At 42.6% G+C, this 263,300-nt stretch overlaps 1 protein-coding gene and 1 non-coding gene across 2 annotated transcripts; one reads left to right on the plus strand and one right to left on the minus strand.

Moving 5' to 3' along the window:
• Nucleotides 1-13,045: 13,045 nt before the first annotated feature.
• Nucleotides 13,046-200,657, minus strand: LOC126101595 (aquaporin AQPAn.G-like). Its single transcript, XM_049912273.1, has 7 exons — nucleotides 200,455-200,657; nucleotides 180,652-180,886; nucleotides 58,724-58,941; nucleotides 35,369-35,512; nucleotides 32,054-32,260; nucleotides 22,379-22,459; nucleotides 13,046-15,496 (listed from the first exon to the last, which is right to left on the minus strand). The coding sequence occupies exons 2-7, from the start codon at nucleotides 180,659-180,661 to the stop codon at nucleotides 15,326-15,328; spliced, it is 831 nt and encodes a 276-aa protein (XP_049768230.1). The 5' UTR covers nucleotides 180,662-180,886; nucleotides 200,455-200,657; the 3' UTR covers nucleotides 13,046-15,325.
• On the plus strand, nucleotides 16,138-16,211 carry Trnat-ugu (transfer RNA threonine (anticodon UGU)). The gene has a single exon. It is a non-coding gene; the product is annotated as a tRNA-Thr (tRNA).
• Nucleotides 200,658-263,300: the final 62,643 nt, after the last annotated feature.

Genomic DNA, 263,300 nt, shown 5'->3' on the forward strand with positions numbered 1-263,300 from the left:
AGCTATTAAGAAATTCCTCCAAGTTACAGTTAAACATGCATATCCTACCTTCATTAGTCTCATTAGCTTCACTTGTATCACTCCTTTCATTACTTTCATATTCCGTTATTTTCCTGTTGCTTTATACAAAGAGCATGAATAGCGGATTCAGGTTACTGTTACCCGTTCTGCCAACGCTAGCTGCTTCATAGACAGGATTTACTTTCCCGTAGTCTGGGATTCTAGTTCAATTCTTACTATAAACCCCACCTTTTGTCTGTTTCGAAAATCTTCATCGGCAAGTCCCCGAGAAAGCAATCTATACAAAGATGCTTTTTCTCTGTTAATCTGCCGCAGTATGGCGCCACCTCCCAGTTCGTTTCCTGTTATTATTATTATTCCTGAATACGCCAATTCTAGTTACTTTCAAGTTCCTTCGGTTTTCCACATTAAACTTTGGGACACAAAGTTCTTATTTGCTTGCTTCTCCTCTTTCAATGACTTTTCAGCTCTTTCCAAGTAATTAATAAACTTGTTAATGTCACCCGTAGGAACGCCAATTCATGCAACCCATGATAATTTCTTCAGGTTATAACTTTTTCGTCAAAAACGACAAACCCCTTTACACCTTCCTTTCTTGTATTTAACTCTTCACCCGCCCAGAAACTGTTCTGCAACTTCATTTGTTCCTGCTTAGCCCATTATTCTTTGAAAAACGGTTCCTTAAATTTGTCAGACGTATCACATTGTTCATTTGCGGTGACAGTCACATCCTAGATTCGCCCAAGGAATTTGGACATAAAAAAGCCGATCTTTTGTCTATCAGTCCACCAAGCAGGCAAAAAAATTGTTAGAATCATTGCAAAAATCTGTTTATGTTAAAAAATATATCGGGTCAATCACTTGTTTATAGTGTAAGACACTATCAACGAAGACGCACGGGCGGTTCACGACGATAGAGCCATGTGGTTAGATGTTGAACACCGTAGGCGACACCATTTTAGAGTTTTTTATATTTTGGCAAGTATGTGGAGATGCACCTTGGAAGACATGGCTGCAACAAGGGAAGTAGCCACGATGTTTTAATTTTATTACCAATATTATTGTGCCTGATGCATGTTTCATTTTCGCGAGTTTTAACAGGTTCTTTTACATTTTATTATTCTGATGATGGAAGCTTGACTTCCGAAACGCGTCAATCTTAGTGTTTTACATTATAAACAAGTGGTTGAGCCAATATATTTTTTAACATTGACATTTACAACCACGACCTCTCATCCAGTATGGATAAAATCAAAAATTCTGTTTGATTCACATTTTTTAACGGATCAAAACACAGAAATTGTCTATTTGTAACATTAGCCACATCAAAAGATTCCGTCACCAAATTACAACCTCCACTGTTAGTGCCACTCGTAATTTTATGCTCTACTTTTGACAATTTATTTTCATGCTAATGCCGTTTAGTTAGTACTCTCTGAACTCGATCTGTAGTAGATTCTACCACTTCCACACGATCAGACACAGCCTTCACAGACCTCGAGCATTTTTCACTTTCTGCAGTAATTTTACTGCCTAAAGCTGTGTGGTTATTTTCGAAACAAATTTGACACCAGTAATTTTTGCTCGATTTTATGTACATTCTTCTTAACTTGATCTACCCTTTGTTTCCTTCCAATAGCTACATTTTTAATAATCTATGTTAATTGACTTTTAACATTTGAGGATTTCGTACAATCTTTCTCAACTTGAGAAACTCGTTCTTTAGCCTTAGTACCAAACAAATACAAATCTTTTTCTCACATTTCCTTCAACTCGGCAGCCTGGTTTTTGAATTTTACATTAATTTCACATAACAACTTTTTAAGTTCACCAGGCGAACCATTAATGCTACTAGACTGTTGCTCGATTTCCCGATCACGTTTATCAGTCTGCTGTTCTATATCTTTATTTATATCTTGTTTTATTTAAGAAAAGTTTTTGTTCATATCATACATTAATGCTGCAAACATTTCTTGCAAGGTTCCTGGTTCATTTCTCCCCAGTACAACTCCCTGTTCTATTTGCTTTACAGGCAACATACCCAGTTAAGCATCTGTTCCAACTGTTTCTTGCTCATTTACATGAAACTGATTAACATTAAATAAATAATAACTAAAATCACTCAATCGATTATTGTCGCGATTTAAGATATCTCCAGTAGTTGGATTTGCCGAACTATTTTGTTTCACTTTAACCCCCACAGTTGTGGGAACATCATCAACTGAAATATCATTACTTACTAAATCAGCTGCTTGTCGTTGTTCAGGAGTTTTTTTCCCTTTATTGTTATTTTGCCACCTTACACAAAGGTAGGCCGGCAGCAGCAATACTACGCCGCTCTTCAGCCACAGATAATACATTTATTTCAAGTGGAGACATCGAAAAACGAAACAACACGGTGGATAGACAACAGTAGACACACAAATTTAAAAATACAGGAAGTCGTTCACAAGTGCAGCGTCTAAAGAAAAACGTTCAGCACTTGGGCACTAAAAGAGACGACAGAAACGCCACACGTGAACGAAAGAGCACAAATGACGAAACACTGAATCACTAACATGATGGCACACACAAAAACACTGGCGACCATCTGCAGTGCGCGAATATTCACTTTACGTGTACGAGTCCGGGTCCTGCCAAAAGGGGTAAAAGTGAGGGAGGAGGGAGAAGGGAGGGAGTCCATGCCAATGGCAGAGGAGATGGAGGAAATAAGGTAGGGGGGTAGGGGAAGCACAGGGGAGGAGGGGAGGAAGGGAGAAGGGAGAGAAGGGAGAGAGGGTGCCCTAAGGAAAAAACACAGGGTGTGGAAGGGGAGGATCAAAGTTGGTAGGAGGGGTAGATGGAGGGGATGAGGGCATCATCAGGGAGGGAGAGTTAGTGGAAGCCACCTTGGGCGAGGGTATGGAGAGTGGAGAGATAGAGAGCAGGCGGGACGTGGGAATACAGGCGTGGCAGCGGACGGGGGTGGGAAAGGATGGGAGAGACAAGCGGGTGAGGGGGATCAAGTTTACAGGAGGTGTAGAGGACGCGTATCCGTTCGAGGAAAAGGAGGAGGTGTGGGAACGGAATGAGGTCATACAGGATCCACGTGGGGGAGGGTAGAGGGATGCAATAGGTGAGGCGGAGGGCATGGCGTTCTAGGATTTGAAGGGATTTGTAAAAGGTTGGAGGGGTGGAGATCCACGCAGAGTGTGCGTAGCAGAGGATAGGGCGGATAAGGGATTTATGGGTGTGGAGGATAGTGGAGGGGTCCAGACCCCTTGTGCGGGCAGAAAGGAACTTGAGGAGATGGAGGCGGGAGCGTGCCTTGCCTTGGATTGGCCGGGAATGGGTGGTCCAGGAGTGGCGACGATCAAGAGTGACGCCAAGGTAGTTGAGGGTGGGCGTGTGGGTGATAGGACAGCCATAAATGGTGATATAGAAGTCGAGGAGACGAAAGGACGGGGTGGTTTTGCCTACAGTGATGATATTAAAAAAGGTAGGAAGATTTTTCTGTTTAGAAAAAGTGACAAAAAGCAGATTTCAGAGTACCTGTTGGCTCAACACAAAAGTTTTGTCTCAAGTACAGATAGTGTTGAGGATCAGTGGACAAAGTTCGAAACCGTTGTACATTAAGCGTTAGATGAGTATGTGCCAAGCAAGATCGTAAGAGATGGAAAAGAGCCACCGTGGTACAACAACCGAGTTAGAAAACTGCTGCGGAAGCAAAGGGAACTTCACAGCAAACATAAACATAGCCAAAGTCTTGCAGACAAACAAAAATTACGCGAAGCGAAATGTAGTGTGAGGAGGGCTATGCGAGAGGCGTTCAATGAGTTCGAAAGTAAAGTTCTATGTACTGACTTGGCAGAAAATCCCAAGAAATTTTGGTCTTATGTCAAAGCGGTAGGTGGATCAAAACAAAATGTCCAGACGCTCTGTGACCAAAATGGTACTGAAACAGAGGATGACAGACTAAAGGCCGAAATACTAAATGTCTCCTTCTCTAGATTGTCGCACAGATGACAAAATGGTAGATATCGAAATAGACGACAGAGGGATAGAGAAACAATTAAAATCGCTCAAAAGAGGAAAGGCCTCTGGACCTGATGGGATACCAGTTCAATTTTACACAGAGTACGCGAAGGAACTTGCCCCCCTTCTTGCAGCGGTGTACCGTAGGTCTCTAGAAGAGCGTAGCGTTCCAAAGGATTGGAAAAGGGCACAGGTCATCCCCGTTTTCAAGAAGGGACGTCGAACAGATGTGCAGAACTATAGACCTATATCTCTAACGTCGATCAGTTGTAGAATTTTGGAACACGTATTGTGTTCGAGTATAATGACTTTTCTGGAGACTAGAAATCTACTCTGTAGGAATCAGCATGGGTTTCGAAAAAGACGGTCATGCGAAACCCAGCTCGCGCTATTCGTCCACGTTACTCAGAGGGCCATATAGACACGGGTTCACAGGTAGATGCCGTGTTTCTTGACTTCCGCAAGGCGTTCGATACAGTTCCCCACAGTCGCTTAATGAACAAAGTAAGAGCATATGGACTATCAGACCAATTGTGTGATTGGATTGAGGAGTTCCTAGATAACAGGACGCAGCATGTTATTCTCAATGGAGAGAAGTCTTCCGAAGTAAGAGTGATTTCCGGTGTGCCGCAGGGGAGTGTCATAGGACCGTTGCTATTCACAATATACATAAATGACCTGGTGGATGACATCGGAAGTTCAATGAGGCTTTTTGCAGATGATGCTGTGGTATATCGAGAGGTTGTAACAATGGAAAATTGTACTGAAATGCAGGAGGATCTGCAGCGAATTGACGCATGGTGCAGGGAATGGCAATTGAATCTCAATGTAGACAAGTGTAATGTGCTGCGAATACACAGAAAGGTAGATCCTTTATCATTTAGCTACAAAATAGCAGGTCAGCAACTGGAAGCAGTTAATACCATAAATTATCTGGGAGTACGCATTAGGAGTGATTTAAAATGGAATGATCATATAATGTTGATCGTCGGTAAAGCAGATGCCAGGCTGAGATTCATTGGAAGAATCCTAAGGAAATGCAATCCGAAAACAAAGGAAGTAGGTTACAGTACGCTTGTTCGCCCACTGCTTGAATACTGCTCAGCAGTGTGGGATCCGTACCAGATAGGGTTGATACAAGACATAGAGAAGATCCAACGGAGAGCAGCGCGCTTCGTTACAGGATCATTTAGTAATCGCGAAAGCGTTACGGAGATGATAGATAAACTCCAGTGGAAGACTCTGCAGGAGAGACGCTCAGTAGCTCGGTACGGGCTTTTGTCAAAGTTTCGAGAACATACCTTCACCGAAGAGTCAAGCAGTATATTGCTCCCTCCTACGTATATCTCGCGAAGAGACCATGAGGATAAAATCAGAGAGATTAGAGCCCACACAGAGGCATACCGACAATCCTTCTTTCCACGAACAATACGAGACTGGAATAGAAGGGAGAACCAATAGAGGTACTGAAGGTACCCTCCGCCACACACCGTCAGGTGGCTTGCGGAGTATGGATGTAGATGTAGATGTAGATGCTTGTTCAGGAATGCTCACTTGACTGATACTTTAAACTGAGCCTTATCCCCTTCTTTCACATTTATGGAACTGTCACTCTCTTTCATCCTTGCAAGTCTCTTAATACAACCACGCAATGAATAAAATACACCCAACTTATCTCTAGTTGTCTGCTATGGTCGCGGCGTGTGGTCTCCGCCTTCAGCTATATCAGTTTCAGGGCCCTCATTCGCGGCGTGTTCTCAGTTATCAGCTGTTGCGCCGCTGCTAACTGCGTCTGTCGCTGTCTAGTACAGTTCTACGCTGCGCCTTTCGTGGTCTTGGTGACTTTTGCCATCCGTTTCGCGTCATAAAGTGCCAGTCCTCCTGGCATCGAGCTTCCTTTTCTCATTCACGTGTACTGTCCCATTCTACCGCAGCTCGTGGTCGTGCGGTAGCGTTCTCGCTTCCCACGCCCGGGTTCCCGGGTTCGATTCCCGGCGGGGTCAGGGATTTTCTCTGCCTCGTGATGACTGGGTGTTGTGTGATGTCCTTTGGTTAGTTAGGTTTAAGTAGTTCTAAGTTCTAGGGGACTGATGACCATAGATGTTAAGTCCCATAGTGCTCAGAGCCATTTGTCCCATTCTACAGTTCGCTCACTGGGCTACACTGTCCACTTTCTGAAGTGTAACCGACTGCGGTTTAGACCTACTACAGGTTTTAATGCCCGGCCGATGTACCACTGGCGATGGCGCGATTTCTTATGATTCGTGCCACGGAAAAAATTCTGTTCTCCTTTCGGTGATTTGTTCTGGAGTCATGTCCACATGCCTTTTCTATTAAGAACGAATAATGTTCCTCTGCTGGTAAAGCTGTAGTAGAACCAGTAGCGTTACAGGAGTCCAATGGTTTCAAAAAATGTTTTTCAGAATCACATTAGCTGAGTGATTAATTTAAAGATAGTTTTCTAGTGAAAAATTCAATATATTGTCACCTGTTGGATACAGAAAATCGTAATAATGGCAATAAGTACAGTTTTAATTCCAAATTATACTATTTTAACTACCTGATAATTTCAAAGTCCGTAAGATGCTTGCAGCTAGCTACTGGATCGGAGCGCATCTGCCATGCGAGACATGAGCCATGTATGAAACTGTCTGCTTGCTGCCGTCTTGTACGTACGTAGACACGATGCAAGCTCCAACACTCAGACCTGCCGTGGTCAGCAGAGGATTTGAAGAAACTGGTTGCTGTACATTGTCTTGAAATAAAATAAAAGCATCACAACAAAAGATGGAGTTCTGGTATTGTTTGTTTTCTCCTTTAATTGTCATGTTTGCTCATTTTATTGTGCATTAATTTATTCATATTTTAAGATTTTATTGTGCATGAAATTATTATAGTATTACAAGAGCGTAAATAGATTTTGGAGGCGGGAGTGCAGAGAGCGTCTCGGACAAACTGAAGTATCCTGCTGAAAAAATCTCTTAGAAACGAACGAACTATAGAATGTGCTGTCATCGCATACCCCTTCCTCTGTCCACAAATTACTAGGTTTTATAACTGAGTACCATCCACATGACCAGTGTAGGTGATACTTTGCCATTTGGGCTACTAATGATGGAATTGTAAGCAATTTTTAAACTAAAAAATCGTAGCTGTTTGGTCTGTTCTTTTTTTTTAACACGATTCTTTTATTTTTTGCACTGATTTTAGTTTAATGTTGTTTGTAATGATGTCTATCGCCCCGCTATCTTGAAAAATACTGACATATTGCAACCACAAAGTTCTACCAGTCTCAAAATAACAATTCCAGTGCTAAGATTAAACTGCTGTATATAGTTAATTAGACTGCGAAAGTAGTTAATACATATATTTAACTTACCGTAACCATAGTGGATGAATTTAAATAGTTTTCATCTCCTTTCTTATTACAAACTTATCCATAATTAGAAGCTATCTCAACAGCACACGGCACAAAAGCAATAAACGGCAGCACTTACACTAAATTCAACTGCAACTGAAATAATTAACAAAACAACACAGCTCAAGTAAGACCAACAATGTACAGTAGTTTTCTTGGCTAAACTAGAAATTGGCGATAGCCAATAGTGTTACCGATGTGTCCATAGAATCTATCGGCGTTATTGTTGACTATTGACACTGCATATTCATTTTTCGTTGTATGATTGAAAATCAAAATCTCTTTCAGTTTTAGTGCCTGATTTCATTTAGGAGATACGGGGGGTGAGGGAGGGTTCCGGACCCTGCGTACCCCACTTTTGCTATGTCCTTGCGTCTATGCACGTTTTTGAGAATCTGACCTCTAGCTGTTACTTATGCGCTACGTGGCGCTGAATGGCATAACGTAATTGTGACCTACATAACTACATTTGTGAACTATGAAACATACGCCTGATATAAAAAATGCTATGATTATTTATATAAAAGTCAAAACTCAACAGTCATAATGTATACAGCAGAGTTCTTTCTGTACTTGTTTTTATAAATTTCATGTAGGAATCAGAAACGTCACACAGACTGGTCGAGCCGAACATCACCTTCACTTTGAGACCAACATGGACCAAAACCAAGTATTTTTCTTTAGGAATAAGAGGTTTTGAAAGATAAAGCAATTTGAAAATCGATAACTTCCAACTCCATTTCAGCATTGTGTTAGTGAAAATCAAAATGCTTCGTTACACAAGTAAAGAATTATTGAGCATCAGTCTCTATAAAAAGCGATCTGACAGGCTGTGCAAGAGTTGAAATGTTTTTCAAATCTTGAAAGCAAACCGATAGCGTTTTGGAAGTATCAGTGCAGTGAAAAGCGGAGACGGCTTATATATTTAAGTCGCTAGAACCTCTTCAAGTCAGTCGTAATCACAAAGTTGACGTAATCGCATTAATGTAAATGGTTTCAAACTGGCTTGCACTATTCTTTCTAGAGCGTGTCTCACTACTCGTAGCCGCATTTCTGTCAAGTGCATTATTATCAGAGGACGTAGTCATATAGCATAAATATTTATGGAGTGAGCGTTCGGATGCGCAGAACGAGAAATCAGTCGGCAACATCTCCTGCTGCTCAAGTCACGTGGTATTGGGACGGCGCATGTTAGTCCGTATAGCGCTTAGCGTATTTTGAATGTTATTACTTCGCTAGAACAGATGGATCACCTACAGAAGTATCCTGAAACTTTGCATATGCCGTCTATAGACATCTTAGCAATTTTATACCTGGAACTGAAATAGTTTTAAAGCCGTGAAGAGCAAGAGTGTTGTGCATAGCTCAGTTCCACTTTACTTACGTTTTTTCTGTTTTGGGAAAGAAGTGACAGCCAGTAATATCTTTCTTGGTTTTCTATTGCACTTATTCATATTGTCGAATCTTTGTTCCATTTAATTACGTTACAATCACACGGTATTTGGTGCCGATGCATCACAGAAAGGTGAAAAAAACGCATTTGTAGCATTGAAACTGCTACAATGAATAAGCAATTTACACCATCTGCTTGTCCATTATCTTCAATTATATAATGTAGGAAACTGTCGCATGCAGAAGTACTTAGATACACGCATGGGTTTGAGGATCTGAGTAAATTGGAGGAAATTACACTGTCTTATATAAATTTTAACTGCAGATCAACATAGCACGAATACGTAAACACTGACTGGCAGCTTAAACACACTTGCAAATTTATCTAGCATTTCTCTCGTAAACACATAGACAAAAAAATCGCAGAAAATTGTTCTACAATACAAGACATTAGAACACTGTCTCGATATTTTTAAACATATAAAGCGCCTCACATCAATATGATATTCACTATTAGAGATTTGTTGTATGTACCTATGAAAAGTAACTGGTCCGCCTATCACGTACTTCTCTTTACATCCGTAGAAACAACAGTACTGCACCATGGCTGTTATTACTACTAAAACGTGTGAAAACGAATGTAAAAACAGGTAAATACGAGTAATATTAAAGTTTCGCTGTTACCACAAATTTCAGACAAACAGCGACGTTCCAATACCATGTGACTAGGCCAGTTTGATGTTGAGAACATGCACAGTATGCTATGCTCACTCCATAGATATTTATACTCTGTGGACATAGCAGTAAACGTCTGCGACGTGCGTAGTCGGCCAGGCATAGCTGTCTGTAACCAGAGAGTACGGTTAAAATCGAAGCGACATGGACGGTCACTGGGACAAGTTCTGCCAACTTTTGAAACTCACTGTCGGTTATCACCAGGAATTGGGTCTGTCAGCTACACTCATTGCTCTACAGAAGTGTCTACTCTGGTATAATTACACCTTCGAGTGCTGACGGTGTGAAAGCTTTATCAGTCGTATGACGACGTGAGGTGCTGATTGAAACATCTAATCCACACTGATGACACATCAAACTCATTACTACTGTGTGAATGCGATTTTTTCCCCGGAAACTCTACTCGGTTACTCTTTGCTGAGATATCGGAATTTCTCTGCTGTAATACACAAATCACGAAAAGACACCAATAATACTGACAGTAATAATTTACTTATGTGAACCACTTCTATGCTGCATGGACTACAGCGATCTGATTTAAGATCTATTGAACTATCGTGGGTGAATCATAGCTATTGACACAAAAAATAGCAGCATTCTCTAAAATTATGCATACGATTTCATTTAATTGTGTGTGGAGTGCGTGTGCACAGCAAGTATATGCAGCTGTTGACGCACGTTTGTTCAAGTGAAAGCATCTCTTACTCATTACTTGTTTCAAAAGATGAATTTATGTTGTTAGATCCGGTGTCATTGAAAATACAACATTTTAATTCTTTGTAATTGTTCAATAGTATTTCGTCTTATGCCATAGGCCACTATTTCTCAGTGGTTTTTTATAAGTTGTGGAAGGGTATATATCCAGTGGCACCTCATGCAACAAAATGTTACGTGTGCTACTTGTGGCGGCCTATTCCGTTTGACTTACAAGGGTGGTATTCATAACTAAATTGAATATGTTAATTTTATTTATGTAAATAGAGCTGTTCAAATATATTTAATTTTATAATCAACGGTTTAACATTGTGAACAACAAAATAAAATGAAAGAAGTTAGTAACAGCAGGAATCAAATTCAGGTCCACGTGTTGCCAGATTTTGCGTTAAATAACTCGCCCACGGTGGATTACGACTACACCTTAAAACTCACTTCAACGCTATCCAGAAAGCTTTAGTAAGCATTTTACTTTCCACTACAACCCCCTCATATGAAACAATTTAAGAACTTGAAAGGAGCATCGACTTGCTTCAGCTCACATAGTTTTATTTTGTCTACAGATTCTGTCAGTGAAATCAATGGCATTCTGCAAATCAACAAGCATCTTTGGAATTTAGTAACCTATGTCATACGACTGACTTCAGATTACCTATTTGTTCAGAACATGACCTGCCTCTCCTAAAACCACCTTGATGTTCACCTAAATTACTCTCCCGTGTCGTTTCTACTCCAATTAATATAGTCTTAGGAAATATATGCAACTCGTCGCAAAGAAATTCCTCTGTATTTGTTAACATTTTGTTTATTGCCTTTCTTATTTAGTGGTTCTATCAAGATCACCTTCTACTCTCTTTGGAGTTTTTCTGTTTTCCAGCTTTTCTCAAAGAGTGATTTTAGCTCTTTTTTTATTTTTGGTATTGAGCATTTCAAAAGCTTTGCTGTAACAGAGTCTTCGCCACTAGCTCTACAAAGCTTTAATAATTTATTCAATTTCTTTGGTAACTGGGGTAAATCTTCTAGATTTGCGTGAGTGTTCGAATAGTCAAGTTTATAGATTGGCTCTGGAGAATTCAAAATACTTTGCAAGTATTTCTAAAGTTTCAGTATTAAGTAAGTCAAATCGGCGAGCCATGTACCATATCCCTTTGTTGTTAGATTTAAATCTGGAGCAGATCTACCTAACTCTTTACACTCACTTGCTCCTGCGAAGATCTACCGGAAAAGGGCCTGTTTAGAAGATCATCCACAGAAAACACTTTCATACTAACTTTCCTTGTAGTCTCACTCGCTTTTTACCTTCATCTAGCCTATAGCCTTTTGACTTACAAGGTTAGCAATAGTAACTAACCTGATTATGACTGAACTGTTTCAGTACATTTTAGCTTTATAACGAATAGTGTAGCATGACGAGGAATAAAATAAAATGAAAAAAAAAAGTTAGTAACAGTGGGAACCAAACCTGGGTCCACAAATTGCCACCCTGCAAGTTGAGTCGGTCAAGGCGCAATTACGACAACGGCTCCTCAAAAATGCCTCATGCTCTGTGCTTGTACATTAAGCTACATGAAAATTCAAGAAAACTACTGACCTGGTGCTGTGAGCAATATAGCAGTTGTAGTGCCGGAAGGCACGACGTCACATCAGAGCATGCGCAGTTGAAAACAGACAGCTGTGTCCATTGTCTGAGCTGATCGAAACACGGCTGCGCATCATTTCAGCAATCGACATTGGTTTCTAGTTATCATGGAGAGAGCGCTACAAGACATATTTGCACCAATTTTATTTGCACACATTTGAAGAGAAATGTCGCGTTATTTTAGTGCAATTTCCAACTCTGGTTCGAAGAGAAATGCTGTAATTTTAGTGTGATATTTACAGTAAGTTGTACCACATTAGCACATGATAACCTGCCACCACTGTATATATATATATATATATATATATATATATATATATATATGTGTGTGTGTGTTTGTGTTTGTGTGTATGTGTGTATGTGTGTATTTTATCATTTTGAAGTTTGTGTACCTCTCATAGACAGCCAGTTAACTTTGATGCACTTACTCCGATTGCCATCATCTGAATTATAGGCCAGTTCTGAGATGGGATAAATGTAACATCATATTGCTGTACTGCAGAGCTTAATGATACATGCAGAAGCAGCGATAGTGACTGATCAAAGGCCAAATACATTTGGTAGTTCGCTTTTAAATTGCAGGTAGACCTATAGAAAGACAGACACAAACCTTTACAATCTTCAATGATGAGCGGAATTTGTTTATAGAGGCCGACAAGACATTTCATATGCTTACGCTGCTTTTCCAACTAAATTGACATTAACTTTACAGTACATTAAAATTTCTTTCATTACTGTTTCGATAGTATATGTGGCGTATTGTAGAATATGATAATGCATTAGTTAAGTGTAAAAAAATATGTATATCATACTTCGGTTTTATTAAATTCAACACATAATGAAAAAAATCGATACGATTTCACTATTATTTTATACTCCATAAAAGTGATGTAACAGAGAAAATCTTGTTGTACCTCTGAATTAAGAATCCCAGAATTAGTATAATTCACCCACTTTGAAACCAGATGACGGAAAAAGTTCGAGTTTTTTGACCAGTGTTATGAGTATACAGTGTAGAAACAAAACAAGGATCTTCCTGAAAAAGTAGAGGGCGACGAGAAGTCGATGGTTGCTAACAGAAGGATTACAGTAAGAAACACGAGACAACATAATTTGATAACAAACAACATATTTAATCCTTATACTTCAAAAGACACATATAAAATTTATTTTAGAGCTATTCATGAGCTTTAACACAGACAACGATGATTACATGGCAGATTTAATGTCACTACAAATATTGACACATAGACGCTAATTTTTAGCACATAACAACTGGCACAGAAGATGAATATGAAAAAACTATATAACGATATAATGTTTGCACACAATAAAAGTTGCTTAAAAAGTAGTACTCACGCATTCATCACCAAAAACTTAATTTGTACCGTCTTACCAACCTCTTTCTTCAGTACATAAAAAAAATTATCATACTTCATGAAAATGGCTGCAAATAGTGTTTTATTTGTGCAAATTAAAGAAACATGGCAGCAATCAGTCTTCTTATTGAATGATACGGTCATCTGAAGAACTATGATTATTAATGCTTGCCATTAGATTATCCTGGAATATGATGATTTCGAACTCTTTTTTTTGTGTGTGTGCCACTCGGTTAAATACGTGCGAATTCAATACCAAATGTGATATTATCTAAGACTTTAATTTTTTGGAAATATTTTGACTTTATCCTTCATTAGTCTTTTGCATCCAGTACATTCCCATCATATGTAGGATGATCAGGCGATTGACTTCACATTACTTGCAGTAGGTCAGTCCGTAACATTGCATGGTGTATTAGCTGGCCGTATATGTCTATCTATTTTGAGGGTTATTCGTTGTATATTTTTACATACACTGTAACTTCATTCACAAAGAAGATACTAACCATATATATAGAACTGTGGAAGAAGTCATCTGCCCTTCACCACTCGTGTTGAAGACAAATGTTCAGAAAAACTGAAATCGACACAAAAAATACATCTTGTACTCTGTTACAATACGATACCAATTTCTGATGGTCCTTCTTAATGGTGTGAACTGTTAATAAAAAACTAATTCTACAGTAATATAACGGATGACTTGCTGTCCTGAGGAAGAGTAATGTGCTTCAGTTATGTGATAGCTGCAGTATAAATGAGGCTGTTTGTGATTACTAGTCATGTACAAGTTCCCTTCTTGGAAAATCATCATGACCCAATCAGTAGACTGTGTCTACAGCGGGGAAGATCACGCAGTTTATCAAGGTATAGTTTTAGAACAGACATGTTGCTATCCGACGCTCAAGCAAGCATTAAAAGTTAGTTTCTCCACAAGAGCATTAGCTCCGAAGCTCCAGAGCTGGAGAATGTATCTGTGCTATTGATTGCTTGGTCACAGCAGAGTGAGATAAAATTCAACCAATATATCTTTTATAAGATAATATAGCGGACGACTCCTGTGTGAAAGGAAAAGTGAACACTAATTACATATGAAGACATGACACTTTCTAGTGATTCCAGAATAACACTGCCACTGAATGAATTAAAGGAGATAATCACATGTGATGTATTTCACCTTTCGTATAGCCAGTGTCTCATGCAATCGAAGAATATTCAGTTAGAGTTGGTAACGATCTGCAGCACCACCACACTTTTTGCCTTCTGCATAATTATTATCGTCTGCAATTCCGAAGAGTTACTACTTGATGTTCGAAAGTTTAGCGTTTCCAAATAGTTATGTTTTCTAGTTCTACCGAGAGTTTTATGTTGCAAGTTTCCGGAACAATGGGTTTCAGAAGAGAATCGCCATTATTAGACTTAAGAGTGCTCTCTTCGGGCCGTAACTTTAAGCAAGGCATTTTGGGTTCGATACTAGTCCCTGGAATTTTTTTGGAGTGGCAACGTTTGTTGACTGAGTTTGAAGTTACATTCCGAATCAAAAAATTGCAACTCAACAATTTTGAACAAAGCAGTGCTCTTGATAAAAATTTGTCGATATAGAATGCTACTTTCTTGTGATCTGGCAAACGAATATTTTCAGGTGATGAATGTGTGGCTAAAATTCCTTGTCGATCAGAACTGAGTCGTTTCAGCAGAAATGACTCTACTATGCATAAAGCACAGTGACTGGGTGTGAGAACAAAACCTGTCCAAAAGGAAAATCAGTGTCTTCAAGGCGTCAGCCGAACTGATGACGTTGTAAACTACCGTCATCGCCTGTAAGTGACTAACCGATCAACAGTAGCAGAGATATGCCGACAGAACACTTTTCTTTTACCAAATGGAGCAGCGGAGGATAACGATGATGAAGCTGTGGCATGGAAGAGCAGGAGGCGACGGCACGCTGGGGTCTGGAGCAGACGGGCTCCCCTGTCATGGACTGTACAGTGTAGCAGCCTCTACTCGGCGGCTGTTCTAGTTGAGTGGGATGGACTCTGCCTTCTCGGTGCCTGCACCGCCTGCAGCGCCGTCCTCGACGCTGCGGCGGTTGCGGGAAGCTGTGGGCGCGGCGGGCTTCGCGTCAAAGAGCGTCAGATAGAGCAGCGAGGCGACTGCAGATCCCAGCAGCGGGCCCACCCAGTACACCTGGAAGCACAGCACAGTCAGTATCTAGTAGCAAGGGTAGCGCCCTGGCTGTAAAAAAAGTCCGGAGCCACACTGTCAGCACATGCGAGACGACACAAGCAGTATACGTAAGCCATTTCCTACCAGCCACAAATCCAAAGGGGTTGAAAAGGAGGTTGGGAGGGCATTACGGGAGGTCATGAACTAAAAGAGCACATTCCCAGACTGATCATTCCTGCTATCAACAACATACCTGATACATATATGAAGACAGCAACTGTTCTCGAAAGAACAGATTACTATTGTTGACCGTGCATCTTTTCCCTGGAATAAATGATGACTAGCTGAAACCCTCAGCTGCCGACAGGTGTTGTTGATATACCTCGATGTGGACAGTTGAAAATATGTGCCCCGACCGGGACTCGAACCACGGATCTCCTGCTTATGTGGCAGACGCCGTATCCATATGAGCCACCGAGGACACAGATGAATAGCGCGACTGCAGGGACTTATCCCTTGAACGCTTCCCGTGAGACACTCATTCCCAACTGTCCACAATTCTACATATGTAATGTACCTTATAACATTTGCCCATTCACTCATTACTCGCGCACGGGAAGCGTGAAAGCGATAAGTCCCTGCAGTCGTGCTATTCATCTGTGTCCTCGGTGGCTCAGATGGATAGAGCGTCTGCCATGTAAGCAGTAGATCCCGGGTTCGAGTCCCGGTCGGGGCACACATTTTCAGCTGTCCACATCGAGGTACATCAACAACACCTGTCGGCAGCTAAGGGTTTCAGTTACTCATCATTTATTCCAGGGAAAAGCTGCACGGTCAACAACAGTAATCTGTTCTTTTGAGAACAGTTGCTGTCTATAGTTAAAGGCTACCTAGCCATTGACCTTCATCTGTGCGAATGCGCACAGGTTGCCCAAACTCTTACGGGAATCGCCAAAGCGTGCGCGAGTAATGAGTGAATGGGAAAATGTCTATAAGGTACATTACATACATAGAACTGTGGACAGTTGGGAATGTGAGTCTCACGGGAAGCGTGCAAGGGATAAGTCCCTGCAGTCGCGCTATTCATCTGTGTGCTCGGTGGCTCAGATGGATAGAGCGTCTGCCATGTAAGCAGGAGATCCCGGCACATTTTCAGCTGACCACATCGAGGTATATCAACAACACCTTTCGGCAACTGAGGGTTTCAGTTAGTCATCATTTATACCTGATACAGTTCGTAAAATAGCAGGTCTGGTTGACCCAAGAAACCACAGTAAATTGAGTGAGGGAAAACAGAAAGAAAACACCCCTCACGTAAAAAAAAGGGAAAAAGTACTGGCTTCGTGAATGCTCACATACACAGCCGTAATCTTTAGTCGTAGTGCTGATTGAAATACTAATACTAGTGTGCGCACGCTTTGTAAGGCACCATTTTTTCGCGTACATACTTCCACGTGAATTTCATTTACAAGCAGCGTGTTTTTTGTGCCTCATGAAATGAAAATTATTTCTTGAAGCACACAAACGGAATATAATTTAAGCAAAATATTTTAAATTATTTAAAGAAAAATTCGGAGTAGGTATTAAAATCCATGGAGAAGAAATAAAAACTTTGAGGTTCGCCCATGACATTGTAATTCTGTCAGAGACAGCAAAGGACTTGGAAGAGCAGTTGAACGGAATGGATAGTGTCTTGAAGGGAGGATATAAGATGAACATCAAGAAAAGCAAAACGAGGATAATGGAATGTAGCCGAATTAAGTCGGGTGATGCTGAGGGTATTATATTAGGAAATGAGACACTTAAAGTAGTAAAGGAGTTTTGATATTTGGGCAGCAAAATAACTGATGATGGTCGAAGTAGAGAGTATATAAAATGTAGACTGGCAATGGCAAGGAAAGCATTTCTGAAGAAGAGAAATTTGTTAACATAAAGTATAGATTTAAATGTCAGGAAGTCGTTTCTGAAAGTATTTGTATGGAAGTGAAAATTGGACGACAAATAGTTTGGACAAGAAGAGAATAGAAGCTTTCGAAATGTGGTGCTACAGAAGAATGCTGAAGATTAGATGGGCAGATCACGTAACTAATGAGGAAGTATTGAATAGGATCTGGGAGAAGAGAAGTTTGTGGCACAACTTGACTAGAAGAAGGGATCGGTTGGTAGGACATGTTCTGAGGCATCAGGGGATCACCAATTTAGTATTGGAGGGCAGCTTGAGGCTAAAAATCGTAGAGGGAGACCAAGACATGAATACACTACGCAGATTCAGAAGGATGTAGGTTGCAGTAGGTACTGGGAGATGAAGAAGCTTGCACAGGATAGAGTAGCATGGAGAACTGCATCAAACCAGTCTCAGGACTGAAGACCACAACATCAACAACAACATTTTAAATTATATGGGTAAAGACGAAGTAGTAGTTAAAATGGGTTTTACATCGCTTCTCTTGCTGCAAATGATGAAGAGAGTGAGAGAAACGGTCTGTGAGAAAGTATTACCATTTGTTGTGTGATTAACGACGACTCGATAAAGGGAACTTGAACTGTTGACGAGAGTGACATCTGTGAGCGAGTGAGGTAACGTAAATAGTCCCAGAGAGATTTTTTAACGAGCAGCATAGATATAATTATTAAAAGGATAATTATACTTTGATATTGCAATGTATTACTTACGAACGTACTTGCTACTTTGATGAAAAAGGAAATGTGCTCTCTCCTTCAGAAATAATAATGAAAACTCATGTGTGAGATTATGGACATGGAAAAGAGTTCTGTTGTGAGATTTTAAGGGGGAAAGTGATTTGAGTGCTAAAAAATTTTCGAGAGAATTTGAATAACAAATGTATGCCATTTAACTGAAACGTTATAAAACAATGCAACTAGAATTTTCTTTCCTTTCAGTAATCAGATTGCAGGCTGTTTCTGTTTTGTAAATTTGTTGCCTGCATACGTAAGCTATTGTGAATCAGACCCTTTTGTACACGCGTGGGACCAATTGCATCTTTATTTTCAGAAAGAAGCGCAGCACGACAGATATTCACCGAGTAGATAAATTGAAAAGCCATTACAAAAGACTAATTCACATTGTTGCATCTGACATGATATTTTTCCGGTGTGATTACAACACCGAGAAAGCTTGCTAGCTGGAAGATTTCGATGAGACGTGACCGCTTACTCTTTCGTGTATATGTCGCAGCTCGTGGAAAGTGGAACAATATATTTTCAAAGAATTGGGATATGTATCCTTGTCTGCTACCTATGGATTGCAGCATATCACACTACAAAACCGTCACTGAATTTCTGAAAACTAATTATCGTCTACACAGTGGAATCCTGATCTTAACTTTCTCTCATATTATGATACTACAACATACATTCGTTATTTAGTTTGGATACGATGTTTGGTTCCTGGCGAGCAAATTTAAATAAACAGTACTTAAAATACTTCGTTTCGCCTCAAGGTCGAAGTCCACGCACGTGGTCATTTTGTGCACTACAAACCTCGATTTTATATCATGTAATTTATGTCGGTATCAAAGTAAGCGTTTGATACTGTTATGATTATTAAGTTAACTGCGTGACATGTTCTTGTCAAATTTTCGGGAGAATGCATTTCAAATGCCACATTTTTCTGAACCGCAAATGCTTAGTTTTTGACTTCAACCTACTGTGTGCCATAGGAAACAACTGGTTCACTGGCTAGTCTTTCCTTCTCCTCCCAGAATCTCTTCAAGCTTTCACCAAGATTCTTCGTTTTCTCTGTCCAGGTGATCGTGGTCCTTGTACTTTGCTTCTCCTGGAACTCCCTTAATTTTTCAGCCTTAATTCTAGATACCTCTACATCTCAACTTCCTCCATGTCCTTTCTTATTCCTACAATGCATTTTGTGTTCGCCGCTAGTTTGGCGGCGTAACGAATCGTTGTGTGTTCGTTCGGAATAGGTGCCTATAAAACTTCAGCCTTCTATTGCGTGTAGTGTCTGGGATGCTCTGTAGCTGTTTATGCATGTCTTCATTTTTGTCCTTTTTTTCCATATACATCTTTTTATTCAATCCGAGGATCTTTCTTAAATTTTTTCTCACTTACCTCCGGTTCTTTATCACTCAGTCTGAACAATGAAGTGCTTCTAGCTTAACAATTCGTTGTAGCGACTACTATTTACCTTGTAAGAGATCGTTCTTTTGTTATATCTATTCTGTACTAACCTATCCTTCTCACTCGTTCTTTATTTGCTTCTTTAAGGAGCCAATTCGGTTGGATCCATTAACCAAGACACTTGATTTTATCTGTTCTATTGGTTTCTGCAAACCTCTTCTTCATGCATCGTAAATGTATTACATTTTTTTTTTGTCGCCTCATATAGTTTTTCGAACATCATCAGAGCTTCATCTTTGTCGTTGGATAATAATCGCAGATCATCAGCATACGCTAGGGGCTCCACCTTGCAACCCTGACCTAAGACGATTCTTTCTATTATTTCTTCTGGCAATGCTTCTGTCCATGTCCTCGTTATTTTCTCCATGACGATTTTAAAGAAAGTGGATGTCTCTGCCTGTCTCCAGTTTTAATCTGAACGGTCTCTGATATTTCCCTATTAAATTTTTCTTTGTAGTTGCTTCCTATTACTCTTACATTGTTATTGGTATATTAAAATAAATTAAAAATACTTTGTTACTATAACTAAAATCGTAGACATATGTGGCACGTTGAAATTGCTCATGACCAAAAGTGACATTTGTGGGAGGGAGGAAGACAGCAGCAAAATATGATCTCCCTAGACCCCAACTCTGGATCAGCGCCTGTTGACTGCGCAAAAGTCTGAAGACATCCTCACTGCAATCATTGTGAAAAGGTGGTTGCGAATTCATCGTCAAAGAGCATGACTTTCTCTCTTACGTGACGACTGTCTTCCCTCGGGTATGGTGAGATCTTTCAGAGAAGTAACGTCCGCCATCTCACCGTTCGAGGTATGGAGGTGTGGATATGTCTCAAGATTGAACAAAAAATAGTATAAAAATTTAAAATTACATTCCTGGATCCCTATATCACAGCTCTCTACCGGTCACCAGACGTTTTCCCATTTGAGAACATTTGGAACATTATGTGCAAGACCTTTCAACCAGCTTCGGTTTTTGACGATCTAACATACCAGTTGGACAGAATTCAGCACGATACCCCTCTGGAGTACACCTAACAACTCCATCATCAATGCCAAACCGAATAACCGAATTCCAACGCGTTACTGACATGCTCAATTTGTGAAGCCCTTTCTCTAGAATAAATCAAGCAATTTTTCTGAATTTGTAATCATTTGTTTACCTGTATATGTACATCATATTTTCCTATCTCCGTCTTATTCGGATAACTCATTTGTGGTGCGGTTATTTTTTTTTATCTTAGTGTGTAGATTGGTAGCTCTCGTATCATATATTGGTAGCGTATCTTCAGAGGTAGGAAGGTTTTAAAATGACACAATGTAAGAAGGCAGCCAAGACTGGCTAGATTAAAAATGATCTATGATGATCTGTGACTGAGGATGTCCTTTTTCTCTGTTCCAATCTAGGGTTTTGGGAAGTTTCCCTTGGTTGCAGGGCAAAATCAGGTTCTGCAAGTCTCAACTATTCCCATTTGATTTGGCCTCCTCTCCACCTCTCTCGCCGCCTACTGGGATATTGGCTGAAAAGAACAGCATCCCATAACTCCGCCGAAACTTGCCTGTGGAGAGGAGTATGGATACATTATTTAAGAGACATACAGATCTCAGCCACAACTGGGCATTTAATTAAATTCGGTGGGGACAAGTGGAAATTTGTGCCACACTGAAACTAGAACCCAGATTTCTCGCTTCATGCGAGCTGTCGCGTTAACCACGTTAGGTATCCTGATACACTTCTCTTGCAGCCCAACTTCTTAACTTGTTGCGCACTACACATTTAGTAGCCACAGTCCACTAACCTCATTGTTTGCAGTTTTACTAGATACCTACAAGATTTCGGACATACTATGCATCAGCACTTAAGTTATCACTATCGTCAAGGCGCATATACAGGATGTTCGTTTCTACTGAGACAACGACGCATTGTAAGAAAAAAATATTCTAGGTGAAAAATTGTTATTAGTAAAGAGGACATCTGTCTGTGCTACAAGTGGCCAACTCCTTACCACTCCTCCTCGTACGGTTTACTCAAAGCCTATTTTGCCATTCGTGGTAGATGAGGCAGTAACCAACAAATATGAAGTGTGCCTGCTTTTGCAGTTAAGGAATCATGCATTTGATTCTACATTTCATTTACGATGTAAATGTAAATCACTGTTTTCTAACGGTTGGTGTTTATGTTCAAACGTCACTTGAGTTTTGGAAATTTGATTGCACAGTACGACACGGCCACCCGTTTCTACGTCTGGTTAGAAACTACGCTCAGTGTGCTCCAGGAACAACGACGTGACTGTAGCAGTTTTCTGTCCCCATTGGGATGCTTGATATCGGAGGGCCCCCTTGCCTCATACCACTGGGGTGCTTGATTTTGGTGAGTATTCATGGCAGGTGCACCTGTCGCTATCTCTTCATGGACATTTTGCCTTACTATAATGGTTGTGGTTTGTATTCTGCCGGTAGTCGCGCAGCGACCAGCGTAAGACTGACAGTGAATACACACAGCGAAATCAGTGACGCTGGTGGCGGGGCTCGAGGTATGATGTCTGTTCTGTCGGACATGTCTCACAACTACGAAAACAACAGAAATCAGTCCCGCCAAGATTTGGGAAACAGTAAACTCTTACTTGAAAAGGCTACAGTCATGTGCAAAACGTAAGAATAAGAAAATATTCATCTTTAAAAATCCACTCACACAAAATACTCATTTACAGGTTCAAGAATGATGTCATAGGAGAATGATGACTTACCCAATGTTGCGTCCATTCCCCTCTCCATATGGCTGGTCCTAGTGTTCTAGCTGGGTTCATACTGGCACCTGTGTACGGACCCTGCAACAATAGAAAAATGAACGATAGATAAAGCGATATATTCTTGCTAATATTATGTCAACATCTATTCCTTGTATACTTATATGGATGTCCGAAAGAGCAGACACCATTGATAACCTGCAGCCGTCTAGAACGAAACTAGAATTATATTAATACCTTCAGCTGCTGACGGGCGTTGATGTATATCAACGGGGACAGGTGAAAATGTGTGCACCGACTGGGACTCGAACCCGGGATCTCCTGCATAAATGGCAGACGCTCTATCCATCTGAGCCACCGAGGGCACAAAGGACAGTGAGACTGCATGGACTTGAGCCACCGAGGGCACAAAGGACAGTGAGACTGCATGGACTATCTCGCGCACGCCTCCAGCGAGTCTCACATTCTCACCTTTTATGTCCACACACTACATTCGTAGTGTCCCAACCCAACATACTCATTACTTGTGGAAGACATTCTTACCAAGTCCCGTAATAGTTCTTCTTCTGTGCGGATGCACACATATTCCCCGAACTCCGATTTCAGTCAGATTACATCATGGTCGGGCAGAGATTACGAAATCAGATACTGGATTGTAAAGCGTACTCAGCAGGAGATATAAACTCGGATCATAACTTAGTAATGACAAAAGCTGTCTGAAGTTTCAGAGAGTAATCAGGAAGAATCGGTGAGCAAAGAAGTGGGCTACGGAAGAAGAAATACTTCAGCTGATCGCCGGAAGATGGAAGTGTAAAAATATTCAGGGAAATTCAAGAATACAGAAATATGTGATTTTGGAATGGAATAAATAGGATGTGCAGGGACGCTAAGACTAAAGGAATGCATGAGAAATGTGAAATAATCGAAAAAGAAATAATTGTTGGAAGGACTGATTCAGCATACAGAAAAGTCAAAACAGTTTAGGGCGAAGTTAAAAGCATTAACATTGCGATGGAAATGCCATTGGTAACTGTGGAGCAGAGAGTGGATAGGTGATAAGAGTAAACGGCGTGTGTGAGGGGAAGGCCTTGTATAATGACGTGATAGAAGAAGCAGCGGTCTACAGGGAAGAACTAGAAATCCAGTATTAGAGTTAGAAATAAAAAGATGAAATAACACAGAAGCGGCAGATAATATTCCATCAGAATTTCTAAAATCATTGGAGGAAATGACAACAAAACGATTGTTCACGTTGGTGTGTTGGATTTTATGAGACTGGCGATATACCATCTAACATTCGGAAAAACATCATCCACAAAATTCCGAAGATAGCAAGAGTCGACAAGTGTGAGAATTATTGCACCATTAGCTTAACAGGTAAGGCATTAAAGTTACTGGTAAGAATAATATACAGAAGAAGGGAAAAAATAATTGAGGTTCTGTTAGACGACGATCAGTCTGTCTGTAGGAAGAGGCACCAGAGAGGCAGTTGAGAATGGAAGTAAGACTGAAGAAATATTGAGGCACGTTCACAGGGTGTGTTGACCTGGAAAAAGCTTTCGACAATACAGGGTTATTCTAAATGACGGACCCATTTTCAAAAATTCGTTTGTATTCAAGTACAAATCGAAAATGAACAAGCTTTATACCAATGAAAAGAGGAAGTTTCAAAGTTTTTTTTTCATAATGTTTGAAGGAAGCTCTTTACGTCCCGCCCCTCCCAACCAATCTGAAAGATCTGCGGAACCGGGTCATCGTGCCGTGCATTCAGTAACAGCGGATAGGCTTCGTGGGACGAGTTTGGCTACTGCGTCGATGTTTGCCGTGCAGCCAGCGGTGGCCACATTGAACATTTATCACATTTCTAATTATTAAATAATTATTAAAACTAACAAATTACAAATTATTACAAATTACTAAATTCATATAAAACATTATGAAAAAACTTTGATACTTCCTCTTTTCATCGGTATAAACCTTGTTTATTTTGGATTTTTATTTGAAAAAAATACGAAGTTTTGAAAATGGGTCCATCATATAGAATAACCCTCTATTAAATGGTGAAAGATGTAGAAATTCTGAGAAAAATAGGGTCAGCTATAGGGAAAGGCGGGTAATATACAATACTCGTACGTACAAGAACCAAGGGGGAACAATGAGAGTGGAAGACTATGAACGAAGACGTCTGATTACAAAGGTTGTAATACAAGTATGTAGTCTCTCGTTTCCACTGTTCAATCTTTATATAGAAGAAGCAATTAAAGAAGTAAAAGAAGGTTCTAGAGTGAAATTAAAATTGAAGATGAAAGGAAATTAATGATTCACTGATGACATTGCTATCCTCAGTGAAACCGAGGAAGAATTACAGGATCTTTTTAATGGAATGAACAGTCTACTGAGTACAGAATATGAACTGAAAGTAAATAGAAGAAAGTAATGAGAAGTAGCAGTAATGAGAATTCCGAGGAGATTAATATCAGAATTGGTGCTCAAGAAGGATATCAATTTAAGGAATTATGCTACCTAGGCAGCAAAATAACCCATGATGGACGGACCAAGGAGGACATAAAAATCGGACTAGCACTGGTATAAAGGACATTAATGGTGAACAGAGGTCTACTTGTATCAGACATAGTCCATCATTTGAGAAAGAAATTCCTGAGAATGTACGTTTGAAGCACAGTATTGTAGTGAGGCATGGATTGTGAGTAAATCGCCGGCTGCAGTGGTCGAGCTGTTTTAGGCGCTTCAGTCCGGAACCGCGCTGCTACGGTCGCAGATTCGAATCCTGCCTCGGGCATGGATGTGTGTGATGTCCTTAGGTTAGTTAGGTTTAAGTAGTTCTAAGTTCTAGGGGACTGATGACCTCAGAAGTTAACCCCCATAGTGCTTAGAGCCAATTGAATAATTTTTTTGTGAGTAAATCGGAGTAGAAGAGAATCGAAACGTTTGAGAGTTGGTGCTAGAGACGAATAGTGAAAATTAGGTGGACTGATAAAGTAAGGAAAGAGGAGGATCTATGCAGAATCAGCGAGGAAAGGAATATATGGAAAACACTGAAAAGAAGGAGGGACAGATGACACGGCATCTGTTAAGATATCATGATGCTACAGGATGCAGTAGGGGGTAAAATTGTAGAGGAAGACAGAGACTGGGATACAACCAGCAAATAATTGAAGACGTACCCTCCAGTACCACACTGGGCATTCTTCAACGTCTCTAAATGTGTGCTATCAACAGAGTTCTCCTTCTACTCAAGTTGTGCCACAAAGAACTGTTCTCTCCGACACGTTTCAGTAGCTCCTCATCGGTAATCCTATTTACTGACCTAATCATCAGCATTCTTCTGTAACATCTCAGCTGGTTACATCTCTCAAAAGCGTAAAACGTGTCTCAAAATTAGGGTGCCTCTTATCTTATGCAGTAAATATCAAGCTACTATGGTTATCTGTTTCTATAAAGATGCGCACAAGGTATTGTGATTACGACGAGCTGGGAAGAGAGAATACACGAGAAGCAGTAGAGATAGCTTTTGAGTAGGTACTGCCTCCGACAAACAAGAAACCGAACAGACAATGGTCCACTGCAAGCAAACACACTGGAATCAGAAAAAAAAAACTGAGAACTCTTATTGTGGGAGACAGATAGTCATGGAATCGTTGTTCTTAGGACGTAGGAATGTGAAAAAACATTTAACACTCGCTAAGGAAATGTGAGCTTTCTCTAAATAGAGACACGCTGCTTTGAGAGGGCAGATGCGTCTGATCTTGTAATTCAGTTCCTCGGTTGTCTAACAGAAATAACGATACGTAAACATTAAGATTTAGAGCGGATGCGAGCTAAGTTGCCTAAGCCTGTAATCTTATTAGTCAGAGAGACGTGTCAGATTTGCGAGTAGGTATAACAGGAAAGGGACTTGTATACAGATCAGATGTCAAGTAGAGTTCTGATAGCACCTATTGTTACATTAGGTACAGCGCGGCGGATACGTCTCTGATTTACAATAGGTACGTCAGGAAAGGGACTTGTATACAGATCAGATGTCAAGTAGAGTTCTGATAGCATCTATTGTTACATTAGGTATCGCGCGGTGGAAAAATGGTTGGAGCCTTTCTGTTCACGGCTGAGATCTTTGACAGCTACTGCTTGGTACAGCCGAGTGTTTAGTTTGTACACATGAGGATTTACAAAAGTGAAATACACTGATTAAAAGACCATATTAAACACACCACCTCTGGAAAAGGTACAATACCGCGGAACATAAAACAAAGTACACAGTAGTCTTTCCGGTGTCCAGCCTATTTGATGAACACGTTTTGAGCAGAATATTTTAATAACTGACATAGTCGGCTGCGTCAGAGGATTCGACCGATTCTTGAAGGCTTGAGCGTTGTCTCAACTCCTCTCGGGGACTGTGAGACGAACTCTGGAATAAATAGCTGCGTGACAATAAAAGTACCTCACAGTCATTTATAGTCATATCGTCATAAATGTGGCATTGTCTACTCGTCTGGACAACGGCAGAAATATTATACTGGGTCAGCCACGCCGAGGGAACCTCCTAAACTAAACAACTCGTTATCGGTATGCGAGAATAATAGTGTGCGATAGGATACGTTTGGTGTGAACAGTAAACTGCTCAATGACTTTCCTAGCTTTGGCGTCAACGTCAGACTGTACGGTACTCTGGTGCAGGCTTCAGATAAATTGGTCACATTTTGGGTAAAAAAGGAATCTGATGAGCAGCACACATAACTAATCTTCTTGGAAGCGTGGATGACAATACAGAGCCTAGTGCAGTTGGAGTGTATTGCAGTGTAGATCGGACGGACACAAAGGTGTGTCTCACTACAGCACACTGTGACTCAAAGATGAAGATCCAACTGTAAAGACATAGTCGTCGACGAGGCGTTCTACACTAATTTTCCATTTTTTGTTACAAAAAAAAATACATACCTCCCCTGGCTATATTCAGTTCAAGAGAAAAGCATACCTTTTTACATCCGATTGCGAAAAGTGGTCAATTATCTCTTCACGGATAATTTTGATTCAGAATAATTAAAGATGCAGCTCAAATAGGAGTTCCACCAAATCTGAAAAAACGGGACTTAAAAATTGTACTTTGTTGCTGATATGCATGTATGCCATATAGTAAAATTTCATTAGTACTTTCTGCTACTATTAATTATTAATTTTACTTTAATTATTAATTTTAATTATTAATTGTTTAATAAATAAAGGAATAACTTCTATTTATAAGCAGTGTTTCAATAGGAAAGTTATGTAGCTACGTAAAGAGGTTGTACAAATTAAGATCAAACAGAGTGCTCAGTTTGAAAGAGGAAAAGATAACTGATGCAGTGAACAAAAGAAGACTACAGTCTTATGGACACACATACCGAATGGACACTAACAGACTAAGCAAGCAAACCTTCGCCGAAATTGACAAAGATATGAAAAACACAGGAGTTAGAATGGTAGATAATAGAATACTTTTCAGAGAAACGACACAAAAGGCAGGATTTCAGGAAAGAAGTCCGCAGATGGAAGAAAATGGACACGGGATGAAAAGGAACGACACTATAGAAAGATGAAGGAAGCTTGGGAGCAACGAAAATTAAATCAAAGAAGCAATATCAAGGTCACTTTGCGTACCCTCCAAAAGGGATAATCGAATAAATAAATAAAGAGGTTATGCTATAAACGGTTCTGAAGGGAAAGTGTCAGTAACATATGGCTCCTATTCTCAGCAGCTCTTAAGATAATACTATTTGAAACTGTTTAGCAGGAAAGGCCGTACTTTCACTTTTCATGGGCTTAATTTGTGTGATGTTATCTTATGGGGTTTCACAGGGATTAATTCTGTATGACTGCTATCATCCGGCGTGCGTTCGTAATTCAGTTGCAATTGGAAAAGAAAGAAATGCTGATTTTCGTTCCTACAGACATCATATTCGTCATACTCTGATGGAAATGGAAGTGACTGCGTATGAAGAAATAGTTCGATAGTTAACAAACACTGTGGCGATGCCCACTACTCAATGGATGTTAAATTACTTTCATCCTATTCGGAACTGATATCCGTCAGTTTGAAGATGGAGCGAAATCTGGGGAATAAAAATTGTTGAGGAAGATCAAAACTTCACAACACGTTGCAGGTTACGATAGCTATCCAGAGGTGAAGCGGCTTGTACAACATACAGTGGATAGGCAAAATAATGCGAACAGTGTAAGTAACGGGATGGTTGTGTTTGGCGCTCAACAGCGCAGGTAAGGCACGTGTCGCTCTGAACTGTGCGTGTTCAATACGGACTAGGCATCAGTGCAGGTTGTTTACGAGTAGTGCACACTTCGTATTTTCATTCAGAGGCCGAGGTCAACGTGCAATGAAAGACCTAAGAGTTCCAAAGACGGCAGTTTGTGGGGGGCTAATTAGCTGGAGCATCAGTAACAAATACAGCCAACTTATTGAATGTTTCAACAGTCATGACAGCCTACACAAAACATGGAAAGACATCATCTTATAAACATAATGGTGGGCGCAAATCAAAACTAAATGACAGAGATCGTCGTTTGCTAACACAAATTGTGTCAAAACAACACAAAGCTACGGCGGCTAAAGTGATTGCAAAGCTCATTTGCCATCGCCTAGACCTCATATCTACCGACACTGCCCGCCGAGGGCTCCATAAAGCGAATACTCATGGACGAGCTGCTATACCGATACCATTACTGACGACAACCAACGCAAAGAAGCGTAATATATGGTGTCAGGAGAATAAATTCCGGGCGGCTGATCATTGGAAACACGTCATATGGTCAGGTGAGTCAACATTTCATAATTTCGAACACCGGGCCATGTTTACGTCTGAAGAATGCAAAAATAAGTCTACAAGCCTGTTTGCTTGATTCGAACAGTTAAGCATGGAGGTGGAAGTGTGGTGGAATGGGCAGATATATCATGGTATTCTGCTGGTCCCATCGTTACTCTCAAAGACCGTGTTACAGCTTACGATTATATGAACATTTTAGGTGATCAGGTGTACCCCATGATTCAGATGTTTCCCAAGAATGATGCCATATTTCAGGACGATAATGCACCCATTCACACAGCAAGGACAATACAGTCGTGGTATGAGGAGCCCTGGCCAGCACAGTCCCCGGACTTGAACATTATGGAACCCTTGTGGGCGGTATTGGAGCTCAGACTCCGGAGCAGATATCCGTCTCCCTCGTCACGGCAGGAGTTAGAAGACGTTCTTATCGAAGAGTGGCATAACATTCCACTGGAGACTATACAATCATTACATGCCAGTATTCCAAAAATAGCCGGAGCTATATTACGGGAAAATGGGGGTCGAGCCCTTTATTAATAAACCATTCCCAAGTAAAATGAGTACTATGGGACTTAACATCTATGGTCATCAGTCCATTCCCAAGTAAGTACACGTGTTTTCATATTATTTTGCCTATCCCCTGTAGACTATCGTGAGGAACTGCATCAGACAAGCCTTTCGACTGAAGATCAAAACAGGAAACACAAGACTGAGCTTTACCTTAAAAGAAAAGAACTTATTTATCATATAAGGCGAAGAATAAACATTTGTCATGGTTACAGTAAACAACTTCAAAAAATCAGATAAAGTAGTAAAGGACAGTCATTTAAAACATAAACAAAAATACTGACTCGATATTAATTCCATACAAACACTCAAACCATAATTACAGGCAAAAATGCGCTGCACAACACAATTAAAGGATCATTTTTTCGAAGTCTCGTAATTATTTCCCATTGTGACGTCTATGTCTCTAAATTTGGCTCAAAGGTGTCTACGACCTTCCTCTATAAAGAGGCAAAAGCGTGGCGCCCTGCGACCTCACCCTTGTGTTCGGCGAAGCTTCAAACTTTGTACCAATGTAACTGAAAAGTCGTTGTCATCATCTGATTAAAAAGTATTATTATATTTCCTGTGTGTTTAACACAAAGCGAATTAGTCTGTAGAGCGACTATTACAGCATATTTGGAAAAAAAAGTTTCAGAAGGGAGTGAGGTTGCCAACTTGAGGAAATGAATCTTGGTTCGTCTTTGTAACTCAGTAAAGTAAATGGCCAAATGTGACGGGAAGGATTGTCCCGTTTTATGCTGTGCCTTGTGTGATGCCCGGAAGTTGCGGCTAGATGCGATCTGTTACAGGCAGCTGTGTAGTGTAGTGAACATGGTAGCACGAGTTCACAGGCTCTGAAAGTGGAATGATAAACAGTGCAAGGCAGGGGCTATCATAGAAAACCGTAGATTACGTAAGAATTTTACTTTCATTGCACAGGATGGACTTATATATAAGAAAGAAGATTATGATAATACTGACATGAGAATAGCCAGTGAGCAAGTCGGTAGTAATGCCGACCGGTGTGGCCGAACGGTTCTAGGCGCTTCAGTCTGGAACCGTGTGACAGCTACGGTCGCAGGTTCGAATCCTGCCTCGGGCATGGATGTTAGTTAGATTTAAGTAGTTCTAAGTTCTAGGGGACTGATGACCTCAGATGTTAAGTCCCTTAGTGCTCAGAGCCATTTGAACCATTCGGTAGTAATGTGAAGGAAAATAAAACATGTGTCAACAAAATCATGGAATGAAGAGCTCTGGTCTAGATTGCCTTCCAAGATAAGAAGGATCTTCAGCTCAACAAGCACATCAGCTTCTGCACTAAGAAAAGATTTATAAGGACCTTTGTATGGAGCGTCTTGACGTATAGTCGTGAAACGTTGACGTTCGCAAAGCAGGAGAAAGCTCTCTTTCAATTTGCGGAAATGTGGTTTTTGAGGAGAATAACAAGAACTATCTAGACCAACAAAAACAAGGATGAGATGGTTGTAGAAGAAATAGAAGAGAATAAAAGACTACTAAAAGTTATAGGCCATCGCAAAGAAGCAGTAAATTAGACATGATATCCTTTAACAAAACAATTTCGAAGGCGAGATCGTAAGGAAGAAAACGAGGGGATGAGGTAATCTCGTTTAAAAAAAAATGGTTAGTCAGACGGGATGTTCTTCACACACAGAGGACTGCTGAAGACAGGAATCTACGGCAGCAGAGAGAAGGCTTAGCTTTTCGAAAGAACAAGAAAGGAATATTACTAAAATCTGATATATTAGTTATAATTGCACGTAATATATAGCTTTTACTATTGCTCTTGGGCTTCCTGAATTCTACATTGACATTAAATATGTTTTTATTTTCATTAAACAAGTACCACTAGTGAAAGGATATTATCTTCCGCGCCGGCCGAAGTGGTCGTGCGGTTCTAGGCGCTGCAGTCTGGAACCGCGAGACCGCTACGGTCGCAGGTTCGAATTCTGCCTCGGGCATGGATGTGTGTGATGTCCTTAGGTTAGTTAGGTTTAACTAGTTCTACGTTCTAGGGGACTAATGACCTGAGAAGTTGAGTCCCATAGTACTCAGAGCCATTTATTATCTTCCGCCACACTATTCGATACTTCCGACACCTATATCCTGACGCTTCTTTATAACAGTATGAAATTTACCAGTACTTCCTGTCAATACTGATACTGTAGGTATGGAAACAGAAGTATTCGTACTCGCAGAAGCATCCGATGCCGAGCTGTCAAATTCGTTAGGCAAAGTGGACAGTAAGCCCCACGGGAGTAGTTTTACTTACCGCTACCATGGAGACGGCGGCGACGAGGAAGCCGAACTTAAGGGGCGTGGAGTCGGTGTTGCGGACGTTGCGCGCGTCCCAGACGCCGTGGCACAGCAAGATGAGTACGGCCGTCATGCCGGCCTCCACCAGCACAGACTGCAGCGCCGACAGCGACTTCGCCGGCACCGTCGTGCACTCACACACCGCCGAGGATGGCGTCACCGACTGCCGAAACGTAGCTCTTTAGGCACCGGGCAACGAAGGTACGTGCGATTAGTTGTACAAAAAGAAAGAGAAAAGACTGGCCAAGTGCGAGTAGTACTCGCGCACTGATGATTCCGTACAAACTTAGTTGCGTATATACGCAGTCCATCTACCCTGGGAACCGAGAATCTCAACGATTTTTGCCTGTTGTCGATATCGACGCAGGCAGCCTATTGGTCTCCGGGTGTCCTAATCCGTATCTGAATGTATATAGTAGCTTCTCAGAGTAGCCCGGACGTACAAAAAGAGTTTATGTATCTACAGAGACAAGATTTAATTGAACATATTTTATTCACTTACTAAAACATGACTACTATTAACATTTTATATTTACACTACTGGCCCTTCAAATTGCTACACCAAGAAGAAATGTAGATGATAAACGTGTATTCATTGGGCAAATATATTATACTAGAACTGACTGGTGATTACATTTTCACGCAATTTGGGTGCAGAGATCCTGAGAAATCAGTACCCAGAACAACCACCTCTGGCCCTAATAACGCATGGGCATTGCGTCAAACAGAGCTTGGATGGAGTGTACAGGTACAGCTGCCCGTGCAGCTTCAACACGATAACACAGTTCATCAAGACGTTGTGACGAGCCAGAGGCTCGGTCACCATTGAACAGACGTTTCCAGTTGGTGAGAGATCTGGAGAATGTGCTGGCCAGGGTAGAAGTCGAACATTTTCTGTATCCACGTCATCTTCGTGGTGTAGCAGTTTTAATGGCCAGTAGTGTACACGCCGTAACGTTCGTCTATTACGCTTTTCACGGATGACGAATGCAAGGTATGTTCGAACGCCAAATAGATTTTTTTGTGTCTTATAATTAAAATTAACCAAGTTTCAGATTTTTTACTTTACTTGCTCCTTGCCGTATTTTATGATTCTAGGTCAAAGGGAAGTACCCTATAGGTTTTGATGAGTAAGTTTGCCGGTATCAGAATATGACACATAAATAACCGTATCTTTTGACTGCATTCACTTAGGAGCTTGAAATTTTTATACTACCAAGAAACCATAGACCCTAATGTGTCACATAAATTTGAATTTAATATGTCTATCGGTGCCTGAGAAAACAGTTGGACAGAGAGACGGGCTACAAAGCGATCCTGTTAGGATTCCGTCTTTACAGACTGAGTCACGGAACTCTAAAAAAGAAAAAAGTTGCTCGTACGAATGAACGGTATGATAAAACACAGTGACGCAAAGAGAAAGTATTACACCAAAAGTACGATATTCACCAAACTTTGTGGAGATGTTAGTCGCAAAATGGGTGAGGAACGATTAAAATTATATAACATTCGGAACGGATGTCCGGCAAGAACATCAATCAGTATATGGTGTAATCCCCAGACACATGAATAAAGTTTCGTAATCGTTGTGTAATGCAAACAAAGAACCTTTGAATGTCATCTTGAGAAATTTATTGCCTCAGCGGAAATACATACTATGTCAGCTCTCAATACTGGCTGGATGCTGTTATGAAGAAATACGCCTTCCCGTGACGTCCCAGATGTGATCTACGGGTTACAAGTCAGAGGACAGGGAACGCCAATCAAGGGTCCGGACATTTTTCAAGCCGTGGTGTGAACTGGAATGTGGAGTCTTGTGTTGTTCACCGGAGTATCTCAGTGACGAGTTTAGCATTTTTGCCGCGTATTGGTGAGAATTCATTCTCCCCTCAACAACCACCAAATGAATCCTCCAATATACAAAGGAATCACAACTGTGCAACAGTATCCTATTTGAGAAATTGTTCTGGCTACGGTCATTTTAAACCAAAGAGATATGCCACATTCTCTGAGATTCGTCTAATTTTGGCTCTGAACTCTTGCTGTTAGGTGACAAGAAGCAAGTTAACCGTCTCACAAGGAGACGGCACGACCGTGGGGTCGGGGATTTATCCGAAACTTTGTGTGGTGAAAGACGACCCTTAACACATCACGTGGTTAAAATATTAGGACGCACTACCCGGAAAATCCCGGGAAAACTCGATCCAAAGTTTCTTAGGTGCCGTACGAGTATAAAATGTTAGTCCATTTCGAGTCGCGGTTTGGCCTACATGGTTAGCGCTCGGACCCTTACGCAAGAGGCCTCGGGTTCGATTCCTCCTGCCCCACTTTTTTTTTCTTCTGTTGCTTGCAAAATTGCAGCGCATTGTTACAGGAGAATCGTGAAATTAATTCCCGGGAAGATTGTATAAAAATTAATTCTATAATTCACCATCAATTATCGTCACCAATATTCCGAGACATGATTCAATATTTCTGGTTTGCCTCAAAATTATCAGAAACTCAAAACATTTTCGTAAATGTTAATGGGGCATGTTTTTGTACATATTTATTGTAAACGCCCTGTGATTGTAACAAATCCGTTTTTATATGTTGCGCAAGATGTCGCAAAAATTATTGCTTTGTTTGTTTTTACGATAATTATCACTGCGGTTTTTGTTTATAATTATTGTATGTATGTGCCAGAGGAGGAATCGAACCCGAGACCTCTGGCGTAATATTTCGAGCCCTAAACATGTAGGACAGACGGCAGCTCGGCAGTTCACTAACATTTTATACTCATATGGCACCTAAGAAACTTTGGATCGATTTTTCCCGGGATTTTCCGAGTAGTGCGTCCTAATACTTTAACCACGTGAGGTGTTAGAGGTCCTCTTTCACCACACAAAATTTCGGACAAATCCCCGACCCCACGGTCGTGCCACCTCCTTGTCAGAGAAATCAGTTTCGTTGACTTGCAAAACAACTTCCACATCTCTTCGAAGAGTTTCGCTTAGGAAAAAGATTCTATACGTCCATTCTGCGTGGTGGAGCTTCCACAAATTTTATATGTCAGGCAAGTCTCAGTTTCTCCAGAAAACTGATCGATCAGGGTCTCCACATGTTACGATAGTTGAAAAGATTTGCTCTAGATGAATACTTTATGCATAAAACTGAGAACCCTATGCGAGTCACGAGACTGGTTTCCAGGTGATAGGTGCCCGCCTGCAGATTGCATACTAACTCTGTACTTATAAAGGATGATGACAGAGTGGAGGGGGATACCACGTACCAGTAGCAGGCCGAAGCCGAGGATGGCGCCGATGTTCTGCGCCACGAAGTAGAGGAATGCCGCCGCCACGTTGAGGTCACCACGCAGCACGGCGCACAGCGTCACCGACGGGTTGATGTGCGCCACCGATATGTGCCCGATGATCTGCAAACGAGAAAGAGCACGACGGTTGTGTACACGAATGCAGAAGCAGCAGCAGATATTGCAGAATCGGCAGTGGTCATATTTCCCTCCCTTCTCTCTCTATCTGTCTCTCTTACGCATCTACGTATCAGATCCTCTCTCTCTCTCTCTCTTTCTCTCTCTCACTCACTCTCTTTCCCCCTACCCTCACACAAATACACATTTATACTGTAATGGAACCCTTGTAATTCTCCAATCTATTAATACTTACGCGAATTATCTCCAGAATGGATCCTCCACTCTGCAGTAGACTGCGCGCTGATTTGAAATTTCCGATTAGAACTATGTACTACACCGAGAATAGAACACGGGAACTTTTACTTTCTCAGGCAAATGCACCCTTCGCAGTTATGAATTATTGTTTAGGACTGAACAGCACATCCGTCGCTGTATACTCAAACTGCCACTCCAACATCACCACCAACACTTCACCCAAGGGAGAACAGATAAACTTATGAGACAGAGAACAAAAGTAGTCAGACTAAGAGCACAGTATGGAAGACATCTACTAAAAAACAGACGGATGTGGCACAGCTCCTGAACACTGTCCTCTAAATAATGATGAACCCAATGAAATTGTAATGAAATAATCAGTAATGTGTCACCCCAACTGTACCTCCTATAACACTACTAACAAACTTTATTGTATTGTAGCCTATTAAGTATAAAAAGGTACGTACAGAAAATTCTTACTATAAAAACGATACAAAATTACTGAAATGTAGTTTGATACACTATGTGATCAAAAGTGTCCAGACACCTGGCTGAAAATGACTTACAAGTTCGTGGAGCCCTCTATCGGTAATACTGGAATTCAATATTGTGTTGACCCACCCAAACCCTTGATGACAGCTTCCATTCTCGCAGGCATACGTTCAGTCAGGTGCTGGAAGGTTTCTTGGGGAATAACAGCCATTCCTTACGAAGTGTTCCACTGAGGTGAGGTATCGATGTCGGTCGGTGAGGCCTGGCACGAAGCCGGAGTTCCATAACATCCCATAGGATTTCGGTGAGGACTCTGTGCAGGCCAGTCCATTACAGGGATCTTACTACCGTGTAACCACTCCGCTACAGGCCGTGCATTATGAACAGGCGCTCGATCGTGTTGAAAGATGCAATAGCCATCCCCGAATTACTCTTCAACAGTGGGAAGCAAGAAGGTGCTTAAAACATCAGTGTAGGCCTGGTCTGTGATAGTGCCATGCAAATCAACAAGGGATGCAAGCCCCCTCTATGATAAACACGATAACACCACTGCCTCCGAATAGTACTGTTGGCGCTACACACGCTGGCAAATGACGTTCACCGGGCATTCGCCATACCCACACCCTGCCATTGGATCGCCATATTGGCCGGCCGGGGCGGCCGACCGCTTCCAGGTGCTACAGTCTTCCAGGTGCTTCCGCGCGACCGCTACGGTCGCAGGTTCGAATCCTGCCTCGGGCATGGATGTGTGTGATGTCATTAGGTTAGTTATGTTTAAGTAGTTCTAAGTTCTAGGGGACTGATGACCTCAGAAGTTAAGTCCCACAGTGCTCAAAGCCATTTGAACCATTTTGATCGCCATATTGTGTACCGTGATTCGTCACTCCACTCAACGTTTTTCCACTCTTCAATCGTCCAATGATTAGTCTCCTTACACCAAGCAAGGCGTCGTTTGGCATTTACAGGCGAGATGTGTGGCTTATGAACAGCCGCTCGACTATGAAATCCAAGTTTTCTCACCTGCCGCCTAACTGTCATAGTACTTGCAGTGGGTCCTGATGCAGTTTGGAATTCCTTTGTGATGGTCTGGTTAGATGTCTGATTATTACACATTACCACCCTCTTCAACTGTCGGCGGTTTCTGTTAGTCAACAGACGAGGTCCACCTGTACGCTTTTGTGCTGTACGTTTCTACTTCACTATGTCATCAGAAACAGTGGACCTAGGGGTGATTAGGAGTATGGAAATCTCGCCTACAGACTTATGACACAAGTGACATCGAATCACCTGGCCACGTTCCGTCCGCCGCTCGTGGTCTCGCGGTAGCGCTCTCGCTTCCCGAGCACGGGGTCCCGGGTTCGATTCCCGGCGGGGTCAGGGATTTTCACCTGCCTCGAGATGACTGGGTGTTTGTGTTGTCCTCATCATTTCATCATCATCCAGGAAAGTGGCGAAGTTGGACTGAGCAAAGATTGGGTAATTGTACGGGCGCTGATAACCGCGCAGTTGAGCGCCCCACAAACCAAACATCATCATCATCACCTGGCCACGTTCGAAGTCCGTGAGTTCCACAGAGCTCTCTCACGGTGTCTAATGACTACTGAGGTCGCTGATATGGAGTACCTGGCAATAGGTGGCAGCACAATGCACCTAATATGATAAACGTATGTTTTTGGGGGTGTCCGGATACTTTTGGTCACATAGTGTATAAATGATCAGTTGGTAAAAACAAGAGAAACTAAAGGATAAGAAAAAATAAAAATGATATAAAGTTGTCCCTCACGAAAAAATACAGCAGAGGAAATAGACATGAGAATAACGAAAAAAGGTTATCCATGACAATTTACAGATGTTCTGTTGTACCTCCATTACGCTAGATTTAAATGTTGAATTAACACAGCCAATATTGAAAAACAAAGGGGTCACATTGTAGTTTATCACTAAATATACCAAAATTTCTTATTAATAACGAAGTATTAGAACAAGATTTGTTGAGGAGTCTAGTGCGAGTCGTTTATAAAATATCGTATTTTGAAAAGCTCTCACACCGACTCTTGTACAATACTTGTTGTATCATACACTAAAGATCAATACAAGTGCGTACTCTAGTCATGTAGATTTTGGTCAATAAAAAGATAATTGACCATCACAAGTTGTGTTCGAATGACCACTGACAGCGGCAATCACCTAGTATGGAACGACTACTGTACACGTGCTAGCATTTCAGTGCGTATGTCCGACATGGCTGCAGTAATAGATAGTTGTACATCATTTGGCGTTGTTAGTATGTCCTTGTGGACAGGGTCTTCCAGCTTTCCGCATAGAAAAAATTCTACAGGCGTCAAATCCAGGCCGGCCAAGATACAGATCCCTTGCGTCCAATTCAACGATTTGGAAGCAATTCGTGAAGAAATGCTGTAGTAATTAGTGCACTGTGCACTATAGCTGGACAGCCATCATGTTGGTACTACAGATTTCTCCTAGCCTGCAGAAGAACGTCTTCTAGTATCCGTGGAAGATGATCCGTTAGGAGGTTAAGATACTTGTGCGCGTTCATTGTTCCGGTTTTGAAAAACGGGCCTATGAGCCGATGGTTCACTAACCTACACCGCACGTTTACACGCCATGGACGCTGACGTTCCACCTGACGAAGCCAACTGGGGCTGTCAATAGACGAACAGTGGTAATTGCTAAATGTAGCTTCATCACTAAATATATGATACGTCTGGAGTATCCTGTCTCAATACACAAGTACAGAAGCTGACATGATTCTCATAATCGTTTCCACGCTGCTGTTGATGGCGAGAGATGTGGTAGGGATGGAACCTATGTCGATGGAGAATGCCTAGGACACTAGCTTGACTCATGTCACTTCCTCGTGAGATTTCGTGGGAGCTAACGTGTGGATTAACATGAATTTCGTCGGCTCTTGTTTCCTTCCGTTACATTGTTTTAGTGTTACACTATCACTTTCACGTAACTGGCTGAAGAGGCTGATAAATAATTGCTGAGATGGTTGACGTCTGTTGCGATATTTTGCCGCATACACCGTACAAGAACGAACTGCGTTCTTTCTACACTTTCCATACACCATGAGCAAGTCAGCTTTTTCTGCAATGGTAAATCCCGTCGTACGCTCAAGACCTACTGCTTGAGCTGCCACCCGTTAACTGACTAGCAAGCCGCAGTGCACTCAAGGAACACACAAGTGCGCTTTAATCGAACATAACAACATCACACCTAGCAACTACGCAGGTTGAATGGCACAACCAAGTGACGGTATGTGAACTTGTCAAAATACGAGCTCGGAAACGACTCGCACTAAAATCTTGCAATAAATACCACTGACATTCTAATTTACCCTACGTTTAGATTATTAATGTTATTAGGCATTGTTTGAGTGGTGTCACCGCCAGACACCACACTTGCTAGGTGGTAGCCTTTAAATCGGCCGCGGTCCGTTAGTATACGTCGGACCCGCGTGTCGCCACTATCAGTGATTGCAGACCGAGCGCCGCTACACGGCAGGTCTAGTCTAGAGAGGCTTCCTAGTACTCGTCCCAGTTGTACAGCCGACTTTGCTAGCGATGGTTCACTGTCTACATACGCTCTCATTTGCAGAGACGACAGTTTAGCATAGCCTTCAGCTACGTCATTTGCTACGACCTAGCAAGGCGCCATATTCAATTACTATATGTCTTCTGAACAGATAATATTGTGAATCATGTACCGTCAAGAGCGACGTTCATCATTAATGGATTAAAGTTAAGTATCAAACTAGCTATGTTCGCTTTCTGAATTCTAATTCCTTGTCATGTTCCAGACCTCACGTCAGTATAGTCCTACCCTCCTCACGCCAGCCTGCGTGAGCTAAAACGCGTGCATTTCGGCCTCCATTCGTAACACTGGTTGGCTCTTCTGCCAACACAACAGTTTACCTTTAAAAAAAGAGTATGCTTGTACAAAAAATACACTTCTTAGTATCATTATAATCTCTTTATCGGATAACAGTGCGGGACCCTACCAATTTATTATGTGGAAACTGCACATAAGTATTACTTTCCATTTCTGTAATATTTGTAGTTGTAGATGATTCACCCAGAGGGTACCGTGAGTGTGACCTATGGGTCGTCAGGCGCATTTTCTCTGGTGTTTCGGCAGATATTTGCAATTTCTTTTTTTCAACGTGTAGCTGGAGTCAACCCAAAGAAATCCTGCTAATAATTCGACACCTAGCATCGACGGAAAGCGCCGATTTGTTCATCATTACAAGCTACATGATTTTTAAAGTGGAATTTTACGTCCCCATTCGAGAGAATGGTCCCAGATTTAGTGCGTTATTCGTTTCATCGATATTTATTAACAGGAACAGTTAAGGAGAAGACATAATCAGTACACCAGCAGCGACTCATCAGCGCTTCTGCAAGGCGGTAGCAGTTATTGCGAGTCATGGCAGTCCTGTCGCTACTTGAGTTCTGATTATTCTTCGTGTTTTACTGTCCCTGTTAATACCTGTCGGTAAAAGGAATATCACACTAGAGTAATCAGGGAAAGCTCTGTCGAACGGGCACGTAAAATTCCACTTTAAATATCACTTCTTTTGTAACGGGAAACAAACCGACGCTTTCCGCTGACGCTGGGCGTCGTATGAAAAACATGGTGAACAGGATTTCTCTCAGCTGACTCCAGCTACACGTTGCAAAAAAGTAATTGCAATTATCTGCCGAAACATCAACGGAAATGCACCTGACAACTCTTAGTGCAGATACCATATACGAGTATGCAGGGTGTCCCAAAAAAACACTAACGAACTTCGGGACGCGTTGCTTAGAGCACAACAGGAAAAAATGTCTGGTCAACAAGGACAGCAAAGCCGATACCTTAAAAGATATAAGCACCTGCTCATCTTCGATACTACAAAACACATCTCTTCTACCGTAACCTCTTTGCTTTTCATATATTAGAAGGATGTAGTATGGACCAAACCAAGAAAAAATGTCTAGCAAACATAGGGGCTAAAATGCATACCTTGAGAGATAGGAGCACTTTTTAAGTATAAGAGACACTTTCACTCTAGTGAAGATGAAAAAGTGCTAATAGCTCTTAAAGCTCGCATTTTAGACCCCGTGTTTACTAGGCATTTTTCCTCTTATTTTGGTCAACGCTTGCTTCTCCCAAAACATGGAAACCAAAGACCTTGCTGTAGAGATGTCTTTCATAGTATCGAAAATGAACAAGGGCTCATACTTCTTAAGGTATGCATTTTAGAGTCTATGTTTACTGCACATTTTTTACTTATATCGGTATATTGAACCTGTCTCTAAGGTTTGTCGGCGTTCCTTGGGCCACCCTGTATATATTATTAATGTTTCTTCCCGTAATACATCTTTACTTCCGTTTGTTTTAACCACCTCTGAAGTGAAGTTGTCATAGTTCCTACACATGTACCATCTCTGACTCACACTCTCTCACTCTTCCGCCTTCATCTTTGTCTGATCCCATTGTCAGTGCAGGTGGGTCCCTTTCACCAGGGGGGCTTCCTTTTTAACCTTTCCCAACCTTTCTCCATCTCTAGGAAGGAACATTTAGTTCCGAACCCTTGGTAGTGTCTATCGACTGTACAACACATTTAGATATTGGCCAGAAATTCTGTCTCAAATATATAGCGTCATTGATAAGTACCTCTGGGATTATAGGACTGCGTAAAAACTGCAAGACATGCAGAAAAATGACAATGTCAGTGGGTAGAACACCTCTAGATTCGTATTATCAGTCATGTCATAGCCGCACTAGGGGCAGTCGTGTCGCAAAATGTGGACAAATGATTCACTTCGTATTGTGCCATCGAATTAGCTCGCGCCTGCAGATAGGCAACCCAATGAGCAGAGTTCCAAAACTGGGATGCAGTCGTGCTTTCTCCAGCAGTTCATATCAGCCCCTTAAATAATTGGGGAAAGGAGGCCTAAAGTTTCACGTGGAATCCATACCACGTGTCATTGCTGGCAGCTTTCCACGTCGTTGAGAGATATTGGAAAGAGTAAAGACAAATAACAATTTCTCTGGTCCAACCGGTCGACCCGGCGACATTTCGGTCTTTAGATCAGCGATTTATTATTAGACCACTAGGTCCGAGTATCGAATTCAATGAATCACACAGACGTTTTGAGGTTTTCCGCGCCACATTCGGTGTCCGTCCTGAAGACATGCAAGTTATTTTATTTTATTTTTATTTATTTGTTGCTTATTTATTATGACAAAATTAGGATCTGATGGTCCTCTGGAACATCTGAGCAGGAACAACACTTACCAAAGATATTATATAAACATGCACAGGAATAGTAATAATAATGTGAGTTAAGAAGTTGAAGAGATACTCCCACCACTGATATGAGGCTATTTTCTGTACGTGTTGCAGTTTTCAGGCAGCTGTCTTCTGAAACCCAGTAGATATTTACGAATATCCCCTATACATACTATATCAGTTTTGGTTGGAGGTCAGGCGATGCAAACAGTATAAATCCTCTTCTGTGCTCGTCTCTGTACCGGCTAAGATAAAGACAAGCCAGGCTAAAGACTCGCTCTTGTCTGCAAGACAACTACAGCATGTGATGATGTTCGCAGTGCGCCACTTGCCTTCGAGGTAATGCAATAGTCGATGCTACACAGCTGTCGAACATTCTCCATTGGTTTGGGCACCAACTTCCAACACTTAATATACACTCCTGGAAATGGAAAAAAGAACACATTGACACCGGTGTGTCAGACCCACCATACTTGCTCCGGACACTGCGAGAGGGCTGTACAAGCAATGATCACATGCACGGCACAGCGGACACACCAGGAACCGCGGTGTTGGCCGTCGAATGGCGCTAGCTGCGCAGCATTTGCGCACCGCCGCCGTCAGTGTCAGCCAGTTTGCCGTGGCATACGGAGCTCCATCGCAGTCTTTAACACTGGTAGCATGCCGCGACAGCGTGGATGTGAACCGTATGTGCAGTTGACGGACTTTGAGCGAGGGCGTATAGTGGGCATGCGGGAGGCCGGGTGGACGTACCGCCGAATTGCTCAACACGTGGGGCGTGAGGTCTCCACAGTACATCGATGTTGTCGCCAGTGGTCGGCGGAAGGTGCACGTGCCCGTCGACCTGGGACCGGACCGCAGCGACGCACGGATGCACGCCAAGACCGTAGGATCCTACGCAGTGCCGTAGGGGACCGCACCGCCACTTCCCAGCAAATTAGGGACACTGTTGCTCCTGGGGTATCGGCGAGGACCATTCACAACCGTCTCCATGAAGCTGGGCTACGGTCCCGCACACCGTTAGGCCGTCTTCCGCTCACGCCCCAACATCGTGCAGCCCGCCTCCAGTGGTGTCGCGACAGGCGTGAATGGAGGGACGAATGGAGACGTGTCGTCTTCAGCGATGAGACTCGCTTCTGCTTTGGTGCCAATGATGGTCGTATGCGTGTTTGCCGCCGTGCAGGTGAGCGCCACAATCAGGACTGCATACGACCGAGGCACACAGGGCCAACACCCGGCATCATGGTGTGGGGAGCGATCTCCTACACTGGCCGTACACCACTGGTGATCGTCGAGGGGACACTGAATAGTGCACGGTACATCCAAACCGTCATCGAACCCATCGTTCTACCATTCCTAGACCGGCAAGGGAACTTGCTGTTCCAACAGGACAATGCACGTCCGCATGTATCCCGTGCCACCCAACGTGCTCTAGAAGGTGTAAGTCAACTACCCTGGCCAGCAAGATCTCCGGATCTGTCCCCCATTGAGCATGTTTGGGACTGGATGAAGCGTCGTCTCACGCGGTCTGCACGTCCAGCACGAACGCTGGTCCAACTGAGGCGCCAGGTGGAAATGGCATGGCAAGCCGTTCCACAGGACTACATCCAGCATCTCTACGATCGTCTCCATGGGAGAATAGCAGCCTGCATTGCTGCGAAAGGTGGATATACACTGTAGTAGTGCCGACATTGTGCATGCTCTGTTGCCTGTGTCTATGTGCCTGTGGTTCTGTCAGTGTGATCATGTGATGTATCTGACCCCAGGAATGTGTCAATAAAGTTTCCCCTTCCTGGGACAATGAATTCACGGTGTTCTTATTTCAATTTCCAGGAGTGTATTTTCTGTCCTTCCGTTTAATAATATCTTGAACAACAGAGCGAACTTCATGAAAGTAGTGTGTCATGTTTTCCTCCCTTCAGCTGGAGTAGAAATTTATCAATGTCGCCATTGGTCCTTAACAGTAGATCGGCATCGCTCGCTACGGACTAATGCGTCCCATACACTCTAAATCGGACTGAAGTCTTGGAAGAAAGCTGGCCGCCCCAGAAGCATACTCGTCCAACAGGCGTGTGCTTAAAGTGCAAAATATATCATCATCATTTTCGTCTTCGTATACTGGTATCTGACTGACGCATATGCTTATAAAACTCACCATATGAATTTCTCCAAATTAATTGTAACAGATTTCATTTTTAAACATAATGTTGTACTAAAATCAGTCAAGCATCTAATCTGCCGTAAAACTTATTTGCGCTAATGACAGTTGATCTACATATATTTATATGTTATTTGATGATATTATGTCTTCAGATCGGACTATGGACGTGCTGAATGAAGATAAGCATTGTATGAATGTGTAGATACCGGCAGAAATGATTTTGCAAGGTAGAGCATATTTGGAAACTTACAACTGAATCACTGACAATGTTTAATCGGCGTACATAGTACCGCATGCATATGCTTCATCAGGAATTCGTAATCGATTGTACGGTGTAAGGTATCGACATTATCTTTTTTGAAACTCAGAAGTATATTGTAAAGGAATGTAACTATACGAGACTAACATCTTATTCCTATCAATCTGGTAGTAACGTGGTTGTTAATCAACTTATTTTTAAGGCGTTCTGCTTTTGAACCCATGTCCCACTCTTCTCCTAATTTAGAAGTTTCCATTTCTACATGCGTACTACATGCTCTGGAATTATTTACAACACCTCACACCTCTCCCTTTCTCTCTCTCTCTCTCTCTCTCTCTCTCTCTCTCTCCCTCCACCCCTCTCTCCTTCATGTCCCCTCATCCATACCCATACCGTCTCCTGATTCTAGCACATGATACGTTGGCAGATGTCTCACTAATTTGTTCAAGGCGAACATTTTCCGGAGTTTGTACTTCAACCTCGCGTAAGAATAAAGCCCACAATAGCGCAGCTGTTTAGCTGAAAAAGCTTTATACGCCTGTGCGTTAATGTTCCTGAAGTCTCTCTTGCTTCAGTTGTCTTACATAATTCTTACGGTATGTGAAAAATTAAGTACCCTTGCTTCCTTTATAGCAGAATATTTTATTTCTGCTACTGCATTCCCCACTTTTGGTGATGAGCAAGTCTTCGATCTTTCTCATTCCCCTGAAGATCTTCATAACTGCCTCACTAGAATTATGGCTAAATAAATCGTCCGTACCCTCTTTACTTCTAGATCTTCATTCGTTATCGTTTTAGATCAAAGAACTGCCATCTGTTTGCGTTTTGCCTTTGTTCTCGTTATGAAATTTTTCTTGCAATTGTTTTTATATGGAAATTAAACAACAGTAATCATGTTCTACAATCAAGCACTCCATTTTTCTTAACTGGTACTCGACTTTCCTAAGTTTTCGCACATTAACTGATTCCACTTATTTCTTGTGTTCTTCAGTGAGCTTCTGTGCACAGGTCATCTTGTATGGGCACATATGGAGGCCACTTTTAAGAATGCCTTTGAACGGAGCGTCTGGATATTCACAGTTTCACTGCTGCCTTTCTACACGATTTCCCGGGACTTCTATGTACAGCAACTCGTGCCGTTTCAATATTCTCCGGCGAACAAACAGACTTAGGCCGAGGTCGCTTCGCTTCCAATACTATTCCTTCCTGTACAAATTTATCGTTCATCCTGTTGATGGTCTTCTTGCAAGGGACACATCGTGTGTTAAACTGTTGTCGAAAACGCCTCTGAGTCACAAAATGGTTCAAATGGCTCTGAGCACTATGGAACTAAACTTCTAAGGTCATTAGTCCCCTAGAACTTAGAACTACTTAAACCTAACTAACCTAAGGACATCACACACATCCATGCCCGAGGCAGGATTCGAGCGGTCGCGCGGTTCCAGACTGTAGCGCCTAGAACCGCTCGGCCACCAAGTCCGGCCCTCTGAGTCACAACAAGGCTTTTCGTTTCATGAAAAAGTAACACAATTGCCGATCGTTGCTGTGTCGTCAGTCTTCCATTGTTAGCCATTGCTGCTTACTAGTCTCCTAGCGGCAGTATCGTGAATTACACGTCATTTCGTAACTCATTTGTTTTTCCAAGCTCTGCTGGTACTGCTGTAGAGATCCCAACGGGATATCTAATGTGCATCGTAAATTGTGAAATAAACAATTGGTAACACATTTCGCGCGCCACCCTGCATTTACCTACAGCGGCTGCTTGCGTCACAATACACACATTGATGGCGTCATTTTGGCCTTCTCCTGTATGAAGTAGCTCAAATAGGAGGCAATGAAAATAATGTCACTTTACGTGTTTAGGAAAACTAGAATATATCCCTGTAATAGAGAACAGACTGTCTCTAGAGTTAATTCTGCACTGACTCAGCTTTCCGGGTGTCTCAGAGAAACTAATAGCAAACGGCGTCTCATCCAGGAAACTCGCGGACCTAGCACGTTGGACCCTTGCGACATGAGGCTCAGACGGTGCACCGCAACTACACGTGCCTTCTATTCTGATTGGCCCTAATGACCAGACGCAAAGCGTGGCGACCGTGCAAACCAGTTGCACGACGCCGAGTCGGCACAGATGGGAATAACAAGGTTCTTCCGGCCGCTACTCCAGAACTCGCAAACAACACGACGTCTAGCTTCTGTGTTCAGCTGCTGACCCAGTCGAAACAAGCTCTCGAAATGAACTAGAGAATGATACAAATAACCAGCTCTACGTTTTGAGACATACAGTGCGAAATGAAGGTGAGCTTGATCCGTACCGAATTTGTGCGCCTGATTAATAACTGTTTGCCTGATGCACCGACCAGCCTTATCCTAAAGATTCTACAGAATTTCATCTATCCTTTGAATGTGTATATCGAATAACTATTGTGCCCCACTACTTACACAAATCGGACACCGCCGGCCCCTGTGGCCGAGCGGTTCTAGGCCCTTCAGCCCGGAACCCGCTGCTGCTACGGTTGCAGGTTCGTGCCCTTCTTCGGCCATGGATGTGTGTGCTGTCCTTAGGTAGGTTTAAGCAGTTCTAAGTCTGGGGGACTGATGGCCTCAGATGTTAAGTCCCATAGTACTTAGAGCCATTTCAACCATTTGAACAAATCGGACAGTGCTGCGCCCTGCGAACATGAGGATTTCTATGTCCTCTGAGAAAGCTGCTTGTGACCGATTCTCATTTCTAGTTTCAGAAACCCGCACATAAAAACATCCTTCCTATTAGATATGGTCCTTTCTTTCATATCATTTCCAAAAATCGGTGCTCTATATTCCACTCTAAATCTACCCCATTATCACCGACACCCAACGAACCTTTCCACTCACCCACAAATTCAGTACCAAGTTCCTGATACCTAATATTACTATACTTAACATGTAGCAACACACCCACCCATTTACATTTACCAGCAGCGCACAGCCATCTCGTTGTGAACATCAGTGCTTTCATCAGCACAGTTTTTTCACATTTTAATTTCTCATTTCAACCCCTTTTAATATATTAAGTATTTCCCTAAATTTTAATCGTTAAGAGAGCCCCTTTTGTTGTTCCTATGATGGGGGAATTAGAAAAGTGTTCAAAGGAATTTGTCTCTCGATCTTCATAAATTCCATGCTTCCCGACAAAAGAGTACTTGTCACTGTAATTTGTCATGAACAGGAATTTCAGCACGTCAAGTGACCCAGCCGTTTCTGAATAGATTATTCCCTTTCTTCATTACCGTACCTGTGCAGGACACTTCCCACCCAGACGTTACTTATGTCTTCATGACGAAGCAGCCAAATACCACAAATCCGTTTCTTTCTGACAGAAGGCAATCATCATACTCTGTGCAAAACAAGATAAACTGACTGTGAAAGAGAAGAAGAGCTGAAGAGGTTGGAAACAGTGGAAACAGGAAGAAAGGTAACATGGGAGACAGAAAAGGTGGGCCGAAGGAAAGGGAGGAGAAACAAATTTGTTGGGGTTTTCGTATCCAGACATTTCGGTCAGAACACAATTTCAGTAGTCCGCGAATCATGGAGGATGTCAGCTACAAACTTGTAGGAGGAACAAACCGGCAATTGGCTGCAACTAATATACGGTTTTCAGCACATCAGATGCATTATGAGATTAAATCCACACCGCTATCACTGATATGTATCATTCAGTGAGAGGTGAAGTTCTTCATTATGGAGACAGCTATATGAAAGGAATACGTTGCACTCTTGTATGTGATTCCTCTGATAAATCTTTACCTGCGAGGCCAAGCAGCCATGTTTTCTGCGACTCGAGGGGAAAGTGGCATGTGCATTATATCAATTACAAATTAATGTTGGATTTAGAGGTACTTATTCCACAGGACCGCTATATCTGTGGTAATGCTACGCCAATGTTGTCAATACGAGAGATATCACCGGCTGACGAGAGTTTTGTCGGTCATTTGTTTTGACGTGGCATAGTAACTGATTGATTTACTACGTTCATATATATACAGCTGCATGAGTTGGCTTCAAATCATAAATGCAGTAACGTTATCCAGTGTGGTAGTAAGGTACACAGCAAGCTATACCAAGCTGAAGAAGACAGAGAAACTTGTTATGACCTTCCCGAAGAAGAAAAATGGTTACAGGGCGTCACGGAAGTCATGTGTAGAAATCTAAAGACATAATCTGGTTGTGCTGCATGATTCATTACACCAAGCCTAAACCATCGATTACTATGAAATTAAGTTCAGTTAGATGGGTCATCGGCAGCTAACATACTGACGCTAGCTACGTCTTTGCTGTTAATTCTAACAGTGTTATCAATATTTGGAAATAGAGCTGCCTCACGATATCAATGTTAATGAATATCAGCGCTTTCACCACTCAGCATTGAAACTCACTTATAACATACAAGATGCCACGCTTATAGTCGTCCATAAATTGTGCTTAGTAATATCTTGAAAAAGAACTTTTTGAGAATGTGCGTCTGGAGCACAACATTGTATGGTAATGAATGATGGATAGTGGGAAAACAGGAACATAAGAGAATCGGAGAGTTAGAGATGTGGTACTACAGAAGAATGTTGATAATTCCAGAATGAAATTTTCACTCTGCAGCGGAGTGTGCGCTGATATGAAACTTCCTGGCAGATTAAAACTGTGAGCGGGACCGAGACTCGAACTCGGGACCTTTGCCTTTCGCGGGCAAGTGCTCTAATATCTGAACTACCCAAGCACGACTCACGACCCGTCCTCACAGCTTTACTTCTGCCAGTATCTCGTCTCTTACCTTCCGAACTTTTCAGAAGCTCTCCTGCGAACCTTGCAGAACTAGCACTCCTGAAAGAAAGGATATTGCGGAGACATGGCTTAGCCACAGTCTGGGGGATGTTCCCAGAATGAAATTTTCACTCTGCAGTGGAGTGCTAGTTCTGCAAGGTTCGCAGGAGAGCTTCTGTAAAGTTTGGAAGGTAGGAGACGAGGTACTGGCAGAAGTAAGGCTATGAGGACGGGTCGTGAGTCGTGCTTGGGTACCTCAGCTGGTAGAGCACTTGCCCGCGAAAGGCAAAGGTCCCGAGTTCGTGTCTCGGTCCGGCACACAGTTTTAATCTGCCAGGAAGTTTCGTGTTGATAATTAGTTGGCCTGATAAGACAAGGAATGAGGAGGTTCACCGTAGAATCAGTGAATAAAGGAACATATCGAAAATACTGACAAGAAGAAGGACATATATGTTAAGACATCAGGTAATAACGTCCTTGATTCTAGTGGCAAGTGTTGAAGGTAAGAACTGCAGAGTAAAACAGAGACTGCAGTACATCCAGCAAATAATTCAGGACATAGAGTGCAAGTGCTGTTCCGAGATGAAGAGGCTGCCGCAGGGGAGGAATTCGTGGCGGAACGCGTCAAACCCGTCAGAAGACTGATGATTCAAAAAAAAGTGTCTTATGGTTAAAAGTTATTATTTGATCCACGACAGTTTGAGAATATGGTGTTTTCGTAAATAGAAAGTAACGCGCCGCACTTTCTGAATAAATGATTCCTTTCACCGTACCAGTTTCAGGTTGTCCAACAGCAGCGAGGATTGCTCGAACAAATTTCACATTTTTGTGCCACAGTATAAAGAATATTCATGATTTTGTGGTATACATCAGCTGTTAGGTTAGTGTGAGGGCGAGGGAGTGGTGAAAGAGTTGGAAACAGGAAGAGAGACTACTCTGGAGACAGACAAAGGTGAGCGGAAGAAATGGGAGGAAAAATAAATTTTTGAGGGTTTTTATATCCGGCCATTTGGATCGGAACACAATTTCAATAGTCCGAGAATCATGGAGTATGTCAGCTATAACACTGTACAAGAAAGCATCCCGGAATTTCCTATGACTGATATACGGATTACAGCACATCAGCTGCATTATGAGATTAAATCCATCCCTTTATCACTGGCAAGTATCATTCACTGAGAGATCAAATTCTTAATTATGAAGACACCGATATGAAAGGAATACGTTGCCTCTTGTATCTGACTCCTCTGATAAACCGTTACCAGCATCTGCGATGCCAACCAGCCACGTGTTATGCGATTGGAGGGGGAAGTGTTACATGTTACATTTCGTCCGCTATTAACTAATGTATTATACTTCGTGTGTAGTTAAACAACACTAACATATTATTTTCATATATTTTACCTGTTGTATATTTTTATATACTTCACTTCTTCTGTATAACTTCGTACACAACACTAAGGAGAGGTTGGCTACAGAGAAGTGCATTTTTTTTTCCTTTATTGATTTTCAATTCCCCCCAAAGGGGGCGGGCTGGCAGCACCTTAGTATGCTGCTCTACAGCCCACAGACTTTTATTTTAAAACCGGAAGAAGAAAAGAAACAAGAAAAACAGGTGATAAAACGGTGACGTAAAGTGTAAAATGGCGGAAAAATGCGGAAAGGGGTTGGCAATGTTAATAAAAGAAACAGGAATCAGACAAGTAACATAGTACACACACAATTAAAAAAACACGGCGACAGTCTGGTTTCTGTTCGCGAGAGATAACAAGCACACCCAGCGACAGTATGATGGCCGTTCGCAACACTTCCCAAAAAACACAGCACGATACACTCACTGTAAAACACCCACTGTAAAACACTGCACGAAAATGGCGGCACAAAGATGACACTCCCGAGCCAAAGGCAGAGGGGGTGGACGTCGACGCCAGAGGGAATGAGACGAGGCAGAGGAGGGCAATGCAAAAGGACTCGGGGGAGAGAAGGGGTCAGAGAGAGGGGAGGTGGGGAAAAAAGAGGATGGAAGGGGGGGGGGGGAGAGGGAGCCCAGGAAAAGGACAGAGGAAAGGAGGAGGAGTGAGGATCAGAGTTGATAGGAGGGATAAATGGAGGGAGAGAGGGCATTATCCGGGAGGGGGAGTTGATGGAAGCCACCTTGGGAAAGGAGATGAAGGGTGTAGAGATGGAGGGTAGGGGGGACACAACAGTGAAGACGTGGCAGGGGGGCGGGGATGGAAGAGGAGAGGAGCAACCAGGGGGTTGAGTAGTGCATCAACTGCCGCCCTATAAATTATTAGCAAACAACTAACACAGTATAGAGAAGATTTTCTTGACTTGTATTTTTGCAAACAAATGAAGGATCGATGCAAATGATGCAGCATGAAACAGACTCCAGCTATCACAATGTCCTCACGGTAAAGTCTCTCTGTACTAAAGCACGAACGATGAAGACAGAGCAAGCGACCAGCTGCGTAGCATCACGTTGCCAAGAGACTCAGAAGGCGAATGTACAGCGTCGCTGCCGCTGGCCGTCCTATATTGCTGCGGCAGAGGGCGTTAGTAGTACAGAGCTACCAGATGTGTGGCCCAGCTGGGGCGCACCATTGGGTCCGCTTGATCCCACACGAACGCTATAGGCGTCAGACGGAAACTTGCAATTCTGTTGCGACACCCAAGGGGTGGTATCGATACGTGATATGATATTACTTACACCATCTGTATCTGGACACACCAAAAACACACGTTTTTCATATTAGGTGCATTGTGCTGCAACCTACTGACAGGTACTCTATATCAGCGACCTCAGTAGTCATTAGACATCGTCAGAGAGCAGAATGGGGCGCTCCGCGGAACTCACGATCTTCGAACGTGGTCAGGTGATTGAGGGTCACTTGTGTCATACGTCTGTACGCGAGATTTCTACACTCCTAAGCATCCCTAGGTCCACTGTTTCCGATGTGATAGTGAAGTGTGAAGGGACACCCACAGCACAAAAGCCTACTGTTTACTGACACAGATCACCGACTGTTGAAGAGGGTCTTAATACGTATCAGGAAGACACCTATCCAGACCGTCACATAGGAATTCCAAACTGCATCAGGAACCACTGCAAGCACTATGACAGTTAGGCGGGAGGTGAGAAAACCTTCATTTCATGGTCGAGCGGCTGTTCATAAGCCACACATCACGCCTGTAAATGCCAAATGACGCCTCGCTTGGTGTAAGGAAACTAAACATTGGACGATTGAAGAGTGGAAAAACGTTGTGTGGAATCACGGTACACAATATGGCAATCAAAATGGTTCAAATGGCTCTGAGCACTGTGGGACTTAACTTCTGAGGTCATCAGTCCCCTAGAACTTAGAACTACTTAAACCTAACTAACCTAAGGACATCACACACATCCATGCCCGAGGCAGGATTCGAACCTGCGACAGTAGCGGTCGCGCGGTTCCAGACTATAGCACCTGGAAGCGCTCGGCCACCCCGGCCGGCCAATATGGCGATCCAATGGCAGGGTGTGGGTATGGCGAATGCCCGGTGAACGTCATTTGCCAGCGCGTGTAGCGCCAACAGTACTATTCGGAGGCAGTGGTGTTATCGTGTTTATCATAGAGGGGGCTTGCATCCCTTGTTGATTTGCGTTGCACTATCACAGACCAGGCCTACACTGATGTTTTAAGCACCTTCTTGCTTCCCACCGTTGAAGAGCAACTTGGGGATGGCGATTGCATCCTTCAACAAGATCGAGCATCTGTTCATAATGCACGGCCTGTGGCGGAGTAGTTACACAACAATAACTTCCCTGTAATGGACTGGCCTGCACAGAGTCCTGACCGAAAACCTATAGAACACCTTTGGGATGTTTTGGATCTGCGACTACGTGCTAGGCCTCACCGACCGACATCGATACCTCTCCTCAGTGCTGCAATCCGTGGAGAATGGGCTGCCATTCCCCAAGAAACCTTCCAGCACATGAACGTATGCCTGAGAGAATGGAAGCTGTCATGAAGGCTAAGAATGGGCCAACACCATGTTGAATTCCAGCATTGCCGATGGAGGGCGCCACGGACTTGTAAGTCATTTTCTGCCTGGTGTCCGGATACTTTTGATAACATAGTGTACTTGAAGAACGGTTTAGTGTGCTGGCGTACGCCTTCGCCAGCACACCGGTAGCCACTAGGAAACATTGTATAGCAGGCGCTGAACTAGGCGCGCCCATGACAAGAAAAGACCAAGATACGCTCCCAGGCTACTCGCCAATAACTCCCCCTGGGCAGCGTGCTTTTAGGCCGCCGCTGCCTATCGATCTATTTCAATGTTTCAACCTCAGTACCTCAGTACGGCGCATCGAGACTTAGTTCGCATTGCACCTCAATATGTTGCACTGTGCTCTTGTGTTCCGTAGTCATAGCACTCGCCTCGCACCTTAGCTGTGAGCGAACTTCAGTCGTTTTATATAGTTGTGATATGCGTCCGCAGCTCGTGGTCGTGCGGTAGCGTTCTCGCTTCCCGCGCCCGGGTTCCCGGGTTCGATTCCCGGCGGGCTCAGGGATTTTCTCTGCCTCGTGATGACTGGATGTTGTGTGATGTCCTTAGGTTAGTTAGGTTTAAGTAGTTCTCAGTTCTAGGAGACTGATGACCATAGATGTTAAGTCCCATAGTGCTCAGAGCCATTTGAACCGTATTTGTGATATGCACAAGGAAAAGATTCAAGAATTAGTACATGTTATTTGATTACTGTAAACCAACAAGCTTCATACTGGAGTTAAGTTCTCAATTGATTCCTGTAATAAAGTGTATTTCAACCATGTCTGCATTTTCTGTTGTAGTGAGAGGAAACCGGCCACCCACCTATCGTACCACCCTCTCCTAATCCAGCCTGGAACTACAAAACATTACAAGGGCGCACAGCCACAACATTTTATTTATATTTACAAAACAAAGGTCTGCTTGATTAATACATGACATTCTGAACGATGAGGTAGACTAAAGATTAGATGGCGGACACATGTGTTCATGTGTTATCTTTAAGGCTTTCTCGTGGTTATGGATTGATAGAGTTCAAATGGTTCAAATGGCTCTAAGCACTATGGGACTTAACATGGGAGGTCATCAGTACCCTAGACTTAGAACTACTTAAACCTAACTAACCTAAGGACATCACACACATCCATTCCCGAGGCAGGATTCGAACCTGTGATCGTAGCGGTCGCGCGGTTCCAGACTGAAGGGCCTAGAACCGCTCGGCCACTCCGGCCGACGATAATTAATGAGTGAGAATGAATGAGTGTGCGCGAGTGTGAGTATGAGTGTGTGTGTGTGTGTGTGTGTGTGTGTGTGTGTGCGTGTGTGTGTGTGTTTTGTAAGTAGGCAGTTTAGGTTTTTATATTGGTAACGCCACGTAGCGCTCTGTATGAAAATCACTGGCTGTGCTGTGTGCAGTCTGTGGCTGGTTTGCATTGTTGTCTGCCATTGTAGTGTTGGGCAGTTGCCTGTTAACAGCGCGTAGTGTTGCGCAGTTGGAGGTGAGCCGCCAGCAGTGGTGGATGTGGGGAGAGAAATGGCGGAGTTTTGAGAGCGGATGATCTGGACGTGTGTCCATCAGAGACAGTAAATTTGTAAGACTGGATGTCATGAAATGGTATATATATATATATATATATATATATATATATATATATATATATAATGACTTTTGAACACTATTAAGGTAAATACATTGTTTGTTCTCTATCAAAATCTTTCATTTGCTAACTATGAGTATCAGTAGTTAGTGCCTTCAGTAGTTTGAATCTTTTATTTAGCTGGCAGTAATGGCGCTCGCTGTATTGCAGTAGTTCGAGTAACGAAGATTTTTGTGAGGTAAGTGATTTGTGAAAGGTATAGGTTAATGTTAGTCAGGGCCATTCTTTTGTAGGGGTTATTGAAAGTCAGATTGCGTTGCGCTAAAAATATTGTGTGTCCGTTTAGTGTTGATCAGAATAGGTAAAGAGCGAAATGTCTGAGTACAGTCAGTTTTGCTCTGCTATTTGAAAATCATATAACGTAAGGGGTTTACCAGCACAATAACTCATAAATTTTTCTAAGGGGACGTTTCAGTGTGTGTGTGTGTGAGAGAGAGAGAGAGACCGTGTGTGCATTGTCTTTGAGTATGTGCCGTATTATGGTTCTTGGTTGGCGTAGTCCCATCTGGCGATGGCTTGTATTTCGTTGCACAGTGCTGTCTCATTGCATTTGTGCCTTGAAAATGACGGAGTGCTCACCCCTCGACATATCAGTGGTTGTCGAAGACGATACCTGGCTATAATAGAGTAAGTGATTTGAAAATGCAGACATTCCGCATAATGTTAAAGTTGTCGTAAACCATGAAATCACGAATATTCTGCCATGCTACAATGAAAAAATTAAGAAATGTCTATATGAAACCCCTGTGACGGTACGTCACATAAATAGTGACATTTGTAGCGGTTGTAAATCGTAGTTTACGTATTTTATGAATATAATTAGTGTAAAAGATATAGTTAATGTTCTTGAAACAACTGATATGCAGCGATAGCATCTTTATTTAATGTCTATGATAACAAAAAAAGAATCGAAAGAGGCGATTGTACGGCCGAGGAGGAAGGACGTATTTTGTGGTTCACACACTTTTGTTTCGCTATACGAAAGGCAGCCATTGAGCGGCTACACATATTTTATGTAAGTTATTCGTATTTATTGCTAAAATAAACTTGCTATTATTATTACAAAATGAATTTCTTTGTAATAATTGTCACCTAAAATGCTCGCAGTGGCTAATTATTTTTAATAAGCATTTTTTCAGTAATTTGCGCTACGAGAAGCTCATCTTCCGATGCAGCGTCTGGTCGGCCATTACGCGCCTAAGTATTAATTTATTTTTCAGTGTTAATAGTAACTGTAAATGCGAGAGGTTTCGTTATAAGAACCTTTTTAAATTGCAACAGATAATTAATTTACGTTAAAGTTCATGTTTTTAAACTATACAGATTCCATGAGTTCAGTAAGTTTTATCTTGTACGCTGCACGGCAACGATCAAAATTCTCTCAAGCCTTGCTTTGCAATCAATAAATAGAAATTAACAATATTACATTCAATTCAGTTAACGGCAACTATATTTCAGTCATCACGGTCAAAATCTCAAGTTGGTACATGAATAACTGATGCCCTTCAAGAACCCGTTTCATACACTCCTGGAAATTGAAATAAGAACACCGTGAATTCATTGTCCCAGGAAGGGGAAACTTTATTGACACATTCCTGGGGTCAGATACATCACATGATCACACTGACAGAACCACAGGCACATAGACACAGGCAACAGAGCATGCACAATGTCGGCACTAGTACAGTGTATATCCACCTTTCGCAGCAATGCAGGCTGCTATTCTCCCATGGAGACGATCGTAGAGATGCTGGATGTAGTCCTGTGGAACGGCTTGCCATGCCATTTCCACCTGGCGCCTCAGTTTGACCAGCGTTCGTGCTGGACGTGCAGACCGCGTGAGACGACGCTTCATCCAGTCTCAAACATGCTCAATGGGGGACAGATCCGGAGATCTTGCTGGCCAGGGTAGTTGACTTACACCTTCTAGAGCACGTTGGGTGGCACGGGATACATGCGGACGTGCATTGTCCTGTTGGAACAGCAAGTTCCCTTGCCGGTCTAGGAATGGTAGAACGATGGGTTCGATGACGGTTTGGATGTACCGTGCACTATTCAGTGTCCCCTCGACGATCACCAGTGGTGTACGGCCAGTGTAGGAGATCGCTCCCCACACCATGATGCCGGGTGTTGGCCCTGTGTGCCTCGGTCGTATGCAGTCCTGATTGTGGCGCTCACCTGCACGGCGCCAAACACGCATACAACCATCATTGGCACCAAGGCAGAAGCGACTCTCATCGCTGAAGACAACACGTCTCCATTCGTCCCTCCATTCACGCCTGTCGCGACACCACTGGAGGCGGGCTGCACGATGTTGGGGCGTGAGCGGAAGACGGCCTAACGGTGTGCGGGACCGTAGCCCAGCTTCATGGAGACGGTTGCGAATGGTCCTCGCCGATACCCCAGGAGCAACAGTGTCCCTAATTTGCTGGGAAGTGGCGGTGCGGTCCCCTACGGCACTGCGTAGGATCCTACGGTCTTGGCGTGCATCCGTGCGTCGCTGCGGTCCGGTCCCAGGTCGACGGGCACGTGCACCTTCCGCCGACCACTGGCGACAACATCGATGTACTGTGGAGACCTCACGCCCCACGTGTTGAGCAATTAGGCCGTACGTCCACCCGGCCTCCCGCATGCCCACTATACGCCCTCGCTCAAAGTCCGTCAATTGCACATACGGTTCACGTCCACGCTGTCGCGGCATGCTACCAGTGTTAAAGACTGCGATGGAGCTCCGTATGCCACGGCAAACTGGCTGACACTGACGGCGGCGGTGCACAAATGCTGCGCAGCTAGCGCCATTCGACGGCCAACACCGCGGTTCCTGGTGTGTCCGCTGTGCCGTGCGTGTGCCATTGCTTGTACAGCCCTCTCGCAGTGTCCGGAGCAAGTATGGTGGGTCTGACACACCGGTGTCAATGTGTTTTTTTTTCCATTTGCAGGAGTGTATTTACTTATGCACGTAAATAAAAGTGATAAGAAAAGACAATATCCCTGAGACAAAGACTCATGCTCAAAAATTAAAAATAAAAAATATATTATATATATATATATATATATATATATATATATATATATATATATATATAAATTTTTTGTATGTGACGTAACGAATGACAACGACGTCACACCCCCTTGCTGCTGCCTACCGATAGGCCTAGACCAGAAATTAGCTGCGATGAAATGGATAAGTCACTGAAAATGTAAGGCAAGTCGCAGGTTTCCTTTTCCCGGCCAGTGACGCTGTGACTTTGCGGTGGCGACTGACCTGTATGATGGAGGCGACGGTCATGCCGAAGGCGATGGAGATCTGCAGCGGGCTGGAGGGCGCGTCGGAGACTCCGGTGACGGTGCCCATGCAGCCCATGAAGAGCAGGAGCGCGGTGCCCAGCAGCTCGGCGCAGAACACCACCAGCATGCGGCGCGGCGATAGCTTGCCGAACAGCGAGCCCGTGTCGGGGTCCCGCCCGAACGCCGCCCTCATCGCTGCGGAAAGAGACGGACACCGTCAGGTCGGCTGGCGAGACCGGCTAAGGGGACCATTAAAATAACTGTGCGGCTGACGTCTCAGTGAGTCGAATGGTAGAGGGGTTGGGTTGGGTTGTTTGGGGAAGGAGACCAGACAGCGAAGTCATCGGTCTCATCGGATTAGGGAAGGATGGGGAGGGAAGTCGGCCGTGCCCTTTCAGAGGAACCATCCCGGCATTTGCCTGAAGTGATTTAGGGAAATCACGGAAAACCTAAATCAGGATGGCCGGACGGGGGATTGAACCGTCGTCCTCCCGAATGCGAGTCCAGTGTCTAACCACTGCGCCACATCGCTCGGTGTGAATGGCAGAGGCCGGTAGGGATGGGAAAAACTGCCCAGTTACAAACCGATGCAGGTATTTTAGTTCCGAATGACTGACATTTTTCGGCATTTGTTTGTTCTCGGTTATAAGAGCTGTTTTTTTTATTTACACTTGTCACCGAGAACAAAAGAGAAATGTAATATACCCAAAGCAACATTATTAATTTTTTTTTGTTTTCAAATGAACCTTTTATAATGAAATCAGTAATTTCTATTCGTAAAATCTGAATTGATTCCAAATACCATGTTATCATATAAAATAGGAAAACGATCCGTCCTGTTTTACTAACAAAGCTGTCAGAACAGAGCAACAACCATGCGGCATAATATTGGGTACAGCGTTGCTGAGACAATAATGACCTCGTTTCCGTGTGTCGTGACGTAAGATATGCGTGTACGCTGTCGTGGCCAAGCATCCGTTGTATTGTAGAGCGACACCCAACCTAATCTGAAAACATTTCTACGAACTGACGTAGCAATGAAGTACAATGCTTCATTTGCTTTAAAAGATTAAAAATTTGTCTGCCATTTCAACGAAATAATAAGAGAGAAAGTAAATTATGGTAACAGTGATAAATTAAAAACTTAACAACAGTTCATTCATAGTATACAATAAAAATAGAAAGTAGCTGATCTACTGGCTATGTCTGCATAATATGCCTTCATCTACTTCTTGCCCTTGCAATCCGATAAATTAACAAGAAAAACACAGTTCTCCAAGACCCTTCAGCACTGATTATTCGAAAGGTCCAAATACTTCTATGGTTCCCGATGATTTTTGAGCATGTAAGTGTATTGTCATATCGCTGGTTTAGTTGTGGAGTATCTTTGCGGGCAGCCGCGTCTAGAGAGTCGAGCGCGGGACGCGGACCTGTTATGTTGTGTAGTGTGTAGCTCTGCATGTGAGAGACATTGTTAGCATGGAAGTTGAAGTGTTGCTACAAGTGTTATTACAGTATAGTGATAAAATAAGTAAATGATTCAGAGGAAAATGCGTCATGAGGTAATTTAAAAATGAGCAGTGCTGCTGAAACGTATATGTGTATCCTCTCGTTGCGTGTCATACCGTACTGTATCAATCATCCGCGCCGTGTTCGGTCTCCCAGAATGATCTAATGTAAATCAGTAATACTATTTTTTACAAAAGAGAGTATTTTAGTGCCAGTGTCTTGTAGCGAGCGTGAGAACGTGCGTTCGATCATCGCGTTCCGCATCATCAACAATCAGCCGCGCCGCGACGGTTACGCGCACGCTCGTACAACTGAAGAACTGTGAACTGTAAATTTAACCTTGTGAACAGTGATAAAATTTATTACTAGTGTCAAGGAGGACTGGTACCAAATTTCTGTGTATGCGTGACGAGCGTAAGAACTTTCGTGCGACCATTCGGCTTCCGCATCATCAACAATCATCCGCGCCGTGTTCGGTGCGCGTACGGTCGTCCAAGTGGACAGATAATCGTCAAGGCTGTCAGTTGGCATAAACATTTACGACTTGTAGTGTAAACAGTGCAACCTGTGGTTTCCATATCGTCTCAGAATATAGATGTTCATACCAGACGTACAACAGTGTTGTGATTAACGTTGACTGGCTCCCCTTCTTCGCTTGCATATTTCGATAAATAATTTCAGGCAAACCAGCAGCAGTGTGGAGCAGAACAGTACGACCGCCGCGGGATCACCAGGTACGTGGTGTGGGCACGGCGCACGGTCAAGAAAAGCAGAAACGACAACCAGTTAAATGTACCCCATCCATTTTGTACGCTCGGGCGTGTTACAAGCAGAGTTTAAAAAATTAGAATCAGTAGAATATCGTTTTTTTTTAATATACGACCACTTAACAGTTTCGAGAAAAGCAACGAACAGTGGACAGGATAAATTTCCTTTTACTTGTCCATTTAACTTAGTATTCTGAGTCTATGTATCTTGGAACTGAGAGAGTCAACATTTTTCAAACTTTGTTCGATTTCAACGTATATTACAGGAAATGATAGGAATAAAAGACCGAATATAGATTATTTCAGAAAACGGTTTATTTTGGGCAGTGTTAACAGTCAGGTTAAACTGACGTAGAAAGAGAACCGACATAACAAAAAACCGGTTGTTTTAGCGATAACTGTCATCCCTAATGGCTTGACGTCAGCCAGTTGCAACTTTTTTTGAACTCCACGTTCTCGCTATGTTGTCTATTCTGTACACACTAGCGGAATCCTTCCAAGCGGAATAGCCTATAAGAGTGCGAGGGGGCCAGGTGAGGTGCGTCGCAAGGAGTACTTTTTCTTGTGCGCGCATGTTGTGCGCCAGATGGAATCTCTGCTCTACGCCATAGGCATCTTTCAGTCACAAAATTATTTCAGTCGAAGCGTATATACTGACTGAGAGAAGACGCGAAGCATCCAAAAGTGTTAGGGGAAAAGAGATGAAACTTACGGGTTGAGGGGGTATGTGATTTTATTACGTTCATAACAAAATCGACTCAAATTTACAAAGGTTTTGACAACATGCGCCCACTTGTCAGTACGACGTTGCACCGCCTCTGGCCTGGATGTATGCACTGATTCGGTAGGGAAGGGTGTCGTAAGACGTTATATCCTCGTCTGCGGCAAGATGGCCCACAGCTGTTGTAATTCATCCTTCGTAACTTCTATGCTGCATGGAGCTGACCTCCGTGTTGATAGCACACACGTTCTATCAGGAACAATTGTGAGAATAGTTCTGTCTACAGGAGTACTTTAAGGTCACTCAGACAGATCTTGGAGACACGTGTCGTGTGCGGAAGAGTATTGTCATCTTGAAAAATGCACTACGATACTGTTGCATGAAAGGTAGCGTGTGAAGTTGAATGCCTCTGTGACATCAGTATTCTGTCGATCAGTACCAGGCGTGTCCTGAAGTCATACACGATGGCTCCTCGCACCACCACGGCAGGAGTGACACAGCTCTGCCTCTCCAAACCGTTGGAAGAATGGGACATCAGCAGTCCATGCACCACTCAAAATTCGTTCAAATGGCTCTGAGCACATTGGGACTTAACATCTGTGGTCATCAGTCCCCTAGAACTTAGAACTACTTAAACCTAACTAACCTAAGGACATCACACACATCCATGCCCGAGGCAGGATTCGAACCTGCGACCGTAGCAGTCGCGCGGTTCCGGATTGAGCGCCTAGAACCGCGAGACCACCGCGGCCGGCTAAAATTCGTCTGGTTTTTGTTGTGGTCTTGACAGCTGCCTAAGCATGCGGTGGTAACTCCATACTTCGACAGCTGCTAATTTAAGATCAATGCTGCGGGATGGCACAAAATGTTGAAGGAATTCGTTATATCTACCATACTTGTGCTTTGTGGTAGGGCGACACTGTCTTCTGGTGGACAGATATGGCAGACCAGAAACCGTCGCAACGAGTATCCCCGTCCAGAAGTTCCAATGTTCTTCAACATCGGATCACTGTCAAATTCGAGTGCCGAACAAACCTGGATACTGCAGAACAGAGCCAGCCGCACAAGTGAAAATCCACCAGGAGCCCCCTTTCAAACTCTTTCAGGGGCTGATAACGCTGACTCACACAATTACGCGGCTTCTCCGTGCCCTGATACCTTTCAGTCCCCTTTTATACCCAGTTGGACCGGTAACGGCACTAAACACAAACAATACTAACGCCCTCTGGTGGTTCTTCTTCCTGTCACTGTATCGCTGAGAACTGCAGCTGTAATCATTTACATGCCCATCGACGGTGTGTACGTGTACGAAGTTACACTGACATTCGAACATGCCTTCCGGTGTGGCCTAGCGGCTCTAGGCGCTTCAGTCTGGAACCGCACGACTGCTACTGTCTCAGGTTCGAATCCTGACTCGGACATGGATGTGTGTGATGTCCTTAGGTTAGTTCTAAGTTCTAGGGGACTGATGACCTCAGATGTTAAGTCCCATAGTGCTCGGAGCCATTTGACCAATTTTTGACATTCGAGCATGTCTTGTGGATGCTTCACGTAAACAGCGCTACTGCATGCCGAAAGCAGTCAGCGTGAGCACGGCTGTGCTGTCTCTTTGGAGTACGGATTATTCTTCGTGTTTTTCTGTCCCTGTTAATACATATCCATAAAACGAATGTTACGCTAAACTAACTTTGGAACGCTGGGCACATAAAACTCTGCCAAAAATGATTTTGTTTGTAACGGGAAATAAACATACACTTTCCGCTGAGAGTGAACCTCGCGTGAAAGATCTGGAGAGCAGTGCTTTTTTGGAATGATTCCAACAACACGTTTCGAAAAAGAACTTCCAAAAATCTGCCGAAACACCAGACAGAATGTGCCTGACGTGCCTGACGACCCGGTATTTATGCAGGGGTCGTCAGGCCTTTTTGTCTAGAGTTTCGGCACGTGTTTGGAATTAAGTTTTTACAGTGTATAGCTAGAGTCAAGCCAAACAAATAATGGTCATCACATCTTTCGTATGACGTCCAGTTCCGACGAAAAGCGTCGGATTGTTTCCCTTTAGAAGCAAAACGATTTTTAAAACGGAATTTACGTGCCTGTTCGATAGAACAGTCCCGGATTAGTCTAGTCCGATATTAGTTTTATCGCCACGTATTAACAGAGACAGTGAAAAGGAAGAATAACCAAGACTCCAACTGCGACAACACCGTCCTGACCCGCGGTGACTGTTACCGCCATGCAACGGCCCTGCTTAGTCACTGCTGCTGTACTGGTTATTCTTTGTGTTTTACCGTCCGTGTTAAAACATGCCGATAAAATCAATAGCGGACTAGACTAATCTTGGCCCACACAATCGAAATGGGCACGTAAAATTCCGCTTTAAAATTATTTTTTTCGAAACGGGAAACAAACCGACGATTTCCGTCAGCACTGGGCGTCGTATAAACTGGAGGGGCAGTATTTGATTCGTCGGATTCCAGCTACAGATTGCAAAAACGAAATTGCAGTTATCTACCTAAACACCAGAGAAAACGCGGCTGACGAATCTTAGGACAGGCACTCTCTTATAAGGCGCGATCAAAATATTTCCGTGCCAGCCGGTGTGGCCGTGCGGTTCTAAGCGCGTCAGTTTGGAACTGCGTGACCGCTACGGTCGCAGGTTCGAATCCTGCATCGGGCATGGATGTGTGTGATGTCCTTAGGTTAGTTAGGTTTAAGTCGTTCAAAGTTCTAGAGGACTGATGACCTCAGTAGTTAAGTCCAATAGTGCACAGAGCCATTTGAGCCAAAATATTTCCGTTTAAGGGCGTCGCTGCATCATATATGCAACGTGGTGCGACGTCGGGCAAGTATATAAGCATTGACATGGAGGCAAGGAATTAGTGTGGCATTCTTGTCTCTACGGCGGGCGTGATGAAAATGCGGAAACGTGAACTATGGTGACATTATTACCAATGTACTGTTATTCCTTTTTTGGCTGCTGCAGGGCAAACAGCGGTAGACAACCATCGGAGAATGAAGGATGTGTATGGAGCAGCGTGTCTGTCCAAAACCACCACCGTGGAGGTGTGCTTGAGAAGGGCTGCTGCTGCTTCATGATAACGCGCGTCCCCATGTCGCAAATGTTGTAACACAGAAGTTACGGGAACTCTAATGGGAGAGACTAGAGCACCCGCCCTAGTGTCCTGATCGCTCCCCATGCGAATGTCAGTCCTTCGGTCTCTTAAAAAAGACGTTGAAGGCTCGACGATTTCTACCGTGCGAGGATGTGCAGCAGGCACTTACGGACTTCTTCACCCAGCAGTACAGGGCGCTTCTTCGGCCTGGTTGACATAGCGATTCCGGAAAGTACGATCTGTGCACGGGAACTTTTTAATTGCCCTTTATATATCTCTGTGTGTGTTTAATGTTTGTCCTGTTGCCACGTTGCACGTCATGTCGTTTATCGTCAATACGATCAATGGAACAAGTAACTGACTGATGTGTAAGCGTAGGTGCGTGGGAAAAGTTCATGCCTAGTGAAGTGTTTGTGTTATTGATGATGAGGTAAGCAAGATTATGCACTGTGATGGTGGCACATACACTGCTCCTTTGAATACGTATCGACAGGCACCATACCTCATCTTAGTCAATTCCAAGGTCGTTCTCTGTCTCTCGTAACACAGTCGTCGACAGAACGGTGGACGCTAACCTTCCCACCTATATAGTAATCTACTTTCGAGCAGCATCAAAGGGAAGCCGAGCTAACATCATCCTCTTGTGAACGGATCATCAACAGTGTCACATGCCTTCCCTCAGTGAGTGCAAGGCATGAAATTTCACCCAGGACTTCGGCTTGAAATCTGCTAATCAGAAGCTGTACCTGAGCATTTCTAAACACACTGACGGGACAAACAGATTTTCGTCACGAGCATTCGAAGCGGCTGTCCACGAGTTGTACTGTGTTAGCAGCGTGCGCTTCGGAGGAGGTTTTACGGATGTTTCAATTTTCCCCTTGAATCATATATTTTTTAACAAAGGCGAGGAAACATGTACCATATGACTTACGTCTGAATATTGAAGAAAAACGAACAAATGTCTATAACACTTAGAAAGCTTTCGACAGTGTTGATAGGAATATACTATTTGAATTGTCAAGGTAGCAGCGACATGAGCACAGGGAAAAGAAGGTTATATACATTTTTTACAAAATCCTGATTGCAGATATAAGAGTCGAGGGTCGTGAAACGAAAGCAGTAGTTGAAAAGGGAGTGAGACAGGGTTGTAGTGCATCCCACATGTTATTCAATCTTAATAATGAGCAAGTTATGAAGTAAACTAAGGAGAAATTTTGAAAGGATATTAAAATTGTAAGAGACATAATTGAAACTTTGAAGTTTGTCGATGACACTGTAATGCTATAAAAGACAATAAAGGGCCTCGAAGACCACTTGAACCAGTAATCAATTTCTTGAAGACATATTATGAGATGAATAGCAGGAAAAGTAAAACAAAGAAAATGAAATGTTGTAGTATGATATTATACCATTCTGAAGGAACTGGATTACGAAATGAGATGCTAAAAGCAGGTCAATTTTCTATTTGTGCAAAATATTTACAAATGATTTCCATAATATAGAATGTATGAAATGAAGACTGACAACAGTAAAAAAAGCATTTTTGTAATAGAGAAATATATTAACATGAAATTCAAATTTAGATATGAAATTTTTAGTATGATGTGCAGCCATGTGCACAAATGAAACGTGGATTATAAGCAGTTTATTCAAGAAGATAATAGAAGGTTTTGAAGTGTGATACTACAGAAGAATGCTGAATATTGGATGGGCAGATTGCTTAGCTAGTGAGAAGATACTGAAGAGAAATTGGGAAAAATTAATGATACAGCTTGACTAAAATAAGGGATCAGTTGACAAGACACATCTTGAGACATCAAGGAATCGTAAAACAGGTAATGGGGGGATTTTTAGGGTATAAATATTGAAGAGGGACGCTAATGATGATGATGTGTGGTTCGTGGGCGCTGAACTACGCGGTCATCAGCGCCCGTACAAAGTCCCAATTTTTTGCACAGTCGAATTTTTAACTCAATCCAATCTAGCAACTGTCACGAATGATGATGATGGTGAAATGATGAGGAAAACACAAACACCCAGTCTCCGGGTGGAGAAAAGCCCCGACCCGGACGGGAATCGAACCCGGGACCCCGTGCTCCAGAGGCAGCAACACTAGCCACTATACCCCGAGCTGCGGACGAGATTCAGATATCTGAGTAAAAAGATAAAGATCAGGTGCACAGATACTGCAGTCCAAGATGACTACGCAAATTGTAAGGTAATCAATGCGAGAAGACACAACACGATTAAAAACATTAGCTGCCAGTGGGCATTATTTCATATCAACGGGGCAAGTTAAAAATTTGCGCCAGACCAAGATGCGATCAGGGATGGCTTACGTACTAGCGACGGTGACAGCCAGTGATTCCTTCAGTGCAGATGCACACCAAACTCGAACTCATACGGGATTCGACGCAATGCGTTCCTTCACAAGTTCCTCTCATGTCGCCACACCACCACACAGAGTTATACATTACATATTAATTAACAAAGGGTTTGACGATGACGTAATTCACACACAACCAAAGTACAATTCTACTCTTACACATCATGCAATCTACAACGTACACATATAGGAACCAAAGTTCACTACGGGCGGTAGCATGCCTCACCTCAGAGAAACCAAGAAGGAAGAAGGGAGACAGTTCTGGGAAGAGACGGTGCCAATCTACCGTACATGTTCGCTATCTACTTGACCTACCGTCGTCCTCACCTTCTTCCAGGGTAAGAGTGGTGTGGCGACATTTGGGGCCGAAAACGCCTGCCTGGAAGGTGCCGTATCTACTCAGCCGCGTCGGCAGCAGTGCTGAGGTTGCTGCACAGGGAAGAGTCCCAGTCACCGAGGGCGAACAGCTGCTGCTCCAGCCAACCACACCAAATACACTCACAAGGGAACCTCCCCATCGCACCCCGCTCAGATTTAGTTATAAGTTGGCACAGTGGATAGGCCTTGAAAAACTGAACACAAATCAATCGAGAAAACAGGAAGAAATTGTGTTGAACTATGAAAAAATAAGCAAAATATACAAACTGAGTAGTCCCTGCGGAAGATAAGCAACATCAAAGAGTATGCGAGGTTAGGCGTGCCGTTGTCCCGTGATTAGCGTGAGCAACTGCGGAACGAGAGGTCCTTGGTTCAAATCTTCCCTCGAGTGAAAAGTTTAATTTTTTTATTTTCAGACAATTATTATCTGTCGGTCACTTTTTTGGGAGTGATTATCACATTCACAAGAGAACCTAAATCGAGCAAGGTAGAAGAATCTTTTTACCCATTCGCGAAGTGTACAAGTTAGGTGGGTCGACAACATATTCCTGTCATGTGACGCACACGCCGTCACCAGTGTCGTATAGAATATATCAGACGTGTTTTCCTGTGGAGGAATCGATTGACCTATGACCTTGCGATCAAATGTTTTCGGTTCCCATTGGAGAGGCACGTCCTTTCGTCTACTAATCGCACGGTTTTGCGATGCGGTCGCAAAACACAGACACTAAACTTATTACAGTGAACAGAGACGTCAATGAACGAACGGACAGATCATAACTTTGAGAAAATAAAAAAAAATGAAACTTTTCACTCGAGGGAATACTTGAACCAAGGACCTCTCGTTCCGCAGCTGCTCACGCTAACCACGGAACCACGGCGCCCGTGAGGTCATACTATTCTTGATGTTGCCTATCTTACGCATGGACTACTCACTTTGTATATTTTGCTTATTTTTTTCATAGTTCCACACAACTTCTTCCTGTTTTCCCGATTAATCTGTGTACAGTTTTTCAAGGCCTATCCACTGTGCCAACTTATAACTAAATCTGAGGGGGTGCGATGGGGAGGTTCCCTTGTCAGAAGACAGTACATGCAGGAGCAAACACCAAAGGAAAGCGCGTCACGGTCGCCGATAACAACCAAGAATCTTAACATCTCAATTTCAATCATGATACTGAACAAAACGAATCAGAAAATAATCGCTGTTATCTGTGAAGAAAGACTGCTCAAGAGTTTCGCAATTGGCGCTTAATTGCAAGATCCCAGAAGCGGACGACTCGAGGAGTCTCCACATATCTGTACCGTGTACGAAGGGGGCGTGCCCGAATAGTTGTGGCCCAACAGTTGTGGCCCAATTGAATTGATCCACGCATCTCTTAGGGCTCGCACTGTGTGATAATGAAAAGACAAAAAGGCAGAAATTGTTGCTTACCTAGGCCACGTGTATTGCCTACGAGGCTGCGAGAGAATCTACCCCCAGGCAGTAGCACGCATGGACAAGGAACTCCTGTCAGGTGACTCTAAAGTTGATCCCAAAGAGGAAGATGATTGATAAATTTGATTGGTCTCAGACAAAGCCCTGGAACAGCTGGGTAGTAAGCCAGAATCACTTATTAATCTGTATTAATAAATGACTGAATGGAGTACAGTGAACAGTCCCAGTAGCAGATTGTATGTCTAACCGCTTCCAGGAGCAAGAAAAATTTTATTTTCAGTGTTTCATTCAGCTACTGACCGAATTTAATATTTTAAATTACTATTACAATCCACTCATTAGGGGGTATATTCTTATGTTGAAGGTTTAACGTAGTAAGACAAGTGTTACAGTTAAAAACTATGTATAAAAACACACATCACGTAGGAATTACCGGAATGGGATGGAAATCGGTACATATTAGGCACAAATACAGACAAACAAATTGCTCAACAGGGCCCCGCCTGAAGCGGCACTCATAACTGAAGACAATTACACTCAACTCAATCGGATTCCAGGCCGAAGACGTGTCTGGAGATGACACGAGCTGCGGTGTGGCACCAAATCTATCGTCGCCCGCCATACGGCCCGATAACCAGGAACCATGGTCTGTGGTGCCATTTTATTTCACAAGCAGAAACCCTCTGGTTGTCATCCGTGACGTTCTTACAGAAGCGCTACGTTAACTATGTTCTACGTCCCGTTTTGTTGCCTTTCATCCCAAACCATCCTTGGCTTACATTTCAGCAAGATAATGCCCGCCCGCAAACGGCGAGAGTTTCTACTGCTTGTCTTCGTGCATACCAAACCCTACTTTGGCCAGCAATGTCGCCGAATCTCGCCCCAACTGAGAACTTTTGGAGCATTATAGGCAGAGCTCTGCAACCAGTTGGGGATTTTGACGATCTAAAGCGCCAGTTGGACACAATTTGGCACGATATGCCTCAGGAGAACACCCAAAAACTCTGTCAATCAATACGAAGCCGAATATCTACTTTTATAAGGGCCAGAGGTGGACCAACGCGTAATTGACGGGCCCAGTTTCTGAAGCTCTTTCTCTTGAATCAATCTTCGGATTTTGAGTAATTGTACATGTACACGTGCATCACACCAACCGATTTCCGTCACCCGGGGATAAATCGTTCATGGTGCGTGTTTCTTTTTTCTTCTTTTTTTTCCCTTGCTCACTCACGCGCACGTTGATGACGCTTATGGATTATTAGAGTCAGTATGCAGAAACATACCACTAAATATATTCGAAAAATTATATCATACTGCGACGCAAAGTTCAGGATATATGACTCATGAACAATTCCGTGCATTAAAAACTTGCGCAACGTGGAACGACATCGAATTTCTAACACATTAACCCATTTGTAAAGCAATGAGACGTTTGAAGCTGTTTCAGACATGAGAGTTCGATTCTATAAAGACTCGTAGATGGTGTTTTACTGGTTAAGTACAATGTAGTCGTACTTTCCCAACGACCAGGGCACTTAACATTGCTATTAGTCGTGTCTTTTTTTAATTTTTAATGAACATGAAGTTCTGAAAGACTGAACAGCCCACTGACGAAAATATCTTCTATTTGTTGGTAGTTCATCAGTTCGTCAGGTATCATTGTATCTACCTCATGTTTGATACACCGGCTTGTAAACCAACCCAGAAAAACCACCTTGTTTAAGTTTCGTAGCCACTGAAACAGATTACTTTTAGCCACTGATCAGTAGTAAAAACCATTACCAGTATCCGCAAGCACACAGTACAGCATAAATATCCTTACTATAAATGTAAACTTAGGCTTCGACTCGGACAGACATAGCCACTGCCGAATTCAGATTATGAGAGGCTATCGTACTAGCTAACGTCAAATTCCATTCAAGGCATGAGCCTCTGATTCTGCTGTCCCTCAGCTGCTACTACCGCTTCCTTATTGGCTACACGCTAGCCGGCAACGTGTGTGATTACGACGGGATAAAATTAACCTGAATTCGTCTTGTCGGCACACGACGATCTTTTTTGTTTCGAACAGCAGTCGACGTACACGAAGTGACGTTGCTTAAGTGAGGAAAAAATTGTATGAAACGACAGCTGTGATTTACGAAGCAACGACCGTCTGAAACACATGACCCTCTTCGCAGATGCAAGCATCACCTGCAGCGAAGACTTAGGTCGTAATTCACTGATGTACAGATAAAGCACCGCAGGTCGTATATTATTTTCTTTATTAGTAGTCTGGCTTTTCAGACGGGTAGTTCTTAAAATATTAACTACCTTGATGGAAACATGTTAAAAGATCAAAGCTCTGTTCAGCACTATCTTTAAGACGAAGTTGTGGGAGTAGGTTCGACCTTGTATTGGTTTATCTGTACATTACTTACATTTTCCTCTCTTCGTTCACGATAATTTCGAAACTGTGGAATAAACTGAACAGGTAGGTTCCGTTCTTAAACAGCACCAGACGGTGTCCTGTATGTCACAATACCACACACTGGCAAAAAATCGTTCGTGTCCGGTATATTACTATGTATGGGAATAGGTCGAAGGAAGATGAAAATACAAACAGTGGCATCTATTCATGGATGATGTGTGCTTGTAGGAGACAAACAAAAAGTTATGACGACAGTTGAAAATATTTACACAGAACGTGAATGTAAGAGTCTAAGAGCCCAACAGTTTCCAGAGAAGTTACTTAAGCAGAGGCAGCTGTCCTGTTAAATATACACTATGTGATCAAAAGTATCCGGACACCTACCCGAAAATTTACAAGTTCGTGGCACCCTCCACCGGTAATACTGGAATTCAATATGGTTTTGGCCCACCCTTAGCTTGATCACAGCTTCCACTCTCGTAGGTATACGTTCAAACAGGTGCTGGAAGGTTTCTTGGGGAATAGCAGCCCTTTCTTCACGGAGTGTTGCACTGAGGAGAGGTATTGATGTCGGTCTGTGAGGCCTAGCACGTAGTCAGCGTTCCAAAACATCCCAAAGGTGTTCTGTAGGATTTTGGTCAGGACTCTGTGCAGCCTCCTTTCACCAAGCGAGGAATCGTTTGGCATTCATCGGCGTGATGTGTGGTTTACGAGCAGCCGCTCATCCATGAAATCAAAGTTTTCTCACCTCCCGACTAACTGTCGTAGTACTTGCAGTGGGCCCTGATGAAGTTTGTAATTCCTGTGTAGTGGTCTGGATAGATGTCTGCCTATTATACATTACGAACATCTTCAACTGTTGGCGGTCTCTGTCAATCAACAGTCGATGTGAGCCTGTGCGCTTTTGCGCTGTACGTGTCCCTTCACGTTTCCATTTAACTATCACATCGGAAACAGTGGACCTAGGGATGCTTAGGAGTGTAGAAATCTCGCGTTCAGACATATGACACAAGTGACTTTCAATCACCTGACCACGTTCGAAGTCCGTGAGTTCCGCGGAGCGCTCCATTCTGCTCTCTGACGATGTCTAATAACTCCGCTGATGCGGAGTATCTGGCAGTACGTGGCAGTACAATGCACCTAATATGAAAAACGTATGTTTTTGGGGGTGTCCGAATACTTTTGATCACACAGTGTATTATTCTGAAGTAAACATGTTGGGACGTGCTACGCCTGATGGCGCTCTTGCGTCTCAGAGATTAATAGAGGCACCACTGATTTCTAAACGTACCATGCTTTCAAATTCAAATTATAAGAAATCCCTTCAGAAACCTTCGTCGGAGATTTTGGCGAGACCTCCGTCGAAACTCAGGCAGAAAGATAAGTGACGAACAACCTGTCGATAGGTGCTTGGGTTCAATTTCAACCGTCATGTAAAATCGAGAACACGATGATCGCAAAAAAGAAAGTTCAATCAACCTTAAAGCTTTGCAAACAACGGTATCATTTGTACATTGAGCTATAAGACGATTTTATGTAGTGTGACATAATATTGCACTCTAAAAACAATTTAATAAAATGGTTCAAATGGCTCTGAGCACTATGAGACTTAACTTCTGAGGTCATCAGTCCCCTAGAACTTAGAACTACGTAAACCTAACTAACCTAAGGACATCACACACATCCATGCTCTAGGTCCTGATGGATAACGAGAAAATGGCATTAACTATGTGATGGCGCTGTGTCTACTGTGAAATTCTGTGAGAATGATTCGATGGTTTAAGGATGTTTTCCCTGTTTTGGGATATAACGACGCATGTTGGTTTGTATCAAAATGAACGGAGATGTTGTGGCAACGGTTTTTGACATCTGACCATTTCTGTACGAGATTGACGAAATCCTGTCCACAAATCAAGAACTAACGCACCGTGATTCTAAGAAAATAGGTAGATCTGCTGAACTGTCCTACTATCAGCGTTAATCAAAGCTCATTAATAGAATATCGGTTAAAGGCCAGGTCTGGTTTGGAAAGAAAGACGATAACAACAGCGAGGATGTCTCAGAAAGCATAAAAACTAACACCCGTTGAGAGTACTGTGTTAATCCTCGAACATCGAATCCGGTCCTATGTGTTTTAGTTACATGCCTGGTATCTTCAGAACGTCAACCTACGTAACACATTGTATAACACGAATAAGGCTCAAATGGCTCTGAGCACTATGCGACTTAACTTCTGAAGTCATCAGTCCCCAAGACTTAGAACTAATTAAACCTAACTAACCTAAGGACATCACACACATCCATGCCCGAGGCAGGATTCGAACCTGCGACCGTAGCGGTCGCTCGGTTCCACACTGCAGCGCCTAAAACCGCACGGCCACTCTGGCCGGCTCACGAATAAGGATCAGCAAGAAATCATTTGAGAAAGCGACAGAATTTTGGGAAAGTGATTGCATCTAGTAAGAGGACAGCAATAGTGTCGTTTTCTGACATGTTGTTGAGTACGGTTCATGTGTCTGGAAGGAGGAAGTCGCAAGAGTCTAGCTATGTACTTCTAAGACTGAAAAGGAGCCTTTTGGATCATATGAATCCTCGGGAATTATAAATGAATCTTATTGTAGGTACGTGTGTGCCCTTAAGTTGATCTCGTTCTGTTTCAAAACAGCTTACCGATGAGTGACGCTTATGTGTGTCACGTTACCTGACACTTATCTGTTTTTGTTCTTTTCCGTTCTGTGCTTTTCCCAGGACACAGACGTGAGATGGAGACTGTTTGTGCCGAGTGTCACCTATGTGTACCACCAGAGTCTCCGATAAGTAGACGTTGTCGTGATAGGTATTGTTTTGTCCACTTCAAGCCAAATCGACATTGAGATCGCGAAATTAACCAGTTCGCCTAATAGGAGCAAGGAAATTAAGGTGCCAAAGCATTTTTAAGGAACCGTCCTAGCACTGGCGGAAACCGGTTTAGCTAATCATGGACAACCTATCGCACATATGCTGGTACAGAAAAAAAAACAGTGTTCTGCATCGATGTCGACGTGTTAATGGTACACTGGTTCTTATAATTGCTCTAGTCCAAGATGTTAATTCAGCAAGCGTGTTATCATTGGTTATTTGACGACTGGACGACTCGAGGGACAGTAAACAAATTTATTCACCGACGTTAACCTAAGATTTACTCGTTCAATATCAGACAGAATGATATGAAAGCTGACATCGGCCAGGCGACGGACGGACGGACATTTGTGAACACAAGCAGCGCAGGTCCGTTTACTGATGGCATTACGCCAGCTGTAAGAGTATCAGGACTCTTCGGGGAGGGGGGGGGGGGGGGGGCATTATCAACCACCGGCCTCGATAGTCGTTCCTTGGATTGCTTCTTGAAATGATTTCTCGTGGTCTTCAGTCATCTGGAAACCGTCTCGGATAGCCATATCGTGATGTTCATAAACAATTACAGAATATCACTTAGCGTAAACGCCGGCCGTTGTGACCGACCGGTTCTAGGCGCTTCAGTCTGGGACCGCGCGACCCCTCGGTTGCAGGTTCGAATCCTGCCTCGGGCATGGATGTGTGTGATGTCCTTAGGTTAGTTAGGTTTAAGTAGTTCTAAGTTCTAGGGGACTGATGACCCCTGATGTTAAGTCCCATAGTGCTCAGAGCCATTTTTGAACTTAAGCGTAAACAATCACTGCAAAACCTCGTGCCGATCGATTTGCTCTGGTATGGAGGGACATATTTAATATAGAAATATGACATTTAACGGTAAATCTTCGGTACGATACAAAAGTCTCTGCGGCGAATTGAGATATTGTTCGACTCTGCGAGGTGACTGACGAAGAATATGGCTGGAGAGGAAACCTACGACCAACCAGTACAGGGAGCAGCATATAATTTACCGCAGACTGCGTGAAGAAAGCATTAACGTAAATGTTTAAAGCAGACCGACAGATATCTAAAAAATTCCGTCCGGACAGAATTTGGAGCTCGTCTCCGGACATGTGCATCTCGTCCATATTCATTCTGAAAACAAGGGAAATTGATGGGTCGCTTGAACAGTATAGGTATTCTCTCTCTGTGCAACCCCTTAAGGGGACGGGATGATTCAAGGAGCTCCATACTGTATTCTCGTTCGGAGAAGATTCCAAATACAAGTAGAACATTTGCACAAACAAGTATTGCTTTGCGCACTTTTATTTTTTTTTGAGAAAAATGTCGGGGAGACGAACAGGGGAAGGAAACGCATTGAATGAAACGTTATGATATGTTCGTGGTTTTGGGTGTTACTTCACATTCATTTATACAACAATGCATGTGGCATTCCAGAGAACAGTAATCAGTGACCGACGAGTAGAAGCTATAAATTAATTCTGGAAGAAACCTAAGGAGCGAGATTTTTTTCGGAGGACTATGTTGCAACGAGCTTTTTAAAACAGAAAAGTATCAACATGTTGTAAAAATATACTGCTACCCTTTCTGAAAACCCCATAAAATGTAAATAGCCCTCCGATAGAGCAGTTGAGCTGAAAACTTGAGATCAAGTATGTATTGCTGTGAGATAAGTGAGTAAAACCATCTACAATCCTTACTTAGGTAGCTCGATACACTGAGTCACTGCGGCCATCACATAAATATTGTAGCCACTTTGCAGGTCGATTTCTGAATAAATTACAGCTCTTGCCGTAGATAAATGTTTTGTGTTAGTACTGAAGGTAGACTGTTATGTGAGAGACAGTTACCAACAAAATTAAGGGGAGCTCAAGGATATTATATGGTAAATAATCCAGTATCTTAATCGTCCCCCTTTCTTATTTCTTTCTTCGAGAGAGGGGATCAGAGGATATAAAAGTGCTTTGAGTGCGAAAAAAAGTTCGGGATAATATTGAACTGAGTTTCTATTGGCGAATCTAATTACTTCCGGCACTATATGTGAGATATATCATCACACTGGAGTGCATACAGAATAAGTGATAACATAGTTGACAAACTTTGATTCCAAATGGAACCGTTATTATATTGAGCGATAGAAATACAGTAGTCTGTCGCAATCCCATTAGTTTTTTATTATTCTTGAATCTTCAGATTTCAGCTATAAATATCCATCTTCTGTGCATCTGAGTGAGCTATAATTCAACAGAATCCCGGCAGATTACATCGCCATATGACTTGACTGGAGTACAGGCAGTTTCCTTCTACCTGTACACCAGTAAAGTCATATGGCGATACATGCTGCAGGGAGTCTGTTGGATTACATCTCACTCAAATGCACTGAAGATGGCTATTTGTGGCTGAAATCTTCATAGGCATGAGTAATAAAAAACCAATGGGACTGCGAATAATTGCTGTTTTTTTTTCATTACATCTGTTTTGATTCCATATGACCCACCTAACACCGCCTCAGAAACATGTTACCTCGTTAAATGAATAATGGTTTTGATCAGCTACCCTGTGACACACAATATCTGATAGCAAAGCCAACTTAAGAGAACAAACAGCTAATTTAAATTTTTTTATAACTCCTCTCATTCCACAGACAAATATTTATGTGGATATTTATCTCGTAAAATGACAACCTTTTTATCGCTGTTACTAAAGTTAGCTATGTTCCGCTACCGTATACATGCAGAACTATACAGGCATCATGTAGACATACAACAAAATTAGCTCTGTTAAATGTGCTATAAACCAAGTTGTTGTACATCATTACATTATCTCGTATAAAATATGTATAGGACTCGTAAATATACACTGAGGTGACAAAATACCTGATAGGTAGTAAGTAACTCCGACTCAAGAAAAGAAGCTGATGATTTCAATTTTTGATAACTCCTTTTACTTTATTGACGAACTTAAATGTGGATATTTATCTCGTAAAATTGTAGCCTTCTTATCGTTGCAACTAAAATTAGGCGCGTTTCAGTGCCGTATACTCGCAAAACTATACAGGCAGCTGGCAACACACACATCAAAATTAATTACGTTAAGCATGCTATGAGTTAATAACAATTTGTCCATTTTATTTGGACTGTTGAGCTTCGTGGCCGTGGATAATGATATTTCACTATAAAAATACAGCAACCAGCCACTTTTTAATGCGTTTTATTTATGCCAATATGCATTTCGGGTTTGCACCCATCTTCAGCTGGCAAATTACATGTATCTTCAGCGGTACAATCTCGACAGCAGTTTGGATGCTGCAGCTGGCCTGCTATGAGTTGTTCTACGTAATTACATTCTTTCACGTAAATTATGTATAGGACACATAAGTTTACACAGTGGTGACAAAATCGTGGGACAAAGATATGCACATATACAGATGAAGGTAGTATCGAGCACACAAGGTATAAAGGGGCATTGGATTGGCATGGCTGTCACTTGTGTTCAGGTGCTTCATGTGCAAAGGTTTCCGATATGCCTATGGCTGCACGACTGGAATCAACAGACTTTGACCGCGGAGTGATAGTTAGCTCTAGACGCATGGGACATTCCATTTCGAAAATCGTTAGGGAATACAATATTCCGATATTCACGGTGTCAAGAGTGTGCCGAGAATACCAAATGACAGGCGTTGTTTCTCACCACGGGGAACACACTGGCCTACGGCCTTCACTTAACGATCGAAAGCAGCGGCGTTTGCGTAGAGTTGTCAGTGCTAACAGACAAGAAACACGGCATGAAGTATCTGCAGGAATCAGTTGGGAACGTATGACGAACGTAATAGTTAGGACAGCGTGGCGAAATTTGACGTTAATGGGCTATAGGATCAGACGACCGACTCGACTGCCTTTGCTGACAGCGCGAGATTGCTGGAGCGCATCTCCTGGGCTCGTGATGAAATCGATGGGACAGAAGACAACTGGCAAACCGTTGTCTGGTCAGAAGAGGTCACATTTCAGTTGGTAAGAGCTGATGGCAGTGTTCGAGTGTTGCGTAGACCCCATGAAACCATAGACCCAAGTTGTTAACAAGGCACTGTTCAATCTGGTGGCGGCTCCATAATGGTGTAACCTGTGTTTACAGGGACTGGACTGAGTCCTCTGGTCAAACTGAACCGATCATTGACTGGAAATGGTTACGTCCGGCTACTTGCAGCCATTCATGGACATCAAGTTCCCAAACAACGATGAAATTTTTATGGATGACAATGCGCAATTGTTCGCGATTGGTTTGAAGAACATTCTGGACAGCTCGAGTGAATGACTTGGGCACCCAGCTCGTCCGGCATGAATCCCATCGAACATTTATGGGACAAAATTGAGAGGTCAGTTCGTGCACAAAATCATGCACCGGCAACACTTTCGCAATTATGGACGGCTGCATAGCTCATTATTTCTGCAGGGAACTTCCGGCGCGTCGAGTTGCTGTACTACGATGGGCAAAAGGAGTACCTGCGGCTTTTGTTCCCTCATTGTATGTCTAAACTAGTACGAACCGGACATTTGTCTGTGCACCAATTTCTCATATCACTGTAAAGACACATCTAGCTGTACCGTGACCGTTTATGTGGGACCACAGAGCAAACTGATTCTATCTACTGTACGTATGTTGGTTCCCTCTTTTGTGTCCCCTGATATCAGTCCGGATAGCGAGCAACAATAGGCGGCAGCAAACAGGGCCGAGGGTTGCCAGCAGACAGACGGCATAGTCTTCCGGTCGTGTTGGCTCTGGCAGGCTGTTACCAGTACACGACGGAACAAGGCCACCTTTGAAGGCCTAAGCGTAATGTGACGGTAGTCTCCGCTTTTGTACCTCTCTCGCCCAACTTTAACGCGATAACGTTTCTAAATGAGAAACAATGAAAGGTAAAAATGTTATCTTCTAACCCTCTGGCTCATGTTGGCTGGTTTCGATTATATGAAATCTTACTTATACGGATAAAATACACCTCGGGTAAAGTGGAAATCAGGCGGTAGTAAAAAAATGAAGGTCGAGTATCGTGTAAGTGTCACGCCCTTACAGGACGTCCCATTTATCTTGATCATCCCAAATAACGATTTGTTCAAAAGCCATATAAAAAATGTGTCAAGGAAATGTTGTTTACCCATCAGTGATACATTAGCCAGTTCCTTGTAACTTCGTTACAAAGATACGAACGTCAGCACCTTATATTTTTTATTCGTTAACGTACTTCCTTTCCTCGAGATCTGTTGAAAAACGTATCACAACGAATCATTTACGCAGACATGACGTTATTAAAAATTTAACGCAAGACTGACTTTGACTCTCATGGAGTGTCACGCACTGCAGGTACCTGGGCTAAAGTACACTACTGGCCATTAAAATTGCTACACAACGAAGATGACGTGCTACAGACGCGAAATTTAACCGACAAGAAGAAGATGCTGTGATATGCAAATGATTAGCTTTTCAGAGCATTCACACAAGGTTGGCGCCGGTGGCGACACCTACAACGCGCTGACATGAGGAAAGTTTCCAACCGATTTCTCATACACAAACAGCAGTTGACCGGCGTTGCCTGGTGAAACGTTGTTGTGATGCCTCGTGTAAGGAGGAGAAATGCGTACCATCACGTTTCTGACTTTCATAAAGGTCGGATTGTAGCCTATCGCGACTGCGGTTTATCGTATCGCGACATTGCTGCTCTCGTTGGTCGAGATCCAATGACTGCTGGCAGAATATGGAATCGGTGAGTTCAGGAGGGTAATACAGAACACCGTGCTGGATCCCAACGACCCCGTATCACTAGCAGTCGAGATGACAGGCATCTTATCCGCATGGGTGTAACGGATCGTGCAGCCACGTCTCGATCCCTGAGTCAACAGATGGGGACGTTTGCAAGACAACAACCATCTGCACAAACAGTTCGACGACGTTTGCAGCAGCATGGACTAACAGCTCGGAGACCATGGCTGCGGTTACCCTTGACGCTGCATCACAGACAGGAGCGCCTGCGATGGTGTACTCAACGACGATCCTGGGTGCACAAATGGCAAAACGTAATATTTTCGGATGAATCCAGGTTCTGTTTACAGCATCATGATGGTCGCATCCTTGTTTGGCGACATAGCGGTGAACGCACATTGGAAGGGTGTATTTGTCATCGCCATACTGGCGTATCACCCGGCGTGATGGTATGGGGTGCCACTGATTACACGTCTCGGTCACCTCATGTTCGCATTGACGGCACTTTGAACAGTGGACGTTACATTTCAGATTTCTTACGACCCTGGCTCTACCCTTCATTCGATCCCTGCGAAACACTACATTTCAGCAGGATAATGCACGACCGCATGTTGCAGGTCCTGTACGGGCCTTTCTGGATATAGAAAATGTTCGACTGCTGCCCTGGCTAGCACATTCTCCAGATCTCTCACCAACTGAAAACGTCTGGTCAATGGTGGGCGAGCAACTGGCTCGACACAATGCGCCAGTCACTACTCTTGATGAACTGTGGTATCGTGTTGAAGCTGCATGGGCAGCTGTACCTGTACACGTCATCCAAGCTCTGTTTGATTCAGTGCCCAGGCGTATCAAGGCCGTTATTACGGCCAGAGGTGGTTGTTATGGGTACTGATTTCTCAGGATCTATGCACCCAAATTGCGTGAAAATGTACTCACATGTCAGTCCTACTATAATATATTTGTCCAATGAATACCCGTTTATCATCTGCATTTCTTCTTGGTGTAGCAATTTTAATGGCCAGTAGTGTAACTCATCTACTTGCTGGAGTTGACAGTGTGCCAAGGGTGGCAAGATTTCGTATTTGGTAACAGGCATGGCACCGCTGTGCTTCATTGGGTCGCTTGACTGAGATGATGTATGCTTCCTACGCCTTAAACGGGGAGATCTGACGGCTCTGCGAATAGAAAGGGGGCTCAGTTGTGAAAGGACTGCACGAGACGTCGCCAGGAGCAGTGGACGCGGCCCTCTGTCCTATTGGGCGAAATATACACTGATGTGACGTAAGTCATGGCATACCTTCTAACATCGTGTCGGACCTTTTTTGCCCGGCATAGTGCAGCAGCTCGTGGCGTGGACTCAACGAGTCCTTGGAAATCTCCTGCTGAAATATTGAGCCGTCCTACCTCTATAGCCGTCCATAACTGCGAAAGAGTTGCCAGTGCAGGATTTTGTGCACGAACTGACCTCTCGTTTATGTCCCATAAGTGTTCAGTGGGTCTCATTTCGGACGACTTCGTACGTAAAATCATTTGCTCGAACTGGCCAGAATATTATTCCAACCAATGGCGAACAGCTGTGACCCTGTGACATGACGCATTGTCATCCATGAAAATTGCTTCGTTGTTTGGGAATATGAAGTCCGTGAATGGCTGCGAATGGTCTCGGAGAGGTTCAGTTGGACCAGAGAATCCAGTCAGTTGCATGTAAAAGCAGCCCACTCCATTATGGAGCTACCACCAGCTTGAACAGTGCCGACAACTTGGGTCCCATGGGTTCGCGGGACCTGCGCCACACTCGAACCCAACAATCAGCTCTTACCAACTGAAATGGGGACTGATCTGACCAGACTACGGTTTCCAGTCGTTTAGGGTCCAACAGATATGATCATGAGACCAGGAGAGGCACTGCAGGCCATGTTGTGCTGTTGGGAAAGGTACTCGCGTAGGCCGTCTACTGCCATAGCTGCTTAACGCCAAAATTTCGCCGCACTGTGCTAATGAATGCTTTCGTCGTACATTCATTTATACGGTTATTTCACGCAGTGTTACTTGTCTGTTAACACTGACAACTTTACGCAAATACCGCTGTTCACGGTCGTTAAGTGACAGCCGTCGGCCACTGCGTTGTCTGTGATGAGAGGTAATGCCTGAAATTTGATATTTTTGACACGCTCTTGACACTGTGGATCTCGGAATATTGAAATCCCTAACGATTTCCGAAATGGAAATTCTGTTAATTTCCGTCGTGCGACCACAATCACTTCAGAAACCTTTTCATATGAATCACTGAGTACAAACGACAGCTCCGCCAATACACTGACCTTTCATACTTTGTGTCCGCGATTCTATCGCTATCAGTGTATGTGCATATCGCTATCCCATGATTTTTGTCACCTTAATCTACACATGTCGATTTGGAACGTACGGTCCGCTGCTGTTGTGCGCGCAGAGTTGGCTGTGAGCTCTGACCTTTGGAGACCCGGAAGTGCCTGTGCCTAGAAATGGATTCTCTATCAGCTGCTGTAAGTTGGTATTTTGCTATTTCAGTCCGTCCTTAGCTCCAGTGACTGAACGGATTTCTTTACTAACTCGTTGTGGGATGTAGTGTCCACTAATAAACAGGTTACATGCCGTAGTGAATGAATATTACGTTGCATGTGAATAGTGCAACCTTCAGAATAGGTTGTTGTAATTAATTGACGGTCTTTAAGGAAAGCGTTCCCAGAGGCCAGTGCTTTATTTTATGTTTATGTGGCCTGTCTCTAACACTGAGCTGTTTCAGGAAAGCCCTTGCGTGATAGCTAATTTTGATGTAAATTATGTGCGCACATGTTAATTGACTGTTTAGATAAGAATAGTGATATAAACGCGCTTTATGCAATCAGGTGGTTGTGTCGTAACAGCCAGATTGAAAGCAACATTGTCCAGTATCCAAAGCTGGAATTTCCCAAGGGAAGCTTGTTACTGTGCGTTTTTTTAAATTGTGAAATTCTACATAGTTTTGTTTTACTGTCATTAAGCTGTATTTTTTAAAAATTCTCTGGAAATTATGGTGTTTACACGGTTGGTAAATTCTTAAGACGTGGAGTAATTCTGCTTGTTTCTTCATTGTTGTTCTGCCCATTAATCTTGTCTCTCTTTGGCTGAGCACTAGGAAACGATCTAAATGATTTTGATATGTAAGTATTTATAAATAGTGATTTAATATACGTACAAATTTGTTATTGGTATACAACACAATCAACCGATTCTGTCATTTCGTCCTGCTACTTAGTACCGACATACCAGTAAACAAATTGAAATACAAGGGAAATGCACGTCGGTATTCAGTCCAGCGTCTTCAGTTGTAGGTTTGTGTGGCACCACGTACGCCAACGAAGAGAAGCAGAAAATCATCCAGATCAGCAGAAGGACACTTTGACAAGTATTATTTACTTGCTGCATATAAAGTAACAGTACGAATCTTCACAGACAAAAAAATATTTTGATTGAAGTTATTAAAGTCGATTACTTTTTCTTGTATAGAACTGTTCAAAAAAGTTAAAAAATAGCAGAATAACCTGAATGTTTCATTTTTTACTCAAAACATTCAGAATTTGTGACTGTATTCACCGCTGCTTTCAAGAAATGGTGCGATCGTAGAAGGTGATGCTGCGAAACAGTGATTTGAACCGTTAATTTTACTGAGTAATTGTACTCCTTCACGGAGAAAGGAGGTCTCAGAAATCCGATATGTGTCGATTTTACGATGTTCTTTCTAACGTTAGTTTCCAGAAGTCCTTTTCAAACACTACTGTATAAAATCGCTTTTTTCGGCAAACTTCAGACCCGTATTTCAAAAGCAATGCAGGCAAATATGATAAAATTTGTAGGTGTTATGTAAAAGCTACTAAACAACAATTTCACAACAGGTGTCCTCTTAAACGAAATACGTGAAGGTATCAAACTACTCAAACTTACGAGAAACGTTGTCGTGACGATATTTTTGACGACTATGTGTGACGTCCGGAAAAAATTAGCAAAGCTAAAGATACAAACCTTACAGAATATGCAGGATGCAAGGTTTTCAACTATCTTACCGAATTTTATAGCTTTGTCATAAATATTTGCTGAAACAGAGCACTTCAAGCATGGTCAAAAGTTTTGCCACTTTTCAGTTAAGAGACTACTTACAAAGCAAGAATGAGAAATCTGAGCTAGAGATCTGTATAGTTTCCTTTGATCGTTTAGAAAACCTGCTCATAAAATCTGAGATGGTCAAACGGGGATTCTTAGACCACTTGACATTGGATCATACCCAAGTTTACAGATTCTTGGTCGTTTCCTCTCAATCGTAATTTGCATTATGCTTCGTTAATGTGCGGACGTTGTCCCTATAACCAAATACACATACTAGGACTGCAATGACATTAGTGCCGCTTAATAATAATAATAATAATAATAATAATAGCAATAATAACTGTATAGCAATTCACAACATGTCGTTAAACGTCTCAGATATTGAACAGATCCGAAAGGTTATGGTACATCGCCTCCGCTATTATATCTGGTTTCACAATTTAACATTTATCATTTTGCGGTACCTTGAAGATTACACATCAAATTTCATTTTCATCCACCATTTCTGGCTACCTGTTCATAAATTTTCTTCAATATTTTTTCTTCTGTTAGAGGACTGAATTCGTTGAATCCATGTGGTCGGCGGTCTCCCTCTTTTCTTTCTTCTTGGTGGCTCCCATTCCGTAATTCTGTCTCCTTTGGCTTTCTTTTTGAATGTCCATACTATGACAGTTGTTTTTCTTTCATAAAATCTGCAGTTGAATTTGTAACGTCCGTTTTCTTTCTGATGACTTCATTTCTGATTCTTTCTCGCCTAGATATCCCTGTGGACCGCCTCCAAAAATCCATCTCCGTTGCCATCAATCTTTTTACTATTTGTGAGTTAGATGTCCATACTTCTGATCCATGTGTCATAATGTTTCTGATAATTGTGTTGAAGATTTTTCTTTTCGTTTCCTTTCTAATCTGTTGGTCACATAAAACACCATTTACTGTTCCAATATTAAACCTCCCAGCTTTAATTCTTGAATTAATTTCCCTGTATTGTTTTCCATCTTGTGTAACATTGACTCCTAGATATTTGTACTATTCGTTGTGTTTAATAGTTTCCATCTCCTCTCCCAGTGTCAAATCTTGAGTTGTATCTCCTATTACCATATCATTTTTTTTATTATTGTTGATCTGGAGTCTTCATTCTTTATACTCCGCTTTGAGTTTATCAAAAACGCCTCGAGAAAATGTGTGTGAATTCCTAAAGGACCAAACTGATGGGGTCATCGGTCCCTAGACTTACACACTACTTAAACTAACTTAATCTAAGAACAACACACACTCCCATGCCCGATGGAGGACTCGAACCTCCGGCGAAGGGGCCGCGCAATCAGTGACATGGTGCCTCAAACCGCGCGGCTACTCTGCGCCGCGAAAAACCTTGAGGTATACACTTAAGTTAAATTATGAGATAGCATTTTCAGGCGCAAAAAAAATCTGCTTCACCATCCATTTCGGGCTTTTCTCTAATCTAGGTCATTGTGAGTCAAGGCCTGTTGGATTCTGTTGGCCTCTTCTCGCCAGTCTGCAGCGGCAACCGCAGATAACCCGAACCGCCCTACTAACAATTTATCGCTAGTCCTTCATTTGTTTGGTTGTCTCATCCCTTTTCCTATGCCAACTCGGGCCGTCCTTCTCAGCCACCATTCAAAGGATGTTACTGCGGTTCAGTATGAAGAGTGAAATTTTATTGTGATGAGGTAACAAGTTTGCGCAATGATTTAGTCACTGGGCTGATCAACAGTAACCTGACACACAATTTTTTTTAGCGCAACGGAATCTGACTTTCAATAATCCCTACAAAAGAATGGCCCTGACTAAAAATAACCTGTACCTTTCGTGAATCATTTACCTCACAAAAATCTTCGTTACTCAAACTACTGAAACACAGCGTGCGCCAATACTGCGAGCTAAATAAAAGATTCTAACTACTGAAGGCACTAACTACTGATAGGAATAGTTAGCAAATGAAATATTTTGATGGAGAACAAACAATGTATTTAGCTTAATAGTGTTCAAAAGTCATTATATATATATATATATATATATATATATATATATATATACATATATATATATATATATATATATATATATATCAGTTCATGACATACTGTCTTACAAATTTCCTTTTTCTGGCGGACACACGTCCATACCGCCCGCTCTCAAAATTCCGCCATCTCTCTCCCCACTGCTGGCGGCTCACCTCCTACTGCACAACGCTACGCGCTGTTCACATCCAACTGCCCAACACTACAATAGCAAATTTCCAACAATGCAAACTAGCCACAGACTGCACACGGCGCAGTCAGTGATTTTCATACAGAGCGCTACGCGGCGTTACCAACATAAAAACCTAAACAGCCTACTTACACGTTGTCTCCCAGTAATCCTGCAGCCGTCTTTCTCGTTGTCAGAGGCATTCACCCACGTTTAAAAAGAGCTGCCATTCATTACAGCTGGTGGAAATTTTGTCCGAGTCTTCCTGCAGTTCCCGACGACCGTCCATCGACGATAGTTTCCCGTAGGCACATCACCGTCAGCGAAAAAGCTTATGCTGCTACTGATCCTGTCTGATAAATCCATTTGTGTAGAGTGCTCCTTTAGGAGTGCCATTACGCTCCCTTGGGACACACACGACGTTACTTTAGTTTCTGTGGAACATTTGCAGTTCAGTACAGCGTACTGATTTGTATTAATCAAATATTCTTCGCCCCAAGCACATATTTATGAATGTAATCATTTTGCTCTTAATTTAGTTCATAATTGCCGAGGTGGGAGTGTCGAACGCTTTGTGAAAATCTCGTAAGATGGAATATATAATTTCACTTTCGTTTTTATTTCCGAGATGTCGTGTATGAACAAATTAAGCTGTATTAGATCTGTGTGCTTCACCGGGACACGAACCTGGGATATTTGTATTTCGCAATGAAATGTTCTACCGACAGAATTATGCAAGCATGCATAGCGCCCTTAGTTCCACCGATATGTTCTCTCCTATCTTCCAAACTTCTGAGTTCTCTCGCGTATCTTGCGGGACAAGCACTCCCGTAAGAAAGGATATTGCTTGTAACGAGACCACGTGGACATCGGGTTATTTATTTATTTATTTATTTTACATTTACGGTAGGTGAAGCTCAGAACTCAAATGTCATCGCTCAAAGCATTCGATAAAATTTTCAAAAATTCTCGAGAAAATCGGCTTTGATGTTTTCCGAGCGTCTTTAATACCCTAAAGCAAATTCCATTTTTCAACAAACCATGTAGATATGTGGCAGAATGTTCGCATACCATGTGGGCGCCCTAGGTTCGCCTCCAGGCCAACACAAATTTTCAAATAAAGGTGCATTTTCTACGAGTATTTCTGTGAAGCGCAAAATACAAAACGTAGAAAAGTAATTAATTTGTAATGTTTTAGTGTAAATAATCTTTATTAACAACCTTTATAAATGGCCGGTAATTAAGAATTTAGATCTGCAATGAATACCAGATGTTTTGTGTGATATGTAATTCGAAACAAGAAGACGTGCAATATCCATGAGAATGACAATTACATATGTGTTACTTAGCACATATTTGATGAATTTTATTTTTAAGTGACGTAGGTATTCAAACTAAACAGGAAAATAATGACAAAGATAGTGACCGTATCGAGACTCGATCCAGCGATTACTTGTCCAGAGCGCTGACGATTTCATCCATATTTCTATATTTTAGTCTTCTCGGAAATGTTCGTAGAGTATGTGTCTTTTTTTAGAAATTTGCATAACCCGGGAATCTAACCGAGGCAGTCCTCATACTAAATGACTCTTCTACCACAGCACACAGTCCATCGAAATTCGCCCTTGCTTTAGAGAATTAAAGTAGATCGGAAAACTACAGACTCGATTTTTGAGAGTTACATCGAACTACTGAGACTGCTTGATATTCGAGTTTTAAACTTCAAGTACCGTGTTGTTGTGGTCTTCAGTACAGAGACTGGTTTGTTGCAGCTCTCCATGCTACTCTACCCTGTGCAAGCTTCTTCATCTCCCAGTACTTACTGCAACGTATATCCTTCCGAATCTGCTTAGCGTATCATCTCTTGGTCCCCCTCTACGATTTTTACCCTCCACGCTGCCCTCCAATGCTAAATTTGTGATCCCTTGATGCCTCAGAACATGCCCTACCAACCGGTCCCTTCTTCTTCTCAAGTTGTGCCACAAACTCCTCTTCTCCCCAATTCTATTCAATACCTCCTCATTAGTTATGTGATGTACCCATCTAGTCTTTAGCATTCTTCTGTAGCACCACATTTCGAAAGCTTGTATTCTCTTCTTGTCCTAACTATTTATCTTCCATGTTTCACTTCCATACATGGCTACACTCCATACAAATACTTTCAGAAACGACTTCCTGACACTTAAATCTATACTCGATGTTAAAAAATTCCTCTTCTTCAGAAACGCTTTTCTTGCGATTGCCAGTCTACATTTTATATCCTCTCTACTTCGACCATCATCAGTCATTTTGCCCCCAAATAGCAAAACTCCTTTACTACTTTAAGTGTCTTATTTCCTAATCTAATTCACTCAATATCACCCAACTTAATTCGACTACGTTCCATGATCCTTGTTTTGCTTTTGTTGATGTTAATCTTATATCCTCCTTTCAAGACACTGTCCATTCCGTTCGACTGCTCTTCCAAGTCCTTTGCTGTCTCTGACAGAATTACAATGTCATCGGCGAACCTCAAAGTTTTTATTTCTTCTCCGTGGATTTTAATACCTACTCCGAATTTTTCTTTTGTTTCCTTTACTGCTTGCTCAATATACAGATTGAATAATATCGGGGAGAGGCTACAACCTTGTCTCACTCCCTTCCCAACCACTGCTTCCCTTTCATATCCCTCGACTCTTCGTAAACATAAGAAATTACAAATTTTGAGTTCCGTTTGGTCTCCTTGTTAGCCACAGTTTAGGGGATTGTTTCCACAATGAATTCTCGTAGTCTTACTTCTGCAGAAGTAAGGCTGTGAGGAGGGAGTCCGAGTGGTGCTTGGATATCTCATTTGGTGGGGACATGATATCTCAGCGTATTCCCTTAAAATACTTAAGTTGAATAAAGTGTTGGTCGATGAAATTTGAGAGATGTCTTAGATATTGGTAGATGCAAATTAAGCAGGTAAAAGGAAAGAAAGGGAAACAAGTCGGTAGAGTACTTGCCCGTGAAATTTGTTAACATCGAGTATAGATTTATGTGTCAGGAATCGTTTCTGAAAGTATTTGTATGGAGTGTAGCCATGTATGGAAGTGAAACGTGGCCGATAAATAGTTTAGACAAGAAGAGTAAAGAAGCTTTCGAAATGTGAACGTTAGATGGGTAATCACATAACTAATGAGGGGGTACTGAATAGAATTGGGGAGAAGAGAAATATGTGGAACTACTTGACTAGAAGAAGGGGGCGGTTGGTAGGACATTTTCTGAGGCATCAAGGGATTACCAACTTAGTATTGTAGGGCAGCGCGGAGGGTAAAAATCTTAGAGGGAGATCAAGAGATGAATACACTAAACAGATTCAGGTGGATGTAGGTTGCAGTAGGTACTGGGAGATGAAGAAGCTTGCACACGATAGAATAGCATGGAGAGCTGCATCAAACCAGTCTCTGGACTGAAGACCACAACAACAACAATCTGCCAGTAAGTTTCCAATGAGCGCAAACTCCACTGCAGAGAGAAAATTAATACTGAAAGCAAATTATGTTTTCCGTGAATATTATTTTGTTTTTAATCCAATCTGACTTTTTGAGGGAAGCTTGTATTCCAGGAGTGCCACAATGTTTAAGTTTTTTAAACGCAACAGACTCACGTCACAGACATCGGTGTGTAATGCTGTGCTTCAGATGTAAACAGGAGAGAGCTACGCTCTTTTCTAGGCACGCCGGACTGTTCGCTGCGGAAGCGATTCTCGATAAATACGAGACTGGAAAGATTTGTGAGCGGTACAGACTACCGTCACAGATACACGAAACCTGTTCCTGCATAATAGTTTGTGTCTTCATTTAGTATACATGCCTCTGATGGCACGCTGTACTGTAACTGCTGGTTCATCACTGGCACGAGATATTTTCCTGTGTTTACTCCGTGGCTAATGTGGCGTAACAGCGAGGCCATCAGCAACGGCTCATTTGCGTTCACGTCTGGCGACGAGCGGACAAGGACCAGCTATGAGTGACAGAAGGTGAACCGGCGTTCCTTTGGAATATACCTCATCTTATAGGGTGGCCGGCCTATGTCAACGTGGAGTGTCGGAAATGATATGAAATTCTGAAGATATTTTAGTACCTTCATTGGAACTACAATAAAATGCGTATTTTGTTACCAAGCGTGTTCATTTAACTGAAATGAAACATGGTAAGCTGTCTGTAATGAGAAATATTTACAAACTGGATTTATTTCTAGATCGAAAAAGTGTTTGCCGAAAAGTATGTTAATTTTACTTACAGTATTTAAAGCATAATCTCGTACTGCTTTGCAGAATCAGCACTTCCAAAAGAAGAGGCGTTTTCTGATGTGAGCGAAAAGCAGAAGTATAATCATCCTTTGCAACGAAATGTTTTTCGATCTACAAAGAAAGCCAGTTTGTAAATGTCTCTGACTATAGACCACTGATCTGTTTTATTTCAATAAAACGAAACACGTTTGGTCACAAACACGGATTTTGTTGTAGTTGTGAAAACGGAATTAAAATATCTTCTATAACTATAAATCAACTGCGACAGTATGGCCACAGAAATGAAAAGATGTTAAATTTGTTGCGTTTTAGAGAACGTAGTATTGCAGTGTAGTATTTTATTGCCGTGACTAGGTCATAACTTCAGTCGTGGTCGGCGTTTGACTCTTTGGTATAACAGAGGAAGAAAGCTGAAGTTTTTGATATCAGTTGCTTCCCTCCCGACGGAAACGATAAGGTAATTGTCGACAACTTGAGACGCCGCAAGTGCCCAGAGCTTTTATTATCCGAAGACAAGACGTGACTGGATCTACGACCTTAGAAAACGCTCCTGGAGTTCATATTTTAATTAAATTTATAAGAGTAACTGAACATATAAAAATATGTGTGACGTACTTTGCAAAAAGTTCAATTCTGTCCGCCAAGGTCATTGTTGCGTTGAACATTATTTCAGATCAGTGTAGCACTAGAACTCATCCTACACAAATCGACGCCGTTTCATGAAAACGTGCTTTGAATTAAACATCATTCCCAAAATGCTATAAATACGGGTAGTATCTTCCATTCGTACATACAGTCGATCTGTTTTCTGTGCAGATCGACGCTGATGCGTCAAACTTTCTGTTGTCACCAAAAAAATGACATTCCCGCAAAAGCAAACTTAAAAAAATTGAACAGTTAAAAGAAGTACAAATGTACTCCGTAGGAGATAGGTAGTGTTCTGTATGATTCCCGTTTAATCCAAATACACCAAAAAACAACTGAATTATGAATGCTGCACGACAGACTAAGTGCAAGCGAGAATGTCGTAACTCACCTTCCCCAATCGATGCCCTCAACTCACTGGGGTTGATCGGATGTCATTCCACGGCGTGCACCTCTTCCCCGACAGCGCTGTGTATGCGATCAATAGGATTGAAGCCGAGCTGGCAGGTAACAAAAATACCATGAGATCCGCGGAGCGATTTTCAAATTCTTCTTAAGCAAATCAAAGTTAATGTGGTGGAGCATTATTTTGCCATAGATACTGGAGGCCAGAGACATGCAATTCCACCTGACCGGTAAGTAGGTGATTGCATAATTATAAGATGATGATAGGGATATCTTCCACTGTTGATTTGTACTTTTGCTATACGAGTCTCGTTTAAACCAGATAGGCTCACAAACAACTGAATTACGAATGCTCACGATACACCAAATGCAAGCGGAAATCGCAGTGATACACCTTTCCCCAACCGATACAAGCAACTTTCTAAGGTTGGTCGGATGTTACTCCAGGGCGCGCACGTCTTTCTCAATGGCACATAATATGCGATCAATACCATTGAAGTCATGTGGCCTGGGGGGGTCAGCCGGCCGGAGTGTCCGAGCGGTTCTAGGCGCTACAGTCTGGAACCTCACGATCGCTTCAGTCCGGAACCGCGCTGCTGCTACGGTCGCAGGTTAGAATCCTGCCTCGCTCGTGGATGTGTGTGATGTCCTTAGGTTAGTTAGGTTTCAGTAGTTCTAAGTCTAGGGTACTGATGACCTCCCATTTTAAGTCCCATAGTGCTTAGAGCCATTTGAACCATTTGAACTCTATTAATCCATAACCACGAGAAAGCCTTAAAGATCACGTTTCTTGAGAGACACTTATTCCAAAACCTACATCGTTTGGCATTGCAGGATATGCCTAAAGCGATTTTTATTTCCAGGGAAAACTTGAAGCAAATCTGTCATTCTGAAATTTGAATAACTGTTGATAGGCTTCATTACCATAGTGGAAGAAAGATTAGGATTGAATTTTCAGTCGACGATGTGGTCATTAAAGATGGAGTGCATGCTTGGATAGGAGACAGATGAGGCACAGTACCGAGAGTACGTATTTCGAAGGAAACACCTTAATTAGGTTCAAAAGGTTAAGGAAATCCATGGAATACCTACAGCCCATGGGCTAGACTTGATTTTTATCACTACTCCATTCAAAAATGCGACCAGCATTTTACCCAATGGTTTTGTAATATTAGTACAGCGTTATTATGCTACATTGGAGAGATATCTTCGACGATGTATTCAGCTGTTCCGATTTTAAGAAACAAGGCCATAAAGAAACAGTACGCACTTGTAAAGGTTTCCAGTTCACCAAACGTTTATTGTCGCAACAGTACGTTTGGAGTATATGAAATTATTTCACTTACAAATCAGTAGCACAAACGGTTCTGAAATACCAGCTATCGACCCATGCTGGAACATCCATATTATGCGTGGTGTAGCCTCCATGGGCGGCAATGCAGGCGCTGACTCTGACATCCAATCTATCGTCAGATGGGGGATAGTGTCTTGGGATACGCAATTCCACGCCTGCTCTACCTTTTCACGTTAAGACGTGTTCGTTGAATCGCACGAGTCGCTTACCGCCCCATCATACCCTACATGCGCTCGGTTGGAGACAAGTCTGGAGCTATATATTTGAAGATGGTATCTGTTCTTTCGGACATTCTAACGAGCTGCATGGTCAGCGATGGTATCTGTAATTACATTGTATCTGTAATATCATTGTAATTTCATTCTAACGAGCTGCATGGCCACCGATGGTATCTGTTCTTTAGTACATGTCCGAAAGAACAAATACCATCGTTTATCATGCAGCTCGTTAGAATGAAATTACAATGAAACGAATACCTTTAGCTGCATACAGGCGTTGATATAAGTCTACGGCGACAGTTGGAAATGTGTGCCCCCGACCGGGACTCGAACCCGGGATCTCCTGCTTACAGGGCAGACGCTCTATCCATCTTTTTTTTTTTTTTTTTTGTTCGTTTCGTTTGGTCTGGGTGGACGTCACGTGACATTCGTTCAAGTTGATCGTTGATTGCTTTACTCAGTTTTTTTTTATGACAGAGGACAATCGGTCCCCTAACCGAACACGCTAAGCTATCGTGTCGGCATCCATCTGAGCCACCGAGGACATAGAGGATAGTGCGACTACAGGGACTTATGTCTGACACGCCCCCCGTGAGACCCACATTCGCAACTTATTGTCCCGCACTATATTCATAGTGACCCTGCCCATTATACCCATTACTCGCGGCTTTACTGCCGACTCCCGTAAGAGTTCCGGCACTGTTTGTGCATCTGCACAGAAGAAGATGGTCAAATGGCCGGTGAGCCGCTGATCCTTCAGGCAGTGAGCATTCCCTATTAAAGGGTAGAGACAAATGGCTCTCTGGTAGCTACACCACTGCACCATCTGTTGGTAGACAATACTAAAATTATTATCAGTAGACCTACCATCCCCAGGTGACATTTGCAGTCACTGGATGAGAATCAACGTCTTTCCAGGTGCTTTATTTTGTTCCGGCAGTGTAGAATCTTCATTTATAAAGTCCATGCGTTACAACGAAATCGTCCGAATTTGAAAAAAATGTCAGGTAATAAATTCTCTTCCAAGCAGTTTCCACCCATCGTAAAAGTTCTTCATTAGTCAGTTCGAAATGGTCAGTATAATTTATTTATTGAAACACTTGTACAGTAGGTCACTTTGATATAACATTCTTCACTTATTCAGTGGTAAAGCATTCTTGTCAGAAGGGCAAGTCAGGAAGAGCAGATGTTGCTAGAAATTCTGAACACTTATAAATGACTGACGTAAATCTAATAATGTTCTGTGTTATATAAGAGTACTAAAAACAAACTAAGAAAAATCATGAGATAAACTCTGTAGGAAGCTAAATTTTCTGCTGCTGTAAGATGTTCTAATAGCATAAAAATAAGGCAGCTATTTATGAACTGACGTAACGTTTCTCTTTCATCAACGGCGACGCAAACTGTTATCAATGCAGAAAAGAACAGAAACGTAAAAAACAGATAAGAGTGTTTTTCTGTTTTGATTGTGTTCCGCATTATTTGAGCTTAAACATGACGAATGTGTTATGTGAATGGCACATTCGTTTCACAAAGTACCTTAGTCTCTTCTTATCTCTCCAGTTTTCCCAGCATTATTATTATTATTATTATTTTAGAAACTGTCTCCAACGAGAGCTAATACAGAACTATTTTCAGATGGCTTCGCGTGAGCTGCGGTAGATACGGATCAACGAATTAACTGATGGCCAAGTTTTAAGTCATGATGTAGTTGCACTGACCACTTGTTTTGGTATGTTAAAGTTACCAGATTCGAGAGAAGATGTATTCAGGTAGAAGTGTAATGAGAGACAAAATTGTCCGGTACTTACTACAACAGGCTGTCAGATGAAAACGGGATAGGTGGAAAAAATAAGTAAACTGTTCGTAACTGTTACAACACTTGTCCCATTGTGAGACACGACGGTCAAGGCCTTCATGGATAAAATGTTTACGGTTATCTACGGAATCATGATAGGTCTCAGGGCCTCTCCTCTTCGCCCGAAGCAAATCGACGGCTACGAATGTCTTTCTCTGAGGCTTCACAAGCATGGAAATCATTTGGAGAGGCGGGGGATGCACGGAGGATGTGTAATGGCTTTCCAGGGAAACTTCTAGACCATAATAGAAACAGCAGCAACCCCAGATCCGGAAAAGTCTTTGGTTGTAAGCATCCGCTGTTCATTGTCATCCTGAAACATAGTGCCACGAACGACGCACAGCGGTCTGTGGACGCTTTGCAAAAATTTGATGCATGCCGTCACCTTCAAACGCTCATGAACGTTGACGGGCGGCATCATTCTACTGCAGGATAATGCCGGCCCCCATTTTTCCGAGATCGTTTTGATAACGCTGTATAAGTTCCGCTGGAAAGCCCATACACACTCGATACAATCCCGATCCTTCCCCATGCGAGTTCCATATTTTCAGATCCCTGAAGAAAGACAGCCGTGGCCGATGATTGTCTTCGGGGGAAGAACTCCGAGCCTGGATGAAATCATCATTCCGTAGGGAACCGCAAACGTTTTTCCATAATGTCACTGACTGCCTTATCTCACAGTGGCATGAATGTAATAACAGTTATGGCGACTGCTTTTGAAACAATAGCATAAACAGTCGGTTCCCTTTTAATACTTTAACGGGGTTTCTGCATTTGTTCTGTGTTGGCACCAGTAGGACGTTACTGTCATTACATTTAACGACAGCTACTATGCGTAGGACAATAGTACGATTTCCTGCTTTCGTATCAAACTTAGCCTTCATTCGGGCTACATTGAATTAACTGCAATGAAGAGCATCACTGAAATATAAAGATAAAAATTCGTACAGAAATACTTAACTTGCAGTCTACTGAGCACTTCTTGACAAAATTTGAGCCAGACCTATATTCGAACCTAGAGCTCCTCCTTGCTGAAGCAGCTGCCTCAACCATTTATATCACCGAACTACGCCTCCAGAGCAAACTCGAAGTTTCAACGTCACTGATGTGACCCTCCCGTTACTTCGACACGCTATAGATTTGAGTCACCTCCCCACGAAGTGATAGGAAATGCGGGAGGGGGGGAGGGGGGAGAGAGATTTTGCTGAGGGGCCGAACAATGACAACGGCCCAGGGCTTTACCAGTCATGAAAATATTGGAAACAATAAAATTATACAAATTTCTTGCCATATTAAAAATGTGCGCCGGAGCTGAGCTCCAGCCTGGCACCTTTACCTTTAGCTGACGAGTGGTCCAGCGATTGCGCTATCCAAGCTTGACTCACGACCTATCCTCGCACCTTTAGTTCCGCTACTACATCTCTATCTGTTCAGGAGCGTTGGTCCCGCACAAGGTACGCAGGAGAGCTTTCGCGAAGTCAGATTTAACCTGCAGTCACGTTTCATATCAGCGCACACTCCGCTGTAACGTGAAAATTCATTGTGGAGTAAAATTATAGTGAGGACGAAAGCCAGAAACCAGTTAAAAAGTTTGCATTTACACAACGCATTTTATTGTTCATAAAAATCTGCAACTACGAGGGGTGGTCACATGATTTTAAAAGCCCTCTCGAAAAAATGTCACTGTTCAATTTTTTTGTTTCTTTTCAGGTGCACGTCTGCAGCTCTACTCAGTGGAATCACCTCGCTATGGCGTCGTGGGGTCCAAACAAAATGGTGCAGCCTGTTCATTAAGTGCAGTATCCTGCGGTAATTCGTTTCCTGCATTTGAAGAGGACGAACACTGAAACATTCCATACTGAGTTGGTGGAAGTGTACAGCCAAAAATGCACCACATACGATACACCGTTTAGGTTGCACAGAGATATACATTGCGATCAGACAATTCAGAATGAAGAAGTAAGAAGTGGCAGACTATTTCTCAGTGAAGAACCGTGAATCGCAAGAGAAGGGGAGACCTGCGTTTCACAATATACAAGAAAATGAAAAAACTGCAGATCAGCTATGGGCCAGTTTTGAACGGCTTACACGACATTTTGAAGACAACAAAGATGGAAGGAGTTACCAGAATGTCGAAGAGTTCATTTTTGAGGCTGAACGTTCCCTTGACTGCTATTGTGAATATTTCAACAACCAAGTTCTCCAGCAAATCAGCCAGGTTGAGAAATATGTCCCACATACAAGACGTCCCAGGTGGAAAGGTCATATTCAGAAGTATGTTTGGAACGATCATTCGAGGTAAAAAATTTTTGTAAACATGGGCTCTAAAATCCATATCTTAACAGCTACGAACACTTCATCTTCGATACTGCCAAACAAATCTCTTCTACTGCAGGCGCTTGCCTTTCCAGGTGGTAGTATGGACCAAAATAAGTACTGGCAAACCCTTCTAGTCTACTGGACAAGTGCTGGTAGGTCTTATAGTACACATTTTAGATTCCATGATAACCAGATAGTTTTTTCTTGTTTTGGCCCATATTATCTCCGCCAAAAAATTGAAAGCAAAGAGGGAGCAGTAGAAAAGATTTGTTTCATAGTACAGTATGGAAGATGGGAACAGCCTTATAGCTTTTAAGATATGCATTTTAGAGCCCATGTTTACTAGACTTTTTTGCTTCGTTCCTGATTATTGACCACATACGGATTTCCTTGAGGTTGTGGCTGGCAGGTCATAAATGTAAAAGTTTCACCACTGCTGAAAGCACATTAACTGCCGATATGGAAATCCTGGACACATATTTCAGGAAACGGCGCCTCCGCCTAAACCCTCAGAAAACTTACTTCAGCATTCCACCTACGGAACAGGCACTCTGACTATAAACCAGAAGTTAAACTCCGAGGGCAAACCTTGAAGTACTGCAGCACACCGAAGTACCTCGGAATAACACTCGATAGGCCCCTAACTTTCCGACAACATCTCTCGAACGTGGCCGCAAAAGTGAAGACCCGTAATAATATCATTTAGAAGCGTGCTGGTACCTCCTGGGGTTGCAACGCTCAAACCCTAAGATAAACTGCTTTGGCACTATCATATTCTACAGCTGAATACTGTTGTCCAACTTGGATGGACAGTGCTCACTGCAGCAAGATAGATGTGCAACTCAACCAGACAATGCGACTTATCACAAGCTGCATACGTAGTACTCAAAGTGCATGGCTACCAGCTTTAAGTAACATCCAACCTTCAGCTCTACGAAGATCAGATGCTCCCCTGAAGGTCTGGAGAAACATTCGGAAGAACTCCCAGCTACCCGTACACAACGATATATTACTAGAAGAACATTGGCGTCTGAAGTAAAAAAAAAAAAAAAAAAAAAAAAAACCTTGGCGAACTGCACAACATCTTGAAGCCTCCGAATTAAACATCAACGAAGTATGGAAAAGTCAGTGGGAGAAATCTGGTTGAAAAGCCTTCCATGCGAGTTCCAGGTTTCACACTCCCCAGACGCAGTGGAGAACCATCAACCGCATGCGAACAGGGCAAGTGAACTGTGGACATCTAAAGCACAAATGGGACTGCTCAGCAAGCAGTAAATCACATTGTCGGTGAATGCCCGAAACGAGCCTTCGGGGGATCAATAAATGACATCCACCATGCATCACCTGAAGGGCTCAACTGCATCAACAGATTGGACATAGAAATCTAATAACTTGTGTAATGTGTACATAATTTAGCTTAATACTTTGGACATTTGTTTTGTACCTGTATTTTGCTTGTCATTTCTTACACTGTATACTCTTAAAATTATGTATCTGATCCAAGCTCTGTATCATAATACGATAAATAAATAAATAAATAAATTGACCACATTTCCTGGGACACTCTGAATATACCGTTGTGCAAAACTTAAGGACGAAAGTACCTCCTGCATGATGTCTCACTGCCAGGCAACATAGCTCGATAAAACTAGTGTACTACAGAAGACAGCTGAAAAAGATACGCAATGAGACGACAAAAATGACTCTTTTATTCAAAGACAATAATTACACAGAAGTCACCGCGATTCATGATGGCCCCCTGGACATTACAAGCGGCGGGACATGGGTCTTAATAGAGAGTGTGATTATCACGGTCGGCATGCTCAGCAACGTGCTGGCGACGCTGGCCACGCGGTTGGTAAGTAAGTCTTGTGGCAGGCATCCCATTCCATTCGAGATGAAAACTAAAACTTTATGACTACTCCTCGATTTTCCTTTATCTGTCGCCAGCGTAAAAGCTTATCAATTCCTAGAATGATTGTATTCAGCCGGCCGTGGTGGCCGAGCGGTTAAAGGCGCTACAGTCTGGAACCGCGCGGCCGCTACGGTCGCAGGTTCGAATCCTGCCTCGGGCATGGATGTGTGTGATGTCCTTAGGTTAGTTAGGTTTAAGTAGTTATAAGTTCTAGGGGACTGATGACCTTAGAAGTTAAGTCCCATAGTGCTCAGAGCCATTTGAACCATTTGATTGTATTCTGTGTAAACAGCAGCTCGACGATATTAGCAACTCAAGACAAAAGCACAAAATTCTATCAAAGCACGAAAAATAATGAGAGAGGAAAAACAATAACACAAATGCTTCACTTTGGACTGCTTGGAGACTAAATGTAAGCACACGTAACGGAGAAGATTTGAAATACGGCCAAACGTTTAAAACAGCATGGACGTCACCGACGGCATACGACATGGACAGCGAATGAAACGCCACGACTCAGAAGCAGCTTAGTATGAAATGATTTGTACAGAATCGTTTTAGCGCACACGTTTCTAATGACAAGAACATACGGCGGTAGTTGGCGGTCGTACATCGATTTATCCACCACAGTAGAGGATCGGCTTACGTTGTTAGCGGCAACAGCTGCACATGCCGAACAGACACGCGATGCGTGTAATCCGTACCAACTGCGAACAGGCGTGCAAATATACCGACAGGCGGTTTATCTCCTGTCGCAATAGAAGAGGACTGTTGCACGCGATACGTAGCCGTTAAAACGGTTGTAGCTTGTACACGCGTAGGGTTTGTAAAGCAGCAGGTACCGTTCGAAGAAAGGACTTAAAAACATTCAGTCTCACAATTACTTCGTTCTTTTTTCACTTTATCCTTCTAATTACTATTTTGCAGTTTATCATTAAACATTTGCTGCTTTCTTGCCGTCAGATAGTCTAATATCACTTCACTCTGTCTCATTTTTCACTCATCCTGCGGCTTCCGACGTGTTATTTTACTATTCGTAAGATGCAACTCTGTTACACACTGTCGTTCTGAATACATTTATTTCTACTGCTGATCTTCCTTCTCTTTCTACGTTGTGTCTTTCTAAATGTTTTTTAATTTATCGGATATAGATTCCAGTTAGATTACTTTCATTCATCATAATAGATGTTTTTGGAAATCCTGCAACTGTTTCATTCAATATACAAATAAAGACATACAGCGCCAGTTATGTGTTTTTTTATACTTAGCAGAACGCTTTTCGAGAATTTATTTACATTGCCAACTGCAAGTATTTACATGAATGTATATATCTGAGGGGTTACTCATAAAGTTATTTTACCAATACTGACTATCAATGGCTTTTAAATTATCGGTTATGCATTATATTATTTATGTTGCTAAAGTTGAATAGAGCCTCTGAAGAAAATAATGAACATACATATGGCATTTCCTATTTTTGTTACCTACAGGAGAAACGTATGAAAAATTAACAAATTCACTATATGGTCTGTCACTGTGAATTTTTCCCCCTTGCTTTGTGTGCTGTGCAAAAATTTCCATCACAAAAAGGTACAAAATTTCCATCACAAAAATCAAGGGGAAAACATTCTCAATGACAAACTACATCGTGAATCAGTTAATTTTTTCGTGTGTTTTTCCTCTATGTAACAACTATCGTAAATGCAATAAATTTATTCAGAAACTATCAAATTTTGAAACAAAATACAATATAAAGCATGATTGATAATTTAAAAGCCACTAATAGTCAGTATAGGTAAAAAAATGAAATGTTGTGTGGCTAGGGCCTCCCGTCGGGTAGACGGGTCGCCTCGTGCAAGTCACTTTTAGTTGACGCCACTTCGACGATTTGGTGTTGATGAAGATCATATGATGATGAAGATAACACCCAATCAGCGAGCAAAGAAAACCTCCGACCCAGCTGGGAATGGAACACAGGCCCTCACGGCATTCTGACGCGTTAACCCCTCAGGTATGTAGGTGAAGAGGTAAAATAAATTAATAAGTAGCATCTTGCTACTTAATATCCAAACTCGTAGTGAAACCATACTGCTATAATCACTTTGTAATATACAGGGGGGTCTGATAGTGACCGAGCCAAATATCTCACGAAATAAGCATCAAACGAAAAAACTACAAAGAACGAAACTCGTCTAGCTTGAAGGGGGAAACCAGATGGCGCAATGGTTGGTTCACTAGATGGCGTTGCCATAGGTCAAACGGATATTAACTGCGTTTTTTTAAATATGAACCCCCATTTTTATTACATATTTGTGTAGTACGTAAAGAAATATGAACTGTTGGACCACTTTTTTCGCTTTGTGATAGATGGCGCTGTAATAGTCAGAGACGTATAAGTACGTGGTATCACGCAACATTCCGCCAGTGCGGACGGTATTTGCTTCGTGATACATTACCCGTGTTAAAATGGACCAATTGCGGAAAAGGTCGATGTCGTGTTGATGTATGGCTATTGTGATCAAAATGCCCAACGGGCGAGTGCTATGTATACTGCTCGGTATCCTGGACGACATCATCCAAGTGTCCGGACCGTTCGCCGGATAGTTACGTTATTTAAGGAAACAGGAAGTGTTCAGCCACATGTGAAACGTCAACCACGACTTGCAACAAATGATGATGCCCAAGTACGTGTTGTAGCTGCTGTCGCGGCTAACCCGCACATCAATAGCAGACAAATTGCGCGAGAATCGGGAATCTCAAAAACATCGGTGTTGAGAGTGTTATATCAACATCGATTGCACCCGCACCATATTTCTATGCACCATGAATTGCATGGTGACGACTTTGAACGTCGTGTACAGTTCTGCCACTGGGCACAAGAGAAATTGCGGGACGATGAGAGATTTTTTGCACGCATTCTATTTAGCGACGAAGCGTCATTCACCAACAGCGGTAACGTAAACCGGTATAATATGGACTATTTGGCAACGGAAAATCAACGATGGCTGCGCCAAGTGGAACATCAGTGGCCTTGGCGGGTTAATGTATGGTGCGGCATTATGGGAGGAAGGATAATTGGCCCCCATTTTATCGATGGCAATCTAAATGGTGCAATGTATGCTGATTTCCTACGTAATGTTCTACCGATGTTGCTACAAGATGTTTCACAGCATGACAGAATGGCGACGTACTTCCAACATGATCAGTGTCCGGCACATAGCTCGCGTGCGGTTGAAGCGGTATTGAATAGCATATTTCATGACAGGTGGATTGTTCGTCGAAGCACTATGGCCCGCACGTTCACTGGATCTGACGTCCCCGGATTTCTTTCTGTGGGGAAAGTTGAAGGATTGTTGCTATCGTGATCTACCTACACAACATGCGTCAGCGCATTGTCAATGCATGTGGGAACATACTTGCCGTTACATGTTTTGAATACGGAAGCACAACTGGCCTTTGACGACTGCCGTCGTCCGCTGTTGCTATCATTCTATGGAGGAAGACTGGTACACATCTTCTTTAGCACAGGAATTCAAATTTCACGCCCTCCTCCTTCCTATTACAATTCCTGAGGTGTTTCATTATCTCCATGGCCTCTCTGTACAGCCTTTCGTGGTATCCGTTTGTGGCTGCCAGTTCTTGAGTCCTATCAAAAGGAATGTGGTGGTCTACCGGCTGTAAAGCACGTTCCGCAACAGCTAATCTGTCAATCGCCCCTCTTCTGCAATTGCCCTTGTGCTCTTCGTGTCGTTCTTTGACAGTTCTTTTTGTAGTACCTACAACTACACGGAATCCTAAAAGTTCCAGTTTTTTCCAGTGGTTGGCGAACGCCCTCGGCCGATTTCAGACGATCTTGTATCCTCCGTGTGGGTATGTAAATTACCGCGATGTTCCGCTATCTAAAGATTTTTCCTATGCGTTTAGTCCCGTCTTTAATGGATGGAAAGAAAACTTTCGATTTCACCTGCGCTTGAGAGTCACTACGATTTCTACGCGGTGGCCTTAACGATCTTTTCACCTCAGCGAACGAGTAACGCAACAACTGAATTGGATTTTTCCTCCCGTGTTGCAGAGACGACCACATTCATGTTAATAGGACTCAAGTACTGGCAGCCACAAGCGGATACCACGAATAGCTATACAGAGAGGCAATTGAGGTAGTGAAACACCCCAAGAATTTTAATAGGAAGGAGGAGGGCGTGACATTGAATTAATTTGGATTCTGGTGCCGAAGAAGATGTGCATCAGTCTTCCACCATAGGACGATAGCAACAGAAGACGACAGCAGTCGACAAAGGCTAGTTGTGCTCGCGTATTCAAAACGTATGACGTCACGCCACTTCGCGGATGCTCGTGGAAACGGAATTTTGCTGTAGGCAATAGCGAACCAGGGTGAAATTCGGACATTAAACAAAGCTACGATCCCCTTTGAACCTCCGCAGATGGGGACGAAACGTCAGGTTTTAAAGAGAAATCCGTTCGACCACGGCGTAATAGCCCGAAATATTTTATTAACTGTGACAATTCGAGCCGTGGAAGTTTACATTTTACATACCCTCAGACTTCAAGCAGAATATGATAAGTCAAATTCCAAAGCAAGCAGGTGTTGATAGCTGTGAAAATCTCGAACTATCAGTTTAATAAGTCACCGTTGTAAATTACTAAAGCGAATCCTTTACAGATGAATAGAAAAACTGGTAGAAGCTGACGTCGGGGAAGAACAGTATGGATTCCGGAAAAATGTAGGAACACGCGAGGCAATAGTGACCCTACGACCTCTCATAGAAGGTGAGCTAAGGAAAGGGAAACCTACGGTTTTAGCATTTGTACACCTAGAGAATGTTGACTGCAATACTCTTTTTCAGATTTCAAAAATGGCAGAAGTAAAATACAGAGAGCGAAAGGCTATTCATAATTTTTACAGAAAATAGATGGCAGTTATAGGAGTCGAGGGACATGAAACAGAAACAGTGGTTGAGAAGGGAGTGAGACAGGGTTGTAGCCTGCAACCGACGTTATTCAGTGTGTATGCCGACAATCAATAAAGGAAACAAAAGAAAAACTTGCAGAAGGCATTAAAGTCCAAGGAGAAGAAACAAAAACTTTGAGGTTTGCCGATGTTATTCTGGCAGACACAGCAAAGGACTTGGAAGAGCAGCTCAACGAAATGGACAGTGTCTTGAAATAGGGATATAAGATGAACGTCAACAAAAACAAAACGAGGATAAAGAAATGTAGTCGAATAAAATCACGTAATCCTGAGGGAATTAGATTAGGAGAGGAGTTTTGCTATTTGGGAAAGAAAATAACTTATAATGGTCGAAGTACGGAGGATATAAAATGAAGACTGGCAATGGCAAGGAAAGCCTTTCTGAAGGAGAGAAATTTGTTAACATCGAGTATAGTTTAGAAGACGAATTTGTGGTAAAACGTGAATAGAAGGGGTCGGCTGGTAGAATACTAACTTGCGGGAATTGTGTATCGGAGGGGGGGGGGGTGTAAAATCTAGAGGGAGATCAAGAGATGAATGCAGTATGCAGATTCAGAAGGATGTAGGTTGCAGTGGTTACTCGGAGATGAAGAGGCTAACACAGGATAGAGTAGCATGGAGAGCTGCATGAAACCAGTGTTTGGACAGAACACCATAACATCAACATGTACGATCAAAACTTCCCATGAAATTCCTCTAGTAATTTGATGGCCTGACACTCACACGTCCGGACTTCAGAAACTATGTTACACATATAGTCCGATGTTAAGAGGAACGCGCAAGAGTGTTCATGTTCCTGCTTTCCTACAGACACAGTTCTACTACAACACGAATAATATGTGCATTACAGTGCGGGACTGAAATGACGCAGCAATTGGGAACGTATTCAAAAGTTGAATGATATGGAAAAATGTAATTCTTGGTGGAAAAATGTTCAAATTTCTGACAGATTCATCGTGAAATTCTGGCAGTATATGGACAAATAGCAATGTCGTTTCCAAACATAGTAAAACGATGCCAACACATTTATCCAAGGCCACACAGATGTGGGCGATCCCGATGGGGAAGTCCGGATCTTGTACCATGCGATTTCCAGATTGTCAGCAAGCTGAAAGAACATCAAGAAGGGGGGGGGGGGGGAGAGATTTTCCAGCGATAAGGACATCCACACAGCGGGCTTCGAATTGCTCCGAAACTGAGGAGCGGATTTCTATTCTTGAAATTGAACGACTGGTAGTTCGGAATGTTTTTTACAGAGACTTGGTGGTAATTTTGAAAAATAGCGTCATATATCTGTCTCACTTTGAAATGCAGTGCAGCATTCAGGTTAGTTGGCGTGCCATTAAGCTATGTAATTTACTTTTGGAAGTCTCATCACAGAATCAAAGACTACCGTTTGATTTCAGAATGCACCTTCTTTCTTCAGCCAAGGTGAATGTGGCTGGGTGCTGAACAGATTAAAAGCTGAGAATTATAAGGTAAGTGTCACTGTTCGGTAGGACCTCAGAGATCACAAACCGTTTGCTATGACATTTCAGTAATAAGCTCTGCCTGATCTTGAGAATTTCGATGAACTTACCAATACTTTTTTAATTTTCCACTGTGCCACAGATTAAACTTTCGGGATAAACTCCACGCATTTTTAAAAACAATTCGTATCAGATCCCCTTTTTTTCCTTCAAGAGCTGGTTTCATTTATCCTGCTGGAAGTTTAAAACCTCACGCAAACTAGAAAAGATGTGCTTGTCTGACGAATGGCGTTCATGTAACTGAAAATACGTATTTTGAAACACCAGGCGGTAGGACTACCCACGTAGTTTGTAAAATACGAGTATTGATAATCCAGTACAGCAGCAGCCATAGTTTTTTATGGTTTCGTATCTCAGTCGGTAAGAATGGAACCCTTACGAGATCACTTCGTTGTCCGTTCGTCTGTCGGTCTGTCAGTCCCATTGTTAAGACTCCCTTCAAGTTGAAATTTATGTCACATACTAAGATCTTCGATCCCTTGGCGGTGTAAAAAATTTAAGTTTCTATGTCAATGTATTAAAAATTACGGTCATTTTTTTGATACTCGCAAACTCACTCACCAAAATTTATAGGACACTTACCGTTGACTTAGAATCATAAAATTTGACAGGAAGCAAGGTTTTACAGTACAATTCAGCAAAAATCCGAAAATTGTTAATTTGTGACTACATCACATAAAAATATTCTTTTGCGATTACAAACTTACATTGCAGTGTAATCTGTCAAAAATCTCATTAACTACTGTAGGGATTTTCATCTTGCTTTCAGTAATAAAGAGAGTGACTCACAAGGATGCTTTGTGTGTATAATTTACAAATACTTCGTGCTAATTGGGTGAGCTACGATGAAGTGTAGTCCCTTGTTGTCGTGAAATCGATGCATTTGCTGTCTAGAGATGACAGGCGTAAAACCGCCTGACTTCCGCGTCACACCGGCTCATTCTGCAGTCCCTGACAGTCTATGCTTACGGTACGTACAGCATCTGTAACGTTTTAAAGTAAAGTAACACTCGTAAGTGATGCACGATTGCACTTTCATTGTTTGGGATGAGGTTTCAGTGTCCCATACAATATCCATTGAAGTGTTCCACGGAATAATTCGACATTCGCGTAACATCAGTAGCCCTATGGCCTGCTGTACCGTTTTCTTCTCAGGAGACTTCCGTCAAATCGTATCGATAATCGCAAAAGGGACGAGAGCAAACGAAGCCAAACCATCTGCAAGTGCCAGCTAACAAGGCATGTTAATACAACTCCAAAATTAATAAAGTAAGTGATAAATTACAATATCGAATGCCATGTTGCATGCTACAGTTCGGAGTTCTGTAGCGGCAAACGGCTGCAAATATGTAGACATAAAGAATAAAAGTTTAGAATGTTAATAACGTTTGTTTTATTTAAAAAGCTGTAAGAGTTTTTACATAAAAAATTCCGAGGCATTACTTTTCGACATTCCCTCGTATTTAAAATTTGTGAAAATCAACTATCTCTCTCTATTATAGATTATGTTTCTGCATTATAAATTTTTAAAACTGAGGTGGAGAGACTGGAGTTGATAAAGACTATCTAGCGCAATCTTTTTATCAACCATAAGTATCGATACCTCAAGGTACCTATATTTTCCATTTATAATTTTCTTACGATACTACTAATGAGTAAAGTATAGTTAGTCTCGTTCGATATCGTGTCCCTATCTACAATCTGAGTCCTACAGGGTGAACCAAAATTCATGCAGTTGGACGTCACAGCTCGATTCCTTGTATACTAACGGTACACAATTTCGTCCCGTGCATATTTTCGGTAGAAAAACAACAGCAAAGACTGGCATTATGACAACACTTCAATCACATATCCGACAAGTGCTTTCATTCACATAATGTGCAACAGTTCTGTTCAGTTAGTGTAGTGAGTGGAGTTTCGCGTTAGATTCCAGGTGTGGAAGTAATTTCTTTTCTTTGCTAATTCTTGGCTGTCCAGTAAGGCTGTAGGATCTACTGTTCTTCAACGACACATATTTTACCATAGTTGGAGAGGAATTCCACCCTATAGTAGGCACGTTTGTAGTTTTAATTCCACCCAGACACGTTTCATTGCATTTTGTGCTATATTTAGTGGGTTTCCATGTTTATTTTCCTTCTGTAAAATTGTTGTTACATGTTATCATCTAAAAAAGCTTTTGGTACAAAGTATTTACATTTGTAAAATGCGAAATTAGTGTCAAATATTTTATATTGTTTTGCGTACAATACAGAGATGAGACACGTATCACCGAGCTGAGTCATTTTATGTTGTTTTTCTTTACGATATGTCTAAAGGTACTAGTTTTGTCGTACATTTGGAAATAAAGTGGACATACGTCACATGAAGCTATTGGATGTTGATGCTAGTAGCCTTAAGTCTGCTATGCAATTTACAACTTGTCGTTCACAAACGGCAAAACTTTATTTTTATGTTAATTAAGCATTTCGACCGAGAAGCACTATATATCGTGTTATTTGCCGTGTTACATACAGTTTTTGAAGTTGTGGGATTTTACTTTGTTTATATCGAGGTAACACGCTTATTTCTTTCGCTTTTGTCTTTACGCACGCGATCTGTATACATGGGTCAAACACTCAGAAATTTTAGAAGCAGATATATAGAACATCTCAGAGCATTGAAAAGCAATAGCTCATATTCAACATTTGCAAAGCACCTAACAGCATATAATCATCATTCAATTAGCATAGAAATCAACTTAAAAATCCTTAAAACTGATAACAGCGTATATCAAAATTAACAATAGATGAGCACTATCACATCCAAAAGTCAGCAGCCCAAGGAAGGAAAGTACTAAACGAATTCACATCACCGTGCAATATATCTCCCTTTTGCCACAAAACAAGAACTATATAAATAACAGCCACCCAAAAGCTGCGTATGAAGACCGTTTAAAATTGAATTCCCTTCTCACCATTCTTCACATTATTCACTCTACATCCCTATCGACAAGTTCCTCTCTCTGTCTCCCTCTCTCTCTCCTCTCTTTATGCACCACAAACGTCAACAACATTTCACAATCGCGTACCACGTCCCAAACAAACATGCCACGAAGCAAATGAGCACTACACTACATAGCCACAACAACATGAAATGGCGGCGAAAACCTCTGTGCTTGGTGAACAAATTTCACAAAATGTGTACGTAGTAACAAAAGTGAAAGAAATGAGCCTGTTACCTCGACACAAACATAGTAAAAACACAACTTCAAAAACTGTAACATGCTAACCAATATTATCTATAGTAATTCTCTGTCGAAAATACTTCATAAACAGAAAAATAATAAAATAAAGTTCTGCTCTTTACGAATTACAAGCTGTAAATTGCGTAGTATGTCTAAGGCTACTGGCATAAACATCCAGTGGCTTCATGTGAGGTGTGTAAACAAATGTATACATCCACTTTATTTCCAAATGTACTACAAAGCTAGAACCTTTAGACATATCGTAAAGAAAAACAACATAAAATGACTCAACTCAGTGATACGTGTCTCAACTCTGTACTGCATGCAAAACAATGTAAAATATTTTGCAATAATTTCACATTTTACAAATGTAAAAAATTTGTACCAAAAGTTTCTTTAGAGGTTAACATGTAACAATAATTTTGCAGAAGGAAAATAAAGAAATAAACCCACTGAAGATGGCACAAAAAGTGTTGAAAGCGAAACTACAGAGGTTCTTGCATAAGGCGGAATTTCTCTCCAATTTTCTTAGCAAACACGGAAATAAGAAGAACTGACACATTCACAAGATGACTTATAACAATTTTTAACGTTAAAAAGAAATACTGCTCAGACATGTCAGAATTATTCCTGAAGAGCAATAATCGGTCAAAAATAAATTCCCTGTCATTCGAGAGAAAAAGTACTGCCTGAAACGTATGAAACCGGAGATGTTAACATGCATACCGCATCAAGTAAGAACGCTAAATTGTAATATTTAAAATACTCTACTAGTGACAGTGTACCTTTCATTGTGCTGTCATTTCTGTGTTAGTAGACGCTAACTGCACGTGTTTTGTACAACAGTTTCTGTAATTGCTGTATAAGAAATAAGAAGGTAAATACCAACGCACAGTAAAAGTAGAAAATAAAAAATAATTACATCTAGACTCAAAATCTAACTCTCCCACGCAAAACTCTGCCCGCTATACTGACTGTGCAGCACTTCTACACAGTATCGGATGGAGCTAGGTGCTTACAGCGTTGCGCAATTACCTTTTTGTGAAGTCCCTTATCTGCCGAAAATATGCATGTAAAGAAAACATATTAAAGAAATTTTTGTACTGTTTGTATGCGTACATATCAAGACCTGCCCCAGCGGTTCTAGTGTTTTTCATTGGTTGGTTGGTTGATTGCTTGATTTTGGGGAGAGGACCGAACAGCGAGGTCGTCGATCCCATCGGTTTAGGGAAGGATGGGGAAGGAAGTCGGCCGCGCCCTTTCAAAGGAACCATCCCGACATTTGCCAGAAGCGATTTTGGGGAAGTCACAGAAAACCTAAATCAGGATGGGCGGACGAGAGTTTGAACCGTCGTCCTCTCGAATGCGAATCCACTGTGCTGCGCCACGTCGCTCGGTCTCTGGTGTTTTTAACACTGACTAACGTGTCCAGCCATTATGAAATCTTGAACTTGATTCAATTTAATTTCGGCGCTATTGATACACAGAGATACAGATGCGACAGCTTACGTTGTTAACGGACCGTGAGACTAGTCGTTTAACTGCCAAGGACGCTAGGTCTGACAGAGACATTGTAAGCGTAGCGCGACCGTCGTGGGAAGACACTGACATTCAGATGCAAACTCTTTGAATACTGATAAGCTGAAGAGGATACGCGTCAGTCACCGAACAGTGCAAGTTCCCTGAGAAGTTTCTCCACAGAGCGACTACTTCGAAGTGGAAATGTTTCTTCGTCTGTATCTGTGCTCTGCGAACCGCCGGTGATTGCCCGGTTCCTGCATCACGTCTATCTGACATCGTTCGTCGTGGCGTGAAAACCACGTAGCAGCAGTTCTTTCCTAAGGTTCTTAATAGAAAAAGTGTGTATTAATGAGGAGATACTCTGCAGAATCTGCGAGGAAAGGAATATATGGAAAACACTGACAAGAAATTGGACAGGGTGGTAGGATATCTTGTTAAGACATCACCATATGATACTGGAGGGAGCTGTAACGGATAAAACTGTAGAGGAAGACAGTGATTACTCGTAGAATGCATCCAACAATTAACTGAGGACGTGGGTTGCAAGTGCTACTCTGAGATGAAGAGGTTCACACAGATGAATTCGTGGCGGACCGCATCAAACCATCAAACCGATCAAAAGATTGATGACCGATGACCAAAAAAAAAAACCTAATGATGAAAGCAGATGCCTTCAAAGAGAGCCGAGATGTATCACCGAGGCACTTGCGCTCAGGAAGTGATATAACGTTGCTCTCACATTCATCTTCGGGTGCGCTGTTTTCTGTTGTAGACTGTACGTAATAAATTTAGCCCATTAAGGTTCCTATTTTTTTTAATGCAGGATAAGCATGTCTGTATATAACACAATTTTTACTCTTGCAATAAAATCGAAACAAACTTATGTGTGGTGATACACTACCAGCCGAAGCAACACTTGAGTTTTTGCATAGTCATGGCCTGTGATACAGGTATAGCCCGTCACAGTGCACTTAATGTCTGTCACAAAACTATATAAACTTAATACATTGAAACCCATCAAGGTTGTGGAGATAGGTTTTGCAGGGTACTGTGATGACGCTTAACTCCGAGGAAGATGGTTCGAAAGCTAGAGAGGAATGAAATTTTCAGAACAGTTTTCCCCAGTGAAAGGGAGCAGATAAGGTGACGTAAAGTTCCTAATCACCAAATTAGTGAATTAAGTCCCAGAACTCTTCAAAGCGTAGTGTGTGGTGAGCGAATGTGATGGTGCTGACAAAATTTAATATAGCAGTCCATCAAGGCAGCATTTTAGCACGAGTATTGCTCCAGATATACATCAGTGACTTTCCCGATAATGTTAGACATAGGGAGAAAACTCCTTTTGCTATTGACAACAACGTTATAATAACAAACAAAACACCAGAACTTCTAGTAGAGAAAGTAAATGAAAATCCTAAAGGATGTTTACCAGTGGTCATCACGCAATAAACTTACACTGAAAATAAAGAAAACAGCATGAATTTATTCTCAAAGGTTGAAGATAATTCTGTAAAATTAAACGTGTGTGTTTTAGGAATTACTATTAACTGTCGTCTGAAACGGAATTAACCCATAAATACAGTAACAAAAGTAGTGTGCAGCGCGTGGACTAGTGATTGCCGGCACTGTAGCTAGGCGTTTTCGGTTACAGGCTGTATGCCCTTTGTAATAAAAAGCTGAGTGAAGTATTCAATGACGGACGGTGTCATGTGACTTTCTTCCACGCCAAATACCGAACACAATGATGTTCAAAATGAAGAAAAGAAATCGGTTAGTGTCGTTGTCTTTAGACTGTGGGGACCTGGGTTCGATCCCACGTGCGGTCGGAGATTTTCTTCGCTCGGGAATGGGTGTTTTGTTGTCCTCGTTATTTCATCTAATCTTTATCGATGCGCAAATCGCCATGTAGTATCAAATAGAAAGAGTTGCACCATTAATCCATATGGGTCTCTGCCAAAAATGTCATACAATCAATTCATTTCACTAGCATAGGTTATGAGAATGTTGTGTTCTAAAAGACATGTCATCAGTGTGTATGAGACAATGTTTAACAGTTTTATAATATTCCTACGTGTACTCATCTGTAGCTAAAGAATCATGTTTTGGGGTGCCATGGACAAAATATGGACACAGCCTTCAAATTACAGGAAAGGGCTACTACAGTAAAAACGAAAAACAGCAACCGAGTTTCTGTAAAGATAAGTTTAAACAGCTGGGATTCTAATTGTATTAATGGCAAAAACTACCAGTTTACTTTGCACGTCAAGAAGAACATCAGTAATTATCTCACAAACTTCGCCATTCATGAACATGGACCACGTGGCAGAATTAACTTACATTCACCAAGAGTAAATAAAGAAAAGACAAAACAGCATTTTCTACAGGGGAATAAAACTGTACAGTATGTTGCCCACTAGGATTAAAGAAACAGCCAACATTAAACACTTAAAAAAGTCAGTTGAAGTGCGCCTCTTAAATAACTCTTAGCACAAAGTCGAGGAATACTTGTAACACGGAACAGGGAATGGTGGAAAAATTAACATTATTTATTGATATAGAACTATCATTCCACTGTAAACTGTCATACTTTAATGAATCTTACTGTAAAATCGTATGTTCAGCATCTGTGAAGGATTATTCTGGCCTCTTTCCATTTTATTGAGCTCAACATATCATTCATTGTGGTGAGGTACTGACTCACCGGTAATTTCCATGGATGATTGCCTATCGATGTGGTGGGGTCCAAACGACACATATCGAACCTGCGATCGTAAATCGATCATGCGACTCTGGTGGCGGGCGTTATGAGTATGTTTATGGTGGTCACTACAGCAACGACAAAAGAAGAGCGTTACAAAATACTTGTAATTGCAAAGGAGACGACTTACCTTACTCGTCGTCGGTGTTGGAATCATGTGAAACTCCATTACGGTGGTCTGGATGGATAATTTGGAAGAGTCGAACCATGTATTCTTCCTCGTACTCGTTCGTTTTCCGCACTGTCCACAATGAAATTGTAAACGTATTTCATCATTGAAACGGTTCTTACGAAGTTTTACACACTTCGCACCGCCACAGTCTACACAGTCCCTTCTTTCCTCGTCCAGAAGTACTCCATATTTGCCACAAAAAGTCGATCAATTTTCTACGCAGGATGAACATGGAATTAGATTTTTCCATGTGAGACAATCCGCCGAAGAAACGTCAAGAGCACTAGACATCCCACTCATCAACCACATAAATCGTCTGGGATTCTGTAGAAATTCACAAATAATTGGCGGAGGTATGTAATTTAGAGCAACTAAGGAACAACGGGAAACGGATAAAAATGACAATCACAAATAACTGATCACAACGCCCGCCACCAGAGTCGCATGATCGATTAACGATCGCACGTTCGATATGTTTCGTTTGGAGCCAGCGAATTCGATATGCAGTTATTCTTGGAAATTACCGCTTCTCATGTATATAAATCATTATAAATTAACACATATACATGTTGGTATCTGTTCCCGAGAAAACCAGTTATACCGAAATATTCTAGAATGGGGATGGAATATGGGAGAATGATTGTGGCGGATTAGTAGGAAAAAATATTTTGAAATTGGTGTGGCGTACCTGCAGTCTTGTGCATCATCGCTCAATCCTTACCTCGATAGCACATTAGATCTTATTCCATGTTTACCAGCTTTCACAGACTGCTTTACCGAGATGATATTTTTTCTCGTCTCATGATGTTGCAAAGATTACTATAACCTTTTTTTGTTTGGTTGTTATGGCTTCTAACATACATATTTAATAGCCGTCACAAATTAAAAGTATTTATTGTAAACTTATACATCAACACATATTGTTTTTCACAGTTTACAATAATATTTGCATATAATAAATCGGAAGAAACATATAACATCTCTGTATAAACTAGGAGACGTTATATGTTGGTAATATCTCTGGTGTAGTTTGTAAGCAGTTAATTTGTTAAGCTCAAGTGAAGTGCTCCCGAGGAAAGTACAGAACGAATAGCAGAACGCTGCTGCAGCAAAATTCGAGAATATTGTTCCGTTGTTTGCAGTTCTTTTTCATAGCAGGCCTAATAGCCGACATAAAAAAGTTCACAGTCGCTCTGATAGAATCGTAATAGGTTGCTAAAACCAGTACAAAAATGAAACAGAAATGCTTGGGGAACTTAAATGGGAATCTTTGGAAGAAACTTGGAACATCGTAATTCGAAGCTGACTGTGGACCACAATGCTGCCACGAACATATATTTTATGTAGGGACCATGAGAGAAATATAACAGAAGCTAAGCAGCCTAAGGAGGCATTTAGACAGTCCTTTTTCTCCCGCTCAATTCGCGAATGCTATAGGAAAGAAATTCGATAATACTGATATGTATCCTTCGCTAGGCACTGTACAGCGGCTTACGTAGTATTTGTGTAGAAGTATGTCACATCAGTTCTAAAATATTTCTTCTTGTTAATACACCAAAATTGGACTGCAATTAAACTGATGCACTTAGAACATTCCACTCATTTCGACATCGTCGGTTTTCCAAGCGCAATGCAAGTGTGCTACAGTCCGGAACTCTTGTTTGGTGACGAAGAAACGCTTTGCAACTGCGCAGTAAATAAAATCCGTAATATCTAACGGTGTGTTACGTTGTGCTTTCATTCATATATTAGAAATACAGAGACCACGTCCTAACCAGAGAGAGAACAATTCAATATCCTTTCCGGAGAAGGGTTCAGAATTCATGGATTAAATTTAGCAGTTTTTAACGCAAACAGGACAGCCAACTGTGAATCAAAAAAATAAAATAAAATTAATTTTATTTTATTAGATACGCCTTTCAGGCATTACTTGATTATCTCTTCTGACACGGTAAATTACTAGGTTATGGAAACAACTGATCTTATTGTGCATCCAATTATATATTAATCTAACTCTTTAGAGTTAATTTTCCTATTCCAATGAAGGCAGGTTCCAACACGTTAATATGCGTTGATTGCAAAATTGAGAAACTGGTAAAAGCCGACCTTGGGGAAAGTCAATATGTGTTCCGGAGAAATGAAGGCAGTCGTGGGATCATAGTGATTCTACGACTCGTCTTAGGCAGAAGAAAGGCAAACCTACGGTTATGGCATTTGTAAATCCAGGGCAAGTTTTTGACAGCGTTGATTGCAATACACTCTTTTCAACGCTCAAGTTACCAGCAATACTAGCTGTACACAGACCAGACTGCATCTGTAGGAATTGTAGGGCATGGAAAGGAAGCAATAGTTGAGCAGGGAGTGAGATGGGGTTGTAGCTTCTGCCCAGTGTTATTGAATTTGTACATTCAGCAGACTGTAAAGGAAATTATGAAGCATTTTGGAAAGGGAATTAAAATTCATGCAGCAGAAATAAAAACTTTGCAGTTGGGCGGTAACATTGTAGTTCTGTCAGAAGGGATTTGGAAGATCATTTGAACCGAACGGATAGTGTCTTGAAAAGAGATTATAAGATGAATGTCAACAAAACTGAAAGGAGACTAGTGGGATACAGTATTAAATATGGCGATGTTGTCAGAATTAGATTGGCAAATGAGACACTAAAAGTACTAGATGAGTTTTGTTATTTGGACAGCAAAATAACCAATGATGGACGAAGTACAGAGGATAAAAAATTCAAGCAGACAGTTGGAAAAGAAGAGTTTCTGCAAAAGAGAAATTTGTGACCATCTAACATAAAATTTAATGTTAGGAAGTATTTTCTGGAGGTATTTGTCTGTACTGTCTTGTACGTAAGTTCAACGTGGACGATTAGCCACTCAGACAAGAAGAGAAATGAAGCTTTTGAAATGTGGTGTTGCAGAAGAATGTCGTAAATTAGATGCGTAGATCGAATAACTAAAGAGGAGGTAATGAGTCGAACTGAGGAAAAATTAAGTTGACGACACAACGTGAAGAAGATATCTGTTGATAGGAAACATCCTGACGCTCCAAGGGATTGTCAGTTCGCTCGTGGAGAGAAGTGTGCGGGGTAAAAACCGTAAAGGAAAACCAAGCCTTGAATAGAGTAATCAGGTGCGAATGGATATAGCTTGCAGTAGTTGCACAGATATGTAGAAGCTTACACAAAAAAGACTAGCGTAAAGAGTTGCATCAGACCAGTTTCGGATTGAAGAGCACGACGACAACATTCTGTAAGACCAGATAATCTTGGTTAGCGTTACATGAGCAGTTAACCATTATTTATAGTTACCGCCATGAATACAATCATGTTCCAACAGCTCCTAGTGTGTTGTATGGTATTCTACGGCTTGCTCTAAATTTCTAAGAATTCTACCCATAGAGAAGTCTGGCTGTCTCCTATAGCGCTATGTCAGTTTATGTAACAGCCCCCTGGCTCTGTCGTTCCCCAAGGCCAGGACGCTCGCTCTATTTAGACACAGGAAGAGTAAGGAGGCGCGGACGACTTGCGCCTACTCCTGGCCTTGAATACGCGAGCCACGCTTGCTTTCAGTGCGTTCGTGCGTATTTCCACGCGTGTCGCCTCCTTAACATATTGCGACAGACGTGCGTGACCGCCTGCGAGTGACGTCGTAAGCATTGTCTTGACTGAGAGAGACTCTCCCTCTGATCAATTTTGTTTCAGTACAACGGGCAACTTGGGGGGAAAAACAAAGAAGGCCAAACGCAAGTGCAAGAAACATCACTGGGAAGAAACAGTATGAATCAAATATGTAATTTATGCCACGTCGTTATTGTTGTTTTTGTTGTTGTTGCCGTCTTCCGTTCGTGACGTGTATGACGTAGCTTTGCACGCTAGTATATCCTGTGCAAGCGTCTTCGTCTCTAAATAATACTGTAACCACGTCGATTTGAACTTGCTTACCGTTTTCACCCTTCGATCTCTCTCTAGAATATTTAACCGGCACACTTCCTCCATTTCCAAATTGATTATTCCTTGATGCTGCAGAAAAATTAATCTTCCCCAATTCGATTCAGTGCCTCCTCATCAATTACTCGGTCTACATAACTATTCTTCACTTTTTCTGTATCACGGCATTCCAAAAATTTCTATTCTCTTCTATCGTCGACGTTTCACTTCCCTACAAGGCTACACTCTAGACAAACACTCTAAGAAAAAACTTCATAACACTCCTTTTTTCAGAAATGCTATTCGTGCTATAACCAGTTTGCATTTTATATCCATCGACAGTTAACAGCAAAACTCATCCACTACTTTTAGTGTCTGATTTCCTAACCCAATTGCTCTAGAATCATTGAATTTAATACGATTACATTCTATACCCTTGCTTCACTATTGTTGGTGTTCATCTTATAACCTCTTTCCAGGACACTATGCATTCCGTTCAGTGGCTCTCCCAAGTCCTTTGCCGTCCTTGACAAAATTACAATGTCATCGGCCAACTTCGAAGTTTTTATTTCTACTCCCTGAGCTTTAATTCCATCTCCCGATTTCTCCTTGGTATTCTTAAGAGCTTGTTCGATGTACAGACCCAATGCACTGGGGATACGCTGCAATCCTATCTCATTTTCTTCCCAACTACTCCTTCCATTTCGTGTCTTTCGAGTCTTAGAACTGCAGCCTAGATTATGAACAAGATATGAATTACATTTCGCTACACGTACTTTTATGCCTGCTATCTTCATAATTTCAAAGAGTGTTTTCCAGTCAATACTGTCAAAGGCATTCTCTATGCATGTTAGCTCTGCGAACTCTATAACCGTAGGTTTATATTTTTCGGGTTATCTTTTAAGAGTAATCGTAGGATCTGTATTGCATCGCAAGGGTCTACGTTTCTCCGGAAACAAAACTGGTCTTCTCCAACGTCGACTTCTACCAAGTTTTGCATTCTTCTGTAAATAATTCGTGTCTATATCTTGCAAGCATGAGTTATTAAACTGACATTTCTAGAATACTCACACTTGTCAGCGCCTGCCCTCTTTGAAACTGGAATTAATGCACTCCACTTGAAGTCTGAGAGTATTTCGCTTGCCTCTTGCCGGCCGCGGTGGCAGAGCGGTTCTAGGCGCTTCAGTCCGGAACAGCGCGACTGCTACGGTCGCAGGTTCGAATCCTGCCTTGGGCCTGTATGTGTGTGAAGTCCTTAGGTTAGTTGGGTTTAAGTAGTTCTAAGTTCTAGGGGACTGATGACCTCAGATGTTAAGTCCCATAGTGCTCAGAGCCATTTGAACCATTTGAACCTGCCTCTTATCTTGTACACCAGTTGGAATAGTTCTGCATGGTTAGCTGTCCCAAGAATCTCAATAGTTCTGATGCAATTTTATCTACTTTACGGCCCTTTTTCCGACTTAAGTCTGTCTTAGTTCTATCAAAGCTTCCTCGCGATAACATCAAACCCATCTTCGCCTACTTCCTCTTCCAGTTCCATAATATTACATCCAAATTCATTTCCTTTGTAATTTATATAATATATAACGTAAATTCTATAGAAATATTACATTGCGAGGGATAGAGATCAATTTTTAAGTATAATGTAGAAAAATATAAAGGGAAGTTATTAATATTCATATTAATACTCATTTGTTGATAGGCACATCTCCGCAATCCTGGCACGCATTTAAATCTGCGCACCACAAGCAATGAAGATCATATCTCCCTCCCTTGAAAATTATTTGGTTCAAATGGTTCAAATGGCTCTGAGCACTATGGGACTTAACATCTGTGGTCATCAGTCCCCTAGAACTTAGAACTACTTAAACCTAACTAACCTAAGGGCATCACACACATCCATGCCCGAGGCAGGATTCGAACCTGCGACCGTAGCAGTCGCGCGATTCCGGACTGAGCGCCTAGAACCGCGAGACCTCCGCGGCCGGCGAAAATTATTTGTTTCCAAGACGATCTGTGATAAAAAGGGTCAATCCTGATAGACACAATCACCACTGTTCAATGATCTGCAAGTGCATGAGCAAGTAGTGCAAACTTTTCTTTACGCCATTATCAACCTATACCATACATCGCACGAAAGTTTCTGAGGAATATACAACATAATTCACCTGCCTGAGGGCGTGGAGCTCCTTCCTGCAGCCAGGAATTTCGTTCAGCAAGACTAGGAAGACTGCCTCCAATTCCCGTATCTTTCTGGAAATGAAAATGGACTGGATTTCTCTAACCATGAATGGAAAGAGGAGAAAGTGTATAACGCCCGAAGAGAGCTATAACGCCACCTAGGGGAAAAAAATAAAACGGAAAATGGAAAAACGGTTTATCTATTCCTGAGCTGCTAACTGGAATAGTCGTTTACCAACACTTCCTATTTTTGTTTTGCATGTTTAAAGGGTTCTACTCGTAGTGCATTTATAAATTAATTCTGAATCAAACTGAGAAAAATCTAAATTAACGGCCTCTTCTGAAGGGCGAGCTGACACCGTAGCAATACGTAGTCGATGCAGGGTCAGTGTGTTGGGCAACAAGCTCCGCCAGCACTGCGGTTCATAAATATCGCCGTAAGAGGGAGGGTGCCGTGACCTCGGCTACGCAGATAAAGCCGTCTGACCTCGGCGAACCCGATAGCCCGTTCGCCGAAACCGTCGCCTCTGACAGGCGTCCGACTATACTCATTTTCCAAAGAAATTCCGAGCAGAAGAGCAGAAAGCGAACAAACAACTTAGAGTCATTGAACCATTTTTTGAACAAAAATATGTAAACAGGAGGCATGTTTTGTTGCAAATAGGTAGTCATTTTACTCTGGGTGCCATGTCTTATTGAGTGACTGGGCACGTAGGATCGAAATGGGGGGCTCGATACACGTGGTGTGCTGAAGGTCTGGATCTACACTCCCCCGATAAATACCGAAATAGGAAAGCTTACTTATATTTAATGTGTTGGTATTACTTTGACTCCACGTTTTATGATCTACACCATTTGGTTGTAGTAGCACGTTAGGAAGTAAGAGATGGGTTAAAGAGCAATATTTGCACTAACTCCAATAAATTAAAAAAGAAGAAACTCTAAGAAATTCAACTCACATGTGGGTATTCGTTGGATTCTACACTTTATAATCTACAATTTGTGAACACCATTTGACTCTAGTAGCGTATTAGAAAGATGGATTGAAGTACAAGAATTGCACTAAGTCCAATAAATTCAGAACCGGGGAAACTCTACGAAATTCAACCCGCGTATAGATATTCATTTGACTTTACGCTTTATAATCTACCATTTGAGAAATGCCTTTTAGTAGCAGAAACTATGTTTCAAGCATGTAGGGAAGTTAACGGCCAGCAGCTGCCCTGCCAGACACAAAGACGCACACTTCAAGATGTTCGAAACTTACAGCCCACAAAAAACACGTGGAATATCAAGAAAATGAAATCCTGTTGTTAGCTAAGATGTTGAAGGTACTTCGAATAAGAGGAGAATCACATATGCAATAGTTTTACTATCGGGACAAAGGGTACCATTACAAGTCGACACAAATATGTGAAATTGAGCGATAAGGTGCAAATGAAAATGATCATCAAACATATAACTGCCGCAATTGGAATAAATGAAATTAAACGCTATGTAAAGTTAACGAAGTAACACAATGAATCGCCAATACAAGCGTCCACTATTTACTGGGCCCAACAGGAAAGTGTCGGAACCGTTTTCACTTAACAATCTGTCTGTAAAATATAATTTGCACGTATGAACCCCTGTGGAGATGATTTATGACTGAAAACCATGAGTCGTGACGAAACCACAATGGTAATGTTAATGTTCCGGGTTCTGACTCTGCACGAGGGAATGGGTTCCGACCGACCGTCGGGTCATCTTCTGCCAATAGCTTCGTGGGATGCGGTATGAAGCGGCATGTGGTCAGTACACCACACTCCCGGTCGTTTTCTGACCTTAATCCTCTACTACTCGATCGAGTAGCTTCTCAGTTTAGTACTCCCCTTTCCAGCCATCTTACGAATGAAAAATCCCTGGCAGTAACGGCAACTGGACCCAGGTCCTCCACATGACCATAAGCCGCGCTGACCGCTCAGCTGTGGAGGAGGACTGCGACAAAATCATTTGTAAATTAAAATCCCGCCGAAGGGTTTTGGCGGAAATATCCTAGGGATAGCAATCAAACTGTGAGCTAGGCCGTCATCCAAATGACAGAAACATCAAAAGGAGAAGAAGGAGGAGGACGAGAAGAGGTAGAAGTTGGTTACAGGAGGTTTAAAGTCTTTTCTTGTATATGAGTCAAGACTATGTAGTGGAACCTGCAGAAATGATTGGAATTTAGCCAAGGACAGTGACACACCAAATGATGTTCTGTCGCAACACGCTGCCAGCGCTTGGTTCAAATGGCTCTGAGCACTATGGGACCTAACATCTGAGATTATCAGTCCAATAGAACTTAGAGCTACTTATATGTAACTAACCTAAGGACATCACACACATCCGTTCCTGAGGCATGGACCTGCTACCGTAGCAGCAGCGTGGTTCCGGAATGAAGCGCATACAACCTCTCGGCCACAGCGGGCGGCCATATTTTTATCCCATATTTTGCAGTGACTAGGAAGACAGCCTCCCAAGCCCGATGAATGCCACTGAAACTCTCGACTGATCTCTGGTCATCTGAATAATAGTAGATTACGGACTGAATGTTACTGGATATCTGCATATTTTCATATGTTAGTGATCTGAGTGTTCTCTGTTTTCTTGTTATGCGGTTCCCGTTACCTAAATCCCGAATGTACTAGGTTATGCGTCCCCATCTGCTTTGTCGATTTACTTCGCCCAAATGCTCATTAAGGGACCGTTTATAGAAAACTTGATCACAGAATGTATAAAACTGTTAATCAACATACCTTTCAACCTTTTTCATGTAAGCTGGTAATGATATGTAGAAGTGCTTCTGAATATTAGAATGTTAATAAATTTAATTTGTGATCATGGAAAGTAACTCTGTTCATAACATACCCGTGTTTAATTGACTTACTTCCTACTTCACCTCCTACAAGGTCCGTTCAATAAGTAATGCAACACATTTTTTTCTAAACGTATGTTATTCCCTACTCTTTTGGCTACAAAACCCTATATTTTTCGACATTATCTCTTCTCTCCATTCAATGCGACGGCCTTACGCTACCTCATTAAAAGGGCCTGTATGCCCACATGGAACCACTCTCCTGCTCAACTTCGGAGCCAGCTTCTTACTGCATGAATAATCTCCTAATCATCCACATACTGTTTCCTGCGTACTGCACTCTGCATTTGGCCAAACACATGAAAGTCGGAAGATGCGAGATCCAGGCTGTAGAGAGGATGAGGAAGGAGAGTCCATTGAAGGTTTGCGAGATCCTCTCCGGTAAGCAGACTTGTGTGAGGCGCTGATTGTTGTTTGATTGTGCGAGTTGTTTGATTGTGATCTGTCGATCACTTTCAATGAGAGTGTCCGCACGTTCCAACACACCAGCAGTCACAGCTGTGTGCGGGCCAGCTGACACGAGGAAGATCTAACATAATGAGATTTTCACTCTGCAGCGGAGTGTGCTCTGATATGAAACTTTCTGGCAGATTAAAACTGAGTGCCGGACCGAGACTCGAACTCGGGACCTTTGCCTTTCACGGGCAAGTTCTCTACCATCTGAGCTACCCAAGCACGACTTACGCCCCGTTCTCACAGCTTTACTTCTGCCAGTACCTCGTCTCCCACCTTCCAAACTTTACAGGTTTAATCTACCAGGAAGTTTCATATCAGCGCACACTACGCTGTAGAGTGAAAATCTCATTCTGGGAACATTCCCTAGGCTGTGGCTAAGCCATGTCTCCGCAATATCCTTTCTTTCAGGAGTGCTGCAAGGTTCGCAGGAGAACTTCTGTAAAGTTTGGAAGGTAGGCGACGAGGTACTGGCAGAAGTAAAGCTGTGAGGACGGGACGTGAGTCGTGCTTGGGTAGCTCAGATGGTGAGGCACTTGCCCGCGAAAGGCAAAGGTCCCGAATTCGAGTCTCGGTCCGTCACACAGTTTTAATCTGCCAGGAAGTTTCAAGATCTAACATGTTTGCGCTACTTTGTCACGTCCAGTGCCCTTTTGTTCACTGCCAAGTCTCCGTAGACATTCTGCGTGTTCCTATGAATATCTGCAATACTCTGGTTTTCTGCCAAAAGAAATTTAATGATAGCTCTCTGCATGGAACGCATCTACATTAAAGATGCCATTTTTGAGTCTACGTATGGCGCCGACACCTATCGGAACTTCATGAAACTATAGGGACTGAAGCAAGAATATTCTGCAATGTCCCACAACTAATTCCGCGTCTTTTTCAACCGAAATTGGTGGAGAAAAAATGTTTTGCATTACTTATTGGACGCCCCTCGTGTCATGTCTTAAGGTATTAATAGGTATTACAACTTATTGACATCCTGAAACTGATGAAGAGCTAATGATTAAAAGGGATTTGAATATTTGAGAGTCACACGTCGCTCTCAGCATCACCTTCCTCCCCCCTCCGCATGGCTGTCAGAGAATAAGTCAGTCCCATCTTAGTTATCCGTAACGCTTAATAATAACAGTATTACCAAAGGTACTATACCTGTAATATAAAATGAACCTAACTAAATTTGATGGGTAGGTAGTACCTTACTTTGAATGTGACTTGGACGAGTACAAATGCAGTCACAGAAGTCTCAAGAGTTCTGAACATAGACCCAGAAATGTTATTAGAGTTACTTTATGTTGATTCTCCTCTGGAAAGCGACATTGCAGTGATTCTGCGTGACATGCATTCGACGAGTCCTTGGTAAGTTTCTGCAGGTATGTGACACCAGATGTCCAGGCGCAGGTCGCGGAGTTTCCTAAAAATACTGGCCGCTGGTTTGTAGACACGGAACTGGCGCCCGACAGCATCCGAGATATTTTCCATCGGTTTCAGATCAGAACTTGGTGGCCAAGTTATCACAATAAGTTCACTATAATCCTCATCAAATTATTGTAGTAAGATTCTTGCACTGTGGCAGGCACACCTCTACTGCTTGAAGATGCCATAGCTTCGGGGCAGAAGTCAAGAGTGAGCGACGCATGGGCTTCGTAATAATATTCACGTCATCAGTAGCCGTTATTACGCCTTCGATTACTACCAAAGCTATGACGAAATCCCAGATGAACGTCTTGCGTCGCCTAATATGAGGGTTATGCGGATAGTAAGGAATTACCTGAAGCGAAATGGAAACCACAGTGCGAAATTGTCTGATTTGCAACAGCTAGCTACACCTTCCAGCTACTTCTCCACATAGTCGCTGCTCCAACTTATGTGGCGTTACAAAAGTCTAATCAGGAAACATCGCGTTTCTTTACCGCTTGAGCAACGCCAGGTAAGAAATGTTAATACATATATCTACTTATTTGTAGTATGTTAAGTGGAGACTTGTTATTGAAAAAGATTTTGTTTCTTTTCTTTCATGTCGAGCGTGGCAGGAAGATGATCCAGTGGGGACTCCAGACGCGGCGGACGACGAGAGCTAACCACTATTGCATCGTAGTCGACGGCCGGCGGCTGGAAGAACCGTTGAAACATCATGCTGACTATTATTAAAATATGTTTTATGTTTTTTTATATAATGGAAAGGAGTTCAATGTTGAAGGTGGAATGATAAAGTTTGTAATTGGATGTCAATTGGATATCACCTGTTAAATAAACTTCGAGTTGGAAGTTAAAACTGTCAGTTGACTCTGTTGTTACGACATACATCGTAAATATTACTTATGTGTGAAATTTGTAAATTATATTAAAATTCAGACTTCTTGAAGAGATTCTGGCAGAATTTTATCAGGAGTGTGGACGATCTTCAATAATTAACTAGTTCAAAGTTTTATTAATGAGAAGTCGACACGTATTGACATTTTGAAAATAATCGATACTTTGAAGTGTATTAAAATTCTGTTTTAAAACTTTATCGGCGACTGTGGTCAAGAAGATCGGTTTTAAAGTGGAATATTTCGTTAAATGAGAACAAGACTGATTCTTTAGTGACATTAACTAATTATTTAGGGAAAAATTAGGAGAATTTCAATTTATTCTGGCAAAGATATCAAGGAGTGTCAGACCGCACAACGAACATATAGAAACTCTGTGACTTTGTGGAACTGTCAAAAAATTTTTTACGATAAAACTTTTCTACAGCAGGGACTGGTGAATTTTGCTGCGCCTCATCCTTATCTTCTAGGTTGAATCTGCTACAGCTTAATGTTTTTCTTTATGGATTTTTCAAGTAACTGGAAAAAGAACTTATAATTTCATCTGCGGCGGACCGTCGATATTGGGTACCACGGTTAGGCTGTCGTGAAGCCTGTTGGTTTGCAGATTACCTTTCTTTCCCCTGCTGCAGACATCGTTCCTGAGTTGCTGCGACAGGATCGGCGGTTCAGCGCACTTAGACATCTGTCGCAGCGTTCTGCCAGCTTTTCAATACCTTTGTCATAGAAGACAGCCCCCTGTGCTTTCCGACAATTGTATAAACTGAGCTGTAGCTCGATGTCTGTGCCAAAATGATGTCTTCGTAGCCAGCAGTTCATTTGAGTTTAGATGAAAAGCAGAGCGAACCAAATCCGTGTTGCATGGTGAATGATTCCCATCAAAACCGCTGGAGGAGCATCCACATTGCCCTGCAGTGTGCCGCCAAGAACTGTTATGAAAAAGGAAATGCACATTATATGGGGCTGCGTGAAATCGGTGAAGTCTTTCAGCAGGCAGCCATACTTGGCGGGAAACACTATTATCTTGGCATCCTTCGTGGACTTCACAAAGGCATCTCCATCGACAGACAGACTCTTGTTAGGATCCTGAAGAACAGAGGACTTGATGGAACTACACAAGCACTCATAAAAGAAATTCTGACAGACACAAAAGCAAGGGTGAGAGTCAGAGGAGCACTGTCAGAAGAATTTGAGATCAAGACTGGTGTTAAACAGGGAGATGGATTGTCACCATTGTTGTTCAATATAGCTCTGGACGAAGTGATCAGGCAGTGGAGAGCAATAAACGAGGAAATTGGAATACCAAAGACCCCATGTGGGGGATAAAAATGACAACAGGGCTCAAGTGGACTGCCTAGCCTTTGCAGATGACATAGAAATAGTAAGTGAGACAGGATCGCTTATAACAAGACAAAGACATTAAATACACTGCAGACTGGGAAACACCGGAAGGCACTGTGCAAATGGTGGACAAATTTAAATACCAGGGAGAATTTATAACAGGAAGGAACAGGAGCAAGGAGTGAATAACAGAGAGGATAAAGAAGATGTGGTCAGCCTTCTGAATGACGAGAGAAATATACAATAAGAAGAACATATCCACAGAGGCAAATATAAGCCACTGCAAGGCAACGGTGAGGAATGCAGCATTATATGCTGCTGAGACAATGACACTAGGAAGAAATGGGGCAGAACAACTAGAGAAAGAAGAGAGAAAAATACTGAGAAAAATACTAGGTTCCAAAAGACGTGGAGAGAGGTGGATGCGAAGACCTAGGGAAGAATTGTACCGGAACATTAGAACAATATCTGGGAAAATCGGACCAAAAAGGGCAAGGTTTGCTGGACATGTAGTTAGGATGAGTATGGACAGAATGACGAAGAGAGTGTGGGAAACAACAGGGAGGACAAGGGGAAAGACAGGAACCAAGTGGGTTGTTGAACATCGGAAGGACTAGTTGGAATTGGGGATCAAGGTGGAAGGAAAGGAAAATGGGAGGAACAAATATACACCTACAAATACGCCGGAGATCAGTGACAGAGAAGAATAGAGGAAAAGATTAGAGAGTCACCAGTGGAGCCGACAGGAGAAACGGAAACGGAAGATCTTGGAAGAAGAGCGGGAGAGAAGAAGAGAAAGAATGAAGAGGTTCTGGGAGAAGAAGAGGAAAATGCAGTCCACGAAGGAGCTACCCGTGGTCCTACAGAGGCCGTAACGCAAGAAGAAGAAGTAGGCATCTTTTACGCGCTTGACTTGCGCTCAGATCTGAGAGGAGCGACGTGATGCTACCGTGGCCATACTGGAGACACTGCCCAACTCGTCTGTTCAAAGCGTCATCGGTTTTTCACTGTGGTTCCCATATTCCGACAAATCGTTCTTTACTTTCCGAATAGCTCTCGTGCTACCTTAACCGACCTGGATCTGAGGCTCATCACACGTTCCGAGCAGCTGTTCACTTGGATGACCGCGGATCGGGACACGACGATGCACAAGGTGTAACAAGAAATGTTATTCACCCGACCGAGCGACAGTTTTCCATTGATCCACAGTCCAGTCTCTATGATCTACAGTCGAAATTGACGATACCGTTGGGTTAACATGGGAACACAAATCGGTCTCCTCTTACGGTGTCTGGTGTTCTATAATGCGCGCTGAAAGGTGTGCTCTGAAACACGTGGGCCTGCACCATTGTTATATCCTGTCGTCAAGTCTGCTACAGATTCCGGCCTATCCTACTTTACAAAGTGGGCAAGCCTCCGATGTTTGTGATGATGTGTGGGCGTCCAACTCCTTGTTGTCTGATCTTGGTTTCATGTCCATCAACTAATTTTCACGACCATTGCACGCGAACAATCGACTAGCTTTGCCGTTTCCGAGATGCTAGTTCACAGGCGGCGGGGCTTCGCCAAAGTCACTTATGTCAGTCGATATTCCCGGTTGCAGCCTGTATCATCACTTCAATAATGCCCCCGTTCGTCCCTACGACGCTTATACACTGTCCTTACGCCTTCGCGGAACCGCAGATCCACCAGTCTCTTGGTGGGCAGCGGTCATACTGTTTCGGATCATCAGAACAGTTTGCGCTTTGCTAGTGACTTGGGTTTTTCATTTCTTTTGTAATTATTCCAAGTGAAAAGTAGGATGGTTTGCTCCAATAAACAATAGCCATCACCGTCCCATCTCTCGTCGCATTATTACTGTTTTGAACATCTATACATATTATAAATTAAAGTTGTCCGCGATCTGCTGCCTATATGCGGAGGATAACCTCAAGAACTACTGTAGGGGTTTGGGTACTGATTCTCGAGAAAGGTTAGTATAAGCAATTTAGTACTGCCGGACGAGTGGTCTGACCATGAATTATTACTACCACCCGTGCGATGCCGAGACGGGTTGCCAGTTATTATTATAAATATCAGTATAGTTCATGATCATTTACTTAATGTCATGACATGCTGCAAAATCTTGTGACTAAAACAGGTCTGCTTTCCACAGATGCTTATTTCGCTCATATGTGGCTACTACGCTGACACCATATTTAGCGAATGACTTACAGATTCACGACGCCACATTTGAATGGAAATGTCCCAACGAAGAAAATATATTTGAATATATTCGTGATAAAACTGTTTATAGAGCTTTCAAATTGTTCCCCGTGGATAATAAGGTTAAAACAGATAGTGGAATTAAAAATCGTATCTACGGAATGTACCGTCATAACGATTTTGCATAACGTCATGTGTGGAGATGAACACTTCCAGTACCAATGTGAAATCTAAGTTAAGAAAAAGCAATAATGTCAGGTAGTTGATTCTGTAACGTGCGCTGTCACATTCACTTACTTTTAAGTTTTTATGTTAGTGCCTTATGTCTAGTTAGAGAAGGAAACATAGAGTGTGGTGCACTGTAAGTTGTTGCCGGCCGGGGTGGCCGAGTGGTTCTAGGCGCTACAGTCGGGAACGCGCAATCGCTACGGTCGCAGGTTCGAATCCTGCCTCGGATATGGATGTGTGTGATGTCCTTAGGTTGGTTAGGTTTAAGTAGTTCTAAGTTCTAGGGGACTGATGACCTCAGAAGTTAAGTCCCATAGTGCTCAGAACCATTTGAACCATTTTGTAAGTTGTTGAAGGAGGTCGCAGTACTGTGAGAGCAAGGCCGTAGCAGATTTATATCAGTATTTTGACATCCAAGGACTCCTGGGCACTAGAATAATTCTGCATGTTAATTGTTCAAGGACCACTGAGTTTGGATCGTGTAAATTACCGTGAGTCGACTATTGTAAATAAATTTTGTAAAAGACGTTACAAATACTTATTTATTTATTTATTTTTATTTTATTTATTTATTGATTTGTTTAACCTGGCAAGATTAGGGCCATCAGACCCTCTGTTACATCTAACCAGGCATTCTACTTATTTTACATTCATATGTTTTCGTAGGCATGTTAAACTGCATCTAGTACAAAAAGTGAAATAAACAATTACAAAGGCACACTTAGAAAAAATACATACATATAGAGTTTATATTCGTAGATGATAAGTACTGTTATAATTAGACATTATGAAAGAGACAGATTGTAGATAGGAGTGCTAGCAGCAGGGAGTATGGGGGAGACTGATGGTGAAGGGAGGAGAAGAATAGAGACATGGTGAAACATAGTTAAGGAAATATAAAGGACAAGAAGATTGCGTGACTAACAGAGATAGATGAAGAGGAAGAAGAGAAAGGAGCAAGATAGGAGACACTAGCTTTGCTATCTGACAGAGGAGAGGATTGGCCTTGGACATTAACTTTGTGGAAAACGTTATGAGGATGATAGTAGGAAATGCTTCAGCTTCTTCTTAAAAGCAGCAGGTGACTGAATTTTACGCAAAAATAATAATTCGTATCTGTATCTGCTTGCCTTTATTGCCTGTTATTGAAATAGGTCGTAATCAAAACTGCACTTTCTGAAGTGTTCGGGAAGTCGCCGGTAATGGAACGTGTCACTATTTTAGAACTATGTTGAAACTATTGGTGTTAAGAGCTGGCCTCCATAATCCGTTACAGCACATGTCATCTGCATTTTGTTTCGTTTATAGCTCATAAAATTTATGTCCTGCGTTGCGCCACGACCATATCCATCAGCAACTTCAGCTGTTGTGTAAGCTTGTTGTACACGTAGTACGGTGACGCCAATGCTAAACGCATAACTGCGACTAAAATATCGCCGACTCACGGCTGGAATCAGGTAACTCATTCAAGTACGCTGTCTGAGCAAAAGTATCCGGACAACGGTGTGTATTGCGGAATTGATCACCAGGTGTCACTAAAGGCGGACCAGCTAGTATAAAAGGAGGCGGGGAGCATCGCGTTGTCATTCAACGTTGGTGGGAGAGTCCTCCGCATGCTGCCTAGGCTAGCCATCTTGTATGTAGTAGCTCTCTTCAACGCCATCTTTGAGAAAATGCGGTTTCCTGAAGCTTGGAAGAAGTCTGTAGTTCTAGCAGTCCCGAAGCCGGGCAAAAACAGGACCTTACTGACGAATTATCACCCGATCAGCCTCCTCCCGACGTCGAGCAAAGTGTCTGAGAGAATTCTACTCTCCAGATTCGGCCGGCTGCTTCACCAGCACATCATTCCATGGGAGCAGTTCGGATTTCGTCAGCATCACTCTACTACTCAGCAGTTACTCCGCGTCGTCGAGGAAACAACTCTGGCCTTCAACAACCGGGAGTTTTGCGGCCTTGTCCTGCTTGATGTGTCAAAGGCTTTTGACACCGTATGGCACCAAGGCCTTCTCTACAAGCTGTTCCACCTTGGCATCCCATCGTGCTTCGTACGCCCCCTTGCCAGCTACCTCGAGGGGCGTACTTTTGTCGTCCGGGTTGGTATTACAACTTCTTCTGTTCGCCAAGTCCTTGCTGGAGTACCACAATGGAGTGTTCTTGACCTGATCCTGTACAACGTCTACACCTCTGACCTGCCAGTTTCCCCGAGAGTCGGTCGCGCAATCTACGCAGATGACACGGCGCTCTTCTCGCGACATCGGAACATTGATGCCGTTCTCCGACGTTTACAAACCGCACTGCAAGACCTCGAGCGTTGGGCTGCCGACTGAAGGATCGGCTTCAACGCCACCAAGACGCAGGGGATGGTACTTACCCGTCGTCGCCCACCTGATGCGCAACCACTGGTTCTTTGTAACCAGCCCATCACCTGGACAACTACTGCTACCTACCTTGGAGTCCTCCTCGATCGCCAGCTAATCTGGAAGGCTCACATCAACGCTGTCCGCCAGAAGACGTCTCAGAGGGCCGGGGCATTATACCCCATGCTCAACGCAACCTCCTCGCTCCCAGTCGACAATGGTGTGCGCCTATATCGCACCTGCATCCGTCGAGTCATGGACTACGCGTGTGAAGTCCAACGCTGCTCTCTCGCACATACAGAAGCTCCAACGACTACAAAACAAGATTTTGCGACGCGTCTACCATGTACTAAACGACTTTCCTCAGCGTCTCCTTCACGAAGCTGCAGAAGAACCCCTAGTAAAGGAGCGATTTCAAGAAGCGGCGCGCCGGTTTTACAACACCACCCGCACTTCCGACAACCCACTCGTCCAGCAGCTAGGACGACCAAATGACAATCAAGACCACTATAGACGGCCCGTTGCCCTGATAGACAGATAGACAGGTCAACATAGAAGCTTCACCACCACCTACTGCTCTCCGAGACTAACACCATCAAACAAGATGTCCACCACCACCTACAATCCATAGCAGTGGTAGGAAATGCCCTTCTGGGTAAACGCTACGTTCCAGATAGACTTGGGCTACTCAATGAACACCCAGTCCAGAAGATATGAGGCCGCGCGCGTTGTCAGTAGAGAAGCAGCAACAGCACAATAAGGCGGTCAGACGAGCTCAATGGCTTCGATCGTGAACTAGTCATCGTATGTCACGTGAGTGACAGAGCCATGGATACATTTCAACCATTTTAAAGCTGCCCAAGTCGACTGATGGTGACGTGATCGTGAAGTGGAAATGCGAAGGGACATAGACATTTAAATCAAGACCAGACAGACATCGTGTGCTGACGAACAGCGAGCGTAGAGCATTGCGGAAGATGACTGTAAAAAATCTCATTAAATCAGAGATATAGTCACTCATGAGTTCCAAAGCGCTACCAACGGTCCAACCATCATAATGACAGTGCGTAGAGAGTTAAAAACAGTGGTGTACTATGGTCTAGCAGCTCCTCATGAGCCACAAATTTTGTGGTCAACGCTAAGCGACACTTGAGATTTTATAAAGAGTGACGTCACTGGGCATATAGTAACTGGAAACGAGTGATTGGGAGTGACGAATCACGTCCCACCCTGGGGCGTTCTGATGAAAGGGTTTCGTTGTGACGAATGCTTGCAGTCGTTACTTGCCGTCATGTGTGATGCCCAACAGTCAAGTACCTTGAAGGTGTCGTTGCGGTATGGGGGAGGCCTTTCCTGGTTAGGCATTAGTCCCTTATCGAGCCTAAGATAACGCTTAATGCGGAAGGATACAACAACATTTTACACCACTGTGAAGAGCTTACAGTAGAGGAACATTTCGGAGACGATGACTGATTCTGTCAGCATGTCAGTGCATCCTATCATGAAGCATCAGTGACACAACACTTTGTCAACAATAGCAATCCTGAAATGGACTGACTTGTCCCGTGTTCCGACCTAAACCCAACGGAATACCTTTGGGATGAGTTACAATGTCGATTTCGTTACAATATGACTATCTTTTCTGTTTTCGGCTCTTCAGGAAGAATGACCTTCCACTTCTACGCAGACTTTCATACACCTAATTGAAAGTGACCCCAGCATAATTCATAGCGTCATAAAATTGAAGGATGGATGCGCCCCTTGTTAATGGCTACTAGTATGTGTCCGGAAATTTTTGATCGGACACTGTACCTGGGTCTAACAGTTTGTGGAGGTATGGAATAGAATAATCGCACGGGATTAGGTACAGCAGGTAGACTCTAAGGATATAGCACAGATCCATTCGTATTGCAACCTTCTTAGAAAGTCTGCAGCACACACGGAGGCGTTTAAGGGGGAACCACAAAGAGTCGGTCGAAAACACTCGATTTATTTTCTTTTAATATATAATTCGAATGTATACACATTGAAGTATTATTCTCCAAAATACACACATCAAAAAAAGTTTTGCAACACCCCAGTTCCCAGAACTCTTGAAGGTAGACGTTGACTGTGGATATTGTATCACAGACACAGTCCCTTTGACTGTCCAGAGATGTCACCAAACCCGCCCAAAGATGTAAACAAACATGCATCAGCAGCGCCTGTTAGACGAAGGGGGCTCGACAGCCGATCAGTTCGTCATTCCACCAGGAAGGAGGTACACGGGTCGTATTGTCTGAAGTTCAACCATGCCTAGACGGTCAATACCGCAGTTGGATCGCGTCCGCGTTGTTACTTTCTGCCAGGAAGGGCTCTCAACAAGCGAAGTGTCCAGGCGTCTCGGAGTGAACCAAAGCGATGTTGTTCGGAAATGGAGGAGACACAGAGAACAGGAACTGTCGATGACGTGCCTCACTCGGGCCGCCCAATAGCTACTACTGCAGTGGATGACCGCTACCTACGGATTATGGCTCGGAGGAACGCTGACAGCAACGCCACCGTGTTGAATAATGCTTTTCGTGCTGAATAATGTTTTTCGTGCAGCCACAGAACGTCGTGTTACGACTCAAACCATGCGCAATAGGCTGCATGATGCGCAACACAACTCCCGTCTTTGCAACCGCGACACCATGCAGCGCGGTACAGATGGGCTCAATAACATACCGAATGGACCGCTCAGGATTGGCCTCACGTTCTCTTCACCTATGAGTGTAGCATATGCCTTCAACCAGACAATCGTCGGAGACGTGTTTGGAGGCAACCTGGTCAGGCTGAACGCCTTAGACACTGTCCAGTGAGTGCAGCAAGGTGGAGGTTGCGTGCTGTTTTGGGTGGCATTATGTGGGGCCGACGTACGCCACTGGTGGTCAGGGAAGGCGCCGTAACGGCTGTACGATACGCGAATGCCATCTCCGACCGATAGTGCAACCATATCGGCAGCATATTGCCGAGGCATTCGACTCCATGGACAACAATTCGCGCTCCATCGTGCACATGTTGTGCAGGATAACGACAGCATGTTCTCCAGACATGAACGGTATGGAACATGGCTGGAATAGATTGAAAATGGCTGTTTATGGACGACGTGACGCAACAACCGCTCTGAGGCATCTACGCCGAATCGCCGTTGAGGAGTAGGACAATCTGGACCAACAGTGCCTTGATGAAATTGTGGATAGTATGGCAGAACAAATACAGGCATGCATCAATGCAAGAGCACGTGCTACTGGGTATTAGAGGTACCAGTGTGTGCAGAATTCTGGACCATCACCTCTGAAGGTCTCGCTGTATAGTGGTACAACTGCAATGTGTGGTTTTTATGAGCAATAAGAAGGGCGGAAGTGATGTTAATCTCTGTTCCAATTTTCTGTACAGGTTCCGAAACTTTCGGAACCGAGATGATACAAAACTTATTTTGATGTGTGTATTATGCGCCAACAAAAAGTAAAGATTCTGTCAGCGTTTGAAGACAAGCGTGTATGGCTCGCCTCGGTGTCAGAGAACCGGTTCTGCTCTCACCCTCCCTATTAATACCGATTTCAGTAAACATGATTTGCTGGATCGTTGTTTGGGCGCTTTTACTCAAAATGTGAACGAAAGTTTCAATAGCCTCATTTGGAGGTAAGCTACAGAAATAACATTCAGCCGAAGCGAAATTGTGTACATTGTTTCAAATTTGGCCGTATATCTATTCAGTGTAGATCATACTGTATTAATGCATTTGGCAAATGCCCTTCACATTAAAATCGGTGATATAAATGTCGTGTGGCTAGAGCCTCCCGTCGGGTAGACCGTTCGCCGAGTGCAAGTCTTTCGACCTGACGCCACTTCGGCGACTTTCGTGTCGATGGGGATGAAATGACGATGATAAGGACAACACAGCACCCAGTCCCCGAGCGGAGAAAATCTCCGACCGAGCCGGGAATCGAACCCGGGCCCTTACGATTGACAGTTTGTCGCGCTGACCACTCAGCTACCGGGGACGCACATCGTTGATGAAATGCGCCGATTCTGTGAAAATAGAGGCGCAAGCGTCGATGCGCACAGGGACGAAAAGCGCTCAGAGGACGAAAATGAAGGCTTAATAGGTCAAAGTAGCAGAAAGTCGCCACCCACTAGTCGGGGCGCTAGCTATTTTCCACCAGCCGTCGAAGTTTCAAGCGTTGTCCCTTTCTGATATGATAAATACTTCTCAAACTTTAAACGCGTTTTTAGCAAAACCATGTTTTCCGGCATGATTTTCGTCGTCCACGCTATAATCTTCATCCGATTTTAATATTTTTTGTCTCCCTTGAAGAAAAATGAATTCTCTTCAGTTCCCCGAGGCCGATTTTTCTGTGTTGATATTTAGTATTTTTTTCGGCCAAAAAGGAGGGATCCAGAAATCGCTTTTTTTCAAATATCTATAATTTCGTCATTTTATTCTTTTTTTGTAAATCTCTACGGCGAACTAAAATTACATCTGTAAGGATCAGGGTGATATGGTAATTTCATGTTTCAGCGAAAAACGTCGATCTACTTCCTTTTAGAGCGATCAATATTTTTGTCCGTCACCGTGTCGGTCCTCCTTAAGGAGTCATTCTTCCCACGCATTGTTGACGTACGAAACGCAAAGAAATCCTAGTACGTGGTACGGTAGGAAGTATTAATTTCGTAAATAATCTCAGGCGAGTACCAGCGAGATTCCTGCAACAAAGTTACAGACCACGTGTTTCTCCCATTACTGAAATAGTTAAAACTCAACACCAACATTTACCCAGACGAAATTATTACTTGATTCTACATGCTCCCCTTTTACCACAAGTAACCGTCAACTGTTTGTGATTTGCACACGTCACAGCCAACTGCAAAAAGAACGATAGTACTGATCCACAAAACTACCACACATATTCTTGGTATTTTGATCATGTCGTAAGTTCAAATACGCTGACAATCCAGAAATTTACTTTACATTTGACCATAAAAGGAAAAAAAGTGATGGAATAGATATAAGAGTAGGAACCACTGGGTTACATCTAAAGACATTTACTACTGAAACTGAGACATCGTACTTTGTATTCATGTGTTGTAGACTATCTTTTCCTGTGATGCAACCGCAGTGGACAACTACGCCTAGTCTATCGTCTTTGTAAATCCAGAATATCTTCAGATGTAAGAACATAAGTAAATTGCAGGAGAGTAAAACCGTAGGATTGCACCTCAAACACTTCCAATCCTAACTTGTGTAGAAACTGTGTTGTTTGCTGAGCTGGTTGTGGGTGAGCATTGTCGTGCTCTGTACAAAATTTGCACGGGTAGATGAGCACGCCCTTGCGTTTCACAGTAGCTACATCTACATCTACATCTACATGCATACTCTGCAAATCACATTTAAGTGCCTGGCAGAGGGTTCACCGAACCACTTTCACAATTCTCTACTGTTCCAATCTCGTATAGCGAGCGGAAAGAATGAACACCTATATCTTTTCGTACGAGCTCTGATTTCCCTTATTTTATCGCGATGATCGTCCCTCCCTATGTACGTCGGTGTCAACAATATATTTTCGCGATAATACGAAACATGCTGCCCTTCTTTGAACTTTTTCGATGTACTCCGTCAGTCCTGTCTGGTAAGGACCTCACACCGCGCAGCAGTATTCTAGAAGAGGACGGACAAGCGTAGTGTAGGCGGTCTCCTTAGTAGGTCTGTTACATTTTCTAAGTGTCCTGCCAATAAAACGCAGTCTTTAGTTAGCCTTCCCCACAACATTTTCTATGTGTTTCTTCCAATTTAAGTTGTTCTTAATTGCAATACCTAGGTAATTAGTTTAATTTACGGCTTTTAGATTAGACTGATTTATCGTGTAACCGAAGTTTAACGAGTTCCTTTTAACACTCATTTGGATGACCTCACAGTTTCGTTATTTAGGGTCAACTGCCACTTTTCGCACCATTCAGATATCTTTTCTAAATCGTTTCGCCGGCCGGGTTGGCCAAGCGGTTCTAGGCGCTACAGTCTTGAACCGCGCGACCACTACGGTCGCAGGTTCGAATACTGCCTCGGGCATGGCTGTGTGTGATGTCCTTAGGCTAGTTAGGTTTAAATAGTTGTAAGTTCTAGGGGACTGATGACCTCAGAAGTTAATTCCCATAGTGCTCAGAGCCATTTTTTTAATCGTTTCCCAGTTTCTTCTGATCTTCTGATGACTTTATTAGTCGATAAACGACAGCGTCATCTGCAAACAACCTAAGACTGCTGCTCAGATTGTCTCCCAAATGGTTTATATAGATAAGGAACGACTACCTTGGGGAATGCCAGAAATCACTTCTGTTTTATTCAATGACTTTTCATCAATTACTACGAACTGTGACCTCTCTGACAGGAAATCGCAAATCCAGTCACATAACAGACAATATTCAATAAGCACGCAATTTCACTACGAGCCGCTTGTGTGGTACAGTGTCAAAAGCCTTCTGGAAATCCAAAAATACGGAATCGATCTGAAGTCCATTGCCAATAGCACTCAACTCTTCATATGAATAAAGAGCTAGTTGCGTTTCACAGGAACGATGTTTTATAAACCCACGTTAACTGTGTGTCAGCGATCATCGCTACCATACGCAACGACAGCACTATCTTCCGCGTTCCGTCGACTCAGTTTATATAGCCTCCATTACTAGTGCTGGCATCTACCGTCTGTGAGCAGTTATTGCAGGCTGACGTCGAACGTAGGCGGTGGTCACATTAATGTGACTGAAGCTTGTATTTGAAGCGTCTTATGTGTTCAACATGTTATCAGATAGAAATTAATTCCTCAAATTTCTCACCGAAAGTAACTGTGATAGGTACCAAAAGTTCCCACTAAATGTCCTTAAAGCGCCAATATCAAGCACCGATCGACTATTAAAGTTTGCTGCATATAGGTGGAGTATTAAGTGAAGTAAGATGGAGGTTAGGGCGCCGTTGATGACGAGATGGAAAACGGATAGATGAGAGTTGGGGAAGGGTTTGGGTTTGGGGGATGCCTAAAGAACGTTACCTGCCACCATCCGTAGTGCCAGCAGTAAAGTACGGAGGAGATGACGTTATTATATGAGAGTGTTTTTGGTGTTTATGTTTTGGATCCCTTTTTTTGCTTAGAAGACGCGAAATGCACAGGGTAATGAGCACATTTTATAGCACTGTGTTCTGTGTTCAATAGAGGAACAGTTCCGAGCAGATGACTGTGTCTGCATGACAATGTATCCTATCAAAAAGAAACACCTGTGAGGTATTTGTTTGCAGACAACATTATTCCTTAAATGGATTGGCCTGCCCAGGCTCCCAAACAAATGTAAAACATTCATAATAAGTTAGAAAGTAGACTTCGCTCCAGTCCCTAGAGTCCACTACCTTCTACGGCTTCGCCTCTTCAGGAAGAATGACCTGCCACCGCTCCACACACACTCAGACCCCTCACTGAAAGAGCCCCAGCAGAGGTCAAGGCGGCGTAGAGCGAAGGCTGGGCAAGTGTCCGGATACTTTTCATCAGAGTATGTGTACTACGATGTTACATCCAATACATTCCATTCGTGTTAGAGGCTAAATACTGGTCTCTAACTAAAGAGCAATAATGATCGTTAGTTCATGTATGTTGCCTTTCAAATCAGCAAGGGTGGACATCCAATACTAAGTGAGACACAGACGTAATCTTATTCGTCACAACTCTTTAATACACTCCTGGAAATGGAAAAAAGAACACATTGACACCGGTGTGTCAGACCCACCATACTTGCTCCGGACACTGCGAGAGGGCTGTACAAGCAATGATCACACGCACGGCACAGCGGACACACCAGGAACCGCGGTGTTGGCCGTCGAAAGGCGCTAGCTGCGCAGCATTTGTGCACCGCCGCCGTCAGTGTCAGCCAGTTTGCCGTGGCATACGGAGCTCCATCGCAGTCTTTAACACTGGTAGCATGCCGCGACAGCGTGGACGTGAACCGTATGTGCAGTTGACGGACTTCGAGCGAGGGCGTATAGTGGGCATGCGGGAGGCCGGGTGGACGTACCGCCGAATTGCTCAACACGTGGGGCGTGAGGTCTCCACAGTACATCCCTGTTGTCGCCAGTGGTCGGCGGAAGGTGCACGTGCCCGTCGACCTGGGACCGGACCGCAGCGACGCACGGATGCACGCCAGGACCGTAGGATCCTACGCAGTGCCGTAGGGGACCGCACCGCCACTTCCCAGCAAATTAGGGACACTGTTGCTCCTGGGGTATCGGCGAGGACCATTCGCAACCGTCTCCATGAAGCTGGGCTACGGTCCCGCACACCGTTAGGCCGTCTTCCGCTCACGCCCCAACATCGTGCAGCCCGCCTCCAGTGGTGTCCTGACAGGCGTGAATGGAGGGACGAATGGAGACGTGTCGTCTTCAGCGATGAGAGTCGCTTCTGCCTTGGTGCCAATGATGGTCGTATGCGTGTTTGGCGCCGTGCAGGTGAGCGCCACAATCAGGACTGCATACGACCGAGGCACACAGGGCCAACACCCGGCATCATGGTGTGGGGAGCGATCTCCTACACTGGCCGTACACCACTGGTGATCGTCGAGGGGACACTGAATAGTGCACGGTACATCCAAACCGTCATCGAACCCATCGTTCTACCATTCCTAGACCGGCAAGGGAACTTGCTGTTCCAACAGGACAATGCACGTCCGCATGTATCCCGTGCCACCCAACGTGCTCTAGAAGGTGTAAGTCAACTACCCTGGCGACCTTGATCTCCGGATCTGTCCCCCATTGAGCATGTTTGGGACTGGATGAAGCGTCGTCTCACGCGGTCTGCACGTCCAGCACGAACGCTGGTCCAACTGAGGCGCCAGGTGGAAATGGCATGGCAAGCCGTTCCACAGGACTACATCCAGCATCTCTACGATCGTCTCCATGGGAGAATAGCAGCCTGCATTGCTGCGAAAGGTGGATGTACACTGTACTAGTGCCGACATTGTGCATGCTCTGTTGCCTGTGTCTAAGTGCCTGTGGTTCTGTCAGTGTGATCATGTGATGTATCTGACCCCAGGAATGTGTCAATAAAGTTTCCCCTTCCTGGGACAATGAATTCACGGTGTTCTTATTTCAATTTCCAGGAGTGTAGATTAGTTACACAAGGTTGGTCGGACTGTGGAATACCCAAGGGAACCATCCTGACATTCGCCTGATGTTAATTATGAACAAGGAAAGAGCCTCTGAATACGAGTGCAGTGTGCATCTACATCTACACTCATGTTCATAAATTAAGGATAATGGTGATACATGGAGAAACAAAGCTCTGGTGGGCGGTTCATCTCTGGGTATGACCATGCAGTGCATGCATTTGACCTGTTGTCGTCGCACGTTGGCGCTGGCAGCAGTCCACGTACGCAGACGTGTGTTGGTGCATGTCAGACTACAGTGCAGCGAGTAAATGTGCAGACGTTTTTAGACGTGCTAATGGTGACTGTGTGTTGAAAATGGCTCAAAGAACGAATATTGTTGACGTTATGAGGGGCAGAATACTAGGGCGACTGGAGGCTGCCGGACGCTTCAATCCGAAACCGCACTGCTGCCACAGTCGCAGGTTCGGATCCTGCCTCGAGCATGGATGTATGTGATGTCCTTAGGTTAGTTAGGTTTAAGTGGTTATAAGTCTAGACTGATGACCTCAGATGTTTAGTCCCATAGTGCTTAGAGCCATTTGAACCATTTGACAGGAGGCTGATACACAGTCTACAGATGACTGAACTGACATGGTTTATTCGCCTGGAGACCTGCAAGGTGCATGCCACTGACCCCTGGTCACGGGAGAGCCCGTAAAGCCTGGTGTCAAGAGCACAGTACATGGTCATTGGAACAGTGGTCCCAGGTATAGTCTGAACAGTGATTCTCGAAGGGTTTTCATCTAGCGTGAACCAGGAATCAGATACCAACCTCTTAATGTCCTTGAAAGGGACCTGTATGGGGGTAGTGGTTTAATGGTGTGGGGTGGGACTATGAACGGTGCACGTACACCCCTGCATGTCTTTGACAGTAGGAAGTGTAACAGGGCAGATGTATCGAGGCGTCATTTTGCACCAGTATGTCCGCCTTTTCGGGGGTGCAGGGGGTCCCACCTTCCTCCTGATGGATGATAACGCACGGCCCCACCGAGCTGCCATAGTGGAGGAGTACATTGAAACAGAAGATATCAGGCGAATGGAGTGGTCTGCCTGTTCCCAAGACCTAAACCTCATAGAGCACGTCTGGGATGCTCATTTATGAGCATGAGTGTGCATCAAACTCCACAAGTCACCTATTGGTGTATGGCGGAGGGTACTTCTGGTACCACTAATTGATCCCCCTATCCTGCTCCGTTCGCGAATGACGCGTGGCAAGAATTATTGTCGATAAGCGTCTGTTTTGGCTCTAATTTCTCGAATTTTCTCTTCATGGTCATTGCGAAAGGTGTATGTGGGAGTAAGAAATATGTTGTCCGACTCTTCCTAGAAAATGTTGTCTCGAAATTTCAATAATAAACGTCTTCGTGACGCAGGACATCTTTCTTGTCTTTCACTGAAATTTGTTGAGCATTGCCGTAACGCTCACACGCTTACTATCCACCGCTCTTCGTTGGATCTTCTCTGTCTCTTCTATTAGTCCCTCCTGGTAAGGATACCATACTGATGAATACTGAAGAATAGATCGAATGAGCGCCTTATAAACCATTTCCTTCCCAGATGAGTTACATTTCCTTAAGATTCCTCCTATTAATCTCGGTTTGGCAGCTGCTTTTCTTAATGTTTGTTTTATATGGTCGTTCCACTTAAGAACGCTGTGGATATTATTTCTAGATATTTTGCAGCGGATACTGTATTCAGCAGTTTCTCATCAGTAGTAGTATAGTACTGGCTTTCTTTTCCTAAGTATGCGCAATATGTTACATTTACTTACGTTCAGGATCAACTGGCAGACACTGCATTATTTATCAATCTTCTGCAGGTCATTCTTCAAATCGATACTGTCTTCTGACGTTGCTATTTTATTATAGACAATGGTATCAACCGCGAACAGTCTTACAGAGCATCCGACGCTTTCTACTAGATCATTTATATACATTGTAGACAATACCAGTCCTGAAACTTCCTGGCAGACAATACCAGTCCTGTCACACTTCATTGGGATACTCCAGAAATTACCTTTACAGCTGTCGATTTTGTTCCGTTAAGACCAACGTGCTGAGTTCTACTGCAACAAAGTCTTGAATCCAGTCGAGAATCTGGTCCGATAGTCGATAAGTTCATTTTTTTTCACTAAACGGCAGCACGGGAAGCCGTCAAGGAACACATCATCAATCTGATCTCCTTTGCCTACAGCGCTATGGACCTCAGGAGCAAAAGTGCGAGCTGAGTTTATTAAGGCCTCTGTTTGCAAAATCCAAGTTGATTTTTAGAAAGGATATTTTCTTTCTTAAAGAACATCATAATTCTTACGCTTTAAACATGTTCCATAATTCTACAGCAGATTGACGTCAACGGTATAGGTCTATAATTGTATGCATCTATTTTGAAAATAGGAATAACCTTAGTTTTTTTTTTCCAGTCGCAGGATGCCGTTCGTTGCTCCATCGATCTACGATAAACTGCAGGCGAGCAGGTTCTTCCGCATAATCTTTGTTGAATATTACAGGTATCTCATCTGGTCCTGATACCTTTCTACTACTCAGCATTTGTAGTTGCTTTCCTATTGCACAATCGGTTGCCTCGTTGTCATTTCGAAATTCGTACGACGATTTAAAGGATGAATTGTGTTACTATCTTCCGCTGTTAAACGATTTCGGAAGATTGAATTCAGTATTTCGACCGTCTCATAAATCTTCCGGTTAGGTGCTGGTATTGTCTTTTAGTGAATAATAGATCGTTTCGAACAACTTACTAATTTTACATAAGATGCTTTTTACTCATCTTCGTTGATCCATTATGGACTGTGGAACAACGGCTGGCATGTATTTCCTGATGCAATAATTTACCAACAGCGGTATGTATTGTAGAAATTTATTTTATGAACTTCTCATATACTACCAGTTTCGGCGTTACATTGATGCCATCTTCAGGCCCCACAAGTCATAGTCGTAAAATAGCTATCCACGGAAGGAGCCATATAACTGGATCCGTGAATTAAATCGTTATGCAACAGATCTTGGTGACCAGGCGACACAGACTCGTGTTGGGCCTGAAGATGGCGTCAAAGTAAGCCGAATTTGTACAATACATACGGTTGTTGGTAAATTATGGTATCAAGAAAAGTTTTTTACTCAGATCGGTTGACGAAATTTTACTTTCAAAGTCATTGAACGCTTCTTTAATTGATCAACTTCATTTTCGCTTCTTTCAGCTTCTGTTTGTCAGCTAGGTGATGAAGCTCTCTTTGTTCACGAAGCAGTTTTCTAACACGGCTGTTAAAAACCAGTGGGTCTTTCTCATCCCTTAACCTCCAGCTCGTAACGTACTTGTCTAAGGCAAATTAAACGATAATTTTGATTTTTTCCCATTTTTGCGCCATATCTTTGCCCTCATCACTGAATACTTGATACTGACTACCCAGAAACTTTGTATCTTGTCACTTTTGCTAAGCAAACATATCTTCCACGTTTCCTAATGTTTCTTGTAAAACCCGTAGTCAAAGTTGTTATGACAGCTACGTAAGTCGAGAGACACCCCAAAGGTGGAACTTGGGCATGTACATGTCAGAGTAACGTCACGGGGAAGTATTATAGTAGTGAACCCGACAAAATTGTTCATTTGCGCCTCAGATGTGAATGACCTCCCTTCCCATCTGAAGCAGGAAGCTGAACTGTTTGCTGATGATACAAGCATCATTATTAATCCGGTAAAAGAAACTCCAGTTGAAAATGATACAAATAAGGTGTTTGTAAAAGTCATTAATTGGTTTTCTGCAAATGGGCTTGCTCTAAACGTTGAAAAAACACAGTACATCCAATTTTCTGCTGCAAAAAGTACAGTTCCTCAAATATATATAACACATCAACAGAAGTCAGTAGACAAAGTAGAGCATACTAAGTTTTTGGGTGTACACATAGATGACAATCTTAACTGGAAAATTCATATTTCTTCTAACTAGGTTCAGCAACTTTTGCAATCAGAATAGTTGCCAATTTTGAGGATACAGAAGCTAACATACTTTGCAGACAAAGTACCAGATGAAATAAAATGTCTGACAGACAGCAGTAATAGCTTCAAAGATAAATCGAAATCATATCTCCTTGACAACACCTTCTACACCTCATGGCTCAAATGGCTCTGAGCATTATGGGACTTGACTTCTGAGGTCATCAGTCCCCTAGAACTTAGAACTACTTAAACCTAATTAACCTAAGGACATCACATACATCCATGCCCGTGGCAGGATTCGAACCTGCGACCGTAGCGGTCGCGCGGTACCAGACTGTAGCGCCTAGAACTGCTCGGCCACCCCGGCCGGCTCTACACCATAGATGAATTCTTGAATAGGAATAAATAAATCTATAAATATAGTATATGCAGATTGTACCATTTAAGGGAATGGAGTAAATAATAGAAATATTAATCTATATTTTAAAAAATCTTGTTTCATATGTGTATTTCTTGTGCACTTGACACGTTCCACATCATAACGGCTACCGTACCGTGCGATTGATCTATGGAACACGCAACCAACTAAGTAACTAACTAACCGCGCCGGTGGCGCCCCCGGCGTCCGGCCAACCAGCGTGGCCACGCCAGGCCAGACTCACTCTACAAGCACACGTGTCGTTGTCCGGTCGTTGTCCGCCCCGGGTAAACAGTGTTCAGCTGTCCCGCTGAGCAACGACCCGGCTCCTATCACGAGCAAACACTAGAGCGGCCAGATAGCAGCCCATAGCCCGGCCACACCTCTAATTACCCTCTTTGTCTCCTGATCATTACAAATCGTGTGATCTACGGCGTTTTCGATCAAATGGTCTGTAACGGAAATTTTTCCCCAAAGGATAAAGCCCATTTTTGAGTATTCTGGAGTGGGTCCTAAAACATAACAAGTCTATAAATGTTTCTGCAATTCGGCGACTAACTACGCTGTTCAATGCTTATTTACCAAAGAGTTTCCTCATTTAGTCACACAGTGCTGACTGGACCCCTACCCAGAATTTCTAACAAAAACATGGAAGCTGGAATGGGTGAAATGGGGGGGGGGGGGTGAAGTTGATGTTGAGGAATCGAACGCAGAACCTCATTGTCAGTAGCTAGCATCAATAATCAGCAGAGCAGAGTCGTATATCGAAACTATTTTCAGGTGATCAGTATAAAATTATTCTGAAACATGTAAATGTGAAGCATTGGCTGTCTAGTACTTGCAGGCGTTATTAGAACAAGTTACATAAATAATTAGGATATTGTTCAAATGTGAAGGACGCATGCAAACAGAATTAACAGGGAATACTGAACACAAAAACAAGGACAGATTTATGGAATTCTGCAGGGTTTTGTGGTCGTTGTCACTGAATCTGACAGTTGACTGAACAACCGTGGACACCACAAGATTCTGGAGAAGATCCCAGCATAGGGGTCGAAACGTCGGTCGTGTGGGAAAAAATATGGCACGTCCTAGCAACCCAGAAGAATTTACTTTCAAGGGCAGATCTGTTTCACTTGCCAGAGAGAACAACGGAGAAAACCTGAAATGCCAGACAGTTAATGGCAGACAGCACCAATCCCGCGGAAACATGCAAAGCTTCAAGACGTAAGGAATGCAAGGAAATACTACAGCCCTCCACGCGTAAATAGGACTAGCTGTAGCGACCTGTGGAAGTGGAAGGATCCCCAGTGTGTGGTATCCTTTCTGTACAATTCACAGTAGTTTGCAGAGAATAGATGTAGAAGTAACTATTGAGGGTGTAAAGGGTATAAGCACAGATATTTTTACATGTGGTACCTTAATGTGTATACACACACAAAAATCAGTGTGTTGGTCGTTTTTACTCTACGACCAACAGCCTTCCCATAAACGCGACACAAACTTCACGACCTGAAGTTTTCTGCATGGCCGTAACTGCACCAGTAAGCTTTCACATAAACATCTGAACTGTTGTAAAGGGGAAAAGAAGCATTAATTGCTTGCTCTTGCTATATGTACTTGGAGGTGCTACCCAACCTAAAATCATACTATCCCCAATAGCTGTAATTATTAGTCTACAAACGAAGTAAAGGAGGAGGAGGAGATTAGTGTTCAACGGACCGTCGACAACGTGATCATTAGAGACGGAGCACAAGCTCGGATTAGGGAAGGATGGGGAAGGAAAACGGCCGTGAACTTTCAAAGGAGCCATCCCAGCATTTGCCTGAAGCGATTTAGGGAAATCACGGAAAACCTAAATCACGATGGCCGGAGACGGGTTTGAACCGCCGTCCTCCCGAATGCGCATCCAGTGTACTAACCACTGCGCCACCTCGCTCGGTAAATGAAGTAAGTACTGAAGTGATGTTGTTCAGTACATTGTCCTCAGTCACCAATAAAAATGTATGCACTTTTACCCATTACATCCTCTGTAAACAAGACTATCTCACGGTAGTTATAAGAAGATCGACACATGTCTAACATTGACATATCGAAACACTGGCTATGCGATAAAACAGGTTGATTCTTAATGCTTGGAAAAACCATTCAATGTTAGTTGTTCCCAGTGCTTTTTTTCTAAAAAAAAGTTTGACATGGGATATAATGGGATATAATGCAGCGAAAATTAGTTGTAACTGAAGTATAGGATACCACCCGTCTCCTTTTAGCCATGACGTCATCAACATGTCGAACTACAAAAAAAAATTGGTATCGGACTCTTCAGTTGACTTTACTACAGCTCAAATGAAGCAGGCGATATCGAGAAACACACAAACATACAATATTTTGTAGTATCGAACACTTCAGTTTACACCAACTCAAATGAAGCATGCGATTTGAGCGTACACATATCCGTTTAGCACTACCATCGCCCACTATTAGCGGGTGAGGGCACTACATGCTTGGCGAACTGGCTTCCAGCGATTAAGTTGTCGAGAACGGTTGCCGCAGCTTCGAAATGATATCGATTTTCCCACCCAAAACTGCACTGATATCGTTCATATTGCAATTACCAGCACGAAAAAATGAAATAAAAAATTTGCGTCCGTGAATAAACGCACCCAGCGTTCCCCCAGAAAAACAGCACTGGTTGTTCCATTCATTAAAGCACTAGATACTCGTTCCGTCTACACAGGGGGAGGACTAAGTATCTACTGCAGTGCAACTTGTGTGGCGTAATAGATAATACGGGATGAAACTACATTCTCCTTACAGACTCTGAGGGCAGATTCCTTACAGGAAAACAGGAAAAAAAATTTCTGGTGAACATAGGCTCCAAAATGTATACCTTAAAAGCTATGGGCATTAGTTCATCTTCAGTACTGTGAAACACTACTGCAAGTCTAGGAAAAGAATGTAGTTATGCTTGTACACACATGCCTTCCTCGCGAATCAGTCTACTAGTGAAGGCCGCATCAAAATCTCTAGCAGTTCTTGAGATTATCATTCACAGAGGCTACTGACGGATAAAGGTGGCGGGAGACTTTAATCTAACTGTATGTGTCCTAGCACAAATCTTTCAATTTGATACCTCGTCGGCGACTTGCGCATTTGTTAACTACCCTGATTATTCAACCGGGGGAAGAACCTAAATAGTTTCACGCAGTAAACGTGGCCCCCCACATGTTGGCGTGGTTGTACTCCATACTGTCTATATCTGTCCCCATGCGATTTCCGTGTTTTTGGAGCTCTGTAGAAAGACGTTGGTGGCCATCGATTTGCTTCAGACGAAGAGGTGCGCACCTGGGTACAATTATGGTTTCGTAGACAATTCTAAACATTTTTCCATGATGGAACTGGCCGTCTTGTCTCTCAAGGGGATAAATGTATTGACAGTTATGGTGATTATTTTTTAAATAATAAACAATTTACTTACTTTTTTCCATCTGCCTCTTTTTCACTTGACTGCCCCTTATATTTACGTGCACGCTTCGGAAGGCAGTTTATCCTAGGTATAGAAATAGGATAATAGGAAACTAGCGTCTAAGCTACACGTGTTGACAATCTTGTATCAGGAGAACTGGTGTTTTGTACAAACCTAACATTTACATAATTTTCGTTTCGTTCGTTAACAGAGCGCGGTTTATCTTGATTTACTTTGTCCACGTTAGCTAGATGTTACCGAGTGTGTCTGTATCACAGTTTCTGCTATTCCTTTTGTAAGTGACTCAAATCACATACTTCCGCGAAGTAAATACCATTTTTACGAAACTCCAAATAAATTTTATCGTGGCTGATAAAGATAACGTGTAGCTCGCAATAATCCATATTTTGTAAGCTCAGTGTTGGGAAAAGAAGTTTTCAATTACGGTTATGAGTTTCGAGTTAAAAAAAACTGTGGTGCACTATCGTGTTTGAATATATCGGGTAGTAGAGTTTTCGAATTTGTGACAAAGCTAACAGATGAAACAGCTTCAGTTCTTAAGTATTTCTAACAACTTTTCCATTCGAGGGCCAAGTATTTTGTATTGTTCCTCTGCTTTATTCCACATCACACACACACAACAAATCACAAACATCTTATAGTATGTGTAAAACACAGCCGATGGGCTAATAACATTAAGTAGATTGTTAGTCTATGTTTCGAGGAGTATTTTAACACTGTTCGTAGGAGCAAATCTCATTACTACTGTATGCTGCAGAACAGGGACAATAGTTTTATGTCGAAAATGACGCTGGAAGCTTGAGCGGCAAGTGACACGTCTAGAAAAAGACTGCCTTGAAAGACTTCATGGACGTCTTCAATTATGTCAGTTGATTGTTCTAAACTCCAAATGTGGCAGCTGCGCCTATTTTCGCATCCATCGATGTGAAAATTTACGTCACCTAAAAAAATCACACACATTTTGACCGTCTCGTCATCTGTTTGAATTTCACACGCACCTAAAAATTATGTCCTTCGCATAGCATGCCAGGTGTCAGATTTCTTTGATCTTCGAAGTCCCAGGCGGCACATAGGCTCAAAATGCTCTTCATTGGTACGTGGTTCTCTGTTCGATTTATTTTCTTGTAATTTACAAAGGAAGTCGAGACGGAACGAAATTTAATTCGACGAGGTTTGGGAAGGATATTAACCGTTTGCTTCTCGAAACTACCACATAACCATTCGCATGGATCGAATTAGGGGCACCGTGTAAAATGTAAAACATTACGGTCACACTATGGGATCAAAATTCCTCCTCCAAATTAAATGTCGAATATCATACTCTCTGTATCACCTCGCTAGGTAACACTTAACGAACTTATACTTTCTTCCGTAAAGGATTATGAACTTATTCCTGCAAAAGTTTGCGATGATTTCCTCTACCCGACAACCTGTTGAATTATTCGACGGGTAACTTGTGGTACCAAAAATTAGTATCGCTGTTCTTCGATGATACAAAAACATACTTGCTTTTGCTGCAACAAACGTTAGCAATCATTTGGGAACGCCTCTATTAGCATACTGGGTGGAAGTGTAATGTTTCCGTTCCGCCTGGCCATACCAGGCTGTTATCTTGTGTAGTTACCGGGGCAGCACTTCAGCGGATAATTTTATCTGAGCAGTTTTTTTACAGCCTCCATATGCCAAAGCGAGACTAGCGACAAGCACATAGCGCCGCGGCATCTGCGGAGGGCATTAAAATTTACTAGCTGCAATCTTTCAGCCAAGACAGACGAGTGCGGACATTTCCGAAGACTCTACCAACACGTATTAACTAATTCTAGTCGACGATCTGAGATTAATGAATAGTGGGGATCAAGGTTGTTTGGAAGAGTTAACCTTCATCTGTTTCATTTATTTATCATGTTTTGTAGGAGCATAGGAGCTAAAGCTATCTGATCATGGAACGAGTAGTTTACAGAATGATGACTCTAAAATTTATAAACAAAATAAATAAAGAATTAATAAAATACGAAGGGAGTTATGAGAGAGTATACTAACATATAACACATTACAGAGAAAATTTCTCAACCACTGCTCAAAAATTACTCTGAACACTATGAGACTTAACATCTGAGGTCATCAGTCCCCTACAACTCAAAACTACTTAAACCTAACTAACCTAAGGACATCACACACATCCAAGCCCGCGGCAGGATTCGAACCTGCGACCGAAGCGGACGCGCGGTTCCAGAGTGAAGCGCCTAGAACCGCTCGGTCATAGAGGCCGGCACTCAACCACTGCGAAGAACTGCAGTACAGAATAGGATTGTGCCACATGGAAACCTTTCAACATATATTTGAATACTTAGGATTCGTCATTCAATTTTTAATTCTGCTGGATGTATACTGAAAATGAAATCTGATGAATAATACTATCCATCACGTACAATGATGAAGGAGATGTTACGCAAGTGCAGTTCGTTTGTAGGTCTAATGTTCACTGAATGAATGTTGCAGTTTCTTCTAGATGAGTTAGTATCGTCAACAACAAATTCGTTGATGGAATACATATGCACAGGAATGGCAGAGCTAGAACGCAGAGACTCCTGAACAACGATCTATATCAAGTTCACCACGGATCTGCCTCACCGCCCTTTTCTAGCTTAAAATTATGCATGGTAAGTGTGCATAGTCGTACTAAAATATGATACCACTGGAGGGTGAAAGTAAGCAAAACAAACAAACTTTCGCCAGAGAGAGGGAAAGTAGAAGTTATTCCTGTAGTGAAGAAAACAGTATTTTGTCTCTGCACAAGACCTTCCACGTGATACTTCGCAAAAAGCTTTTCAGTTACTCCCAGTCATAATACGCCAAAGTGGTGTTCGCAACATAAATAAAACGAAAAATAATTGCTCTATAGGAAAATAGTAGGGAGGTAGAACATGGGCAACATGAAATTCTCGGTTTTCCAGTCGGGACAGCTCGTGGTAAATGCGCGACTTTTCATTTAACGTCACTGGTATCAGCTTGTCGCAAACAGACAACCCAAACGATTTGGTGACACTTACAGGGACCTCGGTTCGCCGAGGAAGGCGGTAGCATAACAGGTAGAATTCGCCGCAAACAGAAAACGATCAAATTTTATTGTCTGAAACATTAGCAAGGAATTTGAGTAAACAAGTCATATGCAAAGCCAGATTTTTTGTTTGCTTTACTCTGTACAGAAGCATAAGTTGTAATCTTTCCCATATTGATAAATCAAGCATAAATAGCTCTCAGATAAAATTTTTGGAAGACAGAATGAAAAGTGAGAAAATTAGAAATCAGTGACATGTATACTTAATTACATTAGCTTCAAATGCACTGATTTTAATGGTGCCATCATGTTCTTATATCTACTGAGAATAGGAGAACATATATGAGAGTTTCGTAGTTGACTTGAATGAAGGACTTAAGAAGGCAATAGTGATCGCGATAAATTGAATGCTTCAATGAATCGCATTTCAGAAGTATCCGGAAATCGATTAAGCAGTTAGATGAAATAATAAAGTGACAAATGTGCTAGTGATTCTAATACCTATACTATCACGCCACCACGCTCAAACATTTTCCATGTGTATTCTCAGGCAGCCGTGTATCGAAGTTCCCAATTTTCTGCTTCCATCTAATTCTGAGAAGTGCAAAAACAGAATATAAACTTCTGCATACATAGTCTCTGCTGTTCTATCTGCAGCTGTTTTCACTTTTTCACAGTAATTTTCATCACGAGGAGATAGAAGATACTCGTTTGCTGTGCAATTCCGAAGTATACAAACTAGCAACAGACGCTATGGCACTTAGATTTGCAGAGGATTAACGCTTTTAAAATGTACCAAATGCGTCAACTGTTGATTTCTCTCTGAAAGGGAAGGCGACTAATGAAACTTTCTAGAACTATGCAATGTTTTGGTTTGTGTTACAAAATTATCGACAGGTTAGCGCTTTTATTCGTACCGGAAATGATAATTTACGTCGTATATTTCTGATTTTGGGCGGACTTCTTCGATCTGCTCTCAACATTGACTCAGTTCACGTTAAACCTAAAGATAGCCCTTAAAAGTAGTTCTTGCAATATGCCAAGCACATTTTTGAGAATCCAAATCCAAGGAAATTACCTCCGAACTTCTGCGTGCGGTGTAGTGAAGTCTTCATCGTTAATACGGTCACGCCCTTTTTTTTACCCGTTACGCCAGCCCGGTCAGCATTGGCCGACGTCGCCGGCTGAGATGAACCATTCTGCAGAGCCTTTCCTTGGTCCGCGTAAAACAGCCTGTGGGGGAGGTCGCAGTCCATCGACACTTTTACGCCGAGCTCCATGATGAAGGGCGCGCGTCTTCCCGGCGACTGGCCCTGTCATACGAGTCGTCGCTTTTGCTGAGTTCTGAGAAAGTGCTGGACACTCGATTACGACACGGGAATACTCGCACTTTGCCTCCGCATCGCCACGACTGTAAACAATATTTTCACAACCGGGCCGGTGAAAGTGGAGCGAGACTGCCAGTTACAATACCAGTGCGATCCACCTGTCTGGCTGCGCTATCCAGTTTATGCCCAACCTATCCCTTACGGCAACCGTGCATTCTGCAAGTAAGGTCTGACACCATATACTTCCGCATTAGGCTAACAAATCCAATGGTTCGTTGTTAGATTTAAAGTTAGCTTTGGGGGTTTCTCAGGCACATAACTTGCGCGGCGCTACCTAAATTTCCGAGATTGTCCCCGTAAAAATCAGAAAACTTACATCTTAATTTCAACAGTCACCCTCAAATTAGCTCGATGAGATATACCTATGATTCATCGCCTGTTATGTCCCTGGAGAGTAAATCTGGATCATCTCGATCTTTTATCTTTCCAGTTCAGTGAAAACATTAAGTCGATGGCCTACTAGTCAGTCAGCGTTCAAAAGACGAGGAACGAACATCGCTTCAAAATTTATCTCGTGTCCAATTCATTTATTGGAATGCGTTAAAAAGTCCCTTACGAACTTCCAACGACTTCTCAAACGTCATGGATTGTCCGCCTTCAGTCCTTGTCGATCACTTTCCGTATTTTTGCGATCATTTCAGGAGCTGTGCATGATGACGGCCGGCCCCCGTATTTGTCATCTTCCATGGACTCCCAGCCATATCTAAATCCCTTAAACCAGTCAAATGTTATTGCTTATCTCAAAGGGAAATGAGACACTTAAAGTAGTAAAGGAGTTTTGCTATTTGGGGAGCAAAATAACTGATGATGGTCGAAGTAGAGAGGATATAAAATGTAGACTGGCAATGGCAAGGAAAGCGTTTCTGAAGAAGAGAAATTTGTTAACATCGAGTATAGATTTAAGTGTCAGGAAGTCATTTCTGAAAGTATTTGTATGGAGAGTAGCCATGTATGGAAGTGAAACATGGACGGTAAATAGTTTGGACAAGAAGAGAATAGAAGCTTTCGAAATGTGGTGCTACAGAAGAATGCTGAAGATTAGATGGGTAGATCACATAACTAATGAGGAAGTATCGAATAGGATTGGGGAGAAGAGAAGTTTGTGGCGCAACTTGACCAGAAGAAGGGATCGGTTGGTAGGACATGTTCTGAGGCATCAAGGGATCACCAATTTAGTATTGGAGGGCAGCGTGGAGGGTAAAAATCGTAGGGGGAGACCAAGAGATGAATACACTAAGCAGATTCAGAAAGATGTAGGTTGCAGTAGGTACTGGGAGATGAAGAAGCTTGCACAGGATAGAGTAGCATGGAGAGTTGCATCAAACCAGTCCCAGGACTGAAGACCACAACAACAACAACAACAAATCTCAAAGCTTACCCACCAAACGCTTCCCTTAGCAGGGGATGAGTTTCAGCTGCAGTTTTGGAGAGCTAAAAACGTAATGCAGATCCTTTATTCCTACAGGTCAGGCGTTTCGAAATAGGCAGACACAGTACAACACGATGTAAGGAAATCAGTAACAACGTTGGTATTGATGCGCTCACAATGACGCCTCTTTTGCAGACTGTCAGTTAAAAGACATAATAAGCGGCCCCTAGCGACGTAAATTTATACTGCTGACTGTTCGGCAATTAAAATTCATGGAAATTTTGGTAGCGTCTCGTAACTCTCTACGAATGTGTAACATCACGTTTAATTGCAGCCTCACGCCTCCCGATTGGTCAGAGACAGAAGAGAACGTGCTACCTCCAATAGCGCTGATGGAGAGAGTTGACGCTGTAGTTAACACATAGCACTCACATGTAAAGGGAGCGCAGCTCAAACCCCCGTCGGTTGTCCAGATTCAGGTTTTGTATGTTCCCAGAAATCGATCACGAGAAAAATCTGGATGGTTCCCTTGAGTGGTCCATGGTCTACTTCCTTCGCATCTTTGATCAATCCGATCTTCTGCTGCATCCTGAATGACCTCGTTGTTGACTAGAAGCTAAGTCGTAATTTCTCTTGCTTGCAATAATGCCACAAGTCTAAGTCTTAAAACACTGCAGTGTTCAAATCAACCTTTTGGCTTATTTTCAGGACTTGTAATACTGTCGCACCAATTTCGGTTTCCCGCGAATTTTATAAATCGCTTAAGGATGGTAGGCAATCACTTCTAGACATGCGCGAGAATGTTGTAATAAATACAAATTCTAGACCCCCAGATTTCACCCCCTCTCCCTCATTCCTCGTGGACGCCTATGTTGGTCCGAATCTATTCGTAACAGCTGTCGAAACAGTGTGCCCCCAGCCTCGTCACCTGCTTGCCATCTCTGCAACAGTGAATGGCCAATTTTCTCCATTAAGGCGTAACTGTGTTCCACGTCGCGTGTCGTACCGTTGAATCGGTCATTTCTGCTTTTATGGCAATGGTAGTGATGTACTCTGTTGTCTTCCTTTGGGACGCCGTTGGGTTCCATGGCAGGAATATAGCTTGAAAAATACACACATTGGTGAAAGTTTAATACAATTGTATACCTAAATCGGTACAGTGACCCCACAGGGTGTCCTGATATAAATTCAGATAACAGCCTGAAGTACGTACTGGTGCTGCCACTAACAACAAGTCCTACTTGAACTTTAATCACTGTCTGATAACAGGAGAGGCCTGAGTATGTTACACTTGTACTCGCAACTCTAAAACTAAGCTGACTTCAGACGTAGACCGAATACTAAGAACTCTGGAGAATCGAAAACTGTAGCCAGAAAGCTGTAACCAGACCGCTGGAAACCAAACACTCGAGACTGGAACTTTCTTGAGGCGGCCACTTGTCGGCTTGATGTGTGGCGCTGGCGGCTCTGATGCAAGAGGGCGTGTCCATCAGGCAACCGGCGGTTGGATGATGTGGTCGCGGGTTCCTGCCTCTCGTGGTAACCGGCATGATTTCTGTTGCCGACTTTGTACAGCGGAATGATGCCCCTGCGTAGTATCGATTGTTGATGATACCACGTACAACCCAAGTCTAACGCTGCCTTAAGCCTCGATAACGATGTTAATTAACTTAAACATGAAACATAGAGAATATGTTTTGACCTCGAATGAGGTTAATCAAGTCAGTCCGGCTGGACATCTTTGGTTGGTGCATGAGTTCGTAGCGTTTTCCCATAAGTTTAATAAACACAAGAGAGACATGTAATAGAGACTTTAGTCATTAATAATATATTCAAAATGGTTCAAATGGCTCTGAGCACTATGGGACTCAACATATGAGGTCATCAGTCTCCTGGAAGTTAGAACTACTTAAACCTAACTAACCTAAGGACATAGCACACATCCATGCCCAAGGCAGGATTCGAACCTGCGACCGTAGATGTCGCGCGGTTCCAGACTGAAGCGCCTAGAACCGCTAGGCCACACTGGCCGGCCAATAATATATTCTCTTTCACTATTTACAATAGTCTACCAACACTGAAGCAATTTTTCTATTCCGTGACTGTAGAAATCAAACGATTTTGAGGCGAAGAACACGTCGGGCCATGTTCGGACTGCATTTTCATCCAGAATGGCAGTTTCTTGAAGGCTGTTCGATAGAGAGCGGCAAAAGTGAAAATCTGAGGGCGCCAGATCAGGTGAATGAGGTAGATGGGGAATGACTTCCAAATCCAGCTCACGTGTAGTGTTCTTTGTCAGTCTAGCAGAACGCGGGCAGGCATTATCGTGGGGTACGCTCACCTCACTCAGTCTTCGTCATCCTTGGTCTTGGATTGCGTCTGCAAGACGTGTCAGTTGTTGAGAATAAACGTCAGGAGTGATGATTACGCCACACGCACAACATTGTTTTTGGTGGGTGCGCTCACCTCTTTATAAGGGGAGCTGATGCTTTTTTTTTTTTTTTTTTTTTTTTTTTTTTTTTTTTTGACTCAACCATTGCTTTCCTTGTGTTAGCGTAAGCACACCATTTCTCGTTGCCAGTAACAATACAGGATGGGAATGGTCGGTGCTGTTTACGAACCAGTTGATGACGAGTAAGCTGCCATATGGCCACATGCTGATTTTTGCGCCTTTGGTTTAGAGCATGTGGTGCCGGTGCGCCCGATGTTTGAGACTTCCCGATTCCATGCCAATGTCACACGATAGTAGAAGGATCACAGTTCAACTCATTTGCCAATTCTCCAGTACCCTAACGTGGATCATTGTGGATTAATGTCTTTAAACGATCTTCATCACACCCCGAAGGTCTTCCTGAATGTGAGAAGTCAGTAACGTCAAAACTATTCTCTTTAAAAGTTTAGGGACGATGATACAGCCTGTTTGTACAACGTGCGCCTCGTAAGAGCGTAAATCCTGGCTAAGTTCTTGTTGCTGCTGTTAGCTTCGGAATTTTTCTCATTCATGTTGCTTTCTGCACATACGCGCATCATAGCATAATAATTACTATTGGTATAGTTCATGTTACACCTGCATTCAGTAGATGGCTGATCTCATGTCGGCATCCGTAGCGCAGCGGTTGCGTTACTGCCTACCCCACAAGGGGGCCCGGGTTCGATTCCCGCCAGGGGACTGGGTGTTGTGTGTCCTTCATCACCATTGACACGAAAGTCGCCGAAGTGGCATCAACTAAAAAGACTTGCAGTACGGCGGCAGAACCCCGAAGGGGATATCCCGGCCAATAAATGCCATACAATCATTTCATTTCTTTTCAAGGTGGTTGTTACAACTGAAACTGGTTAGTCACCTGATCTTCTTTATTATGCGCAATAATATTCTGCCGGCCGGGATGGCCGAGCGTTTCTAGGCGCTACAGTCTGGAGCCGCGCGACCGCTGCGGTCGCAGTTTCGAATCCTGTCTCGGGCAGGGATGTGTGTGATGTCCTTAGGTTAGTTAGGTTTAAGTAGTTCTAAGTTCTAGGGGACTGATGACCTCAGCAGTTAAGTCCCATAGTGCTCAGAGCCATTTGAACCATTTCTAATAATATTCAACGCATTAAAAGATTTTTTTAAAAATAAATTACATAAGGACTGCTTTCTCAATTCCTGGTAATGCCAGGCATTAACAATAATACCGTTAGTCATCTTCAGAACTATGCGGCTGTGTTTCATGTAAAATGTGTTCCTACTTATGAGACATGTTATTCCTGATAGTTTGCTGCTCATGGCATGAAAGACCCTGTAGCGACACCGACAGGTCTTTTGTACGGAGACGTCGCCTGCTTAAAACTCGCGGCTGAGCTTCGTGGCGCGCTTTGACGGCCGCCGTCAGCAGCGACTTATGTAACCGCTAAACAGCCTGCCACGAGCATTCAGTCCCTTCGGTTTCCTGCGTTAATGAGCCCTCCTCACGTGGCGCAGTTGCTCCTCCCTGTGCTGGACGCCTGTGTCTGCACATATGGATAAGTAACATGTGAGTGAACGCGTTCTATATTCGCACTCACATGCAAATGTTTTCATGTGAATGACGCGTATGAAGCACAGAAACCCCAAGGAAAATTTACAACTTATATGCATAATACCAGAAAATAATTATTTAGAGAAACAATAAGTGGCACTGTTAACCCAAGATTACTAAACCCTTGTAAAATTTACCATTGTAGTTGCTGCCAATTGACGGTTCCTACCAGTCTGGTATCGTCAGTATTGGATTTAAAACACGACGTTTTGTACTTATTTTGTATGTGACACACCATTGCACACATAATTGTAATTAATTAGTGAATAAACTCGAAATTATGACTTCCTGTGAATAAGATATGGAATTGTAAAATTTACGATGATTTAATGACAACGTAACATTTTCCCCTCTTTAGTGTTCTAGGGTTGATAAACCTTCAGTATCGTAAGTTTTGATTAAAATATTCAAATTAATGTTCAGAACTTAAGTAACAATGCAAACGGATGTAAATACTAAGATCTCTTATTACGACGTTGCAATATCACTTGTTGTGTTACAATAGACATTAGAGCTTAATTTCCGCTTTAGCAGCTGAATATTTACTTTTATACAGTCTGTATCGCTTAACTCTTTCATCTGAAATTCATTCTCGGGCGTTAAACATGTTACAGATGTGTTTTCACTTGGGTGCTTAGTCAAAAGTGGCTCGTGAAACAGCCTGTTCGTAATCTTATTAACTACTGAAGTAATGGAATCAGTATCTCTGTCAGAATTATTCTTGTTGTCAGATCGGTAATGGTTACAAATAATGGCAGTATCACTAACAATTAAAAATTATTATAGTTTTAAAAAAGTGTAAAATGTTTTTTGTTTTTGTCTCGTCTATACAACCATTCATTGTGAATCAGAAATGTCAGATTGTTTACAATCTACCTCACCTATAGATTTGTAGACTTACCTGTCCTGTGTGTCTAGATAAAGACACGGGCAACTCAGAACTTGTTGTTTACATATTTCTGTGGACATATTTGTTAGAACAACCATCAAACAGATTTACTCACACTTGTATTTACTGTGCTGGAACTGAAAAGCAACACAGATACTTTTACTTTTACTTTATCTCATTGGTTAATAAGGGTATGAAAACACATTTCAGATATCACTTCTTTTCATTAGCGCCTTGTGATGGCTTATGTGGCTGTAAAATAGATTAATGGTATATTTCAGCTGTCAGAAGATATTTCAAGTGACAGAGTCAGTTGGAACTCTCTTTGAACACTTGTGTTATTATGCAGTAACAAAATAAGCACAGGTTACGGAATTGTATGTGGTAGTTTATTTCTACTATTACTATTATAAGTAAATCCACGTGTTATCTACTTAAAATGTTTTAATGTACACTGAAGAGCAATAGAAATTGGTACACTTGCCTAATATCGTGTAGGGCCCCCGCGAGCAAGCTGAAGTGCCGCAACACGACGTTTCTGAAGAAGTGCTGCATGGGAATCACGTCATGAATCCTGCTGGGCTGCCCATGAAACCGTAAGAGTACGAAGAGGTGGAGATCTCTTCTGAACAGCACGTTGGATGATACCAAGATATATTCAATAATGCTCGTGTCTGGGAAGTCTGTTGGCCAGCGGAAGTATTTAAACACAGAAGAGTGTTCCTGCAACCACTCTGTAGCAATTCTGGACGTGGACGTGTGGTGTGCCGCATTGTCCTGTTGGAATTGCCCAGGTCCGCCAGAATGCGCGATGGATATGACTGGATGCAGATGATCAGACAGGATGCTTACATAGTGTCGCCTTTTCAAAGTCGTATCTAGACGTATCGGGGATCCCATCTCACTCCAACTGCACACGCCCCACACCATAACAGAGCCTTCACCAGCTTGAACAGTCACGTGCTGACATGCAGCGACCATGGATTCATGAGGTTTTCTCCATACCCAACTCGTCAATCCGCTCAATAGAATTTGAAACGAGACTCGTCCGACCAGCAACATGTTCCACTCATCAACAGACCATCACTCATCAACGGTGTTGACGCGCGCCGGCGAGGCGTAAAGTTTTGTGTCGTGCAGTCATCAAGGATACATGGTTGGGCCTCCGTTTCCGAAAATCCATGTCGATGATATTTCGTTGAATGGTTCGCACGCTGACAGTTGCTGATGGCCCAGCATTGAAATCTACAGCAATTTGTGAAAGGGTTCACTTGTGTCATATTGAACAATTCTCTTCAGACACCGTTGGTCCCGTTCTTGCAGGATCTTTTTCCGGCCACAGCGATATCGGAGAATTGATGTTTTAAAGGATTCCTGACATTCACGGTACACTCATGAAATGGTCGCACGGGAAAATCCCCAATTAATGGCTACCTTGGAGATGATGTGTCCCATCGCTCGTGCGCCGACTTTAACTAACATAATTTTTTATAACCTGCCATTGTAGTAGCAGTAATCGATCTAACAACTGCGCCAGACACTTGTTGTCTTACATGGGCGTTGGCGACCGCAGCGCCGTATTCCGCCTGTTTACATATCTCTGTATTTCAATACGCATGCCTAGGCCAGTTTTTTTTGGCGCTTCAGTGTATAAGTGTATATAAGTGTATGTGATATAAAAGTTGTTATTTTGTATCTTAAAAGTACAAACATTTCCTGTGAATCAGAAATGTACGGGTACAATATCTGACGGTATGTGGAATTTCTCTCTAACTGCTTTCTGTTTAGATTAAGGCCCTGACCACTCATTACTTGCAATTTTGACCTTGTTGTATGCATCTATGCTAGAACAATTTCGAAACTCGGAAACCTCATCTTTCGGAATATATCTTGTTCTTTTGCGAATACGTTTAGTCCAGTTAATCTCCATAATTTATCCCTACACTACCTTTAACGTCAAATAAATCCATACAATGATACAATGTTTGTACACTTCGTGCAACAGAAAATGGCTATCGTTGTGTCTTCTATTATTTTACACCACGCGCGGTGTACGTTTCAAAGCCGCAATATCATAGTGGATTAAAAATCCTATTTTGATGTGTATCCATCTGTTGGATATTGGCGAGCGCATGAGTCATCAGAGTTCAGCATGAATTAGGCACCATGCTGTCCTTTCTATGGTTTACATACCGCAACAATGCCTACTAAAGGCCCTTATTCCTGTAGGCCTTTATTTTTGTTTCATCTGTGACCAGCTTCGCATGAGGTAGCCCAGATAACACATTTTTTTCTTGCGCTTATTATGAGTGCGAATTTCCCATTTTCTGGTTTTCATTTGATTGCCGAAATACTTCGTTTGTTATTGGCTTTGTACATATAATTTTGAATACTCAACGGTAAATCTATATTTAAAATAACGCAGATTTTTTCTGATTTGAAGCTTTCGACATGCATCGTTACATATCAAGCGGAAGTGCTGAATATCCACAGCATTACATGAATCAGATTCTGAGATCTAATTTGAAGTTTGCATAAGATCCTTCAAAGCATTACGAGCAAATTTTTCTCGGCATTTTTATGTCCATACCTATTGTTCAGAGTTCAAAGATCAATGACCAGATTACTTAAACTTCAGTAGCAGCTCTAATTATCAATTACCAAGAGATGAGGTGACGGTCATACGAATTCTAGTTCTAGATTTGTTTTTAAAGATTTAGTTTCATTACTGATGATATTTGTCTATTAACCTACAATATTCAGTGGTTTATGGGAGCATATTATGTCGTACTAAATGTTCTTGCTTTCCCGACGAAGACAATGCTGGATATTGCCGAAAGGTCGGATCATCCTAGAGATAAATGTGACAAGTGCAGTCAGACCTTTTAATGTAAACATATTCGTAGCGAAAGGCTTCGTAGCTAGACCTACTATATTGCTCGCCAGAATTATCATGTAAACACTATAACAGGTATAAGTTATTGATACTCTATGGACTTGCGACTGAGCTTTTGTGCCTGTCGCTGCTTAATGGAAGATTTTCTCTGAATTTGTGCTGAATAGCTGAAGTGATGGAGTACAGCATTGTTGAAGGTCTCCACTGATTCTGACTTTGTTGATAGTCCTTAATGCGTCCTTAATGCACACGTATCTCCGACACATTGTTCCAGGATGGAGTCTCAATATGGCTTAGTGATTAATATTCACGCTAGTTTGAGTAACTAGATTGTGTTGCGCCCTATGAAAGGCTTTCTCCTAAGTGATCACAAAATATGTGTTTCGTGACTAACCCCCCACCCCCCTACCCACCTAAATTAAATAATTGGTCAGTTCTAAGTTTTATTTATCACGCAGATTTTTGTAAACTACTGTTGGAAATATCTTAGAGACATAAACCAATACTGATAAAAGCCTGTGCGTAAGATAAAGATCTGTCTCATAAGCCTTGTTAAACAATTTTTGTTGGATGGTAATGCTTTTTGGTTGCACCGTTTAAACAATTTTGCAGTGATTTCGTCAGGTCCTCTTGTAATATATTAATGGGAAGAGTATTAAGCAAGCATTCCAAAGTGGTCGGGCAGGCGGCAGTAATCGAGCGGTTCTAGGCGCTTCAGTACGGAACCGCGCGACTGCTACGGTCGCAGGTTCGAATTCTGCCTCGGGCGTGGATGTGTGTGATGTCCTTAGGTTAGTTAGGTTTAAGTAGCTCTACGTCTAGGGGACTGATGACCTCAGCTGTTAAGTCCCATAGTGCTCAGAGCCATTTGAACCAAAGTGGTCGCAATTTTTTTTGTTTTTGTTTAGAGGGATAAAGGCCACATCAGTGTCACACTCCTCTTGACTGGATATTTTATCATACGACTTAAGCTTACGACTCGGTGCTAGCAAGTGAGCTCTGCGTCTTTCTACGCAAGCTTGCGAGGCTCGTACAGGAATGGAGGGAGAAAGCAGGGCTGTTTACGGATCGCTCCTACACTTGTGGAGAACCAGGCGAAAGCAACACATTTTACGAACACAGAACATACTCATACCGAAAGCTTAGCTTCAAAAGGTAGTTGCCTCTCGCCTTCTAGACAATGGTAACGGGACTTGCGTGCACTTCACGTTCTCTAGTCTGCTTAAAATTGCTTTATTTACTCTTCGAGACCTACCACGCAATCTCTACAACGAAATATTATCCGGCAGAGCTATACTCATTCTTACATTCCACTGAATCCTTTATATACACCTACTTAGCACTGTTCCTATTACGACACATTCTGCGTAAGCAAAGTCCGTGAAAGGTACGGAGTGAGCGAATGAGGTGAAACTGCCATCTGACTTTAGTGTATGTAGGTCAGGGACTCCGAGAAATGGGTGATCAAAAAGTCAGTATAAATTTGAAAACTGAATAAATCACGGAATAATAGAGAGGTAAAAATTGACACATATGCTTGGAATGACATGCGGTTTTATAGAGCAAAAAAAAAAAAAAAAAAAAAAAAAAGTTCACAAAATGTCCGACAGATGGCGCTGGACAGCAAAACGTCAGTGACTGCACATGACAATCTCCAATGACGATTGGTTGAGTAACGTGTTGTGGACCGACGAAGCTCATTTCACGCTCCGAAGGTCTGTCAACACCCACAACTGCAGAATTTGGGATACCGAAAATCCCAGAACTATCGTGGAAACTCCATTGCACGACGAGAAAGTCGCGGTGTGGGTTGGATTTACCACATCTACCGTTATCGGGCCTTTTTTCTTTGAGGAAATGCGTGATTCTGGTTTTGTAACTGCTACTGTGATGGGTGAGAGGTACGCCGATATGTTACAGAACCGCATCATCTCCAGCCTGGCTCATAAATACCTGCTGGAACGTCCGAAGTTTATGCAGGATGACGCTCCACCCATATTGCTAGACGCGTGAAAGATGTCTTGCGCGCGTCGTTTGGTGATGATCGTGTGCTCAGCCACCACTTTCATCATGCTTGGCCTCCCAGGTCCCTAGACTTCAGTCCGTGCGATTATTAGCTTTGGGGTTACTTGAAGTAGCAAGTGTATCGTGATCGACCGACATCTCTAGGGATGCTGATAGACAACATCCGACGCCAATGCCTCACCATAACTGCGGACATGCTTTACAGTGCTGTTCACAACATTATTCCTCAACTACAGCCATTGTTGAGGAATGATAGTGGACATATTGACAATTTCCTGCAAAGAACATCATCTTTGCTTTGTCTTACTTTCTTATGCTAATTATTGCTATTCTGGTCAGATGAAGCCCCATCTGTCGGACATTTTTTGAACTTTTGTATGTTTTTGGTTCTAATAAAACCCCATGTCATTCCAAGCATGTATGTTAGTTTGTATCTCTCTATCTACATTATTCCGTGATTTATTCAGTTTTCAAATTTATACTGACTTTTTGATCACCCGGTACTATTCGTTTCTATAATGTAGGGCATCGCTTTTGGCAGAACTGAAGCTGTGGAGGAGAGTAGTGACTCATATCTGTACAGCTCAGCTGGTAAGAGCACTACACTCTACAAGCGTCTGATTTCAAGCCTCGGTAGCATACTTAGTTTTATCATACAATTGAATTTATCGAGATTACTAGTACTTTACACGTTTCCAGTGCCTATGGCGCATGGCCGTAACAAAACAACCCGTAAGAGCTACACTCCTGGAAATTGAAATAAGAACACCGTGAATTCATTGTCCCAGGAAGGGGAAACTTTATTGACACATTCCTGGGGTCACATACATCACATGATCACACTGACAGAACCACAGGCACATAGACACAGGCAACAGAGCATGCACAATGTCGGCACTACTACAGTGTATATCCACCTTTCGCAGCAATGCAGGCTGCTATTCTCCCATGGAGACGATCGTAGAGATGCTGGATGTAGTCCTGTGGAACGGCTTGCCATGCCATTTCCACCTGGCGCCTCAGTTGGACCAGCGTTCGTGCTGGACGTGCAGACCGCGTGAGACGACGCTTCATCCAGTCCCAAACATGCTCAATGGGGGACAGATCCGGAGATCTTGCTGGCCAGGGTAGTTGACTTACACCTTCTAGAGCACGTTGGGTGGCACGGAATACATGCGGACGTGCATTGTCCTGTTGGAACAGCAAGTTCCCTTGCCGGTCTAGGAATGGTAGAACGATGGGTTCGATGACGGTTTGGATGTACCGTGCACTATTCAGTGTCCCCTCGACGATCACCAGTGGTGTACGGCCAGTGTAGGAGATCGCTCCCCACACCATGATGCCGGGTGTTGGCCCTGTGTGCCTCGGTCGTATGCAGTCCTGATTGTGGCGCTCACCTGCACGGCGCCAAACACGCATACGACCATCATTGGCACCAAGGCAGAAGCGACTCTCATCGCTGAAGACGACATGTCTCCATTCGTCCCTCCATTCACGCCTGTCGCGACACCACTGGAGGCGGGCTGCACGATGTTGGGGCGTGAGCGGTAAACGGCCTAACGGTTGCGAATGGTCCTCGCCGATACCCCAGGAGCGACAGTGTCCCTAATTTGCTGGGAAGTGGCGGTGCGGTCCCCTACGGCACTGCGTAGGATCCTACGGTCTTGGCGTGCATCCGTGCGTCGCTGCGGTCCGGTCCCAGGTCGACGGGCACGTGCACCTTCCGCCGACCACTGGCGACAACATCGATGTACTGTGGAGACCTCACGCCCCACGTGTTGAGCAATTCGGCGGTACGTCCACCCGGCCTCCCGCATGCCCACTATACGCCCTCGCTCAAAGTCCGTCAACTGCACATACGGTTCACGTCCACGCTGTCGCGGCATGCTACCAGTGTTAAAGACTGCGATGGAGCTCCGTATGCCACGGCAAACTGGCTGACACTAACGGCGGCGGTGCACAAATGCTGCGCAGCTAGCGTCATTCGACGGCCAACACCGCGGTTCCTGGTGTGTCCGCTGTGCCGTGCGTGTGATCATTGCTTGTACAGCCCTCTCGCAGTGTCCGGAGCAAGTATGGTGGGTCTGACACACCGGTGTCAATGTGTTCTTTTTTCCATTTCCAGGAGTGTATTTTCTTCATGTGAAAGGCCAAACGATGGACTGAATAGATAAGTCAAAATGGTTCAAATGGCTCTGAGCACTATGGGACTTAACCTCTGTGGTCATCAGTCCCCTAGAACTTAGAACTACTTAAACCTAACTAACCTAAGGGCATCACACACATCCATGCCCGAGGCAGGATTCGAACCTGCGACCGTAGCGGTCGCGCGGTTCCAGACTGTAGCGCCTACAACCGCTCGGCCACTCTGGCCGGCATAGATAAATTTAGCTACGATTAACAATGGCGACTCTCATATACAGGATGATTCCGTGATGATGTTACAGACTATCAGGGGTGACGGAGAAGAGTTTCGTATTGTATTGCATTGAACTGGGGATCTAGAATCGACGGAGAGGCTTTGTCCCCGCCGTAGCCCTCAGTGGTTCTCAACTCCACAACAGCCTACAGCAGTCCACTCACCCCACCGCCGTCCCACACCGAACCCAGGGTTACTGTGCGGTTCGGCCCCCAGTGGACCCGCCTCCCCCCCTCCCCTCCCCTCCCCTCCCCTCCCCTCCCCTCCCCTCCCCAAGGAAACGTCTCACACCAGACGAGTGTAGCCTCAAATGTTTGTGTGTTAATTATGGTGTACGCGTACGTGGAGACTGTTTGCGCAGCAATCACCGACATAGTGTAACTGAGTCAGAATAAGAGGAACCAGCCGCATTCGCCGACGCAGATGGAAAATCGCCTTAAAAACCATCCACAGGTTGGCCAGTTCACCGGACCGCGACACGGATTCGTGCCGGGGGGCGGCACGCCTTCCCGCCCGGAAAGCAGTGCGTTACACCGCACGGCTAACCGGGCGGGTCACGGAGAAGGATAACTGTACCAATTTGAGGTAAGGAAGCCAGGTTCGAAAACGACCGAATCGAAAATTATAAGCGAGATTCTTCTAAATCTTTGACAGTGAAATACATGTTATGGTACTACTGTTGCTAAGCCTGTAGGGTAGAAAACTTTCAGAGGTGGTAGTTTCGTGCTCCGGCAGCTACAGCAGGGTATGCTGCTTATGCAGTATAAAACGAATTCTATATGTCAGTATAGTTATAATGGTATATCTTTGCATTCTCCGACACATTTACATACATTGACACATGTAAACAATAAATAAGTACTCGTACGCATAATATAAAGGTAACACAAAATCGTTTTCTTTACTTTTTTTCTGGATACTTTGCGATCGCGCAATCCATAGAAAACTCCGCTCGGCTTATGATTTGTATCTTGAAGAATAAAAATTTCATTAGAAACAGTTTACTGAAACTGCAGTCTTTCTACTTTTCCATAATTTTTAGAGGTCTATTTAAGTTATTTTCAAGCATTTTAAGACCCTAAAAAGTCACTGCAGTACCACTTTCGATCTGTTTGTATGGACGCGGTGAGCTCATTATACAGAGACAGTGCAACATAAAGTTTCATTGATGAAAAAATGCCGACTAAAAGCGTACTTTTATGACCTCAGAATCATTGGCGTTACCCTAAAACCCTTGCCATGTGTTCACTGCATCCGTTAAAACAACACTTATGCCTCAGATCGCATATTACGTGCGTATTTTACTTGCATAAGTTCGGTAATTTTAAACCTCTGGAGCTTGGTAACGGATAACACATCAAGAAAGGTTTCATGTTTCCCTGAGGACATCATCTTAAGAACATATGGTAAAAATTACAACTATTTATTATTAACAGCAATTCTAGAAGTGACCATCCCCACAATTGTTACTTGTGATACCCAAAAATAGTGTTTTTCAGGGTGTATATTGATAACGGAAACAGATGGGAAAATGATGTTTCTAGACGAATATGTAAATTATGTAAAATTAATATTTGAGCCATGTGGTATGGGTAGTTACTTAGATAATTGCGGCCCACCGTGAAAAAGGCTAAAATGTGGTTTTTACGGTTTTCTCCAATACGTACGGCAACTTGCAACCTTTGTATCTCGGTAACTGATAACGATATAGAAAAAGAATCTTCGAAGTTCCCGGAGAATATCACCTTAAAAACAGTTGTTAAAAACTTCGGCGATCTGCCATGAATAGAAATTATAGAAGTGGCCACTATCACGACTGGCACTTTTCGTACCCAAGAATCATGGTTTCTATGAGTTTTCTCGGGAACTTCTCATGAACAAGTGCTGCTTATATAAGCTGTCTAATGTCCATCTTAGACCGCACCTAATGCAAAACAAAAGAACCAACCAATTTGGTCAATTTGCCTGAGCTGAAGGATATGTGTAATGTTTAAATTTTGACCCTATCTTGCAGGATAGCTACAATATGCCCATTCTTCCGACAGATATAGAAATGGTCGCTAGGCCAAAGGCTACCCGAAACACTTGACCCCTTCTCTGTGTGATCAGTAGAATCCAATGTACAGCCCACTGAAAAGTCACTTTTTCACTCGCGGTTTTCTGGAACATATCGGGGCTGGGCGCTATCATACTACTAATAATGTTTCTACGATCCTCACAAGATGTAGCCTTCCTACTTGTAACTAAAAACAGTTGATTTGAATGGGATTACAATTTAGAAAGGATATTACGTTTAGGCTTAACAGAGTTAATATGAAATTGACGAAGTTTAGCGGGAAGGAGAATAACGATTCGCTATGTACCAATATTGGGGAACAGTCAGCAGAAGAGGCGAAACGATTTTCCTGTCAAGAGAAAGATATCACAGGACTGGAACGAGCTGTAGAGGTGAGGCATACTATGCATTGACAAATAATAAAATATATAAAACTCATTATCGAAGATATATCCAATATGATTAATAAATCACCGCTTCAATAATGTCGTTCCGGATAGACCATTTTGATTGTCAATACTAGAATGCACATATACGTCGAAATGTAGCCCAAGTAGTTGCATTTATATCAGTTTGAGATACATAAAGCTTTAATAATACTCTTTGGTAATCTTGAAGTAATAAACGTATCGTGTACAGTAGAATTCCAGTTCAATTTACTGATGTGCTTGTGCATGAAAGAGAAAATTGACGACAGTTAAAACTGATGACGGCTGTTCGTGATAAGCAACGTAACATAATTCTTACAATTACATAAATTTACTATGCAGAAGTTTTATCATGCGTTACTTGAAGCTGTACCAGCATATAAGTTCGCAGATGCAGTATGAGGAAATTAGTAGCTGCTCGCTTCTGATCGTTAGCCTTATCTCCGTAATCACTGCGCAAAAAATGTGGCGCAAACAAGCTCTCATACGCGCAGGAAACGTAAAGGAAATCCATATTTGACAATAGCGGAGTCAAGATGAGATATTTAAGCTCAGATGAAGACAATGTTGTTATTCACTTCCAATCCTCTTCAGTTAGGAAATTCTTAGAATGGAAGAAGAGAAATGTTATAAAATATCATTAATAATAACATCTCTATCAGGAAAGAAAATACAGGAGTAAAATGATTGGCCATTGTATATCGTAAAATGAAAACCTGCCAGGTAACTGTATATTGTAAATGAAAAGACAAACCATCTTTAGGAAGAAAAAGACATTAAAAATCTGTTTAGAAGTAGCAGATGGTCAAAGACTCACCCAGAAACTTAGCAACAATTACTCTAAGAGTAAAAGTTCAAAAGTTCAGTTATCTATGAGAAGCAATTCAAGTAAATGACTTAGAAATCAGGAAGATTGCCTTTGAAATATATGACTTTATTTAAAAATATATGTAAGCAGTATTGCACCGTGATTGAATTAATAACTATATATTGTAGAAGGTGTGAAAGGTGTTAGTGCATATTTATCGTCAGGAGTTAGATGAATTTGGGAAATCGGATGGCAACAAGTAAGGAACTGCGATTCGTAGAAAATAATACTGTCAAATTTCGGGAGCCAAACAAGGGAAGCAGACGTCATTAGAGACTGAGAACAAGCGGACATATAGGGCCTCCCAGTAACATGGCATAAGGCAGTCGCGTTGAACGGAAGTTATGCTGAAAAAAGAATGTGGTGATTTGAACCCATAATAAAACCAACCTGCGTTAAAAAAAAAAGGTATTGCATTATTTACCGTGTATTCATGTTATGTTTCATGTGTCCACTAATCTGTGCAATGTTGTTGTTGGTATTTTCAATCTCTTGCCCACTATTAAAAGTTTATACGCTGGTTTTAGTGGGTAAATCATTTTGCTTCATGTCTTGCCAAAATTGTTATTGTGATCGCTAGTTTCCTTTTGAAATTTGATGATTAACTTCATTAATATATTCACGTGACGTGCGGTAACCATAATTTCAGGTTTAATTGGATGACCTCTTGTGAGTTTCATTTATTAAGATGTTATCCACTGCACGAGATTGTTTCTCTGAATGTGAATGACCTTATGAGGAGCTTCCCTTCCCAGGAGGTCACCGAGGAACGGATCCGTAACATCTTAGATGTATGACAATTGCTCATCTGACACCTCACGGAAGGGAAAGGTACGGGTAGGTAGTTCTGACATTGTGCCTGATAACTGAAGTAAAACTTAAGAAAAATTAAAACATGTTCATAGGATTTGCCGGCCGAGAAAACGCCTTCGACATTGTGCAATGGTGCAAGACGTTCGAAATTCCGAGAAGAATAGGAGCAAACTATTTTAAAATGCTGGTTGTACGGGGTGGTCCATTGATATTGACCGGGCCAAATATCTCACGAAATAAGCATCAAACGAAAAAACTACAAAGAACGAAACTCGTCTAGCTTGAAGGGGGAAACCAGATGACGCTATGGTTGGCCCGCTAGATGGCGCTGCCATAGGTAAAACAGATATCAACTGCGTTTTTTAAATAGGAACCCCCATTTTTATTACATATTCGTGTAGTACGTAAAGAAATACGAATGATTTAGTAGGAGCACTTTCTTCGCTTTGTGATAGATGGCGCTGTAATAGTCACAAACGTGTAAGTACGTGGTATCACGTAACATTCCGCCAGTCCGGACGGTATTTGCTTCGTGATACATTACCCGTGTTAAAATGGACCTTTTACCAACTGCGGAACAGGTCGATATCATGTTAATGTATGGCTATTGTGATCAAAATGCCCAACGGGCGTGTGCTATGTATGCTGCTCGGTATCCTGGACGACATCATCCAAGGGTCCGAACCGTTCGCCGGATAGTTACGTTATTTAAGGAAACAGGAAGTGTTCAGCCACATGTGAAACGTCAACCACGACTTGCAACAAAGATGATGCCCAAGTAGGTATTTTAGCTGCTGTCGCGGATAATCCGCACATCAGTAGCAGATAAATTGCGCGAGAATCGGGAATCTCAAAAACGTCGGTGTTGAGAATGCTACATCAACATCGATTGCACCTGTACAATATTTCTATGCACCAGGAATTGCAATGGCGACGACTTTGAACTTCGTGTACAGTTCTGCCACTGGGCACAAGAGAAATTACCGTTTGGTTATTGTCTTGTCGAAGACTAAATAAAGAAAATAAATTTCACTTGTTCCCATTGAAGCGTAACATCTTTTGTTTCCGGTGTGACTCTTGATCTAGGTTCCTTTGAACTGTTATTCTATTTTTTTATGCACGTTTCTGCGGAAGTTACATGGAATCCTTTGATCCCCATGTTTCACAGGCTTCAGTTGGTTAGTTACGTGTTCCATGGACCACTTTGCTCGATAGATCGTAATAATGCGGAACGAGTCGTTTTACATTCACATCGCAAATTAATTTGTACATGTGGTTTCATTATGAACACTTCTAAGGGTGGTTTTTTTTTTCAGCTGCGTTGTTGGTCTCATTTTTTAGGATGTTTCGACCGGCCCACCTAGTCATCTTCTTCGGGCGCTGCAGGTTGTGTTATTATTGATTTTTCATATCTTACGGATGAGATGACCGGTGAGATATAAATAAGTTGATTGCCGGATCACAAGACATCGGTAAACTTAATAAACCGGGACGGAGATAATTATTTTCTTTATTTATTTAACCCGATCTGACTAAGGCCATCAGGCCCTGTCTTACATCGAATCAGGCAAGTCTTGGGATCCGATTCTCGATTTACTGACAACTCTTCGGCCGTCTCATCCGCCAGAGCAGGAAAATGCTCAGACAGCAATCGTTTCACGGAATATGAGCGCGGGGCTTGAAAAACATATGTGTTTCAGAGGGCGTACCGGGCAATGGAAGTCGAACTCAGCTACAAGCATAGGCGTGATAGCAACGCTTCACAGGGTCGTTGGATTCCAAGTAGCGAGTTCCAATTATACCACATCTCGCGTCACCTCAAGAAGACGACTGGGCCCGTCGCATAGAAATATGGAATCAACAACTCGGCTGAATGTAATGTATGGTAACAGTTGGAGACAGGTCATTAACTGCGAGTGGTGTAAAGATCCTACCTGAGATCAGATAAGTTGTATATTTATGTTCTGTTAGATTGCCAGAGGAAATATGCTCCTACTGGAGCACAAAAAAGGCCAATATGATCATTTTCTAAAGACTGACTGAAAAGTAGTTACCAGTTGCCTCACTCTACCTTACTCAGGAACTTCAAAAATTTTCGCAGAAATTTTGGCATTCGAGTCCTTTTTAACATGCAGCTCACGTCTCACCTCCACAAGCTCCCCTATTGTAACTCTCTCACAGCAACTAGCGCATCGCTATAAGTCACTCACGCCCACTTGGTCATTCTCACTCAGTCTTAGAGCCCAACTAATTATCATTATCTCCTTGCGCCTTCTGCCACTGTCCCCTGTCCCACAGCCACAGTCTCCTTCTTTCAGTCCTACTAATACTGTCTCCTCTCCCTGTCACTGTCTCCCTCTTCCTCTTACTGCTACTACCTCATTCATCCATTCCCACTGCTGCTGTCACTTTTCATTGTCGCTTCCTCTCTCTTCCTTGTTATCATTGTCTCACTGTCGCTCAGCAACTTGCACTTTCTCCTTTATTTCTCGCCCACTGGTATCGTCCCCTTCAATCCTTTGCTAACACTGTTCTGCCTCTGTCAACTATATTCCACTGTCACTGTCAGAAATTTTGGCATTCGAGTCCTTTTTAACATGCAGCTCACGTCTCACCTCCACAAGCTCCCCTATTGTAACTCTCTCACAGCAACTAGCGCATCGCTATAAGTCACTCACGCCCACTTGGTCATTCTCACTCAGTCTTAGAGCCCAACTAATTATCATTATCTCCTTGCGCCTTCTGCCACTGTCCCCTGTCCCACAGCCACAGTCTCCTTCTTTCAGTCCTACTAATACTGTCTCCTCTCCCTGTCACTGTCTCCCTCTTCCTCTTACTGCTACTACCTCATTCATCCATTCCCACTGCTGCTGTCACTTTTCATTGTCGCTTCCTCTCTCTTCCTTGTTATCATTGTCTCACTGTCGCTCAGCAACTTGCACTTTCTCCTTTATTTCTCGCCCACTGGTATCGTCCCCTTCAATCCTTTGCTAACACTGTTCTGCCTCTGTCAACTATATTCCACTGTCACTGTATCCCCCTCTTTTTCTCATACTTTCCTTATCTCCTTCGCTCTTTAAAACCATCTTCCAGTATTTATTACTTTTCCTATCTTTCCAACTGCCACTGTCTCCTTTTGTCTTAGCATAAAATAGCGCGAATATTTACGACAGCCAAAATTTTTGGGAAAGGAGGAAGGTAGAATGACGCAGTTACTACCCCACGTTTCAGTCACAGTGTTTTAAACATGAGAATAGCCGCCTCTTTGTTTTCCGTTGGTTACCAACCTTTAACCCCTACAGCAAGGCATATCACCCAGAAAAGAAATTTATGGGTAATTCAAATTTTGATAGTTTACTTATGCGAAACTGAAATGACGCAAAACAAATTTTACACCTAAAACCGTATATTATGTGCACAAAAAGTTTCTATGCCCTTCACTATTACAACATGGGGCCCCTAGAACGATTCTGATGAGAACGGAGATAGTTGACAGCATGTTTCTCCGCGCTATGTCACTTACAGAAGGATCGTCTTACCATAACTATCTAACAGTCAGTTTTAAAATATTATACACTTCCTGCAGCTTAGGGAACTGGAACAAGTCAGTTGGTTCTTCATGCTTCATATGTGGTCTATGATATGTCTTAAGGGGCATTTGGTGGCACCATTTAGTTCATGGGCGGTTCCTGATATTTAACGTGTATGAGTAGGACAACTTTGAACTTGTTTATCTCGAAAACGGATGAATACATCAAGATATTATTCAAGGTAGTTCGAGATTGGGATCTTAGGAAAACATCGTAAAAAGGACTGCAGTTTGCCATGAACAGTCGTCTGGGAATCATACGGCTTGGTCTTGATACCCAAATACCAAGTTCTTAGGGTGTTTCTCGATAACGGATAAAGATTTTAGAGAAATGGGAAGATGGCACTTCTAGAAAAATGCTTGAAGAAAATACAATTAAAATATGAGCAATTTTCTGCTTTTAATTATTTAGATATCCGCTGCTGACGACGAAAGAAATGGTGAAAAGTGCTCTTTTCGCGTTTTGAAACGTCCCCTTCGAAAAATTTATGAATTACTGTGCTGATAAACCTCTTACATTGATTTTCAAACAGCTGAGCAGAACTGAACGTAGTCAGACATTTCGCTCTTTACCTATTCTGATCAACACTAAACTGACACGCAATATTTTTAGCACAACGCAGTCTGACTTTCAAAAATCCCTACAAAAGAATGGCCCTGACTAACAATAACCTATACCTTTCATGAATCACTTAGCTCACAAAAATCTTCATTACTCGAACTACTGCAATACAGCGGCTCACCTCCTACTGCACAACGCTACGCGCTGTTCACATCCAACTGCCCAACACTACAATAGCAAATATTCCAACAATTCAAACCAGCCACAGACTGCACACAGCGCACTCAGTGATTTTCATACAGAGCGCTACGTGGCGTTATCAACATAAAAACCTAAACAGGCTACTTACACAACAACCTATCTTTTCACCATGAATCTAATCGTAGATAAAACTCTTAAGCGTGACCACAAGCTAATCCTAACTAGTCGTACGTCCTAGGGCATACAGATTAACGTTGGTGCATGAATACCTACAATTAGCACCCAGAGTGCTGAGGAAGGCTTTCTTTCTTCCCACGTCTTTTGTAATGTGGCGTCGCGCGGTCTGCCGTGCGTTCATGGTCGCAATGCGCTTGCTCCTAACGAGCGCAGCAAGAGAGTTAATTTATCGCTACGCAAACGACAGCATACGCGACCTAACATGTTCCAAAACGCCATGTATATCAACGAGATTTTTCCGGGGCTGATACCTTGGGTTCTAGTGGTGACAGAAACCTGCGTTGAAGTGTTTTGGGTAGCCCTTGGGCTACGGACTGGTTGTATTCGCAACAGAAGGTTCGTCTTACTATAGCTATCCAACAATAGAGGGTCAATTTTTTTAATATTACACACTTCCTGTAGCTTAGGCAACTGGAACAAGTCAATTGGTTCTTTTTGCATTAGGTGTGGTCTATGATACGTCTTAAGGGGCATATGGAGGCACCATTTAGTTCATGGGCAGTTCCTGATAAAACTGTAAGTAGCCTGTCTAGGTTTTTATGTTGGTAACGTCACCTAGCGCTCTGTATGAAAATCACTGGCTGTGCTGTGTGCTGTGGCGCGGATTCATCTGGACATGTGTCCATCAGAGACAGTAAATTTGTAAGACTGGATGTCATGAACTGATATATATATATATATATGTATATTATGACTTTTGAACACTATTAAGGTAAATACATTGTTTGTTCTCTATCAAAATCTTTCATTTGTTAACTATGCCTATCAGTAGTTAGTGCCTTCAGTAGTTAGAATCTTTTATTTAGCTGGCAGTATTGGCGCACGCTGTATTTCAGTAGTTTGAGTAACGAAGATTTTTGTGAGGTAAATGATTCATGAAAGATGTAGGTTATTGTTAGTCAGAGCCATTCTTTTGTACGGATTATTGAAAGTCAGATTGCGTTGCGCTAAAAATATTGTGTGTCAGTTTAGTGATGATCAGAATAAGTAAAGAGAGAAATGTCTGAGTACGTTCAGTTTTGCTCAGTTGTTTGAAAATCAGATGACGTAGAAGTTTTCCAGTACAGTAAAATTTAAATTTTCCAAATGGGACGTTTCAGTTGTAAAAATGTTTCCCTCTGGTGTAGCTCTAGAAGCGGCAATATTATTATTAAGCCAAGAGTGTTAACAAACTATAAATAAAAGGCTAAAAAAACTGGATAAGTGCGGATAGGACTCGCGCACCGAGAGTTCCGTACAAATTTGATTACGCGTATAGATAGTTCATCCATCCCGGGAACTGAGAATTTTGAAGAATGGGACATAACTGACACAGCCGGGTAACAAACGACGAAACATTTTTTTTTCTTGTGATATAATTACAAATTTACAATTTTCTGAGTTTTCCTTCACTTCTACAGTAAAACCTTTCTGCTTACCAAATTTGAAGATTATAGATTAACGGGAATCATCCTATAGGTTCTGATGAGTGTCAAAATGTGTGACATAAATGGCCGTACCTTTTGATTTCATTGATTCAAAAGCTTAAGCCTTTTACAGGTTGAATGGGCGTTAGACCTTAGTACGTGACACAAATTTGAACTTGATACACCAAAGGGAGCCGGCCGTTGTGGCCGAGCGGTTCTAGGCGCTTCAGTCTGGAACCGCGCGACCGCCGTAGTGCTCAGAGCCATCTGAACCACCAAAGGGTTCCTGAGGAAAACGGTTGGACACACAGATAGACAACAAAATAATCCTACAAGGGTTCTGTTTTTATCAACTGAGACACGGAACCCTAAAAAGCGACAGAATTTGTCTAAGAGTAATAGATGTATCTATCTACACACTGACCTCTGCAGGAATCAATCCGGCACGTGGTGGAGGGCCACGTATCGAACTAGAATCATCACATTCCGCTGTTCATGCTACATTCGCTCACGGTGCGTCGAAGAACATACCTCCAGCTGAAAGATCGACCCTGTAATAAAAGTACTGAGATGACCAGTCCGCGCACGGACTAAGTCTCGAAAGCCGCCTCCAAAAATAAAATTAAAAAAAAAATTGGAGAGCTCCACGCTTACACACAGGAAACGCACTTGCGAGTTTCCCTCTGCTAGGAGGAAAACGTGTGACGTTTTCGAGTATCACCTTCGCCCACGACCAGCCTTCTACACACAGGAACTCTCTACAGATAGGATCCCGCGTCCCCGAGATCCGAAGAACTCCCGAAACTGTTTAGACGTTGAGACCTTTCAACGAATCATGGCTGATATAGCACAATGACTTACTTTTGACTTCGGCATTCGTATTTATACCCACCAGGATCTGGCCGGCCGAAGTGGCCGTGCGGTTAAAGGCGCTGCAGTCTGGAACCGCCAGACCGCTACGGTCGCAGGTTCGAATCCTGCCTCGGGCATGGATGTTTGTGATGTCCTTAGATTAGTTAGGTTTAACTAGTTCTAAGTTCTAGGGGACTAATGACCTCAGCAGTTGAGTCCCATAGTGCTCAGAGCCATTTGAACCATTTGAACCCACCAGGATAACCGTGCGGTGAATCAACTACGAGGGCCGATGTGCGGCGTGTCAGCCTGCCTAGGTATGGTTTTTAGATCGACTGGGTGAGTACCGGACTGGTATCCACGCCTTGCCCTATTTATATGATTCGCAAACATTTCGAAAAAGTTCTCACACTTTCCATGGTTTCCATGGGACAACACTAGACGCACACAGGTGTACAGAAATTCCGTTCCGTTGACGGTATTCGGGGGGGGGGGGGGGGGCTCTCTCTCTCTACTACCACTGAGATCCAGATTAACATGTCGATCCCGCGAGAAGAAGACACGTATCGCTCGTATTAACTATCCCCCTTCTCCTGTTAAAGTGGACATCTGGAGCCAGTTAATTCCAAATTTATTGAAATTTGAAATTTGTGGTAAGGTCTTACAGTACCAAACTGCTATGGTCATAGATCCCTAAGACTACAAATTACTTAATCTAACTTACGCTAGGACAACACACATACCCATGCCCGAGGGAAGTCTCGACGAACCTCCGACGTGGGGAGTCGCACGACCGTGACAAGGTGCTCTCCACCGTGTGGCTACCCCACGCGGCCCAAATTTATGTTATGGCGAGAAAACAATGTCACAGGAAAGCAGATGACCCGTTAGCAAGCGAGAGACCCGGACAACAACATACAACATGCATCGTGAATCGTCCCGTCCGCTTCACCTGTTTAAGGGAAGGCGAGCAGTGACATTAATACGGGTAGTTGCGTCCGTCTGTACGGAAGATTTAAATTCAGTTCTTCAGACGTGCAAGTTTGTTTCCAAACCGAGATGACAGCTGTTTTACTTGGAAATAAGACTGGGTGCACTACGCGTTTCGGACCTGTGTTCTTGGATTCGGCAACACATAACGAAAATGCGGGCAGGGCAAACTGTAGTTACCGAGATTTCCCGCAGTGACTCACAGTAGCTATACTTTCACCCGCACAACAGAAGCAACGGTCCGCTTGTGTGGGCGCTACTCCCAAGAATGAACTGGCCATCGCCTACCGATGTTGCGGCCCGTACTCCTGGGGTTTTTCCGAGGCCAGCAAAACAGTCGACAGTTAATATAGCGTTAAACACCGTTTGTAGTACGGAATGAAGATTAGGTGACTAGAAAAAAAGTCATAAAAGTGCAATCGTAAAACCGAAAACAAATCATCTAACAGCGTAAAACACAATTCCACGAAGTCAGTAGTAAAGATAGCCTGCTGCAACGGTTACAAATATTATCTGTTTATTTATTTAAGGGAAGGTACAGTATATTTTTATGTGAGCTTGTAATGTATATGTATCGCAGACCGAAACGCAGATTACTCGTAAACGAAATGATTGTACACTAAGATAAATGTAAATGACAGAAACTCTCACACTTTCCTGTAAATGGTGTAAATTATCTGCTCATTTCCCAAAGAAATTCAACAACAAAACACTTTTTTCAGAAATTATTTATTAAATCTCCGTAGCATTTGTGTGTACCTGTGAATTACCTCTGCAGTATATGAACAGTGTGCATCTAACAATAATCTCAGGTCAAATAAGACAGACGAAATATCGTTCATCAAAATCAGATACGATACACCTACTTATCGTGTGACAAAGCACCATCCACGCCGTCTCAGTACTAAATAAAAGTCCTTGATCACAATACCCCGGCACTGAAGATGTCATTCGCTCATCAAACAATGTTTTATTTTTTCCTCAGTTGAAAACAGTCTGACGCTGCGAGATTTAAATTCACTTGACTAAAATATTGTTTCTGGAAATAATTACGTTTATTGCAGTTCCACTTGAACACAATATTAAGTTTCTACATTAATACAACATTTACTACTCTAAGAAATATTCCTAAATTAATTATTACGTCATTAAAATCATATATTCAGCATTGCCATCAAGAATAATAGTTAGTCACAAATCCAGAGATCAGAAAAACAGATCAGAGGAGTTAAAAATGTTTATTGATTATTAAAGTAATTAATCTGAGCAGCAAACATATTTTTTAAAAATTGTAATTTTAAGCAATGATCAATAGAAAGTTAAGAAAAACTACCAAGTAACATTAATTTGTTTGTACGGATGCTGAATTAAATCTCTCACGGCGATGGATGTGAAGGGAAATACTAACTGTTCTGTCATGTAATACAAAAATTATGTGCCGAGTGAAAATCTATCCAGAAGTAACACATACCAGAGTAACTAAAAAGTATAGATTTTGTAGAAGAACAGCATTCAGTTAATTATGATAAATATATGATCATCAACTGCATGTACGATTTTTTCATTCAGTGTCAAGAAATATTACATTTCAGAAATAAATTAATTTTGTTTTTACTGTCAGAGAGCGATGAGAATACAGTAAATTAAACTATCTACATAGGTCTAACGTCTTATACAAGCTGTTTTCCACTTAAGTAACTAAAATAGGTTTGATCCCATGAAGCTAAATTTTCGTGACATCCAAGAGAGCGGATGTCCACGTACATTGTTACATGATAGGGAGCCTTTTGTACGCAGACACATGTTGATTTATCGGTCACAAGTGCCCCCTTAAAGATATAAATAAAACTGTTAATAATAAGTTTTCCAAACACGCGTGAATTGCGAGGTTTCCATTAAAATGTCGTAAGGCTAATTTAAACTGTTAATAGACTTTACACGGAGCCGCAAGCGCTCGCTTACCTAGAGGCATGGTGGTGTGGTGGTGTCAGCGACTAGGATGTCCTCCAGCGGTCGGTCGTTATCGCCGCGATGTCTGGAATCTGCAGGTGGAAAGCCGAAATCTAGCGAATCCGTAGCTATCGCCGGAATTAACAGGCCACTAAATCACAGACTGATAGGATCCGAATATCGACGTGGAGCGGTATCTAATCACGATGTGAGCTCCGTGTAGCAGGGGTCCATATTCCTCTGTTCCCTGCACAGAACAAACACTGATATAAGCTGGCGCACGTCACTCGTGTATATGTATGTTGAAGATTACGCCACCAGGCTACCAGCAGACGCTCCGTTTCAGATTACGTGCTATCGTGGCTTAAATTTGCAGCCGCGCTACGTAAACATGTGAGAGATAAAACGGTCAAGGCGCTAAGATCATTCCTATCAAGCTGGAAGTGGATCGAAAGGCTGCTTTGCTCGCCAATTTGGAGCAGTTCATTCGCTGGTGTGCGGTAGAACAAGGCATGATTTGAGAAAAATGCAAAGTACTTTCTCACCTTTTGGAACAGCAATCAAAGCTTTGTCAGGTACTTCTGGTGTGGTAGTACTGGAAAAATGTGATCTGAAATTGAAACGTGGCCGTCTCTACTAGTGTCTTGAAAGTGGACGTGTTCTCGGCTGTATTTCTATTCAGCATTTGTATATAAACTCGACGTCCATGCCACTACTGACAAGAAATATTAAATATGTTGTGTGCAGAAGGCATGATCAATATAAACCAGTGGCGACGTTCTGATGACTGCAAGGAATTGGGTGAGAGAGAGCTCCTACGCATATTTACTACGACAAAGAAGGGTATTGCAAACAGACTTTTGTAAAATATTATCTTAAAACATTTACAGAATGATATGGCTACGTGTCTAGAGAATACAAAATCAGAATGATGCATCAGTGAGCGGCATGTATGGAGGAGGGAGGGGGGGGGGAGGGGGTGTCTAAATCCCACAATTTGATTTGCTTTGAGAATTATACAGATGTCGAACCTCATCTGTGAGCAAATAATAATTTCTTTCACCCCTTTCTTCACGGATCTGAGTGATAGCTATACAACCTGTATCCCTTTTTGGCTGTCGCTACAACGTTATGAACATGTTCAGTGAACTTCGGTATGACATGAGAAAATGTTGGGCTGATATTCGGAAGGCGATGGCAGTCCTAATTTAGGGCTTCTACGGTGATGCAAGAATTTCAGGTACAACTGACAATCAGGATTTCACACGAGTGACAATTTATCACCGACGTCATTTAAAATATGGGAGGGAATCTAGAAAAGTAATGCCACCGAATTTTTTATGTGAAAACTCTCGACGCCTTTTTAAAATACAAACGTTGTTCAAAATGTTCAAATCTGTGTGAAATCTTATGGGACTTAACTGCTAACGTCATCAGTCCCTAAGCGTACACACTACTTAACCTAAATTATCCTAAGGACAAACACACACACCCATGCCCGAGGGAGGACTCGAACCTCCGCCGGGACCAGCCGCACAGTCCTTTGACTGCAGCGCCTGAGACCGCTCGGCTAATCCCGCGCGGCAAACGCTGTTAACATTCTGTATGTTTATTCTTCACTCCTGTATATTTGCAGCCCTTTGCCTCTTGAGGGCTCTGAATTGTAGCGTGTAATATAACTACATCGGTGGGTGAGGAACATAGAGCTGTAATCTAGTTTAGGACTCAAAGATTTCGTATGTACGTGACAATGGCAATGCCACACCACACACGAGCGTTACGATATCTTCAGCAAGACGACGCCTTGGGTTCACTGTCACCGACCATCCTTCGTACAGTCCGGACTTTGTTCTTTTCGAGCTCCATCTGTTCCCAAAACTTAAAGAACGTGTTAGAGTACTTCACTTTGATAGTGATGAAACGGTGCACGGAAAGGTGAGGTTTGGGATCCCTCGAAAAAGTCAGACATTCAGCAGTGATTGTATCAACTAACTGGTCACTCGTTGTCAGAAATGTGTCCGTTGACAGGAACACTATGTTGAGCAAAATATTTGTAGACATGAAGAATAAAGATTTCAAATGGCAATAAAATATGTTTTATTTAAAAAGCTTTACGAGTTTTCACATAAAAATTTCGGAGGCATTACTTTTGAGCACGCACTCGACATCTTAAGAAAATGTAAACATGAAATACATCCTAAGTTACAGATATCACAGTATGGGATCGTACGATAAGTTTACTTTGTTTCACGATGAAAAGAACTTAATACGTGCCACACAGGATTTGTACCTGCTGGCCAAAGAATACAATATGGTAATCTCAATAAAAATGCATTTCTATGACGTCCATGTTGATTGGCGATAAACCCTTACCTTCCTTTCTTTTTTCACAATCGAGACGTGAGATGTAATATAAGGGCTACTCCCTTCGTTTATAACATACACAGAGTGAATATGAAACAGGCTGTTCAGGAACATTTTCCGAGTGTTTTGATCAAGGGACCCATGATCTCCAGTGACTATTATGCAATATTTCGTTTGATTTTTAACCCTGCTTATCTTTGTGTTTGTATTACCTTAAAAATGTACAGCATGACACAAAAAGTGAAACACCGAGGACAGAAGGAGGAAATGAAATTTAACTTCACGAGGCATGACGAAATATGATGTTATTTCCGCGTGTAGTCAAATTTGCAAATAACTTGCCAGTATCAGCACATTTATCAGTATGGCTTTGCATTCCTCTGACCTCGATCCACGCATTGATTCAGTTGGGTGCCAGAAAGCCGTCCTATCCTCTCCTGGGGCAAACTGGCCCACAGCTGTCGTAATTGGGCCTTTATGTCCCACATATTGGCGCTGGAACGATGTTGGCTTCCTACCTGATCTCAAAGACCTTCAATCGGAGACAGATATGGGGATCTTGTTGGTGATAACTTGAAGATAAATTTAATCAGACAAAAACTTCTGGTGTTAAGAATGACGTGTCTGAACATGATGCACAACTAGTTGGAGTATATGACATAGCTCCATACAGTAATGCAAAACAGTTCTCCATAATGCGTTCAATTAACAATTGCAAATTTTAGGGAAAGCTTGCAACAGTTAAACTGGGATGAAGTGTACAGGGAACCTGATGCTAATTTAAAACTTAACCTACTTCGTGATACCTTTGTAAACATAACTGTAAGAAAGCATCTAAAAAGCCATGGCTTATTATAGGAATAAAAATTTCTTGTAAATCTGTCTTACAGCTAGAAGGAGGGATGATCGAGTAACAGTGAAACATTATAAAAAATACTGCGCTGTATGAAGAAACTTTATTAAAAACTCCAGAAGTATATATAGTACATATGAGATTAGCACCTCTGACAATAAAATTAAAACAATTTGGAATATTGTTAAAAGGGAAACAGGGCAACCGAGAGAACAGGAAGACTGTATTTCTATCAAACGCAATGAAAAGCTTTTTAACAAGAAGTAAGATATAGAAATCATTTTTAATAACCATTTTTAAGTGTTGCAGAGAAAATAGGATCCAGTTATTCATTAGAAAATGCAAGTAATACCTATTCAATCCCCCCCATGAACCATGGACCTTGCCGTTGGTGGGGAGGCTTGCGTGCCTCAGCGATACAGATGGCCGTACCGTAGGTGCAACCACAACGGAGGGGTATCTGTTGAGAGGCCAGACAAACATGTGGTTCCTGAAGAGGGGCAGCAGCCTTTTCAGTAGTTGCAGGGGCAACAGTCTGGATGATTGACTGATCTGGCCTTGTAACATTCACCAAAACGGCCTTGCTGTGCTGGTACTGCGAACGGCTGAAAGCAAGGGGAAACTACAGCCGTAATTTTTCCCGAGGACATGCAGCTCTACTGTATGATTAAATGATGATGGCGTCCTCTTGGGTAAAATATTCCGGGGGTAAAATAGTCCCCCATTCGGATCTCCGAGCGGGGACTACTCAAGAGGACGTCGTTATCAGGAGAAAGAAAACTGGCGTTCTACGGATCGGAGCGTGGAATGTCAGATCACTTAATCGGGCAGGTAGGTTAGAAAATTTAAAAAGGGAGATGGATAGGTTAAAGTTAGATATAGTGGGAATTAGTGAAGTTCGGTGGCAGGAGGAACAAGACTTTTGGTCAGGTGATTACAGGGTTATAAATACAAAATCAAATAGGAGTAATGCAGGAGTAGGTTTAATAATGAATAAAAAAATAGGAGTGCGGGTTAGCTACTACAAACAGCATAGTGAACGCATTATTGTGGCCAAGATAGACACAAAGCCCATGCCTACTACAGTAGTACAAGTTTATATGCCAACTAGCTCTGCAGATGATGAAGAAATAGATGAAATGTATGACGAGATAAAAGAAATTATTCAGGTAGTGAAGGGAGACGAAAATTTAATAGTGATGGGTGACTGGAATTCGTCAGTAGGAAAAGGGAGAGAAGGAAACATAGTAGGTGAATATGGATTGGGGGGAAGGAATGAAAGAGGAAGCCGCCTTGTAGAATTTTGCAACAGAGCATAACTTAATCATAGCTAACACTTGGTTCAAGAATCATGAAAGGAGGTTGTATACATGGAAGAAGCCTGGAGATACTGACAGGTTTCAGATAGATTATATAATGGTAAGACAGCGATTTAGGAACCAGGTTTTAAATTGTAAGACATTTCCTGGGGCAGATGTAGATTCTGACCACAATCTATTGGTTATGAACTGCAGATTGAAACTGAAGAAACTGCAAAAAGGTGGGAATTTAAGGAGATGGGACCTGGATAAACTGAAAGAACCAGAGGTTGTAGAGAGTTTCAGGTAGAGCATTAGGGAACAATTGACAGGAATGGGGGAAAGAAATACAGTAGAAGAAGAATGGGTAGCTCTGAGGGATGAAGTGGTGAAGGCAGCAGACGATCAAGTAGGTAAAAAGACGCGGGCTAATAGAAATCCTTGGGTAACAGAAGAAATATTGAATTTAATTGATGAAAGGAGAAAATATGAAAATGCAGTAAATGAAGCAGGCAAAAAGGAATACAAACGTCTCAAAAATGAAATCGACAGGAAGTGCAAAATGGCTAAGCAGGTATGGCTAGAGGACAAATGTAAGGATGTAGAGGTTTGTCTCACTAGGGGTAAGATAGATACTGCCTACAGGAAAATTAAAGAGACCTTTGGAGAGGAGAGAACCACTTGTATGAATATCAAGAGCTCAGATGGCAACCCAGTTCTAAGCAAAGAAGGGAAAGCAGAAAGGTGGAAGGAGTATATAAAGGGTTTATACAAGGGCGATGTACTTGAGGACAATATTATGGAAATGGAAGAGGATGTAGATGAAGATGAAATGGGAGATAAGATACTGCGTGAAGAGTTTGACAGAGCACTGAAAGACCTGAGTCAAAACAAGGCCCCGGGAGTAGACAACATTCCATTAGAACTACTGATGGCCTCAGGAGAGCCAGTCAAGACAAAACTCTACCATCTGGTGAGCACGATGTATCAGACAGGCGAAATACCCTCAGACTTCAAGAAGAATATAATAATTCCAATCCCAAAGAAAGCAGGTGTTGACAGATGTGAAAGTTACCGAACTATCAGTTTAATAAGTCACAGCTACAAAATACTGACGCGAATTCTTTACAGACGAATGGAAAAACTGGTAGAAGCCGACCTCGGGGAAGATCAGTTTGGATTCCGTAGAAATGTTGGAACACGTGAGGCAATACTGACCTTACGACTTATCTTGGAAGAAAGATTAAGAAAAGGCAAACGTACGTTTCTAGCATTTGTAGACTTAGAGAAAGCTTTTGACAATGTTGACTGGAATACTCTCTTTCAAATTCTGAAGGTGGCAGGGGTAAAATACAGGGAGCGAAAGGCTATTTACAATTTGTACAGAAACCAGATGGCAGTTATAAGAGTCGAGGGGCATGAAAGGGAAGCAGTGGTTGGGAAAGGAGTGAGACAGGGTTGTAGCCTCTCCCCGATGTTATTCAATCTGTATATTGAGCAAGCAGTAAAGGAAACAAAAGAAAAATTCGGAGTAGGTATTAAAATTCATGGAGGAGAAGTAAAAACTTTGAGGTTCGCCGATGACATTGTAATTCTGTCAGAGACAGCAAAGGACTTGGAAGAGCAGTTGAACGGAATGGACAGTGTCTTGAAAGGAGGATATAAGATGAACATCAACAAAAGCAAAACGAGGATAATGGAATGTAGTCAAATTAAGTCGGGTGATGCTGAGGGAATTAGATTAGGAAATGAGACACTTAAAGTAGTAAAGGAGTTTTGCTATTTAGGGAGTAAAATAACCGATGATGGTCGAAGTAGAGAGGATATAAAATGTAGACTGGCAATGGCAAGGAAAGCGTTTCTCAAGAAGAGAAATTTGTTAACATCGAATATAGATTTAGGTGTCAGGAAGTCGTTTCTGAAAGTATTTGTATGGAGTGTAGCCATGTATGGAAGTGAGACATGGACGATAACTAGTTTGGACAAGAAGAGAATAGAAGCTTTCGAAATGTGGTGCTACAGAAGAATGATGAAGATAAGGTGGGTAGATCACGTAACTAATGAGGAGGTATTGAATAGGATTGGGGAGAAGAGAAGTTTGTGGCACAACTTGACTAGAAGAAGGGATCGGTTGGTAGGACATGTTCTGAGGCATCGAGGGATCACAAATTTAGCATTGGAGGGCAGCGTGGAGGGTAAAAATCGTAGAGGGAGACCAAGAGATCAATACACTAAGCAGATTCAGAAGGATGTAGGTTGCAGTAGGTACTGGGAGATGAAGAAGCTTGCACAGGATAGAGTAGCATGGAGAGCTGCATCAAACCAGTCTCAGGACTGAAGACCACAACAACAACAACACCTATTCAATTTGATAAAATTGAAATTCAACTCACCTCTCCTACTGAAAGTAGGAAAATAATAAATGCACTCAAAAGTAAAAGCTCACATCGAATTGATGGCATTTTCAGCAGATTACTAAAAACTTGTTGCCAACAGATAAATAGGGTTCTCAGCCACAGTAGTAGATCACTGAAACAGGGCATTTTTCCATACAGACTGAAATATACTAATGTTAAACTAGTGAATAAAAAAGGGGATAGGTCTGATGCTAACAACTACCGCCCAATCTCACTTCTGATAACTTTATTCAAAATTCTTGAAAAAGTAGTATATTCAAGAGTAACATTACATATTTGTAAAAATGAAGTACTAACAAAATGTCACCTTTCAGAAATTTATTTAAGGAACTCGGGATATTCACAGAACATACGCAACATATATATTTACTTATGAAATTTGTTATTAATAACCCAACCCAATCCAAAAATAAAAACGAAATGCATAGCTACAACACTAGAACGAAGGATGACCTTCAGTATTCATGGTTAAATCTGACTTTGCCACAGAAAGTGGTGAATTATGCTGACACAAATACACTCCTGGAAATTGAAATAAGAACACCGTGAATTCATTGTCCCAGTAAGGGGAAACTTTAATGACACATTCCTGGGGTCAGATACATCACATGATCACACTGACAGAACCACAGGCACATAGACACAGGCAACAGAGCATGCACAATGTCGGCACTAGTACAGTGTATATCCACCTTTCGCAGCAATGCAGGCTGCTATTCTCCCATGGAGACGATCGTAGAGATGCTGGATGTAGTCCTGTGGAACGGCTTGCCATGCCATTTCCACCTGGCGCCTCAGTTGGACCAGCGTTCGTGCTGGACGTGCAGACCGCGTGAGACGACGCTTCATCCAGTCCCAAACATGCTCAATGGGGGACAGATCCGGAGATCTTGCTGGCCAGGGTAGTTGACTTACACCTTCTAGAGCACGTTGGGTGGCACGGGATACATGCGGACGTGCATTGTCCTGTTGGAACAGCAAGTTCCCTTGCCGGTCTAGGAATGGTGGAACGATGGGTTCGATGACGGTTTGGGTGTACCGTGCACTATTCAGTGTCCTCTCGACGATCACCAGTGGTGTACGGCCAGTGTAGGAGATCGCTCCCCACACCATGATGCCGGGTGTTGGCCCTGTGTGCCTCGGTCGTATGCAGTCCTGATTGTGGCGCTCACCTGCACGGCGCAAAACACGCAAACGACCATCATTGGCACCAAGGCAGAAGCGACTCTCATCGCTGAAGACGACACGTCTCCATTCGTCCCTCCATTCACGCCTGTCGCGACACCACTGGAGGCGGGCTGCACGATGTTGGGGCGTGAGCGGAAGACGGCCTAACGGTGTGCGGGACCGTAGCCCAGCTTCATGGAGACGGTTGCGAATGGTCCTCACCGATACCCCAGGAGCAACAGTGTCCCTAATTTGCTGGGAAGTGGCGGTGCGGTCCCCTACGGCACTGCGTAGGATCCTACGGTCTTGGCGTGCATCCGTGCGTCGCTGCGGTCCGGTCCTAGGTCGACGGGCACGTGCACTTTCCGCCGACCACTGGCGACAACATCGATGTACTGTGGAGACCTCACGCCCCACGTGTTGAGCAATTCGGCGGTACGTCCACCCGGCCTCCCGCATGCCCACTATACGCCCTCGCTCAAAGTCCGTCAACTGCACATACGGTTCACGTCCACGCTGTCGCGGCATGCTACCAGTGTTAAAGACTGCAATGGAGCTCCGTATGCCACGGCAAACTGGCTGACACTGACGGCGGCGGTGCACAAATGCTGCGCAGCTAGCGCCATTCGACGGCCAACACCGCGGTTCCTGGTGTGTCCGCTGTGCCGTGCGTGTGATCATTGCTTGTACAGCCCTCTCGCAGTGTCCGTAGCAAGTATGGTGGGTCTGACACACCGGTGTCAATGTGTTCTGTTTTCCATTTCCAGGAGTGTATCTTTGGTCATTTGCCAAATGGCGTTAAAAGCCTGACATATCACCAACCAACACTTAAAAATAAATTCAAAGAATTTCTGAATGACAACTCCTTCTACTCAATAGATGAGTTTTTAGATATGAAATAGTAACTGTAAAAAAAGACAAAGAAAAAAATTATATTTTTTAAAGAAAACGTTTGTTAAACTGACACGTTCCACAACATTATGAAATGTCGTACTCATGATCTATGGAACAAGTATTATGTAACCTAATACCGGGAGTACCTCAACATTACGCAGACGGTTCGTAGAGAAATGTGCCATGTGTGGACTAGCATTGTCCTGTTGAAAAATGGAACAACAATACTGTCCATTAAGAGGTAACAGATGAGGACGCAGGATGTCTGTGATGTACCGTTGAGCTGTCACAGTTCCCTCAATCAGCCTGAAATCCTACTAAACAGCTCCCTGTACTTTGGCGCCAGTAGTAACACTGCCGTGTCTCAGCAAAACAGTGGAAGAATAGGACCTCTCCCGAGGTTGCCGCAACACCCCCTGGCGACGGTCATCCATTGATGCGCAGAAACGTGATGAGTTCCTGAAGAAAAGTCGATGCCATTCATCAGCAGTCTACGCTCCGCCGTCGTGGCACCAATAACACCACAAAATGGGAGGGTAATTTGCTAGGCTGATAGCTGCTACTCTCTGGCCAATGGTGCGGGGCAACATAGAATGTTGCAGGGAGTCTTTTGTTTGTACCTGAATAGCAGGCGCAGATGTGAATAGGTCACAGTGTGCCATGCAGTGGTCAGAGGCGGTCGACTGGAACTTTGATGAGCATGTTTGCCCTCACGTTTCCGTACAGTCCAACATCTGGTGGCTGTCAGATCTGAATGCCCCAACGATCTGGACATTGCACGATTGGGCCACCCAGCTGAATGGAGACTCACAATGAGGTCCTGTTCAATCTCTGTTAGGTGTTGATAACGCCGTCTCATACGAGTACGCGGCATCTCAGAGTCCTTCACAGTGATCACCCGACATCTGACGTTGCTAGCGTCCCTTACATATCCTACCAGACCTAGTAATAACACTAAACATGAGCAACAATAATCCACTCTGATGGCTGTTCTATCTGTCACAGAAAATTGCAACTCTAAACATTTACATACCCATCGATGGTGTTCATGTGTTCGAAGCTACATTGACATCCGACCATCTCTTCTGGTAAATTAACTTGTTTCCTCAGGCAATATATCTTCATAACGGTGCAAGTGTTTATAGCGTGCTCTGCGTGTCTCTTTTGACACATGGTAGTGCCCACTTTACTCACCGTCCTCAAGCTTGCATTTAGTGCTGCTTAGTTCTGTCTAGGGTTTGTTTTTCCCGTAGCTTCATTTAACAGCAGTATACAGCATCTTGGATAGGTTTAATGATGAAGAGTTGACCAATATGTACACTGTGTGATCAAAATTATCCGGACACCTAGCGGAAAATGACTTACAAGTTCGTGGCGCCCTCCACCGATAATGCTGGAATTCAATATGGTGTTGGCCCACCCTTAGCCTTGATGAAAGCTTCCACTCTAGCAGGCATTTGTTCAACCAGGTGCTGGAAGGTTTCTTCGGGGATGGCAGCCAATTCTTCACGGAGAGCTGCACTGAGGAGAAGTATCGATGTCGGTCGGTGAGGCCTGGCACGAAGAGAGGGTTCCAAAACATCCCAAAGGTGTTATATAGGATTCAGGTCAGGACTCTCTGAAGGCAAGTCCATTACAGGGTTCATATTGTCGTGGAACCACTCCGCCACAGGCCGTGCATTATGAACAGGTGCTCGATCGTGTTGAAAGAGGCAATCGCCATCCCCGAAATGCTCTTCAACAGTGGGAAGCAAGAAGGTGCTTAAAACATTAGTGTAGGCTGGGCTGTGATATTACCACGCAAAACAGCAAGTGGTGCAAGCTCCCTCCATGAAAAACACGACCACAATGTAACACTGCCGCCTCCGAATTTTACTGTTGGCACTACAGACACTGACCGGGAATTGGCCGTACCCACACCCTGCAGTCGGGTGGCCACATTGTGTACCGTGATTCGTCACTGCACACAACGATTTCCCACAGTTCAATCGTCCAATGTTTACGCTCCTTACACCGAGCGATGCGTCGTTTGGCATTTATCAGCGTGATGTGTGCCGTATGAGCAGCAATTCGACCAAGAAATCCAAGTTTTCTCACCTCCCGCCTAACTGCCATAGTACTTGTAGTGGATCCTGATGCAGTTTGCAATTCCTGCGCGATGGTCTGGATAGACGTCTGCCTATTACACCTTACGACACTCTTCAACTGTCTGCAGTCTCTGTTAGTCAACAGACGAGGTCGGCCTGTACGCTTTTGTGCTGTGCACGTCCCTTTCCGTTTCCATTTACTATCGCATCGGAAATAGTGGACCTAGAGATGTTTAGGAGTGTGGAAATATCACGTACAGACGTATGTCACAAGTGACACCCAATCACCTTGCCATGTTCGAAGTCCGTGAGTTGGGCGGAGCGCTCCGTTCTACTCTCTCACGACGTTAAATGACTACTGATGTCGCTGATACGAGGTACCTGGCAGTAGGTGGCACCACAATGTACCTAATATGAAAAGCTTGTGTTTCTGGAATTATCTGGATACTTTTGATCACATAGTGTACCTCGTGATGTGAATGCAATAGCCGAGCGGCACAACGGTACTATGCTGAGCTGTTTTCACAGTGACAGAAACCTCACGACGGTACTTTTGCGTGTGTTGTTGGCACGTACGAGAAACCGAACACTTCCGCGTTAGAATCATTGCATTTTTCAGGCTTCATCTCTGTTGTGGAGACAATTTTACATAAACAAATGTAATTACGTTATTACTCTGTAGCGAACCACTGGAGATCACGGATCTCTTAAACCGAAATACTCTCAAAATATCGATGAAAATTTTGTCGCTGAAGCTCGATTTACCTCGTTGATGATTCAGATGAACGATAGTTCTCGATAAGAAAGTGAAGCAGCTACTGGGTGATAAGTTTCTTAATGTACAGTAGGCGAATGGAGTAATAATAAAAGCAAACTGAACGGGCAGTGACAACATCTGTGATATATCAGGAGTATATAATCGTAATTATCAGACATCATGCATTAACATCACTAGAATCTTTAGTAATTCAAACTCTGCCCTTAACCTTATGCGCCCAGACAGAACCGAGAAACTAGTGAATCAACGGTAGAGCACTTTCCCGCGAAAATTAAGGATCACAGTAGTGACAGGCGGTCTGACGCACAGTTTTATTCTACCAGGAAGTTTCAAACCAGCCTACACTCCGCTGCATAGTGAAAATTAATTCCTGTGGATTGATAGCTTCCTACTATATTAGTCCATTTATCTGGATATGCATCTAAGGCATATTTGGTTATTGATCAGTCAACAACTTACTGAGGAGAGCTTTTATAGCGATCGAACAGCTAGCAGGAGAAAAGGTTTTCTTCATTCACAGTCCACTACCCGTATTTTCTTTCCGAACAGTTAGGTAATAAATAAGAGGGTCCTTCCTTTGTTAAGGTCTGACCGGTCGCTAAATAGAAACCAGGGTCGAAATCTGATGAAGCTTTTCACGGATGTGTTGTGCAGTGAATCTGTATGCCCGTGAATCACGTCACGTCGCTCCGTTCACTTCTGAGCGCACAGTGAGCAGATAAAGACGTCTAGATAAACAGCGTCTCACGCCAAGTATGAGTGCGTGAGAGAGTTGTCGCCTGACTTCATGCTGCCCGCATAACGTAGCTGTCACGCTTTTCTTTCTTCATCACAATTCTCGGTTGCACACTGCGGAGGCAATGAACACGCTCTTGCAGCGTTTCCGATGCGAAGAGTTTGACTACCCACCATACACTCCGTACTTGGCTCCTCCTGATTCTCAGGTCTGCTCACATGAACTGCTCGCTATGAAGGCAACATTTTGGCGCATATAACATGCTGCAGACGAGTGTAGAGAATTGGCGGAAATAACTGGCGGCTGCTTTCTATGACGAGTGTACTCGGAAGCTGGCACAAAGCTACGACAGATGTCTAAATCGGAGCGGCGGCTATGTAGAGAAGCAGATGGAAGGTATAGCTATCTGTTGCAAATAAAGTATTTTTGATTTTCACTGCGCTTTCCATTTCGCTATCGATCGGACCTTAATAAAAGAACAGCTCTCGTACTTGTCTCTTATACGTAACTGATTCAGTAGAATGCAGCGCCGTGAAATGCGATATGTCTTATATTTCCCATTCCTTCAACAACCATAAATTAAATGGCTCACCTGTGGGTACCACTGAATTCAGAAGCCACACATTAGCTAAAGTTACCCTCTTAACTGACGCTGGCACTATGGGACTTAACATCTGAGGTCATCAGTCCCCTAGACAGAACTACTTAAACCTAACTAAGGACATCACACACATGTATGCCCGAGGCCGGATTCGAACCTGCGACCGTAGCAACAGCGCGGTTCCGGACTGAAGCGCCTAGAACCGCTCGGCCACCACGGCCGGCACCTGCGAGTTGGCGTCTCGTAAGAGTTAAGTTTCTTTAGCGGCAGTTACTGAACCATTAGGCATACGACTTAGCTCAGGAGTAGTCAGTAGCAGCATTCCTATCTCGAATTCAGTAGGTCCTAGTACGTTTAAGTAAAAGAAAGGAAGATAAAGGTTTAATATTCAGTCGATGACAAGGTCATTAGAGACCTAGCACAAGCGTGAATTGTAGAAAGAATGTGAAGTAAGTCAGCCTTGTTCTTTTCACCTTAAGGTATACGAGACCAGCTATGGAAAACTTAAATCTAGATACCCGGGCGGAGACTTGAACCTGCGTCCTTCTAAAGGCGAGTCTAGTGACTTACCGCTGCGCCATTCTGCTCGGTTGCGTGTGAGTAGCAAATTTGATTCAGCAGAAAAATCTTACCTCAGTGAAAGACTAGTTTTCAAAAGACGTGCATTATATCCAAATAGGAGCATCGCCATAAAAAGCAAGAGTCTTAGCTGAAACTTCAACAGTACATCTCATAATTTCGCTTGAAGCATCTCTTTACTTTCGGGGTGGCACGTAAGGCAAGGTCCATTCACTCCAGAATGCAAAGTAAACACCATGCTGTATTGAAATCCGAGAACCAATGCACGCGCTCAGTTATTGGGGCACCTGCTGTTGCTATTCAAAATATGACGCTAGTTGAGATTCAGATCACACACAAATTACAGCTAACTTGCAAGTCAGATTTACTTACAGAAAAATAGTCCGAAGAGCAACAGTGATCGAACCTTTAAATTAGTGGTATGGAGGCAAACAAATCGCGCTACCATTGAGTATTCACGATAAAATTATCGTCGTTTCTCACGCGTCCCCTTCGGCCGCACAATGAAGGTCCCCGAAATCAGTCTGACAAAGGTCGAGCTGAAAATGTATGCAAACTCTGTTTCACATGCTGTCTAATGGCGTGGAAACTGTCGCTTTTTAATGGGACACGAGAAATTCTTTCACTAATACATGCGAATTTTTTCTCCTTGCTTAGAAGTTTTTTTTAAAAAAAGTCCGGGGGGCAGAACATCAATATCTCGGAGAGAAATGAAACGCGTGAAAGTGAATAATTCATTTCAGCTTTATTGTACACGATTAACTATTACTCTTAAGACACTGTTTATCACTGCACCTGCTCTCTTACGTTTAAGTTTCTGTTTCTTGATGACAGTGAACATTGAGGGTCTCAGGAACGCCGTTCGCAGGCTAACGTCGCACAGCGAAACGCGTACCCCTTTGTCGGTATTACTTGTTGCCGCCCCTTACACATTACACATAAATAAGCTGTCGTTTTTCTTGGAAAAAATCCCTTAAAATGAACAAATTCGTGTGTTATATTTGCATATTTCTGATATTCGCCATGTGGGTAACTATTTGTAAGTCTTACTGTTATGTAAGCAGAAATAAGTTAACTGAGGACGCCACAGTATTAACGAATGTTATTAAATTTTTAGTGTTCGACGTTTAAGACAATCAGATAGGCAAGAGACATGTACTAACAATGAAGATGAATGATTATTATTTGTTTTTGTTCTGTTATGATTTTAAGTTTTATTATTTAATTCTCTTAATGGAATCATTTGACCCCTGCCAGCAAGAAATTAACATTAATTTGTTTCTGAAACCAGAAATACGTCGACTTGCTCTGTCATTCATGGGAGCTATTTGGTGAACTGAACATTACAAGATGTATTATTGCAGTGTGTAAGTAATATATGTTATATACTGTCTTTTAAGAGTCACAAAAGTCTAAATAAGATTTTAATTAGAGTCGCAAAATACGGTGTACAGATTATAATACCTGCATAACTACGACTGCGAAAGAAATGTCTAAAATCAAATAAGACAATATGTGTATAGTAGCACACTCTGCAAATGGTAGCAGAAAATTAAAACAGGAATAAAAAAGTCGAAATTATAGTAACTTATTCACCTTAGTAAAGGTGCTGAACTCGTGAATGATACCCTACAAAATATTTACTTGTAAGCGGGAGCCAAAGATAATTTCTTTCACAAACGAGTCGATATGACTGAAGAAATCGACCGTTCTCCAAAGGAGCACTTCCTACAAGTTGTGAATAAAAAATACATCGGACAACTCCGAAGTACACACTAAAGGCACGCCGCTGGGTGTCAACGGAACTGATGTGCATATTTGCAGGTTGCACATGTCACGGTTTAGGTCTTAAATATGCCTGTCACAGCACGCTAGCGAGTCATTTCGTATATCAGTATGTATAACAAGGTGAATAGAAATGAATAAGGTATTTATAATCAACTGAATTTTTTGGACCCTGACAATATCTCAATATTTGTTATTAAGATAAGCATACTGAACTTGTTCTGAAGACGATAAAACTTATCAAATTAACAGAGGTGGGAATAATCGAGATAAAAAGTGAAATGCCCTTATCTATGGAAGAAGTTGAAAATCATGGTCCCGAAGGGAAAAATGATTTCTTTTTAAGAACGTTAAAAGAGGAACGGGTAAAGTAAGAAGAAAACTATTCGTGTTACCTGTTATTTCGTATTACGTTGTTGCAATGGTGTGGATTTAAGCACGACCTGCTGATTTCTAGAAGTTCGAATCGCTTAGTACGAAAGAAATAGAAAAAAATAATCCAATTGTATTCTAAGATGGACCCAAAATGCTGTTAGGGTGTCGTGTGATGCAATACAACACTCTTACTTGGACAATCGAAGTTAACTGTGGACAAAATAATTCTTTAAACTGACCCAGTAACCCGCAGATGGGCTTCAAAACTGCAGGTTAAAATTTTTACACGTGAAATGAAACAAATATACAATGATTTACTTGTACTTCCTATACAGGGAACATAGAAATGTTTCTCCTAGTAAAAATAGAAACTGAGAGCTAGTATTTGCAGGTACTGAATTCAAAATTGAGAAACACAGCGTGTGGCATATAGGCATTACTGATTCACCGTGAGCGAAGGTATATATCCCGCAACCAATAACAATGTTAGTAGATTATTAATTTTTTTAACGAACACGTAATAGTTTAAAACTGTGAAGTAACCACAAGTAGCTTATGATTTCCTTTGTTAGCAGTGTCTCTCATCAGACGCGATCATCTTCAGAAATTTAGTAGTCTCAGATGTGAGATGTGTCTGGTTGTGCACAGCACCAACGTCGGACCAAAGACACTTTTATGTCTGATGTTGGCACTGCACACAGCCACATACATGAAACGTGTGGTCGTTGGCTACTAAATTTCTGAAAACGATCACGTCTGATGAGCAAAACCGATAATGAGTTTATATGCGACTCGTGGCAGCTCCAGAGTTTTATTTCTTACGGACGCTGTTCCCCTGCAGGTGTTGCCTGCTGTCGCTTAACATAATGGTTTCGTGAAGCAAAACGAAGACAGTGAAAGATACATACTTTGTAAATAAAACTCCGTCACCTGTCTGTGTTCCGGTTGTTCAGGTTTTTATTTCAAAGTGAAAACTCTATCACCATTATTTCCGAAATTCTCTCGAGGTTGTCTATCAGGATCTGTCGAGGCAGACGTACCTGCATACTGCGAAAACGTGATCCACTGATGGTCAGTAGTGAGCGACTCTTGGAAATCTTAATTATGGAGTTCTTCTCTGGAATACGTATCGGAAATAAAACCTTGAAACATGAAATACAGACAATCCACTGACTTTTAGTCACAAAAATACTTATATTAATTTCATGGTAGTTACATATTTCCGGCTACATTGTATGATTATTTGCAATGGGTATGGAGCCACTCGTCCTCATGCATGGAGGAATAATAAAGTTTGAAATGATATTTAAGTTACAAAAACTGAAAGTAACTAGGTCATCACGCTTTCTCGATGAGGCGTTGTCCTCTTAGAAGATCGGGTTTTCTGCCGCTAATCCGTGACGCACTTGCAAGATATTTCGATCGTGTAAATCTCAGTCTTCGTCAAGTGCTCCCTGCTACAGCCTCAGTGAGCACCAGATGAAGACTGCGGCAGAAAATCTGATGTTTTCTGATGATTATTGGGATAATAGTTTAGTTAACCGAAGTTTAGTAACATAAATAGTTCCTGTATCTAAGTGTTTTGCATTCCTTCACGTCTGAAAAACAGCACCAGCGATTCGGAACGTTTCGTAAATAAATAGATGTTAAAAAATTGAGAATTTCTTAACGTTGTGACTGGATGCAGTATGCACATGTAATATTCACAAGCTTTTGACGTGCATAAAAGTTATTTGGTAAAACAGATTCGCTGTGCTGAAATTCTAGCCAGTTTTGTCACACTTACCACCGGTGGATCCGGTTTTCGCAGTGCGCAGGTGCGTCTGCTTCGACAGTTCGTGATCTAGAACCTCGAGAGAATTTAGGAAACAATGGTGACGGGGCCTTAACTCTGAAACAAAAACCTGAACAACCGGAATACACACAGTGGTGACAGTTCGTGATCTAGAACCTCGAGAGAATTTAATAAATAATGGTGACGGAGCTCTAACTCTGAAACAAAAACCTGAACAATCGTAATACAGACAGTGGTGACAGTTCGTGATCTAGAACCTCGAGAGAATTTAGGAAATAATGGTGACGGAACTTTAACTCTGAAACAAAAACCTGAACAACCGGAATACAGACAGTGGTGACAGTTCGTGATCTAGAACCTCGAGAGAATTTAATAAATAATGGTGACGGAGCTTTAACTCTGAAACAAAAACCTGAACAATCGTAATACAGACAGTGGTGACAGTTCGTGATCTAGAACCTCGAGAGAATTTAGGAAATAATGGTGACGGAGCTTTAACTCTGAAACAAAAACCTGAACAACCGGAATACAGACAGTGGTGACAGTTCGTGATCTAGAACCTCGAGAGAATTTAATAAATAATGGTGACGGAGCTTTAACTCTGAAACAAAAACCTGAACAACCGGAATACAGACAGTGGTGACAGTTCGTGATCTAGAACCTCGAGAGAAATTAGGAAATAATGGTGACGGAGCTTTAACTCTGAAACAAAAACCTGAACAATCGTAATACAGACAGTGGTGACAGTTCGTGATCTAGAACCTCGAGAGAATTTAGGAAATAATGGTGACGGAGCTTTAACTCTGAAACAAAAACCTGAACAACCGTAATACAGACAGTGGTGACAGTTCGTGATCTAGAACCTCGAGAGAATTTAATAAATAATGGTGACTGAGCTTTAACTCTGAAACAAAAACCTGAACAATCGTAATACAGACAGTGGTGACAGTTCGTGATCTAGAACCTCGAGAGAATTTAGGAAATAATGGTGACGGAGCTTTAACTCTGAAACAAAAACCTGAACAACCGGAATACAGACAGTGGTGACAGTTCGTGATCTAGAACCTCGAGAGAATTTAATAAATAATGGTGACGGAGCTTTAACTCTGAAACAAAAACCTGAACAATCGTAATACAGACAGTGGTCTGACTTTTATTTAGGAAGTATATATCTTTCACTGTCTTCTCATGTTTCCGTTACAATAACTGATAGTAACTAGATCATCACGCTTTCACGGGAAGGTGTTGCCCTCTTGGAAAATCGGGTTTTCTGCCGGTAATCCGCGACGCAGTTGCAAGATACTTCGATCGCGTGAATCTCAGTCTTCATCAAGTGCTCCCTGCTACAGACACAGTGACCAACAGATGAAGGTTGCGAGCTATGTGATCAAAACATCGTGCAAGTACGACGCGGATTGCCCGCAGAAAATCCGATTTTTTCAGATGATTATTGGGACAACAGTTTAGCTTCAGTTTAGTTAACGGAAGTTCAGTAACGCAAATAGTTCCCAGATCTAAATGTTTTGCATTTCTTCATGTCTGAAAAATAGCACCGGCGATTCGGAACGCTTCCTAAATAAATAGATGTTAAAAATTGAGAATCCCTTAACGTTGTGACTGGATGCATTATTCACATGTAATATTCACAAGCTTTCGACGTGCGTAAAAACAGATTCGCTGTGCTAAAAGTCTAGCCCGTTTTGTCACATTTACCACTGGTGGATCAGGTTTTCGAAGTGTGCAGGTGCGTCTGCTTCGACAGATCGTGATCTAGAACCTCGAGAAAATTTCGGAAATAGTGGTGATGGGGCCTTAACTCTGAAACAAAAACCTGAACAACCGGAATACAGACAGTGGTCTGACTTTTATTTAGAAAGTATATATCTTTCACTGTCTTCGTACACATCATGAAATTATTATGTTAAGCGACAGCAGGGGGAACAGCGTCCGTAGGAAATGAAACTGTGTGACAGTTTAAAACAAAACGAAAATGAACATTCCTATGTTTGGAATAAAAGTTGCGCTTCAACAAGCGAGCTGTTACACTTGGCGACACTTTTCAACCTGTTACAAATAAGAGACCTACCTATTAATCAAGTGGCGGTATTTCAGATGGAGCTGTGATCACAAAGTACGGACTAGTTAGGAGAGAGACAGAGAGAGGAAGGAGCTGTTGTGTGTGGCTGCAGCTGCCTCTGAAACGAGAGCGGCAGAAGACGCGCCGGCCGCGGAGCTAGTGCGCGTGCGCGCCGCGGGTCGTGCTGCTGGCGGGAAGGTGTCTGCGCTACTGCCGCGCCGCGCCGCGCCACACCAGCAGGTGGGCTGCCCCGCCGGCCGTGTACGCAGGCCTGGCTGGTGACGACACACGGTACACGTTGCACGCGACCGACAGATGGCACCAAGCCAGCCTGCTCCCTCATCTATGTGCGCAGGCCGAGATAAGACATCGGTGGTGCTCACCCATTCACAGCCCAATGCACCTGAACAAGGTCAGGTACCAGTCACAACCCTCAACAACGGTCAACACCTACCTTTGGAGTGAAAAAAATTAACGCTCCGATATTTATAATAGTGTAGGAGTCGATTAAGAGGGGGTTTGTTGCAGGATTCTCGAACATACTCTCAGTTCAAACATAATGAATTTCCTTGAGACAGAGAAGTTGCTGTCCATGCATCAGCACGGCATTAAATAGAATCGCTCCAGCGAAACGCAACTCGTACTTTTTTCATATGATATCTTGCGAACCATGGATAAAGGGTATCAGACGGATGCCATATTCCTTGACTTCCGCTGGCCCAAGTGGCCGTGCGGTTCTAGGCGCTGCAGTCTGGAACCGCGAGACCGCTACGGTCGCAGGTTCGAATCCTGCCTCGGGCATCGATGTGTGTGATGTCCTTAGGTTAGTTAGGTTTAAGTAGTTCTAAGTTCTAGGGGACTTATGACGTCAGAAGTTGAGTCCCATAGTGCTCAGAGCGATTTGAACCATTTGAACCTTGACTTCCGGAAAGCGTTTGACTCGGTGCCCCACTGCAGACTCCTAACTAAGGTACGAGCATATGGGATTGGTTCCCAAATATGTGAGTGGCTCGAAGACTTCTTAAGTAATAGAACCCAGTACGTTGTCCTCGATGGTGAGTGTTCATAGGAGGTGAGGGTATCATCTGGAGTGCCCCAGGGAAGTATGGTAGGTTCGCTGTTGTTTTCTATCTACATAAATGATCTTTTGGATAGGATGGAGAGCAATGTGCGGCTGTTTGCTGATGATGCTGTGGTGTACGGGAAGGTGTCGTCGTTGAGTAACTGTAAGAGGATACAAGATGACTTGGACTGGATTTGTGATTGGTGTAAACACTGGCAGCTACCTCTAAATATAAATAAATGTAAATTAATGCAGATGAATAGGAAAAAGAATCCCGTAATGTTTGAATCGTCCATTAGATTGCGACGCGTACACTGCGCCGACGCGGACTCTTCGAGTATTTGCTGCACTAAATAATTACAAAAATCGTTGTTATTAAGCTATTTTTAATCGTGTATAGGTGTTATAAATATAGTATAAGTGTTGTTAAATTAGTGGAAGTGATAGTGAAGTATAAAATAAGATTAAACGGGGTAAGAAGCGTATTTTTCTTCTAGTGCCTGTAGCACGAATCCTAGGCCTAATTTCACGCTCGCAAATTATAAGTAAGCAGTGATTTAAACTTCTAGGTAAACGTTTCCAGTTGGTATAAATATAATATAAGTGTTGTTACATTAGTGGAAGTGTTAGTGAAGTATAAAATAAGATTAAACGGGGTAAGAAGCGTATACTTCTTCTCGCGCCTGTAGCACGAATCCTAGGCCTAATTTCACGCACGCGCATCGTAAGTAAACAGTGACTTATATGTAATCACCAGTTTTTTTTAATTCAGTACTCTTCCAATTTATTTATATTTTTACCATGAGTGAGAAGTGTGTGACATGCCGTAGGATCGTTAGTTCCGGGGTGTGGTGTGATGGGTGCTGTAGTTTCTTTCACTGGGACGAATGTTGTGGCGTGGGAAATGTGGACATAAATGATGCTCACCAGTGGTATTGTAGAATCTGCAATAGAGTCACGTCGATTAAATATTTCGGCATAACATTGCAGAGCAAGCATTTAATGGCAGTTCTGGGGAAGGCGGATAGGCGTCTTCGGTTCATTGGTAGAATTTTGGGAAGATGTGGTTCATCTGTAAAGGGGACCGCCTATAAAACACTAATACGACCTATTCTTGAATACTGCTGGAGCGTTTGGGATCCCTATCAGTTCGGATTGAGGGAGGACATAGAAGCAATTCATAGGCGGGCTGCTACATTTGTTACTGGTAGGTTTGATCATCACGCGAGTATTACGGAAATGCTTCAGGAACTCGGGTGGAAGTCTCTGGAGGAAAGGAGGCGTTCTTTTCGTGAATCGCTACCGAGGAAATTTAGAGAATCAGCATTTGAGGCTGACTGCAGTACAATTTTACTGCCGCCTACTTATATTTCGCGGAAATACCACAAAGATAAGATAAGAGAGATTAGGGCTCGTACAGCGGCATGTAGGCAGTCATTTTTCCCTCGTTCTGTTTGGGAGCGGAACAGGGAGAGAAGATGCTAGTTGTGGTACGAGGTACCCTCCGCCACGCATGGTATGGTGGATTGCGGAGTATGTATGTATATGTAGATGTAGATATAGGGAGTGGGGATAGATCAGAGGAAGGGGAGACTTCGAGGAATAAGGCGTGTATTTACTCTGCTTAACTAGTGAAGGTAGGGACACGGAGCATGGCTGGTGTGGTCAGGAACTAGTGGAGACTATGGCCTGAGGCATTAAGGAATCTACGTCTACATTGACACTCCTAAAGCTACCGTACATTGCGAGACGCAGTGTACCCTGTACCACTGCTGGTCAATTCCATCGCAAATGGAGCGAGGGAAAAACCACTGTCCATATGTCTCCGCATGATTCCTAATTTCTCTGATCTTTCTGGTCCTTAGACGAAATACATGTAGGTGGCAGTAGAATTGTTCTGCAGTCAGCTCTAAATGCCGTTTCTCTAAATTCTCTCAACAATGTTTCTTGGAAGGAACGTCTCCTTCCCTCCGAGCCTTCCCATTTGAATTCAAGAAGGGTCCCTGTACTACATGCGCGTTGTTAGAACCAACCGGTAACAAATCTAGCAGCCTGCATTTGAATTGATTCGATGTCTTCCTTCAGTCCGACTACAGTCCGAGTGGGTCGAGCTAGTGTCCTGTATGCAGTCTTCTTCACATATGAACAACACTTTCCTAAAATTCTCAAAATAAACTGAAGACTATCATACGCCTCCCCTACTGCACGACTGGCCATTAAAATTGCTACACCAAGAAGAAATGCAGATGATAAACGGGTATTCATTGGACAAATACTATAACTGACATGTGATTACATTTTCACGCAATTTGGATGCATAGATCCTGAGAAGTCAGTACCCAGAACAACCACCTCTGGCCGTAATAACGACCTTGATACGCCTGGGCATTGAGTAAAACAGAGCTTGGATGGCGTGTACAGGTACAGTTGCCCATGCAACTTCAACACGATACTACCGTTTATCAAGAGTAGTGACTGACGTACTGTGATGAACCACTTGCTCGGCCACCATTGACCAGACGTTTTCAGTTGGTGATAGATCTGGAGAATGTGCTGGCCAGGGCAGCACTCGAACATTATCTGTATCCAGAAAGGCCCGTACAGGACCTGTAACATGCATTCGTGCATTATCCTGCTGAAATGTAGGGTTTCGCAGGGATCGAATGAAGGGTAGAACCACGGGTCGTAACACATCTGAAATGTAACGTCCACTGTTCAATGTGCCGTCAATGCGAACAAGAGGTGTGTAACCAATGGCACCCATACCATCACGCCGGTTGATACGCCAGTATGGCGATGACGAATACATGCTTCCAATGTGCGTTCACTGCGATGTCGCCAAACACGGATGCTACCATCATGATGCTGTAAACAGAACCTGGATTCATCCGAAAAAATGACGTTTTGCCATTCGTGCACCCAGGTTCGTCGTTGAGTACACCATCGCAGGCGCTCCTGTCTGTGATGCATCGTCAAGTGTAACCGCAGCCATGGTCTCCTAGCTGACAGTCCATGCTGCTGCAAACGTCGTCGACCTGTTCGTGCGGATGGTTGTTGTCTTGCAAACGTCCCCATCTGTTGACTCAGGGATCGAGACGTGGCTGCACGATCCGGTACAGCCATGCGGAAAAGATGCCTGTCATCTCGAGTGCTAGTGATACGAGGCCGTTGGGATCCAGCACGGCGTTCCGTTACCCTCCAGAACCCACCGATTCCATATTCTGCTAACAGTCATTGGATTTCGACCAACGCGAGCAGTAATTTCGCTATACGATAAACCGCAATCGCGATAGGCTACAATCCAACCTTTATCAAAGTCGGAAACGTGATGGTACGCATTTCTCCTCCTTACACGAGGCATCACAGCAACGTTTCACCAGGCAACGCCGGTCAACTGCTGTTTGTGTATGAGAAATCGGTTGGAAACTTCCCTCATGTCAGCACGTTGTAGGTGTCGCCACCGGCGCCAACCTTGTGTGAATGCTCTGAAAGGCTAATCATTTGCATATCACAGCATCTTCTTCCTGTCGGTTAAATTTCACGTCTGTAGCACGTCAACTTCGTGGTGTAGCAATTTTAATGTCCAGTAGTGTAGAGCCTCACGTTCTCGTCCCATTTCAAATCGCTTTGCGACGTTACACCTAGATGTTTAACCAATGTGACTTTGGCAAGCAGCTAGCGTTTGTCTGCATTTAAAGCTAGCTGCGATGCATTACACAAAGTTCTGTCTAGGACACTCCTACAGTCACTCAACGACGGTACCTTTCCGTACACCAAAGCATCATCACCAAAAAGCTGCAGATTACTGCTCACCCTATCGGCCAGAGAAAAAATTTGCCCCATCTGACTCTTGTGTTGCACTCTTGACGATATCCTTGTTTCTGATGAACACTCTTCGTCGAGAGCAACAAACAGGGTTATGCTACTTAGAAAGTCTTCGAACGACTCGCATATCTGAGAAACCATTCTGTATGCTCATACCTCCATTACAAGTCCCCAGCGGGCCACCGTGTGAAACGCTTTTCAGAAATCTAGGAATATGAAAGGTGCCTGTTGGCTTTCATTCATGGTTCGCAGAATATCACGTGAGAAAATGGCAAGCTGAACGATAATTTCAGAACCGTCTTGATTAGTAGACAGCAGTTTTTCCGTCTCAAGAATTTTATTATATTCGAAATGAGAATTTCTTCAGGATGGATACGTTGCAAAGACATCTTCCATCTATGTAATTCAGAGAATATGGTGTTGCGTATAAGGCTCCAGAGGGCACAACGTAAGAAGCACCCAGTAAAATCGGGCAGGTTGTGTTCAGCAGCGTGTTCCGCCCCTGGGAGGCCAACCTACTCTTGGCTACAGCTGCGTGGTGGCTATTCACTTGGGTCAACAGCTGGTCGGTGGTCATGTCTTAGCAAAATGGTGTGCACAAAATACAGCCGGGCTGGCGTGTGGTGTGGCTGCTCTAACAGGTGGCTCTGACTCTCATAGTTGGGATAGGCCTATGACAGGACCGGAGGAGTATCTGCAGGGACCGAGCGGGGTGGCGCAGTGGTTAGACACTGGACTCGCATTCGGGAGGACGACGGTTCAATCCCGCGTCCGGCCATCCTGATTTAGGTTTTCCGTGATTTCCCTAAATCACTCCAGGCAAATGCCGGGATGGTTCCTCTGAAAGGGCACGGCCGACTTCCTTCCCAATCCTTCCCTAATCCGATGAGACCGATGACCACGCTGTCTGGTCTCCTACCCCAAACCAACCAACCAACCAACCACCCCGACTTATCTGCAGGGTGTGTTGTAAGTAGGCTGTTTAGGTTTTTATGTTGATAACGTCACGTAACACTCTGTATGAAAATCACTGCCTGTGCTGTGTGCAGTCTGTGGCTGGTTGGCATTGTTAGAATATTCGCTATTGTGGGTGTTGGGCAGTTGGACGTGAACAGCGCGTAGCGTTGCGCAGTTGGAGGTGTGCCGCCAGCAGTGGTGAACGTGGGAAGAGAGATGGCAGAGTTTTGAGAGCGGACGATCTGGACGCGTGTCCGTCAGAAAAACGAAATTTGTAATACTGTATATCATGAACTATATATATATGATGACTTTTGACTATTATTAAGGTAAATACATTGTTTGTTCTCTAGCAAAATCTTTCATTTGCTAACTATGCCTATCAGTAGTTAGTGCCTTCAGTAGTTATAATCTTTTATTTACCTGGCAGTATTGGCGCTCGCTGTATTGCAGTAGTTCGAGTAACGAAGATTTTTGTGAAGTAAGTGATTCATGAAAGGTATAGGTTATTGTTAGTCAGGGCCATTCTTTTGTAGAGATTATTGAAAGTCAGATTGCGCTAAGAACATTGTGTGTCAGTTTAGTGTTGATCAGAATAAGTAAAGTGAGAAATGTCTGAGTACGTTCAGTTCTGCTCAGCTTTTTGAAAATCAAATAACGTAAGAGGTTTATGAGCACAGTAATTCGTTAATTTTTCTAAGGGGATGTTACAGTGTATATGGAACAGGTTTTCCATACGCGTGTGAACCATGCAGAAAAGGATTATGACATCCCCCTCGAATCGTCACAACCCCTTATCCCAGTCGAGCTATAGTCTGACACAATGTATCATTACAATTTAAATAACGCAATTCATATACGATGGCATTTACATACAGATCTAGTTTAAGGATGGGACAGGTAGTCGGTCTTGTCCTTATAGTATCCTGCAAGTGCCTGAAGTGATTAAAGTAAACGTAAATCAGTATGGCTGGATGAAAACTGGAACCTCTAATCTCTCCAATACAAGACCAGTCTGTTTAAAACAGTGCTGCCTCATTCGGTTTACCTCTAGGGTGCAACTCTGTTTCATAAAGATGTTATTTAATAACGTAAAATATTAGTGTTTCCCTTTTCATTACTGCACACACTGTACACACATTGTTTCATAACGCTGCACTACGCACATTATCAGCTGATGTCAGGACCACAGCGGCGATGTATGGTTTCCATTTCATGTACTGCAACTTTCCATTTGCTAGCCTGAAAAACTGATTCAGCATCCTTCTGTAAGGACTGAGATGTTGACCTCAGAAAGAGAAGTGTTACCTGAAGTGGTATATATTTTACTTTAATTATGATTTATACACTGAAATTCTAAAGAAACTGGTATAGGTATGCGTGTTTAAATACAGAGATATGTAGAAAGGCAGAATACGGCGTTGCGGTCGGAAACGCTTATATAAGGCAACTAGTGCCTGGCACAGTTGTTAGATCGGTTACTGCTGCTAGAATGGCAGGTTATCAAGATTTAAGTGAGCTTCAATTTGGTGTTATAGTCGGCGAACGAACGATGGAACACAGCATCTCCGAGGTAGCGATGAAGCGGGGATTTTCCCGTGCGATCATTTCACGACTGTACCGTGAATATCAGGAATTCGGTAAAACATCAAATCTCCTACATCGCTGCGGCCGGAAAAATATCCTGCAAGAACGGGACCAGCGACGATTGAAGAGGATCGCTTAACGTGACAGAAGTGCAACCCTTCCGCAAATTGCTGCAGATTTTAGCGCTGGGCCGTCAACAAGTGTCAGCGTGCGAACCATTCAACGAAATATCAATATGGGCTTTCGGAGCCCCAGGCCCACTCGTGTATTCTTGATAACTGCACGACACAAAGCTTTACGCCTCGCCTGGGCCAATCATAGCCGATATTGGACTGTTGATGACTGGAAACATGTTGCCTGGTCGGACGAGTCTGTTTTCAAATTGTATCGACCGGATGGACTTGTATGGATATGGAGACAACCTCATGAGTCCATGGACCCTGCATGCCAGCAGGGGGCTGATCAAACTGATGGAGAATATTTAATAGTGTGGGGCGTGTGCAGTTGGAGTATATAGGACCCCTGATACATCTAGATATGATTTTGACAGGTGACACGTACATAAGCATCCTGCCTGATCACCTTCATCCATCCCTGTACAGTGGGCATTCCGACGGACTTCGGCAATTCCAGCAGGACAACGCGACACTCCACACGTTCAGAATTGCTACAGAGTGGTTGCAGGAACACTCTTCCTCTGGCCACTAAACTCAACAGGAACATTATTGAGCATATCTGGGATGCCTTGCAACATTCAGAACATACCTCCACGCCCCTTCTCTTACGGATTTATGGACAGCCCCACAGGATTCGTGGTGTCAGTTGACTCCAGCACTATTTCAGACATTAGTCAAGTCCATACCAGTCGTGTTGCGACGCTTCTGCCTGCTCGCGGAGGCCCTATATGATATTACGGAGGTTTACCAGTTTCTGTATCTCTTCAGTAGACGTAAATTCAGGCAGTGTATTTTCTTCATTGTGTTGTCGCTGTCCAGCACGGTGTGTAGTTTGCCAGCTCAGTGTATAATTGGTTGTGGGCGCCAATACCTTCTACATTGTCCCATTGAACTCCCTGTTGTGTGCTGGTCGGTTGAAGCGGAGGTTATCTTGTCGGTGAGTCCGTTGACTGTCTGTCGGTTGGGGAATGTCGTCGGATCTACAATGGTTGGGCCGACTGCCTGTCTCACCTAAGCGAGCATTTGTGTTTGAATTCCAGGCCGACCCTCGGAACTTCTGAGCGCCCTTGGCTGTACTGCCTTTTCTTGTTTGTTCTTGTTGTTTGTACTTGTATGGCTTCTAGCCGATTTTTAGATTAAGGTTGTTTTGGGCTTAAGGCGTCAGATGGTTTGGACCTTCAGCCTAATTTAAGAACTGTGTTACATAAAGCCATTGGCATTTTAAAAATTAATGTTATTGAGTCTTAAGTGTTGGGCCTTCAGCCGATTTTGAATTTAAGTTGTTTTGCTGTTGAAGTGTCAGATTTTTGGGGCCTTCAGCCGATTTTGAACTGAAGTTGTTCTGCTCTTATGGTGTTAGATAGTTTAGCAGGGCGTCTCGCTATGTTAATGTATTTTGTATATATAAGAATATACAGCCTACAGTTGCAGGTTAACTTTATCGTTTACCTAGGTTTCAACGTTAGTAATAACGTCTTCTTCAGAACCTGCAAAAAGTTAATATTATAATGTGCTAGTAAATTATATTAGATATGGTCATCCTACAGGATGCAATGTGTGGTACTTACGTAAAATATTATTTAAATGTTTGCCTAAAACAAGCCATGTCCTAAGTCACTTTATAAAACTTGATGCATAACCATAAGGTTATGTCACTTCTATTAAAACACGCTGTAGCAAATTCACTTTAAGCCCGTCGTATGGGCCTCGTCGTGTGACTAGAGACTGCGGACCGCGAGTGATTCGCGGTCTGCCTCACAGAGGGCGGCGCGCATGCGCGAGACGTATAGAATCTCACAGTTATTACACACGCGTCAGATAACATTTTTGCTATGAATTAATTTTATAATTACAGTATCCAGCATGACTACGTTTTACATTCTACTACAGAGCCTTATAAACTGACCAAGCCCTCGCGGTCCGCAGTCTCTAGTCACACGACGAGGCCCATACAACGGGCTTAAAGTGAATTTGCTACAGCGTGTTTTAATAGAAGTGACATAACCTTATGGTTATGCATCAAGTTTTATAAAGTGACTTAGGACATGGCTTGTTTGAGGCAAACATTTAAATAATATTTTACGTAAGTACCACACCTTGCATCCTGTAGGATGACCATATCTAATTTACTAGCACATTATAATATTAACTTTTTGCAGGTTCTGAAGAAGACGTTATTACTAACGTTGAAACCCAGGTAAACGATAAAGTTAACCTGCAACTGTAGGCTGTATATTCTTATATAAACAATATCAGTTGCTGTCGCTGCATAAAAATTTTAAAAATCAATGCATTTTGGTTCCGATAAGTGTTTTACTAAAAGTTTAGACTTATTGAGGTGTGTATTATCTCTGTTCCTCATACCCTACCTGCAAGGTGTGATCAGAACCAGTCATCCCCAATGCTTCTAGCATACTTACTATAATGTTATGGACAGTAATATCAAAAGCTAGTGCAATAACGATTCAGTAACTAAGGATGTCTCAGAGAAATATAGACGTACAGTATTTTCGAGTTACTAGGAGGAAAAACAAACAACTCCATCAGAGAACAGACTGGTAGACTAGACTGGAAGCCGGCCGGAGTGGCCGAGAGGTTCTAGGCGCTACAGTTTGGAACCGCGCGACCGATACGGTCGCAGGTTCGAATCCTGCCTTGGGCATGGATGTGTGTGATGTCCTTAGGTTAGTTAGGTTTAAGTAGTTCTAAGTTCTAGGGGACTGATGACCTCAGCAGATAAGTCCCATAGTGATCAGAGCCAACTAGACTGGAAGACAGAATTATGACTGTAATTGTGAAAATAAAATGAAGATGGGCAGTACATGTCTTCAGATGAACGTATTGTAGAAGGACCAAGTGAGCTCTTTGCTACGATTTGACGTGATAAGAAATTTGAAGCACTTTTTGTTGCTTCTTCCATGTTTTTGAATCAAATATCATTCAAAACGCGGAGTCTTCTACAAAACACATCATAGTTTTGTCAGAAGGCAGAGTTCTTTAAGAAGTATGTGACACTGTTATCATCTATCGCTAAGCAATATAATTTCATTTTCTGCCACTATTTTCTGGTTATCTTGTTGAGAGTACTGGAGATGTGGGCTGCAGAGGAAGGATGGTACATCCCCGGTGTGGTCTCGGGGTCTTGTTGTCAGCAGAAGGCAGTCAGTGACTCATTTAAGAAAGGCGATCCTCCCCAGGGAGACAAGTAGGTTTTGCAAAATTGAGGCTGCAGCCTGATTAGTGCTTCTGTGGGCAGATCTAGCAACTGGCCAAGCTAAGGGCAAGGTATACCATACCACCACTGCCGTTCCCAATGAATGATTGACTATGGCACTTTTGCCTTTTGTATATGAAAATCAACACCGTGATGCTGCGCGGCCAACGTGAGGGAGGCGGCTGCTTTTCTCTCCAAAATTTTGGTCATCAAATCAAGCTGAGTCATCCTACCTTTGTGCTTGGCGCGAAGAGGCCGACGAATCGATGAGACACTACTCAAGGCCAGTACCAACGCTGTGTTTATTAATATTTTGCACCCAATAAAAGTTTCTGTTGATTTCCCTGGTTCTTCAGGAAATAAGTCATATTCTCGTCCGTCACACTGATAATAGCATTGTGTTATCTCCTCTATGTAGAGATTTTGAATGAACGAAGCTGATGACAGAAAAGTAAGTGTCGTGGCATTCGTTTATTGCTCGCTGAGCATTTCGTCTCCTGGCCACCATGCTTTGGTCTCCCGGCCTCCGTCTGGTACTGATGGGCACATGCATTGCTGATTTTGGAAAAATTTAATTCTGGCAGTCTATGGTAGTGCAATCTATGCTCTGAGCACCTCGATACTTAGTTGTTCTGGAACGCACCTCGAGTTGTCCGTCTGATTATAATTTGTGCTTTTGTACCATTAACTTTGAATTCGCGAGCTGCCTCGAGAAGGATAACTTGCTGTGTTTTCTTCAGGCACTCTTCCATATAATTTGCAGCCTCCCCACAGCGATGACGTCGTTTTTTCGTGAATTCAGTGTTAATTATTAGAACATATAATAAACTGTTGAGCTGCAAAATCTTTCAGATTTTCCACGGTTAGGCGACTCAGTAATAATAAATATAGCCTGTTACACACTCTTCTAGACTCAGAAGGAAAAGACTGTCTATATGCCTCCATATCAGCGCTAATTTATTGTGTCTTCTTGTTCTCTCTGTAACGGTGTTACCGTTGTGAACAGTGACAAACTCTACGATCATTCTATTATTATTCAGTGGAGGGAACGAGCACTCCACACACTCGTCTTGTTTTGTTATAAGTCTGACTATTGACCAGGGAGAGCTTTGTCGATTTCCCTTAGGACTATAAGTTTGTTGTGTATTGTTTTAAGCAGTATTCACACGTAATAAGGAACAACATTTTATAGCAACGTCATAGTATAACGCAGGTCTAGGGTTAACTGCCACACAAACAGCATTTTCTTTCAACTATATTAGACACAAAAAGAGTAAGGCATTCTCTGTAGCATGCCCTTACACTCGTTCCAGGTGTCAAACAATGGGAAAACGCTTGATTTGTGTGGCCATATTACCCGTAGCTTTATGATTCCTAAGGGTATTTTCGTTCCGTCGTACAACTACAAGAAAATGTGTGTTTTTTCGTCAGAAGCATTTCGCTTTATTGAGATAAAAAAACATCAGTGGTCTGTAATTAAAGATAGTTACAATTTGATAGAAAAACGGTTCGTTTCTCGCTTACATCAAGAAATTCTGTCTCCTAGCGGACGAGTCGAGAAACCAAGCAGAAATCACGATAAGTAAAAACCAACAAATTGATTTTTCTACCTTAAAAAAATCAAACTATAAATACCTTTAATTACAGACCACTGATGACGCTTAACCTCAATAGCGCGAAACATGTCTGGGGGAAAAAAACATGCATTTTTTTGTAGTTGTAACCACGGAATGAAAACATCCTCAGGAATAGAAGAACTCTTTCAAACCTGCACTAATAGATTGAATCATCGAGTGTGTGCCAAGCGCTGCTTCCCTCGGGTGCTTCGAAATTTAAAGCGTATGAGAAGTGGTTTTTGTTGACGTGACTACAGTTACGGTAATTAAAAACATAATGATGTACCTGTGCTTATATTATCACAAATAAAACGTAGTGACTCAGAATTAGTGGGACTGAACAATCTTCCTCCTGTTTTCTCGTAAACGGACATTTTTGAGATAGTGGCTGTGTTCAACATACCAGTTGATCCTCGCAAAGAAGAGAATATCACCAAGCCACTGTGAATACTATGTATTTACAGAAATTGTGTAGTTACCGGTTTCGAAATGATAGGTTCATCTTTAGACACCTGTCCCCGATAGTATTACCCCATTTTTTGTTGTCTGTATTAGTTGTTGAGAGAAACATCAGACAACTAATGCAATAAACAACAAATGTGTCCAGAAAGAAAGTTCCGATCGGTCGCTAAGTGGAAACCACAGCGAAAATCAGAAACGTTTTATTTGCAAGCGTTAGCTACACTTTCCAGGTACTTCTCTACATAGTCGCCGCTCCGACTTAGACATTTGTCGGAGCGTTATACCAAATTTCCAACACCATCGTCATAGAAGGCAGCCACCTGTACTTTCCGGTAATTCTCTACGCTGGTCCATAGCGCGTAGCTTGCGCTCAAGTGTGGTCTTCGTAACCAGTGTTTCATGTGAACATAGATGATACTCAGGACGAGCCAATTAGTGATGTGTTGTGGGTGATCGAACACTTCCCATCGAAAAGGCTGCAGGAGCGTCTTCACTGCCCCTGCAGAGTGCGGCTAAGAATTGCCATGAAGAAGGAAGTGCGTGGCAGTTGTGTCAGGTGGGCTGCATTCATTAAGGCGAAGCGTCTCAGTGGGCCCTCCTACTTAGCGGGAGACATCGTTGTTCTAGGCACCTTTACTCGCTCACAGTACGCTCACAACTGAAAAGAGCGTCTTGATGCGATCGACTGACCTACTAGAGACACTACCCAACACATCCGAGCAAAGCTTCATCGGGTTTTCACTGTGGTGTGCATTTCGCGAGCGATCGGAACTTACTTTCTGGACAACCCTCGTGCACGCTACCCTACATACGTTTGGAAACAGCAAGATATTATGGATAAAGGAAAGTAAATAGATTACAAAATTGCCTTTTCTTGTTTTCTAAATGTTTATTAAGCTCAAACAGTACATAAATAAATGCGAATATTAAATTTTAGAGTCCTCGAAACAGCACCCTTTGTATCAGTTACTGCCTTGCATACTCTCGGCATCAAATGGATCAATTTTGCCAGGGTTTCAGTTAAATTAGTCTCCACTCTTGCTGCAGGACCCACTCATGATTCCTCGTTTTCAGACCGTCCTGTCCAAATCATCCCATAGTATCTCGATTGGGCTACAATCAGGGGACTCGGGAGGCCACTCTATGTTTTTCAAAATTTTCTGAACCTCGAGAGATTTCACATAGTTATGACGTAAGCGAGATGTATGTTCCAGGTGTCTTGTTGCAAGACAAACCTTTTCCCAGTGAGACGCAAACCACTTGCCTCCTTTCATCTAATCTGCGACTTTAATCCCTTCAAAAGATGCACATACCATCACAAAACCCTTCCATGCTTCACAGATCGACTTATGCAATGATAATTCAAGCGCTCATGGGGTAAATGGTGTACGAATTGACGGTGTCTGCTTAAAAATGTTTCTCACTTGGATTTATCAGGGAAGAAGACTTTCCCGATTCCCTTCTGTCCATAGTTCGTGCATCCTAGTGCACTGAAGCCTTTTCTTGTTGTTAGCAGGGCGCAACAATGGTTTCCTTACTGCTATATAACCCTGTAGGTTGTTTTCTGCCAGGCGCCGTCTCACCGTTGAGTAACACTCGTCTGTCCCTAGTTGTATTTAGTACAGAAGTTAATTCACGGACCGTTTTGAATCTGTTACGTTTTCCAGTCATTACCGACTACTTTTCCTGGGGTTTCGATATTTTCCTGGGTGCCCCGGAGCGAGGACGATCATTAGAAGAGCCTGTATGTGGATGCTAGTGTATGATCTTGACAACTCCACTGATGGAAATTTCATCAGCAAACAGAACAAACCTCCATTCTGCCCTCCATGAGCTTTCGCTTGAGACCACTGAAGTCGCAATGGCGGTGGTTTGGGGTCAGTGGAATGCACGCTACAAGACGTCTGGGTCGGAGCTATCCTTGAAGTAACCGATTTGTAACAGTTCGTTATGTCACTGTGGCGTCAACTGCTTCTCAAATTGCTGCTGCAGATGCAGTGCGATGCGCCAGAACCATACGCCGAACACGATGATCTTCCCTCTCGGTAGCGCAACGTGGCCGCCCGGAGCCCGGTTTTCTTGCGACCGTACATTCCCGTAACCACCGCTTGCGGCAATCCCATACAGTGGTTGCTTTCCTGCCAAATCTTTCTGCACTATTTCAGAAGGAAAATCCAGCTACGCGACCTTGTTCGAGCTCAGTGACGTCATATTTGTGGAGCCGGCCGGAGTGGCCGTGCGGTTTTGGGCGCTACAGTCTGGAGCCAAGCGACCGCTACGGACGCAGGTTGGAGTCCTGCCTCGGGCATGGATGTGTGTGATGCCCTTAGGTTAGTTAGGTTTAATTAGTTCTAAGTTCTAGGCGACTGATGACCTCAGAAGTTAAGTCGCATAGTGCTCAGAGCCATTTGAGCCATATTTGTGGAAAGCTCTATATTGACATTACCAAGAGGCGCGTGAATACAAGATTGAAAGAACACAAAAGTCGTTTCCGACAAGGGAAACAGAAATTTATGCTGTAGCAGAAAATACACTACAGTCAGTAAATCATGAAGTTAAATTTCTGAAACCAAAGAAAGTTAATGGCATGTTTGTCGCGTTAAAGGCTTTCTTGACTAACATCAACCCACCACGTCCAATCTCAAACGTAACTAACTCTCACGACCATTACAGCGTATATTTAAAACAAACCTTTTTTGCATTCTCATAGTGGCTGCACTAGCCGCACTTTCGTGCGACTGGTGCGAAATTGGACAGACATCATCTTTCAGATGTAGAAACACTCCTACCAACTTTCGTTTATGTCACACAGTTCCTTCTTGGTGTTACGATATTTTTCCCGTCAATGTAATACATTATCTGGGGCTGATTGTAGGTAGTTCTATTTTAGAGCTCATAATTTTTTTTTCGCATTTCGTTTCACCAGTTATTTCTTATGTATACGTGTTGTTCACATTCGTTTCAAACCGACATCGAAATTTTCCAATAGCTCTTCCAAATGAAGTGAAAACCATAGGGTGCAAAATGACTACTTTTAAAGTAAACACTAGTATTTTGCAATAGGAAGCTTCAAACCCGTTTACAAGCATCCCAGCGTAGGTTTTCCAAGGTTTGTTTCCTCTTCAGATGTTCTGAATATGAAACACATATTTTGATACAAATTTTTCAGTACACATAACCAGTTATGTTAATGAACATATTTCTTACATTTCTATTCTCGAACAATTCCCAAATGTGGTGCTTTTATACACTATCAGAAGGCTTTTCAAAATAAATATTTAATCCGAATATGTTTTATGATTATCCTTACAGCGAATACCATATAAGCTCTATTTCACATAGACTATACGACTTCTCTTCTAAATGTACCTTAACGAAAGCTTCTAAGCCTTGTTTTTTGGAACTTTCTCTTATTTTTCCGGGAGCTTGCTGGAGATAGTCACTCATGCTCACCCTCTTGTCGTCCAACACTATTACAATCCCTGGTGACACATGTGGTACGCTATAGTACGAGGCATAGCATGTTCTGGATGAAGGTGACCTCACTCTCAAAACACTGTAGCCCTAGCCACCCACTCAACTGGTTCAGATACCTTGTACGTATGCCTTCTGGACGTATGGCCTTGGCTCCAGAATACTGAAACAGTTCAGTCGAGCCGTTTCTCAACGAAAAGGCTCTCACTGAGCGGAAAGGCCCAACTCTATCAGTAAGTGGAGTGTACAAGGTGTGACTGGAAATTTTTAAGAATGGATCCGCTGCTGCTAACTGGTTTGGCGGGTAGATAGGTACATGGAGGTTGGGAGTGAGTCATTGCCTAGTACTTGAATGAACTCTGACAAGATACTGCGTTCCTTGTATTCAGTTGCGGCAGCTGGTTGAGTGCAGGTCTGTTAGGGCATGTTGCCAGATTCTGCCTGCTTGAAAATGGACGTAAAAACGGAGCAACGGATTTGTGTGAAATTTTGTTTTAAAACCGGGAAATGAGCTTCTGAGGCTTACGAACTATTAAAAACAGCTTTTAGAGATAATTGTATGAGCCAGTCAAATGTTTTTGTCTGGTTCAACAGATTTAAAAATGGCTGTGAATCATTTGAAAATGAATCACGTTCCGGGCATCCTTCCACCTCAAAAACGAATGAAAATGTAGTGAAAGTTCGCCATCTAGTGCGCTCTGGTCGTAGACTTACAATTAGGGAGATGGCTGATGAACTTAATTTAAGTTTCTATGCAGTTCCGTCAATTTTAACGATCTGAACATGCGTCGAGTGTCCGCAAAATTCATTCGAAAAGTGTTGTCAAGTGAGCAGAGACAATTCCGACTTAAGGTGTGCCAAGAACTGATTAATCGGAGTAATAATGTCCCAGATTTGTTAAATAGGGTAATTACAGGTGATGAATCGTGGGTATATGGATATGATCCTGAAACCAAAGTGCAGTCTTCGCAGTGGAAGACTTCAGGTCCACCACGACCGAAAAATGCACAGCAAGGTCGGTCGAAAGTGGAGACAATCTTAGTGATTTTTTTCGACTCTACCGGTCTTGTGCATCATGAATTTACCCCTGGAGGACAGACAATTAAGAAGGAATACTATAAATGTGTCCTTGAGGGTTTGCGCGAAAAGGTGCGGAAGAAAAGGCCTGCATTGTGGAAAGACAGGAGTTAGGTGCTACACCATGACAATGCTTCGGCTCATCGTGTCTTCTCCATCGTTGAATTTTTGACCAAATTCAAAATTCCTGTGCTTCCACAACCACCATATTCCCCTGATTTGGCCCCTGCGGACTTCTACCTGTTCCCCAAACTGTATTTTTCACTGGTAGGGAAGTGATCTGACTCGATTGAAGACATCCAGGCAAATACGGAGAGCGTCCTTACCACAGTTCAGGAAAAAAATTCCAAGAATGTTTCCAAAAGTGGAAACAACGCTGTAGTCGGTGTGTTCAGCCAGAAGGGGACTATTTTGAAGGAGATACATCACAGTAGCATGTAAGTACCACCACTGTACAATTACAAGCCCATTCTTAAAACTTTCCATCACACCTCGTATAAGGTACCATGTATTTGTGGAAAGCTCTGTATTGGAATTACAAAGAGGCGCATTAAAACAAGATTGAAAGAACACAAAAGTCGTTTCCGACAAGGAAAACAGAAAATTATGCTGTAGCAGAGCATGCTCTACAGTCAGTAAATCATGAAGTTAAATTTCTGAAACCAAAATCTGATCTACTATGGAAAAACTATTTTCCACATCTATATAGTGAAGCTATCGAAATGCATACGCATAGTGAAAATTTTAACAGAAAAGAAGACGCCATGAAACTCAGCGATACATGGTCAGTGGTTTCGCAGAATCGATAGGTTAGTTTTTGTCCTTGACAAGCGACAATCGACAGCTAAGTTTATAACGTTCTTTATTGTTTTTACTCGGATATTTAAATGAACTGTAACTTTCTTTAATGATTATGAAATACTTAAATTAATGGCTGAACTGGGAATGCAAACAAAACTAGAATTATCATGTAGCGTGTTGTAACTGCAAGTCGTATGCTTACTCTGTCTTATTGTTAGCAAAACTTTATACGAACTGATTGGGCAATGCAACTCCCAGCACCAATAAAAAAATACAGTGAGTGCAAAAAATATTCAGCCCCATAAGTGCTGAATCCTCTGGCCCTGTTCAAAACTGATAACTTTAGTCCCTGCACACAAAGAATAAATAAAATGTTCAAATGGTTCAAATGGCTCTGAGCACTATTGGACTTAACATCTGAGGTCATTAGAACTTAGAACTGGTTAAACCTAACTAACCTAAGGACATCACACACATCCATGCCCGAGGCAGGATTCGAACCTGCGACCGTAGCGGTCGCGCGGTTTCAGACTGAAGCGCCTAGAACCGCTCGGATACCAAGGCCGGCTAAATAAAATTGTCTTACCTCTAATGCAGAAACGGTGGATCGTGATATATTCTGCTCTCTGATGAAGAAGAATAAAATATACTAGCTTCAGGCTCAGCAGTGTGCAATGCTGGCCCCAGTGCTTTGAAATATACATGAAATTCATTTGGCTGCTCAATGAAAATACACTCCTGGAAATTGAAATAAGAACACCTGAATTCATTGTCCCAGGAAGGGGAAACTTTATTGACACATTCCTGGGGTCAGATACATCACATGATCACACTGACAGAACCACAGGCACATAGACACAGGCAACAGAGCATGCACAATGTCGGCACTAGTACAGCGTATATACACCTTTCGCAGCAATGCAGGCTGCTATTCTCCCATGGAGACGATCGTAGAGATGCTGGATGTAGTCCTGTGGAACGGCTTGCCATGCCATTTCCACCTGGCGCCTCAGTTGGACCAGCGTTCGTGCTGGACGTGCAGACCGCGTGAGACGACGCTTCATCCAGTCCCAAACATGCTCAATGGGGGACAGATCCGGAGATCTTGCTGGCCAGGGTAGTTGACTTACACCTTCTAGAGCACGTTGGGTGGCACGGGATACATGCGGACGTGCATTGTCCTGTTGGAACAGCAAGTTCCCTTGCCGGTCTAGGAATGGTAGAACGATGGGTTCGATGACGGTTTGGATGTACCGTGCACTATTCAGTGTCCCCTCGACGATCACCAGTGGTGTACGGCCAGTGTAGGAGATCGCTCCCCACACCATGATGCCGGGTGTTGGCCCTGTGTGCCTCGGTCGTATGCAGTCCTGATTGTGGCGCTCACCTGCACGGTGCCAAACACGCATACGACCATCATTGGCACCAAGGCAGAAGCGACTCTCATCGCTGAAGACGACACGTCTCCATTCGTCCCTCCATTCACGTCTGTCGCGACACCACTGGAGGCGGGCTGCACGATGTTGGGGCGTGAGCGGAAGACGGCCTAACGGTGTGCGGGACCGTAGCCCAGCTTCATGGAGACGGTTGCGAATGGTCCTCGCAGATACCCCAGGAGCAACAGTGTCCCTAATTTGCTGGGAAGTGGCGGTGCGGTCCCCTACGGCACTGCGTAGGATCCTACGGTCTTGGCGTGCATCCGTGCGTCGTTGCGGTCCGGTCCCAGGTCGACGGGCACGTGCACCTTCCGCCGACCACTGGCGACAACATCGATGTACTGTGGAGACCTCACGCCCCACGTGTTGAGCAATTCGGCGGTACGTCCACCCGGCCTCCCGCATGCCCACTATACGCCCTCGCTCAAAGTCTGTCAACTGCACATACGGTTCACGTCCACGCTGTCGCGGCATGCTACCAGTGTTAAAGACTGCGATGGAGCTCCGTATGCCACGGCCAACTGGCTGACACTGACGGCGGCGGTGCACAAATGCTGCGCAGCTAGCGCCATTCGACGGCCAACACCGCGGTTCCTGGTGTGTCCGCTGTGCCGTGCGTGTGATCATTGCTTGTACAGCCCTCTCGCAGTGTCCGGAGCAAGTATGGTGGGTCTGACACACCGGTGTCAATGTGTTCTTTTTTCCATTTCCAGGAGTGTATTTAAGAAAAATTTCATGTCGTTGAAGAACATATGATGTGGATAGGAAGTTGTTAGGCTAATAATCAGATTACGTATACCTGCGTTGGAAATGGAAATGAAGTCCCATGCTTCTTTACAGAGCGTAGGGGAACGATGCGGGAGACCCGCACCGCCTTACTAGTGGAGGTGGTTTGCCGTTGCCTTCCTCCGACCGTAATGGGGATGAATGATGATGAAGACGACACAACACCCAGTCATCTCGAGGCAGGAAAAATCCGTAACCCCGCCGGGAATCGAACCCGGGACCCCGTGCTCGGGAAGCGAGAACGCTACCGCGAGACCACGAGGGCGGACTATACCTGCGTTAACAAATCTTAAAAACATTACAAAAGGGAAATATCTAGCTTGCCTAGACATCAAATCTGTTTATGTACATTCTGGGGTTACTCAACACAGAACTCGCTGTTACCAATTATCAGCAAACTCATTTATACAAACACGCTGGCAAACGGAAAGGAATAGAAAATTAATATCTTTACCTTAACTGAGACAATACTTCTGCTTCCACACTTATATTTCCAAATATACATTACTCGTAAAGCTTCTTTCTAAGATTAATACAGTAATCCTTTCTTGTCACAATTAAATTTACATTTCATAAAAACCGTTCATCATTTTAACTACCTGTTTTACATTCGGTGTAACACAAAATGTTGGTTTGATAAAATTCCTACGTTATAATCTAACACTTGGTGACTTAACAGAGCAAACCACAAAAAAACTGCCCAATGTATCCTCTTTCGCTCACAGACTGATAGAAACTGCTGTGCGTCAAGTGCTCTCTTACTCCAACACTACAATCTCAGACCAGAAGCAGTATCTTTGACTTTGCGGTCGTGCAAAGTCAGAGATCTGCTTTATAGAGCCCATCAGAGGCATACATTGTTTAGAATATAATAGTTTCATTTTAGGTTACATTAGTACCATTTCAGTATTCTGGTACCACAGGTATGTGTACTCCAGTAGACTCCTTTTACATCCCTTCAGCCGGGTTTAACAAATTTGGCAGATATTTGGAAGTGCATAGTACAACAAATGTGTGGAAAATTTATTTCATTACTCATAAGTAGAAATCTTGAATAGTATAGAACCATTACAGTGTAGTCCTAAGGACCATCATAAAGTAACATGTCATGATTACACAAAAAAATCTAACTGTGTAACATCACACCAGTATTAATCATAATCTGGTTGTAATAAGAATAAATTGTCTCATAAACAAAGTTGCTGAGAAATAAATAATGTAAAGCAAAATCAGTATACAATTCTAATCGTCAAGATAACGGCATGGGATTGGGAAAGAGAAAGGAAGAGTCATGGCCTAAACCTGTGAGCATGTTGAAGTGACTGCATCATTAACTCCTTTTTTTGCAGGTTCAACAACTGAGTAGTAACCAGTGAGGATTGCATTCAGTGTACAAGGATATCCGAACTTATCATGTTCCCCAGCTGTGTGCAGAGATACAATAGGTACTAGGCACACAAATTACAAACAACCATAGTTGGCAATTAACGCAATGTCAGTAACATGTTGACCATCATCATCACTGCTCTTCATAGTAGAGATTTTTCTGAGATCCAAAAGACATATATAACCACTTACGTTGAAGTATGAACACCAGTAATAAATCGATCCAATACCATGAACAGAGGTATGAGACCAGATAATAGAGGATATGAAAAGGTACCAAAGGTAATGTAGTAGAACATAACCATTTCCACCCATGTCAGCATCCATTAATTTATATGATCAGAAAAAATTCAGTATCCTAATGAAATTACACACCAGATGACGCAACAATGCTTCACATCAAAGTGTGCAGGCAAAACTGAAAGTGAACTCTGAATAAGACAAAATCAATAAGTGTGGTATCGGTCTGCCAGTTAGAATAACCTAACATGACAGAGAACATCAGTGGTTCATAATACTATACTGTGGCTCTCAGTTGCCCTGTATATGCAATACCGTACATAATTACTTGAGAAAATCTAACAGTAAAATCAAGAGTTGAATGATTCCAGGTAGCCTTGTACTCGGACTAAACGCTGATCTTAATATCTAAAACAATAGAATAGAAAATATTAATCAGAGGCTCAAAGTGACCTTCCTACATACATAAATGCTGATCTTAATAGCTGTAAAATGATTGGGGCTCGTGGCCTAGTACATGAAATAAATGCAGGCCTTAATAGCTAAAAATGTGACAGAAATCGGCTTTATGGCTTTTAAATAGCATTAACATCAAAGCCTAGAACAAATGTAAAATATCATTTATATGGCACTCAAGAGGCCTATGCATAATTCATAATGAGAACATGTAACTCTATATGGCTTTTACAAGAACAAAGTGTATAAATAGTATTATATAGAAGTATGAGTCTGTATGGCCTGTACGACTGCATATTAGACAAATAGCAACGTAAAAGTAAGGACACAATATTTATAGGTTGTCTAGCAGCCTCAGGGCTTCATAAATTTCAATCTATCAAATTACCTATATCTCTAACAATCCACATCTCTACAGGGAAGTATATCAAATGATTGATAAAGGCAGTGCACTTCATCTGTAAAGGAAATGATTAACAGCCAATCGTCATTCGTCTTAAGTCAAGAACTGCTATGGCCAAAGCAAAAAAAATGATTATAGTATATGCAAACATAAAGACAGGAGTACTAAGTGCAATATAGCTTACTGACTAGGTAAATGTAAAAAATGACGCCAAATCATGAGATAAATAAGCAAAGATGAGAGTGAATTGCAGAAATAGTGGAACCTAGAAATATTATTATTAACTGGGAAAAAAGAAGTCTTGCGTGCTAACATAAGAAGGCAGCATCATATGCAGTCTCATAAGGAATGGTGAAAAAAAATTTTTTTAGGTGCAAAGCTTCTGTGATGGTCTCCTACAAACACCTTCTATCATATGGCACAAGGTGAGACAGATTTTGCTAGGAAGGACACAGCATACACAAAATACGTATTAACATTATACAATATCATTTTAGAAGAATCATCAGTAAAATCGTCAAGATTGGGGGCAGCCCAGGGCATATACGCTCATTAAATATTCTTAGAATACTCTTTGAACCGTGGTACTACTCAATTCTTTAGAAAATCAAAAATTACAATGTCTCCGCAGTTATTTAAAGGAAATGGGAAGACTGGGATCACTGGTGATGGAGAAGCTTGTGATTGTTTTACAACTTTAATTTGACTCAAAACAGACTTTATTATAAACTTCAGTTCGGAAATTTGCCCTCTTACTGATGCAATATACAAATCTTCACTTTAATTGAATTACATAAACGCGAATAAGAATCATATTTTACGTCCGCAACCAAAATCATAGATAGTAGGCATGGTGAATAATCAATCACAAACAATCATTCTTGTTTAACCATATCTCAGAAGACTAGTGACACTATACACTTCCAACCTCAAAGTAACACAGCCACATAATATCACAACTTCATTAAACAATGATCTTAAAGCTTAATAAAACTGAACTGCCCACATAAAGGTCCACAGTGAAACATGCTTACTAAAAATGCAAAGTGGGCCAACCAAGGTCACAAAACTGGCACACAGGAAAAATAACAAGTTGCACTTTCATTAAAAATACACAAATGGTTAACATAAGTGTTAAATAAGAATGGCTCGTAATGACTCAACCAATAAAGTGACTTACAGAAACGCTAATATTAACAAACTGGCCTCACTTAACTAACGGACATAATGACTCAGAATAATTCCCAAATTGCAGTTAACTTTAGAAAACAGCGTGTAAGGCCCATAGCAGTATTTGGAAACAATAACGCTACGGCCGACAGGCAATACGCGCGTTCACTCCCCACGGCTTGTGCTCCGGCTCACAAGCAGGCGGTATATATTCATATATATTCCGACCGGCCTCACGATGAGCGGTCCTGACAAGAATCCATAACCGTACTGACGCCAAGAAACGAGGAGACTTAACAAATGGCCTGCAACACAAATAGATTGCAATTAAAACAAGGTAAAACACAGCCACACTGGAATACATATATATAATAAGCATGCCCCAAAATTCTTATGGAGCAATACTCTAAAATTACCCGTCTCCCAGTAAATTAGCAGGAAACTTAGAGATCACTTCCAGTTGCCTTAAGGCACTTTCAACAGTACATAAAATACCAAATCCTGCCACGAAAAATGATTAAACCATTAACTCTACGGCTGCTGGGAGCGTACACCACCGCAACCAGTCCCAAAACCGTCAATATGTCCTAAAACAAGCTAAAATTTACATGAAAACAACTTAAAACACACACTCCACAGATGATGAGAAACGAAATGAGGAACATCAGCCTCCTTAAAATAGCCACTGTGGAACCAAGTTCAGAACCATCTCCGGCAGCTACCCATGCCACAATAAGTTTCAACAATCTTCTTAATTAAACACAGAATAAAAGTCATACATAACTTGGAGCTTGAAAATTACGAGCTGGGAAGCTGTTCAGCGTGAGACGACGAACCCACCACAATTTTGCACGTCAAGGCGCCCAATGATCGGCACCGTAAATCCGGCGCGACAAAAGACAAGGGCGGCGAGCACGGCGAGGCCCATGCACCACGGTTAGGGACGCAGGCTTGTTTTCAACACAAATTGGTTCGTTGAACGCCGCCTGGAGAATCTCCCGTCACACGTTCACCCGGAAAACCGCCGGGGGGAGCAGTCAAAGATAGCGAGACAGCCGAATATCGATATCAGCGATGCAAGTAGAACACCCTAGCCCCAGCCACCACGGCTCACTCCTATACCTAACATAAAATACAGAGAAAAAGTCCTTCGTCCTAAATATTTACCTATCACATTGACAGGAAAATGGTTATAAAGGACTGCCAGGAAACAAGAGTGTGAAGTGTCAATGGTGTTCTGTCATTATTTTTATGTAGGGCATTTCCTGCACACCTTTATGGGTTGCACATTTCCCACTCTTTCATGTGCTTCTATTTATGAGCATAATGGCTCGTTTGGATACAATAGACTTCGGTACAATGGTTCTGCAAAATATACTAAGTGGACTGAGTATATGCAATGGACATGAGTTACAGGGTACATTGTTTTCTTGAATCTGCATAGGTGAAAGTAAGTAAACAAGTGACATCATCATGTGCAAGAGATATGTAGCAAAATAGAGCACAAGACTGGGTATGACTGAAACGTGGAAACATCATAAAATAGAAAGAGTAACTTAACAAAAAAAGTAATAATAATTCATCATGTGTTTTTGTGACAGATACGACAACGTTTTCTAATCTCTTTCATGATGCGCTCTGATGGGTTGGAAGAAGCATTGGTATCTGCGGATAAAAATGGGTGTAATATTTCTAGCTTGCAGTGTACCTTTCCATATTACTGATTGAAATTGCGGTCCGTTGTCGGAGATTACATTCTGAACGTGTTCAACATTAGGGAAAAAGTGTTTAGTAAAAGCGTTAGAAAGATCTCTAGCAGTGACTTTTCGTATGGGAGTGAAAGATACAAATGTCGAAGCCATTTCTAAGCAACGAATATGTAACAGAAATCCTTAGTAGATCTCGAAATGAATCCAAATAGATCAACAGTTGCCATATGTCTTAATTTCATGGGTACAACTGAGTTTAGAGGCGCAATGTGACATACTATAGAATATTTTTAACGTATTTTGCAAGTAGCCAAGACTCGACGAATACGCTTTTCCATATTTGTAAAATAACAAAAAAAAATGATCAAATGTGTGTAAATTCCTATAGGACCAAACTGCTTAGGTCATCGGTCCCTAGACATACACACTACATAAACTAACTTATGCTAAGAACAACGCACACACCCATGCCCGAGGAAGGACTCGAACCTCCGGCGGGAGTGGCTGTGAAATAACAGTTCTGCCGTAGTATCAAAAATCATTTGCGAGCATCATTATGGGCGTAACTCACGTGTCTGTACCAGATTAATTTATTACCAAGTTCTTCAGGTATGCTGATAATCCAATCATCGCTGTCAGGGCGAGCGTGGCGAAACAATATTATTGTGCACGGTGTAGTAAGTTCTGATTGTTGTCTGGCTCGTGTAACTCCACAGAAGCCTGATATCTTTTCAGACGTCGTCTTTGCTCTGCTCTCTGCTCTCTGCTCTCTGCTCAGCATCTTAATGATGCTGAAATAAAATTTTCAAAACCTACCTGTTTAATCTAAAGAAGGCTGAAATAGGTTTGACAGAAGTCAGCGGCGATTTCTTGCCGGTTACTTCACAATGAGTGTGAAAGTGCATCTGCCACGTTATTCTGGGTTTCTGGGATGCATACATTCGCAAAATCGAAGTCCTGCAAATAAAGTTTCCAATGATTTAGTCTGTCATGTGAGAATTTAGCTGATAAAAGAAACTTAATAGCTCTGTCATCTGTGTAAACTGTTGTGTATCTGCCATATAAAAAGTGACTAAACTTAGTGAAAGCCCAAACAGTACATAACGTTTCGACTTCGTTGATAGAATAATTTCTTCTACCCGATATGAGGATGCGGCTAGCAAAGGCGGTGTTTTTCTCAAGAGTTGCACCATTTTCCTCTATTTCCTGAAACACAGAGACACCAAGAGCACGGTCTTGGAGCTGTCTATAGCAACCGAAAAATTCTTTGTCGGGTCAGCATGTGATAGAAGTGGAGTGTCAAGAAAAACATTTTCTAGATTGCGAAACTCGGATTGTGCTTGGTCATCCCACGACTAGATAGTATTTTTATCAGTAAGATGACGCAATCTAGTGGTATCTAGTGCTGAGTAGTGTACGAAACGGCGAAAAAAGCTGATTAAACCGAGGAAGCTGCGAAGTTGTTTTTTGGTAGACGGAATTGTAATGTCGGATGGCTTTTAGTTTATCGAGATGGGGAGCAATGCCTTCTGCCGAAAGTACGTGACATAGAAATTTAATGGAAATCTCGTCAAAATGAGATTTACTGAGGTTCACGGTGACACCTTCTGTAATAAAAATTTGCAATAGCTTGCGAAGAACAGAAGTATGTTCCTACCAAGAAGATTTTGCAATCAGAAGTCGTCAATGTGTGTGGTGATTCTGTCTTTTAATTCATTTGGAAGAATAGTATTCATCGCACAGCTGAATGCAGCGAAGCTAATTGCTAACCTAAAGGCATTATACAAAATTGGTAGCAGTTACCGAAACATAGGAAAGCAGCGTATTTTCTGCAATTAGGATGCAGTTGAATTTGCCAGAAGTCAAATTCTAGGTCCAAAGTAGAATAGATCGAGGTTCCGAGAAATTTATGCAAGAGTTCTTCCAGCGTTTGCTAACAATCAGTTTCAGTAACGATGATAACAATGGAAAGAGGCTTAATATATTGACTAAAAGCTGGTTCAATGATACTCTGATCTAACATAGCCTGATGTTCTTACTTGACCCTGTAGATGAATGGAATGGAATAATGTTTTGACCTAAATGTATCATGCAGTTTTATTTCGATTCGTAAACAAAACTGGATTTGGTTCCTGGTACATTTTTAAATACTTCAGAGTGCTGTAAAAGAATATCTTGCAACTGTTGGTGCTCGCCGTCGGTCGAAGCTTTACATGCACTTGCCTCACTGTTGATCGACTGCACAACGTCATAATCAAATTTCCTCAGGGATATTGTTACTATGGAAATACGTGTCTGTAAAAAATGTCTGCCAATTGGTATTCTTAGATGCTGAAATGACCTCTACTCTGTAAATGTCTCGCTCCTCAACTGACAAAGTATTCTGAAAAGTAACAGCTAGTTGTTGCGTATCATATTTCAATACAAGCAATGGCTTCTTAAAGTTGATAACAGTGTCATGTTCGACAAGAATGACGACGGTTGATAAAGAGGGGAGCGATCCATAAATTAGTATGAAATGTGTGATCAGCAGGTATAAAAAAAGACAGGTGGGTTTGCAGTTTCACATCTTCTCCCTTGATGGAGACTGTGCCTCGAACTTTTGTTTTACCAAGTGGAAAAGTGGGACAGATATTGTCGCTGTTACATTTTTGAAATGCTGTTTCAATTATCACCGTTACAGGTGGAGTCAATCACTGCAGAAAATGAATGCAAGCCAATTTTAATTTCAACTGTGGAATGCGAAATATTCTTTTGAGTTTGGTGTCTCTGTAGCAATAACGTGTCCCCAATGCCGTCGAAAGTTATGACGTTTTACCGAACGGTATGATGAGTATCAGAATGGCAGTGTACGTTTTCCGATTAAACAGCGTCGGTAGTTTCTAGTCATGCATTACTAGTGGGCTGATTGGTGGCAGAAGATTGCTGTGGTAGTTAAATTATTTGTACAGTACGGTTGTTTTGGTTTGCAGAACGCTGCGGTGGATGTAAGTGAACATCAGGCTCATTAACAGTGAACTGAGACCGCTGAGGCAGATTTTGATGAAAGCTACTGTTGCCGAAATTACGCTTAAATTAGTGGTTATACTCTTTATGTTTGTGGTGAAAATTACTTCGCTGTTGATCATGTCGATGTGACTGAGACGATTGGCTATTGTGGGAAAAGTTATTCCCTCGCGATTACGTAATATTAATAATAGACTGGGCTGTAGTGTCAAAGCTGGGCGGGGCACATTGAAGCTCGATTGTGTTTGTAGACCGTATTGTTGTTGAATGTTTCCGGAATGCTGCAGCTGCGGCAAGAATTGCGGCTGGAAACTGTGACTGCTGGCGTCGAAGTTCCGATATTGTTGCTGCTGCTGAAATACTGGTTGTCAAAATTTTGTCTCTTATTAAAATGTCGGTGAAAATCGTTATCGGAACATATCTTTTATTTCTCTTGTTATGGAATGGACGGGATTGCTCGTTGTAACAGAATAAGTTGTCGATTGCTATTACTAAAGTTCTTACTGACAAATGAGTAGTCTGATTGTTGAATTTCTAATAATTGCAATAAGGCCTTGAATATAGAAATAGGTTCCTTTTACTGTCCATTGAGACGGGAAACTCGTAATGAGCGTGGAAGTTTTGAGATGCATAAGTGTACGAGTGCAGATTTGCTATAGGTTCGGGCAGGTACTGGTTTTGTTGAATCATATACTTAAAAATCTGGGTGGCACTGGGAAAAACTTGAGTGTTCAAAATTGGGTAAGCTAATAATTGGTCTTTAATCAATCGCTGAGTCGTTTTCGACCGATACTCAGATAGAAATGCATTTTGGAACTCTTCGACGGAGTGACACTGCTTTGCTGTGGGTCTCATACGTATCGAAGTTTCTCCCTGTAAAAATCTACCGATAAATTCGACCTTATGCGTCATTGGCCACTATGGTGGCAGTGAAAATGAAAATTGCTGCACCCAATCAAGCAGATGAAGATACCGAAACGCCTTGAATTTTTTTATAGGTGGAAATGTTTATAGTTGAATCCTTCGTGTAGGATATCTTGAGAAGGTTCGGCGGCGTGAAAAAACTGATCGTGTGACGACTGGTTTGCATCAATGTCATGCACTCTTTCTAGGCTGCTCATATTACTGTGAGGCTAAAAAGTAAGTGACTGTTGCTGTTGCACATTAGACATGTTAATTTGAAACTGATTACATGGAGAAAAATTTCTGATACTGGCTACTTTCTGATGTAAACTATTAACCTTCCTATGTAGCGAACTGTTATGTGCACCAAGCTGGTTTAATGTTTGTTGCATGTACTGATATTCCTGCGATTCGGTGAATGAAATGGGAGCTGTGTCGTCCGATTTATTTTCAGTTTAACCTTGCTGATAGCTCATCACATCTTTCCATGAGCGTAAGAATATCTGTGGAATTGTTTGAATCTACAGCGTCGACTTGCTTCTGTAGCTTGCGTATAGTTTTGTTCATCTTCTTCAAATCTGCTTTAATTGTGTCAGGGTCCTGTACCAGCTCTATTTGTTGAAGACGGGAGCTTAACGACTCAATGTCATCTGTGCTCTTTCCTTCAATTTTCTGGATTCGTGTGTCAATGGTGGCTTCGAAATCACTGTTTCTGTGATTGTTTTGCTGTGTTAACCCCGTCTGTGACGGGGAGTATACTAGCGTCAACATGGGTTGTAGACTAGTGAGCAACTGCTGTTCTACTTCCCGTCTTTGTACTGCAATTGACTGTAAAACCTGTTCTCCTCTGTGTGTTTACAGACCAAGTCTTTGTTTAACTTTCCTGAGTTCCCAGTGTGAATTTTAAAACGTGCATCTAACCGAGTGTTTTGTTGATCTATTCTTTCATTAGCTGATTTGATTTCATCTGTAAGCTTTTTATATGTTTCACTACACCGATGTCTTAATGCATTAATGTCATTTCTCAAAAGGTTTGGTGCTATCTGTTCATTGCCTGGCTATGGCTTCAATTTTACAGCAAAGGCGTTTTTCACTGGCCTTAATCAGTATCTACCTGTTTGAAACGGCTACCAGTCATTTCTGTGTATGATTTAAGCTCGTCACGTATGGTGGAAAATTTTTCATTGAACTAATCATAGCGTCATCTTGTTTTCCTCATATACTGGAAATTCGTCCATCATCTTCATTAAATCGTTCATTGAACTGAGTAAACCGTTCGTTGAACTGACCAGTTTGTTAATTCGTTTAACCATCATTTTTGCATGAGATTTTGAAGGATCGCTTCCATATTCTTTTGAACTGATGCGTCGCGTATCACTTGTGTTGAGCTTTGTGATGTGGAGTCATCATCTACAACCATGGACGTCTCGTTTGCTGCATTAAATGAATAAATACCGCTAATGGTTTTTTGACGAATTTTTTGCATCACTGTGTCCTCTGATACACTGTTTGCATTCTGATTGACTGAACAAGAATTGGGAAGTTCATTAACATGATTCAGTTAAAGATCCTGTTCTGGCACCTTCGTGTTGGCAATATCTATCTCAGCGTCGTCCTCTATACTGCAATCGACAGTTTTCTTGCTAAATTTTCTAATTTTATTGATACTAATAAGGCAAAAAGTAGGTGAAATCATATTGTCAGTAAACTGTACATTATTTTGGGAAACGGGACACATTTTCTTGTGCGTTGCAACTGTTGCACCACAGAGTGGTTAATATCATTCGCTGTTTTGTCAATAATCGGAGATACGTCCACCTCGGTATCTTAAATTGTCAGATTACGAGCCGGGACCTTAACACTTTTGAATCTAACTACTATTATAGCTACAGAGTGGTTGAGAGAACAGAATATGTATATCTGACTATTTTAGTATAAAAAATTTCATAAAGCGAACGACTGGGAGAGCTGTCGCCTAGTGTAGGGTGTACGTTTGAAATATGATTGAAACTACGTAACTGACTGTCGTCTGGCCAAGTACAAAGCTCTTTTTTTTTCAAATATATAAATAAACTGTAACGTACTTTAATGAGTATAAAATACTTAAATGAATGCTTGATCTGGGAATGCATACAAAACTGGAATTATCGTGTAGCGTGCTGTAACTGCAAGTGGTATGCTCACCCTGTCTTATTGTTAGCAAAACTTGATACGAACTGATTGGGCAATACGACTCCCAGCACAATAAAGAAATACAGTCACTGCAAAATACATTCAGCCCCTTACGTACTGGATCCTCTGGCCCTGTTCAAAATTGATAACTTTGATCCCTGTGCACACAACAAATAAATAAAATTGCCTTACGTCTAAAGCAGCAACGGTTGATCGCGATATATTATGCTCTCTCATGAAGAATAATAAAATATATTAGCTACAGGCTCAGCAGTGTGCAATGCTGGCTGCAGTACTTTGAAATATACATGAAATTCTTTTGACTGACCAATGAAAACATTTAAGAAAAATTGAATGTCTGTGAAGAACATATGACCTGGATAGGAAGGCGGTAATGATTTGGGTGAATTACTAACACTGACTTTTTCAGTAGTTAAGTTGTATTCGAAGTTAAATTTGGCTTTTCAAAGCATCTGACAATGAAATTAAACTACTCAGGAAAATTACATCCTTTGCACTAAATGAAAACCTTACTTTGCTAACATCGTCACAAACAATGAGGTTTATACAGCAAGTATTATCTAACAACACTAAAAAGCATAAAGACTAATCATCAGATTACGAATACCTGTTTTAACAAATCTTAGAAACATTAAGAAAAGGAAATATCTAGCTACCCTATACATCAAATCTGTTTACGTACGTTCTGGGATTACTCAACATAGAACTTACTGTAACCAATTATAAGCCAACTCATTTACACTAAGACGCTGGCAAAAAGGAAGTAACAAAAAATTAATATCTTTACCTTGACTGCGAGAAGACTTCTGCTTCCACATTTACATTTCCAATAATTCATGTACTCGTATCAATCAGTAATACATTCCTGTCACAATTAAATTTACATTTTATCAAAATCATTCATAAGTTTTAACTACCTACTTCACGTGTGGTATAACACAAAATATTGATATGAGAAAATTCCTACATTATAATCTAACACTTGGTGACTTTACAGAGCACACCACAAAGAAATTGCCAACTGCAACCCCTGTCGCTCGCGGATTTATACACACTGCTGTGCGCCAAGAGCTCTCTTACTCCGACACTACAGCCTGACACTAATAGCAGTATCTTTGGCTCTGCGATTGTGCAAAGTCTGCGATCGGCTTTATAGAGCTCATCAGAGATATACATCGTTGACAATATGATAGTTTCGTTTTGGTTTACATTAGTATCATTGCAATATGTGGGTGCCATATGTTAGTGTACCCTAGTAGACTCCTTCCAAGTTTTATTGCTGACAAAGATGGTCTCTGCTGATTACGTGTAAACTCGGCCACGCCCACTTTACACAGTATTAATGTCGACTCGTCATTTGGCAAGACTCACCGTCGCCAGGAACACCTCAAAAGATGTCCAGCGCCGCCCTGGACAAAACGTAAGGAACTGAAAAATTTCTTCGGCCTCGGCCATACAGCCCCGGAGACTCATCAGCAGCTATGACATCTCGTCGTGAAAGCCTTTATTGTATAATCGTTTTTTTAACTGTAAAATGGTGTATAGCTACTGCTTTCTGAGAATAAGCTCAGTATTCAGAAAAAATCTTTAATTTAGGATCAGAGCGTAACTCAAAAACAAAAAGCAGTCCATAATTTCATCAAAAAATGTTTGGACTGATTTTTTCAGAGTAGTGTAACAGGGACTATATTTTAACAAAGAAGTATTTTCCTGGGGCACCTTAAAGGCTCTAACTTTTTAAACTGAATTAACTCAGTACTTCATTTCTGATTTGTACCCTTATTTCCATCTACACTCCTGGAAATGGAAAAAAGAACACATTGACACCGGTGTGTCAGACCCACCATACTTGCTCCGGACACTGCGAGAGGGCTGTACAAGCAATGATCACACGCACGGCACAGAGGACACACCAGGAATAGCGGTGTTGGCCGTCGAATGGCGCTAGCTGCGCAGCATTTGTGCACCGCCGCCGTCAGTGTCGGCCAGTTTGCCGTGGCATACGGAGCTCCATCGCAGTCTTTAACACTGGTAGCATGCCGCGACAGCGTGGACGTGAACCGTATGTGCAGTTGACGGACTTTGAGCGAGGGCGTATAGTGGGCATGCGGGAGGCCGGGTGGACGTACCGCCGAATTGCTCGACACGTGGGGCGTGAGGTCTCCACAGTACATCGATGTTGTCGCCAGTGGTCGGCGGAAGGTGCACGTGCCCGTCGACCTGGGACCGGACCGCAGCGACGCACGGATGCACGCCAAGACCGTAGGATCCTACGCAGTGCCGTAGGGGACCGCACCGCCACTTCCCAGCAAATTAGGGACACTGTTGCTCCTGGGGTATCGGCGAGGACCATTCGCAACCGTCTCCATGAAGCTGGGCTACGGTCCCGCACACCGTTAGGCCGTCTTCCGCTCACGCCCCAACATCGTGCAGCCCGCCTCCAGTGGTGTCGCGACAGGCGTGAATGGAGGGACGAATGGAGACGTGTCGTCTTCAGCGATGAGAGTCGCTTCTGCCTTGGTGCCAATGATGGTCGTATGCGTGTTTGGCGCCGTGCAGGTAAGCGCCACAATCAGGACTGCATACGACCGAGGCACACAGGGCCAACACCCAGCATCATGGTGTGGGGAGCGATCTCCTACACTGGCCATACACCACTGGTGATCGTCGAGGGGACACTGAATAGTGCACGGTACATCCAAACCGTCATCGAACCCATCGTTCTACCATTCCTAGACCGGCAAGGGAACTTGCTGTTCCAACAGGACAATGCACGTCCGCATGTATCCCGTGCCACCCAACGTGCTCTAGAAGGTGTAAGTCAACTACCCTGGCCAGCAAGATCTCCGGATCTGTCCCCCATTGAGCATGTTTGGGACTGGATGAAGCATCGTCTCACGCGGTCTGCACGTCCAGCACGAACGCTGGTCCAACTGAGGCGCCAGGTGGAAATGGCATGGCAAGCCGTTCCACAGGACTACATCCAGCATCTCTACGATCGTCTCCATGGGAGAATAGCAGCCTGCATTGCTGCGAAAGGTGGATATACACTGTACTAGTGCCGACATTGTGCATGCTCTGTTGCCTGTGTCTATGTGCCTGTGGTTCTGTCAGTGTGATCATGTGATGTATCTGACCCCAGGAATGTGTCAATAAAGTTTCCCCTTCCTGGGACAATGAATTCACGGTGTTCTTATTTCAATTTCCAGGAGTGTATATCGACAATAAGTCAGTGATAATCGGAAGCAGGCCACAAGGTTCCAACCTTTACATTCACCAATAGATTCTAACTAGAAAATAAGTGATTGTTAACGATAGAAGCATAGAACACATCGGCGAGTCTATGACGTAGTAACAGCCTTTAAGACGCTGCTATGAGATGAATTCCTTGCACACTCAGAGTCTTCCGATCAAAGTAGATCCATACGACAGTACTTCAGTGAAGACCTTTGTTATAACTGCGCCTTTGGACGTTGATCACATTTCTTTGTAAGAATCAGCGTGTAATCCACATATTTCTTCATCTATACCCCACAAGTGAATCCGTGTAACACTTTCACGTGCCCCTTTTCCTGTTCCAGTTGCGAAACGGTGCCGGGAGGAACGATCGCTGGCAAGCTTCCGTGGGGTCCGCAATCAGTCTCCGATTTTACCAGCATGGTCTTTTCCGGAGATGTACTGGCACTTCTAGGAACATACGCGCTCGGGACTTTAACAGTAAATCACACCGTGATGCAGAATGCCTCTCTTGCAGCCTCTGCCACTGGAGTTGCCTAAGCATCTCCATGTCCTTTAGCACTTACCTTCAACGAAACGCGCTGCTCTTCTTCGGACCTTCTCTTATATCTGGTACGGATTTCAGTGCGACGAGGAATATTCAGTTACTATGACTTCTGAAATTTTCCCGGCGTATTTCTTCTTCTAATAATTTCCGGGTATGCAGCCGGATGCCGTCGACATTCTGCCACTGTGGCAGAATGACGACGGGATCCGGCTGCACACCGGGAAATTATTATAAAAAACTTCAATTACTAGTCGCACGAGGGGTTTGTAAGCTGCCTCCTTTGTGTGTGGATTACATTTCCCGAGCATTCTCACAATCAGTCTCAGTCTCCCAGCTGTCTTAACTGCGATTAGATTCATGTGGCCGTTCCACTTCAAATACTCCTATTCGCACCACCGTCCTCGGAGTAACTCGTCGATCGCAGCAAGTTTAAACCTTTTAACACACTGAAGCGCCAAAGAAACTGGTATAGGCATGCGTATTCAAATACAGGGATATGTAAACAGGAAGAATACGGCGCTGTGGTCGGTAACGCCTGTCTGGGGCAGTTGTTAGATTGGTTACTGCTGCTACAATGGCAGGTTAACAAGTGAGTTTGAACGTGGTGTTGTAGTCGGCCCACGAGCGATAAGACACAGTATCTCTGAGGTAGCGATGAAATGAGGATTTTCCCGTACGACCATTTCACGAGTGTACCGTGAATATCAGGAATCCGGAAAAACATCAAGTATCCGACGTCGCTGCCGCCGGAAAAAAATCCTGCAAGAACGGAACCATCGACGACCGTAGAGAATCGGTCAGCGTGAGAGAAGTGCAGCCCTTCCACAAATTACTGCCGATTTCAAAACTGGGCCATCGACGTCAGCGTGCAAACCATTCAATGAAACATCATCAATGTGGTCTTCCGGAGCCGAAGGCCCACTCGTGTAGCCTTGATGACTGCACGACACAAAGCTTTACGCCTCACAGGAGCGCGGCAACACCGACATTGGTCTGTTGATGACTGGAAACATGTTGCTGGTCGGACGAGTGTTGTTTCAAATTGCATCGACCAATGGACGTGTACGGGTATGGAGACAAACTAATGAATCCATGGATCCTGCATGTCATCAGGGGACTCTTCAAACTGGTGGAGGCTCTATAATGGTGTGGGGCGTGGGCAGTTGGACTGATATGGGGCCCTGATACGTCTAGATACGACTCTGACAGACGACACGTATGTAAGCATCCTGTCTAATCACCTGCATCCATTCATGTCCCCGTGCGGTTCTAGGCGCTGCAGTCTGGAACCGCGAGACCGCTACGGTCGCAGGTTCGAATCCCGCCTCGGGCATGGATGTGTGTGCTGTCCTTAGGTTAGTTAGGTTTAACTAGTTCAAAGTTCTAGGGGACTAATGACCTCAGAAGTTGAGTCCCATAATGCTCAGAGCCATTTGAACCATTTTGAACCATTTTTAGCCATTCATGTCCCTTGTATATTCCGACGGACTTGGGCAATTCCAGTAGGACAATTCGATACCCCACACTTTCAGAATTGCTACAGAGGTGGCTCCAGGAACACTCTTCTGAGATTAAACATTTCCGCTCGCTCCCAGACATGAACATTATTGACCATATCTGGTATGCTTTGGAACGTGCTTTTCGGGAGAGATCTCCACCCTCTCGTACTCTCAGCGATCTATGGACAGCCTGGAGGATTCATTGTGTCAGTTCTCTCCAGCACTACTTTAGACATTGGTCGATTCCATGCCACATCGTGCTGCGGCGCTTCTGCGTGCTCGCGGGGGCCCTACACGATATTAGGCAGGTGTACCAGTTTCTTTGGCTCTTCAGTTTACATGGTTTTTCCAACATACGAACAAGAGAGAAACGTGTGTGTTTAATACACACTACTGTCACTATTAAATGACGCCTGATTTTCTCTTTCCTGTGTTACCATGGGTGGCACGTAGCTGTATTCATTTGTGCTGGAGTAGCAAGACGTGTCTGGCTGTGCTAGTTCTATCTTGCCATGTCAAAGCAAAACACAGAAATGCTGGAAATGTCTAACTGAATTGCGATTCTGCTGCTCTCAGTGTGAAACTGTAGTGGAACTACTAACAAACCGGCTAAGACACACTGTTACTGAAGTGATAAGTTCTCAAATTAATGAGGATCCGATCTGCTTTTTATTATGCATGTTGCACCAGATAAAACACAATACAGATCACTTAAATTTTTTGGTAAAATATCTGTGGGTATAAAGGTCACACGTTAACTTGGTAGTCATTCTTATTATTCACAAATATTAATTCTTGTACACTGTTAAACGTGATGGAAAATATGGTAATTGTCTCGCAAATCAAATTACACTTCCAAAGCTCAAACATACTTTACACTGCACGTAGAGTTGCGTTTTTGGATGTGCACTGAAATCCATGGAACCTCAATTTTCGGCTCCTCTACTAAAGACTGCAGTGCGTAGTGCGTAATTTGTAAATGTAGCTGCTGGCACAAACTAATGCTTCGCTGTCATTCGGTGTGAAGCCGATGACACACGAAGTGATTCAGATCTTTCACGTTATTCAAATTCTCACCAAAAACTTTTAGTTTTATGATCGTAGCACAATATTAAAAGGTCCTTCCCTATTATTGTAAACAAAACCTGAATAATACTTCAGTAATAATTAATGTATACAAATATGAGTTTCGTCGTGCTAACCCGAAGGTTGTTCTACGTTTACAGCAGCCGATCTAATTACAAGATTATTGAGTTGGTACGATTTCTCACGATAAGTGGGCTAGTAGTACAAGCTCACTCTACTGTATGATGTGATGTGTAACGTATTGCATCTTCTTTCAACTCAAGTGTGAAGTGCAAGAATAAAGCTTATGGCTCCAAAAGCCAGAGGCCGGAAAAAGATCCTACAAATGGCTCGGAGCACTATGGGACTTAACTTCTGAGGTCATCAGTCCCCTAGAACTTAGAACTACTGAAACCTAACTAACCTAAAGACATCACACACATCCATGCCCGAGGCAGGATTCGAACCTGCGACCGTAGCGGTCGCGCGGTTCCAGACTTAAGCGCCTTGAACCGCTCGGTCACTCCGGCCGGCCAAAGATCCTGCAAGAAGGGGACCTAGACAACTGACACGTTATGCTTAGTGCATTTTAAATAAAATGAAAAAAGAAAACAGAGCCCTCTCAATAAGATTGCTATCATGCTCTCATAATGAACTTCTATCTCTCACTAATTTCCGGAATGAATTTGTAAAAGCACCGAATTCAATGAGCAAAAGAGAAGAAGATTACCTTCAAACTGCAATACAGCTTATCTCGATTCATGAAAGAAGCAGAAACTGCTAACCGGTAATTAATAAATCACAACTTTGTTGTTACTGGTGCGTAACTTTTAACTTTGGTCGCCTCTTCTGTCGTCAATACTTGAAATTCTACCTTACTTAAATAGAGTTTTGAAGTATAATGTCAAACATGTATTAGAGAATAATTATTTCTGGCATACAACATAGTAAGGTAAGAAATAAGTGTCACTTACAAAACTCGAATCACTATGAGGTAGTCCAAAATTACTTAAACATAATCATAATACTTGATGATTATTTGCAAATACTATCAAGCCTGGAATTACTCAACACTAAGTTCCCTATTTACACAACAAATCCTAAAAATCAAAACACTTTGTCACAACTTAACCTCTTCTGGGATTATACATGATTCAGACCTTTAATTACATTGGGAAAATTTAGAACTAACACTAGTATTTTGTTATTACATATCCTATTTTCGTCGGTAACGTGTCTTCCTATTGCATTCTCATAACTTATTCTAGTCAGATTAACGTTCTTTCACAAAATTAAAAACTAAGCATTTATGATTTTGTTATACATAGAGATCAACAATTACCTTAACGTGTCTGGATGTAGTTCTGTCATTCGTAGCGTGAGACGTCAAATTTCTCCATATTGCAACTGGAACTGAATTTTTTTTCTCTTCCCTCTCGTCTCCACAGTGAACACACAGGAGAGATACATATTCACATTAAACAGGAAACATCAACTAGCAAAACAGTACAAGATAAAAAAAAATCTGAAATAAATCGAAAAATCCTTAAACGAAATATTGTACCTCAGTTCTCTATCAGTGTGTTATTTTTATAATTGGTCATATTAATTATGACAGTTCCTTTCAATCATTTTTTAAAAATTTTGTTCTATTTTCCTATAGAACTACAATCTGAAATCGTAATGTTTATCTGTGCACTAGTCTCCTTCTGTAAGTACATCAATCTTTATTTTTCTCTTTTCAGTACAGTCATTTGACTATACAAAATGGTTGTTACAGGTGATGGCAGTGAAACCACATTTCAATTCATAGAACGAAACTTCAAATTTCAGGAAACACGTTATCAGGGATGAGACACTCTTTTACGCTTATAAAATGAAATGTTTTGCAATAAGTGACGTTTCTAAAATTTACTGTTCTCATGAATGTCTAATAAATAATCCTTAATCAAAACTAAATCGGCACTCAGCCGAAACCGGAAAGAGATCACACGAAGTCTATCGCTCGATGCTTTTGAGCCACCATATTGGATTACATTTCGGTTGTTATCGTACCATAACTTGAGTGTTATGACAGTATGCTCTTTTAAGGCAAAGTCGAAACGAAGATGTGCCATTCTACATGCAGTTTATTATAATTAAGTGACACTAATGACTTATCGTCTTTAAAAAATTCTAAGATTCACAATAAATAGTTTTAAAGCGGTATATTTCGCGCGTTTCGCTTAGTCGTCTGTTCAGGGATGTTCTGTTCTGCAGCATCGCTAAGTTAGCATGCTTGGTCTGCTGACAACGCTGAGCTTTCAAGTGGAGTGCAGTATAAGTCATAACAGAAGACCCTTGAAACCGTGGCCGCCTTTATTAGCCAGTAAAAATCTTCTTTCACAAGCGTCTTGTTGAAGGAACAGCACAACATCATAAACGATTTAGAAATCATGTGGAAACAAGTGATGTCTGTGCCTGACAAATAACTCACTGCATGTCTTCCGTAACACTTCCAAATAGGCGTAGGGCACAGACAATTACAAACGTGTGACACTTGTCTCCATTCACCTTGTATGTAACAAGACAGTGACTTCTGCAAACTACGATGACGGAAAAAATCGCTACACTAAAAAATGATTAATGTAGAGCAATGAAATTTAGTGAATACCTTTCTCAGGGAAACACATGTGATTAGCGTTATAAGACTACTGGTTAACATTGTAAGTAGGCTGTTTATATTTTCTTATTTTCATAGAATTTTTTCTTCTTCTAATACTAAGCTACATTCACTATGATGAGGAATACTGTTATCCTCAAATATAATTAGCATTATTAATATGTTATTTACCTTGTAAATATGCTTAGACATTATTTATTATGTTTTGTTTTAATGCTCATGTGTGAAGTTGATGTTTCAAAATTTATTCTGATCTTTTATATATTTACTTATGTCATAATTCCTGTAACACTGATGTATATGTCTATTTATATTCTTTTGTAAAGCCTGTTTTACTACAAATGTTATCTGTATTGTTATGTTCTTTAATGATGTATTTTGTACCTTTGTTATTGTATTCTTATGTTATAAAATTGTAATTGACGCCAGTTCATCAAATTAAGTAACTTGTAAGTTCCATTTCACTGCACACATTTCTGTTGGTCATAGTATATGGGCAATATGTGAGAAGTTGGGACTGTTAGTGTTTGCACGTGTGTTACTAATTCAGCATTGCTGGTTCTAAGGACAATTCCAAAAACTTTGTGAGTGTACAAGTGGTGGTTTATGGACTTGCTATATTCTCCGCAAGTCTCTTTGATGGTGAATGTGCACCTGCACAGTCGCAACAGATGGCTGCTGGCTGTCTCTACAAGGACTACAGTGGGTCTCCATCTTTGATGGCCCACCAATACCATTATTTCTACATGGACTACAGTGGGTCTGCTTCTTTGATTTCTACAAGGACTGCAGTGCGTCTGCACCTCTGGTGGCCCACCAATACCACAATCTCTACCAGGACTACAGTGGGTCTACTCTGTGATGACCTACCTACCAATCTTCTTCAAAACGTCGAATGACTCTGCTGTGGGTTTTTCTTTGTTGTGGCCCATTACCTGTCAGCTTGTCAAGAGTCAGCACTGTCTTTCCGTTGGAAGGACAACACTACTTCTTCAAGACTGCATGGAAATCCACTACTTCCGTGTGCATTGTCTTTTACTGCTCAGACTTTGAGAAAAGAAACGGCAGTTTCACCGTGATGAATGATCAGGACTGTCTTTATGGACTGTGAGAAAATTTTAGCTTTTGACCAATATTGTATTAATAAGTGTGTGCATTTGATATCTTTCTTACTGTAATTATGAAAAAAAAATTCTAATCTATATTGGCCAGTGCCCAAAACAATTTATAAAATTTTTTGTGGGGAGCATGGGGGCTATGTAAGTAGGCTGTTTATATTTTCTTATTGGCAACGTTACGTAGCGCTCTGTATGAAAATCACTGGCTGTGCTGTGTGCAGTCTGTGGCTAGTTTGCATTGTTGTCTGCCATTGTAGTGTTGGGCAGCGGCAGCTGGATGTGAACAGCGCGTAGCGTTGCGCAGTTGGAGGTGAGCCGCCAGCAGTGGTGGATGTGGGGAGAGAAATAGCGGAGATTTGAAATTTGTAAGACTGGATGGCATATATATTATGATTATTAAGGTAAATACATTGTTTGTTCTCTATTAAAATCTTTCATTTGCTAACTATGCCTATCAGTAGTTAGTGCCTTCAGTAGTTTGAATCTTTTATTTAGCTGGCAGTAGTGGCGCTCGCTGTATTGCAGTAGTTCGAGTAATGAAGATTTTTGTGAGGTAAGCGATTTGTGAAACGCATAGGTTAATGTTAGTCAGGGCCATTCTTTTGTAGGGATTTCTGAAAGTCAGATTGCGTTGCGCTAAAAATATTGTGTTGTCAGTTTAAGCACAGTCATGTATAATTGTTGAAAGGGGACGTTTCATATGTCGACCCTGCCAGGATACCTCACTGGAATCTTCTGATTTTTTCTTGTAGTTTGTGTAATTAATGTAGATTTTGTTAAGTGCAAATGTGAAATGCTAGTACATTGCCTGCCACTGTGGCCGAGCGGTTCTAGGCACTTCAGTCCGGAACCGAGCTGCTGCTACAGTCGCAGGTTCGAATCTTGCCTCGTGCATGGATGTGTGTGATGTCCTTAGGTTCGTAAGGTTTAAGTAGTTCTGATGACCTCAGATGATAAGTCTCATAGAGCTTAGAGCCATTTCAACCATTGCTAGTACATTAATAACAGGTGTAACCACCAGAATGTTGAATGCAAGCAGACAAACGTGCATGCACTGCGGTGTACAGTGCCAGATGTCAGTTTGTGGGATGGTGTTCCGCGCTGTTACAGTTGCTTGACCAACAGAGCATGGTTAATGCTGGTTGTGGATGATGCTGGGATTTTGTCCCCTAATGTCCCAAATGTGCTTGATTGGAGACAGATCTGGTGATTTAGCAGGCGAGGCAACATGTCGACATTCTATAGAACATGTTGTGTTACGACAACGGTATGAGAGTGAGCATTATCCTGTTGGAAAACACCTCCAGGAATGCTATTCATGAATGACAGCACATCAGGGTGAATCAATAGATTGACGCTCAATTTTGACTCAGAATGCATGGGATAACCACGAGAGTGCACAACTTGTCATGTGAAATCGCACTCCAGACCATAACTCCAAGTGTAGGTCCAGTGCGTCTAGGACACAGACGGGTTGGCTGCAGATCCTCAACAGGCCTCCTTCTAACCAACACATGGCCACCATTGGAACAGAGCAAGAACCAATATTCATCAGGAAACACAACAGACCTCCATCCTGCACTCCAGGGAGCTCTCGCTTGATAGCACTGAAGTAGCAAGTATTGGGTGTCTGGGGTCCTTGGAATGCAAGCCACAGGGCGTCTGGCTCGCAGTTGTCCTTGAAGTAACCCATTTGTAACAGTTCGTTGTGTGACTGTGGTGCCAACTGCTGCTCAAATTGGTTCTGCAGATGCAGTAAAATGCGCTAGAGCCATACGTGGAACACAATGATCTTCCCTTTCGTTAGTGCCACGTGGCCATCCAGAGACTGTCTTCTTGCGACTGTACATTCTCGTGACCACTGCTGCCAGCAATCGTGTAAACTGGCTACATTCCTGTCACATCTTTCTGCAGTATCGCAGAAGAAATATCCAGTTTCTCGTATTCCTATTCCAGGACCTCATCTCAACTTTGGGAGGTGTTGGTGACAGCGTCTTTGTCGCGTTAAAGGCCTTCTTGACTGACATCAAAGCGGTACGTCCAATGTCTATAATAACGAACGCTCATGACCGTTACAAAGTGTATTTAAAGCAGACTTGATTTGGAACCTCACAGTGGTGCTACTAGCACCCCTCTTATGCAGCAAGAGCGAAATTGAATACACATCATCTTTCAGATGCAGAAGCATGCCTACTAACTTTCGATTATGTCGCACAATCCTTTCTTGGTGTGATTTTTTTTCAATCCGTGTATAAGTAGTGACCTTAGAAATGAGACTCTGTAAATTGCGATTGCTTGAGGTTGGATCAAAAAAGATCCAAAATGCTGTAAAACCTTTTTCACGAGAAAATCCGCTGATTTCGACTCAAAAATTGGAAAAATATCATGTTACTTTTTTTCTTGAAGGTCGGAGTCCACCATACGAAGATGGAGATCGTCGGGTGTAAAGATGTATATGATACCCTTGTATGCAGATTACGCATGAACGGAATCGTTCAGTTTCATTGCCGCAGCGATTTTAAGTCAATGACAGGAATTGGTGAGATCCTGTCAGCACTGTGTGCGCATTTCTCTAGCCATTTGCTTGACCATTATTGCAAGAAAGAGGCCAGGGTGAGGTAATGTTCTGTTTGTGACGATAGTACATTATCAGCAGCATGCTGTTAAGTTCAGAACTGAAGCTCTGCTTCCAGCACGGGTCTACTGTTTGCTTTCATCGCATTGCTTTGTCGGTTTTTGTAAGAACACCTTATAATGAACTATGACAAGATGGCATCTCACCATACGCATTGGTTAAAGACAGAAACAAGTCTGAAACACTTGGATACTGTGTATTTGAGATGAAGTATCGTTCTTGAGACTTTCTGGGATTTGAATTTCACCAACGAAATATGTAAACATAGTGCAGCTAAGAGATGAAGTACCTCTAAACATGTGAAATTATCGTTTTATAACGACTACTGCACAAAGTGTTTAGTTCTTTCACACCTCTCCATATGTTGTTTCACAACACTTTTTTTTATTTCACTGATGAATTCTAATGTATTCTCAATGCGGTTTCCTGATGGCATATTTCTGGATTTCTGTACATACGATTCCACTCTGCTTCTGATATTTTGACCACTGACTTAGCTGTCCTCTTAAAAGTTCTCTGGTCTGCCTCCGTCTTAATATCACTACATGTTTTTTATTTCAAAATCTCTTCTGCATAAATACACTGCACATACTCTGCACATAGTGCAGCATTTGTTGTATCACTGATAGTCATTCCCTTTGCTATTGAATTCGCAAATAAAGCGATGGACAATTACGTGCTTCTGTACAAATCCCGATTTCTCCTATCTTCACTGTCGTTACATGATATTATACTACTGGCCATTAAAATTGCTACACCAAGAAGAAATGCAAATGATAAACGGGTATTCATTGGACAAATATATTATACTAGAACTGACATGTGATTACATTTTCACGCAGTTTAGGTGCATAGGTCCTGAGAAATCAGTACCCAGAACAACTACATCTGACCGTAATAACGGCCGTGATACGCCTGGGCATTGAGTCGAACAGAGCTTGGATTGCGTGTAGAGGTACAGCTGCCCATGCAGCTTCAACATGATACCACAGTTCATCAAGAGTATTGTGATGAGGCAGTTGCTCGGCCACCATTGACCAGACGTTTTCAATTAGTGAGAGATGTGGAGAATGTGCTGGCCAGGACAGCAGTCGAACATTTTCTGTATCCAGAAAGGCCCGTACGGGACCTGCAACATGCGGTCGTGCATTATCCTGCTGAAATGTAGGGTTTTGCAAGGATCGAATGAAGAGTAGAGCCACGGGTCGTAATGCATCTTAAATGTAACGTCCACTGTTCAAAGTGCCGTCAATGCGAACAAGAGGTGACCAAGACGTGTAACCAATGGCACCCCATACCATCACGCCAGGTGATACGCCAGTATGGCGATGACGAATACACGCTTCCAATGTGCGTTCACCGCGATGTCGCCAAACACAGATGCCACCATCATGATACTGTAAACAGAACCTGGATTCATCCGAAAAAAAAGACGTTTTGCCATTCGTGCACCCAGGTTCGTCGCTGAGTACACCATCGCAGGTGGTCCTGTCTGTGACACAGCGTCAAGGGTAACCGTAGCCATGGTCTCCGAGCTGATAGTCCATGCTGCTGCAAACGTCGTAGAACTGTTCTTGCAGATGGTTGTTGTCTTACAAACGTCCCCATCTGTTGACTCAGGGATCAAGACGTGGCTGCACGATCCGGTACAGCCATGCGGAAAAGATGCCTGTCATCTCGAGTGCTAGTGATACGAGGCCGTTGGGATCCAGCACGGCGTTCCGTGTTACCCGCCAGAACCCACCGATTCCATATTCTGCTAACAGTCATTGGATTTCGACCAACGCGAGCAGCAATGTCGCGATACGATAAACCGCAATCGCGATAGGCTACAATCCGACCTATATCAAAGTCGGAAACGTGATGGTACGCATTTCTCCTCCTTACACAAGGCATCACAACAACGTTTCACCAGGCAACGCCGGTCAACTGCTGTTTGTGTATGAGAAATCGGTTGGAAACTTTCCTCATGTCAGCACGTTGTAGGTGTCGCCACTGGCGCCAACCTTGTGTGAATGCTCTGAAAAGCTAATCGTTTGCATGTCACAGCATCTTCTTCCTGTCGGTTAAATTTAGCGTCGTAGCACGTCAGCTTCGTGGTGTAGCAATTTTAATGGCCCGTGGTGTACGTTAATTTCAGTAAGACTGTGGTCGGTTGCAAATACCAATTCTCTAAACACACACCTTTTGAGTCCTCTTCTGCCTCCATTTACAAATGCTGTGGAAAGATATGACGTCCTGAGTGCAATGTTGAGCCAACGGCCTTGCGGCAGTGGTAACATCGGTTCAAGTCAGATCACCGAAGTTAAGTGCTGTTAGGCCGGGTTAGCACCTGGATGGGTGACGATTTGATCTGCCGAGCGCTTTTGGCCAGCTGGGTGCACACAGCCCTTGTGAAGCAATTTGAGGAGCTACATGATTGAGAAGCAGCGGCTCCGGTCTCGTAAACTGACATACGGCCGGGAGAAGGGCGCGCTGACTACAAACCTCCCTTAGGACTGGTTTCTATACTTAGCACAAGTGAGCATCTTGAACCTTTTTTAATTACCTGGCATTTTAAAAGTAGCACAAGTGTTCTATGTATGACATCAGGAGAAATTCAGCGGCCCTCTTGTATCCTAAACTTAACACAAGTGACTGACAACCATGCAGATAGTTCAGTATCCACCAAGCCTGTGATCGTAGATTCTGACATAATAGGTCTGGGTAAAAATATGATCACAATGCAGGCTGTCCCAATAGCCTCAGGTCATACATATTAGATCGTCATCATCGATTAGTACGTCGTAGAGGATACCCTAGTACGCCCAGGTCACCATCTTGACTCGTTACCTTGGATTCCAGTTTCATATAGGCTCTCTCTTGTATATCCAGGTCGGCATACTGCATTTTCAAACCTGTACGACACTTTGGACTGTCCTAAGGCCAGCCCTCTTTGTACTTAGGATAATTATGTTAGGCCCTCCATTTCCTATATTTGAATCTCCTGTCATTTTAGACATACAGTAATTTGCTTATGGAACTATACGAGTGGGCGAGTGGGCGAGGAGGAAATTTGGCAACAGTTCATGATGAAATCATCGATGATGTCATCAGTTGTTCCCTTCGTTTTATACTTAGGACAGTAGGTGAACCTTTACAACACTTCACACTGTTCCAGTAATGGTAGAGCTATTACCATAACGTTAGCTACATAAAACGATATGAATGGCTAAGCCGTAACATAAAACATTTCTTCAAGCAAAGAGTACTGTGCGAACACAAATTACATATTTGGAATTTAGTGGCACTAAAACCCGTTGGGCACTATGAATAGCTTCCCAGAAGTGTGGCCATTGCCGCTGCCATTTATTTCCAGCATCTGAGACAGCATTCGGTAAGAAATCAAGAAAGAAGAAAGTACCAAACCCAGCACTCCTGACATGACAAAAACAGATCAGATGCATGGTTATGTCATCAAAAATGGTTCAAATGGCTCTGAGCACTATGGGAATTAACATCTGTGGTCATCAGTCCCCTAGAACTTAGAACTGCTTAAACCTAACCAACCTAAGGACATCACACACGTCCATGCCCGAGGCAGGATTCGAACCTGCGACCGTAGCAGTCGCGCGGTTCCGGATGAGCGCCTAGAACCGCTAGACCACCGCGGCCGGCGGTTATGTCATCACTTACTGCATCTGGTCTCTTGATTTTGTGTACTAAAAAATTACTTTCTTCACTCCTTGTAGAATTATAATCAATAAAATTCCTCTGTGGACGAAAATCCACTTCAGATTCGATTCCCGATGTGTTTAGGTCCAAATCTAGTATTGATATGTCTGCTGTACCTGATATCGAGCATCATTCGAGGGGATGTCGGATGTTTCACTAATCCGTTTTAGTTACTGCCTTTAGACAAATCATTTCACAAAACGTATATTTTTTTAAATTGTTTTTATTTTCAAATTTTGTTCAGAAGTTGTTCTCTTTTGGACTTCTCACTTCCTTTCCTTGTATCCATTGCTCTCGAAATGTCCTGAATTTAGCGCTCGATTTGAAGCAAGCCACACTGACAGATAAATATCACACCAATACACCAATGCAACTTATTATGGGAATGATATCTAGGCTTTAAAGAGATGAACATTTTGACACTTTATTTTCATATCTAGCAGCAGTTACTGGTAAAATATTTCAATTTCCTCTTCTATCACTCATTAACTTTTTGTTAACTACCCCATTACTTTCAAGCAATTAAAAGCTTTTGCAATCCTAGACCTCATGCTGTTCATTTACCGCTCTTCGTTTGGCTATGAAAATTCGGACATAAGCCCACTGTGTTAGAGGAAGTTTTGTCTTCGCTCCACTCACACATTTGATCAAAAATGTATAATTCGAAAGGTGACTTTTTTAATGAAAGCTTTCAACATGAAGTCCTGCGTCATGCCAAAGAATCATTTTGGGCCTGCAAATTAAGTGTGTAAGTCTCCCATTAAGAGAAAACCCAGAAAGAAACTCATTTCACAAATTATTCAAACTTTATATTAACAAAAACTAAAAATTATGTGGCATAAGCAGTGAAAAAGCAAGTTTTAACAAGGATACAACGTTGAAATTCTTAAATTTTCATCTTTACGTCTTGGGGGTATTAAATCGAGGTTGTGAGAAGATTTATTGCAAAACAGAGTTGTGGTCGCTTAGTGTTCAGGCGTCAAGCATGGAGTGTAAGTGATTGGTCCAGAGAAATGCCTGGAGGCGTGAGAAACACATCAGTATCTCCAACATCTTTTATCCGCCAAGATAGGAACATAGAGCAATAAAGCTGCCTCGGTGTGTCATACAGTGACAAACTCAGCGTGTGCCATGAAGAAGCACTGTCGTTCCTTGTCAGCAAGTCGTGACGTTGGAGCCTCAGGTCAGTACACCGCTTCCAGAGGGTACGACCCAGGCAGCAGCGTGGAGATGGACAGATGGGCAGGCGTTGCCCTCGTCAGACGTATTGCGGAATGGAGCGGCCTTACACCTCAGTGCTCTCGTAGACAGCTTAACCTCCGCTTAGATGAGTAAAGCCGACTCTGCGGTCCAGGATGTCGGGTGTCGTTGAAGCTAGGCCCTGGTCACACACCATGAGTTGACCAACACTGCAGCAGATCTTTACATGTTAGTCAGGGGCTTGTGTGAATGCACCACGTCTGAACTGTCCGAAAGAACAGATACCATCTTCATATATATATATATATATATATATATATATATATATATATATAAGGCTCACCGGCCATTTGACCATCTGCTTCTGTGAGGATGTACAAACAGTGCCAGAACTCTTACGGGAACGGCAGGAAAGTCGCGAGTAATGAGTATAATGGGCAGGGGCACTATGAATATAGTGTGGGACAGTATGTTGTGAATGTGGGTCTCACGGAAGGTTTGCCAGAGATGTCCCTGCAGTCGCACTATCCTTTGTGTCCTCGGTGGCTCAGATGGATGCCGGCACGGTAGCTCAGCATGTCCGGTCAGAGGGCTGCTTGCCCTCTGTAATAAAAAACTGAGTAAGGGAATCAACGATCAACTTGAACGGATGTCTTGTGACGTCCACCCTGATCAAACGCAACGAACAATACCGAACAAAAATAGATTGAGCGTCTGCCATGTAAGCAGGAGATCCCTGGTTCGAGTCCCAGTCGGGTCACATATTTTCAACTGTCCCCGCTGACATATCAACGACTGTATGCAGCTAAGGGTATTCATTTCATCATTTCATTGTAATATCACTCTAATAACATGTTCCCTGATATACATCATTGCTATCATCATAATGCTTCTCTAGTGGTTATTCGTGTTAACATTTTTGTATAGTCAAATGACTCTCTAAAAAGAGATTAGCTGACTTGCAACAAAGTTATGCAGTATAGACTACATACAAATTGTCCATAATATAGTTCCGGTCGTTCGGATTCTTTTGAGGATGATAGTACCACTCAGTACACTGGGAGATAAATTTGTTTAGATTGAGCTAAGAATGGTTGAGAAGAAGGGCTGTAACGTCACCATACTGGTTTTCAAATGAGCCCCCATTGTCCAGATGAAAGGTTCACATTCCTTGAAACGACATATTACAAATGTTTTCATGAAAGTATTGTAACTGATTGCCTGGGGATCCAGATTGCCAATATGCTCTTGAGGGCAAACACACTACAATAACTGTTCCACATGGCCACTGTTCATGTGAAGGTGAAGTATGTCTCCTCATCGATGGCTGCACATGTTCCAAAATTCCAGGTATGTTCCGAAGGCACTGAGTACCATCTACCATGCATTCCCAGAGTCATCTGCACTACCAACAGGGCTAGAATATGCCAAATCTTTTAAATATCCCACATAAAAATATCCAACGAATTCAAGCTATGGGACATGGGGGGGGGGGGCATAATTTTGAGATTCAGCTTAAAACACCTCTTGTCGACATGCTATTTCCAGTATTTCTGTACCCAACATATTGATAAACTCAAACGACGGCAGTTTATCACTTTGTATCTTTCGCCTCAGTTGTGATGTTAACACAACTTAATTAACAAACAAGACAGTGTAAAAACACAAACTGCTTATCTTTTGTAGTCATCTTGGGTAACAACGATTGTTTGACTTTCATTATGATGAACCATGGACCTTGCCGTTGGTGGTGAGGCTTGCGTTTCTCAGCGATACAGATAACCGTACCGTAGGTGCAACCACAACAGAGGAGTGTCTGTTGAGAGACCAGACGAACGTGTGGTTCCTGAAGAGGGGCAGCAGCCTTTGCAGTAGTTGCAGGGGCAACAGTCTGGATGATTGACGGACCTGGCCTTGTAACATCAACCAAAACGGTCTTGCTGTGCTAGTACTGCGAATTGCTGGAAACAAGGGGATATTACAGCCGGAATTTTTCCCAAGGGCATGTAGCTCTACTGTATGGTTAAATGATGATGGCGTCCTCTTGGGTAAAATATTTCGAAGGTAAAATAGTCCCCCATTCAGATCTTTGGGCAACAAAAATTCTAGTCACGTGAATACAGGTTTATAGATACAAAATCAAATGAGAGTTTTGCAGGAGTAGGTTTAACAATGAATAAAAAGTAGGAACACGGATAAGCTACTACGAACAGCATAGTGAACACATTATTGTAGCCAAGATAGAAAGGGAGCCACACCGATAACAGTAGTATAACAGTATGCCTAGTTCAGCAGATAATCAAGGGACTGAAGAAAGGTATGATACGATAAAAGAAATTATTCAGATAGTTAAGTGACACGAAAATTTAATAGTCATGGAGGACTGGAATACCATTGTCGGAAAAGAAAGAGAAGGAAACGTAGCAGGTGAATATGGATTGGGGGGTAAGAAATGAAAGAGGAAGCCGCCTGGTAGAATTTTGCACAGAGCAAAACTTAATCATAGCTAACACTTGGTTCAAGAATCGTGAAAGAAGGTTGTATACTTGGAAGAAGCCTGGAGATACTAGAAGGTATCAGACAGATTATATAATGGTAAGACAGAGATTTAGGAACCAGGTTTTAAATTATAAGACATTTCCAGGGGCAGATGTGGACTCTGACCACAATCTATTGGTTATGAACTGTAGATTAAAACTGAAGAAACTGCAAAAAGGTGGGAATTTAAGGAGCTGGGCCCTGGATAAACTGAAAGAACCAGAGATTGTACAGAGTTTCAGGGAGAGCATAAGGGAACAACTGACAGAAATGGGGGAAATAAATACAGTAGAAGAAGAATGGGTAGCTTTGAGGGATGAAATAGTGAAGGCAGCAGAAGATTAAGTAGATAAAAAGACGAGGGCAAGTAGAAATCATTGGGTAACAGCGATACTAAATTTAACTGATTAAAGGAGAAAATATAAAAATGGAGTAAATGAAGCAAGCGAAAAGGAATACAAACGTTTCAAAAATGAGATCAACAGGAAGTGCAAAATGGCAAAGCAGGGATGGCTAGAGGATATAGAAGCATATCTCACTAGGTGTAAGATGGATACTGCCTATTGGAAAATTAAGAGACCTTTGGAAAAAAGAGAGCCACTTGTATGAATATCAAGAGCTCAGATGGAGAACCAGTCCCAAGCAAAGAAAGGAAAGCAGGAAGGTTAAAGAAGTATGTAGAGGGTCTGTAGACGGCCGTTGTACTTGAGGGCAACATCACGGAAATGGAGGAGGACGTAGATGAAGATGAAATGGGAGATATGATACTGCGTGCAGAATTTGGCACACCACTGAAAGAGCTAAGTCGAAACAAGGCCCTGGGACTAGACAACATTCCATTAGAACTACTGATAGTCTTGGGTGAACCAGCCATTACAAAACTCCTTCCGTCAGACTTCAGAAAGAATTCCAATCCAAAAGGCAGCAGGTGTTGGCAGGTCTGAGCATTATCGAACTATCAGTTTAAAAAGTCACGGTTGCAAAATACTAACACGAATTCTTTGCGGACGAATTGAAAAACTGGTGGAAGCCGACCTCGCGGAAATTCAATTTGGATTCCATAGAAATGTTGCAACATGCGAGACAATACTGACCGTACGAATTACTTTAGAAGATAGGTTAAGGAAAAGAAAGCCTACGATTCTAGCATTTGTAAACTTAGAGAAAGCTTTTGACAATGTTGACTGGAATACTCTCTTTCAAATTCTGAACGTGACAGGGACAAAATACAGGGTGCGATAGGCTATATACAATTCGTACATACACCAAATGGCAGTTATCAGAGTAGAGGGGCACGAAAGGGAAGCAGTAGTTGAGAAAGTAGGAGACAGAGTTGTAGCCTATCCCCTTTGTTATTCAATCTGTCGATTGAACAAGCAGTAAAGGAGACAAAAGAAAAATTTGGAGTAGGGAGAAGAAATAAAAGCTTTGAGCTTTGCTGATGACATTGTTATTCTATCAGAGACAGCAAACGACCTGGAAGAGCAGTTGAACGGAATGAACAGTGTCATGAAAGGAAGATATAAGATGAACATCAAGGAGGATAATGGAATGTAATCAAATTAAATCAGATGAAGCTGAGGGAATTAGATTAGGAAATGATGTACGTAAAGTAGTAGATGAGTTTTGCTATTTGGGGAGCAAAATAACTGATGATGGCCGGGATAGAGAGAATATAAAATGTAGGCTGGCGATGGCAAGGAACGCGTTTCTGAAGAAGATAAATTTGTTAACATCGAGTGTAGATTTAAGTGTCAGGAAGCCTTTTCTGAAAGTATTTTTATGGAGAGTAGCCATGTACGGACGTGAAACATGGACGAAAAATAGTTTAAACAAGAAGAGAATAGAGCTTTCGAAACGGGATACTACAGAAGGATGCTGAAGATTAAATGGGTAAATCACGTAACTAATGAGGAAGTACTGAACAGAATTGCGGAGAAGAGGAATTTGTGGCACAACTTGACTAGAAGAAGTGATTCGGTTGGTAGGACACTTTCTGAGGCATCAAGGACTCGCCACTTTTGTATTGGAGGGAAGTGTCGAGGGGAAAAATCGTAGAGGGAGACCAAGAGAAGAATACACTAAGCAGACTCAGAAGGATGTAGGGTACAGGGTAGAGTAGCACGGAGAGTTGCATCAAATCAGTCTCTGGACTGAAGACCACAACGCCGGCCAGAGTGGCCGAGCGGTTCTAGGCGCTACAGTCTGGAACCACGCGACCGCAACGGTCGCAGGTTCGAATCCTGCCTCAGGCATGGATGTGTGTGATGTCCTTAGGTTAGTTAGGTTTAAGTAGTTCTAAGTTCTAGGGGACTGATGACCTCAGCAGTTAAGTCCCATAGTGCTCAGAGCCATTTTGAAGACCACAACAACAACATGATTCGGTACGAAGTTCATGATAAACACTTTATAAATTCAGTCATTTGTCGATGGAACCTCCCTGAGTAACGTTCTTAAACACATTTTTCATTAAATACCCATCAGCTTTAGATTTCATCTGTCTCCCATGGCCGGTCGTTGTGGCAGAGCGGTTCTAGGCGCTTCAGTCTCGGATCACGCGATCGCTACGGTCGCAGGTTCGAAACCTGCCTCCGGCATGGATGTGTGTGATGGCCTTAAATTAGTAGGTTTAAGTAGTTCTAAGTCCTAGGGGGACTGATGTTAAGTCCCATAGTGCTCAGAGCCATTTGAACTATTTGTCTTCCATGATCTGTCGCACTTAACTCCCTGTCGCCATGAGTCCCGAAACTTAACTGACCTCTGTAAAGTGCACATATCTTCATTAGACGGCCCGAAAAGAAAGATTACACATCGAGTCAATTGTTTAACGGGAAAATTGCAATACAAAATACATTTTGCACTTTAGCATAGCAACTGTAATCGTTCTAGGTAAGTATTTGATGTTACAAAGTGTATTAGTTCATTTAATGTATATATATTTGAATAAATATAGTAAAATCATATAAGAATTATAATTTGAATTAAAAATTGAGTGTATCATTACAAAACCGACAAGGACTGAATAGAACCACACTCATTTATGAAATATGCAATATGACATCTACAGAAAATGACAGATAAACTGATGCCACAGATCATATGTTATGTTTACCAAAAATCTAACATCAAGGTAAAAGAAGTGAGAAGATTACAGACTTTGAAGCACTGTTTTTATCGAGGTGATAGCATAGTGAAACAGTAAAAGCCATTTGTCAAATGATGTAGGACGAAATGTGTAGTGATTTTGTTTTCAAAAGCTTGGTAACATCCATCTGGAGTGGTGCAGATAAAAAACCAAAAGAAAGGAAACTACAGGCAAAGAGTAGGTAAAGTGTTAAAGGTAAAAGACTACGACATTTAATGATGTCTAGTATACAGATTAGGCGCAAACCATTATCATTACCTGCCCCTTTTAATAACACAGTGTTACGTGGTATGAAGTTAGGTACTAACGATTCATATCATCTGCACCTGTAGAAAGTTGTTGAACCGACAGCGAGCTGTCAAAGCAAACTTAGGTGGAGATCCGTGACAGTGGTACAGAGGCGCGGCGGAAGCGTGGCAGTGGCACAGGCCTGGCGGCACGGAAGGCGGGACAAAAGACTGCCGCTTCCTTCACGCGGGGGACAAAGGACTGTCTGCCTGCGACCGCCATTTCGTGACTGCGTGATCTGTCCTGCTTCCCGTCTCTCTATCCGACAAAGACGAGCTAAGGAAGTACCCAGTGAATGAGCATCTGTTTTCTTCCCAAATCTCAATGAACTGTATGTTACATGAAGGAAGCTTGTGGCGTGACCTCCAACAGCGTAAATAATATTTTTTGAGTAGGTTGTTTACTGACTCAGTTGATAATGTCAAAGTTTAGTGGTTGTTCCGTAGTAGCTTCTGAATTTTTGTCTTACACATGATGTGACCTCGACGTGTGGCAATATTCGTTGTGCAATGGTAAAAAAAAAAACTCCAATTTAACGTGAGTAGAACTGCTTTATCACCACCATGACCACTATCACTGCCAACACCAGAACACGTGCCTGTGCGATAATTGCTATTGGTCTGTAGGATAGAAGATGTACAAAGCAGCACATTAGAAGCAGGCAAAGGTGTGACACCCTCAGCAGAAAAAATGGGTAACGTTCCAGCTGCAGTGTCCAAGTTTCCAACAGCTGTCACATACAGCAACATAATAAATGCTCTTATAGTATCCACTGGCCATAAAATACTAATACAGCTTAAATCATCGTGTCCTACAGCCTGGGAAACATCAAAACCTATAAGATGTGGACGACGACGACGGCGACGATGAAGAAGAAGAAGAAGAAGAAGAAGAAGAAAAAGAAGAAATTCCGATGGGCGCCTCCACGCGAGATTCTCACGCGTGCCCTCCTCTGGAACGGTCGCCGATTTCCTCTTGTCGAACGTGTAGCTACTGATTGCCGACCAACGCAACGAACGACACCCTAAGTCAGGTGAAATATCCCAGCAACCACCACGTCCCTTTGGGGAGGACTCTGAAGACCCTACCACTCACCTGATATAATGAGCGCATGATATTGTCCCCGAATCTTTGCCCGAGAATACACAGGCGACTGACTGTTGCCTCGGCGACGCAGGAACGTTATAACGTGTTGTGCGGTGAAGGAGCGGCTCATCGTAGCTGATATGCTACTGTGATTGCACCTTCTCTCCTTGTTGTTATGAACGTCCCACTGCCTGAAGATCATGTACAAGCGTATAAGATAGCCTCCATCGATCTCAGCATGGTCGGCGCACGTATCAAACTTCAACTGCTGCACGATATGCTGAAGGCTGTGGACGTGGATTTGGTCTGTTGCAAAACTGAAGACATTCAGAGACTTCTACGGGCTTACTACTTACGCCACTCCTGCTGCTATGGGAGACAGTGGAGTGACTGCCCTCGTACGAGAAGGAATATAGGTGGCCAATGTGATACATTTGCCATCGGCATGGGTACTGGCGTCCGATATGCAGGGGATACGAGTTGTTAGGTTAGGTTAGATTAGATTAAATTAGATTTACTTTCATTCCAATTGATCCGTAGTGAGGAGGTCCTCCAGGATGTAGAAGATGTCAGAGAAACAATAATACATGACATATTTACCACTGAAACAAGTAAGCTAATGTACCTTCCACAGGTCCCAAGTGGAATGATCGTCACTTTTTAATGAACACTGTATGAAAGAATCATTTGACAAACACTAATGCACTGAATTTAAAATAAAAGGTTCTTTTTATTTATAAGGTAATTAACATGTAATAGAACTACTATAATATTTACAATGAACGCATTACTGCACTGAAATGGTGCAGAAGTTATATTGCACTTTATATATATATATATATACGAATCACTTGGTTCTACTGAGGAATTCATCAATGGAGTAGAAGGAGTTGGCTACCAATAAATCCTTTAGGCTTCTCTTAAACCGAATTTCATTGGTTGTTAGGGTTTTTATGGCTGCTGGCAAGTTACTGAAAATGTGTGTTCCTGAATAATCCACAGAATAGAGTAAGTGACTTTAAATCCTTGTGAAGATTATTTTTATTTCTGGTATTGATTCCATGAAATGAGCTGTTGGTTTGAAAAAGTGATATATTTTTAATGATAAATTTCATTAAGGGATAAATATATTGGGAAACAGTAGTTGGTATCCCTAGTTCCCTAAACAGGCTTCTGCAGGATGTTCTTGAGTTCACACCACATATAACTCTTACTGCACGTTTTTGTGCCCGGGAAACTTTATCTTGGCTTGATGAATTACCCCAAAAAATAATCCCAAATGACGTTATGGAATTAAAGTAGGCATAGTATGCCAGCTTTTTCATTTTTATATCCCTATGTCTGACTCAACTCGCACTGCAAACAGAGATTTGTTAAGACGCTTCAGAAGTTTTCTGTGGTGTGGTCCTCCCAGTTGAAGTGTCTACTCCCCTTCTGGGATAGATAAAAGCCGAGTCCGGTCACGGTTTTATGCCGAAGAACTCAGCTTCTCTTCTTAAGCGGCTATAACCATATCATTATCGGCAATGTGCTCTCTGAGAAAGACCAACAACCAAACTACACTCCATGCCCTCAACTGCTTCTTGCTGATACTTGGGTGGTATTACATGGTGATCGCCCTGGCTTTACTTATGTGACAAGTCACTCAGCCAGCAGATTCGATCGCATTCTATGTCTCCTCTGATCTTGCGACGGAGGTTCTAGCAGGACAACACTGGTTCTCAACTTTCTCAGACCACAGTGTGTACATTTTCATGGTCAGCCTCAGGCGGCAGACGGTGTGGAAACGTAATGCAGTTCTTCGGGATCAGGAACGTAGCCAACTCATAACGAATATGTGGGGCTCACGTAATCTCCGATTACTGCGGTATCCATCATGCCTCCAGGGGCGGCTAGAATGTGTGAAACCAGCTCTACGAAGCGCACTGGTTACTTACAGTAGAGAGAGATCGCCCTGACACCAATAAATGACGGCCTTCTATTATGCACGTTTCCGAGAACTTGCGGCGCTGCCCAGAATTTCCCGACCGCCCAACGGAGATCCATCAAGGCAAAGCGAAGATTCCCACCCTTACCTGCCATAGGCTTGAAGGTGGTGTGGTGAGAATGGGATGCCAGGACAGTATCGGCTACGAACCTCCATCTATGCACCACATTATCTCCCAACGACGACAACGACGTCAAAAATTGGTACACAGTCTCTCGGATAGTAGCAGAGTGACGACGCAGCGTACATCGCCCACGAATTTGTCGACCACTATCGCAGATTTTATCAGGAGGTACAACATTGTTGTGTAGCTTCGGCAGCAGATCCCAGACCGTCACTGGCACACTTGATGATACAGCATCAGGATTCCTTTCGGAGGAAATCATGAGTGATGATGTTGCAGTTGCCCATGCCAAGGGCGTAGTTAATAAATCACAAGGAACAGACGGCTTTCCATTAGAATTCTACCGGACCATTAAGTATCTGGAGGCCCCACAGTGAAAGGAGATGTAGCAAGAATTGCTGTCATTAGCTGTCCCCATTCCGCCGGCTTTCGTTATTCCGGTGCCCAAACCAACTGGAGGCACACGGATTGAACACTACGCCCAATAACCCCCCCTCAACTGCGATTTCGAGATCTTCATCAAAATTTGGGCAATGTGTCTTAAGCGAGTATTGCACCAAGTTTGCTCATGTGAACGAACATATTTGGGGGAGAACAGCAATATTCCACACAGACCTCAGCGACTATTGAGATGTGATTGTCCTTGTGTCGGCCAGTAGGTTGCATGGTGCCCTGGTCTGCGTGAATTTTGGTCACGCATTTGATAAAGTGAGCCATTCTTTCTTGGCTGTCGTGATGGATCGGCCTTCACAGCTGTCTTTACCCATGAGATCATGAGCATTCTCCATTGCCTTGTCGATGGTGGTGATTAATGGCAGGGTGGGAGGACACATCCCCATCTTATGTTCGCTCCAACAGGACTGTCCTTTGCCAATGATGCAATAGCGACAGAGCTCCTTCTATGTGGGTTGAAACAACATCTTTCGGAGATCACGATGAGAGGACACAAATTCCAGTGCTGCACTTATGCAGATGATATAAGACTTTTTCACTCGTTCTGAGGAGGACATACGGGTGCCGATAGGATGGAGCGAGCAATATGGGAATTCCGGCAGGCAGCAGTATTGTCAAGTCTTGTGCAATGGAAATCGGCAGAAGGCTCCTAGAGGGTAGTGTGACCCCACTGTGGACGATGGACATAACTTCGGTGTTTGGGCATCGTATTTACGAAAGATATCTGCCATACTGCCGAACTATAAACACCTTGAACCTCCTGAACAAATTGAGAAGAGTGTATTCCGAGAAGACATACCCAAGACCCCACTGTGGAGATCTGAGACCATACAGCGTTAATCTACTGATGTTTTCGAGTGGTCGTCGTTCTTACATCGCACTACAGGAGAGTAGCCTCAGTTCGATTGTAATCTGTTTTATATTGTTTGCTAATAACGTACAATGCTGACACACACACACACACACACACACACACACACACACACACACACACACACACATACGCGCGCGCGTGCAGCAGCTCACGATAAGCAGGAAATCTGGGTTCGAGTCCCAATCCGATATAAATTTTCATTGCAGTGTTTCCGTTATGGTATATCTGATAATTAAACACGTTTGCAACTGCGAATACATTTCTTGTATATCACCAGAAGCGCAAAGGTGTAGGGAATTGCTACGGGGCCACAAATTAAAACAGTTCTTACAGTAACGCAGTTATGAATATTTAGCGGGACTGTGTGCCTCACAAAGGTCGGCTCGTGGAACGTGCCACGGTTTTGCCTGTGTGTCATCGCGTTGTTAAAAATTGGAGAAGGGCTTGACAGAAACTAAATGAAAAAGAAAATTTACATAGCTGGAAGTAGCAACATATGATTAATTTACGAATATTTATTAACAGGTAAATATTTTCAGGAGGTGGTGTCCCACAGCTCTTATATATTTGTAAAAGTCATATTACCGTCTTCAGCTGCCGGTAAAATACTTTATTTATACAACCAGTATCTGTCGGCTGAACACCAACAGGTTCATAAAAGAATGAGATTTTCACTCTGCAACGGAGTGTGCGCTGATATGAAACTTCCTGGCAGATTAAAACTGTGTGCCGGACCGAGACTCGAACTCGGGACCTTTGCCTTTCGCGGGCAAGTGCTCTAACATCTGAGTTACCCAAACACGACTCACGCCCCGTCCTGACAGCTTTATTCTGGCAGTACCTCGTGTCAGATGGTAGAGCTCTTGCCGCGAAAGGCAAAGGTCCCAAGTTCGAGTCTCGGCCCGGCACATAGTTTTAATCTGCCAGGACGTTTCAGGTTCATAAAAGCATTCACAGCATCATGCAAGGCGAAATAAAAAATCGCCTGTATGTGATAATAGTGTTCACAGTTATATCATGATTGAGTACACTTCCTAGCACAATTTTTATGGACTGACGACGTAATTTATATTGCTATATGATATCAGTGCATTATTTATGTTTTATCTCCAGACGATAATGATTTTGTATTTCGCATAAGAGGATGCTGTGAATACTTTTATGAATCTCATGATGGTAAGATGACAAACTGATTGTATAAATGAAGCATTTTGCCAGCACCTCAAGGCGGTGATGGACATATTTCAAGTATCAATAGAGCTAACGTAGCTACAACCAAAGAACAAACTTGGTTGTGCATTCTATATTCTCGCCATTCTCATATCGCTCTACGGACGACAGCCACGTCAGCTAACGTAAGTGTTATGATTACTTTTCGTTGTGTATTTTGTTTTTTCTGCTGTGCAAGTTAAAGGAAATGGTACGAAAGTATGCAGCAATAAACTGCACAGCTGTTGTTGCCGCAGCCACCACGGGCGTGCGGCCGACACCGAGCTATCAACGTAGCCTCTTCCCGTATCTGTCAGTCACTTTGTTATTCTGATCCAGGTACAAAAACTGTTTCCTTTACAAATTTTGATGTTCTAAAAGAAGCTGTGCTACAGCTCAAGTAATAGGCCTACTGGTGAAATTATGGTTGAGAATTTAATTTGTTCATATAACATTTCTCAGTAGAAAATTTTATGGCTGGTATTTTGCCCACATACTTTACTGGGGATGAGACGTCGGAGCGCGGAACATGTCAAGACTTGGATATACTTCATGAAAGCAGAAGAAAAACGAGTAAATTGTGATGTGGGACGCAGGGAGAATGGTAAGGTATTAGAGAGAAAAATTGAGAAAGGAATCGCTGGAAAACTCCAAGTATTGGAATGTTAGTGAAGAAATGATTGAAATCAGTGCATAAAGTAAAGTAAGTGAAATGAAACTGCTAATCGTCTATTTGGTATGCAGATTAAATTGCTGAGGTTTTACACAGTTTTCAAAGCCGGCTGCTTTGGCCGAGCAGTTCTAGGCGCTTCAGTCCGGAGCCTCGCTGCTGCTACGGTCGCAGGTTACAATCCTGCCTCTGGCATGGATGTGTGTGACGTTCTTAGGTTAGTTAGGTTTAAGTAGTCCTAAGTCTAGGAGACTGATGACCTCAAGATGTTAAGTCCCATAGTTCTTAGAGCCATTTCCATTTTCAAATTTCTTTTGCTACAAATAACATAAGATGACATTGCATATTAATTGAACAAGTAAATGTTTATAATTCTTTTAATGTAACAGCTGTTAGTACATGTGCATATTTACATAAAATACAATTTTTTAAGCAATAGGAAAATAAAATCATTTCGAGTTTATATGTACATGAGAAAATAAGAAACAACAGCTACATCCACCTTCGCGTCATTTGAGATACCTGGTCTGACAATAGTTTGTACCGCTAAAATCACCTTTTTATAAATTTTAAATCTTTTCTCCTTTGAACTCCTTCCATTAATACGTTTTCGTGAGAAAATCTTCCAAGATGATTTTCTTCAAGAGCGCCAGTAACCTGCTAGCTAGCCTTCCCGTCTGCAGATTTCTGTAATAATGGGAAAAGTTCTATGACCTGGTAAACAATAAATAAGCCATAATTTGATAAGTCTTGAATAATCTTTGTGTACATTATTGTTAAGCATTCCTAACTGCTTTCGGATTTTAATGCACAATACTTTTTCCTGCGAAAGAGAACCACAGGACGGAAGGACAGGAACAACAG

The sequence above is a fragment of the Schistocerca cancellata genome, chromosome 9 (genome assembly GCF_023864275.1).
Source record: "Schistocerca cancellata isolate TAMUIC-IGC-003103 chromosome 9, iqSchCanc2.1, whole genome shotgun sequence".
NCBI lineage: Eukaryota > Metazoa > Arthropoda > Insecta > Orthoptera > Acrididae > Schistocerca > Schistocerca cancellata.

Bases quoted from the DNA above. Each gene is read 5' to 3' on its own strand.
- LOC126101595 (XM_049912273.1), bottom strand. The intron at 35,513-58,723 runs GTCAGTCGCCAC...TCTCGTTTGCAG, and splicing joins CCGTCGCCTCCATCATACAG to ATCATCGGGCACATATCGGT. The intron at 15,497-22,378 runs GTAAGTCATCAT...CTGTGCTTCCAG, and splicing joins GGGAATGGACGCAACATTGG to GTGTACTGGGTGGGCCCGCT.